Here is a 286,977-nt window from a genome sequence, read left to right on the forward strand (position 1 = left end):
GAGTTATGTTCTCACCAAGCGTGTGGGAGCACAAGGGAGAAGCAATTTTGTCAAGCGGTCTGGGGAGGCTGCATGGCAGAGGTGACCTGAGAGCCTAGACTTGGCATTTAGAGCAGTGGACAGTTCTTACATTGGGGTCCAGGACCCATGGTTGACCTTCAAGGATCCTGGAGCCCCCTGAAACTGCAAAATCTTGTATGTACGTGGGTTTGTCTGTTTTTCAGTGAAGAAAGTCTTAGCTTGCATCATCTGAGACTTAGGCCACCAGATTCTATGCCTTTCTCCTGACATTAGTCTTTCTAGTACAGCGTGACAATCTTAAAGTGTGACCTTCAAACCACCTGCCACAGAGAGCCTGGGTGGTTGTCAGAAATACACAGTCCGAGGCCCTGCCCTGACCAACTACATCAGAATCACTGGGGGTTGGGCCTGGCAATCTGCATTTTAACAAGTTCTCCAGGTTACCCTGATGCCCCCTGAACTTTGAGACCGTCTCTGCCAGAGACAGCCCTCCCCTGCCCAGTCAGGCTGTGAATGAGGCATGGTGAGCCATTCCAGATCCCAGCCATGCACCCTAGCTGATTCGACCCTCACAGAGACAGGGTGGAGGTGAAGGGATGACGCTTCCCTTCCACCTAGCACATAGGAGGTGTTCGGTGCATGTCGCTGAGGAGAGAAAGACCGGAGGTGACAGAATGGCCTAAACATAATATGCTCTGGAATCACATGGCCTTAGGTTCAAATTCTAGTCTTATTTTTTTAAATTAATTAATTAATTAATTAATTTATTTATTTATTTATTTTTGGCTGCATTGGGTCTTCGTTGCTGTGTGCGGGCTTTCTCTAGTTGCGGTGAGCGGGGGCTACTCTTTGTTGCCGTGCGTGAGCTTCTCATTGCAGTGGCTTCTCTTGTTGCGGAGCATGGGCTCTAGGTGCACGGGCTCAGTAGTTGTGGCACACGCGCTCTAGAGCGCAGGCTCAGTAGTTGTGGCGCACAGGCTTAGTGGCTCCGCGGCATGTGGGATCTTCCCGGACCAGGGCTCGAACCCGTGTCCCCTGCATTGGCAGGCGGATTCTTAACCACTGCGCCACCAGGGAAGCCCCAAATTCTAGTCTCGATGGTTACTAGCTGGGTGATCTCAGACAAGCTCCCTACCCTCTCGGGACCCCAGCCTCTTCATCTGTCCTTGGGAACGACAGTCTGTCTCACCTGCCCCATGGGACGATGTCGGCACACAGCACATGTTCTCTAGAGGGTGGCCAGAAGGATAATGACTGTTTTAATAGTTGGGCTGGGTCTCATGAACCTTCCAGAGGTGAGCAGAGAGAGAACACGACATGGTTCCACTCTGAGCACCAGAGGCAGGATTCAAGCCCAGGCAAAGCCCATTGCTTCCAAGCCCGGCGCCTGGTCCTCCCCGCCCACTGCCATCCTGGCCGCAGCGGAGGCTGCCATGCTGTAAGTGTGCACAATTGGCCTCCTCCCCTAGACACACACACACACACACACACACACACACACTCTCTCTCTCTCTCTCTCTCTCTCTCTCTCTCTCACCACCTCTGTTGTTCGTCGCCCCTGTTGAGGCCCCACCTGACACAGGTAGGACTCGGGGCCAATGGCCAAATCAGTGGTCCCCAGCGCTGGCTGTGCTGAAGAAGAGCCTGGCGAGTGTGTTCAGTAGACAGAGTCCTGGGCCTCTCCCGGCAGGTCTGATTCTGCAGGTCTGGATTCGGCCCAGGAAATGCATTTTCACCTGCTCCTGGGGACTCTAATCCTCAGCGAGGTCCTCGGGCCCCTGAACCCAAGTGGTTCAGATGTGCGGGTTTGGAACGTCTGACAGGCAGATGGGGGTCCTGGCCACACAGGACCCTCTGCCCAACAGTGACACTGCCCCAAGGTGAGCACTTTCCCTCCCCAGGAAGCCACCTGCCCACCCATCTCCACGATGCTCTGGGCTACCCTCCCACTTGTGGCCTGAGGTGAGGAGAAAGGGCAGCCGTATTTTGGGTGGGTTGGGGGAGTGGGAAGAGAACTGACAGGGGGTCAGGAAACCTGCCACAGAGATGCTTCTGCTCCCTCCGTAACTAGCAGGCTTCCCCATCTGCATGTGGGGCCCCCTCCCCTGATGGAAGATCAGAGGGGGACGCTAACCACGCAGCTAGTGAGGCTTATCCAGGGTCCCCCGTCCACCCAGGGCCCCTTCGGAAGCCCTGCACCCAATTTTGCCTTCTCTTCTTTAAGCAGGGCCCCATAAAATGCACACGGGGCCCTGACGGAGACAGGGCTGTGCAAGCGGCAAATGCGTACGTAGGCTCTCGCCCAGGAAACTCACCACCTAAGACAGGGGAGAGGCAAGCCCTCCTAAGATGCTCCTGGAGTGTGCCCCTCCTCTGCCTGCTTTGATTTCTCCACTCTTCTCCCAGCCGGAGGCCTGCCTGGGGCTTTATCAGCCAGGAATGGCAGGGTTTACTAATCAGAGGCCGCTCCGGGCCCAGAGGATTAACTCTGCAGACCCCGGGCTGGCCCGGGTCAGGCACCCTGACTACCAGCTTTGCCCCAGGGTTCTCAGCTTCAGACTTCTTGTAGCGGGAGAGGTGGGGAGGCGGAGGTTGATTTCAACGGAACTACCAGCAGTCAGATTAACGCTAAACGGAGCACCTCACTCTCCTGCTGGCGACCCTCCAGGGGGCGTCCTCTACTCTAGAATAAACTCCAAACCGCGCCCCGCCCAAATGGCCCTGCCCACCTCTCTGAACTCAGCCTGCTCTGGCCACGCCTGCCTTCTTTCCCTTCCTGACAGCACCCACCCCCATGCTCTCGCCCTGGGACTGAGGCACTGGGTCTTCCTGTGTCTGGAACCCCCTTCCGAGATCTTCAAAAAGCTCCTCCTCCAGGTCTCTTGTCAAAAATCACGCCCCAGAGAGGCCCTCCCACCCCACTGTCACCCTAGCATATCTCTGTTTTATTTATTTTATTTTTAAAATAAATTTATTTATTTTTGGCTGCGTTGGGTCTTCGTTGCTGCGGGCAGGCTTTCTCTAGTTGCGGCACACGGGCTTCTCATTGTGGTGGCTTCTCTTGTTGCGGAGCACGGGATCTAGGCACGCAGGCTTCAGTAGTTGTGGCTCGCGGGCTCTAGAGCACAGGCTCAGTAGTTGTGGTGCACGGGCTTTGTTGCTCCGCGGCATGTGGGATCTTCCTGGACCAGGGCTCGAACCTACGTCCCCTGCATGGGCAGGCGGATTCTGAACCACTGCACCACCAGGGAAGTCCCTGTTTTATTTTTTAATCACAGACTGAAATTTGTATCATATGCTTCTTGTCTGCCTCTGTCATGAGGAAGGGAGCTGAGTGTCCCTCTCCAGGGCTTAGGACAGTGCCTGGCCCCTGATGGGGGCTCAAGAGCAATTTGCAGGGCAAAAGGATGAGGTTATGGACCTGTCGAGCCACCGTCCTGGGCTCTGGGCGGGGGGGGGGGGGGTGGGGGTGGGGAGATTGAGGGCAGCTGAGCCAGGATCCCTGCTCTAAGGAGCCCATGTGCTTCTCACTGAGCTAGAGCAGACTGGGTGGGTGTATTTAGAAAGGCAGCAGTGAAACTCTAGGGACTGGCGTGGAGGACGTGGTACCACACCGGCCGTGTGTTAGGACGTGGCGGAGCTTGTTACAAGCCGGTGTCTGGATCGCCCCTCCAGGAGCAGGTAGGAGCAGAGGCACTCTTGGGCCTCAGTGGTCAAGGAAGGCTTCCCAGGGGAGCTGTGTTGTGAACAGGGTGCACAGGTACATCTGGGCGGGGAGGTCGGGGGATGGGGTGGGAATCACAGGGAAGGCTGAGCACCGCCCCTTGCCCTCAAGTCCAGGACCCCAAGGTGGGATGTGGTGAGACCCAGGGAGGCCCTGGAAAGGGGAGGCTGGGCCTGGCTTCAGACCCCTTGCTGCTCCTTCCAGCCACCCCTCCTCCCAGGATCCCATCCTCTCCTCACAGAAGTAGTTCTGCCCCTCAGCTCACATCCGCTGGCATCAGAGACCAGCTCACAGCCTGCCTCCAACCCACTCCCAGCAAGACGTGGGGCAACTCTCAACCCCTGCTTCCCCCACCTGTACTTGGTCCTCTGAACTGGGCTTGGGCCATGGTCCTGCCAGTACAAAGCTGAGTGACCATAGGAAAGTTATTCAAAAGGAATCTCTGAGTCTCAGTTTCCTCATCTGTAAAAAGGGATGATGGGGAACAAGATAACAGGAGGGTTAAACAGGCGAATGCGCGAAGGGCCCCAGTACAGCGTCCGGCACACAGCAAGCGGCCTGTGACTGCCTCGGTCTGGTCTTTCCCCCAGTCCAAAGCCCCAAGGCCTGAGGGCCTCCTGCCTTGCCCTGGCCTCTAGCGCCACCTACTGGCCCTAAAGTAGAATGACGCACCTTGCAGTCCCGGAGCGGAGGACACAGGAGCCCGAGTGCAAGCCACAGATCCGCCCTGACTCCCCACGTGATGCAGGCAGGCCCCGACCCTCTGTGCGCCTCACAGTCCTCACAGGTTAAATGGGGATGGTAGTGTCCCTCGGCCCCCATGTTAGCTTAGTCAGAGGCCTTCAGAGAGTCTTGGGGAGCTAGCTCAGCCTGAGCTCAGAAGGCAGATCCCTAAGGCGGACATGGGGGTGCTGCGTAGAACGACGGTCACATCCAGTCCGCCGTGGAGGAGCAGTTGCAAGGCGAGTGGCCGCTGGACGCAGGGCCCAGACCTCTGGGGTTTAAGACGGGTTCAAGGCTCGGCCTCTCCCCTCCCCAAGGCAAGATACACAGCTGCTGGTTCCGACTCCGTGGCGCTGACAGAACCCTGGACAGTGGATGCTCCAGAACCACCGTTTCACCTGTCACAGGTGCGCGCGCACACATACACACGCGCTCACACACAATCTCCCAGACCCAGACACCCGCACCCAGGAAGTTAATGTTTCTTCCTGCCTTGATTTGTTTCCCATTTCTCCCCTCAACACTCCCCCTCCCCTCAGTGTCAGCTCCTGCAGGGAGGACAAGGTCCTCAACTGCCTTCTCACCCTGTATCCCGGGCACCCCGCACGGGACTGGCACAGAGCTAGCTCTCCACGACCGCTTGTAGAGTTAAAAAATAGAACTACACTCACGACACAGACAGGCACGCCCGGTCCCAATCATATCCTCCACCCGCACGCACACCGTGTCCATGATTTACTCTCCCCACTCCCGCTAACGCCCCACGCGCGGTCACGGAAGTAGGCGAACCCGCGAACGGTCGAGGGTACACACACACACACACACACACACACACGCTCTGGCGCACGCGTGCGCACGCCGCTTGCGCGCGGCGAGAGCATCTGATTTCCATCCCAGCCTTCCCGCTTCCGTCCTCCTGCGGTACCCGGGTCCTTTTGAGGCTGTCGGAGGAAGCAGTTGGGAGGCGCTCCCAACGACTGACAGGCCGGCGCAAGGATTTTACCTACACGCAGGTGTTAAATTTCCCCCAGCGAATCCCACCCCCTCACCCAGCGCTGCCTTCCTTCTCACTGGAGCGTAAGTGTTTCCGCACCCTCTGCTCACCCCCACGCCTTAGTTCTCGAGCTAATCACCGTAATTCAAATGGGACCAGGAACCTAGCGAGCACACGCGCCACCACCGCAACTTAGACCGCCAGTGTCCGAGTCCTAGCTCAGCGCTGACCGGGTGGGTGTCAAGTAGACTTGACCACTTGCACAGTGACTTGACGTTTCTTGGCCTCAGTGACTTTCTCTGCGAAATGTGACTAATAACAGTGCTTACTTCCCCCTGGAATAAGTGAGAATGAAAAGAGATAACGTATTAAGCCCGGTACCACCATGCCTGGCACTTGTAAAATGCTCAAAAAATAAGAGTTACAGTTAGTAAAGAGTCTTTAATATGATTATTCGTAGGACGCTATTGAGACAAAATATCAGGGCTGGACAGGGCTCCTTGGAGCCTCTGACCTCCAAATTAAGAACCCCCAAATCTCTATTCTAGCCTTTAATTCCAGACCCTTTTCTCCTGATGGCTCACAGGTATTTAAAAAAGAAGGAGAAAGGGAGGGCGGGAGGAAGAAAGAAAGGAAGGAAACTACAGCTTTATTGAGATATAATTCACATACCCTTTTAAAGTGTACAATTCAGTGGGCTTTAGTATATTCAGAGTTGTGCAACTATCACCACTATCTTTTTCTAGAATATTTTTATCATCTCAGCGGTCTCATACCCATTTCCCCCAATACCTCCCATCCCTTGGCAACCACTAATCTACTTCCCATCTTTATGGATTTACCTGTTTCAGACATTTCATATAAATGGAACTATACCGTTAAATGATCTTTTGTGTCTGGCTTCTTTCGTTTATTGTGTTTTCAAGGTTCATCCACGTTGTAGCGTGGATCAGTACTAAATTTCTTCTTCTTCTTCTTCTTCTTCTTCTTCTTCTTCTTCTTCTTCTTCTTCTTCTTCTTCTTCTTCTTCTTCTTCTTTTTTTCTTTTTTTTTTTGGCGGAACACTCTTCCATTGTATGGCTATACCACATAATCTTTATCCATTCATCCCTTGATGGATATTTGAGTTACTTCCACCTTTTGGCTATTGTGAGTAGTGCAACTGTGAACATGGATGTACAAATATGTCTGAATCCCTGCTTTCCATTTTTTAGTGTATCTACCCCAAAAATGGAATTGCTGTATCATATGGTAATTCTGTGTTTAATTTTTTGAGGAGCTGCCCACCTGTTTGCCACAGGGGCTGCTCCATCTTACATTCCCACCAGCAGTGTAAGAGGATTGCAGTTTCTCCACATCCTCTCCAATAATTGTTTTTGATTAAAGTAATCCTACTGTGTGTGAGTGTGTCTCTCATGGTGGTTTTGATTTGTATTTCTTAAATGATGTTGAGCATCTTTTCATGTGCTTATTGGTCATTTCCATATCTTTTCTGGAGAAATGTCTCTTGGTGCCAGTACCACCCTGCTTTTACTATAGCTTTGTAGTAGATTTTTAAATCCACAAGTATGAGTCCTCCAGCTTAATACTTTTCAAGCTTGTTTTGGCTATTCTGGGTCCCTCAAGCTTCCATATGAATTTTAGGATCAGCTTGTCTGAAAGGAAACCAGCTATGGTTTTGTAGGGATTGCACTGAATTTGTGGATCAATTTGGTGGAGTATTATCCATGAACATAGGATGTCTTTCTGCTTGGGTCTTCAGTTTCTTTCAGCAGTGTCTTGCACTATTGTTAAAGTTACTCCTGAGTATTTTATTCTTTATGGTGCTTTTGTAAGTAGAATTGTCTTCTTAATTTCCTTTTCATCTTTCTCATTGCCGATGTATAGAAACACAATTGATTTTTTTTTTTCTTTTTTTTTTTTTTTTTTTTTAAGGATTTTCTTATTTATTTATTTATTTATTTATTTATTTATTTATTTATTTTTGGCTGTGTTGGGTCTTCGGTTCGTGCGAGGGCTTTCTCCAGTTGCGGCAAGCGGGGGCCACTCTTCATCGCGGTGCGGGGACCGCTCTTCATCGCGGTGCGCGGGCCTTTCTCTATCGCGGCCCCTCCCGTCGCGGGGCACAGGCTCCAGACGCGCAGGCTCAGCAATTGTGGCTCACGGGCCCAGCTGCTCCGTGGCATGTGGGATCTTCCCAGACCAGGGCTCGAACCCGTGTCCCCTGCATTAGCAGGCAGATTCTCAACCACTGCGCCACCAGGGAAGCCCCACAATTGATTTTTGAATATCGAAAAAGAAAGTGTATCTGAAGCGTCTGTCAAAATGCTGATTCCCAGACCTGCCTCCATAGAGTCTGTAGTGAGGCCTGGAAATCTGCATTTTAACCCTCAGCAGCATACTTTAGGAAAGGCTAGCCTGGTCCTGTCTGACATTGTGTCTAATATCCCTTCTGGGCCTTTGCACATGCTGTTCCCACTGCTTGGAACACTTTTCATCCAGGCTTCTAACTGGTTAAGACCTACTCATTTTTCAAAACCCAGCACAGTGTCCCTTTCTGCAGGAAGCCTTCCCTGAATACCACCTCCTCCTAACTGGATTGGGTACCCATAGCATTCTGAGTTTCCCCCTCTCTCTTAGTATATATAACATATTATGTCAATTGTCCTTTAAAATTATTTTAATTAATTAATTATTTTTTATTGACATATAGTTGATTTATAATGTGTTAGTTTCAGGTATAGAGCAAAGTGATTCAGTTATACAGATATAGATTCTTTTTCAGATTATTTTCCCATATAGGTTATTAGAAAATATTGAGTATAGCTCCCTGTGCTATACAGCAGGTCCTTGTTGTTTATCTGTTTCATATATAGTAGTGTGTATATGTTAATCCCAAATTCCTAATTTATCTCTTCCCCCTACCTTTTCCCCTTTGGTAACCATAAGTTTGTTTTCTATGTCTATGAGTCTGTTTCTGTTTTGTAAATAAGTTCATTTGTATCTTTTTTTAGATTCCACTTATAAGTGATATACGATATTTGTTTTTCTCTGTTTGACTTACTTCACTTAGTATGATAATTTCTAGCTCCATCCATGTTGCTGCAAATGGCATTATTTCGTTCTTTTTTATGGTTGAGTAGTATTCCATTGTATATATGCACCACATCTTCTTTATCCGCTCATCTGTTGATGGACATTTAGGTTGCTTCCATGTCTTGGCTATTGTAAATAGTGCTGCTATGAACATTGGGGTGCATGTATCTTTTCTATTATTTATTTATTTACTTACTTATTTTTATTTTTAATTTTTTTTGACTGTGTTGGGTCTTCGTTGCTGTGTGCGGGCTTTCTCTAGTTGTGGCAAGCAGGGGCTACTCTTCATTGTGGTGAGCTGGCTTCTCATTGTGGTGGCTTCTCTTGTTGCAGAGCATGGGCTCTAGGCACGCGGGCTTCAGTAGTTGTGGCACGAGGGCTCAGTTGTTGTGGCTCGTGGGCTCTAGAGCTCAAGCTCGGTAGTTTTGGTGCACAGGCTTAGTTGCTCCGTGGCATGTGGGATCTTCCCGGATCAGGGATCAAACCCGTGTCCCCTGCATTGGCAGGCAGATTCTTAACCACTGCGCCACCAGGGAAGTCCCTGTATCTTTTTGAAACATGGTTTTCTCTGAATGTATGCCCAGGAGTGGGATGGCAGGATCATATGGTAGCTCTATTTTTAGTTTTTTAAGGAACCTCCATACTGTTCTCCATAGTGGCTGTACCAATTTACATTCCCACCAACAATGTCGGAGGGTTTCCTTTTCTCCACACCCTCTCCAGCATTTATTATTTGTAGACTTTTTGATGATGGCCATTCTGACCAGTGTGAGGTGATACCTCATTGTACTTTTAATTTGCATTTCTCTAATAATTAGCGATGTTGAGCATCTCTTCATGGGACTTTTGGTCATCTGTATGTCTTCTTTGGAGAAATGTCTATTTAGATCTCCTCCCCATTTTTTATTGGGTTGTTTGTTGTTTTGATACTGAGCTGTATGAGCTGTTTGTATATTTTGGAAATTAATTCTATGTTGGTTGCATCATTTGCAAATATTTTCTCCCATTCTGAAAGTTGTCTTTTGTCCTTTTAAAATTGTGAACGTGGGGGACTTTCCTGGTGGTCCAGTGGTTAAGAATCTACCTTCCAATGCAGGGGACGCGGATTCGATCCCTGGTCGAGGAACTAAGATCCCACATGGCACGGGGCAACTAAGCCCGTGCGCCGCAGCTACTGAGCTCACATTCTCTAGAGCCCATGTGCCATGACTAGAGAGCCTGCATGCCGCAACTACTGAGCCCGCGTGCTCTGGAGCCCGCACACCACTACCAAAGAGCCTGCACGCTTTGGAGCCTGCCCACCACAACTAGAGAGAAGCCCGCATGCTGCAATGAAGATCCCATGTGCCGCAACTAAGACCTGACACAGACAAATAAATAAATAAATAAATAAATAAATAAAAAGATCGGCAGAGAATCTGAATAGAAATTTAAAAAAAATAATAAAATAAAGAATGTGGGCTTCCCTGGTGGTGCAGTGGTTGAGAATCTGCCTGCCAATGCAGGGGACACGGGTTCGAGCCCTGGTCTGGGAGGATCCCACATGCCGCGGAGCGACTAGGCCCGTGAGCCACAATTGCTGAGCCTGCGCGTCTGGAGCCTGTGCTCCGCAACAAGAGAGGCCGCGATAGTGAGAGGCCCGCGCACCGCGATGAAGAGTGGCCCCCGCTTGCCGCAACTAGAGAAAGCCTTCGCACAGAAACGAAGACCCAACACAGCCATAAATGAATGAATAAATAAATAAATGAATAAATAAAAATAAATAAATAAATAAATAAATAAAGAATGTGGGAATTCCCTGGCTGTCCAGTGGTTAGGACTCCACGTTCTAACTGCCAGGGCCCGGGTTCAATTCCTGGTCAGGGAACTAAGATCCCACAAGCCTCCCGGTGCAGCCAAAAATAAATAAATAAATAAAATAAAATTATGAATGCATTTTTCTTGTAAAAACTGAAAATATTGCAGGTGAGCCTTAAATCCTCTTAACAACCAGCCCTACTGTTTGATGTGTTTTCCCCCAGATTTGTTTCAGTACATTTACAAACATACTCAACTAGAGTATTTCATTTTACGTAAGTGGTATCATACTTTGCATGTTGTTCTGCAGCTTGATTTTTCACTGATAGCGTGCCTAGAAAATCCATCTGTGACAATACCCACCACGTTCTGTTTATCTACTGCACAGCATAGCAGAGCATGCCCAGACCCCAGCTGGCTTCACCATCCCTCTGTTGATGAAGTTTCCCCTTCACACTTGTTTTTCATGTCTCCATCTTCCTCACTAGACTGTCAGCTCTTTGAAAAGAATACACAGGGTCTGGAGTCAGACCGCCTGGGTTCGAATTGCATTTCTGCCATTTACCAGCCGTGCAACCTTGGGCAAGTTCCCGGCTTCTCTGTCTCATCTGTAAGATGGGGGCCATGATCAGCCCTCATGGGGCTGATCTGAGTTACAACATAGAAAGCACTTAGCACAGGTGCCTGGTATACAGTAGGTGCTCGATTAATGATTGTTAGGTGAATCACCAGATGAGCATGGCAAACTGGTGCTTTGCTTTGCTTCCCCCAGAACGTAATGCCCCTAAAGAACAATGAAAATTGCCGTGGTTAGCAGAGGTTAGGAAATGGATGGAGTGAGGGTGCCTGTGCTTTCCATAGCCTGGGGGGCAAGGAAACTGGATTAGGACGAAGCTCCTTGGGGTCAACATGTAGTTCTGTTAAGCGAGCCTTGCCATGGGCTTTTGTGGTGCCTCTAGTACAGTCACAGGGACTTACATCAGTCAGGGAGCCAGTATTTGCCTAGTGGCAAGAGGTCCATCCAGCCTGGAAATCAGGCAAATTCAAGGCAGAAATGGGTTCAAGTCTTGGTTCTGCCACTTTCTAGTTGCATCAACCTTGGGAAAGTCACTTAACCTTCCTGAGCCTCAGCTTCTTCAACCGTAGAATAGGAAATGATGATGCTTACTTGGAAGGATGTTATGAGTATCATGAAGAGCTTGTGTAAAGAAGCAGGGAAAAGGATAACCCTGGAGCCAACAGTGCTTGGTTTAAAACCCAATTCTGCTGCTTGCTACCTATGTGACTTGGGGGTGAGTTACTTGCCTCTCTGGTGTCTATGACTCGGTGGGGGGGCGGGAGGGGGAGGCAATAATATCTCTCTCAGGGGATTTTGACTCACAAAATATATATGCTAACACAGAGCCTGGCACATAGTAAGGACCAAAGAAAGGATAGCTGGTATTATTGTTAATAATAGCAAAGCATTTAGCACAGTGCCTGTCATAGAGCACTCAGGAACTCAATTAATATTTGTCGAAATGAGTTGAATTTGAGTCAGTGTCATAACAAATGGTGGGAGAGCAATTGTGATATATTTTTTATTTTTTCAAAAAATATCTCTAGTAACCAGTTGTCACCATACAAAAATATTTTAATGTAATAAACTATATTCCCCATGCTGTACATTACATCCCAGTGACTCATTTATTTTGTAACTGGAAGTTTGTACCTCTAAATCTTTCTCGCATATTTCACTCATCCCCTACCCGCCCTCCCCTCTGTTAACTACCTGTTTGTGCTCTGTGTCTATGAGTCTGTTCTGTTTTGTTCTGTTTGTTCATTTGTTTTATTTTTTAGATTCCACATATAAGTGATATCATACAGTGTTTGTCTTTGATTTATTTCACTTACCATAATGTCCTCCAGGTCCATCCATGTTACTGCAAATGGTGAGATTTCATACTTTTTTATGGCTGAGTAGTATTCATTGTATATATATACCACATCTTCCTTATCCATTCATCTATTGATGGGCACAAGTTGCTTCCATTTCTTGGCTATTATAAATAATGCTGCAGTGAACATAAGGGTGCACATATCTTTTTGAATTAGTGTTTTTATTTTTAAATTTTTTTGAAAAATACCCAGAGGTGGAATTGCTGGATCGCATGGTAGTTCTATTTTTAATTTTTTGAGGAACCTCCATACTGTTTTCCGTAGTGGCTGTACCAATTGACATTCTCACCAGCAGTGTACAAAGGGAACCTTTTCTACACATCCTTGCCAACACTCATTATTTGTTGTTTTTGATAATAGCCATTATGACAGGTGTGAGGTGATATTTCATTGTGGTTTTGATTTTCATTTCCCTGATGATTAGTGATGTTGGGCATCTTTTCATGTGGTTGTTGGCCATCTGTATGTCTTCTTTGGGAAAATGTCTATTCAGTTCCCCTGCCCATTTTTAATCGAGTTGTTTGGGTTTCTTTGATATTGAGTTGTATGAGTTCTTTGTATGTTTTGGATATTAATCTCTTATCAGATATATCATTTGCAAATATCTTCTCCCATTCAGTAGGCAGCCTTTTCATTTTGCTGATAGTCTCCTTCGCTGTACTGAAGCTTTTTAGTTTGATGTAGCTTTTTAGTTTGTTTATTTTTGCTTTTGTTTCCCTTGCCTGAGGAGACATATACAAAAAAATATTGTTAAGGCCAATGTCACAGAGCATACTGCCTATGTTTTCTTCTAGGAGTTTTATGGTTTCAGGTCTTACATTTAGGTCTTTAATCTAATAAACTTTGAGTTTATTTTTGTATGTGGTGTGAGAAAATAATCCAGTTTGATTCTTTTGCATGTAGCTGTCCAGTTTTCCTAGCACCACTTATTGAAGATACTGTTCCCCATTGTATGTTCTTGCGTCCTTCGTTGTAGATTACTTCACCAAATAAATGTGGGTTTATTTCTGGGCACTCTCTTCTGTTCCATTGATGTATGTGTTTTTTTTCGTTTGTGCCAGTACCATACTTTCTGATTACTGTAGCTTTGTAGTATATTTGTAGTCATATATTTTGAAATCAGGGAGCATGATACCTCCTACCTCCAGCTTTGTTCTTCTTTCTCAAGATTGTTTTGGCTATTCAGGGTCTTTCATGTTTCCATACAAATTTTAGAATTATTTGTTCTACTTCTGTGAAAAATGCCATTGGTATTTCAATAAGGATTGCATTGAATCTGTAAATTGCCTTTGGTAGTATGGTCATTTTAGAAATATAAATTCTTCTCATCCATGAGCACTGTATATCTTTCCATTTGTTTGTGTCGTCTTCAGTTTTTTTATCAATGTCTTATAGTTTTCTGACTATAGGTCTTTCATCTCCATGGTTAGATTTATTCCTAGGTATTTTATTCTTTTTGTTGCAATTGTAGATGGAATTGTTTTCTTAATTTCTCTTTCTGATAGTTCATTGTTAGTGTAGAGAAACACAGCAGATTTCTGTATTTAATATTGTATCCTACAACTTTACTGAATTCACTGATGAGTTCTAATAGTTTTTTGGAGGTGTCTTTAGGATTTTCTGTATATAGTATCGTCATCTGCAAACAGTGACAGTTTTACTTCTTCCTTTCCAAATTGGATTTGTTTTATTTCTTTTTCTTGTTTGATTGCTGTGGCTAGGACTTCCAGTACTATATTGAATTAAAGTGGCAAGACTGGGCATTCTTGTCTTGTTCCTGATCTTAGAGAAAATGCTTTCAGTTTTTCACCACTGAGTATGATGTTAGCTATGCGTTTGTCACATATGGCCTTTATTATGTTGAGGTATGCTTCCTCTATATCCACTTTGTTGAGGCTTTATATCATAAATGGATGTTGAATTTTGTCAAAAGCTTTTTCTGCATCTCTTGAGATGATCATATGGTTTTTATTCTTCAGTTTGTTAATGTGGTTATTACATTGATTGATTTGCAGATATTGAACCATCCTTGCATCCCTGGAATTAAATCCCACTTGATTATGGTGTGTGATCCTTTTAATGTATTGTTGAGGGACTTCCTTGGTGGTTCAGTGGTTAAGAATCCACCTGCCAATGCAAGGGACACGGGTTCGAGCCCTGGTCCCGGAAGATCCCACATGCCGTGGAGCAACAAAGCCCGTGTGCCACAACTACTGAACCTGCGCTCTAGAGCCTGTGAGCCACAACTAGTGAGCCCACGTACCACAACTACTGAAGCCCGGGCACCTAGAGCCTGTGCTCCGCAACAAGAGAAGCCACCACAATGAGAAGCCCACACACCACAACGAAGAGTAGCCCCCACTTGCTGCAACTAGAGAAAGCCCATGCACAGCAACAAAGAACCAATGCAGCCAAAAATTTAAAAAAATAAAAAATGTATTGTTGAATTCAGTTTGGTAATATTTTGTGGAGGATTTTTACATCTGTGCTCATGAGGGATATATTTATATTGGCCTGTAATTCTTTTTTGGTGTGTGTGGTGTCTTTGTCTGGTATTGGTATCAGGGATATACACACCTCATGGAATGAGTTCAGAAGCATTTGTTCCTCTTCCATTTTTTGGAATAGTCTGAGAAAGATAGGTGTTAACTCTTCTTTAAATGTTTGGTAGAATTCACCTGTCTTCTTCTGGACTTTTGTTTGTTGGGATTTTTTTTTATTACTAATTTAATTTCATTACTAGTAGTAGGTCTGTTCGTATTTTCTCTTTCTTGATTCAGGCTTGGGAGATGGTACATTTCTTGGAATTTGCCCATTTCTTCTAGGTTGTCCATTTTGTTGGCATATAATTGTTCTAGTGATCTCTTATGGTCCTTTGTATTTCTGTGGTGTCAGTTGTGACTTCTCCTTTTTCATTTCTGATTTTACTTATTTGGGCCATCTTTCTTTTTTCTTGATGAGTCTGGCTTAAGGTTTATCAATTTTGTTTATCTTTTCAAAGAACTAACTCTTAGTTTCACTGATCTTTTCTATTGTTTTCTTAGTCTCTATTTCATTTATTTATCCTCTGATCTTTAAATAATTTATTTATTTATTTATTTATTTATTTATTTTGGCTGTGCAGCATGTGGGATCTTAGTTCCCTGACCAGGGAACCCACACCCACTGCAGTAGAAGCACAGAGTCTTATCCACTGGACCACCAGGGAAGTCCCTCCTATGATCTATATTATTCAGGCACTCAGTAAATATTTGTTGAAATGAGTTAAATTCAAGTCAGTGTCACAAAAATGGGAGGGGGAAACTGTGATATAGTTTTAAAGATTTTTTAAAAGACTTCAGAGAAATAAATAAATATTATGAAAGACATGATACCTGAGATTTGCTTTATTATACTCCAAAAAAGAAAAAAGTAAAGGTAGAAAATGGTTGATAAAAATAGTGTGGCACCAGAGGGCAGACAGCAGAAGCAAGAAGAACTACAATCCTGCAGCCTGTGGAACAAAAACCACATTCACAGAAAGATAGACAAGATGAAAAGGCAGAGGACTATGTACCAGGTGAAGGAACAAGATAAAACCCCAGAAAAACAACTAAATGAAGTGGAGATAGGCAACCTTCCAGAAAAAGAGTTCAGAATAATGATAGTGAAGATGATCCAGGACTTCGGAAAAAGAATGGAGGCAAAGATCAAGAAGATGCAAGAAATGTTTAACAAAGAACTAGAAGAATTAAAGAACAAACAAACTGAGATGAACAATACAATAACTGAAATGAAAACTACAGTAGAAGGAATCAATAGCAGAATAACTGAGGCAGAAGAACGGATAAGTGACCTGGAAGACAGAATGGTGGAATTCACTGCTGTGGAACAGAATAAAGAAAAAAGAATGAAAAGAAACGAAGACAGCCTAAGAGACCTCTGGGACAACATTACATGCAACAACATTCGCATTATAGGGGTCCCAGAAGGAGAAGAGGGAGAGAAAGGACCAGAGAAAATATTTGAAGAGATTATAGTCGAAAACTTCCCTAACATGGGAAAGGAAATAGTCACCCAAGTCCAGGAAGCGTAGTGAGTCCCATACAGGATAAACCCAAGGAGAAACACTCCGAGACACATAGTAATCAATTTGGCAAAAATTAAAGACAAAGAAAAATTATTGAAAGCAGCAAGGGAAAAACAACAAATAACATACAAGGGAACTCCCATAAGGTTAACAGCTGATTTCTCAGCAGAAACTCTACAAGCTAGAAGGGAGTGGCATGATATACTTAAAGTGATGACAGGAAAGAACCTACAACCAAGATTACTCTACCCGGCAAGGATCTCATTCAGATTCGATGGAGAAATCAAAGCTTTACAGACAAGCAAAAGCTAAGAGAATTCAGCACCACCAAACCAGCTCTACAACAAATGCTAAAGGAACTTCTCTAAGTGGGAAACACAAGAGAAGAAAAGGACCTACAAAAACAAACCCAAAACAATTAAGAAAATGGTCATAGGAACATACATATCTATAATTACCTTAAACGTGAATGGATTAAATGCTCCAACCAAAAGACACAGACTTGCTGAATGGATACAAAAACAAGACCCATATATATGCTGTCTACAGAAGACCCACTTCAGACCTAGGGACACATACAGACTGAAAGTGAGGGGATGGAGAAAGATATTCCATGCAAATGGAAATCAGAAGAAAGCTGGAGTAGCTATACTCATATCAGATAAAATAGACTTTAAAATAAAGAATGTTACAAGAGACAAGGAAGGACACTACATAATGATCAAGGGATCAATCCAAGAAGAAGATATAACAATTATAAATATATATGCATCCAACATAGGAGCACCTCAATACATAAGGCAACTGCTAACAGCTATAAAAGAGGAAATCGACAGTAAGACAATAATAGTGGGGGACCTTAACACCTCACTTGCACCAGTGGACAGATCATCCAAACAGAAAATTGACAAGGAAACAGAAGCTTTAAATGACACAATAGACCAGATAGATTTAATTGATATTTATAGGACATTGCATCCAAAAACAGCAGATTACACTTTCTTCTCAAGTGTGCATGGAACATTCTCCAGGATAGATCACATCTTGGGTCACAAATCAAGCCTCAGTAAATTTAAGAAAATTGAAATCATATCAAGCATCTTTTCTGACCACAACGCTATGAGATTAGAAATGAATTACAGGGAAAAAACCGTAAAAAACAAACACATGGAGGCTAAACAATACGTTACTAAATAACCAGGAGATCACTGAAGAAATCAAAGAGGAAATCAAAAAATACCTAGAGACAAATGACAATGAAAACACAACGATCCAAGACCTATGGGATGCAGCAAAAGCAGTTCTAAGAGGGAAGTTTATAGCTATACAAGCCTACCTCAAGAAACAAGAAAAATCTCAAATAAACAATCTAACCTTACACCTAAAGGAACTAGAGAAAGAAGAACAAACAAAACCCAAAGTTAGCAGAAGGAAAGAAATCATAAAGATCAGAGCAGAAATAAATGAAATAGAAACAAAGAAAACAATAGCAAAGATCAATAAAACTAAAAGCTGGTTCTTTGAGAAGATAAACAAAATTGATAAACCATTAGTCAGACTCATCAAGAAAAAGAGGGAGAGGACTCAAATCAATAGAATTAGAAATGAAAAAGGAGAAGTTACAACAGACACCACAGAAATACAAAGCATCCTAAGAGACTACTACAAGCAACTCTATGCCAATAAAATGGACAACCTGGAAGAAATGAACAAATTCTTAGAAAGGTATAACCTTCCAAGACTGAACCAGGAAGAAATAGAAAATATGAACAGACCAATCACAAGTAATGAAATTGAAACTGTGATTAAAATTCTTCCAACAAACAAAAGTCCAGGACAGATGGCTTCACAGGTGAATTCTATCAAACATTTAGAGAAGAGCTAACACCCATCCTTCTCAAACTCTTCCAAAAAATTTCAGAGGAAGGAACACTCCCAAACTCATTCTATGAGGCCACCATCACCCTGATACCAAAACCAGACAAAGATACTACAAAAAAAGAAAATTACAGACCAATATTACTGATGAATTTAGATGTAAAAATCCTCAACAAAATACTAACAAACAGAATCCAACAACACATTAAAAGGATCATACAACATGATCAAGTGGGATTTATCCCAGGGATGCAAGGATTCTTCAATATATGCAAATCAATCAATGTGATACACCATATTAACAAATTGAAGAATAAAAACCATATAATCATCTCAATAGATGAAGAAAAAGCTTTTGACAAAATTCAACACCCATTTATGATAAAAACTCTCCAGATAGTGGGCATAGAGGGAACCTACCCCAACATAATAAAGGCCATATACGACAAACCCACAGCAAACATCATTCTCAATGGTGAAAAACTGAAAGCATTTCCTCTAAGATCAGGAACAAGATAAGGGTGTCCACTCTCACCACTATTATTCAACATAGTTTTGGAAGTCCTAGCCATGGCAATCAGAGAAGAAAAAGAAATAAAAGGAATCCAAATTGGAAAAGAAGAAGTAAAATTGTCACTGTTTGCAGATGACATGATACTATACATAGAGAATCCTAAAGATGCCACCAGAAAACTACTAGAGCTAATCAATGAATTTGGTAAAGTTGCAGGATACAAAATTAATGCACAGAAATCTCTTGCATTCCTATACACTAATGATGAAAAATCTGAAAGAGAAATTAAGGAAACACTCCCATTTACCATTGCAACAAAAAGAATAAAATACCTAGGAATAAACCTACCTAGGGAGACAAAAGACCTGTATGCAGAAAACTATAAGACACTGATGAAGGAAATTATAGTTGATACCAACAGATGGAGAGATAATACCGTGTTCTTGGATTGGAAGAATCAATATTGTGAAAATGACTATACTACCCAAAGCAATCTACAGATTCAGTGCAATCCCTATCAAATTACCAATGGCATTTTTTATGGAGCTAGAACAAAAAAATCTTAAAATTTGTATGGAGACACAAAAGACCCCGAATGGCCAAAGCAGTCTTGAGGGAAAAAAACAGCTGGAGGAATCAGACTCCCTGACTTCACAGTATACTACAAACTTACAGTAATCAAGACAATATGGTACTGGCACAAAAACAGAAACATAGATCAATGGAACAAGATAGAAAGCCCAGAGATAAACCCACACACCTATGGTCAACTAATCTATGACAAAAGAGGCAAGGATATACAATGGAGAAAAGATAGTCTCTTCAATAAGTGGTGCTGGGAAAATTGGACAGCTACATGTAAAGGAATGAAATTAGAACACTCCCTAACACCATACACAAAAATAAACTCAAAATGGATTGGAGACCTAAATTTAAGACCAGACACTATAAAACTCTTAGAGGAAAACATAGGAAGAACACTCTTTGACATAAATCACAGCAATATCTTTTTTGATCCACCTCCTAGAGTAATGGAAATAAAAACAAGTGGGACCTTGAAAAATAAATAAGTGGGACCTAATGAAACTTAAAAGCTTTTGCACAGCAAAGGAAACCATAAACAAGACGAAAAGACAACCCTCAGAATGGGAGAAAATATTTGCAAACGAATCAACGGACAAAGGATTAATCTCCAAAATATGTAAACAGCTCATGCAGCTCAATATTAAAGAAACCAACAACGCAATCCAAAAATGGGCAGCAGACCTAAATAGACATTTCTCCGAAGAAGACATACAGATGGCCAAGAAGCACATGAAAAGCTGCTCAACATCACTAATTATTAGAGAAATGCAAATCAAAACTGCAATGAGGTATCACCTCACACCAGTTAGAATGGGCATCATCAGAAAATCTACAAACAACAAATGCTGGAGAGGGTGTGGAGAAAAGGGAACCCTCTTGCACTGTTGGTGGGAATGTAAATTGATACAGCCACTATGGAGAACAGTATGGAGGTTCCTTAAAAAACTAAAAATAGAATTACCATATGATCCAGCAATCCCACTACTGGGCATATACCCAGAGAAAACCATAATTCAAAAGGACACATGCACCCGAATGTTCATTGCAGCACTATTTACAATAGCCAGGTCATGGAAGCAACCTAAATGCCCATCAACAGATGAATGGATAAAGAAGTTGTGGTACATATATACAATGGAATATTACTCAGGCATAAAAAGGAACGAAATTGGGCCATTTGTTGAGACGTGGATGGATCTAGAGACTGTCATACAGAGTGAAGTAAGTCAGAAAGAGAAAAACAAATATCGTATATTAACACATGTATGTGGAACCTAGAAAAATGGTACAGATGAACCGGTTTGCAGGACAGAAGTTGAGACACAGATGTAGAGAACAAACGTATGGACACCAAGGGGGGAAAGCCACAGGGGGGGTGGGGATGGTGGTGTGATGAATTGGGCGATTGGGATTGACATGTATACACTGATGTGTATAAAATGGATGACTAATAAGAACCTGCTGTATAAAAAAATAAATGAAATTAAATTAAAAAATTTTAAAAAAAATAATAATGTGGCAAAATATAGATGGTTCTTGAAGCTGGGATGTCAGTTGCATTCTCTGCTTTTGTGTATGTTTGGAAATGTTCACAATAAAAAATTTTTTTTAAAAGCCTTAAAAACAAAGAAATAAGTTGAATCAACTTTGACCTGCCCAAGACAAAGCTGGCCTCTACTCTTTGTCCAGGAACCTGGGTCTCTCTTGGCGTGGGCACTAAGACACAGACTTGGGGTGAGTTAAATGCTGTCTGTAAGCTGACAGCCCAGAGATTCCTGGATCCCAGGGACAAGGGCTGCTCAGCCACACATTTTCTGGTAGCCAGGGTTCCTGGTGGGGACATTTCCCATCCGGGAGCCACACAGTCTGACACCCCACCCACTCTCAAACACACACAAAACTGGCCCCAGGACTAGTGGGAAACTAGGGCTGCTTTTTCCTTTTTTTTGAATTTCATTTAATTTATTTTTTTATACAGCAGGTTCTTATTAGTTATCCAATTTATACATATTAGTGTATAGACATCAATCCCAATCTCCCAATTCATCACGCACACACACACACACACCCGCCGCTTCCCCCTTTGATGTCCATACGTTTGTTCTCTACATCTGTGCCAGGGCTGCTTTTGATGAGACATCTAATTAGGTGAGGGCTGGGGGGTTTTTGTTGTTGTTTTTGTTTTTGTTTTTGTTTTTGTTTTGGCTGCACTATGCAGCTTGCAGGATCTTAGTTCCCCAACCAGGGATGGAACCCGTGTCCCTGCAGTGGAAGCACCGAGTCCTAACCACTGCACCACCAGGGAATTCCCAAGATGAGGGCTGGTTTTTTGTTTGTTTGTTTTTGTTTTTTTAAATTTATTTATTTATTTATTCTATGGCTGTGTTGGGTTTTTGTTTCTGCGCGAGGGCTTTCTCTAGTTGTGGCAAGCGGGGGCCACTCCTCATCGCGGTGCACGGGCCCCTGACTATCTCGGTCTCTCTTGTTGCTGAGCACAGGCTCCAGACACGCAGGCTCAGTAATTGTGGCTCACGGGCCTAGCTGCTCCGTGGCATGTGGGATCTTCCCAGACCAGGGCTCGAACCTGCGTGTCCCCTGCAGTGGCAGGCAGACTCCCAACCACTGCGCCACCAGGGAAGCCCCAAGGGCTGGTTTTGATTAAACTTCCTAAGTAAATTATTACTCAGACTAGAGGCCCGTTGTGAAGCAGTTGTTTATGACAGTGGGTAGAATTTGCAGTCATGTCACAAGCACCTGGTGTGTGAGAAGTTCTCCACGGACACCCAGAGGCTCCTTGTGGGTTACAGCGGTCCCTAAACTGCCTCTGGCGAGCTCCTGGCTAGATCATAAGAAACAGAGCACTGAGTGAGGAGTCAGGAGCCCGAGCCCATCCTGACTCTGCAGCCCCTTCCGACTGACACTCAGCGTAGGCATAGAGGGGTCCTCTGGCGTCCCACAGACAGGACACAGAGCAGGTGCCAACCACTGGGGAACAAAAGTGATGTCCAGGCTCCTCTGCTCACTAACTGGGTGACCTTCAGCCACTTCCTTTGCCTGTCCGAGCCTCAGTTTCCTTGTCTATCAAATGGGGAGGCAGGTCTTCCTGGGTCTGATCCAGTGCTACTTCCCTGACCTCCCAAAGGGGGTCCCACTTGATTTCTGCTCCTGTCCCAGCACGTGCCCAGTTTGCAATGACACACTGATTTGATCGTTTACTTGCTTATTTCCCCTGTCCCTCCCCAGCCCTTCCCCCAGATCTAAGCTCTAGGTGGTTGTGCTCTGTTTAATCTGCCATTCTGTCCCCAGCACCCAGCCCAGTTCCTGATGTAACGGGCCCCTTGATAAATATATACTGGATGGATACATAATAAGTGTTCAATAAATTATAGCTATTCCTCTTATTATTATTATTACTCCTGTGATTCCTGAGCTTCTGTTTCTTCTCTATTACATGACGGTACTCCTATTTACACCCCCAGAAGTATTCTGAGGTCTGACAGGATTAGTGTTTGGAAGGACTTTGATTGGCCCAGGTTAATGCAAAGAATTGCTAGCAAGCATCATCTGGAATGTAAGGCCAGTGCCAGTGAGCCGCCAGGCCTTAGGGGAGCAAGGCAAAGATGGGAGCAGAGCCACGGGCAACTGGGTGCAGCAGGGTAGACACCTCTGTGACATGGCAGGCGTGGTCTTTCTTTGCTTTGCTTTTTTTGTTGTTGTTGCTTTTTTTTTTTTAATTGACATATTGATAAAATTGGTATATAACCTTACGTTAGTTTCAGGAGAACAGTATAATAATTGGATCTTTGTATACACTACAAGGTGATCACCACAATAAACCCAGTTACCATCCATCACCATATAGCCAAACCCCCTCACATGTTTCACCCACCACCCAAACCTCCTTCCCCTCTAATAACCACCAGTCTGTTCTCTGTATCTAGGAGTTTTGTTTTATTATGTTTGTTCATTCATTTTGTCTTTTATATTCGGCATGTAAGTGAAATCATACGGTATTTGTCTTTCTCTGTCTGACTTATTTCACTTAACATAATACCCTCTAGGTCCATCCATGTTATATCGCAAATGGCAAGATTTCATTCTTTCTTATGGCTGAGTAATATTCCATTGTATATATACACCACATCTTTATCCATTCATCTATCAATGGACACTTAGGTTGCTTCCATATCTTGGCTATTGTAAATAATACTGTAGTGAACATAGAGATGCATGTATCTTTTCAAATTAGTGATTTGTTTTCTTCAGAAAAATACCCAGAAGTGGAATTGCTGGATCGTATGGTAGTTCTATTTTTAATTCTTTAAGCAACCTCCGTACTGTTTTCCAGAGTGGATGCACCGATTGACATTCACACTAACAGTGTACAAGGGTTCCCTTTTCTCCACATCCTTGCCAACACTTGCTATTTGTTGTCTTTTTGATGATAGCCATTCTGACACATGTGAGGTAATATCTCATTGTGGCTTTGATTTGCATTTTCCTGTTGATTAGTGATGTTGAGCATTTTTTCATGTGGTTGCTGGCCATCTGTATATCTTCTTTGGAAAATGCCTATTTAGGTCCTCTGCTCATTTTTAAATCAGATTATTTGGGGTTTTCTGTTGTTGTTTGTTGATATTGAGTTGCTTGAGTTCTCTATATATTTTGGCTATTATTGGATATATGATTAGCAAATATTTTCTATAGCTTGTCTTTCATTTTGTTGATGGTTCCCTTTGCTGTGCAGAAGAAGCTTTTTAGTTTGATGTAGTCCCACTTGTTTATTTTTGCCTATGTTGCTGCTCTTCATTCTTGATGCAAATGTAACAACTTTTACACTGTTGCAGAGCAGATGAAAGTGATTTTTATTTCATGATTTCTAAGTGTCTTTTAACTGTTCCACCAGGGTCTGACAGTTGTGGTTTCCCCCTCTAGAGCACAACATGGAGACACTTGGGGAAGAAGGTGGAAGAGAAGGGGAGGCTTCAGCTATGCCTTTGGGGAAACCTGTCCACTCCCAGGGAGGGTATAGGAGACAAGACTTTCCCAAGGCCATAGGAGGCGAAGGTCATCGGGAGTGGTGGAGCAAACTGTTAGTGTCCTACCTCCATCATCTGTTCTTCTTTTTCCTTAATAACAGAATTCCAATTTTCTGTGTGCCCAGTTTAAAAACTGAATTTCTCAGCCTCCTTTGTAGGTAGAGAAACCATTAAAGTCTAAGCAAAAGTCACTGGGTGGGACTTCCAGGAAGTCTCTTTAAAGACAACTGACTAGGATGAGAATGGTGTCTTTTACCCTTCTCCTTCTTATATAGAACTCTAGAACTCAGATATGATGGCTGGAGCTTCAACAGCCATCTTGGAACATGGGGTGACCTCAAGGATAAAAATCACACACTAAAGACTACAGAGTAGAGGGAGTCTAGGTTCTTGATGGTATCATAGAATATAGCCATCCCGGTCATAGACTGCCTGGCTCTCGATGTCTCATTATATGAGAAATTAAAAAATTTAGTCAGATTTTTGTAACTAGAAATTCAACACAATTTTTTACAGGCCAAGAAATTAGGGAGGAAAGGGCCTACCATGGCATCCAATATGTACTGAGTAAGTGGATGAAATAATCAATTAGTGAGTAAGCTAGGGAGGGAGGGGGAAGGAAGGAAGGAAAGGAAAGGAGGAAAGATGGGGAAAAAAGGAAGGAAGGAGAAGAAGGGGAAGGAAGAGAGAGAGGTAGGAAGAGAGAAGAAGGGAGGAAAGAAGAAAGAGGGGAAGAAATGGGCAATCTGTGATGGCCCAAGAGTGTGGCTCTGATCCAGAAGTCCGTTGAGAGTTTGAAATGAGGGATCTTTTGGGCAAATTCAAGTCCAGACCCTCTCCATGCCTCCCCCTTAGATCACCCTCTTGGGAGAAGGTAGGGGTATCATTTTGTCAATGTGACCCCCCAGGTTCTGGTGGCTGACTCCCTCAGACTCAGGTAAACATGGAGCTGGACTCAGACCAGAAAGGCCTGGCCCCCAGGTTCATGTCTGCTGCAAAGAGAACCCCAGAGGTCTCCTTCCCTGTGTGAGCTAGTTTCTCCACCTGGACCCTAAGGCAGACTCTCTGAAGGGTCTACACAGCTGTGACTCACCCAGTAAGATGTCTTCAAACTTGCCCCAGAGACTTTCCTGTGATAACTGTAACCTCTATGTTCTGGGTAGGCACGTCTGCTCCTTTATTCCTCAGGATGGCACAGAAAGCTTAATGTTATCAATATTATAACAGACACAGTAATGGAGGCTCATACACAGGCTACACCTTCCCGGGGCTGCACAGCCAAGGAGGGCAGAGCCAGCCTTTGGACCCTCGTGGGTCTGACACCAAAGCTGCACTGTCAACATCTGCATTTCATTCCCCTTCCAGACCTTTCTTTCTCTTCACGCCCTCCCTGAGTTGAGACCCCAACAAGTGGAAGAAGCTGGGTGGAAGCTGCAGGCAATTGAGGGTGCTCTGTTCCCCATCACACCCACGGCCCCTGTCCTCAGCCTCTTCCCATCTCTGGCTCCAGCGCGGAGAGAGGGCCAGCCAGATGCACAGCCCAACCCGGTGCCTCTAGCGGAAGACAAATAAAAACAAAACGGTAATAACTGGGATCCCAGTGAGCGCATGGGCAACAATTTTAGCCAGTTAACATTCCTTTGGGGTTTGGGGCGTCCCCTGCTTCAGCAGCACCTCGTAAATGTCAGGAGGGGCTTGGGAGCCGCCTGGGTTTCTCTGAGGCCTGGCTGAGGCTGGCACCCTGAGCCAGGCCTGCCCAAGTGGCTTCCCCCTGGGAGGAGAGGGGCGAGCACAGCCTTCCAGGGGCTGCAGGGAAACCAGAGTGAGTGCCCTGCCTGGGAGTGCTCATCAGCCTCACAGGGGCGGGAGGGATTTATGGCAATAACGGGAGAACCTGTCTAATCACGGCCTGGATTGTGTTAAGCCACCTCCCCAACTTCCCTCCCTGGACATAAGCCCACTGGGACAATGGGCCAGTCCTGGCCTAGCTCAGACTGCAACGACAAGTCCAAGGATGGACCACAGTTGCTTCCAGATATGATCATTTAGGTGAGAGGTGACTTAGGAGTGTGAAAGTTTATTCATTTTTTTAAATTGGGGTAACATTGGTTAAAAATGTGAAATGCTTAGATGGGTCTCTAAGGGAGGTGGAGACAGAGGTCCAGGTAGGGGCCAGACCAAAGCGAGGTCACACAGCAAGGAACCGCCAAGCTGGGGTCCGGAGCAACCTGGAGGCTCCCCGTGCAGTGCTTTTCCCACTCCCCCAGGAAACCCCACAGATGACTTGCTACCGCTCTCTGTCCCCATACTGGGGGATGCTGGGCTTAGGGTCAGCCAGGCCTGGGATCAGAGGGCAGAGAAGCCAGCCACCTGCTCCACTTCTCAGAAGGGCAGATATTCTAGCCTGGGGGTGGGGGAGGGAGTGGAGGAGAACACACAGTCAAAATATAAAAGCTGTTGAGGACCGGAAGCCACTAGAGGACAGAGGTGGAGTCCGATCTTACGTTGTACTCCCCACTCCACCCCACCCCGCCTCCGACACACACCCATGGACTCAGCACGGAGCTGGGCACGTGGGAAATGTGGAAAATAGACGCATGCTGACATGTTTGTTCTTTCTGGCTAAGAGAGACGGCGCCGCACCACGCCTGGGGGGTGGAGTTCGGTATCTCTGCTGTCCCTGCACATCTCCTTTGAGGAATCTTAGGGAGTGGAGGGATTTCTCCGAGCCGGTGTGTTTGAGGCGCCAGGATCGCTGTGACCTTCGTCGCTCTTGGGGCTGACGGCATCCGCTGCACCAGCTCTGCAGCGCGCGCGGGTGTGAGCGGGCCGCGCTAATAAATCCCGCCAGGAGGGGGCGATAAACACCAAGACCCATGCCGGGGCCAGGATCCTTGAGATTCGCTCACCTTTGGGCATCTAACCCGCCACGAGCGGACCTTGGATCGCGCATCTGCTGACGGTCCCACGGCTCCTCTGGCTGCGCTCCCCAGGGTCAGTGGGTGTGAGTGTGGGTGTGGGCTTCCCAGAGTTTGTGTATGTGGGTGAACAAGGTGAACGCCCCCCGAAGACTCCTAGTCCCGAATCTTGAGAAAGAGATGACGCATTTGAAAAGCTGGTATGGTGGGAGGAGGGATGGTAGAGAGTGATGGAATACCCAGGAAGGCTACCGTCTACTTGATGAACCTCCCATCAGTAACCGTGCAATGGGACACTTCTTGTCCGTGTTTCTCTGTCTCCCCCTACTGGAAATCAAGGGAGTTTTACAACCTTTTTAACAAGGAAGATACTCCTTTCTTGTTTTCCTTTTCTGTCCCTCCCTCCTTCCCTTCCTTCCTCATCATTGCTTTATTTTTAAGTTTTATGTGTCTGGTTTTTTCCCCCTCCTTTACTTTTAAAGGAAATAGAGTATGAGACAACGAATAAAATACTAAAATTTGTCTGGTTCCTGGCAGAGTTCCAAGTCATACTGTTAACTTATAAAACCGAGCTACAGAATAATATAAACTCGTAACTCCATATGTGTACATGCACATATATATGAATGTAAATGGCTCGAAAAGTTTGGTGAAAGATCTGAAAGGATGCACACCCAACACGATGACTTCTGGGGAGGGAGAGAGGCAAAGAGATTTTAGCTTTAACTACAGTGTTTGCATTGTTAGATGAGAATGCACTATGTGAAATTAAAAATTAATAAAAGTCGCTTTTTTAGTATACTAATTTATGCTGCTTGAAGAAATTACAGTATTCACTATATGGTTAAGTAAAATGCTAGTTATGAAGTAATACATATGGTATAATTCCATTTCTTAAAATAATGTGTGTGCACACACAAAAAAAGGCTGGGAAAATAAAAATTTTACCAATAGTTACTTCTGAGTGATAGGGTTAAGGCAATCTTTATTATTTATTCAATAATCTATGTCAATACTATAGGTCTATATTATCATTTTTAATAGTCTATGGACATGTAATTTATTTAAGCAATTCCTTATTGATGGACATATAAGCAGCTTCCAATATTTTCCTATTACAAATGATGTTGTGGTAAACATCTTTCATTACATGAGGATAAATTCTGGAAGGGCAACCTCTGGGTCAGAGCATGGCACGTGACATTTTGATATATATCTCACCAAACTGCTGCCCCCAAAAGTTTGACTCAATCTCAATTCCTACACCACAAGCCCCACACATTTAGCAGTGTAGAGAATGTGTGTTTTCCCACTTAACCTCCAACACTGAAAATTGTCATTCCAAATTTTTCCAGCCTGGTAGGTATAAAAGGCTCTCTCATTTTATTTTTTTTTATTTATTAAATTTATTTATTTTAGGCTGCATTGGGTCTTCATTGCTGCACATGGGCTTTCTCTAGTTGCAGCGAGAGGGGGCTACTCTTCGTTGCGGTGCGTGGGCTTCTCATTGCGGTGGCTTCTCTTTGTTGTGGAGCACGGGCTCTAGGCGCACGGACTTCAGTAGTTGTGGCACACGGGCTCAATAGTTGTGGCTTGCGGGCTCTAGAGCGCAGGCTCAGTAGTTGTGGCGCACAGGCTTACTTGCCCCACGGCATGTGGGATCTTCCTGGACCAGGGCTCGAACCCGTGTCCCCTGCATTGGCAGGCGGATTCTTAGCCACTGCACCACCAGGGAAGCCTAGCTGTCTCATTTTAGATTGTGTTTCTTTCATGACCTAAGTGGTGAAATAGGAAGACACGTTTTCCTCATGCTTTGCCTTCTTGTAATAGGCATTCCAGGGATGGTACTCTCTTAATTATATATAGTCTTTACACTAAGTCTTGCTATTTGATAGAAGTGTCCCTTCTAGGTCTTCCAGTTTCATTAATTTGTTGACTATTGTTTACACTTCCATGTAACTCTAGAATAAGTGTATTTGGCTGCCTCTTGTGAAACAATAGGAGTAATAAGTCCTACCCTGCCCACCCTCCCAATGCTATTGTGAGAACCCAATCGAACAATGTATGCAAAAGTGTTTTATAAGCTGTAAGAATAATTAACAGCAACAACAGCTTATTTTCAGCTTTTGCTGGAAGCCAGGCTCAGCGCTAAGCGTACACATGCATTTACCTCACTCAGGTCACACCACAGCCCTACAAGGTCTGTACTGGTGCTAGTCCCATTTTACAGATGAGGAAACTGAGCCTGAAGGAGGCTGAGTGACCTGCCCAGTGTCCCAGACCTGGAATGACCGTCGGGGTCCCACACCAGGCAGACTGATTCTAGAGTTCACTCCCTCTACCCACAGCACAAGGCAAGGGCTGCAAAGACAACAACCACAAAACAAGTGTTGAAAACCAGGACCTCGACTCCTAATAGGTGAAGTAGCCACGTGTGTCTGTGCACAGCTCTACAGGCAGCTGAGTGTTCTGTGACGAGGGCCAGCTGCACACTCCATCCTGACAAGCTTGGGCAGGTCCCTTGACCTCGCTAAGCTTTAGTTTCTCGAGGACAAAGTGGGGTTAATGGTATTGGCCACCATGTGCTGGAGATTAAGTGAGATAATGCCTATAAAAGTGTTAACACAATGCCTGGCATGCAGGAAGAAGGATTTTCTTTAAAAAATCTGTCACCATCTTAACCATATTTATGTGTTTGTTTTTATTCATTTTTTAAAATTGGGGTAACATTGGTTAAAAATATGAAATGCCTCACACTTTTGCACAGGGGCCGGCCGTGCTGCTCTTCTTGGTATCGTTCCAATTTTAGTGTATGTGCCACCCAAGCGAGCACAGGAGCAAGGATGGTAAAATATGGCCTTTTCTCCTTCCAGCTGTGACACCACAGACTATCACTGCGTGATTTGGCCGTATCGGCCAACCTTTCGGTTGCTGGGTTTCCCTTTTTTGTAAGCGGGGATGACGGCAGTGCCGACCTCGGGATTTTGTGCGTGGGTTTATGGAGAGTGGGTCCTCCTGGATGTGGGAAATGCTGGACAATGTGGCCATGCCATACCCAGTGATGTCACTGGTCAGGTGCTCTGCTGGGGGCTGCAGAGGGAAACCCCGAGGGGTTCCTCAGGAAGAGAAGGCATAAATAAGGGGATATGTACGCTGTTAAAAGGGCCAGCTGGGAAAGCAGCAGCCCTTGCTGCAGAGGGACCACCCCTGGGGTGGGGTTGCTGAGCTGTGGAGGGCTGGCAATGAGCCAGGCAGGTTTGGCCCAACAGAGGGGAGGGAAGAAGCTCTGAGGCTGACCTGGCTGCTCGCTCTAGGGTCCCCTGCCTCCCCCCGACCCGGGGCCGTCTGGCTCAGGTAGGTACCCTGACTGCCGCCTGCTGCAGTGCCACCTCCACCCCTCTTGGGAGGGATGGGGATGGCTGGTGGCCTCGGCTGAGTAACAAAGAGCACCAGCTTCAGAATCGCACCCCCCTCCCCAGGATTGACTCCTGATCTGGGAGCCTGGCCATATGACCCCAGGCCAGACGCTGCCGGCTTGGTGACCCCTTGCTGCTTTCCCTTTGAACCTCCCTGGGCCTCCTCTGGGTCCATTTCCCCACAGCCACACTGAGGCCCTCCTTGCATGTTGCTTAACCTCTCTGGATCTGTTTGCTCAGTGCTAAAATGGGAAATGGAACCTTCTTCCTCCTGCTGGGGACTGTGGAGACTATGGGTTTAGCTAATAGATGTGGAAGGGATTAATGTCAGAGAAACCACCCTGCGGATATTAACCTCCTTTCTTGCCATGCAGCCTTAGACCCACCTGTTCCTTAGCCTTACAGAGCCCTGCTTCTTCTCTGAGAGTTTGGGGGCACTTCTGCATGAGGTGTTTCATTGCCGTGTTCATTCATTCGGCCAGTGTATTTTGGGGTGCTGTGTGCTTTGGGAGCCCAGCCGTGCTCAGGCATACCCCATCTCCTCCTCTCTGCTTCTCCTAAGCTGGCGGGCAGTCCCGCTCCAGGTAGGAGGTTCCCAGTGCTAAGCCAGGCACCAGAGCACCGCAGAGTGAGAAAACTCAGGACCATGTGGCACATTTCTCACAGAGCTACATTTATCTAACCACAAGCAAATTGTAAAAAGTTCTTTTTTTTTAATGGGATGGTAGCCAGAGGGGGTAGTTGATTTTCTAAATGTTCTTCGTTGGCGAAATGAAAAGCTGGCAACTCTGATGTGGCAGGAAGGTTCTAGAATGGCTCCCTGGGATTCCCTGTTCCTAGTATGTAAGCCCTTGTATCATCCCCTGCCTTGGAGGATAGGCTGGGCCAGGTGACTCACTTCTAAGACTAGAATACAGCAACAGTTCACTTCCATGATTAGGTGGCACAAGATGGTGACTCCCATCTCGCTGGGTGACTCTGCTCATGTCTTCTTGCCTTGTATGCACACTTTGATGAAGCGAACTGCGACTTCGGAGAGACTGACAGTGTGGCCAGGAACTGCGGGTGGCCTCTGGCCAGCCGCTGGAAGGAAGCCAGTCTAGCAGTTACTGAGGACGAACCCTGCCAGGAGCCACATGGGCGTGGAAGCAGACAGCTCACCAGTGGAGCCTTGAGATTACTACAGCCCGGCTGCAGGGCCCGGACTAGGGTGAGGCAATTGGGGCATGTAGGGGCAAATGGGTTTTAGGGCGCTTCCTGATGAAGCAATAGATAACCAATACAGCTGAGTATTTTTTTTAATGTTCCTGACCTGTGGGGTCCAAACTTCAGGTGCCTCTGGTGGTAAAAACAGGTCCTTACAACCTCTTCTCAGATAAGCATGTAAGATGGTATCTTAAGGGTGGTGAGGCAGCCCCAGGACAGACCTGGATTCTAACTCAGCCCTTCTTTGGGCAAGTTACTTTGACTCCTCTAAGCCTCAAGATCCTCAGCCATGAAATGGGTATAATACTGCTTTCCTGGGACTTCCCTGGTGGTGCAGTGGTTAAGAATCCGCCTGCCAAGGCAGGGGACACAGGTTCGAACCCTAGTCTGGGAAGATCACACATGCCACGGAGCAACTAAGCCTGTGCGCCACAGCTACTGAGCCTGTGGTCTAGAGCCCGAGAGCCACAACTACTGAGCCCACGTGCCACAGCTACTGAAGCCCGCGCGCTCAGAGCCCATGTTCCGCAACAAGAGAAGCCACCACAATGAGAAGCCCGAGTACCACAAAGAAGAGTAGCCCCCGCTCGTCGCAACTAGAGAAAGCCCACGCGCAGCAACGAAGACCCAACGCAGCCAAAAATAAATAAGTTAATTGTAAAAAATACTGCTTTCCTAAATAAGATAATGGGCGTAAATACCAATAATTACCATTTCTAGAACTTTCTTTGGTGTCAGGGCCCGTGTTAAATACTTTACATGCATTATTGCATTTTATCTGCACAAACATATAAGGTAAGTTGTCATTACCAGCCTTCTTGAGACGAGAAAACTGAGACTCATAGAGGCCTGGGACCATTGACTCTGGCCACACTCCAAGGCACAGGACCTGTGTGTTCCTGCCGCTTTGTAGACCCTGGGTAAATTGTGACTTGAATGAAAGGGAGGAAGAGAGAAGGCAAGCATCCCAATGGATGCTTTCTCACTTGTGACCACTAGGTGGCAGCAAAGACAGGCAGACGATCATCCACCACTTAAAGCTTATCTGAAAATTTGATTCCTGAAAACAAATTTGTTTAGCTGAAAATTGACTCCTACCTTATTTCCCTAACTATGTATGGAATGCTTGTTATGTGCCAAATGATTTACAATAATTAGTTGTATTAATGCTCGTCACAGTCCTATGAGGTCTGTTATTACTAACTTACAAAATAGGAAACTGAGGCTGAGTTAAGTCACTTTCCAAGGTCACACAGCTAGAAAATGGCAAGAATTAAGTTAGTCATTTGGTGTGACTCCTGCCAGAACTTTCCCATGCCAGTATACCTGAGTTGCTATTTACTTTTATCAAGAAGGAGAGAATAGTTTTGTTTATGTGTGTGTTTTCAGAATTCTGTTCATACATATTATTCTTCAACGTCCTTTTTCACCTGTGAAAAACAATGAATCTTGGAAACATTTCCAAGGGAGTCCCGAGCCTTCTGACATCTGTACTGTATTCCATAGTGTTGCTGGATCACAAAATGTCTAGGTAATCAACCCTCTGTGGATAGGCATTTGAAATCTTCCAGTATTGTTATGCTCCTACCAAAAAAGAAAAAAAGCTTCTGCAAACATCTGTGAACAAATGCCTCTGTGGTAGGATTTGTGTCCCGCCGATTCCCAGGAGTGTGACCCTGGGTTGTGAGTCGTGTGCGTGGCTGTGTGTGGATAGAGACGCTAATTACCCACAGGCAGGCTGTGCCGTTTCGTTCCCGCCTGCAGAGAATGTGAATGCCAACCTTGGGGTGATCAGTGTTCATGCTTCTGCCAGTTTAAAATAAGAAACTTTTGCTAACGATTTTGGTAACAGACGCAGCTACCTTCAGCTTCCCCCGTCCTTGCAGGTGAGTAGTCAGAGGTTGGGTGACCAAGAGTGTCCTGGCGGGGAGAGATAAGAGAAGAAAAGGGCTTCAGTCCCCTCCCAGGCAGAGGCTCCAGCTGAGTGGACACCCCCTGTTTGTGCACAGGGCACATTGACAAGGTGCCACTTTTTAGGTTTCAATGTACAAGTCCCATCACAACCAGACTAGAAGCCCCTAGGCTTTTGTTGACACCATAGGGCAGCAGGGAGGGGAGGAGGTAGGATTTGAAAACAGCTGGAAAATACCTCAAGGGAGAAAGGGGACAGGCAGGACTTGTAGGCCCCACCCTGTGATTTCGAGACTCTCTCAGAGGGACGATCTCTTCAGCCTCCTTACGGTAGAGGGGGGGGCTTCCAGAACGTGGCGCTATTGCTCAAATGAGACTTCTGTGTCAAGTCCCCACCCCTCCCCGACAGCATCATGCCTCAGCTTCCTCGTTCCTCTCCGCACCCTATCAGCTAAGAGCAGTGATTTCCCCCATTTTACAGATGAGGAAACTGAGGTTCGGGGAGGTGGATGCACCCCGTGGCACAGATGGGGTGGTGGGCAGTACAGGGCGGTCCTAGCCTCAGGAACACCGAGCTCCGTGGCCATGAGGGTGCTCCTGGACCAGCAGCGGAGCTGGCAGGGGCTCCCCCAGGGAGGGCGAGCTGAGTGTCATTCTCCCTCCACCCTCTCCTGGGGCTGCCCGCCCCTCCCCGGGGCACACATTATCTGTGTCCTGGGCACACAGCTGCAGACTCTCACCAGCTGATCCCCTCCCTGGAAGGCAGCATCTGACCTTTGGACATGTAAACAAGCCTTGGCCTGGCCCGGGGTGACAGGGCTTGTCCTTGGGGCCTGCAGACGTGGGCATGACCAGGTAGGCCTTTGCGCATGGGCTCAGGGTCACATGGCCTTTGGGCTTCCACTTATCACTCAGAGTTGATCCTGGGGGCCCAAGGGCATTGTGTCCATCCTGATGTGGCCCATACATTGGGGGCTTTCTAGGATGTTTTCAGGGCCCAGGTTACTTCCTAAAAGAGGACCAGCTTGGAACCAAAGAATCCCAAGGAAACTCGAGGCTCAGAGAGGGGGTGATATGTATTCAGGGCCACATAGCAGACCAAGTCAGGTCCACAAACATAGACCAGGCTGGTCACACCTTCTCTGGCTCTTAGCAGCCTTGTCTGTCCAGTGGGGAGAGGTCCGTCAACATCCCTGGCTCACACCCCACCTCCCTGCTGCAGACCCAGGCCCCAGTGGTTCTCATCACCCACTCCTCACAGCTCCTGTTATCTCCAGGGCCCTGGAGGCTGCTGATTCCTGGGTCTGGGCCCACCCTCCCTGGCTGCACCAGATGGGTGGGACTGTAGGGGCTGCTCGGGCCTGATATGGGCTCGCTTGGTGGGCCCTGGCTTTATCAGTGGGGCCTGGGGCTCTGGCAGGCATGTGGCCCGTCTGGAGGAGGGAGCAGTGAGTGGGGGATGCCCAGCTCCTGGGCAGATGAGATACAGGACAGGGACTTTTTTTAGTAATTAAAAAAAAAAAAATCTATACTGCTTTCTCTGATTAGAAAGTTTCAGGCATGTTACAACAAATTTAGCAGAACAGAAGGAGATGGTATTGAAAGCGAAAGTGCCTATAAATCTGTTTCCTACACGTAATCCCCAGGCCCTGTTTGGGGTTGTCTCTCTAGATTTTTTTGTGCACACAGACTAACCTTGGCAATTATTTACAGGATTGGAGTCACAGTAGGTTCCAACCGTGTGGCTTCTTGGCTTCATACGTGTTACTTCATCTCCGTGAACCTCAGTTTTCTTCTCATCTATAAAACCTTGCATGGATGTTGTCAATATTACACAAAGTAATGCACGTGAGGCGGGCAGCCTGGGCCCAGCCCCCAGAGAGCTCTCAGTAACCATCAGTGTCACCCGCATTGCTACATAACTGCCTTTATTTTTCATTTGACAACACAACATGGACATCTTCCCATATTGGTGCCAAAGATGTAGCCCACTCCTTTTGACAAATTCCAAGTCTCCTTGTCTGTGTGAGTCATCGTTTATTTTTTAACCGATTTTATTGTGGTATAATTTACATACAGTAAAATGCACCCATTTTAAGAGTACAGTCCAATGAGTTTCAAAAATTATACCATCATCAAGATCTAGAAACTGATTCACTGTGTTATAAAGCAGAAACTAACACACCATTGTAAAGCAATTATACTCCAATGAAGATGTTAAAAAAAAAAAAAAGATCTAGAACATTTCTTAAAAAAAAGAAAAACAAGGGACTTCCCTGGCGATCCAGTGGTTAAGACTCCGCACTTCCAACGCAGGGGGTGCAGAGAACTAAGACCCCGCATGCCGCGTGGTACAGCCAAAAAAAAAAAAAAAAAAATTAGAACATTTCTATCACCCCCAGAATTCCCTCATGCTCCTTTGTAACCAACCTCTCGTCCCCATATCCAGCCCCAGATAACCACTAAACTAGTTCCTGTCCCTGCAGTTACATTTCCCTTTTCCAGAATTTCATGTGAATGGATTATACCGCAGGCGCTCGTTGGGGCAAGGCTTCCTCACTGAGACTCACCTGTGTTGTTGTGTTCTGAGTTCACTGCTTTTCATCGCAGCAGAGTGTCCCACCGCTTGGACGTGCCAGTTTGGGTTTCCCTTCACCCGTTGATGGACATTTGGATTATTTCCCTTTGAGGCTATTAATCTCTTATTTTCAAAGCTGCAATGAGGAAGGACATTAAGATTGTTTCGAGGTGTTTACTGTTACCTTATAAATGATACTGTAAGGAGCGGCCATACACGTCTCGATGGTCGTTATTGCCAGGGGAACGTCATGAAGCTAGAGGTATAATACATAGAAAAAATTTTTTTAGATAGACCTCTTTGTTCCAGCTGGAGACCCAGAGGCCCAGACATGGCAGACAACGTGCCTAAAATCAACCTGTGGATCAGTTTCTATGCAGAGGCCAGAACCTACCTCTGCCTTTACCCACCACTCCCCAGGGCTTTGCACAAAGCAGGGTGGGCACTCTATAAGGAACAGCCCCAGCGTATCCCCTAATGGTGTTCAGGACCTCAACGATGACAAGGGTGATGGTGGTGGTGATGGTGTCACAGTGTTAACTGCCGGTACTGAATGCTAGGCAGTGTCCTAAGGGCTTTGCATGGGTCAGCTCACTTTAATCCACACAACACCCAGTTGAAGGAGGTGAAACTATTATCCCCGTTCCGTAGATAAAGACCCTGAGGCACAGAGAGGTTAAGCGTCTTGCATGAGGCCACATGCCAGAAAGTGGCGAAGTTGAGACTTGCCCCAGGCAGGGGAGCTCCAGAGCCGCCGCCCCCAAAGGCACATTGGTCTTCAGTCCCTGCTGAGCAAGGAAGGTGGCGTATGTCACCACGGTACAACTTGAGTCAGACACCAGGCGGCCTGGGCCTTCTGTCCCCAACTGGCTGTATGGTGTGGGTGGTCCCTTTCCGTCTCTGGGACTCAGGTTCTTCCTCTACAAAAAGGGAAAGGGGGCAGCTGGGCAAGATGGCTCTCAGGATCCTTTGGCAATGTGGTTCTAGATTATTTTCTAGAGTTGGGAGGACAGAAGAGGGAGCTAGAGCTCGTGGCTTCACTCCCTGAAGGAGGTCCGGAGAGGCAGGTGGTTATGGGGGCTTTTCTGGGCTGGAAACTGGAGGCCTGATCCCAGTCCCCCGTGGCCAGGATGGTGAACTGAGCAAGAGACTTGGCCCCTGTCCCCTGGGGCAGGCAAGGGTGGCCCTCCTGTCACAGCACATTTCACTGCTGGCTTGGGCACCTGAAATCCATGGAGTCAGCGTCAGGGGATGCCCAGCACTTGAGAGCTCCACATTCCTAGTCTCGAGCCCCTCCTTCGTGCTCCAGGCCCCCCATCTCCTCACTCCCCTGGCCCCTGCCTCCAGGACCCATGCTATAGGTGGGTCCTGAAGGCAGGGACCTTCAGCCCTCTCTCCAGCTTCAGTGAAACCGTGTGCACAGCCCTGTTCTCAAATTTATAGCAACTGAAAGATGTATACACTATATATAACATCTATTGAGTGCTGTAATAATTTATGTGACTTAATATTTAATCTTCCCAAGGACCCTATGATGTAAATATCTATTATCACATTTTACAGAGGGAGTATGTGATACTCAGAGAAGTTGAGTGCTTTGCCACAAGTCACACAGCATGTACAGGGCAGAGCCAGGACGTGGGTCCAGGCAGACCATTCCTGAGCCCATGCTCTTAACCACCACACTACATCTCCCTCCCCACTTAATGGCATCCCAGAACCTCTGGCTCCTTCCTGATACCATCCCTCCTACAACATCCGTCCATCAGCCAGGGTCTGGAGTACAGTTTTGCTGTTAAAGACACAGTTCCCCAGAACTGATGGTCTTGGGTTCAAACCCTGACACTACTGTTCACTGGCTATGTGTCTTTGGGCAAGCCTCACAGCCTCACTGAGCCTCACCTTGGGCCTCTATAAAATGGGAATGACAACCAGATCCACCTCACAGAGTTGTTGTGAAGATTAAATCAAGCGTGCAGAGCAGTGGTTCACAAAGTATGGTCCAGGGACCCCTGAAGATCCCCAAGACCCTTTCAGAGGATCCATGAGGTCAAAACTGTTTTCATTGTAAGACTAAGACCTTTTTTTACTCTCTTTCTCTCATGAGTGTACAGTGGAGTTTTCCAGAGGCTATGTGTCATGTTATTTCATAGCAGATTGAACACAGATGCAGATGTGAGAATCCAGCTGCCCTCTATTAAGCCAGACATTAAGGAGATTTGGAAAAATGTAAAACAGTGCTACTCTTCGCCCTAATTATTTTCTAAAATATGGTTATTATTCATAACATAGATTTATGTTAGAGTGCTTATCATTATTTTTACATCATTTAATATTATATGTCTCAATTTCTATTTCTGATACAGTAAATGTTGATAGACATAACCACCATAAACAAAAATCTTTGGGGTTCAGTAATTTTTAAGTGTATAAAGAGGGTCTTGAGACCAAAAAGTTTGAGAACGGCTATGTGAGTGCAAGGCTCTGGCTGCATTTGTGGAAGGAGGCGTCCTTGACCTTGGACTCGCTAACATGCATCATTTTCTGTCTCCAGGGCCGAGTGTCCACTCCTCTGCCTGCCCTGCTGGAGATCATTGCTGAACTGCAGGTGTCTGAACACTGGCCAAGAGAGACATGGTTCCACAAAGGTTGGTTGCTCTGTGACCCTGGACTAGATCTTGAGACACTTTCAGCTTCTCCTTTCTTCACCTGAAGGACAGGCATGGTCAGCCAAGCAAGTTTCTCAGGTACCTTAAACTGGTGGATCAAGTGTGAACAGTAAGTCCTAAACCTGCCAGCCTCGAGGCTGGAGCTTGAGAACCCCAGTGGGAACGCACAATCCGCCCCCAGCTTGGGGAGGTGTGATTCCCTATAGCAGGGTCAAGAGACAGGATGTGACTGTAGAGAAAGCTCTGCACTGGGGTCACTTGGTCGCAGTTTCCAACCCCTGAAAACTCTGGTGCAGGACCCACAGCCTCACGGCGCCTCAGTGATGGCATCTGTGAAGTGGGAAGGTTGAACCCTTGCAGCTGATGTTCCCTTGGGGAGCCCTAGGCATGCAGGCCTCCTTTCCCTTGGTCTCCTCACCTAGAAGGCAGCAGGGTGCAGAGGCAAGAACACAAACAGGAGGAAGAGCTGAATTGGGAGCTGCATGGCCTCATCCAAGCTCTGCCAACTTCCCAGGTGACCTCAGGCAAGTCCCTGCCCCTCTCTGAGCCTCGACTCCCAGGAATTTAAAATGGGCACAGCCTGATCGAGCTCAGAGTTGGCTTCTGCTACCCTGTAAATCTGACAGCTGGTTGGAGATTCGGCAGACACTGGACTCTCAGGGCCTCATATCCCAGCTGAAATGCCATCCCCCAATATCCTTGTCTTTCTCCAGAGGGCCAGGCTGTTCCCCAGTCACTCAACAAACCTTTATTCAGCACCCACTGTCACCAAGCCACAGGGCTGACTGGAGCCCAGATATTTTCACTTCTTTGTATTCCATTCTACTTAATCAGGATCCCAGGAACATTCACTTGGGGCCCAGGGCTGGGCTAGAGATAAGAGAAATGAAAAGTGTGGTCTTTGTCTTATAATGAGCCTGGGACCTCACTAGGAGAGGCATTGTTCATTCATTCATTAATGCATTCATTCATTCAATAAATATTTATGGAGCACCTACTCTGCACCAGGTCCTGTGCTATGAAGAAAGCAGACACAGGCCCTGCCCACATGGAAATTATAGTTTAGCAGAGGAAGCAGACATTAAATAGCTAAACACACAAGTAAGGTATTATCATACATTCTGATGATTTCCATTAAAAAAAATGGAATGAGATGGAACAGTAGGAAAGATATTTCAGGGGGGATTATGAACAGCTGTTATTAACACAGGCCTTGAGGACAGTGGCATCAGCATGTAAGTTTATTTTCTTCTCATAATGAGAAGTCTGGAGGTAGTGGCTGCTGGTGTTGGTTCAGCAGTTCAGGGATGGGGGCCTCAGTTGTACCTCATGTTCCCAAGATGGTTACTGGAGTGTCAGCCTTCATGTGTGTATTCCAGACAGAAAGCAGGAAGGATGGAAGAGCAAAAGGGCACACCTAGGTTCTCTATCCCCTTTTAAGGAGCCTTCTCAGAAATCCACACAACCTCTGCTTATATCTCATTGGCCAGAACATGGTCACATAGCACACCTGGCTGGAAAGGAGGCTGGTAAATAAAGAATTGAGCTGGGCCTCCTGAATGAATTAAGAATTCTGTAAGAATTAAAGAGAGACAGGATACTGAGTGGGTCTATTAGTTTCCTGTTGTCACTGTAACAGAGGACCACAGACTTGGTGGCTTAAAACAACTGACATTTATTCTCTCACAGTTCTGGAGGCCAGAAGTCCAAAATGAGTATCACTGGACTGAAATTAAGATATTAGCAGGGCTGCACTCCCCCTGGAGGTTCTAGAGGGGAATCCATTCCTCGCTTCTCCCAGCTTCTGGTGGCTTGTAGCCCCATCACTCCAGTCTTCAAGGCCAGCATCTTCAAATCTCTCCCTGCTTCATCTTTGTATTACCTTCTCTTTGTATGTGTGTCAGATCTCCCTCTGCGTCTCTCTCATAAGGATATATAGGATTGCACTTAGGGCCCTCCCCGATAATCCAGAATAATCTCCCCATCTCAAGGTCCTTAATTTAATCAGTCTGCAACTGTTACCCGTTTTCCGAATAAGGTAATATTCATAAGTTCCAGGGATTAGGCCCTGATTTCTTTGGTGGCCATTTCTCAGCCTACCATATAGTAGGTGACATCAGTTTCTATTCCCATGGATTTCATTTAAATTGAGGGGTCAGGGAAGTCCTCTCCAAAGAAGAGATATTGCACCTGAGATGGAAAGGATGCATGGGAGTTAGCCTGGGGAAGTGTGGGGGAAGAGTGTCTTAGAGAGAGGGAACAGTATGTGCGAAGGCCTGAGGTGATAAAGGGTTTGCCATATGGCAGTGGGGCTGGAGGGCAGCAGAGAGAGATGACCTGGGGCCCAGGAGCCCGGCAGCCATCGCAGGGATTTTTGTCTTTATTCTACTTTTAAGAGATCACTCAAGCAGCTGTATGGAGACTAAGGCTGTTGCCATAATCCAGGTGAGAAAGGGTGGCAGCTTGGCCAGGGCCATAGCTGGGGCTTGGGTCAGAGAGGGCAAAGAGCTTGGTGAGAGATTGTATAGGATGGTGCTGCAGCCTTGATACTGGACCAGAAGGATCCAAGGTTTTCTCAAAAAAAAAAAAAAAAGAATTCCTGAGTTTCCATAGTTGAAAGAGTCCTTAGAAACCATTTTCCAGTTGGGGATACTGCATCCCAGAAAGGGACCTTGACTCGCCCCCGCCATGGGGAAAGAAGAGCAAAGCGGGGACATAAATTCATTCAACCAGGCAAAGAGGAAGAGGCCAGAGTGGGCCCATGAAGCCCTGAGAGTTTTCCTGCAGGAGGTGGAAGTTTGATCCGATCCGGATAGAAAGAGGGAAGGGACAAGGGGGCCTTGTGATAGAGCTTCATTTCTTCTGGGTTTCAAGTCTTGCCTTTTCCTTCCAGCTTGGGAGCACTTTGGGCAGGGGATGTATTTGAGTCTATTTACCAAACCCAGGAGTTGTATGCAGGGCAGGGTAGTGTGAAGGTCACAGTGGAGAGCCGGTGACCTTGGACAGACCATTCTGTTTCTGAGCCTGTTGCCCCATCCATGAAATGGGGTAACAACAGAGCCTACAAGACAGGATTGTTCTGAGGATTTGGTGAGGTAAAGAATTAAATCTAGGGGTGGATTTACAGAGAAGCTAATGAAGCTCAAACGTCAGGGCCCCTCACTTGCCCTGCCACTTCCCCTGGAAGGGGCCCTGGAAATGTGTCCACACGGTAATCAAAGGGTGTGTGGCCAAAAACATAGGACGAAATATAAGAGAGCTGTGTCAAACAGTTAATTCATAGTGTTACTTTATTTCTCTGAATTCTGTGATGTTTATGGAATTGGTAGTTGGTTTTTTTTTTTTTCGGACGTGCTTTGCTGCTTGTGGGATCTTACTTCCCCAACCAGGGATTGAACCCCGGCTAATTGGCAGCGAAAGCGCCAAGTCCTAACCACTGGACCACCAGAGAACTGGTAGTTTTTTACAATTTGCTATTTGCTGTGCTTTCTTTTCACGTGCTAAGTAAACATTCGTGTTATGCTAATTTTGTATTTATAATTTTGGATTTTGTACTCTTTTTCCTAAAGAAGCCTGCTAAGATCAAGTGAGCTTCAGGTTTCACCAAACCTGTGCCTGTTGGCTGGGTGGCACTCACTGTCCTAATCTGCCCACTGGTGGGCTGAGTGGGGCGTGTTGCTAGCAGACCTGCCTGGTTTGGAGCATGTAGGTGAGCACAGAGCAGGTGCCAGGGACCCTTTCTCTCGCCACCTTCAGACTCTCTCCCCAAGAGTGAGCTCCATGAAGGCAGGGATCTCTTCTTACCCCTCTCCAGACCTGCTCCACTCACCATAGCACCTGGCACGTGGCAGGACTATGGTCCAAAGGAGGTGAATGAGCGAACACGTGACAGACGAATGAAGGGTGCTGCTACGTGGCTCCTGGGCGGGGCTGACCCTGGACCAAGGCCCCTGGGGCTGATTCAGAGGGATGAGGGGATGAGACAGCTGTGGCCTTGGCCTTGGCTGACGAGAAGAAAAAGTTCTACCCCCATCACCAAGCCACAAAAACGCCTCTCCAAGAAGAGCCACTACCCTCCCGACCACATGCCACTGGGACCTGAGCAAGAGCTCCTTTGCCCCCTGACCTTGGGCTGAACTTCAGACTCTGAGCAGGTCACCCTCTGGTTCTCAGGGCACAGGGTGGGCGGAGAGCAAATTGCTCGGGAAGTGATGCGGGAACTGACATAGGTTATTTAACCTTTCTGGACATCAGGTTCTAGGAGATGTGTAACTCTGAGCAAGTTACTTCACCTTTCTGAACCTCAGCTTCCACATCTGTGAAAGGGGGCAGTAAACGTATGTACCTCATAGGGTTGTGGTGAGGATTAAGTGGGATAGCCCTGTAAAGCATTTAGCACAAGGCTTGGTACGTAGTAAGGGCTCAATAAATATCATTTATTATTATTCCTTCTACTTATTATTCCCAAATGCCAGTCTGAGAAGTTTTCTTTGATTCAAGGTGAAATGAGAAAAATAAATTATGGATGGAAAGCTCAGTTTATTAATATCTCCATTTTCTTCTATTTATCTTTTTTCTAAATCCCCATTAATGTATTAATTTTACAATAAGAAAAAAGGAGCAAAAGTCATATATAAATTAGAAATACCAAACACACGATAAACATATACATATATATGACAGCAATTTTTTCTCTGGGTGGTGAAAATAGGGGTGAGTAGTTTATTCTGTTCATGATAAATTTTCCAAATGTTTTATAATGAGTATGTGTTTCTTTTACTAAATAAGTTATTGGAAAACAAGAACAAAATTTTATTCAGCTCTCTATTCTGAGAGTGTGCCCTTCCCACTAATTTCATGTTTAAAATGTTCCTTCTTTTTATGAAATCATGGTCAGAATAGATAATTCAGTTTTCTTAAAACCCATTGTGGGCAAAATTTAAAATGGACATCCCTATCCCCCATTTTTTTTCCTGAAATTTTACTGGTCTGTGATAACCACCCACCATTCTAGATCAATGACCTTATTTGAGAGATGGGGAAACTGAGACCTAAGAGACCAAGCAAGCTTTCCCCTTTTTCATTCTAAAAACGTAAGAAATACAAACAATAATATCACAGGCATCCAAGTCTTCCTACTCAGAATTGACGGCTATTAAAAGTTTATTATATGTGCTTATCCTGTGTGTTTATTTTAAATTACAGAGTTGAAGCCCCACTTGTCTCCTTCATTCTCCGTCTCAGCCCCTCCCCCCCACTCCCCCAACCCCCAAACCCCACGACCACTATTATATGCAGCACATGCATCAAAGACCAATATGTGTAGTAGTGTTCAGTGTATGTGTTTCAAAGTTACGTAAATGGTATCAGACTGCGCATATCATTCTGCCACTTGCTTTTTTTCCCCACTCAACATCATGTTTTCAAGGTACATCTGTATAAATATAAACACTCTTTATCATTTCTCTTTAGTATTTATATAAATACTAAAGGTCTGTATACCTGGCTGGTATAACCATTTCACTTTGAAGTACATTTAGGTTGTTTCCAGATGACTTTCCAAGGTCACACAGGAGTCAAATGCCCTTTCCACTGCCGAAGAGCACAGACGCACGGTCACTCCATGGCTGATACAGTTCAGAATACAGAGCTCCACCCGTAGTCACCCCCGGTCCATCTCCCTGGACCCACACTTCTCTGTTCTCCTTATCTCCTGGAGCCCCAGAGATTCAGAGCCAACTCAGCTTCACAGTGTGAGTAAAGAGGGTTGCGAAGTAAGGGTCTTTCTTCCAGGACAGAAGGCAAAGACACACTTGGGCACTTCTGGCCTGGACTCAGTTGTTCCAAAACATGGTTCTGATCGTCAGACTCCTTCTAAATGGTCAGCAGAAGAAAAGGCCTGTGGTGGTCGTCAGTGCTGTTCACCAAATATTCTCGTTCTCCCTGCTCAGGGCACACAGTAGGATGTACATCTCTGCAGAGTTACGCATGCCTATGTGACTTGCTTTGTCAAAAAAAAAAAAGTGAGAGGAAGTAAGCAGTCATTTCCAAGTGGAAGCTTTAAGAGCCAGTGTGCAAATGACTGCATTCTCTCTTGCCTCCTGGAATGGCTAGTGGCAGTATTCAGGTTGGTGGCTCCTCTATCAGCTTAGGGCCTGGAGCAAGGACAACACAAAACAGAACCCCTAGGCTTCCCTGGCGGTGCAGTGGTTAAGAATCCACCTGCCAACGCAGGGGACACGGGTTCGAGCCCTGGGCTGGGAAGATCCCACATGCCGCGGAGCAACTAAGCCCGTGTGCCACAACTACTGAGCCCGCGTGCCTAGAGCCCGTGCTCTGCAACGAGAAGCCACCGCAATGAGAAGCCAGCGCACTGCAATGAAGAGTAGCCCCCGAGAGCCGCAACTAGAGAAAGCCTGCGTGCAGCATCAAAGACCCAACGCAGCCAAAAATAAATAAAAATAAAATAAATAAATTGAAAAACAAGAACAGAGCCCGTCATAGCCCCATAATGGGTGTCTTAAGCCACTATCTTGGGGTTGTTTGCCACTGCAGCATAACCTGGCCAATCCTGTCTGTTACAGGGCCGTGTCTGGGGAGGCCCTGTTGCTGTGAGCCTGTCCTTTTGTTAAACGTGTGTTTGCAGACTCCAAGCCCTCTGATTTCCCAGGAACGTGCTGCAGAGGAAACACAGGTACTCCTTGGGGGCCCTATTGGAATAAGGAACTTCAGCAGTGAGAAAGCAAGGGATTCTCAATCCTTATAAAAGGCACTCTGTTAGACAACAGAATGATAGCCTGAAAGTGTCATTTCCTAGCTGATGTCCTTGGGCTGGTGGAGGATTGAACAAGGTACATACGTCAGATACCTGGCACAGCCCCTGGTACGTGGTGAGCTCTGGGCAAATGCCTGGGCAGCAGAGATGCTCAGTGAAGCCTCATTGTTAATAGCAAAAAATTAGAAACTAAGTATCTAACAATAGGGGAAATAGTTTAATTATGCAATGTCCATGTACTACTAAGCAGCCAAAAAGAGGGGAAAGGGGAAGGAGGAAAAACCATGTACTGTCCATAATTACAGACTCAGGTGAAAAACGCAAGTTATCCAACAGTTTGGTTGGAAACAGACAAACTTGGGTTTGAGTCTCAGCTCTCATAGCTGTGTGTCTTAACTGCTCTAAGCTTCAGAGACTGACAATATTAGGAGCTCCATAAATGTGAGCTATTATCAGTACTTTACTGTTATCACTATGAATAACAAACCTATGGGTGAACATTGGCAGAGTACCTGACTCCTTTTATCATCGCTCTGTCATCCAGTATTTCATGGCCCCAATGACCGTGTGAAGTTGATCTTAATCCATTTTATACATAAAGACACGGAGGCTCAGAGAAGTTAAGCCAACTGCCCAGTCCCCAACTCATTAACAGGGGAGTCAGGATTTGAATCCAGTTCTGCCTGGTTACAGGGTTCATACTCCTTACCCACTGCACCCTGATGGCACCTGGAGCAGAGAACAAACGTTCAGTGTCATGGGACCATGCTCTTTATTTCTGATGGAGTCAACCTGGGACACTGCTGGGGCCACACCCCCAAGGGGACCCCACAGGCAGGTCCAGATAAAATGAAGCCACTGGATGAGCAGCTCTCAAACTTTTGGTGTTCGCAGCCCAGTTTGAATACTGGATTTGATTTGAAATCCAGGGTCTTCCATACAGTAGGAAACAAATGGGCAATGATGACCACTATGATAGCCTGCCTCCAAGATGGCCCCATGATCTTCACCTCCTGGTATTCACGTCCTTGTGTGGTGCCCTCCCACACTGAGAAGGGCTGACCTGTGTAAGCAACAGGTCATTCGGGAAACAATGTTGTGTGACTTCTGGAGCTAGGTATAAAAGACAACGTGGCTTCCATCCTGCTGTCCCTTGCTCCGGCAAAAGCCTACCTCCATGGTGTGAGGACACTCAAGCAGCCCTATGGAGAGGTCCACATGGTGAAGAACTGAGGCCTCCCGCCAACAGCCATGTGAATGCGCCATCTTGGAAGCAGATCCCCCAGTTCCAGTCAAGCCTTCAGATGACTTCAGACCTGGCTGACATCTAGACTGCAACTTCATGAGAGACTCTAAGCCATAGCCTATACAGCTAAATCATCCCTGCATTCCTGATCCACAGGAACTACAAGATAATATTTGTTTTAAGCCACTCAGCTTTGGGGTAATTTGCTACATAGCAATAAATACACCATCACAGTACAATGAAAAACAATGCCTTGAATATCTTTAAAAGAAAACAAAACAGTTACCAGATGACTCTCTCTGTCCCCTTTGGCACATGTGTCAGAAGAACTAACCCTTCCACAAAGGCCATCCTCTCTTATATATTCACCTGGCCTAGTTCTCACAACTTCTGGTAAACACACCATCTTTCTTTGGCACCAGCTTTAAAATGGGCCTCCCATCTGTCCTGTGACTTGTAGCAAGTTAACACCTTTCTGTACCTTCCTACAATCCAATTCAAACAAAAAGCACTGGAACAATATACACCATGGCTTGTAACAAAAATAAACGTTATGCGCTAGTAAAAGCTTGGCAACTCCTCTTAGAGGTCATGAGACCACAGCCCACTATGTTAGGTGATTTCATCAAAAGCTGAAAAAGGAAACTTCACCCATTTTGAGCCAAACCCCTCTTTCTGTTCAGACCCCTCACTGCCTTCTTCTCTGGGCCCCTCAAATTTCCGGGGGCCCCTCAGCTGGAGAGGAGCCCTTCCTTCCTACGGTAAAATCTGCTTTCAGTGGAGAAGCTCAGGGCCATGAGGCTTTGCGGTAACAACACTTTGGTTCTGGTTCATTTTAGCTCTGCCACCTTGGATAAGTCACTTATCATTGTACCTGAGCTTCCTCTCCCCTGCTGAGGCTAACAACAGCACCTTCCTGTAGAGCTGCTGAAGGGATCAAATGAGAAAAGAGTTGTGCAAGGCTTAGCACAGTGCCTTGCAATTAGTAACTGCTCATGTGCATTTCATTGTTAATGAAAATGAAGAATAACAACAGTAATGGTAGCTGTTATTTATTAAGGGCTTACTACAGGCCTAGCATCTTTTAGTGTACTGCTATCTCATTTCATCCTGCCAGATTGGGCTTCTTAAGATCCCCATTTTCAAAATGAGGAAGCTAAGGCACAGAAAGGTGAAGTGCCTTGCTCAGGATCACACAGGTTCAGGCGATGAGGCATCAGAACCCTCACCCTTGACCACTTGGCTCTGCAGCCTCCCAAGAGGATTGGATATAGGGCCCTGTAAATATCAGGAATACTGCAGGGATTGGAGACTAGGAGAGATGGTGCAGCGAAGGAACACATAGCTAAGAGGCAAAGAGAGTTCCTGGGTGGCAGAGTCAGGCATGACTCTGTGGAAGTGGAAGGCCTCTGCAGGTGTTATCACCTGTGTCTTGTCTGTAACTGGAGTCCGGGCCTGGACATGTGATAGTCCTGCTGATGGCTCTGCCTCGCCCCTCCTGAGCACCTGCTCTGGCCACAGCATAGCATGTGCTCATTAAAATTGGGTTCTGCTGGTGGAAAAAGTCAGGCTGTTTTATTTGCAAAGATGAAATAGCATAAATATGATAGCGTCACCTGGGACCAGCTTTGGCCCAACTCTGTAGCACTGAGTCCTTCTCACTGAACCAGGAAGGCAAACTTGCAGAACCAGCATCGTCTACAGCTTGGGGCCCTCTTCCTCCTGGCTCTGACCCCAGGGAATCCCTGTGACTCAGATGATAATAATAAGAGCTGTGGAGGTGCTGAACCCTGTGCTTTCTGTGGCTGGGGCTCAGAGAGGTTGAGTTGTTGGATAAGGTGGCCCAGCTAGTTAACATTCTGTTTGACTGTGACAGAGGCCAGGGGCTTCCTGTGTGCAAGTGAGGATCACTGTGAAAGAAGAGGGACTGCTGAAGCCACCGGACAGGGTGCAGATGGTGCAGCCCCTCAGAAAACATTTATCCAGGGAGGCAGGATAGTCTAGCACTCTGGTTCTCAATCGGGGGGGGGGGGTGTCATTTTATCCCCAGGGGACATTTGGAAATACCTAGAGACATTTTGGTTGTCACAACTGGAATGGGAGGTGCTACTGGCATCTAGTGTTCAGAGACCAAGGATGACGCTGAACATCCCACAGTGCACAGGGCAGCCCCACGGCACTGAACCATCAACTCTCCGGCCCCAAGTGTCAGTAGTGCCGAGGTTGTGAGACCCTGCCTGGTCCAGCAGTTGAGAGGGCATGCAGCCCCTGGAGTTGGAGGCACCCTTACTAGCTGTGTAACCGGGAACAGGCACTTCACCTCCTCAGTGGCCCCCTCTGTAACACTGGGGATACTAAGCTGAGCCAATCAATGCCTGTTCACAGCTTTTGGGGGACAGGCACACAGTAAGTGTTCCATAATGTTGCTTTTTTTTTTTTTTTTAATTGGAGTATAGTTGATTTACAATGTTGTGTTAGTTTCAGGTGTACAGCAAAGTGATTCAGTTATATATATTCATATATTCATTCTTTTTCAGATTTTTTCTCATGTAGGTTATCACAGAATATTGAGTTCCCTGCGCTATACAGTAGGTCCTTGTTGGTTATCTATCTTATACATAGTAGTGTGTGTGTGTTAATCCCAAGCTCCTGATTTAGCCCCCTGCCCCACGTTTCCCCTTTGGTAACCATAAGTTTATTTCAATATCTGTAAGTCTGTTTCTGTTTTGTAAATAAGTTCACTTGTATCATTTTTTAAAAATTAGATTCCACATATGAGTGATATCATATGATATTTGGCTTTCTCTGTCTGACTTACTTCACTTAGGATGATAATCTCTAGGTCCAAACATGTTGCTGCCATTGGCATTATTTCATTCTTTTTTATGGCTGAGTAATATTCTATTGTATATATGTACCACATCTTCTTTACCCATTTCTCTGTCAGTGACATTTACATGGCTTCCATGTCTTGGCTATTGTAAATAGTACTGCAATGAACATTGGGGTGCATATATCATTTTGAATTATGGTTGTCTACAGATATATGCCCAGGAGTGGGACTGTTGGGTCATATGGTAATTCTATTTTTAGTTTTTTTGGGTTTTTAAAAATAAATTTATTTATTTATTTATTTTTGGCTGTGTTGGGTCTTCGTAGCTGCATGTGGGCTTTTCTCCAGTTGCAGCGAGCGGGGGCTACTCTTTGTTGCGGTGAGCGGGCTTCTCATTGTGGTGGCTTCTCTTGTTGCAAAGCACGGGCTCTAGGCGCACAGGCTTCAGTAGTTGTGGCACGCAGGCTCAGTAGCTGTGGCACGTGGGCTCTAGAGCGCAGGCTCAGTAGTTGTGGTGCACGGGCTTAGTTACTCCGCAGCATGTGGGATCTTCCCAGGCCAGGGCTCGAACCCGTGTTCCCCTGCATTGGCAGGCAGGTTCTTAACCACTGCGCCACCAGGGAAGCCCCTATTTTTAGTTTTTTAAGGAACCTCCATACTGTTCTCCATAGTGGTTGTACCAATTTACATCCCCACCAACAGTGTAGGAGAGCTCCCTTTTCTCCACACCCTCTCCAGCATTTGTTTGTAGACTTTTTTTTATTTTATAAATTTATTTATTTTAGTTATTTATTTTTGGCTGTGTTGGGTCTTTGTTGCTGCGCACAGGGTTTCTCTAGTTGCCGTGAGCGGGGGCTACTCTGTTGCGGTGCGTGGGCTTCTTACTGCGGTGGCTTCTCTTGTTGCAGAGCACAGGCTCTAGGCTTACAGCCTTCAGTAGTTGCAGCACGCAGGCTCATTAGTTGTGGCTCTCAGGCTCTAGAGCACAGGCTCAGTAGTTGTAGCGCACAGGGTTTAGTTGCTGTGCAGCATGTGGGATTATCCTGGACCAGGGATCGAACCCTTGTCCGCTGCATTGGCAGGCAGATTCTCAACCATTGCACCACCACCAGGGAAGCCCTATTGTTTGTAGACTTTTTGATGATGGCCATTCAGACCAGGGTGAGGTGAAACCTCATTGTAGTTTTGAGTTGCATTTCTCTGATAATTAGTGACATTGCGCACCTTTTCATGTGCTTTTTGGCCATCTGTATGTCTTCTGTAGAGAAATGTCTATTTATATAATGTTGCTATTGTTAATGACCGAGGGCATGCCTCTGCAGAAGAGCACTGACAAGGTAGACAGCGAGGAGGCCACAAGAGAAGCAGACTTGAGAGGGTGGAGGAAGGCAGAGGAGGCCCTGCCAAACTGGAGGACGACCTGTTCTGGCATTCAAGGTCACTGTGTCTTGCTTCAGCCTACATTGCTCACCCTGCCTCCCACTGCTCTGGATGGTCACTGGGCCAGGACACCCGGGGCTTTTCCTACTTCCACAGTCCCCACCCTCTTAGGACCTCCTCCTCCAAGAGGCACCTTGACCAGCCCAACCCTTAAGAATCACCTGGCCCTTATCACAGACTGAATCAATAGGCTGGCTATAGAGATAACCAGACTCATTACAGTCATATCCACTCAGACTTGCAAAAACACACCTGTTCTCATCTAAACACACAAGCAACCTCAAGGCACACCCCAGCCCTGGTCACAGACTCACAAATGTATTCCCATACACTCACAAACACACATACACAACCATAACGCCATCTCACCAAGGCACACGGAGTCCCATACACATACACACACACACACACACTCACACACCACTGGCACACAATAGCAATACATACCCAAGTACATGCTGTCACACTCACAAACCCACAAATTCATGTCCATACACATATTTACATGCAAACTCAGGAAAGCCCATAGATCTCATATATATATACACACTTGTTTAATATTTAGGCATATAAAAATATCCGTACATATACACAGAGACATGTTCTGAGCACACATACTCATATACAGCTATCAATGTGCTTATATCTATAAGCATACATATGCATACATCATTCAAGATACACATACAGGACTTCCCTGGTGGTGCAGTGGTTGAGCATCTGCCTGCCAGTGCAGGGGACACCAGTTCAAGCCCTGGTCCAGGAAGATCCCACATGCCTCGGGGCAACTAAGCCCGTGTGCCACAACTACTGAGCCTGCGCTCTAGAACCCACAAGCCACAACTACTGAGTCCATGAGCCACAACTACTGAAACCTGTGCGCCTAGAGCCCGTGCTCTGCAACAAGAGAAGCCATCGCAATGAGAAGCCTGTACACTGCAACGAAGAGTAGCCCCACTCACTGCAACTAGAGAAAGCCTGCGCACAGCAACGAAGACCCAACGCAGCCATAAATAAATACATTAATTTTTAAAAAAAAGATACACATACAGACTCCTATACATCCTCCCAAACACACACACACAAAGACATTACAACAAAAAGAAAACCTGTCCTCTCTATGCACACAGATATGCTCCTGTAGCACATTTCGTTCATTCATCAATTCATTTATATTTTTAAAAATTGCTAAGGAAACTTCCTTGGGCCACCTTCCAAATTCAACCTTGCATTATAGCTATTGTGTAGCCCAGCAGAATGTGCCAGTAGATCATTTCTCCCTTTAAATTTCCACTTGCGGGTAGGCGATGTGGATTTTCTCTCTGCCTTGCAAGACCCGGGTTAGCAGGGCCCCGGCTCCCTCATCTCCGTCCCTTTCTAACTGCCCAGTGCTCCAAGGCCTCCACAGGGAGGGAGGTGATCACTAAGGGTCCGTGTCTAAAGGTGCCTTTCCCAGCACTAATCCAACCGCGGCAGGGGTGGGTCCGCGGGTGTGGCTAGGAACCGCGTGCCAACAAGGACACTCCGGGATGGGGGATGAGTGCCGGAAGCTCAAGACCTTCCCTTCGGTGCCTCCCCCACCCCACCCCACACTCCGCTCTTCTCAGGCCCGCCAGCACCCACCCAGCCCTAAGTCGTCAGGCGGCGAGCGGGAGGACGCGGGGGCTGGGCTTTCGGCCTCCCCCCCACCCCTCCCTTGCTCCGCCTCCCTCCCTTTCCCCTCTATCCTCCTTCCTCCTCGCTCCCCTCCCTCCTCCTTTGGCCCGGCCACGCCCGCGCCTTCCCCTCCCCCGCCTCCTTCCCCTCCCCTCCCTCGTGGCTCAGGCTGCCCGAGGCTGAGTCATCGCCGCGGACGCTGCCCGGAGAGCTGGCGAGCAGGTAGGGAGGTTGTGAAGAAAGCGACCCTGTGCGGCCCGTGACCGCCACCACGAACAAGGCTGAGTCCCGGCGCATGGCCCTCTCCCCGAGAGGCCTGCGAAGAGGCACAGACAGGGCCCAGGACCGCGATGGGGAGGAGCGACGGGCCCCGGAAGGCGCTGATGCCGCCTCCCTTAAGCAGCATTTTGAAGAGCTGCACATAGGATGGAATCTAAGCGTAACATTAGGTGGCATCCAGACCAGGCATCGCAGACTGGCGGCCCACGGGCAGGTTTGGCCTGCACCTGATCTTTATTTGGCCCACACAGTGTTGTTTGTTTAAGTTTTAGCCAGATGCCAGTGTTTAAACACCATAGGATGTTTCATAGGGGGGAAATCTGATTCCCAAGTCTTGAAAAATTAGAATATATGCCAACACTGGGCCAATATTTCCCATGACAACAGTAGCGTCCTGCTGAGTGGGGCTGCCTTCGTTAGTCAAGGCATTGCATCCTCTAATTCACCACAGTCCCCACTACTCCTTCCTATTTCACCTAGGCCATTGAACTTCCTTTCTGTTACCTGCGAAGCTCCTGATTTAGTGATTCCTAATGTAGTCCATCCTACTCATTTCTCAGATGGGAATGAGGAAATGGAGGTGGGAGTTTCCCAGTCACGCAATGTGTGGCCTTAATGCAGAAGGAGAATCCAGCTTTCCCTCACCTACCGATCTTCCACCAAACCATTTTGCTTCCTTTGGAATGCAGGCTAAGGAAAGGAATTGGCTTGTGAAAAGTGGGTCCCAGGAAATGATCTGGAGATCAGGGTGGACGCCAAATAGAAGATTTTTTGGAACAGTGATTAACCAGAGAAGGGTACAACAACTTCAGATTTCTTTCTATTTAAGGGCAGATCTGTACTAAGGAATTGAGCAGAAGTAGAGTGTACAGCAGCCCGACTCTGGAGGTGATGGTAGCCTCTCAGGATCTTTCCCTTGGAGTTGGAATGGAAAACAGAACTAGGGTAGGTGGATGGATGGCACAGTTGGCAATTCTGGCAGATTTGGTTATAAGAAGTTGTTTTCAAGTCACTGGAAACTTGGCCTTTGAGACACTAGACTGTTGTATAAGGGTTGCAAAGACAATATGCCAGTTTGCTTGGATTATTCTCTAGTGTAGTGCTTCTCAGTCTGGAATACGTACATGATATTTGTAAGAGGAGAATTGTGATTCAGTAGGACGGTGATGGAACCGAAGCTCCTACATTTCTGACAAGCTTCCAGGTGATGCCAATGCTACAAGCTCCCAGACCCCGCTTTGAGTAGCCAGGCTCTGAACTCCTTGTGCCTTCTGTTTATTTGCAAGGGTCTTTGTTATAAGGCAGTCAAGAGGAAGGGCTCAGAATCAGAGACCTGGAATCCCAGCCCACCTTTCAATAGCCAGGTAACCTTGGGCAGGCTGCTCATCCTCACTGTGCCTCGATTTTCTCATCTGCTCAGTTGGAATCAAAGAACACTTACTTCCTTAGGAGGATAGGGAAGGAAGAGTGAACCGGACGTGTGGCCTCACCACAGTGCGTGGCTCATGGTGGGAGCTCTGGAAAGGTAGTTTGTGGTATCATGCTGTCTAGGGGATTGCCCATGGGCAGTGACACCCATAAGCAGCATGGTCAGGGAGGGGGAAATACGAGACATTGCAGGATGAGGATCGAACCCCTTCATGTGGCCTTACAGGCCGTGTGTGGCGTGGTCATTACCCAGCCCACCCTTGCCGCACTCCCTGTCTATCCACGCTTCAGCCACGCTGGCTGCTTATTATCAATAGATCCTTCAGCTATGGCACTTTCTCTCCTCAGGCCTCGTGCCTGGTGCTCCTCGTGCTTTAGCTGCCTGGCCCCTTCTTACCTTCAGTCTCAGCTCCTATTCACTTCCTCAGCGATGCCTTCCTTGATCCCCAAAGTCTTTAAAGTAAGGATTTAGAGGGTATGTTCTGGTAGAAAGGGAGTACAAGGGACATCTCTTGAGGATATATATACTTATATATATATAAAGAGAGAGAGAGATCACTGTTTTTAATAGAGTCTGTGTTTATTTAGAGCAGCTTTTTGGGGAGGAGGTGGCCGGAGGGGAGGAGGAACTACATACTGCCCCCGTTAGACTACAAAATGTTTTTTTGCAAATTAGAAAAAGGCACAGCTTTGGGAATTCCCTGGTGGCCTAGTGGTTAGGATTCCTGGCTTTCACTACCGTGGCCTGGGTTCAGTCCCTGGTAGGGGAACTGAGATCCTGTGAGCTGTGTGGTGCAGCCAAAAAAGAAAACAGAAAAAGGCACAGTTTGGGCAGGACTGGGTCTCTGCTCTCGCCTGCCCTCTCCACCCATTACCTTTGTGCGGTATACAAACTGTGCAGCCTTAGTGCTAATGCTTCCCTGCGCAGCCTCGTGACCAGCTTAATCCTCATGTCTGGATTAAGTTCCTTTTAGAAGCTCTCTTCACTCCATAAAACTCATCACACGTCGGAATTAGGTGTCTTGAGAATGGTTAATTTAAAAATCCAGTCCCCTGTACTAGACTCTATATTCCATCAAGGCAGAGACTATCCATCTTGCTCTGGGCTGTACCCCCAGTGCCTAGCCTGGTGCCTGTAACAAAGCAGGTGCTCCATAAATATTTGCTGAATATAGTTGACGCTTGAACAACACAGGTTTGAACTGCGTGGGTCCACTTATACCTGAATTTTTTTTCAATAAATACTACTGTAGTACTATATGAGCCACAGTAGGTAGAATCTGAGGATGCAGAACTGCAGATAAAGAGGGCAGGTTTAAAGTTATGTGCTGATTTTCCGTTATAGGGATGGTCAGTGCCCCTAAATCCTGTGTTGCTCGAGGGTCAGCTGTACTTTAGGAGCTCATTATCTACCAAGAGAGATAGGACTCATCAAAATAACCATAGCATGAGATGGGGACTAAATGTTGCAGCCCCAGGGAGGGAGGTGTCACTTCTAGCTGAGGTCATCTGGGAATGCTCACAAAAGAGGTGGTGTTTCGGCTGAGCCTAACAGAATAGGTGGAGTTCATGAGACCCACGTGAGTGCGAGGGTGTTCTTGGCAGTGGGAACAGCAAAAGCAAAGGTACGGAGGGAGAAAAGTTCATTGTGTTCCTTTGACATGTCACACATTCTGATCAGCAGACTGGCCAAATGTGTTTTGTGAATTAGCTGCTAATATTTAAAAATAAGATTTCACATATAGATCCAGATTTCTCAATTCTCTTGAAAAATTGAAAGATTCCAACAGGCAGCAATTGATTGACATCAAGAAGTGACAGTCCCGGGGCTTCCCTGGTGGTGCAGTGGTTAAGAATTCGCCTGCCAATGCAGGGGACCTGGATTTGATCCTTGGTCGGGGAAGATCCCACATGCCGCAGAGCAACTAAGCCCGTGTGCCACAACTACTGAGCCTACTCTCTAGAGCCCATGAGCCACATCTACTGAGCCCGTGTGCCACAACTGCTGAGCCTGTGCTCTAGAGCCCGTGCTGCGCAACAAGAGAAGCCACCACAATGAGAAGCCTGTGCACTGCAACGAAGAGTAGCCCCTGCTCTCCGCAATTAGAGAAAGCCCGCGCACAGCAACGAAGACCCAACGCAGCCAAAAATAAATAAATGAAAGAAATTAATTTAAAAAAAAGTGACAGTCCCTTTAGAAGGTCTATGCTTTTGCTCCTGTTTGCCATAGTCCACACCTTTCCCCGTGGCATTGTTTTTTTTTAAAATATATACGTATTTATTATTTTTTAAATTTTTATTTATTTTTGGCTTCATTGGGTCTTCGTTGCTGCGTGCGGGCTTTCTCTACTTGTGGTGAGGGGGGACTACTCTTCGTTACGGTGTGCGGGCTTTTCATTGCTGTGGCTTGTCTTGTTGCAGAGCATAGGCTCTAGGCGCGCAGGCTTCAGTAGTTGTGGCTCACGGGCTCTAGAGCGCAGGCTCAGTAGTTGTGGCACACGGGCTCAGTAGTTGTGGCTCGTGGGCTCTAGAGCGCAGGCTCAGTAGTTGTGGCACACGGGCTTAGTTGCTCCGCGGCATGTGGGATCTTCCCAGGCCAGGGATCAAACCCATGCCCCTGGCAGGGGGATTCTTAACCACTGCGCCACGCCACCAGGGAAGTCCCCCCCATTGCATTCCTATACTCTTCGCTCATTATTGTCCCTTGCTGGCCTGGCTGTGCGGCTGGCTAGCAGACCATCTGCTTGACTTAATGGGAGTTGTAAGGAAAGGTTGTTCCCATCTTTCAAGTCAAATGCCAGACTAAGGAAGTTGGCCAATACCCACCCTAAAGGAAACGAGGAGCCATTGAAAGTTTTTGAGCTTCTAGGTTCAGTAAGGCTGTGGTGGACTTTAAGAAGATCCTCATGGACTGTAAAAAGAGGCACAATAACCCAGAGCAGGGGCACGAATGCCACGGCTTTTTTTTTTTAAACTGGTGAATAACAGGCCTTCTCGTCTAATGAAGTAAGCTGGTAACTGCAGGGATTTCAAGGGTCTTCAGCTCCACAGAGCACAGCCAGGACCGAGTTCAAAAGGAGGACCCTCAGGCAAGGAGGCTGGTGAAGTTCTGGAAACCGAAGGAGTGGGGAGCTCTGCGTGAGGCTTTAAATGAGAAAAAAAAAAAATGGACTGACTCATAGTTGGAGGACAGGTACTTCCAAAAGGCAGAATTTTAATCTTAAAGGTTTCTAATGACTCACACGTAGATGACATCCAACTTGCTTTTGCTTAGCCTTGAATATTTGCAAATACATTATTTTGCTTTAAAAATAATTGTACTTCTGTTTATAAAAATAATATATCCTCATCAGGAAAAAATGGAAAATGTAGAAAAATGAAATGAAGATAATAATCACCAGTAATCCTACCACCATTGTTAACATGTTGGTGGATTTCCTTGTTTATTTTTTCAGTGTATTTATGCTTTTTTAAAACAAAGTTGGGGTCACATTTCACATATAACTGATTGCCCTTTTTTGACTAATACTATGAATTTTTCACCATGAGAATGTATTAATGTATCTTCTTGTAAAACTTTTAAATAAGGTAAAATTCAGAAAAGAAAAACACTATTTATTAGCATTTTTCTGGTTTATGAAATATGCTTTGAAAAAACATTTTGCCTCTTTGTTTCTTCCCATTCTCAAAGTGTAGTCAGGAATCTGACTTTTTTCATCATGCAAAACAGATACTGTCACCCTTATTTTACTGAAGGAAATGAGTCACAAAGATGAAATCATTTACCCCAAATTGATTAGTCAGCAGCTAGTCCGGGGTAAGACTACAACCCCCAGGCCTTCTGAGTCTGGCTTAGTGCTGTGAGAGGAGGGGGGATACACAGGCTGCTCTTCCCCACTGCCATTACATTTAGTTTAGAGAATGCCAGCTGTGCTTTATTTTTTAATTAATTGTTTATTTTAAGTTATTTTCCTTTTTTTAAAATTTTTGGCTGCATTGGGTCTTCCTTGCTGTGAGTGGGCTTTCTCTAGTTGCAGTGTGCGGGCTTCTCATTGCGGTGGCTTCTCTTGTTGCGGAGCATGGGCTCTAGGTGGGCAGGCTTCAGTAGTTGTGGGGAATGAGTTCTAGAGCACAGGCTCAGTAGTTGTGGCACGGGCTTAGTTGCTTCACGGCATGTGGGATCTTCCCGGACCAAGGATCGAACCCATATCCCCTGCATTGACAGGTGGATTCTTAACCACTGTGCCACCAGGAAAGTCCCTTTATTTTTAAAAAATATTTATTTATTTATTTATTTGGTTGCGCTGGGTCTTAGTTGCAGCTCGCCGGCTCCTTAGTTGTGGCATGCACACTCTTAGTTGAGACGTGTGGGCTTCTTAGTTGCAGCATGCATGTGGGATCTAGTTCCCTGACCAGGGATCAAACTCGGTCCCCCTGCATTGGGAAAGCGGAGTCTTAACCACTGCGTCACCAGGGAAGTCCCCAGCTGTGCTTTAAATTCTGGGAATCAAGGAGGCTTTAAACTGAGCACAGTGAATCCGAGCATACTTCGTGGAAGAGGCAGATTTTATGCAGCATCTGGAAGGTTTGTCCAATAAATAGATTAGTCAGTGGCAGGCACCCAAGCCTACTGATTCCCAAGTGAATAGTAATACTGGGCTTTATCTTGTGGCAAGCCTTACTAAGCCCTTGAACACTGCTTATGTTATTTAATCCTCACACCCAACTGTGTGAAGCACTGCTATTTTCATTGATTTAAAAATGAAGAACCATGAGGACTTCCCTGGCAGTCCAGTGGTTAAGACTCTGCGCCCCCACTGCAGGGCACTGGTTCGATCCTGGTGGGAAACTAAGATCCCATAGGCAGCATGGCCAGAAAATAAATAAATAAAAATTAAAATAATAATAATAATAAAGAAACAAGCACAGAGCGGGGAGGTCTCACGGCTAGTGAGTACCAGGGCAGAGGTTTGAACGCAGGTATCCTGGCCCCAGAGCACTTACCGCATTCCATCCACGCACCCTCCCTGCCTGAAGGTTGAAGGTTGAGCAGCAAGGCCCAGGCTTTGTACCCCCGCTGTCACTGACAGCTGACCGGTTGTGCTCAAGGGACTGAGGGACGCACAGGCAGTGCCGGGGATGCTGTGCTGTTTTGGGGACTGTGCGACGACAGCCAGCTGGGGAGGGCGCCCGGAGCCCTCCGAGAGGATTCCCAAAGTGGGAAAATATAAGTAAAAAATGAAAATATAAATAAAAAATTCCCCGGAGCATTAGGCATCCCGCAGCCATTCCTCAGTGACTGTTTCTTGATTCTTCTTTTGATTCCGAAATAAACTCCAGCCTGAAAGGATAGAATCTAGAGGACGACTTGCGTTCTAGTCCTGCCTCTGCCACTATCTGATTGTGTGATCTTGGGCCAGTTACTTTCCCTCTCTGGGCCTCGAGGATTAAAGCTGGTCCTTTCACCTGGTCTTTGCAGTTCACGTTCCAGCATGCTATGGCCAAAACAATGCTGGGCCTTAGGGATGACTCGGTGGCAACTGGAGCTGTTCGCCATATGCAGGGGTCCGTGGGTGCTGGGCCCACCCTGCTCTTGCTCCGCACCCCAGCGTTTGCGTGCGCAGGAAGGCTCTCGGGTGTCCTGGAGAGAACCCAGCCCAGCCGCATCCCCGGGCAGTGCACTTGGGAGTGAGGACACGCACGCGGTCGGAGGCACTTGAATTCCTTCCTAAGATCTCTGTTCCCCAGGGCCCAACTCGCCTGAAGAGGCGCCCAGCCTTGCGTCTACTAGCTCAGCCCAGCAGCTCCACTCCGCCTTCACCGGGCAGCCGGTGATTCTCAGGCACAGCCATGTCTGCCCCTGCGAGGAAACCTTCGCTGGCTCCCCACTGCCCCAGGAATAACATCCAGACTCCTCAGAATGGCAGAGAAGGCCTGCTTCCACCTACCCCAACCTGCCTCTCCAACTCTTTTGCCCTGTCACCTTAATGTTGAGCTTTGTGGTTTTAAAAGTAGGGGCAGCTGGATTCAAATCCCCCGAGTCTGCCTGTTCCTGGCTTTATGATCTTTAGGCAAGTTACCACACATCCCTAAACCTTGATTTCCACACCATTAAAATGGGGGTGGTAGCACCCATTTCATAGGACTGTGTGAGAAATTAAATGAATCACTTAGCATGGTTCCTAGAACATGGTAAACTCTAATAGGCCTTAAGTGCCTGTCCTTATTATTATAACAGTTCTCAGCCTCATTTGGCTACCACCTCCTACTTCCTGAAGCTCAGCACTCTTTCCCAACACTGTCTCCATACCTGGAAAGCCCTTCCCTGTCCCTCTTCTCCACCCAGTAGGCTCCTACTCACTCTTTCAAGCCCTATTCAAAAGCATTGCCTGTGAAGACATTTCCCTCCTTCCCACTTCCTTCCTCCTCTCTCTGCCTGTCACCACTGTATCCCAGGGGCCATGCTTAGTGTCACCTATGGTGGAACAACCAGCATTACACACCTCTCGGTAGGATACAGTAGACTACACAACTCCATCTATTTTTGCTCCTGCCAAAAATATTGAGCCTGAACCTAATCAGGTCTTTAGAGCTGGCTTCAGTTTACAAGAATTTCAGGGGACAGAGGAACACGTTATGTAACCCACAGAGAAGCAATCAGGCAAGTCCAGAATGTGGGACAGTTTATAAGGCAACTGATGTGATTTCTTAAAAGTCAACATCGTGAAAACACAACAAAAGCAAATGCACTGGAGGAGGAGGTTCTAGATTCAAAGAGATCCTAGAGTCTAACAAGTAAATGTAAGATGTGATTCTTGATTGTATCTTGGCTTGTTTTCTTTTTAAAAAAGCTGTAAAGACCAAGTTTTTAGACAGTGGGGGAAATCTGACTATGAACTGCGTATTAGATGATATAAGGAAATTATTAATTTTGTGAGATGTGGTAAGTGTATTGTGGTTATGGAGGAGAATCCTTATTTTTTGGAAATGCATGCTTAAGTGTTCAGTGCTGAAGTGTTAGAATATCTGCACTAAACTTTAAAATAGTTCAGCCACAAATTTAACATATAGTAAGATGAAGTAAATATGGTAAAATGTTGACAATTGTTGAATATACGTGGTGATATGTAGGTATTCATTTTATAATTCTTCCTACTTTCCAGTATGTTTCAACATTTTCAGAATAAAAAGGTCTATTTATTTATTTATTTAAAGTTTTCCTTCTCCAGGGCTCCCACAGCAAGTTTTTAGACCTTTATTAAAGAACAAATCACAACATATGGAGGCGACATATGCCAGTGAGTCTTGCCATTCAGATTACAGATTACGAACTCCTGGCAGTAGGATCCAAAGTCTGGATCAACTGTATTTCTCACAATGCCAAGTTCATAATAAATACTCAATAAACATTTGTTCAATGAATGAAGACTTTACTCGTGCTACAGTGCATTGTCCATCAATAAACTTACTCAGTAATCTCCAGAATGAAAATGATAATGACAAAATTTAATCAAGCACTTACTATGTGCCAGGCTTGGTGCTAAGTCCCTAACATGCATTATCTCGTGTAACCCTCACAGCAGTCGGAAAAATGTTGATCCCATTTTACGCGTGAGAAAACTGATACACAGAAAGGTGAAGAAACTTGCCCCTAAGATCACTCAGTAATGGCAGAAGCATGTGGTTCTAACCATTACACGATGTTGCCTTGTCCCTCTCTGGCACCATCCTATTGGCACAGGTAATTATGTAGGTACGTGTTTTAGTACCTACATCTGCTGAACTAGGAGCCCTTCAAAGGCAGAGGAAAGAAAACATGTCTACACAAAAACTTGTATACAAATATTAACAACAGCATTATTCAGAATAGTCAAGGAATGAAAACAGCCCAAATGTACATCAACTTGATGAATGGATAAACAAAATGTGGTATATCCACACAATGGAATATTATTCAGCCCTAAGAAGGAATGAAGTACCGATACAATCTACAATATGCATAAATCTCGAACACATTACACTAAGCGAAAGAAGCCCATCTCAGGCACGTCCCTGGTGGCCCAGTGGTAAAGAATCCGCCTTCCAATGCAAGGGATGCGTCTTTGATACCTGGTCAGGGAACTAAGATCCCACATGCCGCGGGGCAACTAAACCCGCGCACCACAACTACTGAGCCCATGCACCCTGGAGTCCACACGCCACAACTAGAGAGAGAAAACCCGCACGACCACAACTAGAGAGAAGCCCGAGCGCCACAACGAAGAGACTGCACTCTGTAACGAAAGATCCTGCATGCCTCAGCGAAGATCCTGCGTGCTGCACCTAAGACCCGACGCAGCCAAAATAAATAAATTAATTAATTAATTAATATTTTTAAAAAAGAAGCCCATCTCAAAAGAGCACATAATATATGATTCCATTTAAATGAAATGTCCAGAATAAGCAAATCCATAGAGATAGAAAGTAGAGTAGTGGTTGATTAGGGCTAAGGGGTTGGAGGATTGGGAGGTGATAGCTAAAGGGTCCAAGAATTCTTTCTGAGGTGATAAAAATATTCTATGATTGATTGTGGTGAAGGTTGCACATGCTTAATATATCAAAAACAATTGAATTTACAATTTAAATGGGTGAATTGTATTGTGTGAGAATTGTATCTCAATAAAGCTGGAAAAAAAAGCAGAGGAAATATCTTATGCACCAGTGAATCTGCCAAGCTAGTTGAGTGACAAAAGAATGAATGAATCAATGAATGGCTGTTTCCATTGCAAATGACAAAAATCTACCGTATTTCCAAAGTGTAAAATGAATTTCCTTGACAGCCTTACAGGCATGCCCACTCTTAGCTCCCAGGAACTCAATTATATACTAAGAAACCTGATAATTCAATAAACAATTCCTGAGGTTGCCAGTGCTACTCCAGAAGAAAAGAGAAATGCACAGATGATTTCTTTCAGATACAAACTGTGGGATTGCTGAACAAGGAGCTGCCAGGATGTTCTGTCTGGGAAGGGTCCTGGAGATCTCACTGTGATCTGTTTCTACTTGGCAAACCTAGATTCATTTATTTGAGCTCATCTGACTATTCCTGTGTTTTTTTTCTCCTTGCCCTGGTCATTCAGAAGGACGGTTGTAAATGAAAGCTCCAGGATAAAATACTTTGAGGGTCTGTGGAAATAACTTAATAGGGAAAGACCCAAACACTTCAGTGGGTGTCCATCAACTGGCAGGGAAGTTGCTTGTTCAAAATGTTGGTTCCGGGCCTCATCCCTGGAGATTCAGATTCAGTGCAACTAGGGTGGGGCCATAGAAACTGCGTTTTAAATAAAGCATCTGCGGTGCCCTTGATACAGGGGACGCCTGGCCATATGAGAAACACTGACCTAAATAAAGCATAGACAGGAGGAACTGAAATGTGTACATTATCTCAGGCAGAAAAATGGGTTTGCTTAGGGATCTTGGAGATCATGGAATTTAAAGGTTTTCATGCTGTGCCCCCTGGAACTCCTTAGGACTCCATGGAACACTTGGAGGGGCTGTTGAGTTGGTGGAGGTACAGAGGTGCAGATAGGTCTACCTCAGCACATGCCCCTTTTAACAGCTCTATTTCCATTTTTTTTTTCTAAACTAAGATATTGGGTTCTATTGCTTGCAAGCCATTAATCATGCTCTGTCCCTCATATGCAAGTGGAAAAACTGAGGACTAGAGAGGAAAATATTTTCCCAGAGTAGCAGAGTGACAGCACACTGATGGCAGAACCAGGGCTGCCACCAGGGCTTCACTTCCAGCCCAGGGCCCTTCCCACTAGGGAATGCCAATTTGGACACATCCCTTTATCTCAGGGTGGCTTTCCCTCTCTGCCTGCAGCAAATCCCACACAAGACAGGAGGGCCTAGACTAGGGTAAGAGGAATGAGGCATCCTGCCTCCAGCACAAAATTTAGGGTGGTGCCCCAAAATTCAGAAATCAAGACAAATAATATTTTAATACAATATATTAAAAATCAAAATTAATGCCAAAAAATTCATGATGAACAAAATACCAAAATTTTACATAAAAGTAAAATCAGTACTGATTTTTCCTTTTGCCCCAAGCTTCAATATGGCTCTCTACAGCACTATTACTTATCCTGCTTTCATTTAAAGTTTTGGTATTTTGTTCATCATGGATTTTTGGCATTAATTTTGATTTTTAAAATATTATATTTGAACTTCCCTGGTTAAGAATCTGCCTGCCAATGCAGGGGACACGGGTTCGAGCACTGGTCTGGGAAGATCCCACATGCTGCGGAGCAACTAATCCCGTGCGCCACCGCTACTGAGCCTGCGCTCTAGAGCCCGCGAACCACAACTACTGAAGCCCACGCGCCTAGAGCCCGTGCTCCGCAACAAGAGAAGCCACCCACCGCGATGAGAAGCCTGCGCACCTCAACGAAGAGTAGCCCCCGCTCGCCGCAACTAGAGAAAACCTGTGTGCGGCAATGAAGACCCAATGAAGCCAAAAACAAATAAATAGATTTATTTTTTAAAATAATAAAATATTGTATTCAAGTATTATTTATCTAGGTTACTAAGTTTTTTTGTGTTTCCCTTAACTTGGTGCCTGAGGCAGGTGCCTCATTTGCCTCACCCTAATCTTGGCCCTATAGAACAGGTCTTTTGGCAGATTGCTGAGTAAATGCCCCGTTGTCCTCTGGGAATCCCTCCAGAGCCTATCACTTTATTTGTCTGATGGAACTGATGTTTGTTCGGTCTCACTGTGACATTGCCCTTGCCACTTGACCTGCAGAGAGGTTTGTAATCTGCAGGGGATATTTGTTTTGCTGACCCAGCAACATTCTCCCCTCTCTGGGGACAGTAATTGTTAAGTTGCTTGGGTTCATTCCCTCCCCATCTGTGCAGCTGACTCCAGCCCATAGCCTAGAGGTGGGCATGTGACTCAGCTCTGCCAATCAGAGGCTTGCATCCCCTGGCCACAATGATTGGTTCAGGAGTGGTCATGTGACTCAGTTACAGCCAATGAGACTCAGTTCTGGAGGTCTGGTCTGAACTTCGGGAAAGGGAGACTTTCTCTTTTCTGTGGTAGCTGAGAGGACAGGATGTAAGCCACCTCGGGCAGCCTTTCTGAGACACAGAAGACTGCAGTGTGGATAGCAGCAGACAGAGGCAAGGAAGAAACATCCCGATGATATTGCTTGAGCTCCTGGATCCAGCTGTGCACAAGGCAATTCTACACTCTGGACTTAAGGGAAGTGTGGGCCAACTTTTGCCCAAGTCAGTTTGAGTAGTGTCTCTGTAAGGAGTAGTGTCTCTGTCACATAGCTGATTCACTCCTTCCCTGCAGTCTGTCCAGGCTGTCCCTGGAAGATGCCTTGGAGAAGCCCAGCACCAGACTTCCATCCTGAAGATCTTCATCCAGGTGATGGCATCCTTCATCCAAGGGCAGCCTTAGAAGGCAGAGTATTGGTAACAACAACAACTCTAGATACCATTACTGAGCAGTAGTGCCACTGTCAGGTCCTGTGGTAAATATTTACACACCTGTATACTCATTTTCTCCTATAACAACTCTACAAAGTAGATTCCATTACTAACTCCAGGCTGAAATCCAGTCCATCCATCCCCAGGCCAAATGTCCCAAATCACCAACTAGAGGCAAAGGGAAGGCCCCGGTTAACCAGCAAATGAGCCTGCTTCCCACTCCATTGTGCTCTTTCGTAAATGGATAGACTTTCTAGGAGGCAGACTGTTTCTAAGAACAGCTGAGCCTGGGTATTAACAAACCCGTATCCCCACACTTTCCCATAGCACTGTCAACATCTTGAAGTAAAAAACCTTAGGCCAGCTAGCTTCCTTTGACTTGGGAGTGAAGCTCAGCACCTCAGGCAGCACAGGCCTTCAAAATTAGCGGTGGCCTATATGAGAAAAGAATCTAAAAAAGAATGACTATATGTACACGTATAACTGAATCACTTTGCTGTACACCTGAAACTAACACAACATTGTAAATCAACTATACTCCAGTAAAATAAAAACAAAACAAAACAAACAAAAAATTAGTGGGTGGGTCGACTCACTGACTGGCCATCTTTGCCATCTTTTTTTTTTTTTTAATTTTTATTTATTTATTTATTTATGGCTGTGTTGGGTCTTCATTTCTGTGCGAGGGCTTTCTCTAGTTGTGGCAAGCGGGGGCCTCTCACTATCGCGGCCTCTCTTGTTGCGGAGCACAGGCTCCAGATGCGCAGGCTCAGTAGTTGTGGCTCACGGGCCCAGCTGCTTCACGGCATGTGGGATCTTCCCGGACCAGGGCTCGAACCCGTGTCCCCTGCATTGGCAGGCAGATTCTCAACCACTGCGCCACCAGGGAAGCCCCGTCTTTGCCATCTTTGCTCATTTATTTATTCAACAAACATTGATTGAGTGCCAGCTATCTGCCAGATCGCATTCTCAGCACTGAGGATACAAATGTTGAACAAAACTGGGGGCAGTCTCTGCCTCCAGGGAACTGACAGTCTTGTCAAGGAGGCATGTATTAAACAAATAATTGCACGTGCAATTATTTAATTACAAGTATGGTAAGCAATGAGAAGGAAAAGTTCAGGCTGATATGAGAATGTGCAATAGAAGCATCTTAAACCCATTGGCAGACTAACTAAGCAACTTTATTCATTTGACAGGTGTTTTTGGATTGACTGCTCAGTGCTAGGCACTGTGTTTGCTGCTGAGTGCTGGACAGAGAGGGGAACAAGGCTCAGCCCCTGCCCACAAGGATCTCGCCATGCACAACAAATACACCATCTGACCAGCTGTCCCACCTGCGGCCTGTGAGCAGCTGCAAGTTTACAGCTTTGACATCCACTTGAAAGAACGCCATGCCTGCTTCCACAGGTGAGCCAAATATATTTGACTGGTTCCATTGGCCTCATATTGGTCTTACTATGTCTTTCTCTGACCCTCAATGACTTTTGCTCTCTAGGGTTGGAAAAGTTGGGACAAATGGTCACTGAGCTTATTGAGAATGTTTTATGATGCTCTGTAAAAATAGGGTCTAGGGTGAAAAATACACATGGTCTCATTGGGAGAAGAAGGCATCAGGAAAGGGAAGGGACTGGGGATTGAAACTCCCTGGGCCTTGTGGCTCCAGCCTGCTGAGGACAGGAGCTTGGCTTTGATGGCAGGCCTTTGGTGATATTTCTGGCTGCCTGTTCCCAAGGGTACGAACCGGAGTGTGTTCCCAGCTCACCACGGGGAACCTTCTGGATGGCTTTATTATTCAGAGCATATGATGCTTTGGCTCCAGTAGCCGGAGACAGTCAGCGATTCTGCAGAGCTGGGTTCTCAGCAGCAGAGGTGAGCGTGTGGGTGGTTTCAGACACAAGAGGTTTGGCTCAGTCCTTCTTAGAGCCAGCCTCCCGCAAAGCAGCCAGAATCACTTGGCCCGCTGGGCCCTAATCCAGGCCTGAAATGTGACAGCGTGGGGAGAAATGGGAAGGGAGTGGCCTCTGACTGTATCCCCCCTGGACTGAAGCACTTAGAGGGTGGGGAATGCAGCTGATTCTTTTTTGTATTTCCCAAGCCTGATGCCCTGGGACAGGTGTCTTGTATCTCATATGTTGAGGGCTTACTATATGCTAGGCATTAGTTCATTTAATCCTCACAGCAACCCCATGTGATAAGTTCTGCTATTACTCTCATTTTATAGGTAGCTGAGGCTCAGGGTAGTGGAGGAGGAGCCACACAGATTACAGAGCTGTGCTACCCTGTCATGTCTCAGCATGGCCCTCAGAGAGCAGACAGGCAGCAGAGTGGGGGGGTGGTGAGGATTCTCTTATATATGGCTGCTTGGGGTGGGGCCTGGAATAGAAAGCAGCTAACTCCTGGGACAAGCCTTCAACTTGGTACAGAGCCTTGACCATCCTGGCTCTAAGAAGTATGGCATTAACTGTTTGGAGAATAACATAGAATGTAGCATTTTGTCGCTTCACTAAGGCCTTACTTTATATCAATAATAATTATTTCTTTTCAGTCACTGAGTCAAGGGCTTTATGTATATCATTTCATTTAATCCTCATATCAAGCCATGAATAGGTATTATTATCCTTCTGAGGAGAGAGACATTAAATAACTTGGCCAAGGTCACAGCTAGTGAGTTACAGAACCAGGATTCAACTTAAGAATGCATGGCTCCAAGATTTCCTGATTCTCTGAGCATCAGAGACCTGGCTCAATTCCTGGTTCCTCCATGAACCAACTGTGTGCCCTTGGCAAGTCGGTTAACTTTTCTGGGCCTCATTTTCCACATCTGTGAAATGGGTAGGTTGAGCTAGATGATGTGTTAGGCCCCCTCCGTCTCTGATATCTAGACTTTGAACCCCTTGAGGGATATCACTTATGTATCCCCAGCACCTAGCAGAGGGCCTGGCCCAGAGTGGGTCAACATCTGTTGAGCTAAATCTATCCTGATGGGGCCCCAGCTCTTAGCTCCACAAGTAGTTGCCATTTCCAAATCTCTGCATTTCATAGCCTCCCCCATCCAAAGATACCATAATTTATCCATTGTGATTGTTTTCCATTTTTCCTATTAAAAAAAAAATGTTCCTGGCCCAGGGAGGCAGGGCCCGCCGGCAGGGGGATCTGTCCCCCGTCCTCGAAAAGCAGAAGCCTGCCACGCGGTCAGCCTGCCACGTGGTCAGCCTGCTGGCAGGCACTGTACAAATCCATGGGGAGAAAAGTCCAAGCAGTGAGGCCTCCGCTGCACCGGCCATCCTCCTCTACCAGGCCTGGGCCCTAGTTGGCCCTCCCACTTCCGCTGCCCCGCCCTGCACAAGGGGGCTTGCGAATGGTCAGGCAGCCCCCCAGACGCCTGTCTTCCTCTCCGGGCAAGATGGCGGGGGGGGGCGAGGCTGTTGTGACTTTAGGGCAGCCGCACCTTTCTCGGCAAGATCTCAACACTGTGGATGTTACCAAGTTGACGCCACTTTCACATGAAGTTATCAGCAGACAGGCCACAATTAATATAGGTACTGGGCTTCCCTGGTGGCGCAGCGGTTGAGAATCTGCCTGCCAATGCAGGGAACACGGGTTCGAGCCCTGGTCTGGGAAGATCCCACATGCCGCGGAGCAACTAGGCCCGTGAGCCACAGCTACTGAGCCTGCGCGTCTGGAGCCTGTGCTCCGCAACAAGAGAGGCCGCGATAGTGAGGGGCCCGCGCACCGCGATGAAGAGTGGCCCCCGCTTGCCGCAACTAGAGAAAGCCCTCGCACAGAAACGAAGACCCAACACAGCCAAAAATAAATAATAATAAATAAATAAGCTCATTAAAAAACAAAAAAAATTATAGGTACAATTGGTCATGTAGCTCATGGGCAATCTACGGTTGTAAAAGCTATTTCTCGAGTTCACACTGTCAGGTTCAAAAATGAACTAGAAAGAAACATTACAATCAAACTTGGCTATGCTAATGCTAAGATTTATAAATTTGACGACCCAAGTTGTCCTCGGCCAGAATGTTATAGATCCTGTGGAAGTAGTACACCTGATGAGTTTCCTACAGATATTCCAGGGACCAAAGGGAACTTCAAATTAGTCAGACGTGTTTCCTTTGTTGACTGTCCTGGCCACGATATTTTGATGGCTATTCTGCTGACCGGTGCTGCAGTGATGGATGCAGCTCTTCTGTTGATAGCTGGTAACAAGTCTTGTCCTCAGCCTCAGACTTTCGAACACCTGGCTGCTATAGAAATCATGAAACTGAAGCATATTTTGATTCTACAAAATAAAATTGATTTGGTAAAAGAAAGCCAGGCTAAAGAACAGTATGAACAGATCCTTGCATTTGTACAAGGTACAGTAGCAGAAGGAGCTCCTATTATTCCAATTTCTGCTCAGCTAAAATACAATATTGAAGTTGTCTGTGAGTACCTAGTAAAGAAAATTCCAGTACCCCCAAGAGACTTTACTTCAGAACCCCGACTTATTGTTGTTAGATCCTTTGATGTCAACAAACCTGGCTGTGAAGTTGATGACCTTAAGGGGGGTGTAGCTGGTGGTAGTATTCTAAAAGGAGTATTAAAGGTGGGCCAGGAGATAGAAGTCAGACCTGGTACTGTTTCCAAAGATAGTGAAGGAAAGCTCATGTGTAAACCCATCTTTTCCAAAATTGTATCGCTTTTCGCAGAGCATAATGATCTTCAGTATGCTACTCCAGGAGGTCTTATTGGAGTGGGAACAGAAACTGACCCCACTTTGTGCCAGGCTGACAGAATGGTGGGGCAGGTACTTGGTGCAGTTGGAGCTTAACTGAGATCTTCACAGAATTGGAAATTTCCTATTTCCTGCTTAGATGGCTTCTAGGTGCACGCACTGAAGGAGACAAGAAAGCAGCAAAAGTGCAAAAGCTGTCTAAGAATGAAGTGCTTATGGTGAACATAGGATCCCTGTCGACAGGAGGAAGAGTTAGTGCGGTCAAGGCTGATTTGGGCAAAATCGTTCTGACTATTCCTGTGTGCACAGAAGTAGGAGAAAAAATTACCCTTAGCCGAAGAGTTGAGAAACACTGGCGTTTAATTGGTTGGGGTCAAATAAGAAGGGGAGTGACAATCAAGCCAACAGTAGATGATGACTGAAGAATTAAATAACAGATTTGGATGAAGTCGGAATTTCTCTTAACAACCTAGGGGTATATTTTCAAAGCAATAGTGAGGAATTAACTTCACAGCTCATTACCTTAGGAGTAGCTGCAAGGTTATTCTCATTTTTTAGTGATGAAAAGTTAACCTCTAAAATAGGGTCTACAATAAATGTAAAAATTGGCATAATGTTGGATTGAATCTACATTTTACCAGAAATTAATCATTCCCAAATAATGTCTAATTTATACATCAGTGCAGGTTTGAAAGGAAACTGCTACAACCAGCCTTTGCTGTAGCACACATACCACTGAATCTGTTTGAAATAAAATTTTTCTTCTTAAAAAAAAAAAAAGTTCCTGTATGTCTCTCTCTTTTTACTTTCCTGCATGTCTCTTAATGGACTAAAGTATCACTTAGTGTATATCCAGATGTGGAGTTTTTGGGTCATGGGGTGTACACAAATCCCTCTCAAAAGTTGTTGTAGGAATTTACATTCCCACCATCTGTAAGAGCTACCCTTTCCCCATATCCTTCCAAAACTGAAGTTTGTCAGATTTTTAAAATTTTGTCAGTTGGCTGAGTGTGAAGTGGCATAAATATATTTTAACTTTTCATAGTGGAAATTTTCAAGTATTTACACAATAGTACAAAGAATAGTATAATGAACTTCTACTGTACCTATCATCCACCTTCAACAATTAATAACTCCTTACCAATTTTGTTCCCTTTATATTCTACCACCCATTATTTTTAACTGAATCCCAAATATCATACCATATCATCTGTAAATGTTTCAGCAACATCTCTAAAAGATAAGACCTCCCCTTTTTAAACACAACCACAATACATCATCAAACAGCACCAAATGTCAACAATTCCTTAATATTATCAAATATTCGAGTCAGTGTTCACATTTCTCCAATTACACTATTTTTTTTTATATTTGTTTGAATTGGGATTCAAACAAGGTCCATACATTTTTATTATTATTTTTTTATTTTTTGGCCACACTGTGTGGCATGTGGGATCTTAGTTTCCCGACCAGGGATCGAACCCGTGCCCCCTGCAGTGGAAGTGCAGAGTCTTAACCACTGTACCACTGGGGAAATCCCAAGGTCCATGCGTTGTGTTTGGTTAATATTTGCTAAGTTTCTTTTAATCTATATGTTAAATCTGTCTCTCTTTTTTAGTATCTTGACATTTATTTGTTAAAGAAATCAGATTGATTTTCCTGTTAGACTTCTTCCTAGTTTAGCTTTTGCTAAATGCATCCCTGGGGTGTCATTTCATGTGTTCCGCAGTCCCTGTATTTCCTGTAAGCTGGTAGTGAGGTCAAGAACAGGGGTTAACAAACTATAGCACATGGGTCAAATCTAGCCCCTGCTCTTTTTTGTAAACAAAGTTTTGTTGGAACACAGCCATGCCCATTTGTTTAGTTATTGTCTATGCCTGGTATTTGTACTATTCAACAGCAGAGCTGAATAAATAGTTGCAACAGAGACTAGAGCTATATAACCTGTAAAGTTTAAAATATTTGTTACCTGGCCCTTCAGAGAGAAAGTTTGTCAACCCCTGCGTCTAAAGTCTTGATCAGACTCCTGCTTGATTTTGGAGGCATGATTTCTTCATAGGAGGTGGTATTGATTCCATCAAAAGGCCCATTATGTCAAGTTGCTTCTGTTTTTGTAATATTTTCAGTTAGATCAACTAATTCATAACAAGTGACGATATCCCAAGTCAATCCTTCTTCCTTCCTTTTTCATTTTATTTGTTGGAATGCTTATGTAAAGAGCAGCTTCCTCTCCTTTACTATTTGATTGCCTGAGGCTGAGGGACAGTTCTTACAGGAAAGACAGAACAAGTGCTTAATTGTTTCCCTTTATTTACTAGTTTTCAAAATAATGAATTGATTTCTTAATATCTTCTGAAGATGATCACTGAGGTTTTTTGTTTATTTTTAAAATATCCTTGTGGACGCATGGATTAAAATATATTTGATGTTTTTCAACTAATTGCAGTTATTTTCTTTAGTGATGCGCAAATTGTCCTGACTTTGGCCAATGCGAGACTCTTCGGTTGCCTGCTGAGTCTCTTTGCCATAACTAGCTTCCTTGATTTTTGGCATTAAAAGATAGTCTAAGTACATATTGTGCATTTTCTGTCCTAAAGCTGGTATCAGCTATTCATTTGTTTGTTTGTTTATTGAGGAGCCTGGTTCCTTTTAGTATGAAATAGTATTTAGAGACTACAGTCTGGACAATGAAGTTGCTTTCTAAAGTGTCGCTCATTGTTTCTAGACCTGAAAACAGTAGGCAGAGCTAGGGAATACGTGTCTGTTTTCAGATCAGCTGCATCAAAAATTCACACTGAAACTTCCATTTTAAACCCAGAATTATAAGATTTTCACTTAACCCCTTTCCTCCTTCATATGTATCTCCTTTCTCTGGAGCCAAGTCCTAGTTTTCAACACCAGCAGCATCAGGACTCATTTGCTTCATCCCACGCTACCTAGCCGACAGTCCCACAATAACAATTCCAATGCTGCCGCTAACAATACGATGACTGAAAACCGGCAGCCCTTTATAAACATCAGAGTGAAAAATTCTGAAAGTGGAACAGGAGAGGCCCTCAGCAGGAAGGGTCTGTGCTGACCCCATATAACTGTGTGGCAGTTTGCATTACTGCTGGAATTTTTAATACTGTATTCTGTTGGTCAGGATTTTGTTCTTCAGTGTGATCAACTCTTAAAATCATAGTTTTTGCCCTTTTAAGTGTCTAGAGAATGGAGAAACAGGAGGTTATAGCAGTGTAGGCTGGTGAGATGATTGTTGGGTTGGTAACCCACGTATGCTGGTAAGCTCCAGGCTTCAGTTCCCCTCCCTGATACATGAGGATAAAGAGAGGAAGGAGATATTTGCAGGAGGGGCTTTGGGGCAAGTCAAGTCATCCCTCTGAATCATTTCCTTATCTCTTAAAAAAGGGGGGCAGGGATTGGACTTTACTCTCGCCACAGCAGTTTTCTTTCTGTTCTCCAAACACACCTGCTCAGGGCCTTTGCACTTGTAGTTCCCTGTGTCTGGAACACTCTCTATCCAGCTCTTCCAGTGATTGGTTCCTTGTCATTACTCAAGTCTCACCTTCAATATCACCTCCTCAGAAAGTCTCTCTGACCACATAATGTACAATAGCAACAGCCATTACTTGGTCGTATCGCCTATTTCCTTTCTTCAGGGGACTGTTACCTATCTGATCTGTTTACTTGTTTAGGTCTAGCTCCCCTCTTTCTAGAATGCAAGCTCAATAGGAGTAGGATCCTTGACTTTCTTGTTCACTGATGTATCCTTAGGCCCTAAAGCAGGCCAGGCAGGCACAAAATAGTTGCTGAATAGTGATGCCTATTGAATGAATGAATTCCTGGTAAATGAATAGATGACTTAGAGAATCTCCAAAGTCCTTTCTAGCTCTAAGTGTGAGTGTAATACAATATACAATACAGCGAGTGTGAACTTACACACAAGCATGACTGTGCCATTTTACAGATGTGGAAACTGAGGCAGTGAGTGACTTGCCAAAGGTTTCACAGAGAAGGCAGTGGTGTGGTCTAGAGCACTGTATGGGAAGTCAAACGCAGGGGATTCAGGTTTGGGTCCTCACACTAGTCAACCTTCCTTCGAATAGCCAGATGAACTCAACAAGCCCTTTACCTCTCCCAGCACGGTTTTTCCATCTGAAAGAGAAGGCGTACTGTTAACTCTGGTCTAGGGTGGCTGTGAAATAATGAAGCTTCCTAAACTGAACAGTACTAAGCATTTTGCAGAATGTTTTGCCCTTTCTTTACTCCCATTTAATTCCTGGAGTTGGGGGCTGGGGAGGGGAAGGAAGCCCAGGACCAGGGCTGTGGAGGAGGGGCGAGCCAGCTGGTTGCCGCAGTTTGTTGACTCCCTGGTCTGCCCCTAGCCTAGCAGCTCTCACCTGCTCAGGTAAAGAGGTAGGGGGAGCCTTGCTCAGCCAATGAACGTCTGCCCTTCTCTTAAAGGCACCCAGCAGCTAGCAGGAAAACCAGCCCTGAGATCTGGAGAGCTCCCGGGCAGATGCCAGGAGGTAGCTGTGCAAGCTAGATGTAGCGAAGCCCTCTATGGCCACGCTGTGACCCCAGGCCTGGTCACTCCACGTCCTGGAGGGTGCTTTCTTCAGGGAGGCCTCCTCCACCTTGCCCAGAGCAGGCTTTCCAGGAGTCTCCCATGCCTAGCTGCCTCGGCAGACACCTGGGGAGGAAAGACAGCGTGGCCTTGGCAGCTGCCGGCCAGGAAGGAGCCCACAGGTGCCAGGGAGAAGCCATTTCCCTATCCTGATCCCCTTCAGCAACCCCGGTGAGTCCTGATGCTCTGGCCTTCTCGAACCTCATCACAGAAGGGTGGGGTGGGAAGATGCCTCTCCTGAGGGGCAGAAACCTTGGGTGCCAGTTCCAGCCCTGCTGTGTGACCTTGAGCAAGTCACTCCAGCTCTCCGAACCTCACATGTCCCATCTGGGAAAATAAGGAGCTCACACTTCCACGTCAGCTTGCCCCTTGAATTACTTTCGCCTGTCACACTCCTTGTTTTGAAAGATTTTTGTCTGCCAAGCTGTACCTGTTACGTAAGTCGTTAATTGGTTTTTCCCCTTGCATGTTAATTGGGGCCCTATCACAATCAATCAGTGTTTTCTGGTCAGCAGGAACAAACCCTGGCATTACCACTGAGCTGATGTAAGTTTAACCATAGCAAAGAAATGTGGTGTTTTAGTCTGTGAGATCTTATCTAGAAGCAATATTTGATTTTCATTTGGCCTCTTGAAATAGGAGAAATAGGGCATGGCAAGTAGTTCCGGAGAATGGGAACCCTAGGTGAGAAGCCCCTAGATCTAGCTTGCCTGGTGTGTGAGGGTACCAGGCAGAAATACTGACTTCACACCCCAAGCCCAGCTTTGATCTCCACAATGCTGCCTGCCACATGGGATGCATTCTTGAAAGTAGGATCCTTTGGCCTGAAAACTTACTGTGTGGGGTTGGACTGTTCCCAGGTGTCCCCACACTGGGTTCATTCTCCAGCTCTGAGTGAGGCTGGGGAACCCTGGGTTGGGGAACTGAGGTCTCCCTCAGGCCTCTGCTGGTGGGTAGCCGGGGGGGGGGGGGGGGTTGGGGTGGGCGGAGGGGAGGTGATGGGAACAAGTTACTGTGAGCGCAGGGCCTGAAAGCCAGGAGGGTACAGTGGACACAGCTTGTGCTGGGAATCAGGAAACAGGGCTAATCTGCATTGACTAGCTCTGTGACCTCAGGCTAATCTCCTACCCTCTTTGAACCTCAGTTTTCCCATCTGTAAAATGGGGATTATAATCTTGGCAATGCTCACCTACCAGGATTATTCTTAGAGCCAAATAATATTGTGTATTTCATGGAGGCTTAAATTTCACAGTCTTTAAAATGCATCCAAAATTCAGAGATTAAAAGAACCACAAACATGCATTTTAGAATCGATGCAATAGAGTAATGGATGTTCTGTAAAATGTGACCTCCATGATAAAGAATTATTTCAGTGATGAGGGAATGGTGACTGCTTGTTGTTTCTTTTCCTTTTTAAAAGTACTGTTTATTGGGATTTTTTGAAACGTAGACTCTTAAACAAAAAGCAGGGCAGAACAGCTCATTGAGTAATGGTATTTTCTAATGACTTCTGGAACTGAAACCCAGGCCTGGAATGTGGCCCTAGTACGTGAGGCAGTATGATATGTGGTTAGAGCGTGCACTTTGGAGTTATGCAATGTTGGGTTCAAATGCAGGCTGGGAGACTTACTGGTGACCTTGGGTGTAAGTCACTGTGCTTTTCTATGCTTCAGTCTCTTCTAAATTCTAAAACGGCATGGGGGGAATGTCACAAGTCCTGGCTGACATCGTTGTTGATAAGTTGGGGTTTAACTTAGGATAGGGACTCAGCACCCACATATATGTTGCACTAGAGATGCCCAGATCCAGAGGGCTCCTGACCCTTGGAGATTCAAGTGGGCCAGATAAACTGATTCAGGGCAAGACACTGTGGTCAGTTTCCCCATCTGGGGCCCCTCCCACCCTTGTCACCTTCTGGGGCAGAAGGAGGCTCCAGGGAGACGCTGGAGAAGCAAGTGCTTGGAACCAGTAAATTCCCCCGAGTGCATGGAGCTATTGCTGCTCCTTGCTTTGGGGGCCCAACCACGGTCCTAGCCCCTTCTGTTTGGTCATTTGAGCCTCCTCACCCTGTTATCCCCTCTCCCGCAGCTCCCTGCTGAGCACGTCAATCACAGGGAATGAAATTCAGGGGTCTTGACAGTGTCTCCCCTCCCAGCGAGGCTGCAGGAGGATGAGGTGGAGTGAGAGCTGGAATAGAAGCTTCCCAGGAAAGGGAAAGGGAGCCCCTCTTGTCCAGGCTTTGGGCAGATGGTGTGTGAGAGTGTGCGTGTGTGTGCACATGCGCTAACAAAATTCAAGTTGAAAAATTCTAAGAGTGTGAAGGCCCCCAAGAGGTCATGTTAGCCAGCCCCCTGCTCTGGGCAGGAGTCTTTTCTAACCAACACAAGAAGGTTGCAGCTGTACCCTAGGGAAGCCTTCTAAACATCTTTCCTTGGTAACTAGCCATGGCATCTCAAAATCCTCCCCAGGGTGTGTGCAGGCTGTGTGTGCGCATGTTTGAGGGCCTTGGGTGTCTGAGTTAGAGTTCTATGGGCACTGAGCACTCAGACCTTGCAGAAAAATAAGGATGAGGTGGAGGAACTGCAGTGCAGTGAGGGATTTGAGGTTTTCTCCGATCACCATGAAGTTTAGAGGCACTTTGGAGGAGCTACATTTATGGGGTGCCTGTTATGAGCTAATGATTGTGCCAGGTGTTTTAAACTCATTACCTCATTTAATCGTCACAGTAGCCCCTTCTATTATTCCCATTTTACAGATGAGAACACTGAGGCTCAGAGAGGCTACAAATCTTTTTTTTTTTTTAGTTTTGGCTGCATCGGGTCTTAGTTGCGGCGCACGGGCTCCCCGTTGCGGCATGCGGGCTTCTCTCTACATGTGGTGTGCAGGCTCAGTAGTTGTGGCACGCAGCCTCTCTAGTTGTGGCCTGCGTGCTCAGTAGTTGTGGTGCACAGGCTTAGTTGCCCCACGGCATGTGGGATCTTAGTTCTCCTACCAGGTATCGAACCTGCATCCCCTGCATTGGAAGGCGAATTCTTAACCACTGGACCACCAGGGAAGTCCCGAGGCTACAAATCTTGAATAAGATTGCTCAGCTAACAAGTGACAGAACTGTGATTCAGATATTTATATGTCTACATCCAGAGCCTGGTCTCTTACGCATTCCACTGGTAGTTGCAAATCAGGCCAAATACTAAAGTTCCCAGGTGCATTTTGTTTGGCTTACACAGTATTTTGTTTTGTTGTAACATTTAAAAAATTTAGATGCCAACATTTGAAAATGCAGCTATTTAACATAAAAATCTAGGTTCTGATCTCTCTTTAAAGATCAGAAGGAAGACGTGGCACTATGGGTCCACATTCTCATAGCCAGCAATCAACTAGAACTGATGATCAGCAGCTGCCTTTAAACAGGGCATGTGACCTCTAGTTTGCCACAGTCCTCACCACTCCCTACTCTTCCATCCAATCCACTTTCCCGTTTATGGTACCAGCCTGGCCCTACAGGCCTGTGGAGATCTGGGTTCTGGTCCTAGCACTTGAGCTGGCTATGACTTCAAATAAGTAATGGCATCTATCTGGGCTATAGCTGTAACCTGGGCTAGGTAACACTCTGAAATGACATCCTAAGTGGCTTTCTGTGCTGCTTGGGGGAAAAGCCCTAAGTCTCCAGCACATCCACATTTTGGTGACCTGGCTGTGCAGGATCTGAGTCTGTGTACATTATGCCAGGAGTGGCTGGTGTTATTTGCTCTTTGTCACCATCATTCCACTGCACTACATGTGTGATGTCCCTGGTGACAGGACATTTGGCGACAGGTAGGGCCCGATGGCACCAATCCTGGTGTGGTGCCCATTCCTAACACTTTGATCAAAGAGTCTGACTTCCACGTGCCTCTGTTTACCTGTTCCAGAAAGTCAGATTGAGATTTCAAAATCTGAGTATCTTCTTCTGACCCCATTTTCACTATAGGGTGCGTGAGAGAAAATCTACAGCCCAGCTGAGAATGTTCTCTCTTTCTCTGTTAAACACACACACACATGCACGCACGTACACACACACACACACACACACACACACATATGGTTCAGAAATAGCCATGCTTTATAGGTCTTCCCATCTATCTAGTGTCTTGTTCACATTTCTGAGATCAGGTCTTTAGAGCCATGGAATAGTAGAGATGGAAATGTGTAGATCATCTAGTCCAATAATAGCAAATATATTTTACTTCGTTTGCTGATTCCTATCAATCAGTAGAACATTGAGAAGGCTTCTGAAGCTACATACGAGCATGGAATGGTCATATACTGAGATCTGTCAGCAATATCTACTGTGGGCATGGCAAGGGGTTGTAGCAGTACTTATGCCAGAAATTATACAGATATGAAAACTGGGCTGGGAAGGGGAGATGACTTACCCGAAATACTCAGCAAGACAAGGAAAAGTCAGATCCAGAAGCAGGATCTCTCTTGACCTGCAAGCCACTATTGCTTCCACTATATTAGCTCAGAGAAGGAAACTGAGGATAGGAGGGAAAATGACTGAAGCGAGACGAGGACCCAGGAGTCCTGGCTCCCCCAAGAAGCCTGGCTGGGGTTGGAGCTAAGGAATTTAGCTCTGTCCCACTAGACCGAGCCCTGCCAGATGACCTGTTGGCTCCTGCTCCACTTCTTAGAGTCCCTTTGCTCCTGCCCCAGTTTCCTGTCTCATTTTCCTCAGGCTCAGAGAGTGCATGTCGCCTCCTGGGATCCTGAGTCCTACATGCCCTCTTTTGGGAACGAGCTCCCCAGCCCCCTCTGTTCTGGAAGAGAAGTCCTAAGACACAGGTTCTTGACCTTATTGATGCCATGGGTTCCTCTGTCAACCTGGTGAAGCCTACAGAGCCCTTCTCAGAGTGTTTTTAAATGCATAAAATAAAATACATAGGACTACAAAGGAAACCAATCATACTGAAATATGGTTAACAAGATAGTTTGAAAATTGTTTATGATATAATATGTACTTCATTAATACATTTAAAATGAGATTGGGCGGCAGATATAATAACCATTGTAATTTTAGAGTAATAATGAACATAAAAGATCTATGACAACTGTAAGGTGATAGAAAAATACCTGTGATTTCTCTTGGTTTCACAGTCACAGGAACCATCAGAATTACTGTGGTCATCGCCTACATTCAAATGGAACGAAGTACTTAACTTGAGTTAGAGGGTAGTGAAAATAAAGATGGACGTTTTCCCATGCAGACTCAGAGACTCCCTGAATCCTGTCTGTGGTCCCAGGCTGAGGCTCCCTTGCTCTAGGGTGTTCAATCGGGAGTCTGCTAGTCCAGTGGTTTGCAAACTGGGGGCCATGGAATGCTGGGGATTTGGGGAGTGTCTCAGGCTGCCAAAGTATGGGGAAAAGGAGGACCACTGTCCAACCAGACAAACAGCCTCCGAATCCACCACCTCTGCCTTGCCTGAGCAGGTTTTTTATTTGAGTTCATTTTTGTGGTTCATATGAGACCCCTTGTAAAAAAGGGTTCACTTGTTCCTGTCTGAATGTCAAAAACCTTCACTTCGCCCTGCCTGCCTCTTCCTGTGACAGAAAGTAAAGCCAAGGCCTAGAGCAGTGAAGGGTGCTGGAGGCACATGGCGTGTGGTGGCAGGGTCGGGCTGTGGAGTCCAAGGAGGTGGTGGGAAGCAGCTGGGCGGGGGTGAACTTCCTGCTAGCTCTGCCCGCGAACCGTTCCGAGGAAGCAGTCGGCTGGGGCCAGGTGCGGGAACAAAAGAGTCAGGAGACCTTAATTCGGGGCCCTAGATCTGACACAACCTGGAGCGTCTTGGAGACAATAATATATGGATGTTGAGAGGACAAAATGAGAAAGTTTTTTGTTTTTTTTTGTTTTTTTACTGAAGTATAGTTGCTGTTATATGTTACAGGTGTACAATATAGTGATTCACAATTTTTAAAGATTATACTCCATTTATAGTTATTATAAAATATTGGCTGTATTCCCCGTGTTGTACAATATATCCTTGTAGCTTATTTTATACCTCTTTGTAAGAGGTAAGTTTGTACCTCTTGCCTGCCCATTCGTTCTCTATGTCTGGAATCTGCTTCTTTCTTTTTTTCTTTTTTTTAAACGTAGATTTTATTTATTTATTTTTGGCTGCGTTGGGTCTTCGTTGCTGCACGCGGGCTTTCTCTAGTTGCGGCGAGCAGGGGCTACTCTTCATTGCGGTGCACAGGCTTCTCATTGCGGTGGCTTCTCTTGTCGCAGAGCATGGGCTCTAGGTGCGCAGGCTTCCATAGTTGTGGCTCGAGGGCTTCAGTAGTTGTGGCTCGTGGGCTCTAGAGCGCAGGCTCAGTAATCGTGGCGCACGGGCTTAGTTGCTTCGTGGCATGTGGGATCTTCCTGGACCAGGGCTCGAACCCGCATTCCCTGCATTGGCAGGCGGATTCTTAACCACTGTGCCACCAGGGAAGGCCTCTTTTTTGTTATATTCACTAGTTTGTTGCATTTTTTAGATTCCACATATAAGTGATATCATACAGTATTTGCAAAATGAGGAAGTTTTAAGAAACACAAAGAACTATTGAAGGGATTTTAATGTATTTGTCTCTAAGCCAGAGACCCTTTTCTCAACTCTCCCTTGGGGTCTTTCTTGCAACACCAGCAAACCCTCTCACCCACACAGTACGACCCCAGTCACCGAGCTCGCTGATGCAGTCAGATTTGTGGCTGAACAGCCAATCGGCCTGTCACCTCGTCTGCCAGTTGACCTCCTCAATTCCTCCTCCTTCTTGTCCCTGCTGCTGTGTCATGATCTCTGGCCTGCATTTCTCTAACAGCCCCCAGTCTCTCTCTCTGCTCCAGTCTGCCTTCCATGGGGCCCAGACACATTCTGACCGTAAGTTTTGACCATGTCCTCCCGCTTCAAGGCCTGTGATGTCTCCTCAGTGCACACAAGGCCAAGTCCTGCCTCCAGAGCAGGGCAACCCTAACTCCTCAGGATCTGCCTGCAGCCTCCCCCACCCTCCCTTTTCTAGCATTCCCCACCTCCTCTTGCAGGGGAACTGCTGCACTGTTTCCGGAGGCTTCCCTGCCTTCTGCCTGAGCCCAGACAATAGTGCAAGCCCTGGGAGCTGTGGGAAGACTAGAGGATTCGGGAAACCAGAGGCTGACGTGATGGGCAGGGGAGTGGAACGTGCAGAGGACTCCAAGGAGTTCTGCTGATAGGGGCAGGGGACAGGTGTGGCTCTGTCCTCTGTCTGGGCCAGACAGGGGTTATTTTCAGAGACCAGCCAGTGACGGTGCAGAGAGTTGGGAGCACCTTTCCCAGTCAGGGAGAGTCGACCATTTGCTACGCTTACCCAAACCAGAGGCAAAAACCAGGTCACCAGGAACAGAGTACAGCTGAGCAGTGGGGAATTCATAGAATCCCTGATTCTTAGAATGTCAGAGCTAGAAGGGACCCTGTGGACGTTTCCTCTAGCCTAACTCCTTTCTGCTTCAAACAGAAAGGTTAAGCCCAGAAACGGGGAATGACTTGCCCAGGGCCACACGAGTTTGAGGCAGAGCCTGGACTGGAGCTGATGTCTGATTTTCTTCCCAGTCTCCATCTCCTCGGCTCTGGCCTCTGAACTCCTACCAGGAGACTGAATAACTGGCCCAGGACTGATTTACCAACAGTGGATTAATGTGTCACTTCTAGGCAATGCAATGCTGGCTCTTACCAGGGGTTGTCAACACCTTAACCCAAAGGTCCCCAGAGACAGGTTACAAGTGTGCTGAGATATAACACCCTCAGGTCCCAGGTGGAGCCCAGGGTAGCCAGAGCCCCCAGCTCTGTTGGGACAGTCACCTGCAGGCCTCAAACAGGCTCATTAGGTTAGCCCAGCAGGTATCCAAATGTTATCATGTACTGTGATGGGAAAAGTCAGGAAGCACTGTCTTCACTCCAAGGCACGAGTACTTTTAGGGGTGGTGTGGGCGAAGGTGGGGAGAGGGGGAGTCTGAAGACACAGATTCTAGTTCTAGCTGTACTGTTTCCTTCTAACTTGTATATTCTGGGTGGGGTAGGGGGGGATAACAGGAGAAAAAAATAAGAGGTATTTTTATTAAGGTATCTTTCAAAGAGTTCTTTAAGTAAGTATTATTATCAGCTCCATTATACAGATGAGGAAACCGAGTCAGGGAACTAAAGGGACTTAGCCAAGATCCCACAACTAGGGAGAGGTGGAGCTTAGATTTGAGTCTGAGTCTGTCTTTCTCTGGATTCTGTGCTCTTAACTGCTCTGCCATATGGACATGTTTGGGGACTAGTGGCAGAGAAAGATTTGGGGCCTTTCAATCCTAGTTCCCTGACATCAGGGCTGCTGAGTCTCCAACCACCCCAGTCTGCCAGGAAAGGGGAGGCCCAGTCTGCGAAAGGGGAGACCTTTCACAGGAGGGAAGCAGGCAGTAGGGTCCTGAAGACCCTGAAGAAGTAAAGACTACCCCGACCCTTGCCTTCATGGGTGTGAGATAATCAGCAGGACTTGGGGTGGGTGTTTTGCATGAAGAAAACCATGATCCTGCAGTATAGTCCCCACACCCGAGGGAGGGAAAGGTAGTAAGACATCATTGGGTGCCTCACTACCTCCGAAACTCGTGGAAATAAGGCACCTTGTTCACCATGCCGACCCTCCGTTAAAAAATAACCTCTAGGGCTTCCCTGGTGGCGCAGTGGTTGAGAATCCGCCTGCCAAGGCAGGGGACACGGGTTCAATCCCTGGTCCGGGAAGATCCCCCATGCCGCAGAGCAACTAAGCCCGTGAGCCACAACTATTGAGCCCACATGTCGCAACTACTGAAGCCCGCATGCCTAGAGCCCGTGCTCCGCAACAAGAGAAGCCACCGCAATGAGAAGCCCACACACCGCAACGAAGAGTAGCCCCCGCTCGCCGCAACTAGAGAAAGCCTGCGCACAGCAACAAAGACCCAACACAGCCAAAAATAAACAAACAAAATAAATACATAAAAAAAAATAACCTCTATTTATAGATCCAGTGATTCAGCCAAGTACCTTATTATACACATTGGCTCACTTTCATCTTCTCAACAGCGCTATCTTGAGTGTTTCCTGTTATTATCATTGCCATTTTACCAGGTGAGGAGTCTAAAGCTCCAAAAGTTCATGGAACTTTTCCAAGGCCACACAGTTGGCAAATGACAGAGCTGGGATTTAAACTCAGGTCTCCTTGACACCCAAGCCCATGAGGCTCTTGACCATTATATTGTAGTGCAATATGGCAGAGTGGGGAAAAGCCCTGTTCTGGTTCTGGAGTCAAGCCCCAGGTAGGCCAGTGACTTCTTAATGGACTTTAGTCAGGGAATCTTTGGGCAAGTCTTCTCTGGGCCCAATATCTAGGATTATAGAAGGGTAATTCTAATTCTGCTTACAGTTTAAAATTATGAAATTGAAAGCAACTTACAAACTGTTATCCATTTATTCAAATAGTGTCTCTTAAGAACTTAAAGCAAGTGAGGACTTGGCACTGCAAAGAAGAATAAAGCATGGTTCCAGCCCACTGAAAAATATAACATAAATGTTAGGTGAACAAGAGTCTTTTATTTCTAATAATTATGGTAGCTTATTGAAGATCCACCCTCCCACTGGAAATTGTTAAAATAGCTGAACAAAATAAATGTGTCTATGTATGTGTATTTGAAGACATTGGAGAACTACCAAAACAAGAATGACCTGAGGGGCAAAGATTCCAGAGGTAAGGGAAATGCAGAGAGGTAAGCCCCATATCCAGCTGCCACTTTGCCCTTCAGTATGCTGTTTCTCAAGAGATGGCTAAGAATCTGAGCAGAGCATCTGGAGATGTTATGAAGCTGGGGTATAAAAATTGGATTTCTAGGTCTACCAAGCAGGAGTGTCCCTAATAAACACTCCAAGTTTTCAACTGTAACCCCCAAAGGGCTACACCCTAGGAGTAGAAGTGAATTAGAAATTGACCAGCCCCAACAGAACTGAAGACTAACATCTAATCAGTTAAATCTCCTTTGTATGACTTAGGTTTAAATGCCTGCCAGAAGCAAAAGTAAAAATCTCTTTGAAGGAAAATAATACCATCAAGGACCTCAAATTTTCCTATAATTTTTTTCATACACAATATTTAGCATTCAATCACAATTTACCTGACATCTCAGTAGACAAGAGCAAATGGTTGAAAACCAAGAGGTAAAAATAGACAATCAAAATAGGCCCACAGAAGATCCAGATATTGGCATTATAAGACATGGACTTTAAAACATGTGATTAAAGGGAATTCCCTGGTGGTCCAGTGGTTAAAAATCTGCCTTCCAATGCAAGGGACTTGGGTTCCTTGGTTGGGGAAATAAGATCCCACATGCCGCAGGGCAACTAAGACTTTGTGCTGCAACTACTGAGCCCACGTGCTCTATAGCCCGTGCGCCACAACTAGAGAGCCCACGTGCCGCAACTACTGAGCCTGCGTGTTCTGGAGCCAGTGCACCACAACTACAGAGAAGCCCACGTGCCACAACAAAGAGCCTGCATGCTGCAACAAAAGATCCCGCATTGCTGCAATGAAGATCCTGCGTGCCGCAACTAAGACCCAGCGCAGCCAAATAAATAAATATTAAAATAAATAAATAAATAAATAAATAAAACGTGATTAATATGTTTAAGACATTATATGAGAAGATGGAGAATTTCAGCAGAGAACTAGAATCTATCAAGGAGAATCAAATGGAAATTCTAAGCCTGAAATACAATAACTGAAATTAAGAACTCAAAAGTATGTAAGATTTCAGTATATAGTACAGCTAAAGATGAAATTAGTGAACTGAAAAACAGGTCAGTAGAAAATATTTAAACTACAGCACATGTAATACAAGTCATATGGAACATGGTGAAAATGTCTAAATACAAATAATTGAAGTCCCATTGGGAGGGAGGCAGAGAGAAGGAGAGAGGGAAAAGAAGAAGAAAGAGGAGGAGGAAGAGGAAGAGAAGGAATAGAAGAAGAAGGAAGAAGAGGATGAAGGAAGAAAGGAGAAGGAGAATGGGGAGGTAGAGGTGGAGGGGAGAGACTTGAAGAGAAATGAAGTGATACCAGAAGCAGTATTTGATGGTCAATGATTTTCCAAAGCTGGTGAAAGACATTAAGCCACAGATTTAAGAATCACTTTCAACCCCAAGCAAAACAAATATAGAGAAACTGAACTAGGTCCTACTATGTTATAACTTCTAAAAACCGAAGATAAGGGGGACATTTTTGAAGGCAGTGGCAATAATATTAACAGGTTCTAAACAGAACTTATGAAAGCCAGAAGGCAATAGAAAGATATCTTCAAAGTGACAAGTGAGTATCAATATTGTGAGTATAGATGAATGGTTCTTAAGTTTTAATATGAGTATGAATCACCTAGGCTGGGATAGGGAGAGGAGTGTTAACATTTTAGATTCTCATATTCTGCCCCAGATATTTGGATTTAGCAGCTCTAGAGTAGAGTCAAGGAATCTACTTTCAAGAAGTATTCTGCTGCTTCTGATGCAGTGGGTCTGTGGTAGTTGTTAGCAGTGATGGGAACAACAGTTCCTCCCATTCCTGTACCCATGCCCATTTGCAGTATGACTTTGCCACAAGAGATAGAGTTTATTTTTTCTCCTTTGAATCTGGGTTTGCCGTATGGCTCACTTTGACTAATAGATATCAGTCGAAGTGATATTATGGGACGTCTGAGCCTTGGCCTCAAGAGGCCTTGCATTTTCAGCATTAACCCTTTTCGAGTCCAGCTGCCTTGTAAAAAAAATTTGAGCCTATCCTGCTGGAGACATATGGGGAGCAAGGCACAGCCAGTAGCCAGCACCAATCACCAGATAGATGAGTGAGGCATGGATCTGTCTGGGTCCAACCAGGACAGAGAAACTACATAGTATTTGAACAGAGAAAGTTTAATATAATTATTTGTTATAACAGGAGGTTTGGAGAAACAAGGGACTCACTAATAAGAAGTAAAGAGAACTCTAAAGAATATAGGAATAGCAGATATAAGGAGCGGCAACTATCCCTAGAGCTGACATAGAGCACCTGAGGAAGAGCCTCCCCCTTTGCCCCAGGGCTGAGATCCAGATCTCGTTGGAGAGGAATTGGCTGTGCCCACTGAATGGCAGAGAAGTCACTGTGGTACCATGTCACGCCAGTGGACTTGGTAGAAATCATCCTCTGAAAGTTGCTGGAAATGTGCCATCTCAGTTATCAAGAAAGCCATTCATATAGAAATGTCTCACCAGAGACACTTTGCTACAAAAATCACTTGACAAGAACTCCCCGGGAAGCCTCTGGCTGCTGTGAACTGCAGGAGCCTGATGCTGGAGAAGCCGTCTTTTGGAGGAGCTGGGCCTGGGAGACCCACATGCAGTGCAGGAGCCTGGTGAGCCTGCACACTGAAACCAGGAAGCAAAAAACCTTTCTTACTTTAATGTCTCTCCAGTTCCGTCTACTGACAAAATTAAGCAGCATGCCAAGAAAAGGATATTTAAAGGGCCCAGATTCATTTTCCTAGAGCAGGCAAAAAGGGTGAACAGCAAGGCCACTTGGACTATCCAGCCCCAGTCAGTCTCCATGACTATAACTGCATGAGCAACCCAGATGATACTCGCAGCACTCTCTAGCTGAACCCAGCCCAAACTGCCAACTCTCAGAATTATGTGCAGATGAATGTAGTTGTTTTTAAGCCCTAAGTTTTTTTGTTTTTTTTAAATAAATAAATAAAGTTATTTATTCTATTTTTGGCTGCGTTGGGTCTTCGTTGCTGCAAGTGGGCTTTTTCTAGTTGCGGCGAGCGGGGGCTACTCTTCATTGCAGTGCGCGGGCTTCTCATTGTGGTGGTTTCTATTGTTGCAGAGCACAGGCTCTAGGTGTGTGGGCTTCAGTAGTTGTGGCTCACAGGCTCAGTAGTTGTGGCACATGGGCTTAGTTGCTCCGCAGTATGTGGGATCTTCCCGGACCAGGGCTCGAATCTGTGTCCCCTGCATTGGCAGGTGGATTCTTAACCACTGCGCCACCAGGGAAGTCCCAAGCCCGAAGTTTTGAGATAGCTTGTTGATGCAAAATATTGTAATACCAACGTCGTGAGTAATCTGGAATGTTTTCCATTTCCCACTCTTGAGTCTGTACAGTTCCCTCTGCCCAAAGTGACGTTCTTGGCCCTGTCTGCCTAATGAATGTATCTTCCTGCAACTACTTAATTAATTAATGTTTTATTGACTTACAGCATCTATGTAGAAAAGTACACAAGTCATAAACCTACAGCTTGATACATTTCCACCAGTTGATTATGCTTTGTAAACTACAGTCAGATGCCTGCCCCCGTGCTCCCTTCCAGTCACTAGCCATGCCCCCAAGGATAAGCACTGTTCTGACTTCTTATACCATGGTAAGTTTTGCCTGGTTTTGCACTTAATGTCAATAGATCATACAGTGTGTTCTCTTTTGTGTCTGGCTTCTTTTGCTCAAAATTATATCTGTGAGATTCATCCACATTGCTTTGTGTAGCTATAGTTTATTTTCATCACTGTATAGTTTTCAATTTTGTGAATATACTACAGTTTATTTATCTATTCTATTGGCGGATATGCAGGTTGTTTCCAGTTTGGCCCTATTACGGAAAGTACTACTGGCACGTGCCTTATGGTGAACATATGTATGTATGTACTTCTGTTGGTTATTCTTAGGAGTAGAATTATTGGGTTATGGAGCACTCTCACAGTATATTAAAACTTTTTAAAAATCAAAATATAAAGTGGTGTGCATAGATTAACAACAACCATATGAAAGGAGGGAAAAAAATAAATACCTATGCATGGGGTAAAAGAAGATATTAGAAGAGAAAAATAAAACAAAATGTTGACATGGTTTATAAAGGAAATAGGGGTGATTTTTTTCCTCTTGACATACTGTCTTTCCCAGTAGTTGTATAATGACCATGTACTCTTTTATAATCAAAAGAAACACTTAATCCTATTGATCTCCAAAGTCTTGCTCAAATGCCACCTCCTTCCAAGTAGCCTTCCAAATAACATAGCCAGATCACCATAGCCAGCCAGTGTCTTACTTCATTTCTACACTTTCTAGAGCAAAACCACATTGCAGCAGGAACACAGTACCTTACCTAGAGAAGGTGCTGTCAAAATGTCTGATCCTTTCCCTATAGTCATATAAATTTCAGCAGCAGCTCACATTTCTCAAAAGAGTACCCCAATTTGCCAGTAAGAAGGCAGGGATCTGAACCCAGATTACCATCTCCATTTTCAATTTGAAAGCCCTTGACTCTGGAAGGGTTAAGCAATAGGCCCATTGTCACTCAGCAAATCTTTGGAAGAGGCATTCTAAACAGCTCATTCAGGAAAGAGAAATCTGGTGCAAAGCATATAATCCAAGTATATTTTGAACAGAGCAAAGAGCAGGGGAAGAGATTAAGAAAAAAAACAAACATTTGGAAACTTCAGCTTTGTATTACCAGCTCTGTAACTTTGAGCAAGTTAATTTACCTCTCTGAACTTCAGTTCCCTGTCTGTCACCTTGGAAGGATGACAGTGGACTAATTTCCTGCATGACAAATAGGGTTCAACTCTGATTAGGTGGTGGCGGCTGCCTAGAGTGCTGTGTTAAGAAAGATTCTGAGGACAAGGCCAGGCTTAGTGGGGAAGGGTGCTATGGTTGATTAATAATTCCTGCAATGAGCAGGGGATTTGTAATTGGTATATGTTCATTAGAAATTTATTTGTCTTTCCTGGACATATTCCTCTTCAAGATCCTTTCCAGTCCTGTGTTCGGAGTTCCTGGGTTTAGATCTATTCGTGTTTGGTGGGCATAATATTCATCCCATAGGCAATTCTCTTAATTCCAAAGGGGAAGGAGTTTTAATTATCTTCTGAAACTATAGACTTCGTCTCCAGCAATGTATGTGATATATATTTAAGTTATCCGTAAGACTCTCAGAGATCTTTAGAGATGAAAATGTCTGGATACAAAGTGTTAATTACATAATTGTAATAATTCTTTTGAGATAAATCATATTATGACAGTTGCCACATTTGACAGCCTTTCCTGTCGCACATTCCCCTCCCCTCCAGTTAAACTTGGTCCCAGGAAGTGAGTGTGTATCCCGATTGGTGTAGCAGGCAGTGGAGTCAGTATATAGGTGAAGAAGGGGAATGTCCTGGGTACTGTACCAGGGTCCCAGACCGCTCCGAGTCCCCAAGATTGGCTCATTAGCTCTGTCGGGACTCACCTGGAATGTTACATGGCTTGGGATTTCTGGAGGGAGGTTGATCTTTGCCCTGTCTTTGAAACAAATATCCTATAACCTGTGGGAGAGTGAGAGGTATTGTTTGAACAATCTAAGTAACACATAAATTATATGTTTGTGGCTGACAAGGCACTCATAAACTGGATGACAGATAAGCACATCATGCGGGTCTAGCAGAATAGTCAGGCTGTCAACACAGGCTTTGGAATCAGACTGCTGTGAGATTGAACATACCTCTGACATTTATAAATGAATTTGCACCAGTCACTTAACCTCTGTTTTCTCATCTGCAGAATGGGTTTAATAATAGTACCTACTTCAAAGGGTTATTGTGTGACATAACTCATGAAAAGCACAAGTGTCTGGCACAGATTAAGCTTGCCCTACATAGGAAATATTACTATTAATATTATCTTAAAAATAATTATTAGCAGTGATTTCTAATTATATATGAAATAAAACTCAAAAATACGAATTCAGGGACTTCTCTGGTGGCGCAGTGGTTAAGAATCCTCCTGCCAGTGCAGGGGACACGGGTTTGAGCCCTGGTCCGGGAAGATCCCACATGCCACGGAGCAACTAAGACCGTGCGCCACAACTACTGAGCCCGTGAACCACAACTACCGAAGCCCATGCACCTAGACCCTGTGCTCAGCAACAAAGGGAAGCCACCACAATGAGAAGCCCGCACGCTGCAACAGAGTAGCCCCCGCTCACCGCAACTAGAGAAAGCCAGCGCACCCAAAAATAAATAAATCTATTAAAAAAAAAAAGTGTTTAAAAGAATCCGCCTGCCAATGCTGGGGACACCAGTTCGAGCCCTGGTCCGGGAAGATCCCACAGGCCGCGCAGCAACTAAGCCCGTGCGCCATACCTACTGAGCCTGTGCTCTAGAGCCCGCGAACCACAACTACTGAGCCCACATGCCACAACTAATAAAGCCTGCGTGCCTAGAGCCCATGTTCCACAACAAGAGAAGCCACCACAACGAAGAGTAGCCCCAGCTTGCCCCAACTAGAGAAAGCCTGCGCGCATCAATGAAGACCCAATGCAGCCAAAAAAAATTAATTAATTAATTAATTTAAAAAAATACGAATTCAACTTCTGTAAACTTTGTGGACATCAAGACAGGGGCTGGAATGGGGTGAAGTTTTTTTTGTTGTTTTAATAAGTAACAGAATGCTCTGTTTAAAAAAGTTAGAAAATACAGATTGGCCAAAAGAACAAAATCAGTACTCAGAAATAACCACTGTTTATCTTTTGGTGTATATCCTAATGATGATGACATACATGTATTAAAACAAAAAAGGACATTTGACACAAATAGTATCACACTGAACAAGCTGTTTTATAGCCAGCTATTTTTCAATGAGTAAAGGGAGGTCTACAGGCAAATTACTGGGTTTTTGTTTGTCTGGTTTTTTTCTTATTGTAATAAAAGCCACCTAACATAACATTTTCCATTTTAAAGTGTACAGCTCAATAGTGTTAAGTATATTCACAGTGTTGTAAAACAGATCTCCAGAGCTTTTCATCTTGCAAATCTGAAACTCTGTACCCACTAAACAATTCCCCTTTCCCTCTTCCCCCAGCCCATGGCAACCACCATTCTACTTTCTGTTTCTGTGAGTTTGACTATTTTAGATGCCCCATATAAGTGGAATCATACAGTATCTGTTGTTTTGTGATTGGCTTATTTCACTTAGCATAATGTCCTCAAGCTTCATCCATGTTGTAGCATGTGGCAGAGTTTCCTTCCATATTAAGGCTGGATAGTATTCCATTGTATGTATGGACCACATTTGTTTATCCATTCCTCCACTGATGGAGTTTGATGTTGTTTCTACCTCTTGGCTATTATGAAGAATGCTGCTATGAATATGGTATGCAAATAGCTCTACAAGACCCTGCTTTCCATTCCTTTGGTTATATATCCAAAAGTGGGATTGCTGGATCATATAGCAGTTCTTTTTTTTTTTTAATATTTATTTATTATTTGATTGCACTGGGTCTTAGTTGCAGCAGGCGGACTCCTTAGTTCTGGCTCATAGGCTCCTTAGTTGAGGCTCGCTGACTCCTTAGTTGCAGCACGTGGGCTCATTAGTTGCAGCACGCAGGCTCCTTAGTTATGGCATGCGAACTCTTAGTTGTGGCGTGCATGTGGGATCTAGTTCCCTGACTAGGGATCGAACCTGGGCCCCCTGCATTGGGAGTGCAGAGTCTTAACCACTGTGCCACCAGGGAAGTCCCCATATAGTAGTTCTATTTTTAATTTTTTGAGGCAGGTATATACTGTTTTCCATAGTGGTTGCATCATTTTACATTCTCATCAACAGTGTACAAGAGTTCCTATTTCTCCACATCCTCTCCAACACTTATTTTCTTTTTCTTTTTTGATAGTAGCCATCCTAATGGGTATGAGGTGAACATACATATTGTTTTAACACAATCCTAGGGGGAATGCTTAAAATCCTCAAAAGAGCAAACCCTTTTGATACTGAGAAATGTGGAATCTTCCTTTTTATGTATAAATGACTAACAACCTTTCTGAAGCTTATAAAATTTAATCTCATCAAACACATTCTGCTTTGTGGATGAGCCTCCCATCACTCCAAAATTTAGGGTGTTTACTTATCGAAGGACAGTTACTAGTTTTGTGATGTTGCAGCAGGTCAGCCCTTGATACTTGCTTTCTCCTTCTCAAAAACCAAACTACTTCCCAATGTCTCTCTCTTTGATTTCCTCCAAGCCTTTAATCTCCTCCTCCTTCTCTGGTTCCCATCCCTGCCCTCTCCTCTTGAATGAGGTATTTTCCATTGTTCCAACTTTCCAGCCTGGTTCCAACCCCTTCCCCTCAGCCCTCCCTGGCAAAGGCCCTGAAATTCCCCTACTTCACTCACACACTGGGTCCCAGGAACCCTCAGATCTTTGTCTCTGGCTTCAGGCCCTTGGTTAACCTGATCCAGGAACCTGCTGGGGTCGGGGGTGGGGGGAGGTCTGCACGTGCATGCATGCGAGCGCCTGTGTGTGTGTCTAAGGTGAGATACTACAAGCTGTCATTCCTTTGCAGACTTGGTTCCCACGTGTGCATCTCACCACGCTGAATATCATCCTATTGTAGAGACACATTCTTTTTCTCACAACCTGACCCCTATATGCCAGTCAGCATCTAATCTGGACCCTCTGAAGAAACAGTCGGCTGTTAAAATGCCCAAAGAAACCATGTCTGAGAGACCATGCTTTTCTTGAGCCCTTTATGGTATACTTTTTTTTTTTTTTTTGCCATAAATGCTGACCTTAGACATTGATCCCCTCATGAAATAGGACTCCGCCATACCATTTTATCATTTTTAAAAATTGTGTTTGGGACCTCCCTGGTGGTCCAGTTGTTAAGACTCTGCAATTCCACTGAAGGGGGCACGGGTTCGATCCCTGGTTGGGGAACTAAGATTCCGCCTGCCACGCAGTGCGGCCTAAAAAAAAAAAAATTGTGTTAAATTTACAACAATATACTGTACAGATTTTCTCATTTTTGCTTTTTTTTTTTTTACTGTACAGATTTTAAGTTTACAGTTCAATGAGTTTTGACAAACATAAACCCCTATGAATTACAAGATTTTGATACACAGTCAGCTAATTTAGAGAAATTGCAAGAGTCCACAGAACTGTTGGAAAGAGTATGGAGTTTGGAGTCAAGAGACCTGGTTACCAAGTCAAGCCTCACATTAACCAGCTGTGTGACTTTGGGCCCGTGCCCTCGCCTCTCTAGGCCTTGGTTTCTGATCTGTACAGTGAAGAGGCTGTCTCTGGGTCCACATGGCATAACAGGTATTGAACAAAGGTCACACAAGATTCCTGACATTATGCAGAGCTACTGTGTCCTGCTGATATTTGCAAAAGTGAATGCGCATCACCTGGATCCCGCCAATCAAATTGCTGAAGAAGAGAAACTGAAGAAACAATAATTATAACAATAAACAAAGATGGCAGAAATCAGCCAAACCAAGCCCTACATCTTGTAAGAATGTACCAAATGCTTGTAAGTAAGCCCTTCTCAAATTTGTTTGCTCTGGTACGTTAATAAAAGAAGATTCTGAAAGGATTAGCTTCAAATTCACAAGTACCCAAAACACACTGTTTGCCAAATAGGTTGAGTTTAGCTCTTTTGCTGTTTGGAATCTAATGTGCCTTGCTGAAAGAGGAAAGGGCTTCTCTGACAACATAAGATGAACCCCTCCCATTTAGATAGCATTTTTCACTTTTCAAAGCCCTCTTGTCTATTTCTCATTTGTTCTGTATGACAGAAAGCAGGACAGGGATTATCCGTCCCCTTTTTTCAGGTGAGGATCCTGAGGCCCGGAAGGATGAAGTGAATATTCTTACAGTCACCAGCGAGCACAGCCCTCTGATTTCCCAGCCCTATGTTTTTGGGCTGTGCCCCACTCTTTTGCAAACAAATCAACCAACCCTGAGAACAGAGTCCAAGAAGAACTAAAAACAATAACAAAACCAAGAAGGACATTCAAAGGTGGCAGCTAACAGTAACAAACATTTATGGCCTTGCCACTAGGTATTAACACTTGCAGTTCTCCCAGCAGCCCAACGAGTGTTCTGTCTGTTTCACAGAAGAGGAAATGGAGGCACCAAGAGGGCTCCTGGCTCGCTCAAGCTCACAAAGCAAGGAGGTTGTGGAGCTGAGATTCTGCCCAGGCCACCTGGCTCAGAGCCCTGGCCCTTCGCCCCCATGCTACACTGCCTGCTGTTTCACTCTGCTGCCGAGTAAAGAGTTTTGATTTGACAAAGCTGTTGATTGACAAGATGAGCAGCTCTGAGAGGGCGTGAGGCCTTTATTCTGGGCACTTCGAGTGGAATCAAGGTGATGGTGATCATTACTGAGCACTGTTGAGGGCAGGTAGGGTGTAGGCAGAGGGCTGGTCAGTTGTCCTGGAAGGTCCCTTCTAACCAGAGAGTGTAGGGTTTGACGAAATCTCTCATAGATCCCAATCTTTCAGTTCATGACATTGACAAGTCCTCCTGGCTCTCAAGCTTCTGGCTTGAACATCCTCTCCCAGCCCGTCCTGCCTGCCAACCATCCCCTCCTCGTGGACACTGGGATCAGTGAGTTGGGAGAACAGGTGGCTGTGCATGGATCATCCTGGAAATCTGACAGCATGGTCTCCAGCCCAGGGACTAGGGAGGAGGGACAGCAGAGCACTAAATTACAGGGTGTCTGCCACCTGATTAAATCAGCGCGAGCGTCCAGTGCTGTGGAGATGCAGCACGCCAGGCTCACTCCTGGGCCCAAGGCCCAGATGTTAGTCACAGAACCACAGTCAGAGCGCCAAGGGCCCTCAGCAGCCCCTCATCCAGCCACTGCATTTCACATGTGGGGATACTGAGGCCCAGAGAGGGGAAGCAACTTGCCAGAGACCACACAGCGTTCCTTCAGCAAAATATTAAGGGTCTGCTGTGCCAAGCACTGTGCTTGTGACTGGGAATACTAAGGGTGAACAAAATAGCCACGAGCTCCAGGCTCACAGTTTACATGTTAGTGGAGGAAATGGGAAAAAGCAGAGATTGTGATCTGTGCTATGAAGCACACGAAGTACTTCAGCCAAGTCGATTAAGGGAGGTCTCTCTGGGAAGGGGCCATTTAAGCTGAGGCTTGAAGGATGAGAAGTGCAGGCTGTTTGTGTGCGTGTGTTGGGAGGATGTGTTCCAGGTGGTGCCCCCAGGAAGGGATGAGTTCCCAGCATTTGAGGAGCTGGCACAGGGCAAGGGCGGAGGAGAGGAGCAGAGAGGGGAAATTTGAGGTGGATGGAGTCTGGAGCACACGGGGTCTTGTGGGCCGAGACGAGAGGTCTGGAGTTTATTTCTGTTGCACTCTGAAGCCATTGGAGGGTTTTATGCACGGGAGTGGCAGAAGTGCGGTAACATTTCGTGCTTTTCCCAGTGGAGGGGCTCCCTGGGAGCCCTGTCACCCTGGAGGCTTGCAGAAAACACGGCAGGCAATGCTATCAGTGCAAAATGAGCCCGGCTAAACCTTGTCTTTGGTGATCTCTACGCACTTTACCCACATTAGGTAATTAGGCCACTCACGTTATTTGAAGTTCCTTAATCCTACTATGTGTCACAGATCCAGAGACTCAAGTGCTATGGGACCCTGTGGGAATTGGCAAACCTCTCTGATCCAGTGACTGTCACTGAGTCAGGCAGTCAGGCAGCTTCATTAGTTTGCCACAGCCTTTCCCCATCTCATTTCTGCGACCAGCACTCATCTTCTTTGCCATAGAGGTGTGAAATGTTAGAAACTACCATCAAGACTGCTCGGATGGAAAGAAATTTAGTTCTAGATGGCCATAGTTAGGCCATAGTTCATACTTTGGCTCCTGTGACCACACCTCCTTCCTGGTGCCTTGAGCAGTGCAGTGAGTCTTCAAGGATGATGACACAGATCAGTAATCCAATCATCAAACATTGACAGTGTGACCTCCTGAGTCACATGACCTCATCTGAGATAAAGGGCAACTCATTTCTTTCCTCTTCTCAACCAAGGAAAAGGGCTGAGGAAGTCTTGGCGGGGGAAACTCATAAACATCCCTGAAGGTCACCAAATGCCAAATCAATCTGCCTTACCTCCTACCCTCCCTTTTAATCTAAACAATTCCCACTCTCCAATTTCAAGTCCTAACTCAAGTACAGCCACCTCCAAGACGTCTTCTCTAACTATCTTTTCCCTGTCCCTCTGGCCTGTACTCCTCTCTACCTCCCCTTTAGTCTCTTGAACTTGTCTGTACCATGTATTTAGTGACTGGCAGGGCATCAGCCTGTGCAGGGATCTAAATGAGGGTACTTGACTGGGAGTAACAAACACCAGAGGAGGCTGGGACCTGAGGCTCACTAGTGTGTGCTGGGCCCATCTAATCACAGTTAAACTCAATTAAAAAAAAAAAAATACCATGTGGGCCAAACAAAACATGCTGTGGGCTGAAATTGGCCAGCGGGCTGGCAGCCTGCAACAGCTAGAATGTTATCTGGAGGAGAAGGCATTGCATTTAGAATCTTTAGAAGTCCTGGAGCTGCCACCGACTAGCAGTGAGTCCAGATAAATACCTAATCTTTCTGAGCCTCAGTTTCCTTATCTATAATTAGCGTAACACTGGCTCTGCTTTCTTCATGAAATTTGAAGAATGGTTGCCTTGACTCTATGCCAGTGACCACTATCCTTTTTAATAATGACAGACATTTATTCAGCACTTACTATTTGTCAGGCACTGTTCTAAGCACTTTACAAGTATTAACTTACTTAGTCCCCACAATAACCCTAAGAGGTAGGTGCTGTTATCATCTCTATTTTACAGATGAGGAAACTGAGGCAAAGAGAGGTGAAAGAACTTGCCCAAGGTTACAGAGGTGGTGGGTGGCAGAGCTGGGACTCTAACACCCTTACACAAATACTGGTTCATTTAATGTTCTCTGAATTTTATCAGGCAAGTATTTCCCTTTTCACCATTTTATAGATGGAGACACTGAAGTTCAGAGAAGTGAAGTAACTTGACTGATATCACACAGCTTGGAAGTGGGCAAACCTGAGCTTGAACCCAACTCTTTGACCCCAAACCCTTTGCCCTTTTTTCTGTGCCATATGTAAAGGACAGGCAAGTGGTCTGTGAAGAGAACAGTGTGCTGATATAGGGAGTTTTGTTCCCCAGGGCAGAAAACATGTCTTGCCCTTTCTTTTTCTTTTTTTTTTTTTTTTAACTTTTTATTTTATATTGGGGTAAAGCCGATTAACAATGTTGTGATGGTTTCAGGTGCACAGCAAAGCAACTCAACCATACATATACATGTAGCCATTCTCCCCCAAACTCCCCTCCCATCCTGTCTTGCCCTTTCTTGTTTCTACTCCAGTCCCTAGCTCAGGGCCCTTCTGTCCTGGAGTTCAGTTATGATCATGTTGCCAGTAAAATTGCCTTCTGCCTTCATTTTGACTGCTGATTCCTACCTGCCCCCATGAACTTGGATGTTTCTTGACCCTGGAATGTTTAAACATGGTTACCTTCATTTGGCTATGGGAGTTTTGCATTTTCAGTGTGTGCTGTCTCTGTTTCCTGTGGTGTGATGCAGGGGTCTGGAATGGGTGGGGAGAGACCTGGGCTCTGATCTTGATTCTGCTGCCCCAGAATCCTGGAGCAAGTCACTGAACTTCTGTGGGGCTCAGTTCTTCAGCTGCCAACTGGGGACAATCACATCTGTCCTCTCTCCGTGAAAGCCCTTTGGGAAATGCAGTGTGGTACAAATAGAAGGTGGGCTGCTGTGAGGTAAGGCATACCATAGGTGCTCAATAGTTGACACCTCACTGACTATGTGGAGGGGATTTGCAACGATGTGGAGACAATACTCATCATACAATGTTAAGGGGGAAAAAAAGCAAAAAATAAAGCTGTTGAATGTGCAGTATGATCTCAATTATGTAAAATACAAACAGGAAAGAGACTAGAATACACCAGCTTGCCTATGATTGCCTCTGGGTTGTGAACTTATATGTGGGTTTTGCTTTGCTAGACTTAAATTTTTTTTTCTACTTGCAAAAGTTAGGCCATTTTGTATTATATTTTATCTTTTTTTTTAAAAAATTTACTTATTTTATTTTTGGCTGCATTGGGTCTTCGTTGCTGTGCGCGGGCTTTCTCTAGCTGCGGCGAGCGGGGGCTACTCTTCGTTGCGGTGCGCGGGCTTCTCATTATGGTGGCTTCTCTTGCTCTGTAGGTGCACGGGCTTCAGTAGTTGTGTCACGCGGGCTCAGTAGTTGTGGCTCGCGGGCTGTAGAGCGCAGGCTCAGTAGTTGCGGTGCACAGGCTTAGTTGCTCCGCGGCATGTGGGATCTTCCTGGCCCAGGGCTCGAACCCGTTTCCCCTGCATTGGCAGGCGGATTCTTAACCACTGTGCCACCAGGGAAGCCCCCATATTTTATCATTTAAAAGTATATATATAATTTATATTTATTATATACAATAAATATATTTATTATATACATTATACATTAAGTACATATATATTAAGTATTTATATATGTTTATATATAAATAAATATATAAAATTTAGTGCTTGGCCCTTGACAGTGTTGCTCTAGTTACCAAAACATTGATGTGATCAGGAGTGATCCTGCATCCATTCATTCATTCATTCCTTTGTCCAGAAAACATACTGAGGGCTAGCTGTATGAAGGCAGCACTGATGGTTACTATAAGCAACACTAAGAAGAATGGGGTATAATCCTTGCCCTCAAGAAATATATTAATCTAGATGGAGGATAAGGCATATTTATAAGTAGTCATAATTGAAGACAGAAAGTAGTAAATGCTTTAGGGAAATTGTCACTAGGAGTTAAGAGAGGGGAGAAATCTATTCGAACTATGGAGATTAAATAAGATTTTTGTGAAGAAGTTGGCATTTTGTGCTGAGCCTTGAAGGACCAGTAAAATTCTGGACAGGTGGAAATGGAAAGGCATCATTGGCAATAATAAAAGTAATGAAAGGTAATATTTACTTAGCATATACTATGTGTCAGGCATTGTGCTTTTAAATTACACACATTCTCTCATTTAAGGCTCACTGAAGCTCTGTGAGGAAAGTAGTATTATCATCTCCAATTGACAGATGGGGAAACTGAGGCTTAGAGAGAGGATGGATATTTTCCCGAAGTCACGAGGTGGTCAAGCTGGGATTCACGCTCAGGACCTCACAGCTATGTCAGAGTGAGAGAAATAACATGACTTGAGGCAGGAAAGCATGGGACCCACAGGGGATTAGACGGGAGCTTCCTAAAGGCAGGGAATGTGTGTCTTGCCCTCCTCTCCATGTCCAGGGCCTGGACAGTAGCTGGCACATTATAGATGCTTAATAAATATTTGTCGAATGAAAGAATAAAACAAACAGTGAGTGGTCCACTGTTGCTGGAGCGTAGGCCTGTGTGGCTAAAGGCAGCAGGACACGCAGGGATGCGCACGCGGAGATTTTAAGCAGAGGCAGGGCCCGTCAATCAAAGAGCCAGAGAATTGGCTCAGGCAGTGTGGTAGGCTGCATGGCAGGGAGGAGAATTTAGTTGGTGGGGAAGCTCATCAGGAGACCACTTGAGACAGTGCAGGAATACCAGGGAGGGGAGTGGGGCTGAGGGAATAGGCTGTGTAGGTGGAATGGAGTAGAAAGAGGCGTGGGGTGGTGCCTGTCTCTAACTCAGTGGTGAATGTGTTAAAAGTTGATTTTCTATCAGACCTTCTTTGCAAATCTGTCCTCCTCTTTTATTTATTTATTTATTTATTTATTTATTTATTTTTGGCTGTGTTGGGTCTTCGTTTCTGTGCGAGGGCTTTCTCCAGTTGTGGCAAGCGGGGGCCACTCTTCATCACGGTGCGCGGGCCTCTCACTATCGCGGCCTCTCTTGTTGCAGAGCACAGGCTCCAGACGCGCAGGCTCAGTAGTTGTGGCTCACGGGCCTAGTTGCTCCGCGGCATGTGGGATCTTCCCGGACCAGGGCTCAAACCCGTGTCCCCTGCATTGGCAGGCAGATTCTCAACCACTGCGCCACCAGGGAAGCCCTGTCCTCCTCTTTTACCAGCCTTGTTGGGTGGCTTGGGCGGCCTCTGAGCCTACTTCCTCATCTGTAAAATGGGGATAATCACACTTACAGAAAAGGGTTGCCCTGAGGGTTAACCATGTATTATGGGAACAGTCAGTACCCTCCCCTACTTCTTAGCCCCCTTACATGTTAACTATTGCTTTTTGCATCTATTTGACAAGAAGAGATCTAGGCTGAGCCTCCTCTTGTGAACTGAAGTAAATTTCTTGGCATGTGCCATAAGGCCCAAAAGTCTTCAGGTTTTGGAAAACACTCTCTAGCTGATACTGTTTGTTTGGCCAATGCCCCTCCGTTGCTAACCCCACCCACTCTTCCATGTTGGTATAAAGAGGCCTCAAGCCCAGAAGCCCCTGGTATCAGAAGAAGATAAGTGATACGGCCCAAGTTCTTCCAGAAACAAAAGGTCCTTTGGAAAATGAAACTCAACGAGGAATAAAAGTGAATGTCCAAGTATGTTAAATTTTCCTTCCAACCAAGCACAGGTAACAAGCACAGATAAAGGAACCATCCCCCTTTTACATGTGTTCCCCCCAAAAAAATAGTTTCAGGGAAACTGTATCTTTCTTTACACCCATAAGCTCAGTGGGCAGGTATTATGCTTCCTGTTTTGTGAACAGAGAAATGGAAGCCCAGGAAGGCTCAGGAGGCTGCCCCAACTCATTCAGCAAAGCCAGAGATGGGACCGGGTTATAAACCAGGTCTCCTGTCTCTAGTCCCTCATTCAGCCCCCTTGTATCTCTTTAGGAAGTTGTCAGCACCAGGGGCAAACAAGCACATAATTAATTACAAATAGGTATTTAGACCCACTTTATTTATTTATTTATTTTAAAGCAAAGGTTTCTTTTCTTTTTTTAATTTAAATTTATTTATTTTTGGCTGTGCTGGGTCTTTGTTGCTACGTGCAGGCTTTCTCTAGTTGCAGAGAGCGGGGGCTACTCTTCCTTGCAGTGCATGGGCTTCTCATTGCGGTGGCTTCTCTTGTTGTGGAGCACGGGCTCTAGGCACACGGGCTTCAGTAGTTGTGGCACACAGGCTTCAGTAGTTGTGGCACGCAAGCTCAGTAGTTGTGGCGCATGGGCTCTAGAGCGCAGGCACAGTAGTTGTGGCATACGGGCTTAGTTGCTCCGCTGCATGTGGGATCTTCCCGGACCAGGGATTGAACCCATGTCCCCTGCATCGGCAGGCAGATTCTCAACCACTGTGCTAACAGGGAAGTCCCTATTTATTTTTAAATGTTTATTTATTTGGTTGCACTGGGTCTTAGTTGCGGGAGGTGGGCTCCTTAGTTGCGGCTCGAGGGCTCCTTAGTTGCAGCACACAGACTCCTTAGTTGCAGCACATGGGCTCCTTAGTTGTGGCATGTGAACTCTTAGTTGTGGCATGCATGTGGGATCTAGTTCCCTGACTAGGGATTGAACCTGGGCCCCCTGCATTGGGAGTGCAGAGTCTTAACCACTGTGCCACCAGGGAAGTCCCTGGACCCGCTTTATAATTTTTATTTTTTAAGTTTGATTTTCTCTCTCTGTGTGTCTGTGAGTTTTAAGCCTAGGATGTGTTGAAGCCATGGGCACAGCACAAGCTGGTCTGATCCTGGGAATTCCCTGGTGGTCCAGTGGTTAGGGCTTGGTGCTTTCAGTGCCCTGGGCCTGGGTTCAATCCCTGGTCGGGGAACCAAGATCCTGCAAGCTGTGCGGCATGGCTAAAAAAAAAAAAAAAAAAAAAAAAGTCTGATCCGTGTTGCTTTCTGCCTAAAGCATATCTTGTTTAACTTCTTTTTTGGCTTGAGGTCACCTATTGCTTAATTACTTGGTTCCCCCCAATTAGAAATTACCTTTTGGAGAGACAGGATTCAACTTTTTTAGTATGTTACCCAGTCCTATGTATTTGATGAGTTCTCCATAAATACCTGTGGATGTGGCAATGGAGGGAAGAGGGGCAGCCTTACAGTGTGGTATGGGGGGTAAAAACAGGCCTGGGAGTTAGCTGCTGCCTGGGACCTTAGGCACCCACCTTACTTTCTTCTTCTGAACTTCAGTTGTTTTCATTTGTAAACAAAGATAATAACAGCTCCAATGCCTGGCACATAGTAGGGACACAACAGATATTTGTGGAAAAAATTAATACCTATCTCATTGGGTTATTGTGAGGATTAAATGAGATAATGTATGTCAAGTATTTCTCATAGAACTTAGCATGTAGTAGTTACTTAATAAAAGTAGCTACTCTGAACAATTTGGTCATTAGTAGTATTTAGAACTGAACACATGCATATAGAATGCCACAGTAGGTCAGGAATTTAAAAAAACAAGAACTGGACTTCCCTGGTGGCGCAGCGGCTAAGAATCCGCCTGCCAATGCAGGGGACACGGGTTCAAGCCCTGGTCCGGGAAGATCCCACATGCCGCGGAGCAACTAAGCCCGTGTACCACAACTACAGAGCCTGTGCTCTAGAGCCCGCAAGCCACAACTACTAAACCTGCGTGCCACAACTACTGAAACCTGTGCTCCGTAATAAGAGAAGCCACTGCAGTGAGAAGCCCGTGCACCACAACAAAGAGTAGCCCCCACTCACTGCAACTAGAGAAAGCCCGTGTGTAGCAACAAAGACCCAATGCAGCCAAAAATCAATCAATTAATTAATTAAAAAAAAACTGAATTCAAATTGCAATTCCATCATTTCCAGCAGGAAAAGCTACTGGATTTAGGATCAGGAGAGTCAGGTGTGAGACCTGACTCTGCCATGGACTAGCTGTGTGACCTTGGTTAAGGAACTTGACTTCTCTGAACTTCAGTTTCCTGAAAAACAAGGGGACTGAGTAATCATTAAGATTCCTTTTTCCACTCTAACAGCCTCAGTTTAAGATGTGGTCTCATGCAGGTTACCTTCTCTTACCTCCTCTGGCCCCAGTTCGCCCATCTGTAAAATGGCACATGAGTGTTTAGGAGCCCCTCTCTGGGGCACGGCAGGCCCAGGGTGTGAAGATCTCAGTGCCCCTCCAGCCTGAACACAGGGCCAGGTGGTGCTTGTGCAGCTCAGACTGAGTACTGGGTAGCATGAACAAGTTACTTGTCCACACAGAGCCCTGGTCCCCTCACAAAGTGTATGGAGGCACTTCTCCCCTCTACCTCCAATTATAGGAATATAGAGGGACTTCCCTGGTGGCGCAGTGGTTAAGAATTCGCTTGCCAATGCAGGGGACACAGTTTCGATCCCTAGTCCAGGAAGATCGCACATGCCGCGGAGCAACTAAGCCCGCGAGCCACAACTACTGAGCCCATGCACCACAACTACTGAAGCCTGTGTGCCTAGAGCCCGTGCTCCGCAACAAGAGAAGCCACCGAAATGAGAAGCATGCGCACCGCACCGAAGAGTAGCCCCCGCTCGCCACAACTAGAGAAAGCCCGTGCACAGCAACAAAGACCCAATGCAGCCAAAAATAAAGTAAAATAAAAAATAAAAGGAATATAGAAAAGAATGACCAACAATGACCATTATGTCCCCTTTTAAAAAATTCAGAGAGGTTCTAATGTGAATCCTCTTCAGGAAATATTTATCAATAAATAAAATAAAAAATAGTGCATTCTGGTGACAATGTACAATAATTTACCTTCTGATTAAGGGTATATATAATGTAATTATGAAGAATCCTGCTTTAATTCATCAAGATCCCTTTAATCATTTAATCATTAGCTTCCTTATTATCTCTTTTGAAGCACTGGCCTCAGTCTCTATAACATACACAGCATTTTGACTGACATTGTCTCACTTGACTCCTCACAAAAGCTGAGACGGTAGAAGCAAGTCAAGCTTAATTTACCCCCATTTTTCCACCAGGGAAGGGGGGGCCCAGGGAAGTGCTGCAAGCTGGCCAAGGTGTGGAGGCCATGTTATGGAAGAGTTGGGATTAAACATCAGATTGCCTGGCTGTGCCCAGGAGCACCCCTCCCCCAGCAGTCCTTGTTACAGCAACCCTACAACTGGCCTCACCTCTTGGGGGCAGTTTCAGGAAGCCTTTTAATAAGCTTTATCCTCTATCCAGCAGGTCGTGTGTTCTAATCCTTCTTTTGGAGATGGCCAACACTTTAGGCTGTTATGTCTTAAGCAGGTGGGATCACAGCCAGCCAGAGGCCAGGACTTCTCCAAGTGAAGTGTGGGACCACAAGCACCCAAGGGGTCTTGCTAGACATGCAGATTTCTGAGTCCAATCCCAGACATGCCTGATTCCAAATGCTTTGGAATCTGCATTCAAGGTTTTTCCTCATCATCCAAAGTAGCTGATCTAGGCTAACCTATGAGACAATCACTTGTTTATCACTAAAGTTGTTTTACTGTCTCTTTCTCCACCTTAGAATGTAAATTACATGATAGGGTCCTTGTAAGTCTGGTTTATTTCCAAACCCTGTTTCCTAGAACCCCTACAGTAAATATTTATTTAATTGAATGTGCACTAAAATTTGAAACTCCTGTCATACACCATTCCTTCATTTTACACTAGGGAAACTGAGGCCCAACTGCTGCAGAGTTGGTAAGGGGCAGAACCAGGGTCAGGATAAAATCTCAGATCTCCAGAGTCCCAATTGGGCATTTGTTCGTCTCCGCCCCAAGCAAGCCTCGTAAATGAAATCCACTTGAGAAAAAAGACATTTTCTGGGGCTTCCCTGGTGGCCCAGTGGTTGAGAATCTGCCTGCTAATGCAGGGGACATGGGTTCGAGCCCTGGTCTGGGAAGATCCCACATGCCACGGAGTAACTAGGCCCGTGAGCCACAAATTACTGAGCCTGAGCATCTGGAGCCTGTGCTCTGCAACAAGAGAAGCCGCGATAGTGAGAGGCCCGCGCAGCGCGATGAAGAGTGGCCCCCAATTGCCACAACTAGAGAAAGCCCTCGCACAGAAACGAAGACCCAACACGGCCATAAATAAATAAATAAATAAATTTAAAAAAAAAAAAAAAAGACATTTTCTGCCCATAAATACTTGGTTTCGGAGTTTGGCTTGGTTGGGGGTCTATTGGTAATTCCCCGTTCATTTTCGTAGGCGCCCAATGCCCCCAAGGGTTAAGGGCCCGCCTTCCAGGCCGGGCGTCGAATCCAACTCCGGGCAGTGTCCCGGCCGGGGCCGCCTGGGAGGAGCCGAGCACAGTCCGCGGAGGTGAGGCCGGCTGGCCCAAGGTCACTCAGGCGGCGCCTGGAAGGGGCAGGCCCACGGGACGCCAGGGAGCCGTGAGCACCCACCTCCATCATCCTGTAAGTGGAGGGTGACATTAATGGCTCCTTCCTCGGAATCTGGAGCACCCAACCTAAAGAGCGCGAGCAGGCCCGGCCGGCCGCGTGGCCCACTCCCATGTGCTCCACCTGCGGCCGCTCTCACGCGCTGGCTCTTTAAGACACTTCCCCCTCTTTACCATCCCTTCTCTCCTGCCCGGCTCGCTGCCCCCCCGCCGCTCCCGAATTGCATCAGGCACGTGCTCGCCCCCGTCCGGTCTGAGTACCCCTCACCCACCAGCCCCGAGGTGCGCCGAGGAATCGGAGGCGAGGGGCGGGGAAAGGGGCGGGGCTGCGAGGCCCTGCGCGCGCGCTCCCGCCGCCTTCGCCCTCCCGTCGCCCACTGCCGGCCCCGGCGGGCGCGGCCCCGTTGCGCCTTCCCCTCCCCTTGCCCGCTGCGTCGCGAGGCGCGCGCCCGCCCGCCGCCTGCCGCGGATCGCGTGGTCAGCTCAGTTCGCCGCGCCTCTCCCCCGTCCGTCCATATTGCTGCAGCCCCCGAGCCGGGAAGCCCGGGCCGCCCCGGCGGCGGGGGGGGAGGGAGGGACGGGACGAGAAGCCTGCCAGGCTCGGGGTGGGGACGCCTTGCGAGGAACGGGCGGGGGGGGACGCGCGCCGAGGAGGCCTGGACCGCATAGTGGGGGGCCTTCGTCCCCCCCCCCGCCCGGCCAGTGGGCCTTGGATCTACGGCGGCTGCATCCGACCCGGAGGGGGGCCGCGCCTAGCGTGAACCCCGACCCTTCTCCGCCGGGACTGGGGCCCAGCGCCCCGGAGGAAGGCGTCGCGGGCGCTCGGAGAGCCAAGTTCGAGGCGGGGGAGGCAGCCTCGGGCGCGCCCGGCTTCTCCGGGGGGGCGGGCGCGCAGATGGCCACTCAGGTGGAGCCGCTGCTGCCGGGGGGCGCCCCACTCTTGCAGGCCGAAGAGCACGGGGGGCTGGTGAGGAAGAAGCCGCCGCCGTCGTCTGAGGGCAAGGGCGAGCCCGGGGCGAACGACGTCGGAGGGGGGGAGCCGGACGGCGGCGCCCGGAGACCTCGGCCGCCCTGCGCCAAGCCACACAAGGAGGGCACAGGGCAGCTGGAGCGCGAGAGCCCGCGGCCGCCGCAGCCGCCTGGCGCCGAGGGCCCGGCCGTCAGCGACGGGGAGGAGGGCGGCGGCGGCGAGCCGGCCGCTGGCGGAGGAGCTGCCGGAGCCGCGGTCACCGGGCGCCGAGACTTCGTGGAGGCCCCTCCGCCCAAGGTGAACCCGTGGACTAAGAACACGTTGCCGCCGGTCCTGGCCACCGTGAACGGACAGTCTCCTCCAGGTGGGTCTTTCTGCTTGGTATCCTGGGTTCGGGGCCTCTTCCGGGGACATAGGCGTCCCCTCCCCCAGCGGCCTCCAGGGCCCGGGGGTCCGCCACTGGTCGTGGTGACTCGGGATTTTTTTTTTTATTATCTCCTGGCTCATTCGAGTCGCCGTGCCCTGTCCCCCAGCACACTCAGGAACCTGCCCCTGCCAGAGGGCCCGGCCTCCGGGAGGCTACGGCCACCGCCTGGGCCGCAGCGGTTAGTGGGCAACGGCGTGGTTCGGGCCTACTTCGCGGGGAGAGGGTGGGCGCTGGTTTCGGTGAAAAGGGCCCTCTCACCCTACCGCATGTTAGTGTAAGAGACGGTTTCCAGCCTGAACCTTCCTGGGGAAGCCCCCTCTTACCACCCCGCCACATGCTCCTCGTTTTGGTAGCGTTGCGATCGTCCCCATGTTGTAAATGTTTAATGAGTATATGTCATAGGCAGCAAAACGCCCGGCGATGAGTTCGTACCGACCACAGGGATTCGGGATTTAAAAGTTAACAAGTTTTGTTCTCGAGTAGATAGTATTAGGCGGTAGAATGGCCATTGGCGATGGGTTCAGGGGTCGGTTACGGGCAGAATGGGGAGAAGAGGAAACCCAACGTGTCATTGAATTCGGTGCTTTCCCTCCCTGTTCCCGGGGACCTTCCGTCTTGAGAGGGAGCCGAAGGGAGAGCGTGCGGGGCATCCAGTGAGGGGGAAATGTGAGGCGAGTAAGGGGGCATGCGGCGACGCGAGGGGCGTGTGGCGGCGGGGGAGGGAGTGGCAGGGCCGGGAGGGCGGGCGGGTGACAGTTGGGCGCCTTGCGCCGCGCCGCCGACCCGCTGGCTGGTCGCGACTGCTCGGCCTAGGCGTTCGGGGCCCGCCTCGGCGCTCGGGGTGGAAGGCGGGTGCGGGCGGGCGGCGCGGCCGGGAGTGTGCGTGTGCGCGGGTGTGAGTGCGCGTTCCTCCTTCCCGGCATTCCTCCGCAGCCGGGACAACGTGGTGCCACCCCGCGCGGCGAGTGTGGCATGTGACCGCCGACTGGCGCTCCCCGCGCCCTCCCTCTCCCTCCTCGGCTTTGGGTCCTTTTGGACCCGGCCCCTTGGGGAAGGTGGGAAGTCCCCGCAGAGCGTTGTCAGTGGCGCTGGGGGGAGAGAGGCGGTGCAGAATATGGAGGTTCGGCTCGGCCTTCCTTTGCCAAAAATAGATCGTCGGCTTTGGTAGGGGGCGCGCCCGCCCTGCTCCCTTTGCCGGCGCGTAGAGGCACAGTGGGGCTGGATTCTTTGGTTCAGGGTCTTTTTGTAGTGGATCGGTGTTAAAACACGCTTGGAGCTATAACGATGGCCTGTGGTCATAGCCGTATTGCTTTTTCAAAACTCCTCCTCTTCTGTAGCGCTGGTTGAGGCTGACTGGTTTAAACCATCAAAATGGGGAAAGGGAAGCTTAATGCATTCACATTCAAGGGAATAGAATCCCTTGTAGTCCTAGGGGAACCAGAACAGCGAATTCTGAAAATGGCATGTTGTAATTTTTATTTCTTTTAAGGTTGCCTCATTTGGAGGAGGGGACATTTGGCGTTTACTAATAGTACCTCAAACCAAGTTCTCTTCCTTTTGCCCTCCTCCCCTTCCCCCTGTTCCTTCCAGAACCCTCTTATGCAAAGGGCAGTGCTGAAATCTCCATTTTCTTGCAAATCCCTCCTGATCCACCCACAGAGGGAGGAATTGCAACTTTAAGACACTCTTTGGTCCTTCCCCCCTCTTTAAACTCAAAGGGGTATAATCATGCCCAGGAGAGAGCACTCCTCAGAAGTTTAAATGGGGCTACTCACTCTGGCTGCTGCTGCTTATCTAATGGTGAACCTGCCTTGTGGGTTTTAAATCAGCCATGACATCAGGTGGTATTGGGTGCTTGAGCTGGCATTTTGTGCAAGTCCAGGGGCCCTTGATAGGGTGCATCACCGGGGTTATTGATCGTGGGAAGAGGACAGCTTGGCTGGCATCTCGCCTTTACCTCTGAGTTCTTAGAAAAGCCAACTTGCTTTAAAGTGCCCACAGCAAAATTCTGAGTCGGGTAGATTTACTCTGTTCTTGTTAGGTAAGAAAGTGTCTTGTCCACTCATTGGTTTTGAACTTGCAGAATAGTCTTTGACAGACAAACTCTGAATTCAGTAGCTTCTCTGTTTAAGCCAGTTGTTAGGGCTTGGATGCTTTTTGAGGGAGAATTTTGTGGTCAGGGTAGATGGTGGCACTTTCTTTGAAGTTTACATGGGTCACTAAGGCCCTTTTCCAGCCCTGATTTTATTTACAGCTTGGACAAGTTTAAATGAGACACCAATGGAATGACAGTGTGGTCTTGGGAAATTTTGTGTTCTGTGATGCATATGTTTTGGGTGCCTCATAAGCAAGCCAAAAGCTTTCCAAAGCTTGCTGCAAATGCCTATTTTTAGCTCTCCTTTTGGCTCAGATGCTAGTATTTTAGTTCTTTAAGGGACACATGCAGTAACTAGTAATAAAAGATGTTTTGCTATATCCCCCCTTTCTTGCGGGGTTCTCTGGTCTGGTTTAAGCTTCTGTGTCTTAGTAGTTTTAAATCTTGGGATTTGCATTTTGGTTTTTTGTATTTTCCTCCCCTAGAATATTTTGAAAATATTAAATATTTTTTCCTTATCTTAGGCACAACGCTTTAAGTATGAGAGAGGCAAGATGTCTTAGTTAAAGAAGTGATACATAGCAAAGGTTCTGGGGTCAAAACTGCATGGGTTCAAATGCCAGCTCAACCACTTGCTTAGCTGTGCCTCCTTCTGCAGGATACTTAACCATTCTGTGCCTCAGCCTCTCCATTTGTATTCTAGAAATTAAATTATTTATCTGCCGCATGTGGCCATTGTGAGCATTCACTGTGATGATATGTGTGAAGTATTTAGCTTGGTGCCTGGCATGTGTTTTCTGTTGTACCATGTCTGAGAGACTGAAACTGTGGGATTTTCTGGGACTTTTTCTGGGTCTCCGTTTTCTCCACCTGTAAAATGAGGGGGTTGGAGAGTGTTGTACTTTCCTTTTCTGGTATTGTATTAGTACTCCCTGAAACATATGGGATCTGTCTCCTTAAAAGTGGGCTTTTGCTTATCCACAGACATGAAGGGCATAGTATGGATAATCTTAAAGGTTGATGACCCAAGTAATTGGCTGTTTTTTCTTTGGAATGTGTTATGACGAATGTTTTAAAAATAAGTTTTAATGTATTTGCCTTTTGTAAAGATTACTTTTTGGCGGAGTGTTCATGTGCTCTCAGGGTTTGGGGAAAGGCGAGCCTAACTGAACTAAAAATTTGCTGTGGCTGGTGTACATGTAGTAGGTAGAGACTTGAGAGCATATCATCCCCACAAGCTTCCAGCAACCCTAGCAGGGAATCAGTGGGTTGATTGTCTGACACTTCTAATTTTGTGTAGTAAGAAAACACCAGTACTGTGATCTTTTTCTTCATTTCTCTTTAGAGGAAAGTCGGGGGCAGGGCCTGAGACTTGAATATTTATATTCTGGGCATCATTTTTTTCTGTCTCTTTGAAGTGCAGCTAACTGGTGACACAAAATAAAAAAGGGTTATAATCCCAGCTAACCCATGGCAACCCCAGGAATCTGCCACCACACTGAACTGGCCCCAAATAAACCTCCACTCCCAGTCTCAGTTTTCTTCCTGGGTTTGGGCCCTTTCCCATCTTCCCTCCCCCACCAACCCCACAACTGGTTGTACTCCGCGGGGCATCCATGTGGATCACTCAGTCTTCATTGCATGAAGACCTCACGGTGTCAGAGCTACTTCAGACCCTGGCTCCTTCCTTCCTCACCACTAGAAGTGGACTGGGTGGAATTACACAGTATGTAATTTTGAGTCCCAGCTTTGCTTCTAACTTGGTGTGCAATCTTGGGCAAATTACTCAGCCTCTCTAAACCATTGTTCCTTCATCCTCAAAACGGGAGTAATGGTAGTAACTGTTTCATAGGGTCGTGAAAATCAAGATGTTTAGCATAACCTTTAGCTTAATGCCAGGTACAGAGCATCTAATAAGTGCTAGCTATAATAAATGATCACCATTGTTAGGAGTGTTCATTTCACTTGTAATTCTGCTTGTGTCCAGCATTGTGGACACTAGCAACCCCCATACTTCTCTGTACCTGTGTTTCTTCATCTGTAAAATGAGGGAATTGGAATATGTTTTCAAAGTTTTTTTTAGTATCAAACACGCTTTTTTTGGGCTTCCCTGGTGGTGCAGTGGTTGAGAATCTGCCTGCTAATGCAGGGGACACGGGTTTGAGCCCTGGTCTGGGAAGATCCCACATGCCGCGGAGCGACTGGGCCCGTGAGCCACAACTACTGAGCCTGCGTGTCTGGAGCCTGTGCTCCGCAACAAGAGAGGCCACGATAGTGAGAGGCCCGCGCACCGCAATGAAGAGTGGCCCCCGCTTGCCGCAACTAGAGAGAGCCCTCGCACAGAAACGAAGACCCAACACAGCCAAATAAATAAATAAATAAATAAACAAAAAACACTTTTTCTCCGATAAACCCCTTCCCCACAAAAGAAACCAAAGCAGAGCCTTTTTTTAAATTATTATTATGTAAGTTTCAGGTGTACAACAGTAATTCACAATTTTTACGAAGCAAAGCTTTTTAAATGTGTATATTCATATCTGCCATAGTGGTTAAGAACTCCAGTTTTGAATCCAGGTTCTGTGAGTGCTAGAGACACTCTTCCGGCTTCAGGAACCTAAGCCAGTTGCTTGGGTGTTCATATCAGAGCAACCTGTGTAGCAACTAGGCACTAAGTGCCTTACAGTGAATGTGGTAATAGAAAGTACACAGTGCTGTCTATGAAAATTGCCTCCACCAAATAAAAATTGAACCTACACCTAATAGAACCATAGATCTGTGAGGTTAGAGGAACGCATTGATTGACCATGAGGTAGCAGTTATCCAATTTCTGAATGTGAGAAATTCTACAAGACAGGTTATCTTGTCAATAAATAAGTGGCGTTCAAAAAAATACAACAAACTAGTGAACATAACAAAAAGAAACAGACTCACAGATATAGAGAACAAACTAGTGGTTACCAGTGGGGAGAGAGGGAAGGAGGGAGGGGCAATATAGGGGTAGGGGGTTAAGAGGTACAAACTACTATGTATAGAATAAGCTACAAGGATATATTGTACAACACAGGGAATATAGCCAATATTTTATAATAACTATAAATGGAGTATAACCTTTAAAAATCATGACTCACTGTATTATCCACCTGTAACATAATATTGTACATCACGTTCAATTAAAAAAATAAACATTTTTAAAAGAGGGAACTGTTATGGATGAAAAGAGTTGAGACATCAATCAGATGCATTGTGTGGATCTTGTTTGAATCCTGATTCGAACAAACAGGCTATAAGAAGAAATTTTGGTGACAATTGAGGATAACTGATCAGTTTAGATTATACTAAGGAATTATTTGTCAAGGGTGATAATGGCATTATGGTTGTTTTTTGTTTGTTTTAAACTCCATAGCTGGTTATATTGTGCACCTCTGGCAAAGAACTGTTAGGTTAGCCTTGATAAACGAGGGCTTGAAGCTCTTTTCCTGTAGTTCAAATCACTTTCTTCTCTTGTGAAGAAAGCACACAATTAGGACACCCTCTGAAGGGGAGAAGGGAAGGAGGCCTTCCCCAGGAACCTTCAGCTGCCTGCCCCCTGTTCTGGGCAGGGAGTTTGAGTTTTAACCTAACTGGGAAATGAGTGCCTGTTAGGGAGGGAGAGGTGCTTTAGAGGTGGTTCTAGGCCCTTGGCAGGTAGGGGGTAGTCTCAGCAGTCCTGAACTCTGAGCCTTCCAGGGTTGGGGGGCGGAGTGGAGGGGGGGATTCTCTTGGCTGACCCAACCCCTGTCTGCAGTGGGGCCTAGGCTAGAGTAAGTATTTTAGAGCTGTTACTCAGCACTCTTTCCCTCTCTTTGGGAGTCGGGCAGGGAGAGGAGGCGGAGCAGTGGACCTGAAACCACAAAAACCTCTTTAAAATGTAGAGCTTGGCAGATGGGAGTGCCCCTGTTTGCAAAATCCAAGACAACCTGAAAGGGGGTAATTAGGGTGTTGGGGCCTCCAGAGGGCTCACAAACCTCCCTGGCTGGTCCAGAGTGATCTAAGGGAGTGGCCAGGAGAGAGGACAGTTTTCCTTGCTGGGGGTTTGAAAGAAAATAAGTTTTGATAACTGGCTAATGAAAGCACAGGAAACAGCGAGGTGAAGGAGCAAAGGGGTAGGTGATGGGATTTAAATCAGAACATGCTGTTTTTCTTGTTCCCAGAATGGGACTAACCCCTATGCTGAGGTTGTTTTGAGGGTCAAATTGATACCTTGTTTTGGGGTAGCCCAGTTCATGACTTAAAATGTCCCACACAGATAGATGTAAGTGGTTTAGATTCCAGAAGATGCATTCCAAAGCCAGGTTCAGTTGACCCTTGAACAACACGAGTGCACGGGTCCACTCGTGTGGATTGTTTTCAATAAACACTTCAGTCCTACACTCTCCACTGTTGGTTGAGTCCACGCTCATGCAGAACCGCAGATAGGCACAGCAGATCGCCCGCACAACCCATAACGTTACACGTGGATTTTCCACTGAGCTGGGGGTTGGCGCCCTAACCCCGTGTTACTGAGGGTCAACTGTGTATGTAGTTTGAGGTAATTACCCATTCTGAGGGGTTATCCATGCCTTTCCTAAGTGAGGGTGGATAATCTGGAGTTAACTTCATTGTCAAGCAGTGCTATGTAATAGTTACCAGGGCCAACTGGCCAATTTTTCGTGGCGGATAGTCTCGGGTATCTCCATGAGGGACTTTCCCAGAATCAGAGGGACAGTCTTGATGTGGCACTTTTCCTTTGACTGCGCCTTTGGACTGGCAAAGCCGGTGTGGAAGGTGAGGTATGTGGGCTTTTATGATGAATTTTGTAAAGCCGGCCACATAAATCTGACCTACAGTGAGGGGTTTTACCACCTCAATTTGAGGTATTATTGGTAAACCCAGATGGCCCCCTCCATCGGAGGCCTGTGTACAGGGTACTTTGTAATAACCCTCCAGGCTTGTTGTGGTAACCACCTTCCCGTCTGAACATACATTCCAGCAACTCCAGGTAGCCTTTTCTCTTCCTTCCTTTAAAATGAAGTTCTCAGCTTTTCAGAGGAACTGAATTCAGTCCCACAGTTGCCAGGAGCCATCTGGATGCATGGTCCACCTGAGCTCTGGTTTTTGCTCTCCTTTCCACATACCCTAGCTTATTGAAGCTCCTGATAACCCCACTATAAGTAATAGTGATATTGCAATTATCCTGTGTAACCTGCTCAGCAGGTGCTCTTTTTATCCCCACTTCACAGATGAGGAAAGTGAGACTCAGGAGAGATTAATAAGCAGCTCTGTCCTTCTAATTGCTCAGACTAAAAACCTGGGGGTCATTCTTGGCACCTCTATTTCTCTGTCACCTTACATCTAATTTACAAGTACATCCTTTTTGGCTCCGAAAAACTGTGACCAAAGCTAAATGCTTTCTTTTTACCGCCTCCTTGGCTGCCAGCCTGGTCCACATACCATTACTACTCAGCTAGAAGGTTGCAGGAACCTCTGAACTGGTCTCCTGTCACTCCTGCTTAAAGTCCTCTCATGGCTTCTATAGCGGAGTAAAATTCAGAGTCCTTAGAGTTTCTTCTTTTTTTTTTTTTTGGCTTAAAAGGTCTATTTTATGCATATTTTACCTTAATTAAGAAAAGATCTGAGGTGTCACTTTACGGTTTCTCCTTTCCGTGTTTCTTTTTGCAAAATAAGCAGATGCACACCCAGCCAGTCCCTCCACTCCTGCCCTCCCTCCACGTCTCACGTTCACTTAAGACAGAGCTCCCCCTCGTCACCACTCTTCCTGTAGACTTTAGGCTCCTCTAGAAACGTATCCAATGTTATACAAAGACTATGGCGACCTGGGAGTTACGTCACTGTTGGGAGGAAAATTCCCAATTTCCAAGTGTTATTTCCAAATGTTCTATAAGAGTTGAAAACATAAAATAACATCCTACAATAGGACAGCAAGGTGGCCACTGAAATGAATATGACCCAGAGGTTGTGCCTAAAAGCATTCTCAGCCTGTAACCCCTCACTCCCTTCCTACACCCTTCTTACCATTCATTTGTGGGCTGCTCCCTATTTTAGATGGAACTCTTATGTCCTTACTCAATTCCTCATCATCCCACAAATCCTACTCATTCCCCTTCCCAATGCCCATTGTCTTCCAGGAGCCAAAATGTTGTGTGCATCCCTGCTCCAGACCCCTAAGGAATGACTGGACTTTCCCTTCTGCATCAGTTTTCTCCCAGGATGCTCCTCCCAGGAATTCCTGGGAATTCCCCCAACAAATCCAAGACCAAGGCCCTTGATTCTTCATGCACCTCCTTTCTTGGGTGCAACCACTACCCTCTTAGCTTTCCCACCCCCACCCCCGGGTGCTGCCAAATTATCCTCCGAAAACGTGGCTGCAGCTCGCCATGCCTTGCCCTGCTTATCTCATCACATCCTGCATTTGCCTGGGAGCTAAGATCCTCAGACTCTTGACTCCACACGATTTCCCCTTAGAGTTTCTTCTTGATCTGGCTCCCCAGACGTCCCCTTGCCCTGACCCTCAGCTCTGACTTCATCTTTTACCACTTTCCCCTTCCAACAACATTGGTCCTTGCTTTTCCTGGAGCATGTTGTGCACCCTCCTGCTTCAGGGCTTTTGTTCTGTGATGCTCTTCCCCCAGATAGCCGCATGGGCCACACCCTCACTTTCTTCAGGTTCCTGTTCCATTCATTGAGATGGAGAGGCCTTCCCCGACCACCCTATATTAAATAGCAAGCCTGCACCCCATACTGTCTATCCCCATCCCTTTACCCTGCTTCATTTTTCTTCTTAGCTTTTATCACCATTGGATGAGGGTCTTTGGTGTTTGACCACTGCTTTATCCCTAGCACCTAAGCATGCCTGGCACATAGTAGGCAGCTCAGTGAACATTTAATGAATGAATGAATGAATCTCATACTTTTAACAGCATCATTCACATTTTGAGTCTGGCATAGAGGAATACCACAGTGAATAATAAAAATCTGTGTTGACAAAGAACACACACACACTCACAATCCATAATGGAAAGTGCTGTGTAAGAAAGCTGTGGGATTCTTTGGGAGTGCAGCAGGGAGCACCCAGTTCAGTCTAGGTCAGAGAAGTCTTTCTGGAGGAAGCAGTGGCTAACCTGAAATGGGAAGGACAGGTAGGACTTATCTGAGCAAAGGCCTGGAAAGAGAGCTGTCTTGGTTGAGGAAAGGCCATGAGGTTCAGAGAACTGAGTAACTCCCTCTGGCTGTAGTATAAATTCTCATTTTAACTGGAAGGCAGTAGGGAGCTTTTGAAGATTTTAAGTGAGGGAGTGGCATGGTCAGATTTTTGCTTTTGAAAGATTGCTTTTGCCACGTGTCAGAACCTCTTAGGTTAAGAATAGATGATTTGGGGTTTCCTGTCTGATCCTTTGGGGCAAGGTTCCTGGATTACAAAGGGAGTAGACGTCCGAGTCATTCCTGAAGTGTATGTCTAGGACAGTTATCAGCTGTCATCCTTCAGGGGTAGGGAGCAGCTCCAGTGTATGGGATTTCTCTGACCTTTCAGAAGGCCAGATTATCTGGAATGCGTTTCAGTTCCTGGGAGAATCACAATTGCTGATGGACTGGCCTAGGCTGAGTCCATGCTTAAGCCAAGAGCCCCAGCCTGCTTGTGCTGCTGCAGCTGTTTAGGTGGAAAGAGGAGGCGGCCCTGGTAGGGGGACAGGCTTCCATACGGGAATCCCCACCTCCACCAGGGAAAGCACCCATGTGGTGGGACTTCTAGGTCCACATCTAGGCTGCCTGCCACCAGCCTCTCTGCAGCTTGGCTCTGTGGGCTTTTCCAGAGATAGCTACGTGCACAAGGTTTCCTTCCCATCAGAGCTACCTCCCTTCAGCTGAATTCAGCCATTTTTACACCTGTGCTAACAGTGGGTTTGCATTTGCCCATAGATGGGCTGCTGTAGTGAGTTCCTGAGAATACTGGGCTTCAGAGAGCCAGGCTTACCCTGACCAATGCCCATTTATCAACTCTGTTCCCATTGCTGTGCCCTCAGGGGCTTGGATTTCCTTTCTGTCCTTTCAGAGGAGAAGGAGTATTTAGAGCTGAAAGGGACCCCAGAGGTCATTGAATCTAAACCATTGATTTACAGGTTAGGTACTTCAGGCCCAGAAAGGAAATAGAGTTGCTCAAGATCACAGTCAGTTCAAGGCAAGGCTGAGACTTGAACCCATGTCTCTTGGGTCTACTGCGATTTTGTTTTCACTCCTCTGGAGGAAGAAATAGCATTGGGTGGTAAAATGTCGACTTCGGAGTTAGTCATCCAGTTTGAGTTAGCCCAGCCACCTACCAAGTGAGTGCCCTTGGAAAGGTTGGTAACTTCTGGGCTTCAGTAAAATGGAGTTATATCTGGAGTAAGCACGTCGTAGGATCACTGTGAATGTGAGCTAGGGGAAGGTGAGTGCTCAGCCAGAGCCTGGCAAATAATAAGTGATAATTGTAAGAGTGTTGGTGGTTCTTCTTTCGAGGTCTTGAATTTGAAGGTGGTTCTTCTTTCGAGGTCTTCAATTTGCTAATAGAGCTCAAGTGCTAAAGCCAGGCTTCCTCTGTCTTCCTGGGTCCTCTCTGCCCCTTATCGCTGCTGTTTGGTCCTGAGCATACACAGGAAAGCAGCCCATGTCACTTAGAGCCAGTTCTTCCCACCTTGCCCTAGGCTGTTAAACAACTCCATAGTGAAGGGGAATTTAAGGAATCACTGGGGCTATAATCCTGCATGAGAAGCCCATATTGTGGCACTTGGGAGTGCCCTAGTGGTAGAATGTCTGTGAGAGACCAGCTCAGGTGCTTTTTTTTTTTTTTTTTAATTTATTTTATTTATTTATTTTTGTCTGCGTTGGGTCTTCTTTGCTGCGCGCGGGCTTTCTCTAGTTGTGGTGAGCGGGGGCTACTCGGTTACGGTGCGCAGGCTTCTCATTGCCGTGGCTTCTCTCCTTGCGGAGCACAGGCTCTAGGCACGCGGGCTTCAGTAGTTGTGGCACACGGGCTCAGTAGTTGTGGCTCGCAGGCCCAGTAGTTGTGGTGCACGGGCTTAGTTGCTCCACGGCATGTGGGATCTTTCCGGACCAGGGCTCGAACCCGTGTCCCCTGCATTGGCAGGAGGATTCCTAACCACTGCGCCACCAGGGAAGCCCCTCAGGTGCTTTGAAGTGAAACCTTCCTTCTCCATGTTTGGTATCTTTCTGCAGCTTTGGGTTTGCTTGGGGGAGTGGAGGTCTGCGCTTTTCCTGTTCTTTATATATCTTTACAGTGATACAAGAAAGAGAGGCCAATTATGTGGATGGAATAGCCCAGTTTAGGTTTTGTCCAAAGTGGAGCCGAGTGTAGGGGTGGAGTTTGGACATGGCTGGGTGTGGGAGGCTGGATGCTGCTTCCAGGGAGTGTGGGAGGGAGACGGGAAATCAGGAACGCACAAGAGGTGGCTGCTCACTGGGACGCATGCACCTTACTGTGAAGAGGGGGGGATGGTTGAAGAAACCAGGATTATTTTTCCCAGAGAATCAAAGCTTGGGGTGGGTGGAAATGCCGGTTGTTCTGAACTACAGCATTTGAACAGATCTGCTTCAAGTGGCCCTACAGGTAAAGCTCTGATGGCAAGTGGGAGGTGGAGGGTCAAGTAGTAACTTTGGCTCTGGTCAAGTAGTAACTTTCAGTAGTGCCCCCGACAGATTCAGCTGCCACAGGAGGTACTGGGTTCCTTGACATGGTGGTATTATTTAAAGAGTTTGGATGGCAGTTTCCTGTAGGGCTCTGCAGCTGTAAATTTGCAAAGTACTTTCCTAGATTTGTTCATTCCGAAATTTTTGAGTACTTGTTACATATCAGGCTCCAGAATTCAGGGGTAAATAAGACACAAAAGCCATGATGGGGCTTTTGTCCTGAAAGGTAGAAGTTACAAATGGGTATCCACTCCCTTTACTGCCTCAATTCCAGTTCAGCCTGCTGACAGCGTTTGATTACCCTTCATTTAAAAACAGTTGAAAGTAATCATCTATGTTTTAAAATCAAGAAAATGTATCTGGAAACCTGGAGATTTGCACCTCCTCTTTTAAAAGCCAGACTCTGAATATACCAAAAAAAATAATAATAATGAATTGTACACTTTAAATGGGTCAATAGCATGGTATGTGAATAATATCAGTAAAGCTGTTATGAAAAAAAATGAGAAGACCTGGCCACACTGGGCCTCTGTTCCTTTATGACTACTATCCAATGTCAGGATCTAGCTCCCTCTAGACGAGGATGCCTGCATTGGGCCTATGGGCTCAGTCTTTGTATGTTTTATCATACAAAGGAGAGAGGACAGCAGTCTGTCCGGCCCACAAGCTGAGAACATCCTTATTCGAGAAGAATTTGAGAGGAAAGGGTGGGGAAGACTTTAAGGCCGAGGGCAGGAATTGCATGCAGTCCCTGGAGGGGTCTCCTTACCCACCTCTCTTAGGGAGAGCAGGTGTGATGGGGAGACAGGACACCACTGGGCATTGTGGCCTGAGGCCCCAGAGCAGCAGTAGAAAGCTGTCTGAATGCTAAGGCGTGAGCTTGCGGGTTATGTTAGGCCCCAGTGAGACTTCACTCCCCTCCCTGCATCTGTGAAATGGGTGTAACATCCTTGATAGCAATCTCTAAGGCCCTTTCTAGCTCAAACACCCTTCAGGTATGAGAGCAGCTAAGGCAGATGTTAGTGTGCTTCGGGTGGAAAGGGGAGAGATGCTGGCTAGAGGCCTTGTGCATCATGATCCTGCTCTTTGGGCAGTGGAACTAAGGCTTATTGGAGCGCTGAATTCTCTCTGGGGCAACAGGCACTGGAAAGAGGCTTCTCCACGGGTGTGAGCCCTAGGACAGAGAACTCTAGGCAGGAGAATTTGGGACCAGCCTTCTAGTCCCAGATGTTTGGCTCAATTGCTAAGACACCTTGGGTGACTGACTGAACCTCTTTGGACTTCTTTCCCTTTTCTGTAAATGAAAGTGGTTGAGCCAGAAGACCTTTCAAGGTCCTTTCCCACTAGGATTAAGTTCTATGTATCAAGTCAGAGGTCAAGACTAGTTTGAGAAAGATTTTTTCTAATGGGGATTGCTTTTCCCCACCTGATTGGACCAGCTTTAGAGTGTCATCCCCAAGAAGTTGGCCAAGGCTGTGGGATTCTTCTACCTAGGCATGGGGCATTCTGCCCTAGGCTTCTGGGAAGTTCTGGGCCGAGGTGAACTGCCCCAGAAAGTTGTTGAGTGCCCCCAGCAGTGTGCAAAAAGTGGTGGCTCATTCCTTGGCAGGAATGTTGTTGAGGAGGTTCTGTACCTGGTTAGTTTGGGCAGTTGCTGAGAACCCCCTTCTGGCCCTGAGATTTAGAACCTAGGACTGGTGGAGGCCAGCGTCGAAGTATCAACTAGTTCAGTGAGAGGGGAAGCCAGCCCATCTCGAGAGATTGTGTTTTTTTGTTTTTTGTTTTTAAGAGGTTTATTTGAGCCAAACTGAGCACTATAGCCCAGGACTATTTCATTTAGAGTCTCTGTTTTTGGCGGGGGCGGGGGTGGGGGGGTTGGCCACGTAGTATGCGGGATCTTAGTTGCCTGACCAGGGATTGAACCCGTGCTCCCTGCAGTGGAAGCGCGGAGTCCTAACCACTGGACCGCCAGGGAATTCCCCTAGAGAGATTGTCTTGAGTATTCAGAGTCCTCAGGCTTATCTAGAGAAGCACCAGGGCTTGAGCCTAACCTTTGTTTGCCTGGAAGGAACTAACTTGGCTGCCACCAAAGTGAAAATCATTCATTTAACACATTTATTTCAGTAACCTACTAAGTGTTAGACCATGGGAATACTGATGGGAATAAGACAGAAGGGGCCTGCCCTCATAGTTTACATTCTAGTGGGGTGACAACGTAAACCAGCAAGGTAGTTCTGGTTATCTATTGCTGCCTAACAAATCACCCCAAAAACAGCCTGGATCCTGGTACGCATGCGACCTTTTGTGCGCCCTCCAAGAGTGGAGTTTCTATTTCCTCCAGCCCCATGGAATCCTGAGATCAAACCCCGCTGGCCTTCAAAGCCATGTTCTCTGGGGGCTCCTCCCATTGCCGGACTCCCAGGTTGCGAAGCCTGACGTGGGGCTCAGGACTTTCACTCTTACGGCAGAACTCCTGTGGTATAATTGTTTTCCAGTTTATGAGTCACCCACCTGGCAGGTATGGGATTTGATTGTGTCGTGATTGTACCCCTCCTACCATCTCGTTGTGGCTTCTTTGTCTTTGGATGTAGGGTATCTTTTTTGGTAAGTTCCAGCGTGGTTTTTTGTTTGCTTGCTTGTTTGTTTTTGGTCTTTTTTGTCGATGGTAGTTCAGCAGTTAGTTGTGATTTTGGTGTTTGCTAAGACTGAAGATTAACTAGCCTGTCACAGATCTTTATTTCTTTGCTGGTTGTTGGGCGGCGCCTGCAGGCCTCCAAGGCCTCTGTTGCCCAGCTTCAAGACTGAAGAAAGATCCCGGAGTCAGCAGCAGAGTCATCAGTGGTTTAATGGATGGGGAGCTTACATGTCTGAAGCAAGGTCCTGGAGCGATACCCCACCATGTATGGTGGATGGGGGGCAGGACACATGGCCATCTTCACTGGGGGGGGGGTTGCGGGGCGGGGAAAGGGAGGCTACTAGTTATATCAAAAACAGCCCTTTTATTCACTGATTTATGGGGCAGGATTTGGACAGTTCTCAGCCAGGTGATTCTTCTTTTCTTTGTGGTAGTGATAGAGGTGGCAGGCAGGTCCTGGTCTACATACAGGGCCCACCACAGCTTCACTCACATGTTTGGAACCTTGACAGGGATGGCTGGGTTCAGCTAGTACTGGAGTGCCTTCAGGTGCCTTCTCCAGCATGGTGATTTCAGAGTAGTAGGACTTACTACATAGTGGCTTGGGGCTCCCGGAGAGCTGTTCCAAGAGACAGGAAGTAGGTGTGGTCAGTATTCTAAGGTCCTGGGCCTGAGCACTGGCACAATATCACTTTTGGCATGTTATGTTGGTAGAGGTCACAGACCCTGCTGAGAATGAAGGGGAGGGGACATGGGCCCTGCTTTTCAATGGGAGGAATGTCGGTTTGCCACCATCTCTAGTACTACTTGGCAGTTTTTGATAGTGGTGAGTGCTGTGAAAGAAACAAGCTAATAGAGAAGTGTTGGGGGTTGTGTGGGTGAGGGTAGCTTCAATCCGGGTGTCAGGGAATACCTCTGAGGGTGAGCCAGGACGGGGTTGGTAAGCAGCCTGCTGATGAGCACGCTCGCCTGGAGGAGCAGCAGGTACTAGGTGGTGATGAGTTCAGAGTTCTCCAAGCAGCTGACATGGGAGGCTTTCGGAGGCCAGCTTAGGGAGTTTGGCTGCTGTTCTAAAGGCAAGGAAGGAGGTGACATGATCCGGCTTCTGCTTTAGGGTTTGTCCACTCTGTGGAGAGTGGACTGGGGTCGCGGCGGGAAGAGGCCCGGTGAGTTGCAGGGAGGCCCCTCGGAGACTTCGGCAGGCATCCAGGAAAGAGATGGAAAGGAACAGACGATGGCATAGTGACTTGGGCCATCCAACTAACTTAGTGCCCTGTCCTGTCCCCCCTCCTCCAGACTAGGCCACTTAAAGAGGATGTCTTCTGATTTGCTATTTTTTACTTCCTCCTCTCTTCTCGTACTGTCCAGAAGTCAGATCAGTTGTATTGTGTCCATTAATCAGAAGGGTGGCCTGAGGCAGGCAGGTATATTCCCCCTGGATCTGGGTCTCTTAGCCCCAGAGCCAGGAGGAGTATGAGTGTTTTCTCTGCTTCCCCTGGCCTCTCCCAGGTTCCATGCTCCGGGGTGGAGGTGGAGGGAGCGTGTGGGTGAAACAGCATGGCGTCAGGCACAGGGAGGGAGGCCTGGAGATAGGGAATGAGCCCGACATGGGCTCTCTTGGTCACAGTTTTCCATTCCTGACTTCTTATTGGAAACTTTCAGGTAAGAACTTCAGGGTGGGGTCAGAGCAAGCTGCCAGAGCTGGAAGTCTGGAGATCCATGTTCTGATTTCAGCCCCGCTCTCACATTTCTCCTGGCTGGACATTCATTTCTCACGACTTGTATGAAGGGATTGGATCCCACGCTCATGAGTGCATTGCTCATCCGTTGCTGATGTGCCTTTATCTTGTCCCTGGGCTTAGCCAGGTGTCCTAGAACCTGCCTCATGGGTAGCTTGCCTTGTTGAAGCCAGATGCCCCAGGGAGCCATGCCAGACTGCCTGAGAGCTTCCACGTCTCCCGTGATTAACAAACTTCTGATCCATCACACACATCTTGTTCATGATCTTGGTTCATTTTCACATCCCTGTGGGATCCAGCTGCTACAGTCATGATCCTCATTTTACAGACCAGAAAATAGGAGTTCAGAGAGGTTCAGTAATTTGCTCAAGGCTGCATAGTAGTTTGTTAGCAGCTGGGATTCCAGCTCACGGCAGACTGACTTACCGTCTGGCTTTGCATTCTCCCAGACCACAGAAGTATACGTATCTCACCTGAAAAACTTTCTGGGGGAGAGAGGACCCACACAAATCTTCAGACAGCAGGAATCTGTGTGGGCCCCAGTGGCCCAGCCTGGAGGTCCCAGCTCTGCCTGCCCTGGCCACCCTCAGTGAGTGTGAGCCAGGCCCTGGAACTTCTGGTCCTGCCGGGGAACCCTGGCCCCTCTTCCCTCAGAGATGTTCCTCTTCAGCTCTGTCAGGCCACGTGCAGCCTGCTGGAAAGAGCCCTGCTGACCTTGTGGTTTCTCGGGCATGGCCTCTGGGCCAGTGGGAGGGGTGGGGGCTGCTCTCTACTGGCATTGGGAGGCTCTCTGGCTCTGGGTTGTCAAAGTGGATGGAAAATACTATTATGTGTTGGGTCTTATTTACTTACTTATTGGCTGCATTGGGTCTTAGTTGCAGCATTAGGGCTCTTCATTGCAGCACGCGGGCTCAGTAGTTGCAGCACGCGGGCTTAGTTGCCCTGCGGCATGTGGGATCTTAGTTCCCTGACCAGGGATCAGACCTGCGTCCCTTGCATTGGAAGGCGGATTCTTAACCACTGGACCCACCAGGGAAGTCATTGTGTTCGGTCTTTTAACTTCTTTCGAAGGGGAAATCTTTTCAACTTATTCAAGCAGCACCAGTTCATTGTAGAAATAACGTCCAAACGTGTTTTAGCGAAGAGAATACAAATCCCTTCATAATCTGTTCCACCAGCCACCAGAAATACTAGTAAGCAACCATATCCTTTTAGATCAGTGCTGCCTAATAGAAATACAATGCAAGCCGTGTATACAATTAAAAATTTTCTAGTAACCATATTTTTAAAAAGTAAAGACAGGTGAAATCAACTTAAATAATATAACCCAGGATAATCACAATATTATCATTTCAGCATATAGTCAGTATAAAAAATTATTGTTTCTACTAAGTCTTTGAAATCTGGTATGTCTTCTACACTTAAAGTACTTCTCAATTCAGACTAGCCACGTTCCATATGTTCAGTATCCACATGTGGCTAGTGACTACTGTATTGGACAGCACATTTCTAGATTTTTCTTTGTGAGTCACACACACACACAGACACACACATATGTATATTTTGTATATATACACACACACCTTTAAAAAAAAGTGGGATCATGATATTTTGTGAGCCAAATTTTTTCCCCCACTTAAAAACATAGGCTTTCAAAGTTGCTTATAACCCTCAGAGCAGCCTTGGTAAGGAAGGTTACATTTTCCTGGTGAGAAAGGTTAAGGAGCTGGCCAGTACTACATTGCTGCCTGGCAGACACGCACACCCGCTCTCTACCCGAGGCCCCTGCTCCTCCACTGCACCCTGCAGGCACCTGGAGTTGATCTGAGACCGCTGAGCCCGGCCAGAATTCACACGTACCCTGTGCACATGCGCACGCATACCACCCTTTTGCTGAGGGAAGCAGGCCCACGCAGGGGAAGCTACTGACCGAGGCTGTTGCACAGGGGTGCATTGTTTAAAATACAGGCACTCCGATGCCCGGTTCAGTGCTCTTTCCATCACTCTCAGCTGGTTTCCAGGAGCTTACTGCTTGGGTTTGCGACTAGCCAAAGTACAAAGAGGAAACCCGGGAGGGCTGGGCAGAGCCCTCCACTTGGGTTTGTCCTGGGGTACCCCCAAAGGCCACAGCACATCCCTAGTGGAAGCTGGCCAGCAATGGGAAAAAGACCAGCAGGGCCAGAGTGAGTGCAGAAAGGAACATGGGTTGGACTGGGTGAGGTCAGAACTTAGAAATCTCTAAATAATTGATTAGTGTGTCAAACAGTGCTGTCCCCCTAAGTGCAGGGACACATGCTTCACACCAGGCGGCTTTTGTGGCAAGAATCTCATTTCTTAGCAGGTCTGAAGTTTGTGGGAGCCTGGTGTCATTTTTTTTCTTCTTCCTCCACACCCAAATCTTTGCCTCAGTTTTTCAGCCTATAGAATGGGGCTGCGTTCTAGGCAAATCACTAGCCCTTCATAGGAGGGCTGGGTTGAGCAGCAGACCTTGGATTGGGCCTCAGGTAAGGTGATCAGATTCCTGATGACTGAGGTTTTGAAGACTGGGTGGATCCAGGGAATCCAGCCTTTCTCCCCCATCACTGTAGCATCCAGCAGCCCTGAGCCAAGTCTCCACAGGCTGGGAGGGGCCTGTTTCAGGTACCAGGGAGGCAGCTGGTTTGTACTCCTGGGTTTGTACTCTATTGCCCTAAGGCGGGACACTGCCCAGGGTGGCCTGCCAGAGCCGAGGATCTAAGCCGCCATCCTCTGATTACTCCTGGAGTCTAGTCTACTCATCAAGTCCTTAGATTGGAAGGGTTGGTACTGCCTTTGGGATAGCCCTTAAGACTTTACAGAACACTCCTTTATTCTTATCTCACAGTGCCCTTGAGGTGGGTGGTAATTGGCCCCCTTTTATGGAGAAATTCCTTCTCCATAGGCTCATGGAGATTAAGGGACTGCCCAGGGTCAGAGTTAAAAACTGGCAGAGCCAGTCCCCCTCCCCAACCCCCACCCCTTTAAAGCACAACTAATATGGAAGAAATTCAGGAGAGTAAAAAGAAGATAAGCATCAGTCTTCCTTTCTTAATTTTTTTTTTTTTTGATGTGGACCTCTTTTAAAATTTATCTTATTTATTTATTTTTGGCCGTGTTGGGTCTTCATTGCTGCGCGCGTGGGCTTTCTCTAGTTGCAGTGAGCGGGGACTACTCTTCGTTGAGGTGCGTAGGCGGTGGCTTCTCTTGTGGAGCACGGGCTCTAGGTGCGCGGGCTTCAGTAGTTGTGGCACGCGAGTTCAGTAGTTGTGGCTCGCGGGCTCTCAGTAGCACAGGCTTAGTTGCTCCGTGGCATGTGGGATTTTTTAAAGTCTTTATTGAATTTATTACAATATTGCTTCTGTTTTGTGTTTTGGTTTTTTATCCCCGAGGCATGTGGGATCTTAGTTCCCTGACCAGGGCGCGAACCTGCACCCCCTTCATTGGAAGGCAAAGTCTTGACTACCAGGGAAGTCCCAGGCATCAGTCTTTCTATTAAGATATTGCAAGGAAGGCACTTAGCACAGTGACAGATCATACTGAAGGGCTCAGTAGTAGCTGCATAATCATTTGTTTAGAAAGATACTTGACCTGATCAAGGACCTGTGGGGATAGCAGTTTGTCTACTGAGCGGGAGGTTCTCTTGGGGAAAGGAGTGTGAGGGCAGTGGCAGCCTGGGGATGCCAGACTCCTGGCTGGGAATGGAGAGGCTGGCTGCTAAAGTTCTCCATTGGCTGCCGCTGGGCTTGCAGTTGCTCTGGGATGGTCTCTGCCATTCCAGGTCTTCCCTGTCCCAGCCCCTGGCTTGCATCATCACTGCCATTGCCCCTCTGAGGTGGCAGCTTTTTGCAGATCCTAGAGTTGAGGAAGGCCAGAGTCCAAAGGGACTTTTGGGAGCCATCTGGTCGCTACTCATTTTGCAGAAAGCTGATGTCATCTGTTAGCCAAAGTCTCCCAGGTGGCACCAAAGGAGTCAGGATGCCCATGCTAGTTCTCTCTTCCTTCTGCCTTGTTTCTTCAAGGATAGAGAAATGGGAGGCCCTTCGAATGGTTGGTGCTGTAGGAGTGAAGATTAGAAGAGGACTAGGTCTGGCAGCACGTGCCCCAAGGTGACCCGGTGCAGATGCTGTGACTCCTGTTCCTCCAGACACAAGCCTTCAGCTTTCTTCCCTCCCCTACACTGGGCCAGCGGTTGACACACCCTGAGCAGGCCAGGGAAGGCCTGCCCAAATGGAGGAGGTATTGCTCAGAAATGCTCTCGATTTCCCAATAACAGCAGCACCTGCCCCTTTCCACTCTACCTGACTGATGAGCTCTTCAAGATGGAGCATAAAGCGCATAAAGCATGGTGCTAGGAGGGGTGAGGACACTCACACAGCCAGGATTAGGTAACTAACAGGCTCACCAACGAGTGAGATGGGCTGGAAAAGTTTGCCAGTGGCCTTAATCAGAGATGTGTATGAACTTCCAAATAATAGCCAACAAGTAATGAGTACTTCCTGTGTGCTTCCCCAAGCGCTTTACAAATATCAACTCATTTAATCTGCAGAATCCCAGTAGGTTAGAAACTCTATTCCCATTTACAGAAATCCAGAGTCGCTGAGGTAATATTGGCAGAACCAGGACTCTGGAGCCCAGGCTCTTTCTTAACCATTGCACTGCCCTGCTGGTAGTGAGGTGGGGTGATCCGGGCTGACCTTGGGGAAGTAGCAGCCAGGTGAGCTTTCCTCAGAGGCACCCATTCCGTAATTCTCACTTGTGTTTCTGCAGTTTGTTCTTCCTGAGCCTTGCCTTAATCTCTCTGGGAGAGGCCAGGCCTAAGGGTTGCAGGTCTTACCTGGGGGTGAGGACAGAGTGGTCCCTGGAGGGGAAGTGCATTGAATCCACCACCACCCGTGTCAGCTCTCATGTCAGTCATTAGTTTCATGGGCTGGACCTTTGGCAATCTTACCCATTTCTGTATCCACAATACATAGTATGGGCTAAATGGTTGTTGAGATGAAGAGCATTTTTCAGTTGTTACCAAACTGGAATTATAAATACGTTTCTGACTGCTGTCCCTTCTCATGCCCACAAAAGACATTGCTAATTGATCACAGGCTTTTCCTGAGCCTGTTTACTGAGGATCCTCCGTACAGCATCCCAGGCAGTTGAGATCAACCAATTACAGGTGGAGTTAAGATTAAGACTTTATATAAACTGAGCCCTCAGAGGATAGGGCCTGTCTTGTTTACCATTACTTCCCCAGTGCCTGGCACACAAAATCCCTCATGTCAGTGGTGACGTTTCATGATAAGAGCGGCAGGAGCCTAGGGCTGGCATCTTCAAAAACAAGTTGATATTGGGACAAGCCAGGAAGCTCACTGTGTCTCAGTTCTGTCTTATTGTGTCATCTGGGGAGAACCATGTCCACCCTTCCTACCTCAAACTGAAATTGTGACATTTAGATGCAGTGATGGTTGAGGTAGACCTTATGAGCTGATTAGCCCTGGTCACCAACGGTAAGGAAAGGTAATTTATCTGAATGGCTGGTTTATGCTCTCTTCAGCTCTCCCCTATGCCCTGGTGGAGAGCCTACATAAAATCTCTGCTTTTCTACCTCCCTTTCTCCCTCCTGTCTGTCCTTTGTCCTATGGGGGCTCTGCAGTTTCTTCCATTCTGTCCGTTCTGATCTGCTGGAGGAGGCAAAATTCTCCTGGGCTTGGTGCAGCCAGAGCCCAGGCCTTTGGGTTGCAGGCCACCCTAGAGCGTTGCGTTCGCAATAAATAGTGCTTTGATTGCTGGCTGTGCTTTGCTCCTGTCCCCTGTGCTGAGTGGCATTATCCTCGCCTGGCAGGTAAGCTAATAGGCTCAGAGAAGTGGATTCTGGTGCTGATGGCCTCAGTCCCTTGTAGGGTCAGCTTGAGCTGGAGCCCTTTGGGACCTCAAGAACCTTGTGTCATCTCCTGCAGTGCTGAGAGGCCTAGGGTAGCCTGAACTTTCAGGTCCGTGGAGTCGGCTACCTTCTCACTGTGTGACCTTTGGCTAGCCACCTAGCCTCTGGGTCTCCTCTAAAACTGGGATAGCTCCGCCCTTGCGAGGATTAGAAAATGCACAAAAGGCCTGCAGCAGGAGGCCTGAGGTAAATGCTTAGTAAGTGGTAGCCATTATTATTTAACAGATCCAGACCTCAGGGCCTTGGGTGTGCAAACAGCGATGTGTAGGGGAAGAGTGGAAGCTATTTGGTTGTAAGGAAGAGGCAGACAGGTCCCTTCAGAGCCTTCATTCTTCGGGAGCTCACTGTAAAACTCAACCTCAAGCTCAGCCCAGACTGATTTTTTGTGAGCTCACGTCTGTCAAGACACTCTGCTTGTGGCTTCTTGGCCTGACCAATCTTTGCTCTTGACGCTGGAGATTGGATGGTGGTGAGTTCACCATACATCCCTCCTCAGGCTGCTGTCTGTGTGTGTAATTAAAACACGTTCCCCCCCCTCCAAAAAAAAAGAAAAAAAATAAAACACTTTCCCTTCCTGCTCTTGTGAGCCGGTTAATTCCTGTCTGCACTTCCTGTCCATAAATATGAGACCCTGGACTGGGGCTTGGAGACCAGGGGGGCCCTTACCACCAGTCTCACTCATTGGCAGCTCAGTTCTCAAACATTAATTGGCACCAGCGTTGCACAGGAAACTTGTTAAAAAATGCAGATGCTCATGCTCTGCCCCTCTTGGCAGACTGCTTTCTGGAGCTTGGGAGAAGGCAGGAATCTGCATTTAACCAAGGTCCCCCACCCGCACCTCCTCTGGTGTCCTTAGATTGTGGAAGTGGTGTTGCCAGTCTTCTAGCTTACTGGTCCCAGTTTCCACAGCCCTGAGGTGAGGGGTTTTCATACAGCCTTCTGCTCAGGGACTCCAGCTGAGTGGGAGGTATAGTGGGAAGGGGGCTTGGGTTCCATTTCCACCAGAATAGTTCTTTTTTTTTTTATTTTATAAATTTACTTATTTATTTATTTATGGCTGTGTTGGGGTCTTCATTGCTGCACGTGGGCTTTCTCTAGTTGCGGCGAGCAGGGGCTACTCTTCATTGCGGTGCGCAGGCCTCTCATTATGGTGGCTTCTCTTGTTGCATAGCACGGGCCCTAGGCAAGTGGGCTTCAGTAGTTGTGGCACGTGGGCTCAGCAGTTGTGGCTCGCGGACTCCAGAGCTCAGTAGTTGTGGCGCAGGGGCTCGGTTGCTCCACGGCATGTGGGATCTTCCCAGACCAGGAATCGAACCCGTGTCCCCTGCACTGGCAGGCGGACTCCTAACCACTGCGCCACCAGGGAAGTCCCAGGATAGTTCTGCAATTTATTTTTCTTTTCAAGAAAGTATTATTTAATACAAAAATGTAAAATAAAAAGGGAAACATTGAAACGAGGACCCATGTACCCACTACCAGTTCTTACAAAGCACAGCCCTGATTTTAAAATACTAATTGGGTAGATCAGTTTCCCAAGGCAAAAGAAATAAAAGCAAAAATAAACAAATGGGACCTAATCAAACTTAAAAGCTTTTGCACAGCAGAAGAAATCATAAAATGAAAAGACAACCTATGGAATGGGAGAAAATATTTGCAAACAATGCAACTGACAAGGGGTTAATTTCTAAAATATACAAACAGCTCATACAGCTCAATATCAAAAAAGAAACAACCCAATCAAAAAAATGGTCACAAGACCTAAATAGGCATTTCTCCAAAGAAGACATACAGATGGCCAATAAGCACATGAAAAGATGCTCAAAATCACTTATTATTAGAGAAATGCAAATCATAACCACAGTGAGGTACCACCTCACACAGGTTAGAATGACCGTCATCAGAAAGTCTACAAATAAATGCTAGAGAGGGTATGGAGAAAAAGGAACCCTCCTACACTGTTGGTGGGAATGTAAACTGGTGTAGTAGCCACTACAGGAAAACAGTATGGAGGTTCCTTAAAAAACTAAAGACAGAGCTACCATATGATCCAGCAATCCCACTCCTGGGTATATAGACAAAACTCTAATTCGAAAAGATACATGCACCCCAATGTTCACAGCAGCACCATTTACAACAGCCAAGACATGGAAACAGCCTAAGTGTCCATCCACAGATGAATGGATAAAGAAGATGTGGGATATATATACAATGGAATACTACTCAGCCATTAAAAAAAGAAGAAATACTGCATTTTGCAGCAACATGGATGGACCTAGAGATTATCATACTAAAGTGACATAAGTCAGACAGAGAAAGACAAATATTATATGATATCACTTATATGTGGAATCTAAAAAATAATACAAATGAACTTATTTACAAAACAGAAACAGACTCACAGATATAGAAAACAAACTTGGGGGAAGGGGAGGGATGAAGAAGGAGCATAAAATCAACAGATGCACAATACTATACATAAAATAGATAAGCAACAAAGATTGCCTGTATAGTATAGCACAGGGCACTCTATTCAATTTCTTGTAATAACCTATAATGAAAAATAATCTGAAACATATATATATATATATATATATATATATATATATAACTGAATCACTTTGCTATAACCTAAAACTAACACAATATTGTAAATCAACTATGCTTCCATAAAAAATTTTAAAAATACTAAATGTGGTGTTGTGGTTCTGAGTAACCCCTATCAAAATTAGCAGGTGAAACTCATTTGGTCTATCAAGATAACTGCAAGTGTATCCAGAGAAAACCTCCCTTAGAATTACTAAGCAGATTCCTGGCTCCACCATTCCTGAGCAAGAATCTCTGGAGGGTGGGACCCAGGAATCTGCATTTTGACAAGCTTCTCAGAAGATAGATACATTTTTTGCATCCTGAAATCTTAGAGTCCAAGTCCTTTGTAGCAGTAGTTTCAGAGGTAGCTTGTACCCCTGGAAAGCTGGTTTCATCTAAGGTTGTGGTTAGGGTGATCAGTGAGTGTGAGGGTAGAATTAAAGGGCGTTAGAACTAAAGATGACAAGATCCCCACACCCCAAGAACAGACCTCTGAGTAGAGAAACTGAAGGCACCCAGAGGGGAATTCTTCCAAGCTCCAATAGCAGGGGCTGTAGTGCCGGCACCAGGACTGGCGTCAGTCTCCCGGCTACTAGCCCCGTGTTGTGGACACTGACTCACTGTCATGGAACGTGGGGCAATGGTCCTTCCTTCCTACTGTGGCCAGATTGAGCAATTAAAAATACACCATGCCCAGTTAAATTTGATTTTCAGGTAAGTAGCAAATAATTTTTTTAGTATAAGGTGTCCCAGATACTATGTGGGACATAATCTAAAAAATTAGTGTTGTTTATCTGAAATTCGCTAAATCTGGCAACTGTAATCCTTAAAAAAATTTTTAAAGCACCAGACAGATTCAAGAATTGATTCAAAGAGATTTAAAAAAAATAACTAATGCATTTATGGTACTTTTCTGTTTAACTCTGCCCACATTTAAGCTGTTGAACAACCCTGTTAGCTAGCAGCCGCCACGAACCCCTATCATAGTTTCAGAAAATGAGAGGTTAAGTCTTACTCTAGGATCTTCCATGCAGGGTGCCTTTCTGCCTCCTGGTGAACCTGCTTGCTTGGCTTTCATTCCTCTGTGGCCCTGTTAATGCCTATCGAGTTACAAGCTGCATGAGGAGTTGGTCAGATAAGACCGTCTCCCCTGGCCTTATGAGTTACTTAGTTGACGGCAGCTGGTTGTTAGAGCATTCTCATGTGGACTCCAGAGTCTATGCTGTTAACAGCTGCTCTGTCCTGCCTCTTAGCCCAACAGCCTAATTGGGGTGGGGTGGGGCGCGGAGGGGGGTGGGTAGTGTAGGGGTCACATCCCCTCTACATTTGCTGAAGGGGGAGGGAGTGAAATAGGGCACCAGTGAGCGAGGGCGGGGAGTCTCCTGGTGGGGCAGCTTGTCTGCATATCCGTGGCATCCCAGGGCTCTTCTCTTACCCAGCTGGGGTATAATAGGTAGCACTGAAGGGGCCGCCAAGCCTTGCCCAAACTCAGCAGCAGGGACAAATCAGCGGCTTTTGGGGAGCAAGGCCAATCTGGCTGAACTGGATTGGGGGAACTAGTCTTTACCCAAGAACTCCAATTCCCCATGTGCTTCTGGGACACTTGGCAAGTCTCTCCCATTTCTGCTGGAGTTTTCCCTGTTACTGAGTGTCCCCAGCCTGCAGGGCTGGAGCTGTTAGGACCCAGTCATTGGAGAGAGCAGGAAACTAAGGGTTAGTGAGGGTGCCCAACCTGTCACACTGGATAGATGGCTGGTTAGGACCTCTAGAGCCTGCCTGCCCCACGTCTTCCAGATGCAGCCAAAAGCCTTCCCTGGAGAAGTGCGAAGAAGTTAAGTCGCTGGTGGAAGTGGGGCCCCGCTCCCAGATCCACTTCAACCTGAGCACCCCTCCTTTTCTGTTATGTATCCCAGCTCCATGTGAGAAGCCGTTCTTAAAAACGGGGACTTTCTGGGACTCTGTTATAGGCACCATCAGTGGTTGTGGGGAGTGGTACCTGGAATGCTTGGGTCCCTGAGGCCCTGCCCTCCAGCCTGTGAGTGCGTGTAGTTGTGCACAGGGCATATTTCGTTGAGTGAGAAAATTGGCTTCCTGACCTGTGGGAAAAGCTCTGGATCACTAGGCAGAAACTGGATGTTCAGTGTCAGCTCCACAACAATTCACTGGTCACTTTGGGCACAGCCTGGTCCTTCCTGGGCCTCAGTTTTCCTATCTGTACAATGGCATGAGTTCTCAGGTCCCTTCCAGCCTCTTCACTCCAATAACAGGGATAATCCAAAGTAATTTCTTGGAGATTCAGAAGCCTCATGCAGCAGAGAATGCCTTAGACTTAGGACAGTAAAAATGAGTTTGCATTACCTCAGGTGTGGTGGGTGACCACAGGGACAAGGGAAAACCAGCTTTGATGTCAGCAGCCTCCCACAGAAGGACAGTGGAGTCAGTGGGGCAACAGAGCATTGCAGCCTGCCCGAGGACTGGCTCTGAAATCCAGGGCCCAGCTGCTGGGTGATGAGCCTGCTCCTCCGGCAGGGCTTAGGAGAGCGTGCAGGAGCCCACAAGCTGGATGTGGCTTGAAGAAGGGTTTTGTTTTTTAACGTGAATTCATTAACAGTATTTAGAAAGCAGAAAATGTCCCTTCCATGTCAAACTTATTTTTCTACCTTTCTTGAAAACTCGGAAGCTCTGGCAACATAAGCTTGTGTTCATGGGTGGCATTGCGACTGCGCTTGAGTGGGTGCTGCCCTCTTAGCTGGTGTCTGTGCTTCCCAGCTTGCCATGCCAGCCAGCCAACCAGCCTTGTGATTTATGGTGTAGCCCGGGGCCTGGCGGCTTAAGTCTGGGACCTCTGGGGAGTTCCTGTGCTGTTTTGTTTGCTGCACACTCTCTCTGTTCTGTTTTCCACAGCCGATGTCTGGTGTTTGGGTTGAAGCACGCTGATTACAACTTGAAGGAGAACAGGGCATAGGTCTAGACTCCAAAGGGGTTGCAGTTGCCAGACTGCAGAGCTGTGCTGTTCAGACATAATGCAAAGGGGTAATTAACCTCTTTTCCCAGAAAAGAACGCTCTGGAAAGTCCTTCAAGAAGCACCCATCCCGAAGTAAATTTCTTATTTCAGCAAATATTTACTGTGGGCCAGCCATGTACAGGCTGCAGTCCTGGGTTCCAGCGGCCAGTGAGAAACGCAGGAAAGATCCCTCCCCTTGTGGAGCTCCCAGTCGTCGTCCACACATCCAGAACGTTGCTGGCTGGTGAAGCCCAAGGTGGAGTCAGGCTGTACCTGGGTTTCAATCCATCTCTGCTACCTACTAGGCAGGTGGGCTCTGTGAGCCTCAATTTCCTCATCTTTAAACTGGGAGTCTTCATCATCTTACCTGCCTCCTAGCTCCTAGCGTGGTTGTGAAAAATAAATGAGCTACTGCATGTGAAGAAGAACTTTGGCATTTTGCATGGATAGTGTATGGACTCAGCAATTGATTAGTCTAGTGGGGTTGAGATGCACAAAAATGCAACCATTTCGGGGGCTAATGAGTACTCTGAAGATCCCACATGATAGACTGAATTAGAACTTGATCCAGAGTTGCTAGTTGGGCAATTAGGGAAGGACTTGAGAAGAATTTATGCTGAGATCTGTGTGTCACACAGAATACATACTGTGTGACCCTGGGCAAGTCTCTTCCGTCAGTTTCATTTTCCGAACAACTGGAATGTCTTTCTGAAACAATTATGTGAAATTACACATAGCAAGTTAAACCAGTTCTTGGCACTTAGTACCCAGTAAAAGGTGGTTATTACGATTACCATTCTAACTAGAACCAGATGTGCTCTTCGGAAAGGCTGGGTTAGGGAGCTGGTGCTCGGAGGCCAGAGGCTTCACTGCCTGCTGATATATTTCAGCTGTGATGATGATTAGTTAATTAGCTTTGGGGTGGGACTTCAGGGACTGGTACCAGTAGTGGGAGTGACCACAGCCACCCCAGGACAGCAGAGTCCGTGTCTGGGCAGGGAGAGTCACTGCAGGCTATAGATAGTTGACTGGGGCCTGAGCCTGAGCTGGGCTGGGCCAGGTGGTATCATGTGACCAGAGCCCGCCGCCCCTGCCCCTCCTCCCAGGCCAAGGGGCGCAGACTCTTCAGAAGCTTCCTTTGAGCGGAGCCTCAAGATGATCGGACCTTCCGAAGGTTTCTTCTCTCTGTCCACTCCTTTCCATAAGGGCGCCCTTCAGCCCCCTCCCGTGTTTCATCTGCAGGTCTGGGGGAACTTGGGGTGGGAAGGCTGGATAGAGAGAGGCTTCTGAGAGGTGGTGGCAGCGGTAGGAATCAGTGAAGAAGGTGAAGATGGTTAACACAGCATTTTTTTTTTTTTTATTCTGTAAAAGAGTGTTCCTGCCGGGGGTGGGGGTGGCGTTGGGATCAGTGAGGATGGGATGAAAAGACCAGGGTCCCCAAGCTCCTCCTCTGTGACTCCACCACACCCCCAGGCTGGATGACAGCTGAAAATACATCAGGCTTTTCTGACTCTGTCCCCAGGCTGTCCTGGGAGGGACGGGCACAGGTGGGTGATGTAATCTAGACTCCTACTGGCCTCACTCCCTGCCCTTAAATGGTGTCTCTGCCTTCCACAGTGAGGGTCCTGGGCTGTAGCTCAGGCAGTGGTGGGGGCAGAATCCATGTCAGCTGGGTGCTTACCCCCGACCCCGACCCCCATCCTCACTGGGGCAGATGCTGAAGTGGAGGGACTGGGAAGCGGGCCTGGAAGCAATGCCTCTTTCCTCACGGGACTGGGGGGTGCCACATGTGGGGCTTCTTCCGGGCCTGCTTGGTGGCAATTTCCCTTGTCTCTCTCTGGGTGCAGGAGAGGGGGTTGTCAGGTTGCCAGTGTCCAATCCTAGGAGTGTCGCTTGCCTTGCTCTGTGACCTTAGGTTTCCCTGCAGTGGGCCTTGGTTTTCTCCAGTGTGTAGAATGATACCCTGCAGCCCAGCCATTGAGGGCCTGCCCTACTGGCCACGATGAGGAGGTAATTTGGACCGTCCTTCAAGTGGCTGAGAGCACAGGATTTAGAGTCTGATTGCTTAGCTTCAAATCCTGTTCTGTTCCTTGCTGGCTGTGATCTTGGTAAATAACCTTTCCACATGTACCTTGGTTTTCTCATTTGTAAAATGAGACCAATTAGAGAAACTAACTCAGCATTAGAACAGTGCGTGGCATCTAGTAAGTGATCCGTTAATATTAATACTAACAGTGTTAATATTAACAGTGCGTGGCATCTAGTAAGTGATCCGTTAATATTATGACCACGGCTTGTTGCTAGCATCTCTTCTGCTTTCTTGAGACGTCTCATCGGTTGAGATCTTACCTTTTCTTCCCTATACCTCTAGATGTGAATTCCCTTTGTTCAGTTGAGGAAGGTGAGGGAGGCCCCAGGAAGGGTGGTAGGTAGTGTCTCCAAGGTTATACAACTGGTGAGTATTGGAGTCTGGACTAGGACCCAAGACTGATTTCAGGTGATCAGTTGCCTCTGGAGTCAAGGCAGGGCTGGGGCGTGGGTTCCCCTGGGATCCAGCGGTGCCTAGGATACTTGTTTCTCTGCCTGGGGGAAGGCTCCGGCTGAGGGTTGAGGCCACAGACTCGGGAAGTAGCAACTGGAAAGCAAAGCTTCTTTTCTTCTCTAGTGTGAAATCCTAGAGGAGATGGATGTGTGAACTCTCCGTTCATTAAACAAACGTCAGCCATGTTGCCAGGCCCTGAGCTAGACTCTGGGATCACTGCTATGAAAGCACCCTGGTACCTGCTCTTAAGGGCTGGGGTGGGCTGAATGGTAGATAAGTAACCAGGCACCTAACACAACGCAGTGAGCGTGCAGAGCCAGGGCACTTCGCCTAGGATCTGGTTGGACTCCTCCAAGGAGGTCGACCTAATGGCCAGGTATATGGCAGCAGGTGGGTATGAACTCCAGTAATGCAGCCCCTAAGCCCCTACAAATTACCTTGTTCCCCAAGGTAGAAGTTCTTTGCGATCAGGGTAAATTCTGTCTTTTTAGATACTTTGCTCATCTCTAGGAGATGATGCCAGCCTCACAATAAATATTTGGCCTTCGCCTCTTCTCCTGGCACTAAGGCCTGAAACCTAGTAGTTCCCTCTGGCCAGCCCCATCCTGCAGGCCTTCTCCCATCTTACCCGGCCCCATCTCACTTCACCTGCACTCATCCCTGTTTCATTTCCAGCTTTTCCTTTCCTCTTACCAGTTCTTTTTACCACAACCCGATGAGGTTGACTCACCCACGTGCCTTCTCCCCCTAAACCTCCCCTAGTTTCCCGCTTCTTAGACCTCCTAGATCTGGCCCTTCTAGGTAGCTTTTTTTCCAAAAGATCAGCAGCTTTAGGATCTTTCTGGAACAAGCAATATAGAAAATATAGTTGACCTTTGAACAACACAGGTTTGAACTGTGTGGGTCCACTTATATGTGTTTTTTTTCAATAGTAGAAGCAGCCCCACATGATGTGCGATTGGATTTTTCGACTATGTTGGGGGTGGGTGCCCCTAACCCCTGTGTTGTCACGTTCCCCTGGTCAGCTTGGGATTGTGGGAGAGTAGGGAATCAGTGGGCTCTTTCGGTGGCAGTAGGGCACTCCCATTAATTGGAGACTGAAGTTTTAGTACTTTACCATGTCCCTTTGTGATCTTGGTGAACAGAATGTCAGGCAGGGTGATTACAGGATCTGATTCCTCCCAATTTTGAAGGAGTTTTTATTAGAGGAAATAGACAGTGACCTGAAAAACTTTGCCTTAAACCTTTTCCAGTAGTTTTCAGGAACACCTTGCCCTCTGACTGACCCCCTTTTCCAACTTTGTGTTGATGAAGTTGACGTTGCAGGCCTTTTGGCGTGCTGTTGTACTGGTAGCATGCAGGCGGTGCTGTTGGAGTGTGGAGGCTGGGTCCCTGGAGAAGTGACTGCTGCCAGAGCTCGTGTGTAGCTGAGGGAGGTGATCTTCTCGTGGCTGCCCCTGCTGGTCCTAGTCAGGCAACTAGGTGGTATTAGCCTTCTCTGGGCCAGACCAGAATTAGCAAGAAAATCAGTGTGGACTAAGTAGTTCCCTGGGCCTAAGGGCTTCATCCTCTTGGGACTGAGAGGGGTTTTCTGGTTCTCCACTGCCCAGCACTGGGAATGGGGGATGCTGTGGGTTGGGTTACAGAGCCCCAGCTCTCCTATGGCATGTGGGGTGTCTTGAGGGGGCAGTGGCTCCGGTATGGGGTGGAAGCCAAGAATGCAGTGGCCTCACAGTTAGGAGTCAGGCAAGGACTCTCTCTACTCGTTAAGGGAACACGCGCCTGATCAAGGCGTAGAACATTCCTTTTGAGACCAGCCGGACAAATTTCTCTGCTCAGGGACTGGGGGCAGCTCCTGACCCCTGGCATGGCTGGCCAACAATGGAGGCAAAGTGACGGGTGAGCAGTGGGTGAGCAGAGCCCCAGGGTATGTATCTTTTCCCGTGGATCTCTGGGGGAGGAAGGGTTCAGAAACTCTTGGTCTTCAGAACCAAGTTGGAAAAATAAGTGTAGGTGTAGGAAGGATCAGACCTATTAGAGCCACTGCCTTAAAAAACTTTTTTTTTCTTTTTCTCTGGCAGTCCAGTGGTTAAAACTCCGCACTTCCACTATAGGCGGCGTGGGTTTGATCCCTGGCTGGGGAACTAAGATCCTGCATGCTATGCAGTGCAGCCAAAAAAAATTAAAAAATAAAAAATAAAAATCCCCGTCTGCCCTTGTTGAAACTACTGGAGAACCCCAAACAAAATTAAATCACTGTAAACATACTACTTAACTCCTGGTAATACTCGGTTATATCTCCTTCTAGAGTTTCTACTGTGTGTATGTGTACATACACGTTTTTTACTTACTTTACAAAAAATAGGGTTATAACTTTTCTCATTTATTGTGTTTATCTTTTCATATCAGTAGAGATCATTATCTTTTTATGACCATTCTAAAAGTTGTTGAACTTTTATTTAGCCAGTTCCCTGCTATTGGACATGTATTGTTTTCAGTTTTTTTGAAATTATGAATAGCCCTTTCAGCATCTTTGCACATAACCCTAAACACTTGTCTAATTTGTATCATTAGGATAAATCCCTAAAGGTGGAACCATTGCGTCAAATGGGGGCCTCACTTTTTCTTTAGAAACTTGGAAGGCAGGCACATCTTCTCTGAATGGCTCAGTCTTCTGTTGACCACAGGTCACTGAGGACAGGGCTGGCCCTGACATGTGGGGCTTAGAAGAGGTCCTTGGATTGCCCACTTAGGGTTTGTATCTTGCCTTCCTAAGTCTGCTCACACACAGACTTCTAGAATGTTAGAGCCAGAGAGGGTCTTTCAGATCCCTTTATGGAATCTGGGGCAATTCGGGAGCCCTGAATTACAGAGCAAACCCTGGCATGGACTCAGTTCCCTTTTTCACAAGAGGGCATAGAGCTGTGAGAGTCCTCCGAGTTGAGTTCTTGGGGTTTCGGCTGCTTGCTCCTTGCATGATCGCACTTCCCATGATTTCTTTAGAAAGAGGTGTTTGAGCATGTGTCCTTCCCATCCCCACCACGTCTTCCTCCTTTGGGAAGCTGCAGGTTGCTTGGTGGAGTTGGGTAGTGATGAGGTTGAGGAGCTGGCCGTGGGCCCCTCCCCTGGGCTCTGCATAACTATCTCTCCCTTCTTGTTCCCACAGAACATGCTGCTCCGGCCAAGGTGGTGAGGGCAGCAGTTCCTAAACAGCGCAAAGGTAGCAAGGTAAGAAATAGGAGTTGCCAACCCAAGCAGGGACTTCCTGGAGGTGGTAGCCTCTTTTCTGTTGTAGTGAGTGCTTCTGGGCTGCAAGGTACTTCTGGGTTCTCTCTGAATAGCAGGGGCACTTTTTCTGGGTCTCTACATTGTGGATGGTCCTCGTGGACAAACTGATTTTGGCCTCTGATCTCTCGGTGGAGCTGTATTTTGGATGAGGGCCTGAATGGTGGAGGCAGGGTTACCCTGGAGCCCTCATAGAATATGCCTTGCAGGTTGGTGACTTTGGAGATGCAATCAACTGGCCAACACCTGGAGAGATAGCCCACAAGAGTGTGCAGGTGAGTCTGTGGGGAGGGATGGGCAGGTTTGAATTCTGTCTACATGTTCACATTTGGCCTCAAGCTTTCAGAGCCTCAGGTGTTACCTTTCTGTTTTTTTAAGAGGCGTGGTTGGTACAATATGGGCAACATTGAAATAGCTAAGAATCATTCTTTGCACCCTAGCTGTGTGTCAGGGACTGCCAAGTGCTGTTTTTCATCATTTCATCTAACCCTCAGTGACTCCTAGATAGGTCCTTCAGTAATTCCCATTTTACAGATGAGGCCACTGAGGCTGGGGAAGGTTAATTACTAGCCCTTGATGGCCAAGTGGGGATTGAAAGTCAGGTGTGTTGTACTGTTCCAAAGCCTGTGTTCTCCATCGCTGCACTTGGATTGCCTGTCAGTGGTCATTAGGCCAGGTACCCGCCTCCAGACCACAGGTCATGGGAAAGCTTATATAGCTTTCCTGAGCCCTAGCAGAAGATGGACTCCTGGTCAGTCCTCTCCTTCCCAGCACTTTGATTCTGGGCTGACAGCTAGGTCCCTCACCAGCTCTGGCCACTGACCTTCAGTTCACAGACAGGGTTGGTGTGGACAGACCAGGGGCCAGCATCTCCTCTGTCCCACAGGTGACCTGAACTATGTGGTCCTGTTGTAGGGAGTAAAACAATTGTTTGTTGCAGGCTGCAGCCCCGGCCCTGGGGGTTGTCTCTGTCATTTAGACTTAAGGAAGCTGGAGAGACAGGTTGTCCTCTACCTCCTGCCTGTTTGACTACTCTTCCCAGCAAAAGCATCTCAGGCATGAAAGTAGGACCTTAGAATACATCCAGCCCAACCTGCCGTCACATGCTCCAGCTCCTCAACCCCGTCCTTGCAGTGACGGGGAGCTGCCTTCTTTCCCATCCCAAGAGGCTCTCAGACTCGCATCACCTCCCTGTTCCTCTGCTTCCCGCTGCAGCCACAGTCCCACAAGCCTCAGCCTGCCCGCAAGCTGCCACCCAAAAAGGACATGAAGGAACAGGAGAAAGGAGAGGGGAGTGATAGTAAGGAGAGCCCGAAAACCAAATCAGATGAATCGGGGGAGGAGAAGAATGGGGACGAGGACTACCAGCGAGGCGGGCAGAAGAAGAAAGGTGAGTGGCTTGGAGCAGGACTCGGGAGAAGGTGGTAGGGCAGAACCAGGAAATGTCAGAACGCCAGGGCTGCTGGAGCAATCTCAGGAGCCCCCCGCAAGAAGTCCTTGGGAGGCTGATGGGTGTAGGCCACTGGGTCAGCAAGCTTCACTCCAACCATCTGTCCATCAGTTCCTTTTCTTTAACAAGCATTTGGTAAGCCGTGTCCTCAGCCCTGGGGCTCTAGCAGTGCAGAAGATGGGGGCGGGGGTCTCTGCCTCAGAGTGTTCTTTGTGTGTCTTGATGTATTTCTGTCCCGTGTTAGATTTCATTTAAAGACAGGAGTTCCCATTGCTCTGGCTGAAATGGCTAGAGTACAGGTTTGGCTGCTCTCATACATATCCAAAGGAACAGTGGTTTAACCAGGATGGAAGGTTATTTCTCTCACCTGAGAGCTGGGTGGAAATAGGCCAGGTGCAGCTCTTTGATTCCTTTGTCTTGCTGTGTGTTGGCTCTTCTCATTCCAGGTGACTCACTCCACCTAGCAGGATGGGGAAAGGGGGGAGTAGCTCCCTGCCTTTTAGGGACTCACCCTGGAATTGACTGCTTCCACTCAGCTCCCCTGGGCAGAATTTTGGCACGTGTCTAAGGGAGGCTGAAGGTGCAGTCTTGATTCTGGGCTGCCACGTGTCTGGTTCCAGAGGGGGTTCTCTTGACGGTGGAGAAATTGATATTGGGAGTCAACCAAGAGTGTCCATCACAGTGAAGTCCACCACCTTCTTATTTTAGAGATGAAAATGAGGTCCAGTGAGGGAAAGGAGTTTGCCCAAAGTCACCAGATGGTGATTCAGGCCTGAAACCCCAGACAGGGACAGAAGTGTTGGGGGTAGGGATGGCCAGGAGGGACCTCTCCTTCAAGCCTTTCTTGTACCCATGCTGTCCTCCAGGGAACAAACACAAGTGGGTTCCGTTGCAAATAGACATGAAGCCTGAAGTGCCCAGAGAGAAACTGGTCTCTCGCCCTACTCGCCCGCCGGAGCCACGACACACACCTGCCAACCGCGGGGAGATCAAAGGTATGCGCCTCCCACTAGGGAGGGCCTGGGCATGGGGCTCCTCCTCAGGCCTGACCCGGTGCCCTCTCTCCCCATAGGGTCTGAGCCTGCCACCTACGTGCCCGTGCCCGTGGCCCCCCCTACCCCAGCCTGGCAAGCAGAGACCAAATCGGAGCCTGCCTGGCACGACCAGGATGAGACATCGAGTGTGAAGAGTGATGGGGCTGGTGGGGCGCGGGCTTCCTTCCGTGGCCGTGGACGGGGGCGTGGTCGCGGCCGGGGACGCGGCCGGGGTGGCACTCGAAGTACGTGAGGCCCCTTTGGGCTCCGGGATGTCCGAGGGAGTGCGGTGGGGGGCGGGCAGGGATCTCCTCTCCCTCATGACGCCCGTTTCCCCCTTAGCCCATTTTGACTACCAGTTTGGCTACCGAAAGTTTGATGGTGCAGAGGGGCCGCGCACCCCCAAGTACATGAACAACATCACCTACTACTTTGACAATGTCAGCAGTACTGAGCTTTACAGCGTGGACCAGGAGCTGCTTAAAGACTACATCAAGCGCCAGATGTAAGTGGACAGGCGCCTTCCTCCTGGAGACATGGGTAGGATTGGGGGCTGCCCGAGGATGGTAGCCTGGTAGAGTAGGGCTGTGCAGGCCCTTCTGGTGCTAGCAGCAGTTGCTGCCTCTGGCTGGAGCTGAAAAAGGTAACTTGAGAGAACTATACTACTATTTAAAAAATTAATTAATTTTTTTAAAAGGAGAGAAAATGTCTAGATTCTACTCCGCTTTATCCCTTTATTTGTAATGGCAGCATTGTCAGAATGCTAGCATTATTGGTGAGGCTCAGTGCTCAGTGCTTTATAGGCATTCTCTTATTTAGTCCTATAGTTGTCTATTTAATTTTTATGAGCTGGGTTTTATCCCCGTTTTATTGATGAGCATACAGGCCCAATAACTTGCCTAACTGGTGAGTGACAAGGCACAGATTTGAGTCCATTTCTGTCTGATTTGCAAAACCTTAGCTCCTAGCCTCTCTAATATGTTGTTTCTCAGTCCAGTGGGGGAGCCATACAAGGAAACAGATCATTGCAGAAGAGTGTGATAAGTGGCTTAGGAGCAGAAGAGAAAGTGACCAACAGTATTGGGACTGGGTTTTACAGGAGGATGAGGAGCTTGTCAGGCATACAGAGAGGCTGAAGGGCAGAGAGCAGTTTGACCCAAGGTTAGGGAGCCATGAAAGGGTAACATCATCTCTTTTCAGCCTTTAGGACTGTTAAGTACAGTAGGGACGGGGTTGGTCAGAGGCTGTGTGAGCTTCCTGGAGTGTACAGAACAAGGAAGGCATGTTCACAAATGATGAAGCAATCACACTTCTTCTCCCCTCCACCCAGTGAATACTACTTCAGCGTGGACAATTTAGAGCGAGACTTCTTCCTGCGACGGAAAATGGATGCTGACGGTTTCCTTCCCATCACACTTATTGCGTCCTTCCACCGAGTACAGGCCCTTACCACTGACATTTCACTCATTTTTGCGGTATGTCTCCCTCCTTGGGGCTGGGGTGCAGAGGAAAGAAACATCCTTACTTAAGGAGCTGGAATTTGGGCCAAGGCAGAAAACCCTGGAAGAGTCCCCATCTCATTACTTATGCTAAGATTCTAAGGCTCGGCCAGCCTCTCTGTCCCTCCCCCTTCCCCTTCTCTCTCTCTCTCTCTCTCTCTCTCTCTCTCTCTCTTTCTCTCTTTCTCTCTTTCTATCTTTCTCTCTTTCTTCTCCCCCCACCCATCCCTTTATTATGGAAAATTTACAAAAGTAGACACAGTGGTATAATGAGCCCATCACCCAGCCTCAGCATCTATCAGCTCATGACCAGTCTTATTCCATCTGTCTCCTCATGTTTCCTTTCCCAAATTACTTTGAAGGAAATCTCCGGTAATCTGACATTTCATCCATGTTTCAGTATCTGTCTCTAAAAGATAAAGGCCTGTTTAAAAAAAAAAATCAGTATATCATTATTGCATGTAAAAATATTAACAGTTCTTTAATATCACCAGATATCTGGTCAGTTGCAAATTCTCCCCACTTGTCAAAAATGTTTTGTTTTGGTAGTTTATGAGAATCAGGATCCTGATAAGACCAATATATTGTCTTATTAAGTCTCCTCCTCTCCCTCTCTTTTTCCTTGCAGTTTATTTTTTGAATATGCTAGACTGTATATCTTGTAGAATTTTCCATAGGACAGAGTGGTATCATTTCACATGTTCTTCTGTACTCGAAACTTTTTTGTAAATTGGTTATTGAGTGGCCTGATGAGATTCAGGTTTTGGTTGTTTTTTTTTTTTTCCCCCTCCTCGTCAAGAATACTTTATAGATAGTGATGTATTCTCTCAGATGGCACTTAATGGTTCACTTGGTTCTCTTTTTTGCCGTATAAGCTGCAAATCACTGCCTGTTACTTCATTAGGGACTACAAAATGTTTATATTCTGTCAATCTGTCTTTATTTGTTAGCTGGAATACCTCTTTAAGGAGGTACTTTGCATTATCAAGTATTTGGTTACCAAGAAGTATGTACTTTGTACAGGAAGGGCAGATAAGTGCTTGATCTTTTCCTTTGTTAACCAGTTTTCAGAATTACGAGCTGATCCCTAATAACCTTCAAAGGTGAACAGTGAGTTTCGAGTTTGTTTTTCTTGTATTAGTATCATTTAATATCATTACAAACTTGTAGATTCAAACATTTTGTTTATTTCAACTTATTGTAGTTATTATGCTGAATCAAATTGTTGCATCTTTGGCCAGTGGGACCCTCCTTCATCTTGTACATTTCCTGTCCCAGATCTGAAATTGGCCGTTTTTTTTAAGGAACTCTAGGTCCTCTATTTTGGGGAAGTGGTATTTTTGGTATTTAGATACCACAGTTTGAGTTGTAGCGGTGTTCATTGCTACTTGATTGGTTGTTGTTTCTAGAGGTTTTTGTTTGTTTGTTTTAATAAAATACATCATGAGGTTATACTGATATTTTCTATTAAAATTTCTATAGGGTCTGTACATAACCCCAAGTATCTTATTTGTAACTACTACTTTCTCCCATGCCAAAAATCCTAATTCCTAACAACATCAACATAACTATTCATTTGTTTTACTCTACAGTTTATGTACATTATACTTATAGTACCTCTCCTACTCCTAAAAAGTTTTTTTTCCTATTTATACAGTCAGTGACTATTTTCAACTTGAAATAATTTTTGTGTGGTTGTTTCTTTAACTTAATATATATTAGTTTCATTAGTTTCGCTTTGCTTTCTTACCCCTAATTTCTTATTTGTTTTACATTTATAGAAAACATTTATGTGGTTCTAAAGTCAGATGGTATGTTCATAGGAGCCCAACTTAAAATTTTCTTACTTACACCTTTTTCCCTTTCTTTTACTATAAGCAACCTTTTTTGAATCTTTCCATTAAAAAAATTAAGTAATGCCTCTGTGTGTATTATATACTTCCCCGTTCTTAGATGAACGGTAACATATAGCACATGTATTTCTTCACGTTTTTTTTGCTTTCACTTAATATATCTGGGAGCTGACCGTGTAGTAGTAGTAGTAGAAGAAAGGTACTACTCATTCTTATTTACAGGTACATATATATATATATATATATATATATATATATATATATATATATATATATATATATATATAATCTTTTCATGTTTTAGCCAGTGTCTTTGGTGTAGATTTCTAGAAGTGGGATGGTTGAACTGAAAGGCAAATGCATATGTAATTTTGCCGGCTGTTACCTGATTCCCTTTCTAGTGGGTGTGCCTTTTGCATTCTCACCAGCAGTATATGAGAGTGCCTCTTCCCCAGCCTCACCAATAGAGTATGTTGTCACATGTTGAAATGTTTTCCTCTTCCATTTAAAAGATATATATTTTTTTAATTTTAATTTTTTAAAAAATAAATTTATTTATTTCATTTTATTTATTTTTGGCTGCATTGGGTCTTTGTTGCTGTCGCGGCTTTCTCTAGTCGCGGTGAGCAGGGGCTACTCTTAGTTGCGGTGCGCGGGCTTCTCGTTGCGGTGGCTTCTCCTGTTGTAGAGCATGGGCTCCAGGCGCACAGGCTTCAGTAGTGGCTCGCGGGCTCTAGAGCGCAGGCTGAGTCGTTGTGGCGCACGGGCTTAGCTGCTCCGCGGCATGTGGCATCTTCCCGAACCAGGGCTCGAACCTGTGTCCCCTGCATTGGCAGGCAGATTCTTAACTACTGCACCACCAGGGAAGCCCCTAAAAGATTTTTAGAAGAAAACTCTTCTCCCCCCTCCATTTTTCACCCTTTTTCCCAGAGATAAACACCTGTAGCACTTTACTTGTGAATCCTAGAAAAATTTGTGTGCATTAGTATGTTTTTACTTAAAAATTCAAACACCAATGGGCTCTTTTTTTTTTTTTCCAGTCTTTATTGAATTTGTTACAGTACTGCTTCTGTTTTATGTTTTGGTTTTTTGTTCTCAAAGCATGTGGGATCTTAGCTCCCCCACCAGGGATCGAACCCTCACCCCCTGCATTGGAAGGCGAAGTCTTTTTTTCATTTTACTTACTTACTTAATTTATTTGGTGGCGCTGGGTCTTAGTTGCGGCAGGCAGGCTCCTTAGTTGAGGCAGACGGGCTCCTTGGTTGCGGCATGTGAACTCTTTAAGTTGCGACATGCATGTGGGATCTAGTTCCCCGACGAGGGATTGAACCTGGGCCCCCTGCATTGGGAGCGTGGAGTCTTACCACAGCACCACCAGGGAAGTCCCTGGAAGGCGAAGTCTTAACCACTGGACCGCCAGGGAAGTCCCCCAATGGGATCTTAAACTCACTGACCTACACCTGCTTTTTTGTGACTCTTACCACCTCAGCACATTTGAAGCTGATTTTTGAGCCTGAACGGTGTTCCACTGAACGGATATGCCATAATCGGTTTAAATTGCTTACGTGGCGGCAAGCGTAGGTAGTTTCCAGTTTTTTCCTTCTACAGACAGTGTTGCTGTGAACGGCCTTGTATCCAGATCTTACACATGTTGTCACCTGTTTGTGCAAGTATTTCTCTGGGGCTGGTTCCTGGAAGTAGAATGGCAGGGTCAAAGGGCAGGTGTGTTTTTCATGTTGGTACCCTCCTGCAAGTTTGAACATCTCACTCGTCTGCTGGTCGTGGAAGATGGTACCAGTTTCCTTATACTCCTGCCAGCACTAAACTTATCCCTGAGCTCATGGGGCTCAGTCATCCACCAGCTTCCAGGGTCTCAGTCTGTCCATGTCTTTCCTCTGCATCTTCTCCCTCTTTCTCCCCTGCAGGCCCTAAAGGACAGCAAGGTGGTGGAGATCGTTGATGAAAAAGTCCGCCGGAGGGAGGAGCCAGAGAAATGGCCTCTTCCTGGTCCCCCAATAGTGGATTATTCCCAGACTGATTTCTCCCAGCTTCTCAACTGCCCGGAGTTTGTCCCCCGCCAGCACTATCAGAAGGAGACAGGTAGGTACCCTGCTGGCATGTGGAGGCCTCCCTGTTGCCCTTGTCCTCTGGCCATCAGGAGGAGGGCTGGAGGGATGAGGATCTCCCCTTTCCACCCTTTAGAGTCGGCGCCTGGCTCTCCCCGTGCTGTCACCCCAGTGCCAACTAAAACAGAGGAGGTCAGCAACCTAAAGACCCTGCCCAAGGGCCTGTCTGCCAGCCTCCCTGACCTGGATTCCGAGAACTGGATTGAAGTGAAGAAAAGGCCTCGGCCCTCCCCAGCACGACCCAAGGTGGGTGAGGCCTGCCACCCACCCTAGGTTCTAGGGGCCTGGCCTGGAGTGTGGGGAGGGGTGTTGCAAAGGCGCAGAGCTCTGGGCTTGTAGGGGCTGGCAGGCAAGCTGGGTGGCTCAGGGTTGTAATGCGAGCTGCAGGTCACCAGTGACTGCAGGAAGGCTGATATGGCCTGTGTCCATTTCCAGTGGCGATCACCCCTCAGGGCAACCTTAGCTCCGTGAGATCCTGAATGGCATTTTTCACAGGAGGAGATCATGCAGCCTCTGGCAGCAGTGTCTCATTAAGTATTAAGTGTTTCTTAATACTTGCCTGTTCTTTTTGTTTTTGGCCACTCCATGTGGCATGCGGGATCTTAGTTCCCCGACCAGGGATCGAACACATGCTCCCTGCAGTGGCAAAGCGGAGTCTTAACTACTGAGCTGCCAGGGAAGTCCCTTGGCTGTTCTTTTGGCCCCATCTAAATCCCCGGGGCTGCATTTTTAGTGCCTTCCCCCTGAATTTGTCCTCACTGTCCCATATATAAGCCCCTCAGACCTTCTGAAGAGGGAAGGGAGAGGGAGCAGACACACGGTCTGGATAGAGTCTAGACTAGAACACAGGTCTCCTGTCATTGCTGGCTGGTGACCTTGGGAAGCTTCTTTAATATCTCAAGGCTTCATTTTCTCTGTCTTCGGATGGAAGTAAGGAGGGATTAGACTGCTCTAGAAATAGTAAAGCAGTATATGAATAGCTCACATTTAGTCCCTGTTAGAGAAGTGTTTCAATCTCAAACTAAAATTACTGCCCCTTTTCCAGGAGCAGACTTTTGCTCCATTCACCTGCCCATTGCCATCCCTTTTTTGGAGACCTTCTTGGTCTGGGGCTTGTGAGGAGGCCTCAGAGGTGACCTTGGACTTTGGATTTATGGAATTCTGTGCTCCCTTTTCCATTTTGACCACCTCCCTCAACTCCTTCGTCCTCCCTTCCTGTTTATATCCCAACTTCCCAGTCTGTTCTGGCTGCGGTCTTCCAGAAAGTGTCAGAGGTTAGGCTGGAGTCATGAGGAGAGGGTAGTAAGTGCACAAGGACCTGACAGAGTTCAGTTCAGTCCTGCAGACTGCAAAGGCTTTGGAAAGGTGGGGCCACGCTTAGCCCGCATTCCAGAATTAGAGCCCCTACTCCCACCTGACCTATCGTGAACCTTCCAAAAGAGAATAGGGTTAGAGTTTATACAGAAAGCTCTTTGCACAGCAGGGAATTGACGTTTAGATATATACTATGGGGTAGACAAATGCTTTACCTCCAAAATTTCAGGTAAATTCAGCCTATCAACACTCTGAAATACTTTGTTTTGGCTGAAAGCAGTCTTGTTTTCTCTTGCCTTTGGGACATGCTGTGTTTTTGTTTGTTTTGTTTTTTGCCTCTCACCATCTTTGTCCCTGCCTTCATCTGGCTTACTTACGCGCGTCCTTTCATAGTCACTTCTTCTGGGAAGCCTTCCCTGACTGTCCCCACTCCCACCCCCAATTGGTTAAGTGCTACTCCCTATGTACTCCCACAAGACCTATTTATAGTCCTTACCGTAACACACTGCAGTTGGTTGGTTGGTTGACTTTTTGTCCCACTAAACTGAGAACTCCGTAAATTCAAGGACCTGGTCTTGTTCATTATTCTGCTTTTAGGGTCTTCATACAGGGCCTGGTACCAGTGGGTACTTGCCCATTTATCAAGTAGTTGAACATGTGCTGTTGCTAGATCCCAGTCTAAGTACTGGGGATATAATGGAAGGCAAGGCAGCTGTGGTTCTTGCCTGCTGAAGCTTCCAGTTTATTGGGAGGTGTTGGGGATGGACAAATGGATGAATCAGCCTATTGAACTTGTACCCTCTCTCAGGCCAGGTGCTGTGGAGGATACATATTTAGGTAAATGAGAGTGCAGTTCCTACATGCAGGGAACTTGTTATCTCAGTGTTTATGAATGACTGTGATGTGAGCTGTGAGCGGAGAAACCTGGACTCGTATGGGACACCCTTTTTCCATGAGGCTGACTCTGAGGCTGACAGCTGTGACTTGCTGGCATTATCAGGGCCGCAGCTGTAACAGTCCCATGTGGAGGGGTCAGGGCTTCTCCCAGGGGACAGCAACAGAGCCTGGTATAAGGTGATTCCCTGGTGATTCCCTTTCTCCTCGGTCTGCCCCCATGTTAGAAGTCAGAGGAGCCCAGGTTCCTCCACCCGACCACTCTGCCTCAGCAGCTGCCCTCTCAGCAGCTGACGTCCAAGGATCAAGACGAGCAAGAGGAACTGGATTTCCTGTTTGACGAGGAAATGGAGCAGATGGATGGGCGGAAGAACACCTTTACCGCCTGGTCTGATGAGGACTCTGACTACGAGATTGATGACCGGGATGTCAACAAGATCCTCATTGTCACCCAGACACCACCTTACATGCGCCGGCACCCGGGGGGGGACCGCACAGGCAACCACACCTCGCGTGCCAAGATGAGCGCTGAGCTGGCCAAGGTCATTAACGACGGGCTCTTCTACTACGAGCAGGACCTGTGGACTGAGAAGTTTGAACCCGAGTATTCCCAGATCAAGGTGAGTCTTGGGTGTAGCAGTGGTGGTGGGGCCTGGGGTGCCTGTAGCGTGTGGAAGAGGAAGGCTGACGAGCCCTGTGACCTTGGGCACACAGCCTCAGCATCCTCATCTAACAGAAGGGGGTGCTGCTCGACGTGAACACTGTAGACTGTGCCAGTGTGAGAGGTGGTTATTCTGCTTCTTGAGCATCCATGGTTAATGTCTTAAGTTGGCTAGACACTTGTGTGAGGAATGGAATAAGGATTGGATTGTCATTTCTGTTCTTAAATATTTAGGCATATATAAAAGTTTAAAAGCCTTTTGAGGAACTTGCTTTCAGTGTGAAATATGGAGGAAAGATAGGTCTTTTAAAAAATCACTGCTACCTGGAAACAGTCAAAACTGGTGTAGTAGGTGTTTACAGAGTGGGTATGTGTGGTGGTCGGTTGGCCTTTGGTGAGCCTCTGTTGTGAGTAGTAGTGTGTTTGGTGGAGTTGAGGAGAGAGTTGCAGGAAGAGAATCGGGGTGGGGGAGTCTACAGCACGTTCCTGGGGAGCCGGAGTCCTGACCTCAGTGCTGCTGCAGAGAGGGCTGGGCAAGTGCTCCCCCATTCTGGGTTAGCACACTCATGCCTGGGTACCTGGGGTTGAGGCATAGTGATGGGGCAGCTGAGAGCCTGGGGACCAGAATTCCATGTATGTGGTCGCGGGAGCTGCCCTCTTCAGCTTCCTGCATGTCTTGATCCCTAAACAGGCTAGGGCAGTCTTCTTACCAGCATCTCCCCCTACCCCCCCGACCCCCACCCCCCATCGCATATCCTCTGCAGCAAGAAGTCGAGAACTTCAAGAAAGTCAACATGATCAGTCGGGAGCAGTTTGACACACTAACCCCTGAGCCCCCTGTGGATCCCAACCAAGAGGTCCCTCCTGGACCACCTCGCTTCCAGCAAGGTGAGAGGTGACACCTGCGACCCTGGCCTGGGTGGGAGGGTCTGGAGCCGTCCGACGGGGCCCTACAGGGACAGGCATTCACAGGCCTACCTCTGCTTACCGTCCCCGCTCTGCCTCTGCAGTTCCCACTGACGCCCTGGCCAACAAGCTGTTCGGTGCCCCTGAGCCCTCCACCATTGCCCGCTCTCTACCAACCACTGTCCCAGAGTCACCAAACTATCGCAACGCCAGGACCCCTCGCACTCCCCGGACACCGCAGCTCAAAGACTCAAGCCAGACGTCACGGTTTTATCCAGTGGTGAAGGAAGGTCGGACGCTGGATGCTAAGGTGAGGCGTTCCTGCTGAGCTGCTAAGAGTCTTGGGCTCACTGCACTGCATTCCAGGGCTCTGCTTCTCTCTCTTGCCTTGAGCCAAGCAAGTGCCACGTCCCCCACCTGCTCCGTATTCTTAGGCTGGTGGGCCCACCAGGATTGAGTGACACATCTGCAAGATGGACTGGGCGTGGGAGTGGTGGCCGCATGTAGCCATGGTAAGGCCTGAGGAGGACTGACCAGGTGTGGGTCCTTGAGCAGATCATGTCACCAGCAAGCCTCGATCTCCTCACCTGTGACGTAGGCGTGTCAGCTCCTAGCTTACAGCTGTGGACATCGTGTGAAAATAGACATGAAAATGCTTTATAAATTGTGAGATAACTCACACCTAGGAGGGAATCTTAGTCCTACAAATGCTTGATGCTCCTCAGAGTTGGATGAGTACAATTAGTAACAAGTCCCGGACTGACCTTTGCAGATGCCTCGGAAAAGGAAGACCAGACACAGCTCGAACCCACCCTTGGAGAGTCACGTGGGCTGGGTGATGGATTCCCGCGAGCACAGGCCCCGGACTGCTTCCATCAGGTATGGGACAGTGGGGAGGGGAGGTCAGGCTGACTGCAGGGCAGGCAGCAGAGCCATGACATTGATGGGACCAAGAAGAGAGAACCTCTTTGGTCTGCAAATTAAAGAAAATTTAAGGAAGGGGCCCTCATCCAAATCCAAAAAAACAGGAGTAGTCTAGAGAGCTTAATCCAGATCCCGGGAAGAGGAAGGCTGCCTTCTGAGGTGTGGTGGCCACGTGGCATTCTCTCAAGAGGATAGCTCAGTTGATTTCAAAAGTGGGTGTCTGCTGCCTCCCTCAAGATAGCTAGGGAGTTGAATAAAGATACAGATTCCTGGACCCCACCCTAGATCTCCTGACTGAGCTTCAGGGAGTGGGGCCCAGATTCCTTTTTTCTTTTCCTCAGGAAAACTACCCCAGTGTTCTCAGTTCCAAAGCAAGATTTGGGAGCCACTGACCTATGCGGTCTATTCCCTGCAAAGATAGGCATGGTTTTAAGAAAAATATGTTTGGGTTAACCCATTACAGCTCATTAAGGAAAGTTAAATGTTAACACGGGATAAGTAAATGGCTAAAAGCTCAGGTTTGGGCATTGTACAGATCTGGGAAGTTAAATATTAGCTCTGTGACCCAGGGCAAGACTCCCAGTCTCTGTGAGCCCCAGTGACCTCTTTGTTAAAACAGCATCCAAAGGTTGATACAAAGAGTGAGACCCATGGCTATAATAAGTTACGGGCCTAGCACAGTACCTGGGCCTCTTTGTTTGTTGCACCGTGAGAGGCTGGATCTTGGCTGCTGGAAGAGACCAGAGAGGCCCCTCCTATTTGATGGCTGGCAGCTCTGAGGAACCCAGTGACACTCTCTGTTTCATGGTCTCTATAGCTCCAGCCCCTCAGAAGGCACGCCTGCGGTTGGCAGCTATGGCTGTACCCCTCAATCGCTGCCCAAGTTCCAGCATCCTTCCCACGAGCTGCTCAAGGAAAACGGCTTCACACAACACGTCTACCACAAGTATCGTAGGCGCTGCCTTAACGGTAAGAAGCACAGAGGGAGAGGGCTGAGCTTCCTGGACCACTACTTAGATCCAGTGTAAGGGCTGGTGGAGCAGGTGACTATTTTCTCTAACCTCAGAGCAAGAAGTGACATGACATAATAGCCAGGTAGTTTTGGAATACAGGAGGCAAAAAGAATCTTGTGCTTAGAACATTCCTGTTCCTTGATCTTTCTCTATTGATATAAAAAATATCAGGAATTTTCCTGTGTCTGGCAAGACCACCAGTGTCACAAAAGGGTGTGCATGAGACAGCATATATTCTCTAGAACAGTGACGGCCTGTGGACCAAATCCAGCCAGCAGCCTATCTTTGTATGGCCCTGGAGCTGAGAACAGTTTTTTACATTTTTGAGTGCTTGTGGGGTGGGGAGGTAGAGAATTTATGACAGAGATCATATGTGACCTGCAAAGCCTAAAATACTTACTTTCCAGCCTCTCACAGAAAAAGAGATGGCTGACCCCTGCTCTAGATGAGACTGCAAGGAGAGATCCTCTCTAGACGCTCTCACATGTTACCTTTTATCACAGAGGAGATAGCTTTTAACTAACTGTAGGTTTCTGTCAGGTTGTTTCTAAAGATGCTCAGAGACGATCTTAATGCTCACTTAGAGTTATTAAGTCACTCAACCCCCTTTTATTCAGCAAACAAGGCTGCTAAATGCTTGGTTCATCTACCTTACTTCCCTCTTCATGTGTGCGTGTGTGTGTGTCAGTGTCTGTGTGTAATTTATGGAGATAACAATTTACATACCATACAGTTCATCCATTTAAAGTGTACAGTGCAGTCAGTGGCTTTTAGTATATTTAGGAGTTGTGCATCCATCACTAGAATCCATTTTAGAACATTTTCATTACCTTAGAAGTAAACCCTGTGCCCCTTACTAGTCACTCCCCATCCCCCCACCTCCCCAACTCCTCCCAGGCCTATGCCACCACCACTCTGCTCTGCTCTCTGTCTTTATGGATTTGCCTGTTCTGGACTTTTCATATACCTGGAATCATACAATATGTAGTCCTTTGTAACTGGCTTCTTTCCCTTAGCATAATAATTTCAAGGTTCATTATATGTTGTATCATGTATCAGTACTTCATTCCTTTTTATTATCAAACAACATTCCACTGTGGATATACCACATTTTGTTTATCCATTCATCAATCAATGGACATTTTGGGTTTCTGCTTTTTGTCTATCATGAGTAATGCTGCTTTGAACATTCCTGTACACGTTTTTGTGTGGACATAGGTTTTCATTTATCTTGAGTGGAAGAGGTGGGATTCCTGGGTCATACCATAGTGTAACTCTGTGTAACATTTTGAGGAACTGCAAGACTGATTTCCAAAGTGGCAGCACTATTTTATATTCTTAACAGCAGTGTGTGAGGGTTCTGATTTTTCCACATCCTCCCAAAACTTGTTATAGTCTATCTTTTTGAGTATAGCCATCCTAGTGGGTATGCGGTGATATCTTTTTATGGTTTTGATTTGATTTGATTTGATACAGTTTTGATAGCTAACAATGTTGAGCATTTTTTCATGTGCTTATTGGCCATTTGTAAGAAATGTCTTCTTTGGAGAAATGTCTATTCAGATCCTTTGTCTACTTTTTAACTGGATTGTTTGTCTTTATTATTAAGTTGTAATGATTCTTTATATATTCTAAGTACAAGCCCCTTATCAGGTAACATAATTTGCGAATAGTTTTTCCCATTCTGTGGGTTGTCTTTTCACCTTGTTGATCATGTCCTTTTAAGAGCAAAGGTTCTTAATTTTTAGACTTTTTTTTTTTTTAAATATTTATTTATTTATTTATGGCTGTTTTGGGTCTTCGTTTCTGTGCGAGGGCTTTCTCTAGTTGCGGCGAGCGGGGGCCACTCTTCATTGCGGTGCGCGGGCCTTTCACTGTCGCGGCCTCTCTTGTTGCGGAGCACAGGCTCCAGACGCGCAGGCTCAGTAGTTGTGGCTCACGGGCCTAGTTGCTCCGCGGCATGTGGAATCTTCCCAGAACAGGGCTCGAACCCGTGTCCCCTGCATTGGCAGGCAGATTCTCAACCACTGCGCCACCAGGGAAGCCCTACATATATTTTTTAATGGTACCATTTGTACTCGTTATTATTGTAGGACTGCTGAAATAATTGGTACTGATGATATAGTGAAGAATATAATTTGTTGCAGTGCACAAATTATTTGTTCATGCTTTTCCTTGTTATAACTACACTGAGAGCAGTTAACGTTTGAGGTGGAGAGCTAGACCAGGATGACCTGGTTCAGAAGCTGATGCCACCTACTTCCTTGGGTGCTCAGGCCCACTGCCCAGCAGCAGAGCCTGACGCAGGGCAGTTAGTCCTCAATAAACACTTCCCCAAAGACTTAAGGGGTCAGGTGATGAGGAAGGGAATTGGGAGGAGAAAAGACTGATGTCTTTGAGCCCCAGGATCATTTGTCCCCTGAAGCACAGGCAGCCTGACTCCAAAACACATCTTTCCTCCTTCCTCCCCAATCAGAGCGGAAACGCTTGGGCATTGGCCAGTCTCAGGAGATGAACACTCTCTTCCGCTTCTGGTCCTTCTTCCTCCGAGATCACTTCAACAAAAAGATGTATGAGGAGTTCAAGCAGCTGGCTCTGGAGGATGCCAAAGAAGGCTACAGGTGAGTGGGATTGAGGTGAAGGCTCTGGCTGGGGCTTGGGGGCGTGGTGAAGGTTCTCTGTTGGGTCTACTTCCAGAACTGTAATTGGAAATCTATTGTGTATATATTTCATGTACTTCGTAAAAAAATTATTAGTTTGAATGAGTAATATATTCAAAAATCAAAGAAGTCGGAAGGTTATATAGCGAGTGAGGAGTCTCCTTATCCTAGTTTTACAACCGTCTAGTTCCTTTCCCCACAGGCAGCCAGTATTGTTAGACTCTTGTGAGTCCTTTCTAAAAATACTTTGCTTATGTAAGCAAGAACAGACCTATGTAGTCTCCCCACACACCCCTTTTGTTTACACAAGAGATGGCCTCTATTAGATATTATTTTGCACCTTGCTTTTTTACTTAAGGCTGTATTTTAGAGATCATTCTGTATCCATATATAAATGGCTTTCTTGTTCTTTTTTATAGCTTGTATGGTCTTACACTGTATAGATGTACCATAACTTATTTAACTAGTCTCCTATTAATAGATACTTCGGTTGCTTTCAACATTTTGCTATTCAAAAAAAAACCCAAAAAACTTTGAAGGGACACTTTTTTTCCCAAGTAAAATGTTTTCTCTGTAAGCAATTTGAAAAGGACAGAAATGTTTAAAGAAGCAGGGGGAAAATGTCCTTCAGTCCAGAGACAACCAGTGTTAATGTTCTGCCATATTATATATATTTAGGTCATGCAAGGAATGCCTTTTTATGTCTTATTTATCATTTATAAGTATGAGCATTTTTCCATGTTGTTAAAATACTTAACCTTTTTGCCTTCTTACAGAAGTTGTTACATGAGACAAGATCATTTGAAAATCCCAATTCCCAATTCCCAAAGATAACCAGTGTCAATATATTTAATATATGTAGTCTGTGCCCTTCCAGACTTTGTGTGCATGTGTAGATATAAATTTTATATATTTATTTACAACAGTGGGTTCATTCTACATATAACAGTTTGAAACGTGTCTTTTCTACTTTATAATATATTGTAAACATCTCTCAGTATCCATGAGTGTATATTTACATTATAATTTTTAATAGATTATATTATTCTGTTGTACAAAGTTACCATGATTTTTCTTAATCGCTTCTCTAAGACATTTAAATTTTTCAAAATAATGCTGCTATGAACAATTTTGTACATCTATACAATCTAAGTCTACATTTTTGGTCATTTCCCTGGTATATGTTCCTAGAATTGAAATTTCTGAGGTAAATGAAGAAACCTACTAATTGGCATGGTCAAATGGCTTTGCAGAGAGTTCATGCCAGTGATTGACAAACTTTGCATAAGGGACAGACAACAAATAGCTTGGGCTTTGTGGGACATAAAGTCTCTGTTGCAACTACTCTGCTTTTGTAGCAGAAAGCAACCAGTGATACTTCTTAGGCAAATGGGTGTGGGCAGGATGCTGTCGTTCATTCGGCCTCAGTTTGCTGACCCTTGGCAAACATTTAATGCTGGACTCATTTAGACTAGCATTAAATGTTAGCCTTCTCAAAGTATGCTTACCATTTTCTCAATAATCCATGTGTTTAAACTGTTTCATAGTTCATCTGTCATCCAGGTGCATTTCCTGTTTTACAGATAAAGAAACTGTCCCAATTTCACTGGCTTGTGTTCTTCTACAGATATGGTTTGGAGTGCCTTTTTCGATACTACAGTTATGGCCTGGAAAAGAAGTTCCGGCTGGACATATTTAAGGACTTTCAGGAGGAAACCGTAAAGGACTATGAAGCTGGTAAGAGTCAAGAGTTGGGGCTCTGCGAGCCCTGGTCATCTCAGTCTTCTCTTCTCGGGCCCTAGCTCTGCCTGGGCTTGTCTGTATCATGTCATACCTCCCTCTCCTGAGCCTCTCTATTCTCAACTTCTTAGCAGCCAAGTCTCTCTCTACCTTTTTCTCCTCTTTCCCTGCAGGTCAGCTGTATGGGCTGGAGAAGTTCTGGGCCTTCTTGAAATATTCCAAAGCCAAAAATTTGGACATTGACCCCAAACTTCAAGAATACCTCGGCAAATTCCGACGTCTTGAAGACTTCCGAGTGGATGTGAGTGGATATCTCTCGTCTTTCCCACCCTGATTGTCCTAGAAAGAAAACTGGACCAGACATCAGGATACCTGGATTTTGATCCCAGCTGTGCCACTAGCTCAGGGACCCTTCCTGCCCCCATTTGGGCCTTAGTTTCTTTGTTAAACAGGGTGTGAGAAGTTGGGCAGTGAAGGCTAATTGGAGGGTGTATGGTTGCTCCTTCCTCCCTTTCCCATGGTGGATGTGGCTAAACCGTCGTAATGCTCTTTCCCTGTTATCTCTAACCCTCCTTGCTGCTGTGCCCTAGTTAGAGGTGATCAGGATGAGTACCCAAGGTAAATGGCTTTCTGGGAGAGGTCAGTTCTAACCCCAGAAGTTTATAAAATATGTCCGATTCTTCCCTGCTCCACCCACTTCATCTTCTTGGAGCAGTGACTCAACAGTGACATCCAGTGGTGGGTCAAAGTTATTACTACTGGTTCCTCTTCTGTGCTAGGTGCTTCAGGGACTCCGGAGATAAGTAAAACTTTTTCCTTCAGAGAGTTTATAATGTAGTAGGGATATGCCAGTCATCTTATTCCCTTGAAACCTTTTAGCAAAAGGGCAAATAGAAGTAAATAATAGTCCTCACATTTATTTAAAAATTGACACTGATTGTGCTAGGCACTTACACTGACCTCATTTAACCTTTATAATATGAAGCAAGCAGGGTTACTGTTATCACTATAGCAGTGGGTGAACTGGAGCCCATGGCTAGCCAGTGAGATAGTGGCAGCGCTGCTCAGGTGTCCTGACAAAAAGATGAGTCCATTGTCTTCCATCCTTAAGGTCTTCCTCCTTTCTGGGCCTGGAGTGGGGAGTACATGTGCAGAGAATGGGGAGACCTGTTGGGAGTAGAGCAAGAAGGGCTCCACCCTTGGCACCCAGAAAGGGAAGGAAGTGTCCTCGGGGTTACAGGACCTTTGGCAGTGGTGAGGCTAGACTGGATCCCGGTCTGACTCTTGAGATCAGTGTCCTTTTTAGGGCCTTGGGGGGCGTGAGGCAGTCCCCAGGAGCATCTGGGCCTTCTGAGCGGAGGCATTGCAGCATACTGCGTGCCACGTTCCATGTACCATCTCCTGAGCAGTGACCTCTTCTCAGAAGGGGAGCGGAAACTTGTGTGGATAAAGGCCTGGGCTTCAGAGGTAGATGGGCCTGGTCCAGATTTTGTCCTTACCAGTTAAAAGCTCTGGGACCCTTGGCAAATTAGTTTTCTATGCTTCGCTGTCCTCGTCTGTGAAATCAGATGGTCATGTCTACATCAAAGGGTGGTGTAGACCACAGGAGTGAATGTGCATAAACCAGCACAAGGCTTGGCCTCTTGGCATGGAGATGTGCTTAATAAAACGGGTGACGAGTTTTTAGGGTTATGAACCTCTTCATCATCTACACTGGGAGGTGGGAAGTTAGGGGGTCTCTAGATGGCTCTGGCAAGGAAGGGGGTGTGGATAGTGCTGCCTCATCACCTCTGACTCCCTCCTCTGTTGCAGCCCCCCATGGGTGAGGAGGGCAACCACAAGCGACACCCAGTGGCAGCAGGAGGTGGCAGCGGCGAGGGCAGGAGGCGGTGCCCCTCCCAGTCTTCCGGCAGGCCCTCTGCCGTGGTCAGCCAACCCCCCACACCAGCTACTGGCCAGCCCATCCGAGAAGACGCTAAATGGACAAGCCAGCACTCGGACACACAGACTTTGGGAAAGTGAAAAACCCTTCAGCCCTGGGGTTTTGTGGGGAGAAGGGATGGAAGGGGTAGGTGAGAGTCTGTGGGGGTGCCCAGTCCCAGGAGAGGGGACAGAGAAGGGACAGGCCTGTAGTCATTAGGATGGGCCTTCGTGCTGAGTAGCAGTGTGTACACCATTTGGGCTCTCAGAGGCGCCCCTGGGCAGGAGCCTCCACACACCCCCTCCCTCTTCTCTCTCCATGGCTCTTCTTCACATCCTAGCTTCTTCTGAGGGGTGGGGGGGGGAGGGTAAGGGGGGAAATTTTTTATATATATATATATATATATATATATATATATATATATACATCAAGTTTTAAATTATTGATAGTTCGTCTGGATTACCAAAATCACTCTGCAGCCCTGCCCGCGGCTGGTAGGCCGCAACCCTGGTCCCCATCCACAGCTGCCTCCTGCTCCCCCTCCAGCCAACTATGCAGCCCACAGAAAGGCCCTGTGGGCCCCATTGCCCAGCACTGTTTCACAGAAGGCTCTGGCAGCGTCCCTGGGCCCCACGAGCACCAGCCCCTTGATCATCTGGGGGTTGCCATCACCTTGTTCTCTCCCTGCTCTCCCTACCACGCCCTCCTGCCATCTTCCGGGAGAAGGAAACCAAAGGATCTAGAAGTGGGGGTGGGGAAGGTTTCGGCCTCTCTCCACTCCCCTCCCCCCATGCCCCTTACTCCCCAGCCCAGAGAGACGCTGCTCATACCAGAAGAGACTATTGAAAGATGATTTATTTTATTTTTCTCTGACCTTTCCATCCTTGGGAAAATGGAAAAGAAAAAAAGAAAAAAAAAAAAAAGACAAAATCGACCATAAAAGACCAAAAAAAAACCATCAGAAAACCCCCACCTAATCCACAGAAAGTGATGTCTTTCCCCTACCCTTGGAATTTTCTTGTTTTGTTCTTGGAAATAGTATTTTTTTAAAAGTTGCCTTATTGTGGAGTGGGAATCTGAAATACCCAAATGCCTGTTTTCCTCGGTGGAGTCAACTCGAAGAGCTCCCACCTTCTCTGGATGTGCCTGGGCTGGATTGACTAGAATCTGTCTCTGGATTGAGTTGCATGTACAGTGCCTCCTGCCTGTAGGCAAGAGAGATGGGGGCGGCTCAGATCGGAGCCGTGCCCAAAATATCTCCGCTGTTGCATCATTTGAAGCTGACGTCCCGTGTCTGTACACTGCTGCCACTGTCGTGTCCTTGCTCTGCTTGCTGTTGCCTCACGCCAGGGCCCGTCCTGCCGTGACACTCTTCATCCTACCCTTGGAACGCCAAGGCCAATTTTGCTTCAGACTGTTGGAGGACAGCATTGGCCTGGATCTGGGACACACTTGTGCTCAGCTTGACTGCCTCCCCCACCACAGAGGGGAAAGGTGAACACTTGGCAGCTGAGGCTTGGAAACTTTTCTTGCGTTCCCTTGATAGATCTCTGAGACCTCAAGGAGGCTTTGTCTCTCAAAAGGTGGAGAGAGATGCCATTCTCCTCCCTTGGGCCGGGTGGGTATCCCTATCTTGCGTCCCCCCTCTGCAAGCCATCTCTGCCCACCCTCCAGTTGACCCCGCCTGGGAACGAGAGATTGAGGAGGCTTTGAGGGTGGGGGGAATCCTGCCAGTTGGAGAAGCCCTGTGGCAGGAAGGTATATGTGGACATAGAGTATACCTGACTTCTCCAGCCACTGACTGCTTGACTTGGGCTGTGAATGACAGTGGAATGGCTGGAGTCTCCTGGCATCCAGAGCTAGGGAGGGTGACCCAGGACTGACCCTCACCAACGGGGCTGCATGTGGGTGTGACAGCACGCTCACCACAGGGTGGTGGTGGTCATGTGCTCACGCCGCTTGGCCCTTTTCAACTGCTTCCTCTGTCGGGCCCTAAAGTTGGGAGTCGGAGACAGTATCTCAGGCTGGCTAGGGCTTGCCCTCTGTCTTGGGCACCTCATTGCTTTGGCCGGTGCCCTCCCAGCAGTTAGTATGGGGAAGCCCACCTTAGTTCCTGTGAGCCGGTTGTCTCGAAAGCCAAGGATGAGTGTCTGGTCTCTGCTCTGACAGTGGGGTTTGAGGCCCCCCCTGCCCAATCTGGTGCCCGCCCCCCAATGTGCCAGACACCGGACGCCCCCCTCCTTCCCTTCATTGCCTCTTTCTTTCCTTTGGGTTGCTCGGCCCTGTACTGTATCCAGCACCACAGAAACCTCAGTGTTTGTCCTCTGCTGGGTTTGGGGGCACAAGGAAGCCTTGGGAGTGTGGGGAAAAGCTGTTCTTATCTAGAGTTTACTCCCAGGCCAGGGGGCTGCCATCCTCTCCCTGATCCTCCCCACAGACACCCCACAAAGAGGAAGCCCCTTTTGAGTGGGGAGGTGAGGACGTCATCTCAACACAGGCTGGGGTTGGGGGGGCTTTTTTTCTTCCTTTTTTTCTTTCTTTCTTTCTTTTTTTTTTTTTTTTGTAACATGTTCAGAGTTAATGTTGCAAAGAGTAGTTTACATCTTCACTTTCTGAAGACACTTGAATTTAGGACCGATGTATCTGTGACAAGCACCATCCTCCATGGGGATCCAAGATCGGAGACACAAAGCAACAGCCTGCCCAAATCCTTCTGTTCATCCTGTACCCTTCCAAGATTGGTCCATGCCAACACAACCTTTGGGCATCAAACATCAGAAGGTCTGTGTACCTCGGCCCTGCTAAGGGGCAGGTTTCTCTCGTGCTCTCCTGAATCCGGGAGTAAAGGCACTACCAGTAGAGAGGGGCTGCCCGACCCTGCCCCAGCCTGGACCCCTTGGGCTCAGATCCAGGTGCAGAGCCCCCATGTCAAAGTTGTTATGTTTTTGTTTTGTTCTATTGTAGCTCTTTTTTTCCCTTTCCTGATGATTGATTTTAAAAAAGAAAGTTGCTCAGAAAGCCCTGGCAGTGGGGAGGAGGGGCAAGAAGGACACCTAGCTAGGGAGGGTGGGGTGGTTTTTTGCCAAAAGCCTGGGTAGAGCGGTCTGGATCACCTGGTGCCCTCCTGAGCGGAGCCCCAGAGTCTCTCCTGTGTGCACGGGGCCCTGGATGTGCCCCAGCCCCACCCTCTCCTTCAGCCGCGCTGATAGCAGAGGCAGAGAAGATCAGAACGTACAGCCCATTTCTGACTGGAGAGGAAAACTCGTCACCGGCTTTGTGGAGAAGGTTCCACCTTATGCTCATAGTACGTTATCTTTACCATGTGCTAGGATATCACACTTAAAAGGACAAAAAAATGTAAAATACTTGAATGAGCTTGTATTATAACATTAATATTATTGAGAGTATCTGCTTTCCAGGCTGAAGTGATTCATTCATTATTCTAGTCCTGCTTTAGTCGTTTGTAATTTGTGGTAATTATGCTTTTCTTTTTAATACAAAAAAATGTATAAAAATAAAAACTTGAAAAGGCAAAAGCCTGGCTGGTCTCCCATGAGGGGTGCAGCTGTTGGGGGTGTGGGGTGGAGCCTGGCTCGCCTTCCGACCGCAGATCCGGAGGAGCCTGTGCCCGGGATGTGCACGTGCAGCCTCTGTGGGGCTCTGCCACCGTGCTGTCGGGGCGTCTGCCCAGGGCAGGGGCTCCCGACACAGCTGCTACAGCTGCTAGCGCTTCCAGGTGGTTCCTCGGAGATCTGGAGAGCTTCTGCCAGCCTTGAATTCGTGTCCGCCTTGTGTCTCAAGTGAGATGGGGGAGCTGTAGGCAGTGCCACAGACCAGAGCGACAGCAGTCCAGCAGCTGGAATTCCGGGATTTCACGCACTGGCTGTGGCTTGGCATGGTGTCGGGGCACAGCCAGGAAGATAGAAGTTGCTGTGACTCCTCACTGGACAGACTTCCCTGTGGGGTATAAAGGAGGGACCAACACTCTGGCCCTACGGAATCCAGGTCGGCCGCCGAGCCCTGAGGATTGACGCCGGGGAAGGAAGGATGAGCGCTCCCACCGGGACTGGCCCCTGAGCCGCTGGTGCCTTTCCCTGGCCCATGAGGCCAGGCACCAGCGGTGAGAACAGTCTGAATGCCGGCCTGGCCTTGGGGTGTCATTACAAAACTGAAAATGAGCCTCGTTTACTCATTCACTGACAGCTATTTGTTTCCTGGGCCTGGCACTTGAGCGTCCCATCAGAAATGGTTTTCCAGACAATTCCACCTTGTGTCAGGTGAACAGGAACTTTAACAGCACCGATGGCCTGCAGGGGCCAAAGGTGAGGCTAGGAGACAGTGGGCAGGGCTTCTGCAGGCCGCTCTGGGAAGAGGAAGACATTCATTCAACCTTACTTCCACAGCTTGCTGGGAATACTCTGAAAGAAGCCACAGAGTGTTTACTTGTGTCCTTGTGCTGCTGTGGCGCCCAGACACCATGTGGTCATGATGCCGGAACGACTCACGTAGGGAGAGAAACACCCAAGTATCCACTGCAGTCAAAGGAGACCGGTTTGTTTTCCATGCTTTCTCCTTTCACATTCACATTTTCTGCTGCCAGTGTTGAGACCTCGACCTTTCCTTGAGGCTATTTGGTAACCAGTGTCGGGGCCAGGCCCAGCGACCTGCCTAAGAAAAAGGGTGAGAGAACGAGGCCCCTCGTCCCTCTGCGCCCCAGCAGTACCTCCAGGTCTGCAGATGTCGAAAGGAGAAAGACCGCCATTCTTCCTCTTTCTCTACGCCCCTCATTCCCGACCCTCGCTCAGTGCACTGAAGAAGGACTGTTTTCCAACTGTTTGTTTATTCGTAGGACAGGTTGTGGGTGCAGGTAAGCAGCTATGAGCACGTCCAGCACTGATGCACCAGGAGCGGTGCTCAAGCGAAGGGCGTGCGGTCCCGGGGAGGGGGCTGGGCCCACCCAGGCCCAAGGAGGACGCCGCCTGCTAAGCGCCTGGTCGGCCTCCTGGGCAGGTCCTCTGGGGAGCTAGGGCCCGTGGCAGGAGGTCGTCCTCTTTGATAGCTCTGCGTGGAGATGTGGCCCTATCAGATGTTAGAGTATTTTATAAAACTACAGCGGGTGGTTTTCTGGACAGAGGAGAACTGAATGTTCAGGAAAATATCAGACTTTGGAAACTATAATGGTGGCCTTGCAAATCAGAGTGTCTTCACGTTGATACCGGGAGCCACTGGGTTCCTGGCAATGTCAGAAGCAGCTGAGCGAACCCAGGGTGGGGACTGCTTCCATCTGGGCAGCTCTGTGGTTTTGTTGTAGACAATAAGGTCTCATTGGAAAAGGCATCACTGCTAAAGTCATCCTGTGAAAATGGTGCTGAAACAACTGGTTCATCATTTGAGGGGGAAATAAGGATTTTACCCTCTGGTCAGCCGTGTATTTCTTGCCTTAGTGGAGGAAGAGAGTTCTAGCTCCTTTGGTCCTGCTTCAGAGAGCCTAATAAGGGGCCTCCGTTGGGTGTCCCCAAAGGTCAGCAACTCTGACCCTACCCTCTGTGGCTTAAAGGGGGCCCCAGCTGAGCGGGGCCACAGGGTTTGGCCTTTGGTTTCCGCCTGTGGCTGAAGGTATTGGGGTTTGGTCTGCGCCTCTTTTTGGTATCTCAGCTGTAATCCCAGGATGAGCTCCTGTGATTGGTATCTTCCTTTTCAGAGAGGGGTGATGTCCATTTGCAGTGGGGCAGAGTTGAAGTGGGGTCTTTATCACACTGCGTGTCTGTGCGTGTGCGTGCACGTGCGCATGCGTGTGTGTGTTGGGAAACAGTGGGGACTTGATCCCAGAACCGTTGCCAGGGTGTCCTGGCCCTGGCCTGAGTAGAGAATGAGAGAGGCTTTGGGGGACAGGAAGGGGCAAAGCAGTATCTTCTGGTTCTCCCACCCCCTGGCATCAGGAGGGGCTATGGCTGCAGCCACACGGCCTCCTGCCACCTTTGTCATCCTCTGTCTTGCCAGGGCTACCAAGGAGTCATCTGGTGTCCCTCTCCCCTTCCACAGCAGAGGACCAGGGGGACCCCCCAGGAGCCCTCTCAAAGTGGCTTCTTCCCTCTGACTGGCCTCCATTCCAGGGAGCTATATTTTTTCGTTACGCCAATCCCTGGTCCCCTTTGGGATAATAGGGGCAGTTGGGGGAGCCCTGGTCCCCTCCTTGGGCCTGCTTTTCCAGGAAACTGACCTTCCCCCTGCCCTCGTGGTTTGTCATCAGAGTGTGTGCCTGAAGGAGCAAGTTGGTAGGTACGACCAGGAGGCCTCAGGCCACCTTAGCAGACCTCTGCAGAGGGCACGGCTAGGATGGCACTCGGGCCGTGTCTTAGTCCATCTTCTTCGGGGGATCAGGGATGCTCTCGGAGAGCGGGGTGAAGCCCAGCAGGATCGTGTGTCTCTCGTAGGCCTTGGTCTTCTTAAACACAGTGTCAGTCCCGTGGAGGTGGTCCAGCACCCCCAGCACCCCATAGCACTGGTTGAACCTGGAGGAGAGAGGAGGGTGCTGGAGGCAGGCGAGCTCACGTTCATTTCACCTGTGCCAGCCTCGCACACATTTCTGAGCCCTCCTATCCCACACCTATCCCCACCATGCTGCCCACCTGCTTCAGAGTAACCCAGGCGGTGGTGCACATATTCCTGGGGCCATTCCAGACTGAAAAGCTATGCTCTTCCTTTGAAAAGCTCTCTGTGATTTCGATGCACACAAGTCAGAACCTGCGGCAAAGCCAGCTTGTTCAGGTAGGTTCTGGGACCACCTCCATCAGAATCCCCTGGAACACTTAACTAAATGCAGATGCCAAGGCCTGCTCCCCCAGATGCTTTGATTCAGTGTATTTGGAGTGGAACCCAAGAGGGTGCATTTGAGGGAAAGCATCTCAGGTGATTCTGGTGCAGGAGTTTCCTAGACCACGCCGACGAGCCTGGAGGCTTTCAAGAGCGCACACAACTTCTACTGAATTGCCTGCAGGAATTCTATGCATGTATGCATCTTTCTGGTAGTGCCCATGGCTTACACTAGATCCTCAAAGGGTCTAGGACCTAAATGCATGTTAAAGACCCATAGTGGCAGGAAGATCCAATATCAGACAGAAAGAGAATGGCAAGGTGGTCTGGGTCCCAGGATGGTCACCTTTGTCCCCACCTGCAGACCTCTCCCTCCACTAGACCCACATTTAAACTGAGTCACCAGTGTCTGCTGTCAGGAGCTCTAGGAGTAAAGGTGGGGGTTACTGCCCAGAGACCCACAGTGGGGAGGGGTGCCTTACTTGAAATGGTGGTAGTCATGGAATTCAGGTGAAGGCAAGAAGGGTAGGTGGTAGCCACAGTGGGAGATGATGGTGATGATGAGGACCAAAGAAAACCAGATGGTGATGGAGGACAAGTGGGAACCCATGACTATTGGACCCACCATCGCCGGCAGCATGTTGGAGACCTGCAAGGAGAGGGCTGTTTGAAGAGGGGCCCAAGGGGATGGAGGGGACGCAGGTGGGTGTCCGGGAAGACTTCTTGACACAGATCTGGGGAAGCTGAATGAGTTTCTGGACTTGATTTGCTGGACTCCTTCAGATATGAAACTTAGGATAAGTTATTAACTGTTTGAACCTCAACTTCCTCATTAGCAAAATGAGGATTTAAACAGTTGTTGGGAGGATTAAATGAGATAACTTACGTTGGGCATCTAGCATCGCCCGGCATATGCCAACAACAAATGGTAGCTGTTGAATGGGCAGAAGAAAGAGCCAGTGTGATCCCGTTCTGTGCAGGAGACTAGCTTAGGGAAGGGGGTTGGCGCCCGCTGCCCTTTCCTCTGGGGAAGCCAAGCTCTACTCACCACATGCTCAATAGGATGTGCATAGAGAGAGATCACACCAATGGGAGCTGTCCACTCGTGGTGTTTCTTGTGGATTTTCTTGTAGAGTTTTGGGTGGTGAAGGAGGCTGGGAAGAGAGTTAACAGTTGATAAATCAGCCAACCGCCCTCTCCCCCTCCCCCACCAGAACACGAGAAACCAAAGGTAGGAACTGGGGTTATATCCATGGAGCAAAGTTTCACATCCAGTGAAAACATACTGGATTGGTGCTCCGACAGCCCTGCCTTGTGAGTTCTTCTGGTGACGTTGCCTCTCTCTACCTCAGTTGTATGAGCTGTAAAATGGGGATGATGGCCAGAAAGGATTCAATTAAGGGAATGAATGGGAAACTACCCCTCCACACACAAGAACGGAGATTCCGGACACTCATAGGTGGTCTCACACTGTCAGCTGTGGAGCGAAGAGTCGTCTTCGTGTTTACTAGTTAGCGGGAGGCTCTTGATGCCAGGTGCTGTTGGTTGCACCCCTACAACTCCAAGGAGGCCAGGTTTCACCCTCACTGGTGGGTGAACCTGGGAGAGTGAGGAGCTGGCTGGGCTCAGGAAGGAAAGCTCTCACCGGTGTGCGTAGTAGAACAGCACTTCCTCAATCAGCGTGAAGACTGCCAGCTCCAGGAGGAACCAGTGGAAGGTGGGTAGCTCTCGGCGGCAGGGGTCTCCCCGCAACTTGAGGATGGGATAGAGCCAGACCATCATGGGGAAAGAGATCACCAACTGGTTGAAGAGAACCGTGTGGATAGCCTGGCGTAGTTTCATGGGGTCCACCTGCCCGGGGGGAAGAAGGAAGAAAGGAGGTGGACGAGAGTGTGGGAAGCAGGTCTTTCCCTTCTAGGAACCAGGCTCCTCTGCGACCAGCTCTCGGGAGGCCCTCGCTCGGGGCTGGATGCTAGGAGTGATGTCTGGCTGTAGCCAGCAACCCCTGAGTGCTGCGCAGCCCAGGGGCGGAACCACCTGGTAATGCCCTGCCTTTGGAAACTCCCCTCCCCCGGCCTTAGTCTCTGCCTGAAGCTGCCTGCTCCTTCCTGCTTCTGCAGCTTCCACCACTGTCCTCCCCATTTCTCTGGCCAGGCCCAACCCCACGTACTCCCGACAGGCATCTTGGGGAGCCTCCAGGGTGCTTGGAGAAGGCTCCCAGCCTCATTCCTTCTTCAGCCTTTTGGTCCCTGCTCGTCCAGAGAGCCTTGACCAGGATCAGGTGCAGAGATCAGGGTCGCCTGCCTCCTCATGCGGTCCAGCCTCACTGGACGGGAGCCGGGGAGCTGCTCTCTGGCCTCTTGTCCCACTTGCTGTGAGCAGGTCTTGCTGGTTTTCAGGGTGGGGCTGTCAGGATGAGGGGCTGCCTGCGCATTCTCCCCAGATCGCTGTGGAGAGCTGGCCCCACGTGCTCACATCCCTTTGAGCCTCAAGACTACAGCCAGCGTTTCCTTGGGAGCCAGTAACCCCTGACCCTTCCATTTGTCAGAGCCCTGGAGCTCCTGGGAGTAGCCCCATGACCACAGGTCACTTGCTGGTCCTCATGAACTGGTTTGGCATTCTCAAAGGGGATGCCCTCCTGAGAAATGTCTGCAAGCTGGAGGGCTTCTGCTCCAAGGGGAGGCCGGGTTCAGCGTGGTCCTCATACTTTAGGCCTGCCTGTTCCTCTGGCTTTTCCATGTCCTGCGTGTATTGATGGACCAGAATTCACTCTCTAAACCTTCAGTTCCATCCCACGGTGAAGCCAGGTCTGGGCAGCCTTGGTCTGAGAGCACCACAGAGGAAGCCATACACCTCTTCTGGCAACCTTGACCGGGAGGTGGGTGTGACATATGATCATTCATTCAGCTGATATTTATTGAGCACCCTCTATGTTTCAGGCAGTGTTCTATGTGCTGGGAAGGAAGCAGTGAACAAAACAAAGATTCCTGCCCTCACTGAGTTTATACTCTTATCGTTTTAAATAGAATGGTCAGGGTAGGCTCCATTGAGATGGTGAGATTTGAACAAAGATGAGGGAAACAGGTATCTGGGGGAAGTGTCTTCTGGCAAAGGGAAGAGCTGGTGAAAAGGCTCTACGACAGGCCACACTCCTGGCGTACGTGGCTGGAGAAGAGTGAGGTGTGAGGTGTGAGGTGTGAGGTGGGGAGGAGTGGGAGGGGAGGTCAAAGAGGTAGGGAGGAGCCAGTGCATATAGGGCCCCGTAGGCCACTTTGAGGACCTTGGCTTTTATTCCAAGAGAAGCGAGGGTCATCCCGAGGTTGTGAGCGGAGAAGTGACAGGATCTTACAGGGCTACTCTGGCTGCTGTGTTGGGAATAGACAGTAGGAGACCAAGAATACAAACGGGAAGACTAGAAGTGCTAAAATACGCATATGAGAGGATGGTGACTCAGACCAGGGAGGTGGCGATGGAGGTGGTGAGAAATGGTTGGGTCCTGGATCCATTTTGGAAATTGAGCCAGTAGGGTTTCCTGATAGATTGGATGTGGTGTACGAGGGAAAGAGAGTTGTCAAGGGTGAATCCAAGGCCTTTGGACTGAGAGACTCCCCAGCTGAGACTGGGGAGGCTGTGGATATCAAAGGCTTTGGGGGCTGGGAGATCAGGAATCCTCTTTGGTTCATGTTGGATTGGAGATGTCAAGGAGGCATTTGGATATTTAATCCTGGATCAGGAGAGAGTTCTGGGCTTGAGAGGTAAGTTGGTGAACTGTTGGCATTGAGGTGGTTGTTTAAAGCCATGACGCTGAGGGGATGAGGACGGAGAAGACGACTGGGGCTGTGCCCTGGGTGTCAACATAAAGAGGCTGGGGAGGTTAGGTTGAGGAGGAACCAGAATGGAGACTGTGAAGGGGTGAGTGGTGAGGTGTGAGGACAGAGTGGGGCCTTGGGAGCCGGTATAAGAAGCTACAACAGGATGGGGGATGAGCAACTTGTGGAAACAGTCCTGGTAGTTCTAATGAGACAGGCCTGCGACAAGAGCACTGGTGACCTTGCCCTGGACAATTGTGGTGGAGCGGTGGAGGTGAAGGCCTGATGCAAGGAGGTTTCCAGAGGAGGTGAGATGATTGTTTTGTGATTATTTTAGGAAGTGCAGGCTGAAGGATTTAGATTTTCATGATGTCTGAACTTAGTTTCAAATGATGAAGCAAAAAATTATAGATGCATAGATATTTATATTTTTATATACAGAAAAAGCACATGTTGTAAAATGTTTAAGACTGGAGAATCTAGGTGGTATATAAATGAGTGATCAGGGTACTACTACCTTTTCAACTTCTGTATATGTGTTTTCAATTTTTCATAATTATGAAATTTTGGGAAAAGACAGTGGACAGAGAGAAATCAGAAACTGTAGAGACAAGTCTTTAAAGAGCTTTGCTGCAAAGGGGGGCAAAAATATGAGTGGGAGTGAGTATGGGAGATGGACGCAAGGTTTTTGGTTTTGGTTTGGTTTTAAGCTGGGAAAAATTACAGCAGGTTTGTAATAAGCCAGAGAGTAAAATCCAGAAGAGGAAGAAAAAAAAGGACAAAAGAAAGAGAAGGAAGAATTGCTGGAGCAACTTGCTGTAGTAAACAAGAGGTGGTGGGTGTAGCGTGCAGACAGTGGAGGAACGGGCCGGAGTGGGAGCAGAGAGAGGCCACGGGCCGAAGCAGGTGGGCAGGCAGAGCGTGTGCGCAAGTGCTGCCCCCCGGCTGCGGTGGGGCACGGCTGTGGGAGCTGTCTTCTGCTCGAAGGCAAGGCCACCCTCTGGGAGGAGGTGACGGGAGGAGGTGTTGAGGATCTGAGGAGGGAGGAGAGGCGTGAACTAGCCATCCAATCCGGGAGAGTGGGAGGGTAACGAGTGCGGGGCAGCGGGGCTGGGTGGTGGTGTCTTGTGAACGCCGTTGCATTCAGGTCCCACTTGATGACCTGTTTCTGATGTCTTAGGTCAGGGGTCAGACCTTCTTGGAATGGGCCAAAGACTAAATGGCGTCTGGGGCTTCCTTCTTCCTTGTGTGACTACCTGAGGGTGCACACAGTGTAGGAGCAGATGAGACGAGCCCTGGCTCTCTTTCCAAGAACAGTCTAACCTTGAACTAGTCAGCGCACCTTTCTGAACCTCAGCTTCTGCCAAATGCCACGAGACCTTCTCTGTGTGGCCCTCCCTTCATTGTAGACTGTGAAGTTGATTGCGCTAGGTGATTCTCTTGAGAGCTGATGTGGCCTAGTGGTTCAGGGCACAAGCCCCAGTGTCACAAAACTTGAGTGTGAATCATGGTTCTAAGCCATGTCACATTTCAAAGCCTCTGCTTTCTCTTCTGAATGATGAAGATGTTTACAGTACTTGGCCTTGAAGACGTACGCATTTAGTCAGTGGTGCCTGGTAAGGATATCTCCGTGGTCTGACAGGTGAAACATTCTCAAGGAACAAGCCCTGCTTTTAACCCTTTGGCTCTGGTCCCTGCCTGCTGAGCTGCACATGGAGGAGGCCCCTGCCGTCTCAAGTGAGGGGACCTGTGAGCCAGGCCAGTAACTCTGGTTCAGGAAGGGACTGTTCTGAAAGCCTGGATCAAGGGCACTGTTTCTCAGCCACTCTACTTTCTAGAGTGCTGGCCTGGGTAGAATTCCCTGAGAGCTGAGGTGACTCACCCAGGCACCTGGACAGATAATTAAAAATAATTTTCTGGGCTTCCCTGGTGGCGCAGTGGTTAAGAATCTGCCTGCCAATGCAGGGGACACAGGTTCAAGCCCTGGTCCGGCAAGATCCCACATGCCGCGGAGCGACTAAGCCCGTGCACCACAACTACTGAGCCTGCGCTCTAGAGCCTGCGAGCCACAAATACTGAGCCTACGAGCCGCAACTACTGAAGCCCGCGTGCCTAGAGCCCGTGCTCCGCAACCAGAGAAGCCACTGCAATGAGAAGCCCACGCACCGCAACGCAGAGTAGCCCCCGCTCACCACAACTAGAGAAAGCCCATGCGCAGCAACGAAGACCCAACGCAGCCAAAAATAAAAACAAATAAATAAATAAATTTATTAAAAAAAAAAAAGGGGCTTCCCTGGTGGCGCAGTGGTTGAGAGTCTGCCTGCCAATGCAGGGGACACGGGTTCGAGCCCTGGTCTGGGAAGATCCCACATGCCGCGGAGCAACTAGGCCCGTGAGCCACAATTACTGAGCCTGCGCGTGTGGAGCTTGTGCTCCGCAACAAGAGAGGCCGCGATAGTGAGAGGCCGGCGCACCGCGATGAAGAGTGGCCCCCACTTGCCGCAACTAGAGAAAGCCCTTGCACAGAAACAAAGACCCAACACAGCCATAGATAAATAAATAATAATTAAAAAAAAAAAAAGAAAGAAAAGAAAATGATTGTCTTGTCTGGGAAAGAAGCCAGGATGTGGTTTTGGTGGAGCTGGGGTAAAAAAAAATCTGGGTTTAAGAATCAACTTCTTCCTTGTTGTGTAAGAAAAGGTTTCTGAGGTTGTCAGAGCACTAAGCAGGCAAGCCGGGCTCAGGGAGCAGTGAACAGTGGGGCTCACTTCCCCGGCCTGTGTACATCCAAGATGTGTGCTTGGCTTTTTCTCTCCTTCTGGGCCAGGAGTTCCTTGTCAGCAAGGTCCAGGCCTTGTTTACCATGGATGACCTACGTACTATTGGTGGTACTGAATAATTGGGAAGGAGGACCTGCTTAAAAAACAACCACCACCAACACATTCACGATTAATATGATAGTGGGGTTATCCATTGTTTCAGCAGCTGTGTCCCTCCCTCAAAAGGACAGCTGTTATCTGTGTTTTCAGTATCTAATTATTGCTGTCCCTTCTCCCATGGGTAGGTGGAGACCAACCTGACATATCTGGGACTCGGTCCAGGGCTGGGCTGAGACAATCATTTCTGTTCCTAAAATGCTGACCACAGTGCCGTAGGCCAGCACAGGCAGGTAGAGAGCCAGACCTGGGAGTCAGAAGATTAGTCTTGACTAACATTAGTCTTGGCTGGCTGGCTCTGAGATTCGGGGCATATTATTTCCTCTCTCTAACCTTCTAACCTGGGGGAGCCTTGTACAGAATCACTTGGCTCCCACTGGCCACGGTCTCTCCTGGGCCAGCCAGCAGAATTTGGAGAATGTGGCTTTAGCCCCTGCTTTCTGTGCTTTGACCAGGAGAAGCTGCAGCAACACTTACAGGGTCATTCTTGCCGACCTGAATTCGGTAGCGGGAGATGAAGTTAGGCTTTCCAGTTGTGTCAACCACCAGTAGAAGTCCACTCAAGGTCCAGAAGAACAGAATGGGCACCTGGGTGGCACCTAAGGTTGGGAAGAAGAAGGAAACCATCAGGACAACTTCAGGAGCTGGTGGCGTACGTATTCCCTGAACACATGCTCGGTGGTAACTGAGGCTGCGTTGTAGGCAGGCCCTTGCCAGGGCCTTGGTGTCTTGGTGCTCGGGGCTGGGGGCCTGCCTTCAGTCTTGGGGTGACAAACCAGCTGTGGGGAGTGGGATGGGTCACTTAAGGAGTGTCTCTATTTCTTTTCTTAGCTGTAGAACGGGGACAACAACCTTCTAGGTGGTTGGAGAAAAAAACAACACAAAATTATGTTAAGATGTATGATACACTCCAAACAGAAATGAATTTCGGTTGACATTTGGGTGTCTGTGCCCACTGAGCCCTTTAAGAATAGCCAAGGAAGGGAGAAGCAAAGGGAGAAGCAGAGGAAGAGTTTGGTACGGTACAACTCACCACGGGCACTTGGGTTCCCCAATCACCATGACCCTTTGATGACATGCGCAGGGGTACTTCAGGCGTCCAGTGAGTATTTTCCAAAGTGGAAAACCTACCTCTCAAGGGGCTCCTTGGTTAAAACAGTCTTCACACCCTACCTTCTTGGAGAGTCAGGGTCCAGACAAGTGTGGTCACAGCTCTGAGAATTCCTGTTTGACTTTGTTAAACTCAACCTTTCTCAGGCTTTTCTTTACCCAGCACTCTGTCTTCTCAGAACATCTCAGAACAGACTGGCCATTCGTCCCTGTCTGCCCAGGACAATTTCAGTATGTATCCATCATTCCAGCATCATTATTAATAACCCCTCCTTTATTCTCACAAATGTCCCATTTCGATGATAAGTCGTGTGGTCCCCCCACCCATTAACCTCCGATAGAACTGATGTTCTGCAGGGTATTTTAGAAAATACCGATCAACACAAATTTAGATAGGGCTTTTTGCGCCACATCCCACTTTTCCATGAAGTCATCCCAAGTATTTCTGTTCTCCTCCTGTGAACAAATAAGCACTTTGTCCACCCCAGCTGGCAGTTATTCAAGTGACGTTGTAGTGTTACCTAACTCTTGTACTATTAACTTTATTTTTCCTTGATTTGCCGCCTCCTCTAATTTCAATATTCCAAGGAGCAAGGGTGTTTTACTTAATTCTCTGTCTCTGTATTCTTCCTCCAGTACCCTTCTTGCTCCAGCAATCACTGTGCCATGTGGCGGTTGATATCTGAAAAATACTTGGCTAGCACTGTGAGGAAATGTGATTGGCTCAAACATCCTTAGGGCACTTTGGCAGTATCTGAAGTGAGGAAAAGATCAGAGTGACTGACAGACTAAGACAGAGACAGAGAGACAAAGACAGAAAGAGGGGAAGAAAGAAAAGACATACACACACTCATGCACATAAATGTCCATCTCAGCAATTGAAAAAAAAAGCACAAGAACATTTAAGTAGCCCAAATGTCCCGGATCTTAGTTCCCTGACCAGGGATTGAATCCAGGCCACGGCAGTGAAAGCACTGAGTCCTAACCACTGGAATTCCCAGAGAATGGACTAAATTGATTAGAATATTTCCACACAATGGAATAGACAGGACAGCTTACAATATTGAGCAAATCTATATCAGTTGATATGGACAGATGTCCATAATCAATTCAATGAAAAAAAAGTTAAAAAAATAGTAGATGTCAGGACTTCCCTGGTGGCGCAGTGGTTAAGAATCCGCCTGCCAACGCAGGGGACACGGGTTCGAGCCCTGGTCCGGGAAGATCCCACATGCTGCGGAGCAGCCAAGCCCGTGAGCCACAACTACTGAAGCCCGAGCACCTACAGCCCGTGCTCCGCAGCAAGAGAAGCCACTGCAATGAGAAGCCCGCGCACCGCAACAAAGAGTAGCCTCCGCTCTCCGCAACTAGAGAAAGCCCGCGTGCCGCAACAAAGATCAAAAAAAAGCAGCCAAAAATAAAATAAATAAATTTTTTAAAATGGTAGATGTCTTTTAAGTTTAACCAAATATGCAGTATACTAACAGTGGTTATTTCATGGATGTGAGAGGTAGGTGATTTTCACCTTCTTTTTGCTTATTTGAATTGTGTGATTTTTATTTTTAACAGTGAGCATGTATTTACTTTTATCCTCAGAAATAAGAAACTTTATTTTGAAAAAAAAAAAATGTTAGGTTGGTGGTTGCCTAGCGGGCCACCCTTCGAGGTGCCCACCTACGTGTCAATCCAAGGGCTCCTTGAGGAATACCGACTGAAAATCACAAGAGGTGATCTTGAACTTTTTTCCAGTTCTAACATTTCAAATGGCAAATATTTTTTCTCTCTGGTATTTGCTTATCAGAGGTGATAGGTGGTTTTCCCATCATTGTAACAGAAACATATAAAATGTTTTCCCACCACTCTCCCCATGTATATTTGCAATCTGCATTGTTCTTTTCAATGAGTGCTTAAGATTCCATTAACCTGTCATGTTTAATATTCAGCCCATTTTCGGAGTTCTCTTCCTAGAAGAAAACAATCATCAGAAACATTTTATTTCTATGTTTGCTTTGTGACAGCTGACACTTCTTTAATCTCCCATTCTAGACTGTGACAAAGTTTTTTTGGTTGAGGTTTGTTTGTTTTGTAATTATTAATTTTCTTCCAGTCAAACGGTGACATAGTTTTTTAATAGGGTAGACATTTTACCCTAATACTTTATCTTAAATATCTCTGTATCCTACAGATGAGTTTGGCACAGAATAACTTAATAAATATTATGTGAGTGAATGAATGTATGACGGAGGACAGTCACTATTGTAGATAATGCTGGCATAAATATCTATGTTAAAATAGGTTTTTTTCTTCTACTATGTTTTGAGCTTGCTTTCAGGCTTTGGCACTGTCAGTAAATACATTTTGAGTGAACACTTGCTGTCAAGGCCCAAGAGGTAGCTAGATTGCACCAGGTCCAAGGACACAGCCTCACATGAGACAGAACAGCCCTTTGCCCTTGTGGACCTGACATCTAGAAGCAGGATTACTGTTCTCACAAGCATTCATTTTCACACAAACTGTTTCTTTTTTTATTTTTCTATTTGGGGGGATGAAGGAGGTGTCTCAGCTTCTTTTCTTAGATATCCTTAAACATCCATTCCAGATTAACCCCCAAATTTAGCACTCTGGGGTTACCACTGCCTTAAACTTTAAGTCCTCATTCCTTAGAGGAATAAACTGAGAAGTCCCAAAGTAGAGAACAAAAGAAAAAGAATTAAGCTATAACCATGTACCCAAACCCTAAGTGCTGGTGGTCGGGGAATCTCACCTAGAATGTAGAGGAGCCACTCCTTCCCTTCGAATGTAGACAGCAGCCTCTCCCACTGGGCTTGCCAGAAGTAGCCAGAAGCACCCCAAAATCTCTGAAGATGCCTTGAAAGAAAACTCATTCATGTTTGTGGGTGAAGACTGGTGGGTGGACAGCTCCTAAATCCATGCTCTGCCCACAGACCGCCACCGCACGGCCCCCAGCTCCCGAATTAGAGCTGGCCGAGAAGACTCACCATGTGACTGAGTTCCAGAGGGCCACAAGCAAGAGAAGGCCGGAGCCCAGGATGAAAGCCGTCCTCCTCATGGAGCCCCAGATGTGTCCCTCCTAGGGGAGGACAAGAAAGCGTCAGGTCCCAACAAGCCTCCTGCCTTCACACGCAGCTCACTGCTGAAGCCCGGCAGGAGTGAGCTGCCGTGAGGATCTCAGTCGTGCCCCCCTGGCGCGTCTGCTGACCTTTTCCCAACTTCCGTGGAAGGCTCTCCCTTATCAAGAGCTCTCAGGCTGTGCGCAGAGGTGAGTATGAAAGTTAGAGCTTAAGGTTGGGGGAGGGAAGAGAGCAAACCTGAACCAGAGAATCTAGCACGCAATCTCGTCACCCAGAGAAGGACAGGTGAGCCTTCCAAGAGCTGTGGGATTTCATGACCAGTCTTCTTGCTGAACAGAGATGCAGATTATTTGTACATTGGAATCACCTGGGAGCTTTCAAAAAATCCCAATATCTGGGTTACTCCCCAGCCCGATTACATAAGAGTCTCTGCGGGGGCAGGGGAGGTGGGGCTGGGCCTCCCTGTCTTTTAAAGGTCCCCAGCTAATTCCAATGGACAGGCAAAGCTGGGATGGCCGGCACAGAGGGATCTGCAGAATCCCTGATGAGGCCACAGGGACTTCAACTGTGTTCCTGAGCCAGGCCTATTTTCCCATGCCCATCACCCTATTGCCCTTGAAGAAGAGAGTAAATAAACATATTTTCTGACTTGTAATATGTCCTCTGCCTTCCAGAGATATTAGTCTGGGCTGCCAGCTGAACGGGACAATGATGGCTTCTAGGGTCAAAGAACAGACTGTTGGCCATCACTGGGCGGTCCTTACATGTTCTCCTCCAAAAGCCTAAAACAGTGGTCATTGTGAGCTCGATGGTCAACCAGCAGGTCCCAGACTTGCAGAAGGAAAACCCTGGCTGCCAGGTGTGTCACCAATTTCTATAGTACCTTGGGCAGGAATGACAAATGTCCATTACAGCCTATGTTTCTACGCCCAGATGCAGTCTGCTCATATTCTTTCATAGGAGAGGACTGGAGGTGGTGGTCCCTATAGGTGTGTGCAGTTAGTGAGCCAGGTCACATACACTATTGTAGGGGAAGCTGATCTAACAGGGGGCCATGTTTTAATCCAGCCTTTGGAGATCTAAAGGAGCAGACCGTTTTGACTGACTCATTCAGAGCAACCTGAATCTGCACTGACTCTTTTCTTCTCTGATTACCCCATCCCACTTTTGATCAGAAGACCAAAAAGAAGTTAGTAAGTCGTTTTCCATGGCTAGTGAAATGTTTTTAAAGGTCTAGTACTCCTCGGGTCCTGAGGTTTGAAAAATGACCTTCTCTCTCTCTGAGCTCTGAAAATGACCTTCTGTTTCTCTCTCTCTCTCTCTCTCTCTGTCTCCCCCCGTTAAGGGCTGGATTGCCAAGACCACAGAAACTTGTTCTTTTACACAGGCTGTTCAAAGGTCACCCCCAAATTTGCCGGACAGTTCATCTTGGGCTTTTGCAATTATTCCTTTTTTAGGATTCAAAGGACCCTTTTCATGAGCTTTCCAGATTCACTAGGAATTTTTCAATTGAGTTTAATCAAATCAAGTCAAGTCAAATTTAAAACCTCAATTTCACATATAAGATTTGATGTGTTTTCAGGGATCATGGTGTTTTCTCTCTCTAGCAGCCTGAGGGCCAGGTAAATAGACAGGGCAAAGGTCTCTGTGAAGGGCAGGAACATGCAGCACCGAAGTTATCTGGGGTCAACAGCTGGTTCCCACCCCCAGTTCCCAGCCCCCAGTGGGCCTCTCTTGTCCCCAGAGCAGCTGTAGAAAGGGGTGGTTCCAAAGGCCTGAGCCTGGGGCACTCTAAGGGCCAAGAGACCTTGGTGGGACAGCTACGGGGCTCTTCAGCTACCTTCATGCGGGCAAAGGGGCTGGAGTTATAAGCAGGCAGCTGGAATCAAGTGATTCTGCTCAGCTACTGAAGCGAGCACTTCACTAATGTGTCAGCTATCCCGGAACCTTGTGGGGGTGTTGTCAGTTATGCCGCAGGCGCAGATGTGGAAAGGGTCACTGGCCGCATTCTCACCAGTCTGGTGGGTGAGGTGCTCGCGTGCACCTGCTTTTGCTTCTCATTGTGTGGCACACTTCCAGCTTCTCCCTTCATCTGGAATAAAAAAGCACAGGTGAGCCTGGATGTCATTTTCACATGCAACCAAGGCAGTAAGGAATAGAGGGAGTCGAGGTGAATGGCCAGCAGTGGTTTTTAATGCTGGCAACTTATTAAAATCACCTGAGAGTTACAAAAAAAAAAAAAAAAAAAAAACCCCACCAAAAAAAACCCCTGGCAGACAAACTGATTCTAAAATTTACATGGAGAAACAAATAAGCAAGAGTAGCCAGGAATACAGCAGAAGAGTAGAGGAGGGGCAGGCACAAGGGATACTAGGTCTAGCAACTCTTAAAACACATTATAAGGCTTTTTAAAAAACTTAATTATGTTCTTCTTATTTCTTCAAGGTATTAAAGAGTTGTTCCTGTGAGATAAAAGAATATCAATGGACTCTTAACCAGGACTTAAACAGTAGGTCTAACTTGAGTTGGTTCAATTTTGTATTCTTTGTTATTACTTGTCAGTTTAAAAACAACAACCAAGGTTTTTCTGAAACCAGTCAACAATTCTATGGCCAAGTAAATGGATAGGAATGCCGTGCATGAAGCTCCTTCTAAAATGCAGTCAAACAAGAACTGGCTAGAAGGAGAATAATTAGGAATGCGTTTGAGATCTCCATTTGAAACTATGACAGGATAAATCTTTCTGGAAGTCTTAATAAAACCAATATTTAATAAGTGGAGAAATTAAGGTTTGATCATTTTTATTTTCTAATGTGATGTTGCAGAATTTTCCTGGTTATATAAAGATAATGATCAAATGAAAAATAAAAGTTATTTTAAGGAATCCAAATAGTAGTTATTAGACAACTGAATAAAAATTCTGACATCAAAAGGTGGTGAACACAGATTAAAAACCAATTGCATCTCTACTTAGCAAAATGAAACAAAAAGGATAAAAAATGGCATTGTCCGTAATATATGCTGAATGAGATATTTTTGGCCATGTAAACATATTTTTTTTAATATCTTTATTAGAGTATAATTGCTTTACAGTGTTGCATTAGTTTCTGCTGTATAACAAAGTGAATCAGCTATATGCATACGTATATCCCCATATCCCCTCCCTCTTGTGTCTCCCTCCCACCCTCCCTATCCCACCCCTCTAGGTGGTCACAAAACACCGAGCTGATCTCCCTGTGCTATGTGGCTGCTTCCCACTAGCTCTCTATTTTACATTTGGTAGTGTATGTATGTCCATGCCACTCTCTCACTTCGTCCCAGCTTACCCTTCCCCCTCCCCATGTCCTCAAGTCCATTCTCTACTTCTGTGTCTTTATTCCTGTCCTGACCTTAGGTTCATCAGAACCATTGTTTTTTTTTTTTAGATTCCATATATATGTGTTAGCATACGGTATTTGTTTTTCTCTTTCTGACTTACTTCACTCTGTATGACCGACTCTAGGTCCATCCACCTCACTACAAATAACTGAATTTCATTTCTTTTTATGGCCATGTAAACATATTAAGTGTGCTTTTCCCTGCTTTTATTTTTATGCATCACAAGTCAATGCATACAGAGATAAACTTTTTTGACTTAAAAAATAAAAACCTTTATTCTAAAGATTATACAATACTTTGGTCCTAGAGTTTTGATCTAAGTTTTGAGGATGATATTCCTTTTACTACAAGCTAGTTCTATACTGTCAAAAACATCTACAAAAGTATATCTGCCACACTTACACACAAACTGTACAGAACTATAAAATCTGGCAAGGTAGAAACTTTCTGGAATCTTCCAGTGTATTTTCAAGGTACAGCAAGCCAAAAGAAAGCATTGTAGACAAGTATGCATGCTGACTCAGGCAGTGTTTCCAATGTAACTCTAGTGTAACACATTCATATACATATACACCCAGGGAATATTTCAGAAGCATCAGTTCTTTACACCTTACACTTGATCACGGATGTGGGTACGTCCCTGACAGTTCATCCTGTTCTTGTGCCAGCACCACCTGACTGACCCTGCTCCATAGTGAGGTCAAGGCCAGTGCCATCTGCTGTTTCTTTTTGTTGTTGCTGCTGTTGGTGTGTTTCTTTTTTTTTTTTTTAATAAATTTATTTATTTATTTATATTTATTTTTTGGCTGTGTTGGGTCTTCGTTTCTGTGCGAGGGCTTTCTCTAGTTGAGACGAGCGGGGACCACTCTTCATCGCGGTGCGCGGGCCTCTCACCGTCGCGGCCTCTCCTGTTGCGGAGCACAGGCTCCAGACGCGCAGGCGCAGTAGTTGTGGCTCACGGGCCCAGCTGCTCCGCGGCACGTGGGATCTTCCCAGACCAGGGCTCGAACCCATGTCCCCTGCATTGGCAGGCAGATTCTCAACCACTGCGCCACCAGGGAAGCCCTGTTGGTGTGTTTCTTGAAGAGACATAGCCTCTTGGCTTTGTGGTGTTGTTAGGGTTGAAATGCTATTCATTGTGTCTTCCATTTGTTGCATTTGAACATCCGGTGTTTCAAACTGGTGTTCAAATTGTCCTTCAAGGCAGAAGTCTTTGTCCGTGTTCATACTCCTCAATGTAGCATCCAAACATCTGACTACACCGGCCAGACTTGCCTTTGCTTACTGCTACTGCACTTTGGTCTCCAGCTGCCACAGCATTTACCCTAGGCTTTATTCTCACAGAATTAAGTGCTAAGTTTTTCTGATGGTTTGTGTCTTTGGCGTGTGTTCTTGTGACTTCTCTGTGCCAATCTGAATGACCTTTTAGATCTTGGCCTTTTTCAGTCTCTTCTTTATCATATGTCTTGGCATTTCTATTAAGTGTTTTGCAACAAACTTTGTGTTTCTCCATATTTGAAATAAGGCCATGACTTCTCTGTGAAGGTGACGGCCTGGGACGGTGGCTGGGTTTGGCGGGAGGGTGCTTGGGGATTGCACTTACCCTGAGTTGCTGCCCAGCTTGACTTGGTTGACTGTCCCCCTACTTGTCTTACCATAAAGTTTTTTTTTTAATAGATTTATTTATTTATTTATTTTATTTTTGGCTGCACTGGGTCTTCGTTGCTGCACGCGGGCTTTCTCTAGTTGCGGTGAGTGGGGGCTACTCTTTGTTGCCGTGCGTGGGCTTCTCATTGCGGTGGCTTCTTTTGTTGTGGAGCACGGGCTCTAGGTGCACGGGCTTCAGTAGTTGTGGCACACGGGCTCAGTAGTTGTGGCTCACGGGCTCTAGAGCGCAGGCTCAGTAGCTGTGGCACATTCCTTTTTATTGACAAATAACATTCTGTCATATGGATATATCATATTTTGTTTACCCATGCCTCTGTTGATGGACATTTGGGTTGTTGCCACTTTGTGGTTGTTATGAATAATGCTATGAACAATTTTGCATAAGTTTTTGTGTAGACACGTTTTTATTTCTCCTGGATATATGCCTAGAAATGGAATTGCTGGGTCGTATAGTAACTATATTTAACTTCTTGAGGAATGTTAAGTGGTTACACCATTTTACATTCCCAACAGTAGTAATGTGTGAGGGTTCCAACTTCTCTACATCCTCACCAACACTTATTATTGTTGCTATCGAATAGTGTCATAACCTGGCTGAAGAGGAGCATTACAGATCATCATCCTGCCATGTGACAAGGGTGAAGGAACCTAGAGAAAGGAGGCCAGGTGAGTTTATAGATGGCAGAGCCAGGATCAGGCCCAACTTCCAATATCTCTAAGGATGTTTTATTCTTTTGTGGATGATTATGCTTGGTTTTATTATTCTAGACGCATTTTTACCAGCTTTGACCTTAGGAGATACAGCTTCCCCTTGACCCTCATTTCTTACAGAATACTTAGGCTGGAGAAGGGAAGAGAGGAATGGTGACGTATAAAGTGCCTCCAGGGGTTTGAGAAGTTAGGACAGCAGAGGGAGGTGATAAGCTGCTCACCAGCTCTACTGTGAATCACATCACAGCAGAAGGGAGGCAGTCAGCTCAGAGGAAAAGCCTGTCAGGGAGAAATACTGGGAGGTTTGATTCCCAGTCAGGGAGATAGCATCTGGTTTAAGAAAAGGCACCTGAATGTTTGGTGCAGTGTCAGCCCAGTCTCTACCTGGAGGCAGGGGAATGGATTTCAGCCACACTATAGCCCCCCCGAGCCCCACCCCACCAGGCCTGCGTCTTTGTCACCTCCGCTCCCTCCTCCAGCACCCTCTGTTGCCTGGCCGGCAGCAGGAGAACCTGCTGTAGCTTGGAGGTGTGGAGCTCCACCTTGTGCTGAGTTCTCAAAAAAAAAGAAAAAAGAACACACAACAGAAGAGAAGGAATAAAGTGAAGCTGCAGGCATTCACTCCCTGTTCTGACCCAGGAGGGCAGTCAGGATTCCTTTGCTTACCTGAGTGTTAGGGGTGCTCTATAGTCATATTCTGTACCGCCTGAGGCTTCCAGAGGAGAACTGCACAAGCGTTTCAGGATGACAAGTCTCAGCCCCAAACTATGGTAAACGGCCCTGCCCCACATCGGGGACAACAGATGTTACTCAGTAACCTGAATTTATAAGGATTCCCAAGAATTATCCTTTTAAAAATTTTTTTAAATTGTATATTGGAGTATAGTTGATTTACAGTGTTGTGTTAGTTTCAGGTGTACAGCAAAGTGAATCAGTTATACATATACATACATCCACTCTTTTTTTAGATCTTTCCCCATATAGGCCATTACAGAGTATTGAGTAGAGTTTGCTGTGGTATACAGTAGGTCCTTAAGAATTCTCCTTTAAATAGTGATTTTCTCCACCTTCATTGTGCTGAGCAATTCCTATTGGCCCAATTCCCAAGTTTGGCCCCCATCCTCAGGATGGATACGGGCCCATTCATGAAGTTACCTTTCACACAGTGGTAGAATTCTGGGATGAAGCAGGTCATTTTCAATCTGGCAGTTTGCCTTTGGCCTGGAGTCCCAGAAAGAACAGATCTTTAAGTACCTAGTTGTGCTAGGTACTTTGGGGGCTAAGCCTGTAAAGTGTCTTAATGACAAGGAACCAAATATTAAAGGAAACACCTCAAGTTGGGAATGACTTGGAGATCTTAATGTCTGCAAACCATGTGCAGAAAGGTAGAACCTTCACATCACCATGGATTTCCTTCCTCAGTGCTTGTTAGGAGGTGTGAAAGGCTCTGTGGACCCTGTCGAGATATCCATCCTGTTTGGGATGGAAGCTGAGGGGATTTTTGGTTTGTTTCTTTGTTTGCCTGTTTGTTTCTTTAGCTACCAGGACTCTTTCTGCCATGCCACGCCACAGGAACTTCACTTACAAGTCAAAGTCTCATCTAGCTTTTCCCTGATGTCTTATCATCACCGTTATCTTTGCCAAGAGCTTGCAAAGCTAAAAAGACACGGTCTTGGACCTTTTGAAGCTCATCTATTCCTTCCAGGAACATTTACGAAGAACTTACTATGTACAAGGATTCCTGGAGGTGCAAACTCTCAGTCTAGGTACATGAACCCATCATTTCAAAAATCCATATGAAAAGTGCTAGCCTAAGTTCTGGTCCAGAGCTAAGAAAACACTGAGTAGGGCAGGAGATCTGGCATGCCCAAGAAATCTTTAAAGGAGCACACTGCCCAGGCTTTCTCGTGGTCTCCAACCTTACAACCAAGCCTTTTCCTCCTAAATTGCATTTTAGCTTATCCAAGGAATGCTGGGTTTTAGTTATATCATACTTTTTTAAAAAAAATCAAGATAGATGTAAGAATCTGCCACATGAATATCAAAACTGCCATCGAATATATTCCTTACACCATTATTTAGTTCCCCAAATGAAGTAGTGCACTTTTTATGAGAATATAGCTGATAAATTCTTATAAAGAAATTAGTGCACAGGAGTTTTCCTCTTTGGGAGCAAACTTGTGGTTGCTAAGGGAGAGGAGGATGGGGGAGGGATGGATTGGGAGTTTGGGGTTAACAGATGCAAACTAATATATATAGAGAGAATGGATAAACAACAAGGTCCTACTGTATAGCACAGGGAACTATATTCAATATTCTATGATAAACCATAATGGAAAAGAATGTAAAAGAAAGAATGTATATATATGTATAATTGAATCACTTTGCTGTACAGCAGAAATTAACACAACATTGTAAATCAACTATACTTCAACTAAAAAAATTAATTTTTTTTTTTTTTTAAAAGAAGTTCTCCTCTTTGGAAGAAGTGGTATGCTTACTTGAGGAATGCAAAAAGGCAATCCATTTTGGTCCTTCTCACCCCTTTTTGCTTTGGCTGCCTGTAAGTTCAGAGTTAAATTTAATGCTCAATTAGACTTCTTGGGATTTTTTTCCTTTTATATAATCCAGTATATAAAAAATGATGTGTGTCCAAGGATGTTCATTGTGACATTGTTTTTAATGACTAAAAATTGGAAACACCTTGAATTCCATCAATAAAGGTTGGTTAAATAATTATAGTACGTCTAGTATGAACTATTCTGTAGCCATTAAAGGAATAAGGCAGCCCTATGTGTACTTTCCAGAACTCTTAAGTGAAAAAGTGATGTGTGGAACATGTGTGTGTGTGTGTGTGTGCTGTTTATGTATACATAGAATATTAAACTATTGCTGGAAGAATATATAAGAAATTGGTTACAGTGGTAGCTTCTGGTGAGGTGAATTCGGTGGCTGGGGGACAAGGCAGAAGGAAGGCTATCTTTTTACCATGTGCCTTATTTTTTGCCTTTTGAATTTTGTACCATGAGTATATTTTACCTATTCAGAAAATTACAGAAATATTAAAAATTTTAAATGAATTCAGTGCTCATTCATAGGAAATATTTTATTGAAGATTCACAGAGTAATTCATTTTTACTTTACTCTTCGTCATATTAATTGCAGTTCCTTAAGGGCTTTGAGAAATCTTTGTCTCCCCTGAAATTTTATGCTGATTTTTCCATGTTCATTTTTCATATTCATAGCATTCATTAGATTATTAAAGGTAACTATGACAAGGACCAGTGCCCTGTTTATTCTTCTTCTTCTTTTTTTTTTTTTTTTTTTGGTAATAATTTTACATGGTCCAAAAGCAAAGCAATAGCAGTAAAGCACCTGGTTCTTTTCTCTACAGATCACCGGCCGCCCCCCAACATCAAAACAGTATAAAAGGTATTTATTGAGTGCCTGATGGGTTCTAATCAGTTTTTATTTTTCTGCAGCTGTTCTACTGCATATATCCTTTTATTGGAAGCTATCTCAAACCCTTCTGAGATGGAGGCTGGATGTAAAGTATTAACTAGGTATTAAAATTAAACACCCAAGTGAGACTAGGATGGCTGTCAGTACAATAAGACCCTGGGAGGTGGCAGCTCTGTTGACTCCACAGGCAGGGTGCTGATGCCTCAGAGAAACTGTTTTGCTGAGACTGAGGGATTAGGGGCTGATACATAAGCTTAACCTTGGAACATCAGCCTTCTGGTCAAAGGGAAAGTGACTCTTTATCTTTTGGTGGTAAGAAGGCCCTTTGGCTGCAGGAGTCATAGCATTTATCTGTTGACATCTGACTTCATTAGAAGCAATGAAACATTTCCTGATATGCCATTTTTCTTCGGCTAAGCCAGTAGGCCCATATGCTATTTCCTGAGATATTTGTCTAGGTAGCTGACTCCTCTAAGCTACACAACCATATCATTCTTCTGAATATTTTATGACAAAGCAGCTTGTTTTCTGTGCCTCTCTACATCTGTAGACTTGCTTTCAGTTTTAAGTGAACAGAGTCAGTCAGAAAGGTTCCAGGGGGGACCTCAAACATGGTGGGCCGATGTGTCTTCACCCAAAGAATTTCCTTGACATTGTTTGCCAGTGGTATTGTTCAAGTTAGAAATTTTGGCAAACAAAATCAACAACAACAATTATTAAATATTTACTATGTTAAGGTACTGTAATAATTACATTTTTATGGTACCTCTTCTCTTTTTCTCTACCTTTTGAAGTCTCCCATCTAAGAACTAGAAGTTGTCTTAAGCTCATCTATTCTGATGCCCCCTTGTTCCATTTGAAGAAATGGAGGCATAGAAATCTTCATTATTCAGCTTTAAATTACAGGTATTTAGTGGCAGAACTTGAATTCAGTGCTCATTATACCGATTAAGTCTGCGAAAGGTATAGAATGTGCTGATGTCGGTGAATGCAGGGTGGGCATTTGGATTGTAAAAGGACACAAAGGAATGAGATCAGCCTCTATTAGCCACAAATAATGCATTAGATATTGTGTGTGTGTGTGCTTTTTTTTTTTTAATACAAAAGGTAAAATAGAGCATGGTTTTTCTAAGATAATAATCATTCTTTCAAGAAATATTTATTGTGTGCCAGATACAATGCTAGTTACAGAGGATACAAACATGAATAAGACATGCTTCTTGGTCCTATTTAATAATGTAATAGTATATAACTTTGATTTTCCAAGTGAGAAAGTATGTAGGAGGCGGATATGAAATAACATTTATGATGAGAATGCATTCAGAGAGAGAAAGAAATTAAATGCACTAAAAGTAAATATTCTAATACTTAATAACAATGAATTGATTCTCCCTTAAAGGGATTTCAATAGATATTATAAGATTATCCAAATTAGATACTTTTTAGTGTGGTTGTTTTGAAAGCAGATGATTCTGACTGTTTTGAAAGCAATGATTTATTGCAGAATCCCCAATCTAGGTAAGTGGCACAGTGAGGCTATAGTACATGTTCACAACCTAAAAAAATCTGAAGACAGGGCAGGGGAATGGGATGAGGGTGGGAGAAGTAGACAGTTTAATTTTAATTTTTATTTGTCTGCAGCCTGATTCTTTCAGATTCTAGCTTCCTGGATATTCTGCACGGTTGAGGAAGGTTCCCATTTTATAGGTACAAGATATATATTATCTTTATGTGAATGTGCATGGTTTATTCGTAAATATCTCATGAAATTATCAGGAAAAAAAAAAAAAAAAGACCTGATGGACCATCTGGTCTACCCCTTCCATTTTTTTTATAGCTAAAGAGATAGGCTTAGATAGCAGAACTGCCTTGTTCCAGACTCCACACAGTTTCTGGCAAAATCCAGGCTTCCTAACACTTTGCCTGGTGCCACATGTGTTTTCAGAAGAGCATAAATTCTATTGCATACGGGAGAGGGCTGCTCTCCTGAGGACTGAAACTCCCATTACTTCAGCCTCTGTTCTCAGGCTGTCTGTATTCTTGGGAAAAGCTGAACAGTCTGCCTCTAGCTTAAAGCCTCTGATGAAGAGGGTTTCGAGGAGCTGCTATGACCAAGGTCTGTACGTACGTGAGACTTTTACAGAGGGGAAAGATATTCATTCAAGAAGGTAAAATGCATGAAGGAAAAGGTTGAATTTTGAGACAAAAATTACTCCCTTTGGACAGTTTTAGCAATGCTCCCTTCACTGCTTTTGCCTTGGGTACTTATACCCTTTATGATTTACTGCCCCACTTGACTGCATGCCCGTGAGGCTGAAAGCCTGCCTATTTTGTTTACTATGAGATCCACAGTACCAAACACAAACCTGGCATGTAGCAGATACTCAGGAAATATTTGTTGAATAAACGAAAGAAGGAGAAAAGAATTAAAAGCCTTATTTTTTGCCCTCAGAATGTGTCCAACATTTGCTCTTGAACGTTTCAGCACCTTTTCCTATACTACACACTTACCTTTCTAAGGTCAGAAGCTAATGCTCAGAGCATTTGTTTTACCAAATTGAATTGAATCTTTATATCCCAACCAGAGCAAGTTAGTTGGAATTGCATATGAAACTGAAGCACCCTACAAGTCTCTTATCTTGTCTTGCTTGCCTTATGCCCCAAAAGACCCGTATAGCATCCTGAAAACCAGTGGCCCATTGTTCACACCCACCTACACACACTGTATTCCTCTCCCTCGGTAACCTCTGTGGGAATCCTTCCTGAGCTACTACCAGGACATCAGCAAGTCTGAAAGTGGAGCATCTGTTGATAAACCCCGGTATGTCAATCAAAGCAGCTTTGACATGGTTGTCCACCATCTAGTCCCCACATCGACCTGGGGCCTTTGCAATTTTAAGACTGTTGTAATTGGCCCCATCCCTTCCAGGTGAGCCTGGCAGGTTAGAGAGGAGAAGCAATTCAACCACAGTTGCTTCCTGGCAGTCTTTTTCCAGTAGGGTTTTCGAGTTCTGATTTGGGATTTTCTCTTTCATGTGGTTTTGAAGCCAAAGCCAGTCCGTTTGACAGAATTACCTGTCAATTGCTAGAAAAACAAGACTACGGAGGAGGTAGATTGTACAAACATGGGCAGAGGACGCAGACATTAGTGAGACAGGAAGGGACTCTGTGTACTAAGAAAACATCCCTGGACATTGTTCAGAGGCAGATCTCACCTGCGCTGTAAGTGGAGAGGACAGCGAGGTGGCAGAGGTGAGAAGGGTATGCTTTGCCTTTCTTTAAGTGAACTTGGACGCGTCCTGACCTTGGCGACCAGCTTCCCTGCCCTGCAGCTCCCGCTCACCTCTGCAGTGGGCTGTCTCCCAGCTCCTCCAAGGTCCTGGCACAGCTCAAGCCCGCTTTCTCCTCCTTCAGCCCCGACGTTGGCAGCTGCTGTCGCCGTGCTGCCGCCTCACCCTGTTATTACTCGGTAGGCTGGGAGGCTGGCCAAGGTGATCATGTTACAGAGCAGCCGACTGGCTCTGGCCGGGCACGTGACGGGAGAAAGAATTTGGGTCTGTTTTGACGAGAGACAAAAGCGCCCTTCTTGCCAAAGGACATCTACTGAAAGCTGAGAGGAAATGCGCAGTTCAAGCCAGAGCTGGAAAAAGCACATTTGGCTGACCTCTGGGCTTGTTTTTCTTCTTTTTAAAAACTTCCTGCATCTTCCTCAACTTAAGAAAATGTCGCTGTCCCCTAGGAGGCAGTTTCGATAAGAGGCATGGGTGTCAGACCATGTTGAAGGCAGAAGATGGGCAGTTCAAGTGGATAAAAAGGTGACATGGACCACAGGGCCTCATTTTCTCATTTTTGATTGCTTCTGTTGCTGCTGAGGGCAGCCAAGGGAGGAGAGATGTATCAACTACTACTGTTCAGTCTAGATGCAGGAAAGGAACCCCTGGAGAGGTGAAATTTACACTTTGAAACAGGTGAAATTAGAATACAGGATGACCCGTGATGTAAAAAGCTGAGACCTTTGAAAAAGAAGTGAGCTTTTATTTTTAAATTTCTAAAAATTATTTTTGAATAGGCAATATGTATGTCTAATGTAAAAAACAAAAGGGTCAAAAGAGTGTACAGTAAAAAGCAAGTCTTTTTTTACTCCTTCCCAGTCCTCTACTTCTCCCAAGAGGCAACCCCTGGGACGAGTGTTTTGTATATCCATCCAGAGCTTGTCTCTGTAAATAGAAACATATCTATATCTCCCCATCTTTAGAAACAGCTTACCATATATGCTGTTATGCTCCTTGCTTTTTCCACTTAGCACGCACATATGGAGATTGTTCCATAAAGTACCTTTAAGAGCTATAATGTTCTTTTTAAGGCTGAGTGCTGTCCCGTTGTCTAGATGTGTCATACTTTATCTGGCCAATAAAGGACCATATCTTAGTCATCTTTCCCTGATTAACTCCTTGCACAGCACAAAGCTCAGTAAACATTCAATGTTTGTTACAAATTTTATTTTGTACAACTTGTTCCTGTTTTTCATCGTCTCTCCTTTTAGAAGAACCAATATATTTTTCAATATTCCAGATATTTGTATAATGTATATATCCTTGGCCATCCAAGTCTGCCTTGTGCACTGATCAAACCTTTGCTACCTCACTTCAAAGGCCTGCCTTAATCTAGCTCCTCTCATATAACATTATTCCTCACTACTTCCTATTTTCCTATGCTCTAAGCATCACTGTCATGTGCAAATATTTCTTGATCGCTATGTACAGAAAAATTTTTCTATTTTCAGTCATGCCTACCTCCAAGTAATTGCTTATACTAATTCTCCCACCTAGAATTTCCTTCCTGGTCTTGACCACTACTCTGCCTCTCGTTCTTTTTTTTTATATATATAAATTTATTTATTTTATTTTTGGCTGTGTTGGGTCTTCGTTGCTGCACGCGGGCTTTCTCTAGTTGTGGCGAGCGGGGGCTACTCTTCGCTGTGGTGCACAGGCTTCTCATCGCGGTGGCTTCTCTTGTTGCAGAGCACGGGCCCTAGGCATGCGGGCTTCAGTAGTTGTGGCACGTGAGCTCAGTAGTTGTGGCTCGCAGGCTCTAGAGCGCAGGCTCAGTAGTTGTGGCGCCCGGGCTTAGTTGCTCCGCGGCATGTGGGATCTTCCCGGATCAGGGCTCAAACCCATGTACCCTGCATTGGCAGGTGGATTCTTAACCACTGCACCACCAGGGAAATCACTTGTTCTTTTCTTTCTGAACTTTCTTAGCTTATGTGTTTAACACTCCCTAGAGTAGCAGGTAATTTTTTCTGTAATCAGGTCAAATAGGAGCTTTATGTATCTTCATGGCTCTAATATCTCTCACACATAGTGGATTCTCAGTAGAGCTTGCACAAATGAGAATATCTCTCTGGTCCTCTGGGTTTTCTCTCCATTCTAATTTTGAGGACTTGCTTAGCTTTCCTGTTATTTCAAGGTTGTGTAAGATGGCCCCTCCCTTAGCTGATCTCCTTTAAAGGGAGGAGAGGCCCTGAGATCCTGGAAGAAGGTAGATCTGGGTTCAAACTGAGCACTGCCACTGACCAGCTTTGTGACCTCTGCCTCTCTGAGTCTCAGTTTCCTCACCTGTAAACTGAGCCAGTTGGATTAGAGGATCTCTGAGGCCCATTCTATTTCTAATGGAGTTGAGATTTATCACGGTGTTTACCAATTTTTCTGGAATATATCCCTTATCTCACAAACAAACACATCTGGTTAGAAACTTCAGAGATATTCTGAAGCCTTTGGGTCCCATTTCTCCTAGAAAATTACAGAATGTTACAGAAGTTCAAAACAAGATTCTCAACACTGGTCACATTAAAAAAAAAAAAAATCACAGGGGTCTTTTGAGATCTGGCTGTAACACCAGAGATGGGTTTGTTACATTCACGAACAGGGAGAGGAAGGAGGAGCTAGAGAAGAGATTTTCAGAAGTGACTAGAGAGTCCCAAAGTAAAAGTTTTACTCTTATCTATATTGATGTGCTTTCCTGCTCTCTTTCCATTGGCTTGTATTTCTGTTTGCCTCGCTCTGTACAGACAGAGATCAACTTTCTTCTTTATAAAGTACTGAATATTCAGTTAGCAGCCTTGATGAGTTTCACAGTAACAAAAATCAAAAGAAGTAGTGGCAAGTAACTCTTAATCAGATTCACCTAGTAAAATTACCTAAGTTTTCATCAAATATTTCCATAGGCAACATATTTATCATGCCTGGGGGAAGCTAGCTTTCTTTTCTTATCAAATTTACTGTAATTCAAATAAAAAAAATTAAGATGTTTCTGCCTTTACTCCATTCTCTGACCCTGAGAGTCAAGGTAATCTTTATTTATTTACTTATTTAATTTTTGGCTGTGTTGGGTCTTTGTTGCTGCGCGCGGGCTTTCTCTAGTTGCAGCGAGCGGGGGCTACTCTTTGTTGTGGTGCGCGGGCTTCTCGTTGCGGTGGCTTCTTTTGTTGCAGAGCTCGGGCTCCAGGTGCGTGGGCTTCACTAGTTGTGGCACACGGGCTCAGTAGTTGTGGTGCACAGGCTTAGTTGCTCCATGGCACGTGGGATCTTTCTGGACCAGGGATCGAGCCTGTGTCCCCTGCATTGGTAGGCAGATTCTCAACCACTGGGCCACCAGGGAAGTCCCTATTTATTTATTTTTTTAATGTAATCTTTAAATACATAGATCGGGGGACTTCCCTGGCAGTCCAGTGGTTAAGACTCAGCGCTTCCAATGCAGGGGTCACGGATGGGTTCAATCCCTGGTCGGGGAATTAAGATCCCACGTGCCATGTGGCCAAAAAATACCCAAAAAACAAAACAAAAAACAAACATGGATTGGATCAGGTCATTCCTGTAAGTAAAATCCTTCTGGGTTTCCTGATTCACTTTGAACAGAGTGCAGTTTAAAGCCTCCCAGCCTTTAGGCTCACTGGGCCTCTGCTTTCCTGTGGGGCCACTCTGCCTTCGCTCCACCTCTTGGTGGCTGCCCTGGCCTTTCACTACCTCTAACACAGAAAACTCATTTCTAATCCTTTTACTGCTCCCAACTGCTCATGCCTCTCCCTCTCCCTCTCCCTCCCTCTCTCTCTCTCTCTCTCTCTCTCTCTCTCTCTCTCTCTCTCTCTCGTTTCGTCCTTCTTGTCCTTCTCATCTCTGCCCAAATGCCACCTTCTCAGAGAGGTCTTCTTTAAGTAATTGCCTATATCTTCCCCCAATCCAGTTACTCTCCATGACTTTTACCTCATTAGTTTCCTTCATGATGGCTATCAAAATTTTCATTATCCTTTTATTTACTTCAATGCTGGCTTACTTGTTTTATTGTCAGTCCCTGCCACCAAATGTTAAGCTCCACCAGGCCAGGAACCATGTCAGTTTCATTCACCAGTGCATCCTCCAGTGTCAAAATACGGCCCTGCCCATAGCAAATGGACCATAAACACAACTGATTGGATGAACACCCAATCCCATACTGGACTGGAAATCAGAAGACTCAAATCCTGGTCCTATCTTTGGGAGCTGGGTAACCTAAAATTATTTAATTATTGTGAAATTAGGGGAATGTATTAGTTAGGACACCTTGATGGACCCTCTCAGCTGTGGAAATAAGTCTTATGATTACTACTGGTAGATTTTGAAATGTTGTTAGTTTAGTAGACTCGAAGGGAGAAGGAAAATCAAATGAGATACAAATAAAATGATACCTATTTCTGGATTTTAAAAAATGAACTCCAGGGCTTCCCTGGTGGCGCAGTGGTTGAGAGTCTGCCTGCCAATGCAGGGGACACGGGTTCGAGCCCTGGTCTGGGAAGATCCCACATGCCGCGGAGCAACTAGGCCCGTGAGCCACAATTGCTGAGCCTGCGCGTCTGGAGCCTGTGCTCCGCAACAAGAGAGGCCGCGATAATGAGAGGCCCGCGCACCGTGATGAAGAGTGGCCCCCACTTGCCGCAACTAGAGAAAGCCCTCGCACAGAAACGAAGACCCAACACAGTCATAAATAAATAAATAAATAAATTAAAAAAAAAAATGAACTCTGATCTCTGATCTAATCAGAGATCAGAAGGTTTTTCAGGTTGTAATCAAAAGATCAAAATAATACTCAAATGCTTAGTCATGAAACATGACCTTTGCTTTACATTTAGGGGAAGTTTGATGCTCTGCTGATAATTGTCAAGAGTCAGAAGGTTTTTCTATTATGTAGGAAATGCAGGGACAACACACTTCAAAAGCAGGAAATTTATCCAACTATACCAAGGAAACCAGCCAGCTGGATGCATCTTCAGTTGAATGTAAAGATATATATATATTATCTGATAAAAAAACAACATTATACAAAGTGACAGACCTTGTCTAAGCTTGGGGCAGTGGGTACTGTAATGGAATGGAATTAATCAGCTGACAGGCATCTAGGTGTGTCAGCACTCTATAAAGGTTTTTGAGATTTGGGCTCATATAGAAGTACTATATGCCTGGAGGCATTTACCTTTTTCTCCATTTTCAAAATATTTCAAACCCAAATATGTATTTTAGATTTTATCTTCCTGTACATATTCCAGTTTAAGAAATTCATCTTGTAAGATTTATTTAGAATTGGTAATAACAGAAAGGCTTGGCTGGCTAAGGAAGTCACCCTGTCTGGTTCTTAAGGAGACCCGTTTTACAACCAATGTTCCTCGGTTTTTTAAAACCTATACTCTCCCAGCTGAGAAGATGTTTAAGCCTTACTTTCTATAGTTTGTAGTTCAGAAGCAATAGGGTTTTTTTCAAATGTGATATTATATTAATGAATATATTCTACTCCAACTACCCTCTTATTTGTTTGGGGCCTCCCTCCCATCAGGAATCAGTGATTTACACAATTGTTCTAATTTTGCAATAAGAGCAGCATACAATCCATTGTTTGCAACAAACACTCCAAGGTCTCTGGAAACACAAGCCATCATTGTGTTTGTGTTACCCTTGTATTCAGTAACCTGAGAAATGAACAATCAGTTCTGGGTGAGGGGGCCTTAGGGGGAAGGAGATGGGGTACGTTTCCTGCTTGATTGTTTCAGTGCACACCAGGCCCAGTGCTGCAGGAAAAAACAGGCTGCTCTTCATGTGACTAGCTGCTGATAGGCCTACGCTCTCCTGAATGTAATTACAGAGTGGATTACAGGATATTAGAAACTCACAGGATAGGGGGAAGGGAGTGGCTTACCTGCTTTCTCCATCACAGTATTGCTGAACAGAATGACAAGAGTGCTAAGTCTGCAGCAGAGCTAACAAACACTGAATATCTCGGGGATAACAAACTGAGACAGGCCAGAAACAATTATTTATTGAATACACTTATATATCTTGTACAGTGTGGGGTGGTTTTTCCATTTATTAACGCAAACATCCGCTGAGATAGTTATTCATATCCGTATGTTACAGATAAGGAGACAGACACTCATGTGAAGGGGAGAAGGGGAGGAGTGTTCAGAAAGTGCATTTGATGGGGGGGCGGGTTCACGTCCCTGGAGACTAGCTTTTGGGAATCCAGGTTGGAATTGCCGCTGAAGACTTGCCCTGCCTCCAGTCTCGGAAACGGAGGTAGGATTTTGGAGAGCCTCTTTAGGGGGAAATGGTTAAAAGTAGGAAGGTGCAGGGACTTGGGGGTGAATTTGCTATCCACTCAACAGCCCCCTTCGAGGGAAGGCATCAAGGAGTATGACCACAGCCATGCTCTGGGGAGTCCGCACCTTCTCGTAGGGACAGGGTGGAGGTCTTGCGCGACGGACTAGGAGGGCGGCCCGGAACTGATAGCTGTGTGCGGGAAGTCAGTGCTTTGTTTTCTCTCCCACCACTGGAGAACAAACGCTGCTAAGGACAGGCGTTGGCAAAGAGCTCTCTTTCCAAACAGGATTCAGGAGCTTTGAAGGAACCTCCTAAGCTAGGCCTGGACCCCACTGGTCTCGCAAGGAAGATCTGGCGAGCTCGCATAGCGCCCGCCAGGTCTCGGACCTTCTCGGGAAGCAGGAGGGCGCCAGCGCTCGCCCTGCGTCTCCCCAGCCTAGGCTGCATCTTCTTTGTAACTCGAGCGGACCCTAGCGGGCCGGTTGCTATGGTAACGCTGCTCGCTCAGCTCCCCGAGGCTCGGAGGGGGGAGGCGGGCCTTGGCTGACGTCACCCAGACTCGGTTTCGGGGTGCTGCCCCATCCCCAACCCACTGTTTGCCAGAAAGGAAGCCGTATGGTAGAGGTTTTGTAAGTGAAGGGTCCAGGGGGCCGCATTAGTACAGAAGGAAGCGGTCAGGATCTCCCCCAGCGAACCTCCTCCCAAGTCAGCTCCCGTCGATATTAATGGCCCTTCAAAGAAGGTAGACTAGGAGATTGTAATTTGGAGGATTTGGTCAGACGGGCCACGCCCTTTCCTCGGCCTTTGGTCTAGCTAGGCCACGCCCACCACGGGGGGCTAGTTCTAGACCACGCCGCCTCTGAGCGCACAGAAGTAGAACCGAAATGGAGGAGCAGTGATCCTGGTGAATTGAACCAGCGAAACTAACTCAGCGAAGGCCGTAGGGGGCCGTATTTCACTTGCGTCGCCTGAGGTCGCCCCGCCCCGCCGTTTTCGCGGCGCCCTCTTGGTTTTGTGCCTGCGCGCCGCTCCCGCGAGCTCACAGGTTGGGCGAACACGCACGGAGTCGCCGGGGCGCGCAGAAGGGGAGGGGCAGGCAGCGTCAGGCGCGCGCCCGCCTGGAGTGACGCGAAGGGAGCAGGCGAGTCGGGAGGATCGGGTGGGTAGAGCGGTGCGGCCAGGTTGTTTGGAGGGCTGTGCGTAAGGTCGCTCTGGGCATGAGGGCGCTCATCTCACTGGGCCGCTCGGTTCTAGGAGCCGATCCGGGGCAGCGGGCGGAGAACACCGGGTCACGCCGCTCCCGGGTAGTCTGTTCGCCAGCCCGTCTGCCCGCGCTTCGCGGGCCCTGCCGGTCAGGGTAAGCGGGCTCCCGCTTATCAGAGAGGAGCGTGAGATGAGAGAGTGTGGGAGGCCATCGGGGGCCTGCGGGAGGAAGGGGAGTGGGAGCGTGCGAGAGGGACAGGGTGTGTGAAAAGAGAAAGAGGTCCATCGGATAGTAGTCATAATAACCACCACTACCACACGATATTAATGTCCTAGTGATATGTGCCAGCACCTTATATGCTTCATTCTGTTACCCCCTACAGCAGTCCTCCGAGGTGTGCACCACCAGTAGACGACCCATTTTACAAGAAGGGAAAACTGAGGCATGAGAGAGGTTAAGTAACTTACGCAAAGCCACACAGCTCGTCCGTGCCCTGGCTTCGAATTTAGGTCTCTCTGGCCCTAAGACATGCAATTTAAAAATCTTCGTTTTACCAAAAAAAAAAAAAAAAAGAGAAAAAAGGGAGTTAGGAGGAGGAGAGGGATGAGGGTGGTTTGAAGAGGGAGAATGATCCTGAACAGGAAGAGAAGGATGACGAGAGACGGTGTGAGTCAGAGGACCTGACTTTGGAACCTTGCGGGCTTCCCCCTTGTTGGTTCTTGCGTCCCCGCAACTTTTCCTTGCTATTCGGTGGCTTTATGAACCCGAGCTCTTGGCTCTGGAGGAGCCAGCTCACAGGCCTGGGCCACGTGGGTGGTTTGAAGAACTGGTTGAACTGCGGTTCGGTCGAGGGTGGTGTCTTGGGATACTGTGTTTGGCGGGGACGGAAGACTGCGGCCCCCGCGGCCGTGGATGGAAAGAACCCTCTTCCAAGCGGCTGCCATTTCTTCTGAAGTGCTGCTACTTCCTTTTCCATCTTACCCATGCGCGGCAAAGTCTTTGTCCGGTCGTCTAGAATGGGGAAGTGATGTTTATTGTTTCCTTGCACTCTTAGCCTTAAACAAAACAAAATCAGAAAAACCAAAACATGCTTTTCTCCAGCAAGGTCTGGCACTCTGGATTGCTTGCAGAGAAAGCTTTCGGTTGCCTTTATCATTTACTTGCTCTTCAGAGCTTTCCTGGGTTAGTAAGGAGTTTTGTTTTGGAGAAGTTTACACTGTAGATCATTGGGGGGCGAAATGCACAGTTTGTTCTACAGATGAGCGCAGGGCAGAGACCTCAGTAACTCCTGGGTGACCTTCTTATACAGTCTAGTACTGGGAAACGGCAGGTATCAGGGCTTGTATTTTGCTTTCATGTAGAGTAGCTCATGTGGCAGTCAAGTTTTAAAGTCTGCCTGCAAGGCAAGCAATGCATGCAACCAAAATTATCCTTAAAAATTCCTTAGGAAGGTGCGGGGTTGGAGGTGGCCATAGTGTTTCTCAGTAAATCCAGCACAGTCGTTTTTCCTTCAGTTTTGAAACTTGTTACTGTTTCTTTGGTTGTAACCCAGGTAGAGTAGTTAGGTTTACCTTTAGGGGCCGTGTTGCACAAATAAACATAAGTGAATGGCATAGAGTCATTCTGCACTGTGCAGTGCTGGCTCTGAGAGGCTTAGAAGGAGGAAGACTAATAATTAAGGGGAATGGTATGTTTGTGATCCTCATTTTAGGCTCATACTGGAGCATGTGCTCACTGAGTGGAAAGTGGCAGGCAGAATTGCTAGTATTATTTTATTATTATTATTATTTCTTTTCTGGCTAGCATATCCAGTAATTTATGCTAAGTTAAATGTGTGCAGTGTGATTCCTTTTCAGTGTTTGTGTGGCAATACATTTGGGGCTTGCAAGTTTTCCTAGGTAAGGGTTTGATGGAAGAATGTCTTAAATGTTTTGCCACTGGTCTGGTTTTGACTTCCTTGTTTGTCAGATATGTATAACAATGGTTAGCTTTTAAAAATAATCCAAAAAAATTTTTAAATTAAAGTATAGTTGATGTATAGTGTTATATAAGTTACAGATGTACAACATAGTGATTCACAATTTTTAAAAGTTATACTCCATTTACAGTTACTATAAAATATTGGCTATATTCCCTGTGTTGCACAATATATCCTTGTAGCTTATTTTTTACATAATAGTTTGTACCTCTTAATCCTCAACCCCTATATTGTAAAAAGAATTTTCTTGGAAATGGAAGCCATGGACACTACCTTTTAAAATTAATGTCTCTGCATTTCAGTTTTCTTATCTGTAAAATGTAGAGAAAGATAGTACTGTACAAAATTATTGTTGAGTTTTCTTCACTGTTATTTTGAAGCAAACCCCACATTTCATATCGTATCACTTATAACTATTTTTCATTATCTCTAAAAGGTAAGAACTCTTTTTTTAAAAAAACCATAACCACAGTATAACACCAGAAAGAAAAAAAAGCAAAATAAACAAAACCCTGAAACAAAAAACGCAAATCAGGCATTGTTCAGACTTCTACTTGTCTCAAAAATGTTATAGTTCTTTTTGGTTTTTTTTTTCCTATCACTTGTTTAAAGCAGGGGTTAATTTAGGTCTGTATGTTTTGATTGACTGATAGGTCTCCTGAGAGTCTTTTACTTTTATTTCTTGTAATTTATTTGTTGAAGAAGCTGGGTTCTCTAGTTACCTATAGAAGTTTCTGGATTTTGCTGATTGCATTTCTCTGGTGTCACTTAATATGTTTCTCTGTCTGTATTTTCTGTACATTGGTAGTTAAATCTAGAGGCTTGGTCAGATTCAAGTTAGATTTTTTTTGGTCAAGACTGTTTCATAGTGGTGATGTGTTGTTTTGAGGCACATAATACCTGGTGGTCTCTTTTTGTGATGATTACAGCCCTAGTGATTATTTTAACAACTTTATTGAGATATAGTTTACATACTATAAAACTCACCCATTTTCATGTAAAACTCAGTGATTTTTAGTAAATATACTGAGTTGTGCAATAATCATTTTAATGGAGTTTGGGGACATTTATGTCACCTCAGTAAGATACCTCATTCCCATTTATATAACTGTCAGTCCCATCCCACCATGTAGTCTTTTCTGCCTTTATAGAGTTGCCTTTTCTGGAAATTCCGTATAAATCCCATTATGATTATTGCCCAGATCTCTAAATTCATTAGGGGTTACAAAACGGTGATAGTCTGTCATTCCCTATTTATTTTTATTTATACAACTTTTATAAAGAGAAACTTTCCTTCAACTATTTGGTTACTTGGGGTTACAGTTTATATAGGAAAGACAAGATACGTATTTTTAAAAATAAGTCCATTCATTAGCATTCTCCAGTGGTGGCCAATGAAACTTATTTTCTTAGTTCATTATGAACTCCTGGATTTAAATCTCTATCTGAAGAGTCGTGATGCATCGTAGTAATTATCCATAATGATGTTCATATCATATTTTATTTGATGAGAGGGAGCCTCTTCATATTGTTTCCTGAGTTCTTTTGATAAAACCTTAAGAGCTTCTTAGCTGGGGAGCCTTGTTCTAAGGGTTTAATGTAAATATCTAATTGCCCTCTTTTTAAGTCTGCTCTTTGCTGCTTGGAGGCCAAAGACATTTTTTGCTTGAGTCCCTTTAGTTGCTTTTGCTTTTATGGAAATGTTTCAATCAGTGATACCCACTTCCCCTAAAGTAGTTTATGGTTGTGTTTAAAGTGACACCAAAAAGGGAGTGCTTTGTTTCAGTTAGGGAAATAAGGAAGCGAAGTGGTACTGATTTAACATTAATGGGCATAGAAATGGTTTTATGCCCTTTTGCAGGGGAAAACCTTAAGCATGGTTTAGAATCTAAAGTTCTGAGCCCCAACATTTTCTTTTTTGTCTTTTTGGCCTTGCTGCGTGGCTTGTGGGATCTTAGTTCCTCGACCAGGGATTGAACCTGTGGCCCCTCGCAGTGAGAGCGCTGAGTTCTAACCACTGGGCCGCCAGGGAATTCCCCCAACATTTTCTTGATTATGGTCAGAGAGTGGAATTTACTCCACGCTCAGTCTGAACTTCTGCCATTTTCTGATGTCCTTGATTTCTTCATCTGCATGCCTTTAATTCATGCCCATTGTGCACAGAACAAAAATGAGAAGAAATGGATTCTGCCTTTAAGAAGTGTTCACCCGTATTTGTTAGGAAGCTACCACAGTCTACTTAAGCTTCAGAGTAATTACAGTAAGTCTACTATAATTTCAGAGAAGCATCTGTCAAAGTGTAGAGTAACTTAAATAAATGGAATCTTCAAGGGTTGGTGACAAACCAATAGATTGTTTTCTCAGAAGTGTCTCAGAGAAATGACGACACTTGAGAATGCCAATTTTGCTTTGATCCAGATTCTTATTGTTGTATCTGCCTATCTTGAAAGTAGAAAGCAAAGGTTCGTTTCACTCTTTCTAGGAATCGTCCCTTAAATATACGCGCTGGAGCCCACTCTTACATTGTGTTGAGGATCTGTGCGTGGGCTTGCGTTTTAAGTAAATCCCCTTATGATAAGCTCCTTTTCGTCTTTTTATAACTAAGCATATCATTGCTATAATAACAGCATTACTCTGAGGCTGAACCATGTTGAGTTTTATCGTGTAGAATACTGTTGCCTCCCCAGTTTCCTCCCAGAATATACACTATAAATCATTCTGCTTCTGGTTGAATTATTTATACCTGCTGTCTTCTCTATTTTTATTGTTGAATTAATACTTAGTTTCTTTATAATATTGTATGTTGAAAAGTAGACATTAATAAATTCTGATTTTCATTGTGGTTGTTCAACTTGGGATTGGTTTTTACAACTTAAATCTCTCACTTCATGATCTGTTTGCCTCTAGTTGTATTTGACTTTTGGATTGTCGGGAAAAAGAATTTCCTTTTTTGGGGGAGTTGGAGGGGCAAGTCCCACATCCATATTCATCATACGGTGTTAGGACTTCAGTGTGAGAGTTCAGGTCCACATTCTTTAAGGCTTTCGGAGATCCCAGTACATTTAAACTGGCTAAACTGATTCCTTTAGAAATGTTTCCATGATTTGGTCCCTGTGCAAAGTGATGTGAAAGTCATGGTAAGGGCATATTTGTATTAACAGGGGACTGTTTTAGTCTTTAGGTAGTCTGGAGAGGACTCAAAAACTGGTTCAGGGCAATGGTTTCATTTCTGTGCTAAAGGGCAGCTTGGGCAAAAGTTTCTTCATGTTTCTTAAGTAAGTTTATTTTCTTCAGGTTAAAGAATTGAGGGAGGGAGAGTGAGTGTGTGTGTGTGTGTGTGTGTGTGTGTGTTTGTGGGTGTGTCTGTTTTGACAAAGGCAGGTTCCCTCATCATATAAAATGGAGAATAAATATAATAGTCCTAATGTTTTAGCTTAAGCTGATGAAGTGATGGTAAAATACTGTTTTGATGTCTTTGTTAATGTCTTAATGCCAGTATGTAAATTAATGTGATTTCAAAATATGTTTTTGAATGTAGATCAGATCAACCATTGACTTGCCCTCTAACATAGTCAGCTGAAAGCGACTTCACGTTTCTTCAGGATGCCTGCGGCACTTGTGGAGAACAGCCAGGTCATCTGTGAAGTCTGGGCCAGCAATCTAGAAGAAGAGATGAGGAAGATCCGAGAAATCGTGCTCAGTTACAGTTATATTGCCATGGTAAAGAGCTCTACTCTGTTTGACTCACCTTCTGGTATGGACTTAGGGAATATTCAGTGTGAGATTTTTGAAAGAAATGATTACACTAAAGCCATGGTAAATTAAACATGATGGAAGGTTATGTTGCTTTTATGAAACATCAAGGTAGCCTGTGTGTCTGAAAAGGATGTAACCTCTGGTATCTAGTGTTTATGATGTTACTTTTGTTTGCAAGTCTTTAAACAGACGTTGTCTCGGTCCACAGGGCACATCTATTCCACAGGTATGGTGAATTTGACTGGCAGTGTTAAAGCAGTTTTTAAAAAGTAGTTGCCAACATTTAAAAATCAAGAGACCTTACTTAAATTCCAGATTTCTGGTATCTCTGGAAGAAATGGACAGATCTGGCATTATAGGGTCTACATTCCTGCCTGACACCGAGTGGCTGGAGGGAGGCAGGTATCATAGTGATATCAAGAGCCTCTTTTAGGGGAGGCATGTACCCTTTAGTTTGCTCCAGTCCCCATTACCCATAACCATTTTAACACCCTGCACACTTTACTCTGTTACGTTAGCTGCCTGGAGTTTGCAACTCCTGCTGTGGAGGGTGTAGAATTATGTCTTCAGCCTGGTATTCAGAACTCTCTCTGATCTTGTTCCAGGCTTTTTACTTTAAGCCAAATGTGGCTATTTATTACTTTTGTTGAATGGCTGTTTCACTTTCCTATATTTGCATTTTTATTTATATAGTGTTTCGTTCTCAACCTAGACCGTTCCTAATTAACTGTATATGAACCTAGAATGTTCTTTTTTTTTTTGGCGGGGTGGTGGGCGTGCTGCGTGGCTCGTGGGATCTTAGTTCCCCGACCAGGGATCGAACCACTGGACCGCCAGGGAATTCCCAAACCTAGAATGTTCTTAATAGACCTAGGGTTAGTCAACTACTTCTGTTCACATCCTGCTTAGGATCTCCAAGTTGTTGTGTAAAGCTTCGTGTTTCTAGTGCTCCTTCTGTATAGATCAATGAAATCAGTATTGTAAGGTGAATTTTTGTGCCTGAGCTTGGGGCTTGTCACATAACTTTTATAAATTGAGGTAAAACTTTTATTTATGAATGGTCAAGTCAGCATAAGTTTTGTGAAACCTTACGATGAGAGACTTTTTCCTTTTCTAGGACACAGAATTTCCAGGTGTTGTGGTGCGACCCATTGGTGAATTTCGTAGTTCCATAGATTACCAGTATCAGCTTTTACGGTGCAATGTTGACCTTTTAAAAATTATCCAGCTGGGCCTTACATTCACGAATGAGAAGGGAGAATATCCTTCTGGAATCAACACTTGGCAGTTCAACTTCAAATTCAACCTTACGTAAGTGTCTGAGACACTTCTCAATGTTATTCTTAGATGTGCTACATTTGTGCAGACTGATTTCTAACTGATTTTATTAATTTAAAGTTTTGTTTCCACCAAACCCAAGTAGGGGTTGGAGAGAGTAGTCAAGCAGAAGATGGAGTAAGGAATCTCAAAAAGTAAAGTCCCTCTTAAAGAACTCTTACAAGTCGACAATAAAAAGACAGCCTAATTAAAAATGGGCACAAGGACTTCCCTGGTGGCACAGTGGTTAAGAATCTGCCTGCCAATGCAGGGGACATGGGCTTGAGCCCTGGTCTGGGAAGATTCCCCGTGCCGCGGAGCAACTAAGCCCGTGCGCCACAACTACTGAGCCTGTGCTCTAGAGCCTGCGAGCCACAGCTACTGAGCCCGCGAGCCACAACTACTGAAGCTTGCCTGCCTAGAGCCTGTGCTCCGCAACGAGAAGCCACTGCAATGAGAAGCCCGCACACTGCTACGAAGAGTAGCCCCCGCTCGCCGCAACCGGAGAAAAGCCCGTGTGCAGCAACGAAGACCCAACACAGCCGTAAATAAATAAATAAATAAATAAATAAATTTAAAAAATGGGCACAAGATCTGAATAGACATTTCTCCAAAGAAGATTTAGAAATGGCTAATAAGCTTATGAAAAGATGGTCACCACCATTAGTCATTAGGGAAATGCAAACCAAAACCATGAGATACTACTTCATACCCACTAGGTGGCTGTGATCAAAAAGACATAATAACAAATGTTGGTGAGGGTGTGGAGAAATTAGAACTCTCATATATTGCTATTGGGAATATAAAATAATGCAGCCTCTTTGGAAAACAGGCAGCTTCTCAAAAGGTTAAAAATAGAGTTACCATATGACCCAGCAATTCCACCCAAGAGAAATGAAGACATACATCCATGTCAAACTTGTATGTGAGTGTTCATAGCAGCATTATTCATAAAGGCCCCAAATTGGAAACAGTCCAAATGTCTGTGATCTGAGGAATGGCTATATGTGGTATATCCATGCCATGGAATGTTACTGCACAGTACAGAGAGATAAAGTACTGACATATGCTATACATGGATGAGTTTTGAAAACAGTATGTTAAGGGAAAGAAGCCAGACACAAAAGATCACATTCTTAACCACTGCGCCACCAGGGAAGTCCTGCTTTTCATTAAATAATGAGAAAATGTGGATCTTTCATTATTAAGACACTTATTTTGTGGGGGAAAAATCCCGTTTTTCTTTCTGTCACAGGTAAGATTACTTTGTGTGTTTGCTAGAATACTGGAAGGAATGAATTGATTTATTCTTAAATTATGAAAGTATTTCAAGAATACTTACTCTAGGAACTTCCCTGGTGGCGCAGAGGTTAAGAATCCACCTGCCAACACAGGGGACGTGGGTTTGAGCCCTGGTCCGGGAAGATCCCACATGCCGTGGAGCAACTAAGCCCGTGCGTCACAACTACTGAGCTTGTGCTCTAGAGCCCGCAAGCCACAACTACGGAGCCCGCGTGCTGCAACTACTGAAGCCCCCGCGCCTAGAACCTGTGCTCCACAATGAGAAGCCACCGCAATAAGAAGCCCACGCACTGCAACGAAGAGTATCCCCCGCTCGCCACAACTAGAGAAAGCCCGCATGCAGCAATGGAGACCCAACACGGCCAAAAATAAATAAATAAAATATAAAAAAAAAATTAAAAAAAAAAAAAGAATACTTATTCTATAATTTATAAGGTGATGGTAATATTGTTGCCCACTACTTCTGTTACCTTACCACCAGCTAAGAAGTAAACACCTTCTCTTTTTAGAGAGGACATGTACTCCCAGGATTCCATAGATCTCCTTGCTAACTCAGGACTGCAGTTTCAGAAGCATGAAGAGGAAGGGATTGACACATTGCACTTTGCAGAGCTGCTTATGACATCAGGAGTGGTTCTCTGTGACAATGTCAAATGGCTTTCATTTCACAGGTCAGTCTAAGAGAGTGTTTTTCTCTTCCTTTGGAAGCAGGGAATTGAATTCTTATATTGTTTTTGCAGTCCTCTTGGCACTCTTTTGTTTCTCACTAGCGGTTACAAAGTTGAAATGGTAACATTTCAGTTTTTCAGAAAACACTTTGGAGCGCATACTGGTTTATTTCACACGGTACTAGGCTGTATCATGTGGCTGCAGTGGGCATATGTCAGGTGGAAAGGTGGAGGGTGGGAAGGATGGAAGCACTTGGTCATCTTTTTCTTGTCATTTAAAAGGCTGGCCTGGAGCTTCCTGGGTACTCAAAAGCCAAATTCCCCTTAGGAGAAGTTATTTTACCTTTCAGTACTTTTTCTTTTTTTTTTGGTTGCCCCGCATGGCTTGTGGGATCTCAGTCCCCGACCAGGGATTCAACCTGGGCCACAGCAGTGAAAGTGCCAAATCCTAACCACTAGCCCACCAGGGGACTCCATACCTTTCAGTACATTTGAATTTTTGATGAATAAAACCCACATTTATAAACCCTTGGGTTCTCTTATGTGTCTCTCATATTAATCTGTTATGTGGTTATTTAATGGAAAGTTCAGAGAACAGGATAAACTACTTTGGAAAACTGAAAGTTCCTAACGTGAGGTAGCATCATAAGCTCTGAGAAATGAAGCAGTTGAATGCTGGGGCCTGTTAACTCCTGCTCTTTCACCTTACTGCCTCATTCTCTCCTCGCAGTGGCTATGACTTTGGCTACATGGTAAAGTTACTTACGGATTCTCGTTTGCCAGAAGAGGAACATGAATTCTTTCACATTCTGAACCTTTTCTTCCCATCCATTTATGATGTGAAATACCTGATGAAAAGTTGCAAAAATCTTAAGGTACACAATATTTTTCTTAATAGTAGTAACGACAACAAGAAGACAAAAATGCAGACCTGTCATTTTGCTTTATTGCAGTTTGTTCAGCATGTGTCCTTGAGTACCTGCTAGGTGCCAGCGTGGTGCTAGACAGGGTGTATATAGAGTTGATTGGCACAGGGATTTGTGTGGTAACTGTCTTTAACCTGGGCACGAAGGGAGCCTTCTGCTACTGTCACCCTAAGGCAGGCGTTCTTCACTTAGGGCCCACGAACCTAGTGAAACAGTTGGAGACATGAGGTATATGTATGATTTGTTAGGAATGGGGTCTGCAGTGTACCAGACTCTCAGAGGGGTTCTTAGCTCTAGACAGTTTAAGAACTCCCTCCTCTAATAAATTGTTGATAAAAGAGGTTTGCCATCTAGAACAGGATTGGCATTTACTATTTCCCCAACCTTGTTTTACAGCAGTGAGGACTTTCAGGGGCGGAGGTCTGACAGAATTAACAATACAGAAAAGAACGAACGGAGTGAAAAGTGGAATATAACACAGTGTATCATTTGGAGGGCTAAAAAGGGGATAGTGCTGGGGAAGACCTGTTAAGTAAATGGCCTGTTCCTACTTCCTGTCACCACAAGAAGTAAACTCAAGAATAGACATAGTTGACTCCAGTAGAGAAGTCAGGTCTGTAATATTATATTTGTTTCCTTACATCTCCAGGGAGGTCTTCAGGAAGTTGCTGATCAGTTGGATTTGCAGAGAATTGGAAGGCAGCACCAGGCAGGCTCAGACTCACTGCTAACGGGAATGGCATTCTTCAGGATGAAAGAGGTAAGGCAAAGGTTTTTTGGGCTGAGGTTTGTTGAAAATTTATAGTTTCTCTTGGAAGTTGGTGATCACTTTGAAAGCAGTGTTTTTTTTTCTGGCTTGTTTGTTATGCATATGTTCAGTATATTAGATGTGATTTGGGAGGCAAAGAAGCATTCTGAAATGGAGGTCACTCAGAAGTGTACTTGGTGTTCCTAGCACCTCTCATCCTTGCAATTATTTGCTTTTCTTCTGATTTCTATAATATGAACACATTTGTGAAACCACCCACTTATTTTATGTTAAGTTCTATTAATTATCAAATGTCCCACAGCTAACATCATATTCAGTGGTGAAAAGCTGAAAGCTTTTCCTCTAAGATCAGGAACAAGACAAGGATGCCCACTCTCTCCACTTTTATTCAACATGTTATTGGAAGTCCTAGCTGGAGCAGTTAGGCAAGAAAAAGAAATACAAGGCATCCAAATCAGAAAGGAGGAAAACTGTCACTGTTTGCAGATGACATATATAGAAAACCCCAAAGACTCCACCAAAAAACTGTTAGAGCTAATAAACGAATCCAGTAAAATGGCAGGATAAAAAATTAATATAAAAAAATCTGTTGTTTCTATACACTAATAGTGAACTATCAGAAAGAGAAATTACGAAAACAATCCCATTTACAGTTGCATCAAAAAGAATAAAATAACCTTGGAATAAATTTTACCAAGGAGGTGAAAGACCAGTATACTGAAAACTCTAAGACACTGATGAAAGAAATTGAAGAAGACACAAATAAATGGAAGGATATTCCGGGCTCATGGATTGGAAGAATTAATATTGTTAAAATGTCCATACCACCCAAAGTAGTCTACAGGTTGAATGTAACCCTGATCAAAGTTCCAGTGGCATTTTCCACAGAAATAGAACAAATAACCCTAAAATTTGCATGGAACCACAAAAGACTCCAAGTAGCCGAAGCAACCTTGAGGAAGAAGAACAAAGCTGGCAGCAGCGTGCTCCCAGTTTTGCCGTCTGAGGCGCCTCTGGCAATGTCTGGAGACGTTTTCGGCTGTCGTAACCTGGGGGAGTAGGGTTGTGTGCTACTAGCCATGGATGCTGCAGAACATCCTACAGTGCTACAGTACCCTGGACAGCCTTCCTCACCCCCCAGCAGAGAGTCACCTGCCCAGTAGTGCCCGAAAGGGTGAGACACCTTGCTGTGTGTGTGCTTCCTGGCCATTTTCTCACTCGTAACAACCTACTGTTATATTACCCATTTTATGGATACAAAACCGTGGCTTAAGGAGCGTTCAAGTGATTTTTCTAAGATCACCCAGTGAGTCAGTCTGAGTCTAGAGCTCAAGCTCTTAACCATTGCACTGCCTGTTAAAGAGAAGGGAGGAGATAGAGGCAGTTGTATTAATAAACAGCAACAGCAGCACAGGGATCCTGGCAGTAAAAACTCATGGAAAGTGGAAGTCTATTCAGAAAGGGGAGCCTATGTAGAGAGAAAGGAGCATGAAAAGACTGTGTAGGAAAGGTTTGGAGCCTTTCTTTATGAAGTTAGTTTCTAGTTGGCTAGGTGTTCAAGGCTTTAAGAGAGCTGGGAGGTGCTGATGTAGTAGTGTTGCGGCTTGGCCTGATTCTTGGCATGACTCTTGGCATGATTCTCACCAGGGGCTCTCTGTCCTATTCTGCAGTTGTTTTTTGAGGACAGTATTGACGATGCCAAGTACTGTGGGCGGCTCTATGGCCTGGGCACGGGAGTGGCCCAGAAGCAGAACGAGGACGTGGACTCTGCCCAGGAGAAGATGAGCATCCTGGCGATCATCAGCAACATGCAGCAGTGATGGCGGCGAGCCTCTGCGGGTGGGCCTGGCCCCAGAGCGGTGCTTAATGTGCTGACTGTGTACACGTATCTTCCTCCCCAAGAGAAGACGCGTCTTTTGAGCAAACTGTACCTACCACCTGCGCTGACAGAAAGACTTTTGTTTTACTGAAGACAAAAGATGTCTTTATTTTAGATCCAGAAGAAGGGAGTTTGCTCTGAATTTGTAAACACGTCTTCCCTATTCCTCATCCCTAAGCCTCTCTTCTCCAGTTGCCTCCTGCCACCAGCATCCATGGCTCATTTGACACCTAAAATCCAGGACAAGTCAGAAACAAACTAGTAAAATGTATATAACTCTTACCTGTGTCATTCTTTTTCTTTTAAATTTGTTGCTAATCTCTGAGGATGAAGACTTCTTGCTGTGATTCTCAGCTGAGCTGAGGGCTTCAAGGGAAAGTGGAACCAAGTGGTGGTCTTGTGAAGTGGGTTATAGACATTGAGCCTTTCCTTTCCTTCCTTTCTTTTCGTTTATTTTGACCCTTCTCGAGAACATTTGCTTTCCTCACACTTTGTTGGTCTTTATGTATTATTCCGTGGAAATGAATTACTCAGTGCTGAAATATGAAGACCCGATAATGAAAACTTTCCTTAAAAACAAAATTCTACTGAATCTGTCTACCCTTTATTCACAAGGAACTCCAGAATAGGTATTAAATTAACCACTCTCTTTAAGTCTGTGTTCCATTGTGCCACTGAGATTTGCTGTCACATGTGTGTCATTTGAAATCATTTTAAGTTTTCATTTCATAAAATACCTTGGATTTGATCCCGAAGGAAATTACTAAGAGCAGGTTTTTGGATCATAAGTCTGTTACATTTTTAGTAATGTGATTTCAGATGGTCATCTGTATTCTGCTGCCTCTCTTCTCTGTTTTCCCTGCCTCTCCTTTGCAGCAAACTGAGGAGAAGTTAGGGAGATGGATTGTGGTGAGTACCAGAAATGTGAGTCTTTAAAAAGTTATAGTGGTAACATGTAAACAGGACAGTAAGGAATTTGGTTTATAGGGTTCTCTTGGAGTAATATCCCACAACTGGGGTAGGAAGCTCAGGACTGTGATTTTTTTTTTTTTTTTAAACTAGTCATTTAAAAAGTACACTGTATTTTTTCTGAATGACTACACTGTGGACAATTTCAAAAAACCAAAAACTCCTTTGGAATAGTAGAAATGAAAACTGGTAGCTCACTGAAGTGGTTGAATAGTCTTACATATTAAAAGCTTATGGAAAACTCAATTTAAAATGATTCAAAAATGTCAAGTATTATAAGCTGGTATTTAAGATGCTTGTAAATATTATTTATGTTTTTAATTTTGTAAAATAAAGATTTCTTTTTAACCACTGGCATGAAGGTTTGGTCTTTCAAAGCTCTGAATTGCTGGCTTTAGAAGACGGTTGTTTGCTATCAGTGACATGGAAGCATCTTGTCTGTTCTCTAACTCTTGCCTCCATTTTCTACAAGTTGGCTTGCATACAAAATGTCTCACTTTGTAGGAAGCTTTTAATGAGCAGCTGTGTAAACGGAATTGTCTCTTTACTTCATATGCCTCGCTGATTATTGGGCCTTACTAGGAAATCAGTTTTAATTCTATTTCCTGATGCTACTCCATTATATACGGTAGATCCACTTATTAATTAGTGGACTTCTTTTGGATAAATTGAACGTCTGATATCCTAGACTTGGTTCAGGACTTTGTTTCCAATCCTTTCTATTGGCCCAAAAATGTGGGATTGTAAGTCAGGTACAGGAGCAGATCTAGGATTTTGACTGGGATGTTCACATACTGGAAGAGATATATTTATCGTTAAGATTTGTGGTAAAGCAGCATAGGTCAGTGGTTCTCAACCAAGGTGCTTTCGCATGCTGGTGACTGAGCCCTACACATATATCCTTAACAAATTTGGATTAAAATAGGTGTTTATTTTTGCCACAGTTGACAGCAGGCTTACTGACATGTCAGGAGAAATGTTGAGATGAAGGGTTGAGGAACTCGGTGTTGAGTAGGGGTGTGCTCATTGCATGGGAGAGATAAGAAACAGCTTATTAAAGTGGTGCTAAAGAAGGGGCACAAGTGTAGTAGAACTGTAAAGAACTTTGCCTTGTATATATGTGAGTGTGTGTAGGGCTGTGTTAGTGGTCATCCTCAGAAAGGGATGGGTGTAATTCAGCCCCTCCATATACAGTAGTCTCCCCTTATCTGTGGGGGTTATGTTTCAAGACCCACAGTAGAGGCCTGAAACCATGGGTAGTACTGAGCCCTATAATGTATGCTCTGTGTTTTTCCTATACTAATGGGCAGGTAGTGTATACAGTATGGGTATGCTGGACAAAGGGATGAGTCATGTGCTGGGTAGGACGGAGTGGGACCGCCGTGAGATTTCATCGTGCTACTCAGAATGGCCACAGTTTAAAACTTATGAGTTGTCTATTTCTGGAATTTCCCATTCAATATTTTTGGACTGCTGTTGACTGGGGGTAACTGAAACTGTGGAAAGTGAAATTGTGGCTGAGGGGGGTGCTGTTGTACTGCCAGATGTTCTTGAATTTCTGTGTTCTGCTAACGCAGTAAGGTCGACTACCAATCACAAGCCTTAGTTGTCAGCCAGTGCTGGTATCAATGAGCTCAGTTTAGAGTCCTTTAAGTCTAAGCTATTAATGAGCATTCTTTCATTTTCCCAACTTACTCAGTTGAAAGTTTCCATTATGTACCTATTAGATACCAGACACTCTTAAGTGAGTGCTAGGGGTAAAATAGTAAAGGGAAGACATAATCTCTACCCTCCAACAAGAGTGTACATGTTTATGGTCAGGCAAAGCATTTATAAAGGTAGCTTGTGTTTAAGAATGTAACACTTTGGGTGATTAAAAAAGAAGTTTCTCCTCTTTGGGGGAAACCTGCATAAGGCTTTAGAAATTATCAACAATCACTTTGCAGGTGTTAGTTCTGAGTAACTACTGCTGGCTTTTCATGATCTTTCCTCCAGTAGGAAAACACAATTGAGTCCAAAGTCAGATTTCATTGTGTTTAATTGTAGAGTTGATTGAAACTTGACTCTCATTTGTATTATTTGGAACACTGCAGAAACATAGGGATCAAAGTGAATCTCTGGCGAGGTGTAAATGCAGAGGTGAAAGGTGTTGGATGTTTTGAATTTGGCACAGTTTCTTAGAGGTCCTTGAAAGTTCACATGCACAGGGTCTGGTAGTGTCGTTTGTAAACTTTAGTGCTGCCGTATTTCTGAAGGAGCTCTTGAGCCTGTTGCTGCATTTCCTGGGTCACGAAGCCAGAATATTGGGACCCGATGTGAAGCAGGATGAGGCAGCACTCCAGCACATCTGGGAAGGGCCAGGTCTGAAAGATGACACAGGGATAAACAAGGAAGCATTTGCAAAAAAAAAAAGCCACAAACACCTGCACAGAAGGCATGAGTGTCTCAAATCTTATCTAATGACACTTCTCTGGCACGGTTGAGCCATTTCTCTCCTAAGACTTCATCAGTTACTCTAAGGAGAGATGAAACTCAAAACTGAGATGTCCCTCTCAAATGATACAATCTTTTCCTAGAGCCCTACTCAAATGAATTTAAAACATGATGCTTCTGTTACTACTAGGGCCACATCCAAATATACCTATCCATTTGTAAGCGATCAAATACATGGTACCAACTGTAATTTTACTTTACCTCGTAATTAGAAAATTTGTTAGATTTCTCTGAAGGCTAAGGTATAAAATTGCTTGTGGTGTCAATAATTCTACTCTCACAAAACATTTTAGCTCACCAAAGGCAACTGGATCTTCAATTTTTAAGCACATACAAATGTGTACAGATTTCAGATGACGTTAAAGAATTTGGTGTAGTCAATTGATAACATAAAAAGTAATGTTTTACCAAATGAACTGCTATATAAATCTTACCTTAATACTCTCAGGAAACTTAGCTATTCTCTCATTGGCCTCTGTAATCCTTTTGGTTAATTCAGGCAAAGAAACTGGTTCATTTTTTTCTTCTTTACTGGTGATAATAATAATAAAAAAAGCACAAGTTATATGTCTTGCCCCACATAACTTTTAAATCTATTATCCTGTAAATAAAATTACTTTGTCACCTGGGTCTTTATCTCTTATCTTTAAATACAAAGGCTAAGAGAAGGGAATTTAATGTGATGTGATATAAAATTTTCAAAATGCAGTATTGTTCCTCACCACTTTCCAAATCCCCACTTCTTAGACATAGAGCGCCAATGAAAATTAAGGACCTTTAGGGGATTCAATCTGCAGCCAAATGCAAAGGGCCTGGATTTCTCTGGGGAATGGGTTAGACAGAGCCGGGGTTCCTACCCTCAGGGTGTATGGATGCACATTTTTCTGGGAAGGGTGTCTTAAGCTTCTCAAAGGGGCCCTCTGATCCAAAGGTTAAGAGCCGCTGGGTTAGAGAACTTTTTTGTGTTCTTCTTGTTACTAAAACCAAACATAAAGTGCTGCCTAGAGTGTGGTAGCTCACTAGAGAAGTAACTCAAAACTCTGACTCAAGATTTCACTCGTAGTATTTTTAGAGCAACAAATGTAATTTTAATTTTTAAAAGTTTAGTAATAATAGCTGTAAGTTTATTGACTGTGCTGGTTACTGTATTTTAGGCCCTGTGCTGGGGGGGACATAATCAAGGTAAAGGCACTCGGCATAACAACTAATCAGCAACTGTTAATCACTGCAGATGCCCATAGCGAAGTGCCCTGTGATAATGCAGAAGGGCTCTAAAGTGATTAATAATCATCTATATCTACCTGGCCCTTATTTTCAATGGAAATGATTAGGATGCTGCAGCAATCTGATCATTTGGGATTTTTTACAGTTTAGTGTGTAATTCTGTACACTACCCTTTTTGTGTATTTTTTGGGATAGTACTGAACAATTGAAAAACAATGGCTTTGGGAATTCCCTGGCGGTCCAGTGGTTAGGACTCCCTGCTTTTACTGCTGAGGGTGTGGGTTCAATCCCTGGTTGGGGAACTGAGATCCCATAAGCCGCGTAACACGGCCAAAAAAAAAAAAAAAAAAAAAGAAAATCAATGGTTTTCATTAATGATGCAATAATGCAACTCCCTATTTTACATGATTGATTATTTAGGAATCTATTGCACAAAAGTAGGGTTTTATTGTACTGTTGTTATTAACAATATTTGTGATTCTGTTTAATTCTCAAAACAAGCAAGGATGGGGCTTCCCTGGTGGCGCAGTGGTTGGGAGTCCGCCTGCCAGTGCAGGGGACACGGGTTCGGGCCCTGGTCTGGGAGGATCCCACATGCCGCGGAGCGGCTGGGCCCGTGAGCCACAACTGCTGAGCCTTCGCGTCTGGAGCCTGTGCTCCACAGCGAGAGAGGCCGCGACGGTGAGAGGCCCGCACACCGCGATGAAGAGTGGCCCCCGCTTGCCGCAACTGGAGAAAGCCCTCGCGCGGAGGCGAGGACCCAACACAGCCATAAATAAATAAATAAATAAATAAATAAATAAATAAAATTATTAAAAAAAAAAAAAAAAAAAACAAGCAAGGATGGAGTTGGTACTCCATTTATGGATGAGGGAACTAAAGCTCAGAGACATTAAGGCTCCTGCCTGAGGTCACTGAACAGGGCCGGGATTGGAACCCCACATGTGACTTCAAAGCCTGTGCCTTAATGACTGCATTGTGGTGCTTCCAAGTGACCTGATCAGTCTCATCAAGTACTATGTGAGAATCCAGCAGGGTATTTTAGTTCCATGTTGTATTGAATCAGTACTTACCACTGGTTCTGAGGACTAGAGAGGGACTGTTCTGCTTCCTGTTCAGGTTCATTCTTATCAGGGCCATTTGCTGTGGATTTACAAAGTTGACTCTTCTGGTGTTGGCGGATCATTTCTGCCAAGGTCTCTTGGACTTCAGCAATGGTTCTCTGTGCATTTTGGAGACCAGCGTGCTTTTCTGAAAAGAGCTCCTTACAGGCATTCAGCATTTGCTCACCTTCTTCTGTGAGTCTCAGGTCTAGTTCTAGAGTCCTGCTTGGCTCTGGCTGGGAAGCTTTGGGGTCAGTTTCTTCAGGGCTGACATTGTCAAGCTGTTGGCTCTGCTCAACAGAGGTTGTCCTTCTGTGAGCAGCCCTTACCCAGACGCTGGATTCGGGGCAAGGCCCGGAGAGAGACCACCAGAATTCATACAGACGTCCATAAATAAAAAAGGCCTCCAAACTTTTGAAAGCTGGTGTGGTGGGGGACTGATGGTCACCCAGTTTGTCTCTTAGGTGGTCACAGCCTAGGAGAGAAGAAGAGGATTTAGGGTTGTTCATTTCTTTATCTGTCAGAAATCTGGCTTCCTGCCCGCATGTTGTTTCCTATCACCCAAGAGGCAGATCAGATCCCAAGAAACAGAACAGCAATGATCCCTGGGACCACATGCTTTCCACCAGAAGCCAACCAGAGCTAAACATGTCTTGGCCTAAGGCAGTGTCCTCATTGCTACAGGCCATTTAAAGCATGATAGAAAAAGTATTTCATCTGTCCCACTGAAGGCTCTGGGGGTAAGAGCCCACTGTGTCTCTGAAAAACCACAGTGTTTTAGGTTAGTGACTAGTTGTGCAGCTCAAGGAATGTCTTCTCCATTCTTAATAACTTGTGAGCACATTGCTATTTCTCTAGAGCTGTGTGTAGGAAAGTATATAGGAGGCAGTGAGGTAGGTAGGTAGGACCAGGTAAAGGAAAACAGCTTAGTCATTCTGGCTACCTCTTAAGGAGGTTGGGTAAGAGAATTCAAACTTTCTACTAAATGACACCCTGGCCCACGTCTGTCTTTCAATAACCTATGTACTCCTGGTGCCACAACACTGGCGGTGGTTATATCATCCTTTAGTGGGTGTGCTCCAGCAGAGCTGGGGGTCTTTTACCCTCCGGAAGAAAGGCTGAGTGCACTTCCTGCATGATGGTGAAGTTTCCTGAGTTGTAGCTCCGGATCACAGCCCGAAGCAGTCCTTCCACAGCTTCGTCCCAGGAGGCCACCTGCTGGCTTAGCACTGCCAAGGTCAGGTCATGGCAAATGTGAAGCAGGAGCTGCAGAGAGGAGCCAGTCTCAGTTAAACATCCTCTCACATCAGGCACTGGGAATGACACCAGAAATGTTCCTATTAACTGCATTTGGGAAGTACACACAGTCCACATTTAAGAAAGGTCCTCCTATCTCCACCACCCATTTTTGCTTCCTCATTGGAAACTTTCATATTTAGTTGTACAGCAACATACACTGTCTGGTGTTAAAGTCTGTTCATGCTAAGAAAATGCCTTGACATTTGCTAAATGCAAATTAAAACAAAAAATTAAAATTAAAATTTAAAAAATTAAAAAGTGAGTTTCTTGAATTAAAAGCTGTAATTAAAAAAAAATCTGGAGTGTAATTAAGATTTATCAATTTTAAGTGTGCAATTTGATGAGTTTTGACAAATAAATATATATGTGTGTGTATATATATATATATGTATACATATATATATACACACACACATACATATGGTGTAACTACCACCAAAATCAAGACATAGAACATTTTCATTGTAAGATACTCCTTTGTGCCCCTTTGCATTCAACTCCCCTCTCCCCATCCCCTGGCAACCACTGATCTAGTTTTTGCCAGTATAATTTTGTCTTTTCTATAATTCATATGAATGGAACAGTAGAGTATGTAGTCTTTTGTGACTTGATTCTTTGACTTATCATAATGCTTTCAAGATTCACTGATACTCTTTTTGCATTAGTAATTTGTTCCTTTTTATTGTTGCATAGTATAGTTTTCCACTATATGGATATACTGCAGTTTGTATATCCATTCACCAGCTCATGGACATTTGTGTTGTTTCTACTTGGCTATTATGAACTAAGCTGCCATGAACATTTCTGTACAAGACTGTGTAGACACCTGGGTTCACTTCTTTTAGTGAAATATCTAAGCAGTGGGGTTGCTGCGTGTCATCGTGCACAGGTATGTTTAAGATTTTATAAACAACGATCACATAAGGAAGCCACAAAATAACACATGTGGTCTGATGCAGGGGCTGAAATTTTTGTGAGCTAGGGCAGGGAAATGGCACTGGGGAAGGGAACATGAGGGACTTCAACTTGATTCTTTCACCCAAAGCAAAAGAATATACAAAACAAAACCAAAAGACTCCATGAAGCAAAAATGACAAAATGTGAACACCTGTTAATTAATTCTAATTGATGGGTACTTATTATTATATTAGTTTCTGTGCTTTTCTTTGTTTTTAGACTTTTTTCTTTTTCTTTTAGAAGGGAATACTGATCGAAGACTAACTTTAAAGATAAAGGGCTCTAATTAATCGGAAGGGATCTTTCCAGGTTTCCTGGGCCTGGCTTAATCTTTTCTGAAATACAAACTGGCATTCTACATGTTTCCTTATTATACTAGACATGGATTAGAGAAGTCTTAGCCTACTGAGTGATTAATATCAAAAGCTCATGCAGAAGGGGTACCTGTTTGGAGGGAGTGTTACTTGTAGCAGATGGGTACTTGGTATCTTGCAGCTGCTGAAATGCTGCCTGGTACTGCTCTGGGGAGTCAAGGCTGAAGGCGCTTTTCCATACTGCAGTCACCCTCTCCACAAAGGGCTTTTCGCTGCCTGCAGGCCAAGCATTGTAAGAAGAGGAGGAGCTTTTGCCCTCTGAAAGCTGCTTTTCCTCCAGGTGCTTGGACAGTAGCTCAAGAAGGCAAAACACCAATCTCTGGCCCTGGAACCCAATAGCAAAGGAGAGGAGGTGTTATGCAGGGAAGTGCTCCATTGTCTAGAGCTCTCCCCAGTCTCTCAGATTCCCCGCCCCCCTTTGCATTTGCAGCAGCCTTCCCTTCTGTGTGCTGCCAGCCCAGTGAGTCTTGTGGGAGGGGGAAAAGAGGTGATCTAACAGACAGTTTTTCCAAATGCCTTTTGGGGGATTCCTACCCATAGCTCTTGGAGCTCAAGCAACCATATTTATTACTTTTTTTTTTTTTAGCAACCATATTTGTAATATGACACCCCAGCTATAGCCCTACTCACTGAAATTTCAGCCACATGCAGGCCAGCCACTTAAGACTGGTGGCCCAGTTTGAGAAAAGATGGGCTGGACTCATCTAGTTCTTTTCTCTGCCCAAACTTCAGATTAAGGCATACAGAAGTTAAAGCATCATGGGCAGAAGGTGCTGGAGCAGACAAGCTGTGTAGATCTGAGAGCTGGGGGAGTGGTTAGGGGCTATATCCAAGTAGGTTTAACAGAGGGAATCAGCTGGAAGAGAAGAGAGCACAGAGAAAAGGCCTAAAAAAAATCCCTACTTTTGCTGGGTTTTCAGTTGCCATGAGATTCCTTGTATATCCCTATAATGTTTTCTCACTTAAGCTTGGGAAGGTCTCTGTTTCATATAGGCAGAATTACAGCTTACAGCTGAAGAGGGCTCCTACAGGCAGAGCACCATGATTTCTGTTAAGGCCAATCCCTCTTCTTCAAAGCAGACCCTCTTCCTCTTCATTTTTGTGCTGATGACATCAATGAAGAAACACAGGGGCTGAACTGACTAAAGGCTATTTGACTGCTAAGCAGTGGGAATTACTGTCAATAACCACATTATCTTTTACTCTGAATGTGGCAACTGACAAGCCACAGTACTTAAATGGGATAGTATGGCCAGGGCTTGCTGGACACTTCTAAGGATACTTACCAAATTGGTACAGCTTGTGCAACTGGGTAATTCACTTGGAATTTGACTAGAAAAGGGTTTGGGGCTCATCCCTCTTAAAAGCAGGAGAGGCAGTAACAGACTAACCTTTAGACTTTCGTGGAGCTGCAGGGCTTCCTGGGCTCCCACCCAGTTCCTGGCCAGAAGCAGTTCTTGGGCACATCTGAGAGCCAGGGTAGCAGACAACTCATTCTCTCCTACGATGGAAGCCAACTCTGCAGCCGTTCTAAGTGATGCCACATCCCCCTTTTTGGCCAAAACTTTGGCTGCATCATAAGCTGAAGTGGCTCCTAAATAGCTAAGATACAAAAGAAAACTCAAGCAAAGTGTCATAAACAGATTGCCTACTTCTGCTCCCCAGAGGGTCGAATCATTTCTTTCTGTCCACTTTGCCTTGTGTGCCTTCCTGTGGTCCCAGGTGTGTCATGACCTGTGGCTGTCCCTGTGAAGCCTGAGGCCAGTGCAGCAGAAGCTGAAGAGGCGGCATTATACAGGTTAAGGGGATAAAGGAACTTCAGCAGTTGCTGAGTTGAACCCAAGCAAAGGAGTCATTCCCTCCCATTTCCCATATCTAACGATACAAGACGTCCCTAAAGAAAGGAGTGATTTCCAAGTCGACGACTTGGATTTCTTGAAGTTATGGTGACTTACATAAATACCAAGTAGGTAGATCCTGATGAACCTTATGAAGCTGGCTTTAATACATATACGCTTTTTAATTTGCTAGTCATTTCGCCCCCACCTCTAAACTTCTTTCCTCCATCCTTGTCCAGCTCTTTCAGAAGCTCTTCTTTGTTTGGGCGCACTCCTGTTTCCCTCAGACTTACCATTTGGCTGCTAAGGCATAATGGCCGTCTTTTTCTAGGATGGCTCCCCAGCTGAGGTACAGGTCTCTCAGGATCGGGTCCTCTGGGCGCAGCCGGGCCTTGGCAATTGCAATAGCCTCCCTAGAGGCAAGAATAGGTAATTAGCCAATCTGAAAGAGGCCCTAGGAGGGGCTGCAAGGTAGGATAAGCCATTCCCTTTGTGTTGTCTGTCTTGTTCCAACTTCCCATAAAAAAACTGTATCCCTGCATTACAGGGCAAGTTAGAGCTGCGTGCTGTGCTCAATTCTTCACCTATGTCAGCAGTTCTTAAAGTGTGGTTTGTGGATTCCCGGAGTTCCAAAGGCTCTTTCGGGGGTTCATGAGGTCAAGACTATTTTCACAATAATGCCAAGAGGTTATTTGCCTTTTCTCAGTGTGTTGACATTTGTACTGATTATGCGAAAGCAATGGTGGGTAAACTGCTGGCATCTGGAGCAAGAATCCAGTTAGTGGCCCTTGTCGTTAAAAAAAAAAAGGTAAATTTCCTTGAAAAGGAAAAATGATTAATTTCACAAAATCCTGCACATCCTGTTAATATTCTGTGTGACAAAATGGGAAGAACATTTTGTGTTCTTTGCTGAATTCCAAAGTACAATGGTTCTCTCTATGAAAAACATATGAACGAATTGCAAGCTGAACTAGTTGCTTTTATTTTGAAGGAATCTCATTACTTCTTGAAAGAATGACTAACAAACTATAGTTATTTAGTGTTGAGTATTTGGCAGATGTTTTCTCAAAAATGAACAAAGTAAGCCTGTCATTTCATGGAAAACAACCAACAGTACTGTTGCCAATGATAAAATTTGAGCTTTCAGGTGAAAATTAGAGTTTTAGGAAACTTGTGCCTGCCACTGTGAGCTTGACGGCTTCCCCAAAGTTAAAGACTTTTCTGATGAAGTAAGGAATGTGATTTTTTTTTGATATTTTATAGTGAGATGTGTTAACATTTGGAGGATCTGTGTTAACTGACTGAATTACTATTTTCCAAATGACATACAACTTCTGAGTTGCAGCCAACATAAAGTCGTAGCTGGAATAAAAGTGTTTTAGACTAAGGTAATTTAGACACAGCAATATTTAAGAAGTGCATAATTTGAGACCTCTACTTCCAGCCATGATGGAGTGACAAATAGGACCAGACGTATCCTCCTGTTGCAAAATTAAAACATTGGGGAAAATAGGTATGAAGCAACTGTTTTCAGCCATTGGACACCAGGCAGCACAGGACTGTCATCCCGGGGAGAAGGAAACAAATGTTGTGAGCCCAATCATGGCCCTGGCTTTCTGCCTAAAACCATTTTCCCAGAAGGAATCCCAGCAGAGCTTCAGCAGTCAGGGCTGAGGGGAGACGAAGCAATTGGAATTTGTGGGGCAGGAGAGTAGGAAGGAAGAAGCTGTCCAGAGAAAGAGCTCCACAACGGTGCTTAGGGATCCTGTTGAGTCTCTGGTTTGAACACAAAGCTGTGCATATGTAGGAAAGTCCTTAAGGCTGTACAAAGAATAGTCAGGGAACGATAAGCTGAATAATTCCCAGGGCTCACTCAGGGTGTGGAGACCTACGAGTTTTGACCACCCAGACATTTGAGTTCTGATTTGTTGACTTACACAAGGCATTTGGTAAAGACACCAGAAGGCAGGAGGGCAAACTAATTCTAGAGTATGGATTTCTCTGAACTTGCCCTAAGAAAGCTTAAAACAGCCAGGAAAAGATCAAGTTGATCTGCAGGTAACTTTACGGCTTGCCAAAACAGAGTCCGGCATTCTCTAAAAGAAGACAACACACCAAAATAGGATAAAAAGAAAGTCTCACCAAAGCCATCATATGAAATGGCTGAAAATCAGTGGTGGAGAAAGTCCTAAAAACAGTCAGAGAAAAAAGACATAGTTCTTGTATCACAAAGGTAAGAATAAATGCAGTAGTCAAGTCAACAATGCAAGCCAAGAAAAAATGGAATGATATCTATGAAGCACAGAATGACAGAACCTTCCAATCTAGAAGTCTACACCCACTGAAAGATCCTTTAAAATAGAGGCAAAATTAAAGACTTTTATAGACAAACAAAAGTTGATGGAATATGTCACCATCGGGACCACACTACAAAAAAAATGTTGAAGTTCTTCACGGGAAAGAAGGAATTAACAGCAATTGGAAACTTGGATCTACATAAGAGAATGGAAAGTGCTGGAAATAAATATATGGGCAAATATAAGAAAATGTTTAAAAACTTAAAGAAAGGTAATTGTTTAAAGCAAGAATTCTAATACTGTAATGTGGGGTTATAACATGTATATAGTATGTGAAATATATGACAGCAATGGTGGAAGGGACAGGAAGAAAGAAAGAAGTATGATGTATGCAAGAAGTGGTACAATATTATCTGAAGGTAAACTGATAAGTTAAAAATGCTCATCATAAACCCTAAAGTAACCATTAAAAAAAATAAATATAGCTGACATGCCAGTACTGGAGATAAAAAAATATTTAATCTGAAAGAAAGCAGGAAAAGAAGAAATGAAATAGCAAGATGGTAGATTTAAATCAGTTGCACTAATATTTACATTAAAACACTCCAATTAAAAGGCAGAGACTATCAGACTGGATAAAAAACAAGACCCAACTGTAAGCTGTCTACAAGAAATATTTTGTTGCTTTTGTTTTCTGTACTTAAATATGTACTGTAGTGGAAGAATAATAACTTGAACAGAAAGGATTCACACCAGTCTCAGAAGAGTGGTTACTGCTAGAGAAGGGATGAGGACAGAATTGAGGAAAGGCAATTCAACTAAGTCTGGAATGTTATACTTCTCGCTTCACAGGTGGGGCTTAAAAAAGTTCCTCTCTTAGTAATTCATTAAGCTGTTCATTTGTATCATGCTCTTTTCTTCGTTTGTATTACTTTAACAATAAAGAAAAAATAAAATCTAGCAAATATTGCTGAAAGTTAACATTTGTTAAGTATAGGTGGTGGGTGCACTGATGTTTAAGCTAGTGAACATACATTTGTGTGCATTTGAGATGTTTAATTACAATAAATTTTTTATGGTGGTTATCATGAAACAGAACTGTTACGTAGATTGAGTTCACATTACATCCAGCTGCTGGTTCACCTGCTGGGTCATACAGACCTGTAGAAGTGGTTTGACTTGAGCAGCTCCACAGCGTCATACACTTTGTGGATAGAAAGTAGGTGAGAGGCAGCCTTGACATACTGGTCCTGAAAACACAGCTGTTTGGCAAAAGCTTCCACGGCCCATACCCACACATGGTAACCGGCTTAAAACAAACAAACAAACAAAAAAAAACCAGCAGATTTAAGGGAAAAAAGCATGTACATTTGGGTTGAAAATGCTTGTTGTTAGTCACTGCATTAAGCAGAACATTTAGATAGTAATTCAGTTGTTGTTTCATCTGATCATCTGTTTCATCTACCTCTCCCCATCCCTACATTTTGAAACGTAAATTGTTTCTCTGATTATGTAATACATAAAAAATAGTACAAAATTCAAATGTACATGAGTATGGAAGTCAGACAGTGCTCACCCTTGTTGGGGTGCATGTAGACTGACTGAAAGGGAGCATGAGAGAAGCTTCTAGGGTACTGGTAATGTTATGTTTCTTGATATGGGTGCTAGTTACAAGGGTGTATTCAGTTACTGAAATTCAAGTACACTCATAACCTGTGTACTTCCATCTCTCTCTCTCTGGCATACTTCAATAAAAAGCTAAAAAATGAGGCATAGCATAAAAAATTTCCTTGTTATCCTGGCATCCTACTACCCAAACTTGTGCAAATTCCTTTCCCTGGAGACAACCGTTATTATTAGTTTCTTTTGAAACCTTTGGCAATAATCTATGAATATATTACCACACATGTATAAGTATCAATGACAGTATTAAATATTCTGTTGTGCATCTATACCTTGATTCTTTTCACTTACTAAATTTTGGAGCTCCGTTCTGTATCAGAATGTACAGAGCTGCCTCATTTTTTGGGTATCTGTAGGAGTTTCTACTGTATAGATATACAAGATTTAACCAGTCTTACACTGATGGACATAGAGGTTCTTGCGACCTTTTGCTATTACAAATACCACTGCAATCCCAGTCCATATGTATCTGCCATTTGGCATGTGTAGGTGCAGTTAAGTTCCTACAGTTAGAACTGCTGGGTCAAAGGGACGTGGATTTTAAATTTAATTATTAGACATGGCCAAATTGTCCTTCGAGACAACGTCTGTCTTTAGTGGATGCATCCTAGAGACGCTAGGGCTTTTGTGGAAAAGAACATACCGACGGGTGCCATGGCCACAAGGTTGTCTGTCAGCTCCCCTCTTTCTGCTGCGGTCTGCAGAGCACCTTGTAGATCTCCTTTCCAAAGCGCGAGCTGGTGAAACAATTCGGGGTGGCCGTTCTCCAAGTGACCTTTTCCTGTTTGGAGGAGAGATATTTGGAAGGTGTTTCAGAAACATCTGTCTGCACTGTCTTCTAGAAAAAGAAAGGCAGGATGAACGACAGGAATAGATTCCTAGAATATGTAGTCACTGGCTCATGGGTAAGTCACTTGCCAGAGTGTTCATAATGGGGCCTGAAGCCCACTCAGTCACTTGTCCACCCACCCACCCACTTCTACTTGCACTCAGACACTCAGAATGGACACTGTATGTTTAGGGTCCTGTGACAGATGTGAGTGAGGGGTGTTTGTGAACATGCAAATAGGGGAACTCAAAACCTAGTTAGCGGACATGTAAAACTAACCATTACCATACCACAGGATGGCAGCCGTATAAGAGGTATGTATAAAGCGTTAGGGAAGCATAAAGATGGACAGGATTGTGTTGATTGGACTAGTCTCACCTTCAACCTCAATCATTCTGTACAGGGTAGCCCTGTCTGTGAAAAGCCCCAGGTGAAACCTTTGCTCAAGATCAGCAGACACATCCTCCTTTGGCTCTGCTAATTCAAAAAGACAAAAATTCAGATGAAGTCATTTAATAGGTTACTGTTTTCTGTCCAGTTACTTCCAAATGTATGTAACACCCATTTCAGATGCTGAGAAAAAGAGACCTGTGCCCTTGTTTACCCTAACAGAGACCCCTGCTGGTTACAAAGATAGCAAAATATGAAAATACTTTGTTAGGTTTGTTAGGTTTGTTTGTCAGGTTTGTTAGGCTCAGGTTTTATACTGTTTGAATTTCATTTTATCATGTGCATCCCTTTTCAACACATAAAGTTCAAAATTAAAAAGAAAAAAGTTGCTCAAATGTCAAAATAACACACATTAGGTGAGGGCTTTGAAAAACTGAAACCAAAAACCCTTCTATAAACAAAAACTTCCATCAAAAATTTTTAAAGGAACTGCCGTATTAAGGGTTATTTCCAATGAGCAAATGATTTTCTTTTCTACGTGTACATGCTGTTTACTGGGGAAAAACAGTTGATGGAATTGATTCACGCTGAAATATTGAAGCCATCATACCAATTCCAGCACCCATATGGCTGGCAACAACTTGATTTATAATAGAAAAGCAGAGCATTATGTCTCCAAGGCACTGGAGAGTGCTGACAGCGGTCAGAGCGCGGACAGAACCTGGCAGCGGGGCGTGGGGGAGGGATGATGCAGAAACACAACAATTTTGGACATTTGTTGGCTCATTCATGTAACATATAAACAAGCACTTCTTATGTGTCAGTTCCCAGAAGACTACGGATGGGCCAAGGAAGTGTATTTCTGTACCTCTGGAGTGTTTTGCAGTGGCTAATACCAAACAGTCCTGATGAAGCTCCTCTTTGGATCTGTGGTCCAGACTTGTACTCAGTGGAAGCATGGAACGAGCTTTTCGCTTCTTGATTAAGGCTTCTGAAATGTAATAAAAGTACAGACTGTCTGAAGAAGAGTTGATCAAAAACACAAAACTGAATGCATGCCCATTGTGTGTGTAACCTACTGGAGGGATACTGCTGGGCAGAGAAAGTTCCCACTCTTATAAGGAAGCTTTCAAATTAAATTAGCTGGGGGCAGTGTTCACAACACACACAAACGTGTCCCTGTGAACACTTGTGAAGCAACATCAACAACTGCAAAATGACGGTTCCTCAAGTACTAAAAAAATGACCCCAAATCGAACCAATCAAAACACTTACAAATATTTAAAATCTAAAACAAAAGGAAAAACTGAAAACTTTTGAGTTTTCAGTTGCATGTAATATTTGAGGATACTTTAACAAAATATTTTATTTATTTATTTGTAATAGCCAAATAAATAAATTTGTTTTTTATTCTTTTGTTAAAAATTTTTTGGCTGCGTTGGGTCTTCATTGCTGCACACAGGCTTTCTCTAGTTGTGGTGAGAGGGGGCTACTCTTTGTTGCGGTGCACGGGCTTCTCATTGCGGCAGCTTCTCTTGTTGCAGAGCACGGGCTCTAGGAGCACAGGCTTCAGTAGTTACAGCACGCGGGCTCAGTAGTTGTGGCTCGTGGGCTCTAGAGCGCAGGCTCAGTAGTTGCGGTGCACGGACTTAGTTGCTCCGCAGCATATGGGATCTTCCTGGACCAGGGATTGAACCTGTGTCCCCTGCATTGGCAGGCGGATTCTTCACCACTGCACCACTAGGGAAGTCCCCCCAAATATTTTAATTATTAAATACCAACCTGGCTTTTCTTTAGGTGCCTCCTTTTTCAGTAAAGTGACTTTGTTATTAATGGTGACTTTTGACTTTTCAAAACCTAAGGATGCTGGAGTGCAGATAACTGGTTCTTTAGAAACTACATCATGGGGAAAAAGAAAAAAATTTGGATAAGAACAATGTAGAATCTAGTTCTTTTTAAAAATTAAGAGTATACCAGTCTTAATGGTGTGATTTTATCTATTACCCCAAATATAAGATGAAATATTTCAGATAGGAAGCATGGGTAGTCTCCCTTTCCCCAGCTCACAAACTGCCTTCCAGGAATCTGTAGGTTTATTACTTAGAACTCTTGACTAATTGATCTAAGGAAAAGTTATAAAGGTTCTAGCCTCCACAGCTTTATACCATAGGTCTAGGAGTTCCCAAACTTGGCTTGGGTGACAAAGTACTAATTGCATATTTAATTACACAAACAAGGAACAACTTTACCAATAGAAATTTAAAGTGTATGGGATACAGAGTCACAATCCTGAGTGTACACACCATGAACTAAAAAAAAACACAAAAAACAAAAAACCCAAACTAAGTTGTTGATCTACAGGGGTAAAAGAACATTTTATGATAAAGAAGTATTCTGATGAATCTAAAAAATAAATCCATTAAACTTTTTAGATCTTTATTTACCCAAACTGTGGGTCCCAGTGGCCATCCCTTGGGATGGAGAGGGTCAGGGAGAACTCTGTACCATATGTTTTGGCCATTTTAAATTCTGTCACATCAAAATATTCTGCTGTAGAATTAAACGAGTCAGTCCTATTTATATTGTTTGCCTGCAAGTTCCCAGAGTGGCGATAGTTTCTAGGTCAGATATTTGTAAGGGACAATGGTTTCTTTCAGTAAACATGGCTGATGACATCATATTGTTAAAACTTTCCCCATGTAAGTTTCTATGTATACATTGACCTAGTTTCACTTTGTCCCACAGTCTTACCCTGCTCAAGTTGATAAGAAGTGTTCTCTATAGAACTTCACTATTTCCATCCCAATCATCCATTAGATCCCCTTAACACTTCAAAGGTAGACCTGGCTTAGTTTCCTGGTCATGACTACTAAGTCCTAGAGAGTTAGTGAAACACAGGATTTGGCCACATACCTGCCGAGGTGACACCACAGGGTAGCTCTGGCTCCCGGGCTTCCTCCTCAGTCTCCTGGTCTGACACTCCGTTCTCAACAGGGCCCGAGCTCTCCTTTACGCTCTCTTCTTCATTCCCGTTACACAATTCCTGCTTTACAGGCACTCTCAAGATGGGCTTTTTCTTCTTTTTGGGCTTTGGCTTAGGTTGGGAGAGCCTTTTTTTCTCTAATTCAATACTTTTCTTGCCTATAGAAATCACAATTCAGAAAAGGATAGATTAAAGTATATATTCTTGGTTAAAAGCACTCTAGGAGATAATCTCCAAAACCTTATTTCTCTTCTTTTTGATAACATTCTTATCCTTTCCATTCCTTCCCAATGAATTCTTAGTTATATTATCAAAATGTTAACCAAACCAAACTCTTTTGGGATTTCATTAAATCATAAACACAATGCCCATTTACCCCTGAATACTTGAGTGTGTATCCTACAAACAAGGATATTCTACATCATCAGAGCACAACCATTAAAATCAGGAAATTAACGATGATACATTACTCCTGCCTACTCCCACCTCACTTAAGTTCTGCCAGTTGTACCAAGAATGTCCTTTATAGCAAAAGGAGTCAATCCAGGACTACATGTTGCACTGGCTTGTTATGTCTCTACTTTCTTTCAGCCTGAACAGGCTCAGATTTTATTTTGACTTTTATGACTGGAAACTCATGAAGATTACAGGACAGTTATTTTGTCAGATTTCCTTCAAATTGGGTCTGCCTTATGTTTTTCATGATTAGATTTAGGTTATGCATTTCATTGCTGTAGGCAATCACTGATTTGCTGTCACTGTAGTTTAGTTTTGTCTGTTTTAGAAATTCATATGATTTATAACTACATTTCTTTTTTTTTTTTTAATTTATTTTATTTATTTTTGGCTGCATTGGGTCTTTGTTGCTGTGCACGGGCTTTCTCTAGTTGCGGCGAGCAGGGGCTACTCTTTGTTGTGGTGCATGGGCTCTTCATTGCAGTGGCTTCTCTTGTTGGGGAGCACGGGCTCTAGGTGCGCAGGGTTCAGTAGTTGTGGCATGTGGGCTCAGAAGTTGTGGCTCGTAGGCTCTAGAGCACAGGCTCAGTAGTTGTGGCATATGGGCTTAGTTGCTCCGTGGCATGTGGGATCTTCCCAGACCAGGGCTCGAACCCCTGTCGCCTGCATTGGCAGGCGGATTCTTAACCATTGCACCGCCAGGGAAGCCCTATAACTACATTTCATACTCTGTATTAGCTATACAGTATTTAGTCTTTGTGCCCAGCTTCTTTTGCTAGGCATAATCCTTTTTGAGATTCATCCATTTTGTTGTGTTTAAAAGTAGTTACTTGCTTTTTATTGCTGAGTAGAATTCCACTACAGGATATACCACAGTTTATTTACCAGCTGATGTACATATTTTTTTTTTTTTTTTTAGATTTGATGGAGAAGAGGCAGGGTCAAGGGCTTTTTTTAAAAAAAAAATTTTTATTTATTTATTTATTTATTTATTTATGGCTGTGTTGGGTCTCCGTTTCTGTGCGAGGGCTTTCCTTAGTTGTGGCAAGTGGGGGCCACTCTTCATTGCGGTGCGCGGGCCTCTCACTATCGCGGCCTCTCTTGTTGCGGAGCACAGGCTCCAGACGCGCAGGCTCAGCAATTGTGGCTCACGGGCCCAGCCGCTCCACGGCAAGTGGGATCTTCCCAGACCAGGGCTTGAACCTGGGTCCCCTGCATTGGCAGGCAGATTCTCAACCACTGCGCCACCAGGGAAGCCCCAGCTGATGTACATTTGGGTTGCTGTTTCCGGTTTGTGGCAATTATAGATAAAGCTATGAGCATTCTTTTATAAGTCTTTATATGGATGTATCATTTCATTTCTTCGGGTATATTTCTAGCTGTTTATATACTCTGTCTAGTTTTCTAGCTATTTCTGGTGAGTGGGCAAATCTGGTACCAGTTATTCTTTTATAGCCAGAAATGGAATTCTGTTAATTATTTCAAGTTCAGATTGTCCCAGATTTGGGTAGCCAGCCCCTTCAAGCTGGCTTCTTTGTCCTTTTGATGATCTCTATTCTTTGAGCACTTCCTTCCTTTGTGGCATATGATGTTGCAGGCTCATCTTGTATTTTTCCTGTCCTAACCTGGAATTAGCCATTTCTCCAGAAGCCCTGGTCGGTCCCTTTTAATGGGGAATGATATTTAGAAAACAAGCTCTGGATGCTAGGTATACTTTTTACTATTTGGGTGTTATCCTCAGGCCCCTCATGGCTGCTATCCTTGCTTGGGCTTCCAACCCTACCATCCTGTTGCTGCCGCCCTGCACGAATGTCTTGTTTGCTTGACTCCAGTCAACTCATTCACTGAGGAAAGGAGAAAGGGAATTAGGCAAGCCTTTATGGGCTCCAGGTTTTGACTGACCTTGAGGAGGTCGGGAATGTTCTTGCATGGAAGTGAGCCATTTGTACACACAGAAGTCATCTGCCCCTGAGTAGATGCAGTCTGGATCCAACGGGGACCATGCGATGCAAAGCAGTCGACCTCGATGTCCTCGGAAATTGCATAGAGGCTCTTCCTGGAGAGTATCCCACACCTAAAATCAAAAGTCACACAAGAGAATAATTTCTGGTTATTCTATTGTTTTTTGGGGGGTATACATTTTTGAAAAAATCTTAAAAATCTGTGTACTCTAATTTCCTCTTGTGATTTGTACTTTTAGGAGTTCAGTTTCAGAAAGTGCTATTTCCTGTGGGAGGTTTATGTATTCTGGGATATAGAGGCATTCCCATGTGGATGACTTTCAGTAAGCTTTAATGATGCCCTATGGATTTCACTGTCCTGAACCAGTATCGTATGTTATTTTTGGGCTGGGGATTCAGATACCATGAAGAGAATTCTAATTCAGAGCCCACACCTGCACATGTGATGGATGCTTAGGGTTCTAACTTCTCACAGGTGATTCTTCTGTCTGTGGGCAAATGATCAATTTCCTTGCTGTTTCTTGAATAACTCCAGTCTGCACTGCACAAAGGGTAGCCCGTCATGGCTCTCAGCTCTGTGCAGATAGCTCATTTACCACTCACTACTGAGACAGACATCCATCACAGATGATAGATCCCCAGTTCCTAAGGTCTCTTCTGGTTCTGATATCCGAAACTCACCCAATACCTCTGGTTTGACATCTCATCTTTATTTTTGAGAACTTGGAGGTCTCAAAATTGGTAAATTGAGGTAAATTGAGTTACCAATTTATTATTAGAAATATTTCTTCATTATTTATAGTCACCATTCTGTGATAGAACAGAATGGGAGGAGTGCTTTTCACATCAACTTTAGTCCATTAAACTGACAGTAGGTCAGAATGAAATCTTTAAAAACATCAGAATTTAGCTAGTTCCTATTAATATTTCCCCTTTCATCTAAGTAAAAAACACCCCAAACTTAGCCTGCCAAGGGCCCAGATATGTTTAATAAACTAAAATGCCCTCTAGAGCTCAGAAAAATCCCTTTCTATAGAAGATAATGGTGAGGGAAGGAGTCTGTACAAAACGGGGGGAAAAGAGGGAAGAGTTTAAGTTAGAGTACATAGTGAAGAACCCACTGAATCAAGGATGCACTAGTACCTGAGCTGTACCATCATAGGAAGCAGATATCAGCCTTCCGTCATGATGTGGGCTCCATGCCAGACTGGTAATCTTGGCTGTGTGCCCTGAGAGGGTCCGGTAGGGCTCTGTAATGGTCACTGGGGATTCAGGATTGCTCTCTGTAAGACAAGGGGATGATGTCATTTCTACCAGCAACAACAACAGAAAGACATAAAGGAGGGTATTAACACGGCAAGAGTCAAGATTTTGCCACGTGCTTTCTGTGTGATTTTCAATATTGTTTCTATGTGGGCAATGTTGTTTAGTAGTTAAGTGTGTAGGCATATCCACAGTGCCTGGCACATGGGCTTACTGCAAGAAGTGTTAGCTATCATTCTTTCTTTCTAAAAGCCATCAAAATGAAAGTAATACATTTTGGATGTGATACCAAGAACATATCACGTATATGGCACTCTAGCTAAAAATGTGTGACCTGAATCTAGTCATGAGAAAATAGGAGACCAAACCAAATTAAGGGGACATCTACAAAATAATGGGCTGGTATTCTTCAAAAAAATCAAGATGAGGGACTTTCCTGGTGGTCCCGTGGTTAAGACTCCACACTTCCAATGCAGGGGGCACGGGTTCGATCCCTGGTTGGGGAACAAGGATCCCACAGGCCACGTGGTGTGGCAAAAAAAAAAAAAAAAAGGCTGAGAGACTGTTCTAGATATAAAGGACAATATTGGATCAATTGACAACACTAGAATAAGCATGGCAGATCAAACTATTGTATTAAATTAACTGAAGTTTATAATGGAATTATGGTTATGTAAGGGAATAGCCTTATTCTTACAAAATACACAAATATTAAGGGATATGGGGCATGACACATGCAACACAAACAGTTTGGAAAAATACATACATACACACACACACAGAACAAAGCAAATATGACAAAATATAAGTTGTTGAATCTGTGAAAGGGTATATGGGAGTCCTTTGTACTATTCTTGCAACTTTCCTCTAAGTCTCAATTATTTAAATATAAGAAGGTAAAAATAAAATGAAATGGATTCTGGCCATTTATTTCCTTTTTCTATTATTCAGTAGATATGAAATAAAAAACAAACTAGGGTGACAGTATTACAGTAGAAAAAGATCTGCACTGCTCTTAAGAATTAAGTTAATGCTCTTCAATAAGCGATGCTGAGAAAACTGGACAGCTACCTGTAAAAGAATGAAATTACAACATTTTCTCACACTGTATACAAAAATAAAATGGATTAAAGACCTAAATGTAAGACCTGAAACCTTAGAACTCCTAGAAGAGAACTCTTCGACATAAATCATAGCAGTATTTTTTTTGGATCCGTCTCCTAAGGCAAAAGGAACAAAAGCAAAAATAAACAAATGGAACCTAATTAAACTTAAAAGCTTTTGCACAGCAAAGGAAACCATCGACAAAACGAAAAGACAACCTACTGAATGGGAGAAAATATTTGCAAATGACTGATAAGGGATTATTTCCAAAATACCTAAACAGCTCATAGAACTCAGTGTCAAAAAAACAAACAACCCAATTAAAAAATGGGCAGAACACCTGAATAGACATTTTTCCAAAGAAGATATGGCCAAAAGGCACATGAAAAATGCTCAACATCGCTAATCATCGAGAAATGCAAATCAAAACCACAGTCATATCATCTCACACCTGTCAGAATGGCTATCATCAAAAAGAACACAAATAGGGACTTTCCTGGTGGCACAGTGGTTAAGAATCTGCCTGCCAATGCAGGGGACATGGGTTCGAGCCCTGGTCCGGGAAGATCCCACATGCCGTGGAGTGACTAAGCCTGTGTGCCACAACTACTGAGCCTGTGCTCTAGAGCCCGTGTGCCACAACTACTGAAGCATGCGCGCTTAGAGCCTGTGCTCTGCAACAGAGAAGCCACTGCAATGAGAAGCCCATGCACTGCAACGAAGAGTAGCCCCTGCTTGCTGCAACTAGAGAAAGCCTGCGTGCAGCATCGAAGACCCAACGCAGCCAAAAAAACAAAACAAAACAAAACATAAACACAAATAACAAATGTTGGTGAGAATGTGGAGAAAAGAGAACTCTAGTACATTATTGGCGGGAATGTAACTGGTGCAGCCACTATGGAAAACAGTATGGAGGTGCCTCAAAAGACTAAAAATAGAAGTACCATATGACCCAGCAATTCCACTCCTGGGCATATATCCAGAAAAAATGAAAACACTAATTCTAAAAGATACATGTACTCCAATGTTCATAGCAACATTATTTACAACTGCCAAGATATGGAAGCAACCTCAATGTCCATCAACAGATGAATGGATAAAGATGTGGTATGTATGTACAATGGAATATTAGTCATAAGAAAGAAGGAAGTTCTGCTGTTTGCAACAACAGAGACCTAGAGGGTATTATGCTAAGTGAAATAAGTCAGACTGAGAAAGACAAATACTATATGTTTTCACTTATATGTGGAATCTAAAAGATAAAATGAATGAATATAACAAAAAAGAAACAGACTCACAGATATAGAGAGCAAACTAGTGGTTATCAGTGGGGAGAGGGCAGAGGGGAGGGGCAACATGGGAGTGTGGGATTAAGAGGTACAAACTTGTATATAAAATAAATAAGCAACAAGGATATATTGTATAGCACAGGGAAATATAGCCATTATTTTATAATAACTTTAAATGGATATAATCTATAAAAATACTGAATCACTATATTGTCTACCTGAAACTAATATGATATTGTAAATCAACTATACTTCAGTTTAAAAAAATTAAGTTTATGTTCTTTGCCAAAGTAGATATTTAATTTGAAATCAGAGGACTAGGATAAGCTTTCTAACATATCATGCTTATTAGTTACAAACTGTCTACTATTTATTATTAGAAAAATCTATGTATACTTTATTAGTTTTCCTATATTCCTTTTAACTTGAGAGTCACTGCTAGAATAAAAATTTTTTTGTTATTACAAATAAAGATTCTCAGGAAATCACTGGAAATTAGTTCTAGAGAAATTTAAAATGTCAGCTTGAAATTTTCACTATGGTTGACAGTACATACTCTCCAGCACTTTGGAAACAGATTAGTGTCACATTATAATTTCTTCATATTAGAAAAAAAAGTAATTACATCTCTTTCACATTAAAAGAACAGGCGCCTCTGACCACTTATGGTTCTTCTGGGTGCTGAAGAAATTCAGAGAAGTTTAAGATTCATTAAGGAATACATCATGAAAATATGAAAAAGATCAACGTGCCAGGCAGGGACTAGTAGTTACTAGAACACATGCAGACTCTGCAATTAGACAATCTGGGTTTGAATCTAGGCTCTATCATATACTAGCTGTGGGACTTATGGAAGTGAGCTAACCGCTCTGAGCCTCAGTTTAATCAGGAAAATGAAGATAACAAAACCTACCTCCCAGGACTGTGAGAATTAGGTGCAGTCACACATGGAAACACTGAGGGAAGGGGATATAAACTGGCAAAATCTCTTTGGAGAGCGACAGTTTCACACAAGATGCAAAGTCATATCCCTACCCCTGGCCTGGAATAACTATAGCAATAACTATACTTTAGAAAATCTGGAGAAAACATGCAGCAAACTAATAACACTGGTTTTTACTGAGGGATGGGATTAGGGAATTTCGTCATGTTTGAAACTTTTGTTGTATTTTAAATAAGGTGAATACTAAATATTAAATACTACTTTTGAAAGCAGAAAAATAAGAAAAGTAGTATTTACTTTAATACCAAAAAGAAAGGAAAAAAGGCACAGAAATTGCAACAAGAAGTAGCGGAACACATATACCACCCCCAATATGGAACGAAACCAAAGTTACCTATGACGGTCTGCAGGTTGTGCACATAAATGACTGCACTGTTGGACCCAGAGGCCATCAGATAGCTCAGCTCTGGCTGGCTGCCATACTCATGATGCCAGCTAATAGTATTCACAAGCTTGTGATGCTGCTGGATGGTGCAGATCAGTTTCAAGTTAGGAACCTTGAATATTTCTATTGATCTGGAATAAGAAACACACCAAGACAAGAAAGATGGATGCTCAAATTACAGTCCAATGCAAACAGGTATCTCCCTCATTCCATCAGTCAAAGAAAGGTGAAATGGAATAGGATAACCCTATATAAACTGCAGAGGTTACTCTCTCACAAAGAACCAGATACAAAAAGTAGTTCTTTCAAACAGTTTTCACAAATCTCAACAATCTCTGGAAAGTTGTGTTTATCAGGCTCTTATAATAAATGGTGCAAGGGAGAAGCTAAAAGAAGAATTAATAAACCAATGGCTGAAATAGGACTATGTTACTATGATCAACATTGGAAGGGGAAAAAAAAACCCTAAAAAAAACAAAAACAAAAAGATGTTGGAAAGGGCATGGTGAAGCCTAAAAAGCATTTCTGCCTAGGTTTACTTTAAAAAAAATGAAGGGAGATTTAGGCAGTTTAATTCTGGAGATGAGGATTCTATGAAGCACACAATAGCCAAAACACGGAGTAGGCAAACATTCTCTTTGGGCTGAAAATATTTAACTTATTTTGCAGTTCTCAAAGGTGCAGAGAGCTGAGTCATTTAAGGATATCCAGGATAAGTCAGAATATCAACTACAACTAGGTTTTCCCAACTAACATTACAGATGGCATTAGCTTGTGATCAAATATATGTGCAATTACAAAGTTTTTTTTTTTTAAAGAAACAAACACATACCCATCTTCATTGCCAAGAGCCATGATTTTGCCATCTGCTTTCCAGCTGATCTCTGTGTGTACAGGCAATTTGTACTAGAAAGCAAAACAAACCAATCTTGACTGAAAACATTGTTCTTCTTACAAATCAGTGATGACAGTGTGGGGAAAAAAAAGAAAATCCCTAGTTTAAAAATGTTCTAATTGTACATCAGCCATTCTTATAAATAATCTACATAATTCGCCAAAGAGTTACTAAGAGAAGTATCTGAAATACCATTTCCTAAATGGGATAAAAAAGAGAGGCCAGTAAATACTAAATGTCTGCAGTGTCTAACCTTGTGAAATGAACTTAATTAAAATGATTTTTGTCCCACAGTAAGACATGAAACATATCCATTGGCTTTGATAACATGGGGGTGGTCGCCTTTTTAATAGAAGTCATACACACTACCCTTTTTTCTTCCTATCTCTTCTGTTTCTTTTCCAGAATGGTTTTTTTTTTTTTTTTCTAACTTTTTTTGGTGTTCCCCAAAGCTTCCTGGGCCCTCTTCTTTTCTTACTTGTCTCTTTAGATCACCTCATACATACCCGCAGCTTCTTTAGCTACCATTCATGTGAAGGGACTCCAAATTTCTATTTCCAGCCCAAACTCCTTACATGAGCCTCTGATCCATACATTTAACTGTCACAAAACTAAAAGTTTGTTAAGAATAGGAATTTTGTCTCTTTTATTCATTGTTGAATGTTAATGTTCAGATAACATTTAAGACATGAAGGAATACAGTCAACAAAAGTAATTCAATTTATGATTAAATGTTATTTTTATGCTAGCCATACAAAATAATGAGCAACAGTAAAAAATGCTCATTTGAAAGAGTAAGGAAATCTCAACATTTATGGTTTCATTTAAAAAGACAGTTCTGGCATACAGATACATTGATAGGATGGTAAAGAAAAGTGGCTAAATGTGGAAATCTCAGTCAAGGATATAAGGAAATTATTTGTATTATTTTTGCAACTTTTGTGTAAATCTGTAATTATTTCACTAAAAAATTAAAAACAAAATGACAATTCTGTCTTGAGCAAAATACCTTATAGCCGCACTTGAATACCATATTAAAAAAATATTTTTACGAACACCTCACTCTGGAGAAAGTGGCTGGCGTGAAAAGGCTGCTTTATATTCAAGATCGGATTATAATAAATCACCATTGCAATTGAGAGAAGCTTGAAATCTGCCTGAGCATAATGGATACCTCTTATAATGGCATTTATCATGCAAGATGAGAAGCCAAGAAGATGGAGAGATCATGAGAAGACTTTAGACCACAAGAACTCACTTTGATTGAATTGGTGTCCCTGATGAGTTTGTTGATGTCAAAGGCCTCTCCACTAAGCTTCCAGGGGTTGTGTTGTAAGACAATCCCTTCCCCTCCACAGCTGTATAGAGTGAGGGAAGGTCTGTCCCCTTCTCCTCCTATATGAGATAAGAAAAGAAAGCTTATCAGTTTTGTATTTCACCAACTTAACTATTTGTTGCTATAGTATGACCATATCATACTATGAGATGTTTTAAAAGAACTGCATTAATATATTGGAATAAAGTCACTGTTCTCTGCATCTGAACACAGTTGTTGGGGGCAGAAGTAAACAGGGTATATTAATTCTACATTAATATTTATAATACAACATATTTGCTTTAAACATTCTTCTGCCACTCAAAATAGTAGGGGTGCCAAAGCTGGGATCAGAAAACATGTTTTCAAAGTTTTGGGGAATTTACCTTCTCTTACTGAAACAAGTACTCTTTGGGCATTTAAATATATGGAGCTGCAGGACTTGCTATGACTAAGTGTAAGAAGCTGTACTCAAAGCAATGATTTCTTTGGTGTTACAGCAATCATCATGTTGATTTTTAAGAAGCAAACAGTGGTTCTGGTGGGTTTCTGTAAGGGCAAGTTTTATTTTCACCACTGCTAGAACTATGCTTGGCACAAATCAAGGATCAACATTTGTTGAATGAATGAATGAATGAACTACCACTGCAATGCTGCTTGAGTTCTGATGATTTACACTGTAAACGTTTACATTATTATGGAAATTTACAGATGTTCCATTATAGATGGTGAAGAAAAGATTACCAAAGACTTTTGCTGAACGTACTTGTTTTTAAAATTCTGCAAGACCTACCACTGTAGGCTAAGAAAGAGAAAGATAAGGCTGAGGGGCTAGAAAAGGAAAAGGGTCAGAATACAGTCAAAGGCAACAAGAGATCATTTGAGAAATTCTAAGTTTGCTTTAACTGTAGGTGAAAACAGATGATCATTAACATTATAATTCTTTTTTAAAAAAAATTTTGTTTTTTTAATAAATTGCTTATCTTACTTTATTTATTTTTTTGGCCAAACTGCTCGGCTTGCGGTATCTTAGTTCTTGGACCAGGGAATGAACCTGGGCCCTTGGCAGTAAGAGCACGGAGTCCTAACCACTGGACCTCCAGGGAATTCCCAACATTATAATTCTGATAAAATTAAAAGGTGATAGCAAATTTTAGTGAAAATCATTAGACTAGGTATCAGGACCCAGCATGAGATAACTATATTCACAATGAAAAAATTCAGCTCAAAGAGACCAAATATGCTTTAGTTTGGAGTTTGGAGAGGCTTATTCTGGGTGAATGCTTTCTAATTTATCACCTGTTAGAGCTGCCCTCAAGGACCCCTGGGGACATAGCAGCTTGCTTAAGTAATCACTGCACTAGAATATTTATGATTCTTTCCAGGTTGCATATCCTAGGATTAAGTTGAAAGAAAGAGAATACTCTCACGTTTGTTACAGAATGACTCACACTTACCGAGTGTCATGGAGGGTACTGGTGGCCCCCAGGCTAAAGAGTATACAGTCTTCTTGTGATATGTGCTAGAAATCTGTGGAGGTCTGGGGGGTAGGGGGATTACAAACAGAAAGACTTAAAACAAAAAGATATAGTGGAAAACAGACCATCTTTTTCAAAAAGTTGCCTGTTATATAAACTTAGTTGCTGATATTAAAGAAAAATAATTTAACAGTACCCTTCTCCAAATAACTGACTGTAAACAAGCAAACACTTAAATAATATACCATGTAATGATAGCTACTAACAAAATAATTAAGTCCCAAACATACTTCACCCAGTAAAAAACTGTTATTAACCTCCCCAACTGGCCAGCTTGGGATCATTTTCCCCATCTCTGTCAAATATTCTAATATTACTGTAGTTATATACCAGTGTAAAGGCTATCACAACTAGAGAAAAACAGGACAAGACAGAAAATGCAAACTGTTAAGCCCAGAACTAGGGTTACTGCTAAGCATATATTATCACCATGCAAATGTATCCACCTTATAGTCAAGTAAAAGACTAGAAGTCATTTTTGGCTTACCCTGTCGTTAACGTCACATTCTTAAACTAAGACAAGATTTTATTTCATTTTATTTCTTTGGCTGTGCCTTGCGGCTTTCAGGATCTTTCTTCCCAACCAGGGATCGAACCCGTGCCCCCTGCGGTGGAAGCTCGGAGTCCTAACCACTGGACCACCAGGGAATTCCCAAGATTTTAGAGTAGATAGATTTTAAAGTTTTTTTTTCCTGGATTAATATTTTTATTTTTCACAAACATTCATTTCTTCCATCTTTTCTACCTAATAATGCATTTATTTATTTAATTAAAAATTTTAAAATTTGTTTTACCGTTTTTAAAGGTTACTTTCCATTTAATTATTACAAAATACTGGCTATATTCCCCATGTTGTACAGTACATCCTTGAGCCTATCTTACACCCAAGAGTTTGTACCTCCCACTCCCCCACCCCTAGAGTCCACCCCACCCCAACCACTAGTTTGTTCTCTGTATCTGTGAGTCTGCTTCTTTTTTGTTATATTCACTTGTTTGTTGTATTTTTTAGATTCCACATGTAAGTGATAGCATACACTATTTGTCTTTCTCTGTCTGACTTATTTCACTTCACATAATGCCCTCCACATCAATCCATGTTGCTTCAAATGGCAAAATTTCATTATTTTTTATGGCTGAGTAGTTATTCCATTGTGTGTGTGTGTGTGTGTGTGTGTGTGTGTGTGTGTGTGTGTGTATACACACAACGTTTTTGTCCTTTCATCTGTTGATAGACACTTAGGTTGCTTCCATATCTAGGCAGTTGTAAATAATGCTGCTGTGAACACTGGGGTGCATGTATCTTTTCGAATTAGTGTTTTTGGTTTTTTTTGGATATATACCCAGGAGTGGAATTGCTGGATCATATGGTAGTTCTTTTTGAGTTTTTGATTTTTTTTTTTTTTTTTAAAGAAACGTTGCTCTTCAGGGTATTTTTGAAGGTCGCTGTGGTGATTAATGATATGTGATGTGTCAGGACAGGGCAGTGCGGTTATTACCTTTAACATATACTGTATTCTTTGTATGATTTTAGAATTCCAGTATTCTAGAACCTATGACTGAACTAACTTAGCTGTTGACTTCTTTATTTCCATGTATCTGATACATTTATCATTATCACTCTAGACAATGAACCAGTTTTTCTTTGGCTGAAAGAAGTAGAATAAGCATTTCTGGCTGAATACTAACAATATATCTACAGCAACATCCTTCCTCCTACTACATACCTTTGCTGGTATCAGTTTGGATATTCAGCTTATAATAACCAAACGATAGTAATTTACTAGAATTAGTCAGCAGTTTTGTGATGACACAAACCTATTTAAATTGATACAGAGTTTTATTAAATACTTCTTTGAAATAGTGTAGCCTTTTTTAAAAAAAGTTAGAAATGAAGAAAAATAGTTAACGCGTTTTCAGTTATACATAAGTACCTAAAAAACTGGCATATAAAAAGGTTAGCTGCACAGTATAATGAATGATTCTCACTTAGATGCAAATGATCTTTAAGCAAACTTTTTCTGTAAAGGGCCAGATAGTGCTTCAGGCTTTGTGAAACATGCAATTTCTGTCACAACTCGTCCACTCTGCTGTGGTAGCATGAAAGCAGCCTCAGACAAGAGGTAAAAAAAATGAGTGTGGGGCTTCCCTGGTGGCGCAGTGGTTAAGAATCCACCTGCCAAGGCAGGGGACACGGGTTTGAGCCCTGGCCCAGGAAGATCCCACATGCCGCGGAACAACTAAGCCCGTGCGCCACAACTACTGAGCCTGCGCTCTAGAGCCCGTGAGCCGCAACTACGGAGTCCGTGTGCCACAGCTACTGAAGCCTGTGTACCTAGAGCCCGTGCTCCGCAACAAGAGAAGCCACCACAATGAGAAGCCTGCGCACCGCAATGAAGAGTAGCCCCCGCTCGCCGCAACTAGAGAAAGCCCATGCGCAGCAACAAAGACCCAACGCAGCCAAAAAAAAAAAAAAGAAGAGTGTGGCTGGGCTCCAATAAAACTTTACTTATGGCCAGAGAAATCTGAATTTTATTTACTTTTCATACATTGTGAAATATTCTTTTGATTCTTTTTCATTTATTTCAAAAGATAAAACTATTCTTAACTCATGGGCCATAATTCTCTAATCCCTGGCCTAGAACAGTGCTGTCCAGTAAAGTAGCCCTTAGCCAAATATGGCCCTTGAGCATTGGAAATGTGGCTTATGCGACTAAGAACTCAATTTCGAATTTTATTTATTTTTAATTACTTTAAGTATAAATAGCCACACATGGCCATTGGCTACCAAACTGAACAGTGCAGGTCTGGAATCTAATCAAGCATCTAGACTAGCTGTGCCCAGTAGATTTATACTGTGAGCCACATCTGCAACTCAAAGCTTTCTAGTAGCCAAGTTAACAGAAGTAAAAGAAACAAGTGAAATTCAATTTTAAGAATGTATTTTATTTAGCTCAGTATATAAAACGTATTATCTTATAAAATATAATGAAAATAAATAATTACTGAGGCATTTTACATTCTTTTCTGGGGACTAAGCCTTTGAACTCTGGAGTATGTTTTACACTCAGCACATCTCAGTAGCCACCTGTGACTAAAGACTACTGTAATGGACAGTGCAGCTCTAGACCGTTTATAGGAAATACAGGGAATACAAGGAATATAGGGAATACAGGGAATAGTGAAACGAGTTACAAGTCACCACAAAGAATTAACAAGTCCACAATGCAGAATATGCTACAAAACAACTTATCTGGAATCTTCAAATTGAAAAGGCAATGTTATGGAAAGAAGTGGGGGATTATTCTAGAGTAAGAGACTAAAGAGACATAACAAAATACGTGTGATCCCTGATTGAAAAAAGTTTGAAAAAAAAACCACTAGGGAAAACGTTTTTGGCTCAAATGAAGAAATTTGTATATACACTGGATATTAGCTCATATTATGGATTACTGTTAATTTTTGTTAAGTGTAGACAAATAAAGCAAGTATGGCAAAATGTTAACAACTGGTAAATCAAGATGGAAGGTACAGAGATGTTCTTTGTTCTCGGCTTTTAACATTCTTCAATGCCTGAAAACTTTTGTAAAAAAATGTTGAGGGAAAACAAAAGCAAATGGTTTATTTTAGTGGTTCCCACAGGTCAGATGGGCTGAACCACCATGACCTGAAAAAAATTTTTTAAATAAAATTCTGAGTTCTAAGCCTAGTCTCAGTATCAGAATCTTAAAGATGCTTCCCAGGCCTATTATGATATACATCCAGGTTTATGAACTCAAAATTAACTCACTGACAATTTGGTCAATGGGCTAAATAGGAATCATCTATTTCTTACTTGTTGGAGTAGGTGTCATACAGTCCCACTTTTCCATCATCAGTTCCAAAAGCTAAGCAGCCTTCCTTGGTTGGGTGCCAGCACAGCTACAAAAAAATGAGGAAAGGGGCAGTGTTAAGGGAATCCTTAGGTTATACTTCAAGTGTTCAGTGGGAAAACTTTCTTGTTCTTTCTGTCTTCTACTTTTAAAAGTAACAAATTCTCATTATTTAAAAGAGAGAAACAAAGAAGTATTAAAAACAAAGTAAAAGTCACCTGTAATCTCACCATCCAAAACACCCCATTGCCAATTCTGTATCTTTCTAGACATTTTTTGTGGATGAACTTTATATATAATTGAAAAAACAAAAATAGGTTCAAACATTTAAATGATGTGCATGATACATTGTTGAGTGGGGAATAAAAGATTCCAGAACAATTTAGAAAATGTGATTCTATTCATCATTAACAAAGCTTGGAAAGATACATCACAAACTGTCAACAGTGGTTCTCTGGATGATGGAAGTGGGAGAATGGAGTCAAGGGTGGGGTAGGAAACATTTTTTGCTTCCTACACTTCTGTACTATGGTTTTCGTTTTGAACCACAAACCTTTATTGCTTTTAGACTAAATAGCCACAACAAAAAGATATCACTTTGAAGAAAAACAAAAAAATTATACATATTGTTTTATAATCTGCATTCCATGTTTTATAATTTGCATTTTTCATCAATCATTAACATCTTCCCACATCAAAGAAAGATCTACATTATCACTTTTAATAGTTTAATACTATTCCCCATGTGGTTACATTATAATTTAATGTATCTCCTATGAATGCACATCCAGGTTATTTCTAATTTCTTACTATTAGAAAATAGTGTGACTCAAACAAAAACCTTAATTTTACAAACAAAGCCAAATTTCTGAATTAGGAGGTATGTAACGGGTTTGGTCAGAGAGAGTCCTTCTGCTGTTCCACTTTCAAATTGCATCGAAAATACCCTTGAAGAAGTCTGAATTCCCAACAGAGTTTATTTACATGAATAGGTATTCTCTAAAACAGAATTAGTTATTTGAAAAAAGTTCATGGCAAGCTCAAAGAAAGCATCCTTACCGCTGTAACCTTGGACTTGACACCCTGCCAAAAAATTTTCACATCATAGTTGTTCTTTATGGAGAATGTATTCCATATACGGATCATGCCATCACCAGCACCTATCGCCAAACATCCTGTGTCTACAGGAGAGAAAGCCAGACTGTAGGCAAATCCACCAAGGGAAGGCAGGGTCCAGCAGCACTCCAGGGTGGCCATGTCCCAACATTTTACCTGAAAAGATTAAGGGTTAGGGTCTTTATAAAGAAGGTCCAAGAAACAGGAAAAACAATCAACACTTCAAATAGGATGGGCTCAGGGTACATCAGGATAATGTAACTTAACTATTCCAGTAGGAATGAGAAAAAAAAAAAAATCAGTTATAAATTGTAGAGCTCAGAGGGATCTTAGAATACATTTATTCCCTAAGATGCCAAGTGAATTGAAAGCACAATAAACTAGAACCCAGGCTTCCTATTTTCCAGAATTCAGCGGCCTTCCCACTCTACTGTATCACTGTATTACAGCATTGGTAATTTTCTCATTTGGCAAACTTAAAAAAAAAAAAGGATAAAGGTGGCCTTAGGACAGTGGAAGAATCAGAATCATTATCTTCAAAAGCAAAATATGTTATCATAGGCAGTGGAAGAGGACTGCTAAGTTTTTAATCGTCACTTGTTTAACAGTGACTTGGAAGAAAACGGTCTGTCAAACAAGCCTAGCTTATTGTAAAACAGAAAGGTGTCTCAAGTAAAGCCAATTGCCTCTTATAGAGACTGTGCCGGGAGAAGATGGCTCTGCTTCCTGAACCATAGACGAGGGTATTTGAAAGCTCAGGCTTGATGATCTCACACAGCCTTCCGTGGACACGTCTACTCTTCCTTGTTGTACCTGCTTTAACAAAAAGGCAGCTTGGTGGTTCCTCAGCTTTCCCCTGCTTTTCTGCTGCTAATGTATTTAATGCCAATCAGTAACAGTAACTCTGAAATTGGAACATGGGGGCAAGGTGAGGTGTGAGAAATGATGTATGATTTGAAAAAGCCCTCTAATCCCACGCAAGTCCTCAATCACTGCTGTACAGTGCTGAATGCAAAATAAGCTGTTCTTACATCTCTGTCCATTGATGTGGAAAGCAGCAGCTGTTTGTCATCTTCAGTTTGTAGAGAACATAAATTAAACACAATTCTTGAATGATTCTGCCCTTCTGATGAAGCACTAAAGAGGGTATATTTCCGTCTCCAAGACTGAGTGAGATCCCATAGTAGCAGTTCGCCTCTGTGAAGGAAAAATAAGTATTAGTTCTCTTTCATGAGCAATCTGAAAACAAGTGATTTTGGGCCAGAGAGTGTGGGCCCTCAGCTGCAAAATAATTTCTGTTCATTGTTCCTTTAAGGAAATAAAAATTACATATTCTGAAATAGGCACAAAATATCTCTGGAAAAACACACACAAAAACAAAAAAAATCACTGCCTATGGGGAGGGGAACCAAGTAGCGAAGACAGAGGTGGAGAGGGAGCTTTGGAGTTCCCTGGTGGTCTAGTCATTAGGACTTGGTGCTTTCGCTGCGGCGGCACAGGTTCAGTCCCTGGTTGGGAAACTGAGATCCCGCAAGCTGTGTGGTGTGGCCGAGATATTAAAAAAAACAAAAAGGGAGCTTTACTATATCCTTTCATTCTTTCTGAATCATACAAATGTACTGGACTACCTTTTGAACAGATTTTCCTAACAGCTTTAATTATAAAATGCCACCATAATTTGCAGAGCCACAAAGGCTTTAAGACATAGTATGTCTTTTTTGGAGCAGTGGGGGTAGTTGGTTTGTGACTAACACTTTGGGGTATTTCTATATGCTTTGCCTGTATTACCTCATTTAAAAGCAGGGAACTTGTCTGTTAAATTCACTTATCATCTCAAGCAACTAGAAGCTGGTGCTCAATAAATTTTGCTTAATGAATGGCCATAATCATCCTAAGAGAGAGGAAACACTTACATCCTCCCCTTTTTTCATGTGAAGTCACTGAAGCTCAGAAAAGTGAAGGGTCTTGCTTATGAACAGCCGGTAAGTAACAGACTGATTCTGAAATTCAGTTCCGCCTGACTTCAGAGTCCACACTTAACCACCAGGCCGTACTTATTTGATCTTTTCACAACTCTTATTAGACAGCACAGGTATTAGTTCCATGATTTTTCCATTACAAATGGCCCATTATAATATAAACCTTAGTCATTGCTTTCTCCATCTTCTGTGTCTAGAAAGAGAAGCCCAGGAATTCCTGAGGCTAGAGAGGAGAACAAAATATGTCAGAGAGCATGACCAAAAAGACTTACCCAAAACAGCTGGATACCAGCTGTGTTGGCTGACCCTTGGGCCAATGGAGTGTCAACCAAAGGCGCTCTTTAACAGTTGGGTCTATACCCCCTCCTCTTCTCTTCAGAAAGGGCAATTTCAAAGTCGTCACCCCTGCAGATTAAAAGAAGGTCCATGGACAGTCAAGACAATGAAAGTACATGCATGAAGCCACCAGCAGTTCACAATACAGTTCATGTTTAAAAGTTTGTTAGTTTGGTTGCTTAGAATTCAGACCTCATTTTCTCATGGAAATTTACACATATAGTGTGGTTAATACCAGTCTAGCAAATTTTGGTCAAACAAGCTCTTACAGGCTGTCTTGGCAACTTAAACATTAAGAATATGGTGTGTCTGGGAAAATAAGGTTCCAACTGGGATTGAGAACCCAGGTGGTAACACAACCCAAGATTCTTCAAAGTTGGAAGGACAGAGGGTAGGAAGGACAGAGAGTAGGACTCCATCTTCTAGTTGGCAAGAAATCCAACAAAGGGGACAAATTTGGCAGTTGCGGTGGTAAATTCTCCACTCCTGACATGCTACTGACCAGATGTTCTTAGTCCCTGCTGTGTATGAGAACTACCACTGGCGCTTCTAAAAATACATATGGCAGGGCTCTACCCCTAGAGATTCTGATTCAGCAGATTCGAGGTGGGGTGCAGGCACCTCCAGCTGATTCTGCTGCATGACCAGAATTGAATACCATTGTATTAGACATCTGTAAGTTCAGAGATTACCCTTTTGGAGGGATTCCTAGCCGGATGTTGTCCCCACTAGGGAGTATCAGCCAAAGTGTGTCCAAAAGCAGTCCACAAACCTTAAAAAACTCTGCTTTCCAAAATTATACTACTAGTTACCACTGACTGAACCCTAACTATGTGCCAAGCACTGTGCTACTTGCTTTACGTGTACTAATGCATTTGGACAAAGATGAAAAAACTTCCATGGTTTTACATAAATTGGAGAAAGAAGACTGCTATAAAGAGAAAAGCTAGATTTTTACTGTAAAGGTAGAATTCATTCTGCCTGGAGTTCCTCTCAATCTATTCAATATAAACTTAAGGTAAAAGTTCTGTTCGAAGAGAAGCTTGGGAAAGCTAGATGACTGAGAGTCTCTGTAATTTGGGTAAAGTGAGCTTTTACATTTAAACAGGTACTTCTATATTAGGTATACATTATTAATTCTGCATTTGTGCATTAAAAGCTCTAGCTCTAGAGATCTTTTCCATTCCTTTGATCCAGGCCTTGCCAAGTTCAGATATTCCCATTCTCATAACAAACATCTTGCCCTCCAGGCCAAACAGTGATCTTTCTGTGAATATAATAGAAAACCTCATTGCCAACACCAAAGCCAGATGTTCAGAGTGCAGAGAGTTCTAGCCCAGGCTAAAACTTTCTGGATAGAAAAGTAAAGAACTGCTTTCTGACAGATGACACACACTGAGGATAACAAGAAATAATAAGCTTCTACTTCTACTGGATTGATAATAGGTTATATCACAAAGGAAACGTTAAATGTCAGTCTTACCTCGGCCTCTAGAGCAGCTCCAGATACGAATGGTCTGATCTTTGCTTCCAGTGGCTAAGTAGCAGCCTTTTTTTACTGGAGTCTGTGCTGTAACTTTCCCATTGGGGATTTCAAGTTCTTCTAGGGTAGAGATGGTAATTTTGTTTTTAATTTGCATTAAACATGCACTTACCAAAGAAAAATTAGTTTGCAAGGGTTCCTGAAACTTAGTTACTGTTTTCATAGATTTGATCTGTAAAATCTAGTTTTAAACATAATTCAAATTATACTATTCTACCCACTTTGTTCTTTAGGTCTAAAGAGTACTGAACCCTCTTAAATCATCTCTACCTGAATTTTCCCCTTGATTTATGGATAAACAATCTTCACCAGGCAGGGGGCACCAGGCTATGGAGTGGATCTCATCATCGTGGCCTCGAAGTCTGTGTATAACTTCTCCTTTCTTGCTGATGTCAGTTATAACCACTATGCCATCCTTGTAGCTAAAAAACAAGAGTTAGAAATACTACTGAAAAATGAAGACAGACTGTCTTTCTAGGAAACATTTTGGCTTAGGAGTTATTGTGCATTTCTAAAAGTTAAGTGCATTTGGGGTGGGGGGAAGGAAAAAGAGCAAGAAATAATCTTGTTCTGTCCTTATTCCAAAGTACTTATTTCATGTTTTCTGGTTTTTAAAAAAACCCTCCCCCATGCCAAACTCCTGGCATTAAGTTATACTATACACATTGCCTGGCACGAAGGTCAAACAGTGGACCATGCCTGTGCTCAGGGGGAACTTACAGAAGAATAGTTCTGACAGGGGCCCAGCAATTTCCCTAATTGGAAATGAATTTGTCCTAATAAACTAAAAATATCTCCTTAGTTTTACAAATGATCTTACTTTCCTAACAAAAGCTGCAGAATTCTAACTTCTAGATCTGGATATTCCAAGGCTGTCATTTCTGGATATTCCAAGGCTGTCATTTTTTGAATTCAGAAGAAACTTAGAAATTGTAATAGTGTTTTTTTTTTTAATGATGAAGTATTTCAGACACAATAAATATCTACTCTCTAGCTTAAGAAAAAAAATATTACCAATACAGTTGAAGTCCTCTGTACATCCCGCCCCAATCAAACCTCTCTCCCTTTCTTCCCCAGAGGTAAACTGCTATTCCTAAATTTTGTGTTACATTAGTCCTAGCCCTTCTTTGTATATATTCCTAAATAAGATACAGAATTACTTTGTACATTTAGAGACTTCATATAAATGGTATCATGTTGTCTGTTTTTCTGTAGCTTGCTTTTTTCACTCATTCTTTTTGTGAGTCATTCATGTTGACACGTGTAACTCTAGTTCCTGGTCAGTCGTTTATACTATTGCATAGTACTCCACCGTATGAATATACCACAAGTTTAGTTACTCATTTTCCTTTTGAAGGGCTTCCATTTGGTTTTTACTATCACAAGCAAAAAATGCTATTAATAATTTTATACACACTTAAGCCAGTTTCAGGTTTGATGCCTAGTAATAGGATGTTAAGATATACATATTTTTGCTTTACTAGAAAGTGCAAAATTGCTCTCCAAAGTGGACATACCTGTTTACATTTCCTATACACTAGACAGTCCTACAGGGAAAAATACCATTACAGCTTTATTTATTTTTCTCCTTTTATTAAAAAAAATTTTTCCCCATTACAGCTTTACTTAAAAAAAATGAAATCATAGAATATATCTAATCTCTGAAGACACAGACTTTGAAAAACCATCAAGATATATAACCTAATAGTCATGTGATCAACCTGTTTTGCAATTTCAGTCAAGACGTCAGGGACTGTTTTAAAGAACCTCTAAAAACAAATTCTGATTCAATCCTGTTTGATTGTCTTCCACCTGAAAGACTCTTCTCTTCTTCTGAATTCCTGCTCATCTTTCAAGGTCAGTTTGATTCACCCTTCTCTGACCCCTGCCTACCACCCTTTCTGCTCCCTCTCTTGTACTCCCACCAAGACAATGCTCCCATTTCATGGAGACCTCCGATCACAGACCCCTTCCATTTTCACTGTTAACTCACCCACACCTGTCTTCCTGTCCTTCTCCCCATGCAGTGCAGATTTCATGATCCATCATTATAATCACTCCTTAAAAAACACCCTTATCTCCTTTGTTCCCCCTTTCTCTCAGGGGTATTTACTCCACAAAACCCCAAACCTGGTTGAATCCGACCATCTCCTTTCTCAACCAGTTTGAGTAGTTTACTTAAAATTCATGACCACGATCCTTGGCTTGGCACTCAGCCAGGACCACAAGACCTGCAGTTTCTCTTAGTAAGTTCATTTTCCTCTTCTCTGAGATGACTGTTTTCATACCTTCTTCCTGCATCCAGCTCCTTCCCCACCCTGAACTTGACTCCACCTCTGACTTCTTCTCCACCTCTTTCTGCCTCACTAAGAAAATCAGCAGCCATCAGAATGAAACACCCTCCTCTTCCAACAAGATCTGTGAACCTACTTGCACCTATTTCCACATTCTCAGCTGTTCTTTCTACTTGTGGTCTGGATCCAGTTCCCTATTGACCTCCCATTATCACTCATGTATTCTTCACTGTTCACCCCTGCCACAGGCTCCCCCTTTTCTGCCTCAGCATCAGCATAAAAACATGCCTTTGTTATCTTCCATTTAATACTCCCTTGACCCCCATACACCTCCTCTGGCTTCACGTCTATATGCACGTTGTCACAACAAACTGTGGAAAAGTTGTCTCCATGTGTATCTACCTCACCTCCCAGTCTCTTGAATCCACTCCAGTTGAACTTTCTCCTCCTACATTCTTGTGCTTATGTCTAGTCTTCAAACTAGAGAGAATTAACATCTTTGGGAGAGAAGTAAATGGAGTGGTGAAGGAGTGGGGATTGCACTCTCAGGCAGCTCGTGTGAAACAACCTTGGTGATCACTGGGGAGACAGATCCCAATGCCAGATCGCTTTCCCAATTGAGTGGGAGAGCTGAGAACCAGAGACAGAGCTGAGTCATTTGACACTTTGGGAGTAAATGTTATAACCAAGGGTAAGTATGGAGGGAAAAAAGATGAAAGAGGACATTTCTGACATTTGGAGGTTGACTGAAGAAATCAGATATGAAGAATGAGTAAAGTACAGTATCATGGAAACCAAGGAAACAAAAATAGAATGGGAGAGACAGTGAGGACCCAGAGGTCACAAGAATAAATGATACCAGGGGTGAAGGGAGAGTGGTTAATACCTGTAAATGGTTTTCTCTGAGGAATAAAGCGACAGGAGAAGGCAAAGAAAATGCAAAGTAAGATCATAAACAAAAATAGATCATCAATGCAGATGGCATAGTACTTACCCAATGGCTACTAAATCTTCATGATGAGGTGAGCAAGTAAGACAGAAAATTGTCCTGGGTTCTATAAAGAGGTGCTGGCTGTCATTTCTGTTAAGCCAGTAACAGAAAACTACTCCTTTTTCATCTCCAGATACTAGTAAATCCTTTACTAGAGGAGACCAATGCAATGCTGATATTGTATGCTTTAAAACAAAACAAAGATATCTTTGCTTTTCATTTGTCAATGCTGAATTTTTTTACTTAGTTTTTAACCTGTATAATGCTAGGCACATTATAGGTACTTAATAAATACTGTCAGGACCACTTGTAGAGCAAGACTACATTATAACCAAATGATAGGAGAATTTAGGCTACTGGGGATCAAGGAGCCATTTAAAAAATTTCTTTCTTTGACAGATTAAAGCAAAGTTCTTACTAAGATTAACTGAGTCCTTTCCTACATTCTCTAGGCAGGTATATCAATTAATCATCTAGTTTGGAAACAAGTTTCATTCACTTACAGTTTATATCAGGAGTCTTTTTCATGGTAAAGTGCCAGAGAGTAAATATTTCAGATTGTGTGGGCCATATTGTCTCTGTTGTAACTACTCAACTCTGCCACGGTACTGTGCAAGCAGCCAATACTTAAAATTGTAGACAGTACTTAAATGAATGACTGTGATTGTATTCCAATGAAAGAATTCACAAAAGCAGGCAGCAGTGCAGTTTGCTGACCTCTGATTTATATGCATCTCCTTCCAAAAAAGTTTTGAGGTACCTTACAATATAGAGCTTCTAATCTAATCAACAAACACAATTATAAAAGTTACCTTGCACAGATGAGCTAGCAAAACTATACTTGAAGGAAGAGAACTCTGGCACAGATAAATAATAATGGTCTGAGAAACCAGCAAGTCATGGTACCTGATGGAGCGCATGTTCCGTCACAACTGTTTTTGTCTCTACATCCCAGATTTTCACAGTCCCGTCATCGGAGCTGGTGGCGCAGAGGTTGTATTGACCCGGGTGATGACAAAATGTGAAGCCAGACACCCTTTCGGTGTGTCCCACCAACTCCCCTATGACTTCAAGCAAAACCAGACTCCAGATTAAAGTGCTACCAAGGATTCCTGGCAGAATCCTTCTGTTGTTATATGGTGATTGGGGCCTCACTTATCCCATGGAATAACAAAAATTTCCAGGGACTCACAATCAGAAACCCCAAGTGCTGGTATTGGCTCTGCCACCTGACTTCAGACAAGTTTTTTTATCTTCTTGGGCCTCAGTCTTCTCAACTGTAAAATACCATTCATATCACTTGATGTGCCTAGTTCTTAGGCTGAGGAGCAGCTCAAGTGAAGAATGTAAAAGGGATTCCTATTTAGATCTGGCCAGAAGTCATTTGGAAAAGAATAAATATCTGGCATGCCATATCCCAAGGCATAATCAAAACCTAGTTTGGAGCCTGAAAGCATCCGGCTCAAGTCATTCATCTTACAGAAATGAGTATCATATATTTGTAGGATCTCTCTTAGGACCTGGAGCTGTAGGCAGCACCCAACCCCAGGAAGGCTCTCAGGGGTCCCGCACGCACTGGGTTGGGGAGGAAGGCCTAGGTGTTATAAATGCCTGGCGAGACACATGGATAACTTTTCAGTAAGGCAGCGGATCCACGTGAGAGCGCCAGGAGGCGGGATCACTCAGCCACAGCGTGGTGAACAGCCAACCTTGGAGACCGGGACACGACTCAGTTTAGATGACCGTGAGCAGACCCTTCTCCCTGCCCGAGTCTCAGTTTCCCCATCTATAGAGAGGGGGGTGGCTGGACACGCCCACTCGGCGCCCCTGGGGAACGCAATTAGTGCAGGAAGGCGGGGGCCAAGAGGTGGGGAATTACCTCGAAATGGGGACGTCCCTGGGATCACGTCCGCTCCCGGGCCCACGCGGACAAGGAAGACAGAGGTCCGCGCCGCGAAGCCGAAGAGGCCCCCAGGCACGGCATCGCTGCATCGGGAGCAGTACCAGTTAGGGGAGGGCGGCAGCGTGCGCGGTTCCTGTCCCATGATCACGAGCAACCAGGGATGAGGGAAGCAGGCTCCAAGGCAGACAGTTCGCAGCCCTACGCCGGAGCCGGGAAGGGGGCGGGGTTAATTTAGAGCCCCGCCTCTTGGGGCCCGCCGCTACGGCGCGCGCGGAGGTCCAGGTCTCACTGCGCGCGCCGCTCCTGCGGCCTTGGGGCTGGGAAAGGTTGGGCTCCGCGGGCCGCTCTTTGCCCCACCAATGCCGCCTGCGGCTGGAGGGTCTGGTGCTGCTGGTTAGGTATTGTCACTTGCTACAGCAAGGAAGGTTAATTAAGAGGTTAGACTGATGGAGTCACCTCCCCGTACTGCTGGTTTATTCTCTGGACCTGTTCAACCCTATCCCATCAAATATTTTTTTAAAGCTATGTGCCGGGGCGCCTGGTAGCTCTGGAGATGCTTTAAACGTATCTACAAGAAGCCAATTAACAAAAAGATAAAAGTTCGAATCAGAAATCAAAAACAAGGGTTTCTGCAACTGGGTGGAAATTCTGGCTCTGGTTTTTGATACTCAAGAAGCAGCAGAATAGAGTGACTCTCTTTTGATCTGATTAAGTGCCAACTCTATGAAGGGACTGTATGTGTTAAGTGCTGTGGAGGAAAAAGAACCAAAGATTCCTTCCAACTCAAACGTCCTAAAATGCTCAGTTTCTGCGCTTACACGCTTCTACTCCGTATTGCTTGTTTGCATTGGATACCTGGAACTCTTGCATATGTAGCAAAGGAAACCTGAGCTGTCTATGCTAATGAAGAGATATATATATATATACATTTACTTATTCGGATGTGGGTGGGAGCACTAACTTTGGAGGCACCCAACCCTAGATTGACCACTGTTTTTGCCAGTTATTATCTGAGAGATTTTAACCTATCCTAAATCTTTTTTTTCAATTGAAGACCTGATAATACAGGTCTAATTGGATTGCTGTGAGGAATACATGAGATTTAGTGAAATGCCTGCTGGCCATATATGGTAGCAAGTGCCTGCTGATTATTAACTCTTATCTCTTGGAGGTCAACCTGGAGATTAGCATCATACTTTGTATTTGAACTGTTCGTTCTTTATTTTTATTTATTTATTGAAGTATAGTTGATTTGCAATATTAGTTTCAGGTGTATAACATAGTGATTCACAATATTTAAAGATTATACTCCATTTAAAGTTATTATAAAATATTGGCTATATTTCCTGTTTTGTACAAAATATCCTTGTAGCTTATTTATTTTATACATAGTAGTTTGTATGTTTGTTCTTTAAAAGAGCTTTCACACAATCTCTAGTGATCTTCACAAGCCTGTGCCGTAGGGATACTTAGTTCTTTTGAGAAAACTGAAGCCCTCCCAGGTTAGTTGGCTTGGTTCACGGTCTCTGTTTTCCTAATCCTTTCAGACCATTTGTGAGGTGAGGCTTCGCAGTTTTTCTGGATCCCGACGAATTTTCGGAAACTCGCTAGTCTTTGACCTTTGCTAAGTAATTCATTCCCAAGTAAGGCTGGTCTGACCACACCGGCGCTGGTCTGACCAAGCGCCGGCCGCGTGTTCACGGTCTCCATGACAACACCTCGGGTGTCTGTGCGGCTTGGTCTCGCGATAAGACGGGTTTAAATCCGGAGAATTGCGCATGCGTTTTGCCCACACGGCATCTGAACTCGGAGGCTTCCGTAGAGGGAGGGAGCAAGATGGCGGCGGCAATACTGGGTCGTTTGGGTAAGGATTTCTTGGTGGGTGGAGGAAGGGAGTGAGGTGGGAGTCTGAATTGACGGCGTGTGTTGATATTGCAGGTGCGTTATGGATGCAGAATCTGAGGAGGAAGCTGGCCTTGGGGTAAGTCTTTCGCCTCGGAGTTAGGGAAGGGTCCAAGCCTCAGTCTTACTAGTCTCAGTTACTTAGAGCCTAAGTGCCAGGCTCTGCTTTAGGCTCTGAGGCTAGCGAACGAGACAGCCAGAGTCTCTGCTTTGCCACCCTGTGTTATCACCGCCGTATTGCATAGCCCTGCGGGTATCAGGATAATCTATGACCGAAGAGACATTGTAAATGTCTTTTCTGAACACTCTTTTCTGATCTTTTTGGATATGGTTAGATTCTCCCACCTAAATTGGGAGCGTACTCTTCTAGTTATCTCTGTAATTATCTGCTTATATGGGCAGGGACTGTATTGTAGACAGATGCGGTTTACATCGTGCCTGACATTGTGTTAAAATCTTTGTACGCCTTATCTCTTTCTCACAGCATCCTACGTAGTGTAGGTACTGCTATACCCATTTTTTCAGACAAGGAAATTGAAGCCTGCAAAGTAAAGTAAGTTGCCCACGGTCCCTCAGTTACAGGACTTTTGAAGCTTTATACTGTATTTTTAGAGCATTCTTTGACCTCAGGACAAAGCGTTCGTTAAGGTTAGGGAACGCAGCTGAAGTCAGTACTGGCAAGAGGCTTTCTCTGCTCCCTTCTCATTGTTCTTCTTCTGTAGTACAGCTGTGGCTCTTTGGAGGTTGATAATCTGATTGTAACTTTTCTGATCCATGTATTTGTTAACATTAATTTTGGTTTAGTCCATAGACTTTGGAGACAGATAAGTTGAGTGTGAGTCCACATTTTAACTGCGATTTTGGAAAAGTTACTTATTCTTCTTAAGCTTCAGTTATCTTCTATGATATGAGAGAAAAATTAGTACTACCTCATAGATTTTTAATCAGGATTCAATGAGATAAGGCTTATGAAGTGTTTTGTACAGTGCATGGTGTATAATAATCCCGCCCTAAATCTTAGCTGCCATTAGTGTTTTTATCATTATAAACTACTATTGAGTTCCCATTATATCTAGCTTTGTCTTAGATTCTCGGTTCGAGGGAGGAAGAGGTGGGCTAAAGAAGAAAGTAGGAAGTACTGGCACTTAGGATTTGTCTTCACTGCTTTCGTAGATTATCTTCTATCACTCTACCCCCAGCCATGCTGATTTACTTACTTTTTCTGAGTATGCTGTGCCTTTATTTGTTTCTTGGTTTTTCATGCTTTTCCCTCACTTTCTGTCAATAACAGCAGTTCTCATTATTCAGACTCCTCTTTAACTGTTTCCCCTTCATGATCTCACTAAAAATGAAAGAAATCAATTTCTCCTTTCCTTTAGTATGTGTTCCTTAAATAATGGCTTCATATATATGTGTCTGTGTCCTCTGCTACCTTGTGTATCCTGGACAGTTAGGGACACTTCTTGTTTCTTTTTGTAGCTCCAGTATAGGGTCTTGCACAAAGTGAATATTTTGTTGATTTTTGTTGATTTAAATTGTCCCACACTGACTTATATTGGGAAGCTCTGAGCAAGTAACTAAAGCAGTTTGGCTTCAGTCTTGTCATCTGTGTAATACAAGAGGGTTGGATTTTGCTAGGTAGTCTTGGAGGCTCTTTCTAATTTTGAAGTTATATGATTTTACAAGTCCCCATTCTGAACTTTCTAGTGGGGAAATGACCACATGAAAACTAAGTAGAAAAGGCATAACTAATGCTTATGATGACCGTGTAAAATTTTAGAGATATCTAATTCAGTGGTTGGAAATGTAATTACATACCAATTGCCAGACAGGTAATAGAAATGAATGAACTAGGAAAAGTGGTCTTTGTAAAAAGAGAGTGGTAGGGCTTGTGGCAGTCATAGAGTGCATTTCTCCTCTAAAGGCATTGAATTGGATTAAAAAAATGCTGCTGACCAAATAAAACTTTTCTGCAGGCTATATTTGGTAGCAGACTGACAATTTCCAACCTTTGAATTTCAAGTCTCCCATTTTACTGATGCAAGCATTTGGGAATTTTTGTGACTTACTGAAGGTTACATGGCAAACCTAGGATCTAAACAAAAAATTCTCTGGCTTAAAATAGTGCTGTATCACATCATGGGAGGGACTGAGTGATGAGCCCTGAAGGGGTTTGTCGGGGGAGTCTTTCTGGAAGAGGTGAGTTTAAGTTTAAAGAGTGAAGAGTATATTTTGGTGGTTTAAAAGTTTGAAGGCACTGGTTACTAAGCTGTACATAGGTTAAAATTCTCCATAAGAAAAACCAAGTTGGAAATGTCATGAATCAGCAGTTTGGTGGATAAATGATGAGAACAGTGTGATATATTTGAATAAACACTGGGCTTCAGGTGATAGAGCTGGATTTCAGGTCTCTGTCAGGTACAAGTATTGTGGTCTTGGGCCATTTGCTTAACTTCTGTGAGGCTCAGTTTCCTCATATCAAAAAATGAGGATAATATTTAACTTCAAGGATGGTTGTGAGAACTAAGAGACTAATACGTTAAATGTCTATTTTAGCGCCTGGCACTGTGGAGGTGTTTTGACTGGGGATGATATTGCTGTGAAGTTGTTTGAGAGGAATCAGATTTAATGCTGGAACCAATCAGTAGCTACTTAACACTCTTAGATGAGATTACGTATTTCATCTATCAGCCCTACTTTTGTAGAACAATTGGCAGGAAGATAAGAAACTGAAATATACATTAGCCTATTCAGTTGAGTCACTCTTAAGAGACTTTTCCAGTGTAAGGGGTAGAAATTATCTCTTGTTTTTATGCATCCATGCTTTCAGTGTTCTGATTGCCACGGCCGGCAGATTTGACAGCCCCGCTGATTTGTGCTCTCTTAAATAAATCTTACCCTATGATCTGAGGGCTTGTGATTCCTTCCCCTTTAGGACAGTGGTTCTTAAATTTGAGTCACAGACCTCTTTGAGAGTATGACGAAAGCCACAAGAAATGTTCCCAGAAAAATGCATATCACATTCATAGTTTGGCTTGTAATTTCATAATCCTTAGTATAGCAATCTTTGCACTGGGACATCATAACTAAACAAAAGGACAATAATGATACACAATAATAAACGTAACTACACAATAATGATTAGTGGTATACAGTATGTTGGAAAGTGTGTCAGGCAGTGACCCTTGTGTTAATGGGTGAAATATTTTCCTCAATATACTTTGAAAAATTTCAGTCCTACAGGAAAGTTGAAAGATTACAATGTCCTTCAGCTGGATTCATCAGTTGTAAACATAACTCTATAAATATACATGCTTTTTTCCTTGAATCATTTGAAAGTGAATTGTACACGTTATGGTCCTTTACTCCTAATCACTTCAGGTTGTATTTCCTAAAAGTGACAACAGTCCCCAAGAACCACAAACCATGATCAAAATGGTATAATTTAATGATCTTTTATTTTAATGTTTTAGTTAAAAGGATTTAAATAGAAATCAAGTGTATGCTGACATTTACTTTTTTTTTTTTGAGGGGGGTGGGCTGCGCTGTGTGGCTTGTGGGTTCTTAGTTCCCCGACCAGGAACTGAACCTGTGCTCCCTGCAGTGGAAGCATGGAGTCCTAAGCACTGTACCGCCAAGGAATTCCCTGACATTTACTTTTTTTTTTTTTTTTAGTTTATTTTTGGCTGCACTGGGTCTTCGTTGCTGTGCCCGGGCTTTCTCTAGTTGTGGCAAGCAGGGGCTACTCTTTGTTGCGGTACGTGGGCTTCTCATTGCGGTGGCTTCTCTTGTTGTGGAGCACGGGCTCTAGGCGTGTGGACTTCAGTAGTTGTGGCGTGTGGACTTCAGTAGTTGTGGCGTGTGGGCTCAGTAGTTGTGGCTCGTGGGCTCTAGAGCACGGGCTCAGTAGTTGTGGCACACGGGCTTAGTTGCTCTGTGGCTTGTGGGATCTTCCTGGACCAGGGATCGAACCTGTGTCCCCTGCATTGGCAGGCAAATTTTTAACCACTGCACCACCAGGCAAGTTCCCTGATATTTACTTTTGAAAAAAGAAAAATTGACCAGTATTGAGGCTTGACAATAAGCCCTAAAATGGCCATGTGCTAAAACAAGGAGACCTTATAGATGGACATTTTCAGTTCCATAATATTTATGTTTGTTTAGTGAGTCTCTTGTTTATGTGACACTTTATTCCTTTGAAAGCACTCTCAAGACTCTTCTTTCAATTAGAGTTTGTATCTCCTTCAAGTCTAACTCATGGATCTGAAAGGTTTCTGTATTAGTTTCTTAGGGCTGCTGTAAGAAATTACCCCAAACTGGGTGACTTAAAACAAATGAAATTTATTCTCCCACAGTTCTGGAGGCCAGAAATCCAAAATCAAGGTGTCAGTAGGGCTGTACTCCCTCTGGAGGCTATAGGGGAGAATCCATTCCTTGCCTCTTCCGGCTTCTCTCTGTCTTCACCTCACCTTTCCCTCCTTTTTTCTGCTTCAAAACTTTCTCTGCATCTTTCTCATTAAGAAAAACAGACTTACATTTAGGGCCGAACAAGATAATCCAGGATAAGCTCCTCCTCTGAAGATCCCTAACTTAATTACCTCCTGTTCTATAGAATGTATTATTCACAGATTCTGGGAGTAAGGATGTGCACATATCTTTGGGGCCACCATTCAGCCCGCTGTATTCTCTTTCAAAAGAGGTCTGTTGTATCATCTTCAGGTCTTTTTTTTTTTCAGAAAGATGCCCTGTAAATCACACCTTTACTTTTGCTATGCCTTTAACCTGGAGTGCTCTTTTCCCAGGTTTCTGCATGTGGAAGTCCATACTTTGTTCAACACTCAGCTCAGACCCCAACTCCTCAAAGCCATCCTGATTACCCCAGCCCTCCTGTGACTTCTTCTGACATTTTAATGCCTGTTGCACATTATGGTTAATCCTTTATCTCTCTAACTGAATTTTAAATCACTTCAGGGCTGGAAATAGGTTTTATGTCTCTTTGCATTCCCATCACCTAGAATAGTACCTGTACTACCCTATCCTTATTACTTGGTCAGTAAGTGTAAGTTGAACCATCAGTCAGCCTGAACAGATGCAAGTTGTAGTCTGAGAGATTGCCAGAAATTGAGATTCAGGTTTTTCCACTCCAGTGCCAAGAAGGAATCCTAATGGCAAATTAAGTATAGGTACAGATTTCCAGCTTTATGTAATAGAATAGTTTATGCTGATTATACAAATTCTTTTAAGTATTCCTTAGGACAAAATAAAGCTCTAGAAGCTCTATATACCCATGCAGTTAGTTACTCACTAGAATATGACTGTTATTACTCTGAATGATACAGTAGTGATCTGAAAGGTTTAATGCCTTATTTTCACATGATTATTGACACCAGAGGCTTCCACTAGCTTTTCTGAGGGAAGGTGTTAGATCTGTGAACTAGGAGGTTGAACAATAATATATTTATAAACTTTTTGATTTATTCTCAGATTCTTTTTAAAAATTGTTCTGCTGAGAATTGTGACTTTTTAAATTTGTTCTCATCCCCTCTGTAGTGGGCCAAACTCCCCAGAGTATATAAGTATAAATAAAAATAAAAATAAATGAATAAATATGTGCTATATCATGAAAAAGAAGAGTAACATGGGGGCAGGGAAGAATGAAACATTTTAAATAGCCACTTCGGGGCTGTGCTATCTTACCCCGAGAGGTTACAGATTGGAGATCTGTCTGATGAATCAAGCCTACAGATATGCTTTGTCTGTATGTTATATTGTGTTTAAAACCTTCTTTTTCAATCAGTGTTTAAAAAGTAGTAGCTTTCTCATAAAAATCTAGGTTTCTAGATTCTATTATGCATTGCAAAGCATGGCAACAATTTTCTAGAGCAGAAGAGTGTACCACTCTTTAGATGGGATGTATATTCTTCAGTTTTCCTCATTTTCCAGCCAAGTGTGAAATTTTTACATAGGTACCTATACCCAGCCCTCTTATTTATATTACTTGGCTGTCCCCTGTATTCTCGAATTCATTCTACAAATATGTATGTAGTGTCTGCTGTGTGCCAGGCTATTCTAGCACTAGGAATTTTGTAGTGAACAAAGAACATAATCATTGCTCTCATGGAGTGTACAATCTAGTGAGGGAGGCAAATAATAAGTAAAATACAGAGTATATTAGATAGTGACAACTGCTTAGGAGAAAATGAGAGCAGAGAATGGGAATAGGAAGTGTGTGTATACAAGAGGGAGGTTGCAGTTTTAGATAGGAAAGGCCTCATTAAGATAGCATTTGCGTAAAGATCTGAAAGAAACCAGGGAGCAGGCTGTCAAGGCATGCCAACATCTGGGTGAACACCATTCTAGAGAGATGGAACATAAGTGCAAAGGCCCTGAGGAGGGAACATACCTAGTATGGTCAAAAGCAGTGAGTGAGGAGGGGAGATGGTAGTACGAGATGAGGTCAGAAGAAGGAATAGGAGATCATGTAGAGCCTTATGGATCATTGTAAGTACTTTGGTTTTTATTCTTAGTGAGATGGAAAACCATTGGTGGGTTTTCAGTATAAGAGTGATATGATCGCACTTATGTTTATGGGTGGTGGCTCTTTCTGTGTTCAGAACAGACCAGAATGGGGATGAGGAGCAAGGATAGAAGTAGAAACCATTGGATATTTCAAGTTTGAGATTATGGTGGCTTGGATTAGGGTGGCTGTGAAGGTGGGTGAATGGTTGGATTCTGGCAGTGCATTAACAACAGCTGACAGGACCTGTTGATGAATTGGATGTGGGGTGTGAGAAAGAAGGGTGACACCAGGGTTTACGACCTGAGCAGATGGAAGTGTGGAGTTACCATTTGCTGAGGTAGGAAGACTTCCAGAGGAGCAAGTTTTGGGAGACTATCAGGAGCTCAGTTTGGGGCTTGTTAAGTGTGAGATCGCCGGTAAGCATACAAGTAGAGATGTGAGGAGGCAATTGGATATATGAGTTGGGAGTTCATAGAAGGCCTGCAGATTTGGGAGTCATCAGTGTATGAACAGTATTTAAAGCCATGAGTCTGGTTGACTTCACTATGAGAGTAGATAGAAAGCACAAGAGTCCAAGGATTGATTCCTACCTGAGGCAGCCAACATTTACAGATCAGGTTGAGGAGGACAAAACAAAGGAGACTAGGGAAGTGTCTAGAGAGGTGAGAGGAAAACCCAGAGTGTGTAGTGTCCTGGAACTCAAGTAAAGAAAGTGCCTCAAGGAAGAGCAGGTGACCAGATGTGATATTATGATTTATGACAAATAGGCCACAATATATTTCTCATGTATATTTTGTCTTTGTCTATGGTTCTGGCTCACAGCTCCCAAAACCCTTGGAATTTCCTGAGCCATAGGGTTATGGGAGCTTCTTTTGTCATCATATTTGTTCTCTTGTCCTCAGTTTATGGCTTCAGAGCCATAAAGTGAAATGGGTGTCTTGTTATTCCTGACATGGCCCCTTTCCACCACAACTGGGTTTATGTTAATGAGGTGAATTTGGGGAAGCACCTAAGGATAGGGGTTGGTTGCTAGGGGAACCAACCATGAACAGAGGGGTGAAACTTTTAGTCCCACAACCTCCTGGTTTCCAGGGAGGGGAGAAGGACTGCAGGTTGAATCAGTTACCAAAGGCCAATGAGTTAGTTAATCCTGCCTATGTAATGAAGCCTCCATAGAAAGCCAGAAGGAGGGGGTTCAGAGAGCTTCTGAGTGGGGAGCCAGAATGCTTCTATGTGCCACTGTGCTGGGCCCCACATTTCACGAAGACGGAAGCTCCTTTGTTTGGGACTTTGCCCTGTGTGTCTCCTCATTTGGCTTTTGATTCATATCTTTTACTATCTTTCATAAAAAATCAGTAATCTAGTGAGTAAATGGGTTTCCTGAATTTTGTGAGCTGGTCTAGCAAATTAATCAAACCCAAGAAGGGCATCATGAGAACCTCTTGATTTATAGCCAGTTGGTCAGAAGCACAGGTAACAACCTGAGCTTGTAATTGGCATCTGAAGTGGAGGGTGGTCTTGTGGGACAGAGCCCTTAATGTGATGCTGTCCCCAGGTAGAGAGTGTCAGAATTGAATTTAATTGTAGGACACCCAGCTGGTGTCAGAGCATTACTTAGTGGTGGTGTGAGGAACCACCCTCCAACACTGGAATTGTTGGGTAGTCAGAGAGCCCTTTTACCAGGGATACTTAGATCATTCTCAGATGAGGACTGAGAATTGTCCACTGGATTTTACAACACAGATATCTTTGATGACCTTGATAAAGCAGTTTTGGTGGAATGATGGGAGAGGGTTAAGGATGAATGGGAGGGCTGGGATTAGAGACAGGGAGTTGAGGTAACTCAATCAAGGAGTTTTGCAGCAGTAGCTAGAGGGAGGTGGTCAGGGGACAGTTAAGTTGGGAGATATTAGAGTATATTTGTTTGCTGATGGTAGTGTTCCAATAGAGAAGAAAAATTGACGATTTAAAGGGGGAAGAAAGAATTGCCGAAGCAGTGCCCTTGAGTAGATGGGAAGAAATGGGATCTAGGGAGCAAGGGACGAGATTGGTCCTGATTAGGGCATAGACTTGCATTCATAGTAACAAGTGAAGATAGTAAGTGTGTATGGCTATGGATGCCAGTGGGTATATAGATTAGGTGGTGGGAGCTTGTGGAAGTTCTCTTCTTTTTTTTTTAAAGCAACAATTAATTAATTAATTAAATTTATTTAGTTGCGCTGGGTCTTAGTTGCAGCAGGCAGGCTTCTTAGTTGTGGCTCGCCTGCTTCTTAGTTGCGGCCGGCAGGCTCCTTAGTTGCAGCTCACCGGCTCCTTAGTAGCAGCTTGCTGGCTTCTTAGTTGTGGCATGCATGTGGGATCTAGTTCTCTGACCAGGAATTGAGCCCCGGCCCCCTGCATTGGGAGCTCAGAGTCTTAACTGAGGGAAGTCCCCTGGAAGTTCTCTTTTGATTGTTCAATTTTCTCAGGGAATAAGCACAATTATCAGCTGAGACTGAGGATGAGGGAGGAGATATGGGAGGTTTAACTAGCAAGGAGGAGGTATGAAGTTTGTCTACAGGGGCTAGGAGAGTAAATGGACTAGAGAAATACAGTAGGAATGCCAGGCAGCCTTAAGGGCCCACTTATTCTTATGAATAAGAATGTAAAATTTAGGCAGTTAGTCATTATTGCTTTACAGAGTGAGAAAATCTGACTTACTAACCATCCACATGTGTATGGCGTGATAACTGGAACCTTTTGGAACAGAGAAGTCATGCTCCCTAGTCTGCAAAAACTAGCACTGTCGTTTTGTTTTTGTTTGTTTGTTTTAATGCTGCTTTAGCTAATAGTGACTTCCAATTGGGAGCAGTTTTGCCTCTCACCTCCCCCCAGGAGACATTTGGCAACATCTGGAGGCGCTGCAAGATTGTCACAAGGCAGGGGGTGCTGCTGGCATCTAGTGGGTAGAGGTGAGGGATGCCACTAAGCATCCTTATGACAGAGGCACAGGAGAGCCCTCACAACAAAGAATGACCTGCTTAAAATGTCAATAATGCCGAGGTCGGAAAAACTCTGAGTTTATCATGGTCCATGGTTGCTGGGATTTCACTTTTTTTGTTTGCTAAATTCTTGTTTCCTTGTTTGATTGTCCTTGACTTTCACAAAGTACTAAAATTATACTGAGTTATGAGAATATACATATCACTTCAGCTTTTTATTTTAGATTTTAATGGAGGCAAGAGGGAGGATGTTCTTTTATTCAGCCTCAAGTGTGGGATTAATGTTATCTGAAGTAAATTTGGAACAAAGAACTTTTTACCTTGATGCATCTAATAACATGAATTTCTTAAGATTGAGCCTGAGGCCAGTATTATCTTCACTTGGGACTTGAGTATACCTTGTACTAAATTTCAAAGTAAACTTTGAGGAACAAAGAGGAAGTATTCTGTCAAATTGTGACTTTAGGAAGTTTCAGATACTCTGTCTTATCTGAGTTAACTCTTAATCCTAAAATTTGGCTTGTATCTGCTACTCTTCAATGCCTAATGACTATGGGCAGGATTTGAAACATGGTACTTAAACTTAATCCTCAAGTATTGGTAGATAGAAAACACCAGAATAATGAGAGAAGGGAAATTCATTTGCTAGTTCCAGCATACCATTCACTTTCTGCTTGAGCTCAGGCAATCTCACTGTACTGTGGGAACCTGTGTGTGTTTCGTGTACAAGCGCTCTGGAGTGGTGGTTCATGCCTACCTTCCTTCACCCAATTTACAGAGATGCAGTGAAGCTAAAGGGATTTGGGTTTCCTAGTAAATGAAAGGGTATAGTAAATACCAGTAGTGATCTTTGAGTTTCAAAATGATAAAAGTTGATCCTGGTTGCCTTTTCTTTTTTTTTTCGTTTTTGTTGTTTTTTTTAAGATTTTAACTTATTTTCATTCTTTAGAATGCTAACAGTAAGCTAGAGCTCTAGGCAGAGTTAAAATCTAATATTTGTTGGAAGAAATTTTACAGAAGGAAATGGATTCTAGCAATAACCCATGCTATCATTTGTTAATTCCTTTTCTTTATAAATTTATTTATTTATTGATGGCTGCATTGGGTCTTCGTTGCTGCCCACGGGCTTTCTCTAGTTGCGGGGAGCAGGGGCTACTCTTTGTTGCAGTGCGCGGGCTTCTCATTGCAGTGGCTTCTCTTGTGGAGCGTGGGCTCTAGGTGTATGGGCTTCAGTAGTTGTGGCACATGGGCTGAGTAGTTGTGGCTCACGGGCTCTAGAGCACATTCTCTAGTAGTTGTGGTGCACGGGCTCCACGGCATGTGGGATCTTCCCAGACCAGGGCTCGAACTCGTGTCCCCTGCTTTGGCAGGCGGATTCTTGTTTTTTTTTTAAATTAATTAATTAATTATTTTAACATCTTTATTGGAGTATAATTGCTTTACAATGGTGTGTTAGTTTCTGCTTTATAACAAAGTGAATCAGCTATACATATACATATATCCCCATATCTCCTCCCTCTTGCGTCTCCCTCCCATCCTCCCTATCCCACCCCTCTAGGTGGTCACAAAGCACCGAGCTGATCTCCCTGTGCTATGTGGCTGCTTCCCACTAGCTATCTGTTTTACATTTGGTAGTGTATATATGTCCATGCCACTCTCTCACTTTGTCCCAGCTTACCCTTCCCCATCGTCGTGTCCTCATGTCCATTCTCTATGTCTGCGTCTTTATTCCTGTCCTGCCCCTAGGTTCTTCAGAACCATTTTTTTTTTTAAGATTCCATATATATGTGTTAGCACACGGTATTTGTTTTTCTCTTTCTGACTTACTTCACTCTATATGACAGACTCTAGGTCCATCCACCTCACTACAAATAACTCAATTTCGTTTCTTTTTATGGCTGAGTAATATTCCATTGTATATATGTGTCACATCTTCTTTATCCATTCATCTGTCGATGGACACTTAGTTTGCTTCCATGTCCTGCCTATTGTAAATAGAGCTGCAGTGAACATTGTGGTACATGACTCTTTTTGAATTATGGTTTTCTCAGGGTATATGCCCAGTAGTGGGATTGATGGGTTGTACGGTAGTTCTATTTTTAGTTTTTTAAGGAACTTCCATACTGTTCTCCATAGTGGCTTTATCAGTTTACATTCCCACCAACAGTGCAAGAGGGTTCCCTTTTCTCCACACCCTCTCCAGCATTTATTGTTTGTAGATTTTTTGATGATGGGGCAGGCGGATTCTTAACCACTGTGTCACCAGGGAAGTCCCCCAACTTCCTTTTCTTGAATTTGTTTTCTTCAGTGACTCTTCACAGGCTTTCTTACATGAAATGGTCTCATAAAAGCCTTAAGTTTTGGGAATTTCTGGGCAGTCCAGTGGTTGGGACTCAGTGATTTCGCTGCCGTGGCCTGGGTTCAATCCCTGGTTGGGGAGCTAACATCCTGCAAGACGAGTGGCATGGCAAAAAAAAAAAAAAAAAAAAAAGCCTTAAATTTTGAATTAATTTTATTTTCAATTGTACCTTATGAGCACTTCGTTTCCTGCTTTAACTTAGTGTTATTCCAATAGTTGGCCAGGAGAGGGCGCATAAAACTTATTGATTTAGTACACTTCTGATTTAAAGACCCCGTTTGTAATCATATTTTACTTTAATTTGATTACAGTTGTTTAGTATTTGCTTGATAATTCATTTTATGAAGCATTTGAGCCCTGAAAGTATTGTAGGCATTCAGAAAGCTTTGTCATTATTAATTCATCATGTGTTTAATTTATTAGCCATTGTATTTAATTCACTGAATGTGTATTGAGGATTTGAGGAGTATAAAACACTATGCTAGATATGGAGGATATAGAAGGCATGGGCCTCACCCTCAAGCAGTCTTTCAGACTGTTTCGTATAGTAGTGGTTTCATCGAAGAGTTAAAGAGAAGCCAAGGCATTCATATTTCTGTAATCCTGCTGTCATCCACGAGATGAAAGAAGAATTAAGGTTTGGAGAGACCCTGGAGATGAAGTACGCCAATTCCTCTTCTCATAGATAAAGAAATTGACAAACTTAGTGCATGCACGAATTACAACTTCATAGAAACAAATGATCATGATTATAAACATGAGAAGAAGGTTTGAAATTGTATAATACGAAGTTTACGCAATTCAAACAGTTCAAACTGTTTATTTTTTTTTGAGAACAGGAGAGATGAACTGTTCAGAGGGCCTAATTTAAAGTTAATACTAGCTACCAGTGTTTATCTTGTGCTAGACTTTGTAGAGTGTTGTATGTTAATTATTTATATACCACCAACAGAATGAAGTAGGTATTCTTCTCATTCTAAAAGTAATACTCAAATTTATTGAGCCCTATTATGTGTCAGGTTAAGTATTTTACTTAAAGTATCTCATTTGAGCTCCTTAAGAAGCCTGTGTGGGGGGCTTCCCTGGTAGTCCAGTGGTTAAGACTGCGCTTCTACTGCAGGGGGCGTGGGTTCTATCCCTGGTTGGGGAACTAAGATCCCGCATGCCTCGCGGTGTGGCCAAAAAAAAAAAGAAGCCTATGAGGTGGGCTTCCCTGGTGGTGCAGTGGTTGAGAATCTGCCTGCTAATGCAGGGGACACGGGTTCAAGCCCTGTTCTGGGAAGATCCCACATGCCGTGGAGCAACTAGGCCCGTGAGCCACAACTACTGAGCCTGCGCATCTGGAGCCTGTGCTCCGCAACAAGAGAGGCCGTGATAATGAGAGGCCCGCGCACCGCAATGAAGAGTGACCCCCGCTTGCCACGACTAGAGAAAGCCCTCGCACAGAAACGAAGACCCAACACAGCCAAAAATAAATAAGTTAATTAATTAATAAAAATATCCGTTTAAAAAAAAAAAAGAAGCCTATGAGGTAATTACTATTATTACTCCATTTACTGATGAGAAAACTGAGGTCTAGAAAGTTATGTGACTTCCCCAAGGCCATTCATCTAGTATTAGAGTTAGGATTTAGACCCAGGTCTTGTTGACTCTGTAGTCTCTGCCCTCATCACCTGGCTTATAGTTTTATTAGAAAATTCTGTCCTCTTACATCATATGTTCTGGTTTTGTGCTTTTCAGTTAAAATAGTGCAAGCTAAATGTGGATGGCAAAAGTACAGATTTTGTTAGGTATTTTGATGGCACTGATCAGTGAACTTGAGGTAGAGTAGGAGAAGTGAGCCACTAGAAGAATAGATTTTTAAAATTCTTTAGCCTGAATGGTTTGAGGACTAAAAAAAAAGACTTTGCCAAGTATATAATCTAATTGCATATATTGTGTGTGAGAATCTGCCAATATACAACAACTTTGAATATTTAAGTCTGGGTTAAATATTTACTCAGTATGTATGTGCCAGATATTGTCTTTGGTGCTAAAATACAAAGGATGTCATGCTTGCCCTCCAAATGCTCAAATAGATACACTTACTACAGGAACTCATTCTTCTGCAGCCACTTTACAGTTCAGGAGTAGTACAACTCATTGCTATATGGCTGGCAAGAACAAAGTACTAAGGCAATAGGGGGATTGGTTGTCTTGGAGAAGGGATCAGGTTCACATTGAGGTGACACTTGAGCTGGGACTTAAAACAGGACAAGCGTTTCATTCAGGAGATAATAAGGGAGGAGAAAACAACATGAGCAAAAGTGTAAAGATATGAAAGAATGTGGCTTGTTCAGGGAACAGTGAATGTTTGTGTGGTTAGGCTTTAAGGTGAATAAGCTGAGATGGCCAGGCTGGTGTTAGATTATGAAAGGCCTTCTGTGTCTTGTTAAGGAGTTTAGACTATATTCTGAGCAGTAGGGAAACACCAAAGTTTGTTGTTATTTGGCTGTATCCAGATATAAACAAAAGTAGACAATATGATGAACCCTCATGAACCCATCACCCAACTCCAACAATTATTAACTCATGGCCTATCTTGTTTTCTTGTTTTATCTAGAGCCCCTGCTCTTCCCCATCATATTTTGAAGCAAATCCCAGATAGTATATTATTTCATCCATAAATATTTCACCATGTATCTTATTAAAAAATATCAAATGTCCAGTTAATGTTCAAATTTCCAATGGTTAAATAACTTTTGTACTTTTAAGATTATAGTAGTCCACACTTAAAGAAGTCTTTTTAACATTTCTTATTTCTTGTAAGGTCAGTTTAGTGGTGAGGAACCCTTTTAAGCTTTTGCTTGTCTGGAAGACTCTCTTTCTCCTTCAGTTCTGAATAACTTTGCCAGGTAGAGTATTCTTGGTTGAAAGTTTTTTTTTCTTTCAGCCCTTTGAATGTTTTATGCTACTCCCTTCTGGCCTGCAAAATTTGTGCTGAAAAATCTGTGGATAGGCTTATGGGGGTTCCCTTGTATGTAACAAGACTTTTTGTTTGTTTTTTTTTGCTGCTTTTAATATTCTTTGTCTAACTTTTGACATTTTAATTATAATGTGTCTTGGTGTGGGTCTCTTTGGGTTCATCTTACTTGGAACTTTCTGGGCTTCCTAGATCTGAATGTCTGTTTCCTTCCCCAAGTTAGGGAAGTTTTCGGCCATTATTTCTTTTTCTCTCTTTTTTTTTTTTTAAGAGGAGTTCTTTGTTTTTTGTTTTTTTTTAATTCAAATTTTTTTAAAAAATTAATTAATTAATTAATTTTGGCTGTGTTGGGTCTTCGTTTCTGTGTAAGGGCTTTCTCCAGTTGCGGAGAGCGGGGGCCACTCTTCATCGCGGTGCACGGGCCTCTCACTGTTGTGGCCTCTCCCGTTGCGGAGCACAGGCTCCAGACACGCAGACTGAGTAATTGTGGCTCACGAGCCTAGCCGCTCCGCGGCATGTGGGATCTTCCCGGACCGGGGCACGAACCCGTGTCCCCTGCATTGGCAGGTGGATTCCTAACCACTGTGCCACCAGGGAAGCCCTGTTTGTTTTTTAAATAGGTCTTTATTAGAGTATAATTGCTTCACAATACTGTGTTAGTTTCTGTTGTACACCAAAGTGAATCAGCCATATGCATACATATGTCCCCATATCCCCTCCCTCTTGAGCCTCCCTCCCACCCTCCCCATCCCACCCCTCTAGGTCATCCGCAGAGTACTGACCTGATCTCACTGTGCTTTGCTGCTGCTTCCCACTAGCTAACTATTTTACATTTGGTAGTGTATATATGTCCATGCTACTCTCAGTTCGCCCCAGCTTCCCCCTCCCACCCCATGTCCTCAACTCCATTCTTAAGAGGAGTTTTAATGGTAAAGTAGAGGGATAGTAATTTATTTATTTACTTATTTATTTATTTTGGCCATGTGGGATCTTAGTTCCCTGACCAGGGATCGAACTCTGGCCCTTGGCAGTGATAGCCCGGAGTCCCAACCACTGGACCTCCAGGGAATTCCCCAGCCATTATTTCTTCAAGTAAGATTTCTGCCCTTTTCTTTCTCTTTCTGGAAGCCCTATAATGCAAATGTTAGTCTGTTTGATGTTGCCCCATAAGTCTCTTAAGCTATAGTCAAATTTTTTCATTCTTTTTCTTTTTGCTGCTCTGCTTGGGTGAGTTCCACTGCCTTTTCTTCAAGTTGACTGATTCTTTCTTCTGCTTTATCCAGTCTGCTGTTGAACACTTCTAGTGTATTTTTCAGTTATTATATTCTTAAGCTCTGTGTCTTCTGTTTGGTATTTTCTTATACTTTCCATCTCTTTGTTGAAGATTTCGCTGTGTTCATCCATTTGTCTTCCCAGTTCGGTGAGCATCTTTATGACCATGACTTTGAACTCTTTATCAGGTAAATTACTTATCTCTGTTTCATTAAGATATTTTTCTGAGGTTTTATCTTGTTAACTGACTTGGAACATATTCCTCTGTTTCTTTATTTTGCTTGACTCTCTGTGTTGGTTTCTATACAGTAGAAGAAACGACTACTTCTCCCAGTCTTGAAGGAGTGGCCTCATGTAAGAGAGAAAAGTTTTTATTCAGCCCTGCCCCAGCTTTTGGTCATCTCTCAAACTTCTGTGCTTGTCCAAGCATCCTGTTATGTTATTAGTAGCTCCCAGTAGTTGAGGATGCGCCAAGAATAGACAGTGTCCCAAAGAGGAGGGTTTCAGCACCTAGATTCAGTTGGACTGGAAGCTAGACCCTCAGGCAGCAGCTTTATAAGTATGCAGATATATTCAGTTCTGGGAGGCCACAAATGTAAGCCCTGCTGGCCCCCAGAGCCACATGATCTGTCCCCTGGGCAGCAGTTGCAGAAATCAGGATACACTGTCCAGATGAGTGTATAAACTTTTTTGGGAGATACTGGTGAGCTGGAGCAAGGCAGAGAAAGAGCACCAAGATGGTGTCTGCAGCCTGCATTGTTGAGAGCAGCTCCATAGGCCACCAAATGTGTGCCAGGCTTGAGGCCTGCCACTCAGTTGAAAGCTCCAGGACAGGCAGAGTGGCCTCCTTCACAGAAAGAATGGGGAGTGTGTCTTGGTCTGCTGTCTGCATAGTCTCCTGAGGATGGTAGCCTGCCAAGAACCATCCCTCCCCAATTGCCACAGTCCCATGAGACCCCAGAACACAAGCCCCTTTGGCCATCAGGGCCAGGTGATGGGCATCCTCTGGATGTCAGCTGCAGAAACTGCACCAGCCGTGTGTAAAGGATTACAGTCAGCCCCTCCATATGCTGTTTAACTAGAAGCCTGCCCCCAGGCCACAGTCGTGATGATTAGCTAATAGGCCTCCTTCACAAAAAGACAGACCTCAGAGGTCTATTGCCTCTTGCTGTGCCCTGGGGGTGGCAGCTGTTTAGGAACACTTTCTCTGTTGGTTACAGTGCTGGGGGGCCCACAGGCATAAGCCCTACTGGTCACCAGAGTCAGGCGATGTAGATGTGTCCCCTAGCAGCAGTCATAAAAATCATGGTGCCAAACAGGGTTATGAGCTCCTTTCTGGGTGACACCTATTATTGCAGTCCCATGTGACCAGGAGCACAAGCTCCCCTGACCTCCAGAGCCAGGCAGTCAAGAGTTATCTCCTGGGGACTTCTTCCCTGGTGGCGCAGTGGCTAAGAATCTGCCTGCCAATGCAGGGGACACGGCAAAGGGAGAGGGCAAAGATGGTGCCCGCTAGTCTCCATCTCCGTAGAGTGAGTGTTCCAGCAGGCTCCTAAATGGGTGTGTTAAATTGGATGCCTGATCCACAGGCTGAGGTGTTTTTTGTTTGTTTGTTTGTTTGCTTTGGGCTGTGCCACATGGCTTGTGGGATCTTAGTTCCCCGACCAGGGATTGAACCTGGGCCCTCAGCAGTGAGAGTGTGGAGTCCTAACCACTGGACTGCCAGGGAAGTCCCCAGGCTGAGGGTTTTTTTTTTAAATATTTATTTATTTATTTGGTTGCACAGGGTCTTAGTTGTGGCAGGAGGGCTCTTTAGTTGCTCCTTGTGAGGTCCTTAGTTGTGGCTCACCAGCTCCTTAGTTGCAGCACGTGGGCTCCTTAGTTGTGGCTGGTGGGCTCCTTAATTGCGGCTCCAGGGCTCCTTAGTTGCGACTTGCCAGCTCCTTAGTTGTGGCGCACGGGTTCCTTAGTTGTGGCATGTGAACTCGTAGTTGCGGCACACATGTGGGATCTAGTTCCCTGACCAGGTATCGAACCCAGGCCCCCTGCATTGGGAGCGTGGAGTCTTATCCACTGTGCCACCAGGGAAGTCCCCCTAGCCTGAGGTTTTACTGTAAGCAGGTGAGCCTCCTTTACTTTACGTATGGGTGCAATCAGCTGCCCCTGAGCTGGGCATTGGGGCAGGTGAATTTCTGAGTGTGACTCTTTAAGAGGTGTTTCTCTGATTGTCTCCATCTTGTGGGTCTCAGGCCATGAGCTCAATTGGTTTTCAAAATTAGGTGTTTTGGGGGTTCATCTCAAGTGCGTGTCTTAAAAGTTGTAGTTCCTGATGTGGGGTTTGAACCCTTTGTTTCTCAGGGAGAAGCTCTGGGTTTTGAGTTCCCTCCCAGTTGTGGGTTGCCATACTGGGGGTGGGGTTTATGACAGGATTGTGAGCCAACCTTTCCTACCTGCTTTGATGTCGTTTTCTTCTTGTTTGCCTGATATGTAGTTGTCACCCAGCCAGCCTTTAGTTTTTTTTAAGAGGAAGTTGTTCCACATGTAGCTGTAGACTCAGTGTGTCTATAGGAGGATGTGAGTTCAGGAGATTAAACAATATGCTACTGAATAACCAGTGGGTCAAAGAAGAAATAAAAAAATACCTTGAGGAAAATGAAAATGGAAATGTAACATAGCAGAATTTATGCAATGCAGCAAAAGCAGTTCTAAGAGGGAAGTTCACAGCAATAAATGTCTACCTCAAGAAATAAGAAAAGTTTGAAGAAACAGCCTAACTCTACACCTCAAGGAACTAGAAGAAGAAATGAAGTCCAAGGTTAGTAGAAGGAAGGAAATAACAAAGGTTAGAGCAGAAATAAATGAACTAGAGACTAAAAAGACAATAGAAAATATCAATAAAAATAAGAGCTGATTCTTTGAAAAGATTAAAAAAAAAAAAGAAACCCCAAACCTGACAAACCTTTAGCTAGAGTCAACAAGAAAAGAGAGGACTCTAATAAATAAAATCAGAAATGAAAGAGGAGTGTGACAGTGATACCGCAGAAATACAAAGGATCTTAAGAGACTGCTATGAATAATTATATGCCAACAGATTGGACAACCTAGAAGAAATTGAGAAATTCCTAGAAACATATAACCTACTAAGACTGAATCATGATGTAATAGGAAATCTGAGCAGACTGATTACTAGCAAGGAGATTGAATGAGTAATCAAAAGCCATCCAACAAACAAAAGTCCAGGACCAGATGGCTTCCCTGGTGAATTCTACCAAACATTAAAAGAAGAATTAAAATCAGTCTTTCTCAAACTCTCCCAAAAGATAGAAGAGGGCAGAATTCTTCCAAACATATTTTATGAGGCCAGCATTTTCCTGATACCAAAACCGGACAAGGGTGCCACACACAAAAAGTTACAGGCAGTATCCCCGATGAGCATGTATGCAAAATCCTCAACAAATTCTTAGCAAACTGAATTCACCAATACATTAAAAGGATCATACATCGTGATCAAGTGGGATGTATTCCAAAAATGTAAGGATGGTTCAACATCTGCAAACCAGTCAGTGCAATTCACCACGTTAACACAATGAAGGATAAAAATCATACGACCGTTTCAATATTGACATGCAGGAAAAGCATTTGACAAAATTCAGCATCCATTTTTGATAAAAACTCTCAACAAAGCAGGTATTGAGTGAACATACCTCAACATAATAAAGGCCATATATGACAAGTCCACAGCTAACATCATACTCAATGGTGAAAGGCTGAAAACGTTTCCTCTAAGGTCAGGAACAAAGACGACGATGTACACTCTCGCCACTTTTATTCAACATGGTATTGGAAGTTCTAGCTGCAGAAATTAGACAAGAAAAAGAGATAAAAGGTATCCAGATTGGAAAGGAAGAAGTAAAACTATCACTATTTACAGATGACATGATAAGAAAACCCAAAAGACTCCAAAAAACTATTAAAACTAATAAACAAATTCAGTAAAGTTGCGAGATACAAAATCAAACAAAAATTTTTTGTTTCTTTATACTAATAGAGAACTACCAGAAAGATAAATTAATCAAATAACCCATTTACAATTGCATCAAAAAGAATAGAATACCTAGAAAGAAATTTAACCAAGGAGATGAAAGACTTGTATATTAAAAACTACAAGACATTAATGAAAGAAATTGAAGAAGATAGAAATAAATGCAAAGATATTTTGTGTTCATGGATTGGAAGAATTAGTATTGTTAAAATGACCATACCACACAAAGCAATCTATAGATTCAGTGCAATTCCTATCAAAATTTCAATGGCATTTTTCACAGAAATGGAACAAACAGTGTTTTGTTTTGTTTTTTTAAAATTTTATTTATTTATTGGCTGTGTTGGGTCTTCATTGCAGTGCGCAGGCTTCTCATTACAGTGGCTTCTCTTATTGCGGAGCACAGGCTCTAGGCGCACGGGCTTCAGTATTTGTTGCACACCGGCTCAGTAGTTGTGGCGCACAGGCTTAGTTGCCCTGCAGCATGTGGGATCTTACCAGACCAGGGCTTGAACCCATGTCCCCTGCACTGGCAGGCGGATTCATAACCACTGTGCCACCAGGGAAGCCTGAACAAACAGTCTTAAAAGTTGTGTGGAACCTCCAAAGACCCCAATAGCCAAAGCAATCTTAAAGAAAAACAAAGCTGGAGGCATCATGCTACCTGATTTCAAACTATATTACAAAGGTATAGTAATTAAAACAGTATGATATTGGTATAAAAACAGACACATAGATCAGTGGAACAGAATATAGAGCCCAGAAATAATCGCACACATATGTTGTCAATTAACTTATGACAGTAGAGCAAGAATACACGTTGGGGAAAGGGCAGTCTCTTTAACAGATGGTATTTGGAAAATTGGACAGCCTCACACCAAAGAATGAAATTTGATCCTATCCTACCCCATACTCCAAAATTAACTCAAAATAGGTTAAAGACTTGAATGTAAGACCTGAAACCATAAAACTCCTAGAAGAAAGCAGGCAGTAAGCTCCTTGACATAGGTCTTGGCAGTGATTTTTTGAATCTGACACCAAAAGCAAAAGCAAAAGTAAACAAGTAGAACCTAATTAAACTAAAAGTCTTCTGCATAGCACAGGAAACCATCAACAAAGTGAAAAGGCAGCCTACTGAATGGGAGAAAATAATTGTAAGTCATATATCTGATAAAGGGCTAATGTCCAAAATATACAACAAACTCATACAACTGAATAGCAAAAAAACCGCAAACAATCAAATTAAAAAATGAGAAGATCTGAATAGTTATTTTGCGAAGAAGACATGCCATTGACCAATAGGTACATGAAAAGATACTCCATATCATTAATCATCAGAGAAATGCAAATCCAGACCACAATGAGATACCACCTCACACCTGTTAGAATGGCTATTATCAAAAAATAGGAAATAAGAAGTGTTGGCAGGGACGTGCAGAAAAGGGACTGTTGTGCAGTGTTGGTGGGAATGTAAATTGGTGCAGCCACTGTGGAAAACAGTACGGAGGTTCCTCAAAAAACTAAAAATGAACTACCATGTGATCTAGCAATTCCACTTCTGAAGAGAACAAAAACACTAATTTGGAAAGATATCTACACACTCACGTCCATTGCTACATTACAATAGCCAAGGTATGGAAACAAGCTAAGTTTCCATCAGTGGATGAGTAGTTAAAGAAATTGTGATATATGTAAATATATAAACACACACACACACACTCACACAAACACAGGAATATTAATCAGCCATAAAAGAGAGTGAAATCTTGCCATTTGTGACAATAAGGATGGACCTAGAGGGTATTATGTTAAGTGAAATAAGTCAGGCAGAGAAAGACTAATACCATTTGATATTTCTTATATGTGGAATCTAAAAAATCAAAACAAAACAAAAACCAAACCGGGCTCATCGGTACAGAGAACAGATTGGTGGTTGCAAGAGGCAGCGGGTTGGGGGTGAGAGAAATGGGTGAATTGGGTTTTTTGTTTGTTTTGTTTTGTTTTTTTAGTTTAAATACATTGAATAAAATTTTTTTAAAAAGTCCACCCATTAACTGACTTTTTTCTTAATTCTCGTAATCTGTAGGTCCTTTATTCAGCTCTTTTTTTTTTCTCCTTGTAATTTATTTGTTGAAGAAAATGGGCTGTTCGTCTTGTAGAGTTTTGTACAGCTTGGATTTTGCTGAGTGCATCCCCTTCATGTTTAACAGGTTTCCCTGTCTCTGTATTTTCTGTATTGAATCTAGAGGCTTGATTAATTCAAGTTTGTTTTTGCAGAAGGACTACTTCATGGGTGGTGGGTGGTGTCTTTTTACATTAGGAGGCGAATGAAGCCACCTTTATGCATTAATTTCTTAGGGATTAGAAAGTGATGTTATTTGTCTTGATTATTCAACAAAGTTGAGGAATTCCACAGATCATGTCAGAGATCCTCTGTGTCTTTAAATCTATTTTAGGACTGAGGTGACTTACAGTAGATAATCAATAGTCATTGGCCACCATAGAAAGGAATGAAATTCTGCCATTTGCAACATCGTGGATGGACTTGGGTTGGTATTCTGCTTAGTGAAATAAGTCAGACGGAGAAGGACAAATACTGTATGATATCACTTATATGTAGAATCTAAAGTATAAAATAAACTAGTGAATATAACAAAAAAGAAACAGAAATATAGAAAACAAGCTGATGGTTACCAGTGAGAAGAGGGAAGGGGTGAGGGGCAAAACAGGGGTAGGAGGTTAAGAGGTACAAACTACTATGTATAAAATACATAAGCTCCAAGGATATACTGTACAACACAGGGAACATAGCCAAACTTTTATAATAACTGTGAATGGAATGTAACCTTTAAAAATTGTGACTCGCTATGCTGTACACCTGAAACTTACATAATGTTGTACACCAGCTATACCTCAATTAAAATCTTGGGTTAATATCTGTTTATTATTTGACTTACATGAGTTACTGACTTTTCACTCTTCTTAACCTTCAGTAAACTACTAGCTGTTTGTGGTATTTTATGTAATCCCGATTCTTTGTTAACAAATATGTCTAGAATGTTTCCACTTGTGATCCTTAAATAGTTTCCATCAAAATGGAGCTGATGTGGTTCAGAAGATAGATAAGCTTTGGAAAAGATTCTAAATGTCTGTTGCTTTACAGGCTTTTTTCATCTCACAGCGTTTTACCCCAATCACATATTCACACAAGTGCTTCTCTTGAAATATCTCGAAAATGGGAGAAGAAGAATAAAATTGTTTATCCTCCACAACTGCCTGGAGAACCTCGGAGGCCAGCTGTAAGTTTGTGGGTAGAACTAATCTCTTGATTTTGGTAAAGCGCTCTTGCTCTTGTGTGGCTAGCAGCGATTTATTATTCCATGTTAAGAAAAGAAAAAAATTATACAGGAATTTGCTTGATCCTTTAATTGGTACAGAAAATGTTCCAGATCTGTCTTTTTTGTAGTTAAAATGATTGTCTTTGTTTTACTTATTTGCCTTGACTTAACCTCCTGGATAGGAACCTTAACTCTAAAACTGAGCTAATAGCTTGAGATGTTTCGACTGATTTTTGACTCTAAGAGGCTTGATAATGGAGCACGAGGGGTTGGCAAGAATGGCTTAAGCCATTGGCCAATATTTAAATCATATGTATGATTTTGCAATGTTTTATACTTGAGTATAGACACACTTGGTTGTGAGGTTTTTCTTCCTTTTTTTTTTTTTTTTTGTAATTTACAAACCTTTGAACCTAAGGTTTGAGTTTAATCATTGGATTCCTTCCAGAGATACCTTATTCCTTCCAGACTTTAACTTACCTTTAGTTGCTCAGAATCCTTTTGCCCTCTCCAAATTGCTAGAGATTGCTCTAGTCTGAAATAAAAGACAAATTTCTAGCTTAATATGAATTTTCTGTGGGATACATACACATCTGTTAAAAAGTTTAAGTAAGTAATAATAGCATAAACAAGGTGGGAACATTTGAATCCTTAAGAAAATGAACTGTGATAAGTACTTTAGAAATAGAATTACTGTGTTAATTAAAAATCATTCAGTTTAGATTCACAGAAAGACAGAGAAGATGAAAAGGCAGAGGGCTATGTACCAGATGAAGGAACAAGAAAAAACCCCAGAAAAACAACTAAATGAAGTGGAGATAGGCAACCTTCCAGAAAAAGAATTCAGAATAATGATAGTGAAGATGATCCAGGACCTCGGAATAAGAATGGAGGCAAAGATTGAGAAGATGCAAGAAATGATTAACAAAGACCTAGAAGAATTAAAGAACAAACAAACAGAGATGACCAATACAATAACTGAAATGAAAACTACACTAGAAGGAATCAATAGCAGAATAACTGAGGCAGAAGAACGGATAAGTGACCTGGAAGACAGAATGGTGGAATTCACTGCTGCGGAACAGACTAAAGAAAAAAGAATGAAAAGAAATGAAGACAGCCTAAGAGACCTCTGGGACAACATTAAACGCAACAACATTCGCATTATAGGGGTCCCAGAAGGAGAAGAGAGAGAGAAAGGACCAGAGAAAATATTTGAAGAGATTATAGTCGAAAACTTCCCGAACATGGGAAAGGAAATAGCCACCCAAGTCCAGGAAGCGCAGAGAGTCCCATACAGAATAAACCCAAGGAGAAACACGCCGAGACACATAGTAATCAAAGTGGCAAAAATTAAAGACAAAGAAAAATTACTGAAAGCAGCAAGGGAAAAACGACAAATAACATACAAGGGAACTCCCATAAGGTTAACAGCTGATTTCTCAGCAGAAACTCTGCAAGCCAGAAGGGAGTGGCATGATATACTTAAAGTGATGAAAGGGAAGAACCTACAACCAAGATTACTCTACCCGGCAAGGATCTCATTTAGATTTGATGGAGAAATCAAAAGCTTTACAGACAAGCAAAAGCTAAGAGAATTCAGCACCACCAAACCAGCTCTACAACAAATGCTAAAGGAACTTCTCTAAGTGGGAAACACAAGAGAAGAAAAGGACCTACAAAAACAAACCCAAAACAATTAAGAAAATGGTCATAGGAACATACATATCGATAATTACCTTAAACGTGAATGGATTAAATGCCCCAACCAAAAGACATAGACTGGCTGAATGGATACAAAAACAAGACCCATATATATGCTGTCTACAAGAGACCCACTTCAGACCTAGGGACACATACAGACTGAAAGTGAGGGGATGGAAAAAGATATTCCATGCAAATGGAAATCAAAAGAAAGCTGGAGTAGCTATACTCATATCAGATAAAATAGACTTTAAAATAAAGAATGTTACAAGAGACAAGGAAGGACACTACATAATGATCCAGGGATCAATCCAAGAAGAAGATATAACAATTATAAATATATATGCACCCAACATAGGAGCACCTCAATACATAAGGCAACTGCTAACAGCTCTAAAAGAGGAAATCGACAGTAACACAATAATAGTGGGGGACTTTAACACCTCACTTACACCAATGGACAGATCATCCAAAATGAAAATAAATAAGGAAACAGAAGCTTTAAATGACACAATAGACCAGATAGATTTAATTGATATATATAGGACATTCCATCCAAAAACGGCAGATTACACGTTCTTCTCAAGTGCACACGGAACATTCTCCAGGATAGATCACATCTTGGGTCACAAATCAAGCCTCAGTAAATTTAAGAAAATTGAAATCATATCAAGTATCTTTTCTGACCACAACGCTATGAGATTAGAAATGAATTACAGGGAAAAAACCGTAAAAAACAAACAGATGGAGGCTAAACAATACGTTACTAAATAACCAAGAGATCACTGAAGAAATCAAACAGGAAATAAAAAAATACCTAGAGACAAATGACAATGAAAACACGACGACCCAAAACCTATGGGATGCAGCAAAAGCGGTTCTAAGAGGGAAGTTTATAGCTATACAAGCCTACCTAAAGAAACAAGAAAAATCTCAAGTAAACAATCTAACCTTACACCTAAAGAAACTAGAGAAAGAAGAACAAACAAAACCCAAAGTTAGTAGAAGGAAAGAAATCATAAAGATCAGAGCAGAAATAAATGAAATAGAAACAAAGAAAACAATAGCAAAGATCAATAAAACTAAAAGTTGGTTCTTTGAGAAGATAAACAAAATTGATAAGCCATTAGCCAGACTCATCAAGAAAAAGAGGGAGAGGACTCAAATCAATAAAATCAGAAATGAAAAAGGAGAAGTTACAACAGACACCGCAGAAATACAAAACATCCTAAGAGATTACTACAAGCAACTTTATGCCAATAAAATGGACAACCTGGAAGAAATGGACAAATTCTTAGAAAGGTATAACCTTCCAAGACTGAATCAGGAAGAAACAGAAAATATCAACAGACCAATCACAAGTAATGAAATTGAAACTGTGATTAAAAATCTTCCAACAAACAAAAGTCCAGGACCAGATGGCTTCACAGGTGAATTCTATCAAACATTTAGAGAAGAGCTAACACCCATCCTTCTCAAACTCTTCCAAAAAATTGCAGAGGAAGGAACTCTCCCAAACTCATTCTATGAGGCCACCATCACCCTGATACCAAAACCAGACAAAGACACTACAAAAAAAGAAAATTATAGACCAATATCACTGATGAATATAGATGCAAAAATCCTCAACAAAATACTAGCAAACAGAATCCAACAACACATTAAAAGGATCATACACCACGATCAAGTGGGATTTATCCCAGGGATGCAAGGATTCTTCAATATATGCAAATCAATCAATGTGATACACCATATTAACAAATTGAAGAATAAAAACCATATGATCATCTCAATAGACGCAGAAAAAGCTTTTGACAAAATTCAACACCCATTTATGATAAAAACTCTCCAGAAAGTGGGCATAGAGGGAACCTACCTCAACATAATAAAGGCCATATATGACAAACCCACAGCAAACATCATTCTCAATGGTGAAAAACTGAAAGCATTTCCTCTAAGATCAGGAACGAGACAAGGATGTCCACTCTCACCACTATTATTCAACATAGTTCTGGAAGTCCTAGCCACGGCAATCAGAGAAGAAAAAGAAATAAAAGGAATACAAATTGGAAAAGAAGAAGTAAAACTGTCACTGTTTGCGGATGACATGATACTATACATAGAGAATCCTAAAACTGCCACCAGAAAACTGCTAGAGCTAATTAATGAATATGGTAAAGTTGCAGGTTACAAAATTAATGCACAGAAATCTCTTGCATTCCTATACACTAATGATGAAAAATCTGAAAGAGAAATTATGGAAACACTCCCATTTACCATTGCAACAAAAAGAATAAAATACCTAGGAATAAACCTACCTAGGGAGACAAAAGACCTGTATGCGGAAAACTATAAGACACTGATGAAAGAAATTAAAGATGATACCAACAGATGGAGAGATATACCATGTTCTTGGATTGGAAGAATCAACATTGTGAAAATGAGTATACTACCCAAAGCAATCTACAGATTCAATGCAATCCCTATCAAATTACCAATGGCATTTTTTACGGAGCTAGAACAAATCATCTTAAAATTTGTATGGAGACACAAAAGACCCCGAATAGCCAAAGCAGTCTTGAGGCAAAAAAATGGAGCTGGAGGAATCAGACTCCCTGACTTTAGACTATACTACAAAGCTACAGTAATCAAGACAATATGGTACTGGCACAAAAACAGAAACATAGATCAATGGAACAAGATAGAAAGCCCAGAGATTAACCCACGCACCTATGGTCAACTAATCTATGACAAAGGAGGCAAAGATATACAATGGAGAAAAGACAGTCTCTTCAATAAGTGGTGCTGGGAAAACTGGACAGCCACATGTAAAAGAATGAAATTAGAATACTCCCTAACACCATACACAAAAATAAACTCAAAATGGATTAGAGACCTAAATATAAGACTGGCCACTATAAAACTCTTAGAGGAAAACATAGGAAGAACACTCTTTGACATAAATCACAGCAAGATCTTTTTTGATCCACCTCCTAGAGTAATGGAAATAAAAACAAAAATAAACAAGTAGGACCTAATGAAACTTCAAAGCTTTTGCACAGCAAAGGAAACCATAAACAAGACGAAAAGACAACCCTCAGAATGGGAGAAAATATTTGCAAATGAATCAACGGACAAAGGATTAATCTCCAAAATATATAAACAGCTCATTCAGCTCAATATCAAAGAAACAAACACCCCAATCCAAAAATGGGCAGAAGACCTAAATAGACATTTCTCCAAAGAAGACATACAGACGGCCACGAAGCACATGAAAAGATGCTCAACATCACTAATTATTAGAGAAATGCAAATCAAAACTACAATGAGGTATCACCTCACTCCTGTTAGAATGGGCATCATCAGAAAATCTACAAACAACAAATGCTGGAGAGGGTGTGGAGAAAAGGGAACCCTCTTGCACTGTTGGTGGGAATGTAAATTGATACAGCCACTATGGAGAACAATATGGAGGTTCCTTAAAAAACTAAAAATAGAATTACCATATGACCCAGCAATCCCACTACTGGGCATATACCCAGAGAAAACCGTAATTCAAAAAGACACGTGCACCCGAATGTTCATTGCAGCACTATTTACAATAGCCAGGTCATGGAAGCAACCTAAATGCCCATCAACAGACGAATGGATAAAGAAGTTGTGGTACATATATACAATGGAATATTACTCAGCCATAAAAAGGAACGAAATTGAGTCATTTGTTGAGAAGTGGATGGATCTAGAGACTGTCATACAGAGTGAAGTAAGTCAGAAAGAGAAAAACAAATATCGTATATTAATGCATGTATGTGGAACCTAGAAAAATGGTACAGATGAGCCAGTTTGCAGGGCAGAAGTTGAGACACAGATGTAGAGAATGGACATATGGACACCAAGGGGGGAAAACTGCGATGAGGTGGGGATGGTGGTGTGCTGAATTGGGTGATTGGGATTGACATGTATACACTGATGTGTATAAAACTGATGCCTAATAAGAACCTGCAGTATAACAAAACAAACAAAACAACTAATACTAAACTTTCATTGGGTTATTTGTATGGAAATATATTAATATAAATGTTTCAGACATTACATGAAATTTCTAAAAATCTTATATTTGTATTTG

General features: G+C 44.7%; 6 protein-coding genes and 2 long non-coding RNA genes across 15 annotated transcripts in view; 6 read left to right on the plus strand and 2 right to left on the minus strand.

The window, feature by feature from the left end:
- The first annotated feature begins 53,123 nt into the window (after nt 1-53,123).
- LOC130707251 (uncharacterized) lies at nt 53,124-94,922 on the plus strand. The gene is made up of 3 exons (XR_009007153.1): nt 53,124-53,248; nt 67,411-67,621; nt 94,439-94,922. It is a non-coding gene; the product is annotated as an uncharacterized LOC130707251 (long non-coding RNA).
- On the plus strand, nt 69,618-71,479 carry LOC103004248 (eukaryotic translation initiation factor 2 subunit 3-like). Its single transcript, XM_028166074.2, is given in 3 exon segments — nt 69,618-69,753; nt 70,075-71,025; nt 71,028-71,479. Coding segments are annotated over 3 exon segments (1,419 nt in total). The 3' UTR covers nt 71,360-71,479.
- Nucleotides 94,923-107,326: 12,404 nt separating the features above from the next.
- LARP1 (La ribonucleoprotein 1, translational regulator) lies at nt 107,327-162,051 on the plus strand. Its single transcript, XM_057540807.1, has 19 exons — nt 107,327-108,082; nt 141,581-141,642; nt 141,909-141,974; nt 142,915-143,089; nt 144,016-144,144; nt 144,222-144,428; nt 144,526-144,688; nt 145,514-145,658; nt 149,461-149,635; nt 149,738-149,907; nt 152,097-152,489; nt 153,295-153,418; nt 153,541-153,746; nt 154,209-154,315; nt 155,178-155,329; nt 157,850-157,994; nt 159,661-159,770; nt 159,947-160,074; nt 161,586-162,051. The coding sequence occupies exons 1-19, from the start codon at nt 107,644-107,646 to the stop codon at nt 161,793-161,795; spliced, it is 3,306 nt and encodes a 1,101-aa protein (XP_057396790.1). The 5' UTR covers nt 107,327-107,643; the 3' UTR covers nt 161,796-162,051.
- A 5,867-nt stretch (nt 162,052-167,918) lies between these two features.
- Nucleotides 167,919-192,171, minus strand: FAXDC2 (fatty acid hydroxylase domain containing 2). Of its 2 annotated transcripts, XM_007165510.3 has the most exons (9): nt 192,017-192,171; nt 181,469-181,546; nt 179,362-179,453; nt 179,127-179,230; nt 175,730-175,851; nt 170,153-170,358; nt 169,556-169,661; nt 168,990-169,156; nt 167,919-168,206 (listed from the first exon to the last, which is right to left on the minus strand). In XM_007165510.3, exons 2-9 carry the CDS (start codon nt 181,544-181,546, stop codon nt 168,050-168,052), a joined length of 1,032 nt encoding a protein of 343 aa, XP_007165572.1. In that variant the 5' UTR covers nt 192,017-192,171; the 3' UTR covers nt 167,919-168,049. The 2 variants fall into 2 exon arrangements, with proteins under 2 accessions (XP_007165572.1, XP_007165573.1); XM_007165511.3 differs by lacking the exons at nt 181,469-181,546; nt 192,017-192,171 and adding an exon at nt 179,692-179,950.
- Nucleotides 179,352-185,504, plus strand: LOC103005852 (uncharacterized). 2 transcript variants are annotated; one of them, XR_009007123.1, is made up of 3 exons: nt 179,352-179,642; nt 181,900-181,963; nt 185,082-185,504. It is a non-coding gene; the product is annotated as an uncharacterized LOC103005852 (long non-coding RNA). The 2 variants fall into 2 exon arrangements; XR_449590.2 differs by lacking the exon at nt 179,352-179,642 and adding an exon at nt 180,119-180,313.
- A 7,131-nt stretch (nt 192,172-199,302) lies between the features above and the next one.
- On the plus strand, nt 199,303-213,416 carry CNOT8 (CCR4-NOT transcription complex subunit 8). Of its 3 annotated transcripts, none has more exons than XM_057539695.1 (7): nt 199,303-199,434; nt 205,014-205,195; nt 206,349-206,542; nt 208,360-208,521; nt 209,249-209,393; nt 210,094-210,204; nt 211,884-213,416. In XM_057539695.1, the coding sequence occupies exons 2-7, from the start codon at nt 205,079-205,081 to the stop codon at nt 212,031-212,033; spliced, it is 879 nt and encodes a 292-aa protein (XP_057395678.1). In that variant the 5' UTR covers nt 199,303-199,434; nt 205,014-205,078; the 3' UTR covers nt 212,034-213,416. The 3 variants fall into 3 exon arrangements, with proteins under 3 accessions (XP_057395678.1, XP_057395677.1, XP_007165569.1); XM_057539694.1 differs by having other exon boundaries at nt 199,434-199,452; XM_007165507.3 differs by lacking the exon at nt 199,303-199,434 and adding an exon at nt 199,498-199,650.
- Nucleotides 213,417-213,971: 555 nt separating this feature from the next.
- On the minus strand, nt 213,972-255,985 carry GEMIN5 (gem nuclear organelle associated protein 5). Of its 2 annotated transcripts, none has more exons than XM_007165505.2 (28): nt 255,748-255,985; nt 254,775-254,935; nt 253,872-254,053; nt 250,854-251,005; nt 250,524-250,643; nt 248,977-249,109; nt 247,757-247,922; nt 246,669-246,881; nt 245,573-245,658; nt 241,660-241,742; nt 240,146-240,282; nt 238,825-238,898; nt 237,942-238,123; nt 234,092-234,231; nt 232,890-233,061; nt 230,462-230,689; nt 229,331-229,444; nt 228,417-228,539; nt 227,537-227,632; nt 226,973-227,110; nt 225,808-225,955; nt 222,643-222,762; nt 221,903-222,113; nt 220,582-220,836; nt 218,985-219,147; nt 217,852-218,356; nt 215,989-216,085; nt 213,972-215,424 (listed from the first exon to the last, which is right to left on the minus strand). In XM_007165505.2, exons 1-28 carry the CDS (start codon nt 255,911-255,913, stop codon nt 215,257-215,259), a joined length of 4,533 nt encoding a protein of 1,510 aa, XP_007165567.2. In that variant the 5' UTR covers nt 255,914-255,985; the 3' UTR covers nt 213,972-215,256. The 2 variants fall into 2 exon arrangements, with proteins under 2 accessions (XP_007165567.2, XP_007165566.2); XM_007165504.2 differs by having other exon boundaries at nt 227,537-227,635.
- The window catches only part of MRPL22 (mitochondrial ribosomal protein L22), a 44,481-nt gene continuing 13,054 nt past the window's right edge, over nt 255,551-286,977 (plus strand). The window contains exons 1-4 of one of the 3 annotated variants that reach the window (XM_007165512.3): nt 255,551-255,612; nt 257,319-257,635; nt 257,710-257,752; nt 280,973-281,108. In XM_007165512.3, the coding sequence (XP_007165574.2) occupies nt 257,608-257,635; nt 257,710-257,752; nt 280,973-281,108 (207 nt within the window). In that variant the 5' untranslated portion in view covers nt 255,551-255,612; nt 257,319-257,607. Of the gene's footprint in view, nt 255,613-257,318; nt 257,636-257,709; nt 257,753-280,972; nt 281,109-286,977 lie in introns of those variants that run through there. The other 2 variants (XM_007165513.3, XM_007165514.3) reach the window with 2 other exon arrangements.

This window comes from Balaenoptera acutorostrata, chromosome 2 (assembly GCF_949987535.1).
Source record: "Balaenoptera acutorostrata chromosome 2, mBalAcu1.1, whole genome shotgun sequence".
Classification (NCBI taxonomy): Eukaryota; Metazoa; Chordata; class Mammalia; order Artiodactyla; family Balaenopteridae; genus Balaenoptera; species Balaenoptera acutorostrata.

Bases quoted from the DNA above. Each gene is read 5' to 3' on its own strand.
- CNOT8 (XM_057539695.1), top strand. From the start codon at position 205,079: ATGCCTGCGGCACTTGTGGAGAACAGCCAGGTCATCTGTGAAGTCTGG. The intron at 205,196-206,348 runs GTAAAGAGCTCT...TTCCTTTTCTAG, and splicing joins GTTACAGTTATATTGCCATG to GACACAGAATTTCCAGGTGT. The intron at 210,205-211,883 runs GTAAGGCAAAGG...CCTATTCTGCAG, and splicing joins CATTCTTCAGGATGAAAGAG to TTGTTTTTTGAGGACAGTAT.
- LARP1 (XM_057540807.1), top strand. From the start codon at position 107,644: ATGGCCACTCAGGTGGAGCCGCTGCTGCCGGGGGGCGCCCCACTCTTG. The intron at 141,975-142,914 runs GTGAGTCTGTGG...TTCCCGCTGCAG, and splicing joins TAGCCCACAAGAGTGTGCAG to CCACAGTCCCACAAGCCTCA. The intron at 157,995-159,660 runs GTGAGTGGGATT...GTTCTTCTACAG, and splicing joins GATGCCAAAGAAGGCTACAG to ATATGGTTTGGAGTGCCTTT.
- FAXDC2 (XM_007165510.3), bottom strand. From the start codon at position 181,546: ATGAAGGGAGAAGCTGGAAGTGTGCCACACAATGAGAAGCAAAAGCAG. The intron at 179,454-181,468 runs GTGAGAATGCGG...GTCCTCCCCTAG, and splicing joins GCACCTCACCCACCAGACTG to GAGGGACACATCTGGGGCTC. The intron at 169,157-169,555 runs GTGAGTAGAGCT...CTCTCCTTGCAG, and splicing joins CACATCCTATTGAGCATGTG to GTCTCCAACATGCTGCCGGC.
- GEMIN5 (XM_007165504.2), bottom strand. From the start codon at position 255,913: ATGGGACAGGAACCGCGCACGCTGCCGCCCTCCCCTAACTGGTACTGC. The intron at 245,659-246,668 runs GTAAGGATGCTT...ATTTTTTTGTAG, and splicing joins TCAAGTCCAAGGTTACAGCG to CTGTGCTGGCACCCAACCAA. The intron at 225,956-226,972 runs GTATGTTCTTTT...GTTTGTTTTAAG, and splicing joins TGTGGCCATGGCACCCGTCG to CCGGTTACCATGTGTGGGTA.